Raw genomic sequence first — 288,358 nt, forward strand, 5'->3', positions numbered from 1 at the left:
AGAATTTAATGTATAGGTACTATGACAATTATAGGATAACGATTTTTAATAGTTTAGTTCAGTATCAAATAAAGGAAATGTTAATAATGTAAAGGCTGTAGAAATATGATAATTACTATAAGGTTTTTGTAGATTAGATTTTTATTTACATAGTACTTTGAGAATGTTTAGAACTATACAGTTTAAAAAAAATCTTCTAGAACAATAATATATGTGTTTATTGAGTTAAATAATTAAAACTTATAACTGTCTGTCTGTTCTTTCTACAAGATATGTCTAGAGTCGACTAAACTGTTTAACTTGAAATTTTGCTCAGCTTCATTTCTGTATAAGGAAATTGATGTTTGATGATGTTCTGTTTATGGGATTTGGCTGAGCGTTAGCCTATATTTTTTAAATTTTTCATTATGGGTAACCATTGTGGCACTGAGGAAAATCGTAAGACATTCGTTGTTGTACATATATTTTTTTATGGAAGCAAATTTAGTAAAATCGTATGACAATGTTATCGTGTAGTTATGAACTTGAAACTTTGTTGCAGACTCAGCGAAGCCTGTCACTGTTACACAACACGTGAATGTGTCATAGACTACCTTATCTTGTAATATGTCTAAAAATATCGTTTCCTAAGATAAATCCTCCACCATATCCCGGGTTGGGTGTAAATACCTAAATAATTATATTTTACACATTGCATTATTTTAATAATTAAAAATATACAGTTGGAAATTTAACCGCTTGTTTATCTTATAAACTACAATAGCGCTACTTAACATTGCGAAATCTAATAAATTTAGTTTTTGCTCTTTAATAATGTGATTTATGATTATTAGAAATCAACAACAACGTTATTTTATGGATTTTACTACTATTATTAAAGTGACTAAAACTAAGTCGAAGTTTAATCACATGAGTTGATGTACATAATGGTAGAAGTTAACCTAATTGTTTTATAGATTTTTAACAATTGAAGGCGGTGGGCTTTGATGTTTCTGGTTGTGGAATTGACGGTTAAAAGTAATTTTTTATATTGTAATTTACTTACAGCCTATGAGCCGAACAGCCCATTCGTGGTTATATAAGTATCAAAGTTTTGTTGTGTTGTAATTAACTTTAGTGGAAATCTTGTTCTGATGGTTGGTTTAATATGAATAAAGGTTTAGGATATTTGTAATTCTGAGATACAAATATTATTACATATTTGTAACTTATTTTGATACATTTCCACTTTGACCTGCACCTATTCTAGAGTTTGCTTTAGTTTCAAACTTAGAGACATTTCTGTTATTGGTTTTATAAATCAATTATTCTCAATGCTTATACAAATCAAATTATCTCTCGGCTCTTTAATATTATGATTTAAATTATATTGTGTTTGTTTTAGAACAATATAATAAAAAACAATAAAAGCGCCCCTTAACATGGTGATTTCATTTCTTTTTTTCTTTTGATGTTTGAAAGATTAATCACTATTAGAACAGCATAAGTACTCGAAGCATTTTTATTTTTCTGAGAGAAAAACGTTCTAAATATATTCTTTTGAAAAACAGATTCATTGTAATCTACTATTTTTTTGTCATATAAAAGCACAGAAACTATGATTGGCTCGGATTAATATTCCAGTTTGCTTTACAAAAATATCTCGCTCAGATTGACAATGCAATGTTCAATATTGTTTGTTAGAATTCATTATTTTTAAGTCTTTTAGCTAAATCAGATTACGTCATATTTCAGGTTCAGCATACATTCAAATGTGTGTGTCCAATATTATTACATAAGAAGGCGCTCAGGCAACTTGTGTATATCTTCTAGTAGAGAAAATAAATGCAAGATTAATAATTCAAGATTTAATACACAACGTTTTTCCTTCAATAATTTTTCAAATTAAGTTGATACTTGTAGGATACACTTGATGCTGTACTGAGGATTTTTTTAAATTTGCATTTAATATTTTTCGGACCTTTGTATATTTAATTGCGAACTCTTTTGTTGCAGTAAATCGACTGAAAGTCGTATCAAAAATTGGTGTCCCTGTGGCAGATGCACATTTTTGTGGTATATATTGGAAGAATTGTAGATTTCTCAGTATTTGGAAAATGTTACAGAATTATTATATTTATAAACTTCATAAAACTCAACTTTATCAACTATCAGATAATTCTAAATTTGTTGAATTCTTTTCCCACTTTCGTCTGTGCTGGGTGTGATAGGATAGTGCTCTTGGACTTATCGTATTCGTGTTCTAGCATCCATGTAGTAACAATGCGCAGGGTTACTTTTTCTCCTGTCTGGAGTCTAGCAGTTTTCAGGTATATTTCGTACCGTTATAATTCTCCTTTTTTTCTTTCTTTTTGTATGTACCATTAAATTTTCATGTCAAGTATTTAGCCCAATAAGGGGCTGAAGATCGGTCGATTGATTCATTGCTAGAGGCTGCACCAATTTGATTTTGACGTAGCACTATGTGCCTGATCAAAAAATAGGATTGGTTTAAATGCTTGAACAATTAAAAATATTGATCGTTAACTTATAAACGCATCACAAACCATTTTTCTGTATATTTTCATTGGAAGTTTGCATTGTAAAGAATATTTATTTTCGGAATACCGTTTTATTTATTGTCTTGTATAATTAATTACTAGACGAATGCAAGTACTTTATTTACCGTCCCCCCACCCCCCTCGTTTTAAATTGTTTTCTTACGGGTCTTTAAGAGTGCGACACAGAGAGGGTCACGATGCTTGACACTTTTTTAGAATTATTTTCAGGACTTAGGTATGTTTTCGTAAAAAGAAGGAACGTGATTATTCAAAAAATTTCATGCTGTATCGTAACAAATTGCAGATTTCTGTAAAGTTTGGACAAAAAATATTTACCTTATAAATGCGTTTTTACTATGCTTTTTGTATAAAAGTACTAGTCATAAATAGTTGATTAATACGTTCCAATAAATTTTAGTCGCTGTTGGCACAAAATTCATTGGAACATACGGGACCTGATTACCGGTGTTGTTTTTAGTCTGGACATGTCTGATTACTTGTTCATATTAGTGGAATCAGGCGTTGAGTAAAATTTTATTGAAATATAAGCTTGCATTTTTATAGTTGTCATTGGCCTCATTAATACTTTATTCTAGACTGAATTTATTGTTATAGAACAACAGATAGTTAATAAGTCATTTAAGGACAAATAAAGGCCTTTAATGTAGGTGTATGCCAATCTTTAATAATTTGAAAACCTTCAATTTTTTTTTGAGAAGTAATATAAGCATTTATTGAAAGCAGATGCCTTACAGTCTAAATCGTTGAATTTTTGGCCACGAGTTAGAGATAGAGTAAGGCTTAATCATGTTATCCTGATTAACTCTTCTCCTATTTGCTTGTTAAGTTCAGTTAAGTACGTTCAGTTAGTCCGCGCAAGTGCGATAAATAAAAATTAATTAGGTATTGCGATTCTTTTGAAATATAGTACAATGATTTGACTTAATATGTGACATATGTAGCTATGAAATGTTATAGACTTGGAAACTTTGCATTGCAACCTCACGCAGAATCTTTTCACGAGACATGCGGTATCCCTTGGTTCCCATAGTTGACCACGTCCAGGGGGAGGATTTATCGTTGTTAGGATATGTGGAAGTAGCTAAGTTTAAAAAGGTAACATTTGTAAAGCTATTAGTTTTCACCTGAATTTATGGCGAGCTGACTTAAGTTTCTTTTGCATCAGAGGACATACTCATTATTTACACACATAGGTGTACTTAACATATTAACTGCTTCTTCCTCTGTTCAAACCCACTTGCGTTCTCGTACGTAATTAGGTCATAAGTAACGGCAAAAGGGGATTTTAACACCAAACAATAAGCATATTGGTTTTTTGTTTTTTTTTGTGTTAAAATATATACAGTAGTTAATTAAAATTAATTAGTTAATTTTAATATTGTATGTCTAGCTACCCTGACCGGGCTTGCATTGTAAAGCTTCTAGATACAATCTTGTAAGCATTATTGATAATTAGCTATTACATATCCTGACTCACCAGCGGAGAGTCCTATTTTTTCCCTTGAGTTTCAGCCCAGTATATTTGCACTGCGTGTTTTTAAGGATTCTTGAGAGTTCAGAGGGGTACAAATATAATATTAAATTCATGCCCAGCGTTCGAATTGTAGGAGCTCCTTTGAATACAAGGCGTAATAAAATTCCAAGAGGTAGTTTTAAAGCCGATGACGTAACACTAATGTGGTTTGTAGAGACTATAAGTCTCACTTCGTGCTAAATTTCCTCAAATGATGATTATCCCGTCGAAGACCACTGTGAAATGTATTTAGAGCTCCTAGAGAGTGTAGAGTGTATAGTTCAATAGTTAGAGCAATAGCTAATAGTATGTGTAGCAAATTTGATTTTTGAGACCTAAATAAGATGGTATTGAATATCATGGATGTACTACTGTATGTACATTTTTCGTAACCACTTCGCGCGTTGTGAACCAACCAAGGAAAGGGACATAGGTGTTATCTAGCGAAAAAATATCTTTATTTTACCTTGTTTACTAATAATTACTGTACAAGTTTAGTCTGTAAGATACTCGCGGACCTCATTAAAAGTGCCTTATGAGGTCTATAAAATGAACCGTATTTTTAAATTTATATTTAAAGGCTCAATGGAATAGTTATCTTCAAAGAAGCATATTTTTACCCAAAAAATTAATATTTTAAGAAGCAATAAACAGTTGTTAGAAAAGAAATTGATATCTTTGTTGTTTTCAGGAATAGTAAACAAACCGTTTTCACATTAGCTGGTTAAATCAGTATGAAATGGATTGATAATTTATAAATTTATGTCATGCGTAAAAATGCATGTGAAAAAATTTAAACGAATTATAACAAAATTGTTTAATTTTACATTTCTTAGGATTACCTTTAGAAAAAAGGATTAAAATTTTATATCTTTAATACATTTGAATGATAGAAGGATAATATAATACGTTTTTTATGCAGTTAGAGTATGTTTATAAGGACTCAAAGAGACAAAGGTGCAAGTTTTAGAAGTAGAAAAAATAACATTTTCATTGCATAAAATAATCTGTCCGAATTTCATTAGTTGAAAATTAAATAAGATTAGGTAGGAAAAGTGGTAAATTATCAGTATTTTCAATGACTGTCTTTCTATAAATGTAGTTGAGCAGATTAATTTTGGAAGAGTACATTGAATAAATAATAAAGACCACATCAACTAACGAAGGGTTTCTGGAGCTCGTGACAAAACAACCTCGCCAGCTGACTCAATAAATGTCACTTATATTATTGGATTTGTTCAGTAATAAAACGCCATTGTTGGTGTTATGAATGGTCCCGGTGTTGTTACCAAAATTATTTTTGTATGGTTCCGTTCGGTTAATTCTTGCGTTAAAAAAATTCACTCTACCTTAATGTTTCATTCAATATGAAGTTGACGACAGTACTTAATTTTTACCAAAAGAGTTAAATTTTGAATGACAAAATAATGTGCTGTTTACTAATATTCGAATTAAAAACTAATATTTTGGAGCAAAATACATTAGAATGCTTTACGATATTAAAATCTCAATTGAAAGAGTGGAAATATCTTAAAAAAGATTACAAAAAATGTAACATTTCTTAAAGATTTTATTTTTGCTTTAAGTTTATAACTACTATAATATTGGCAAAGTGGTGATACTTACTATGAATGGGCAATCATTCATTGGCCCATATCGTTGATTCCAATCCATAGCTTGACGAAGTAACACTATTGTCGATCCAATAAGGGCAAAATTGAAAACCTCTCATTGCACTTAGTCCTAAAAGCACACTTAACGTTGACTCTAGGAATTTTGGTTAAAGAACGGGTTAAGATTTTATGTTGTATCCAGCCACCTATGACATTAGAACTGTGGGAATCTATATCTCGATCCACGCCTCTGGAAGAAGGGAAAATAATCTATCCTGTTTTGGCTTTTTTTTAGGCAAAGTTAAGTAGGGTATGGACTCCCTCAATTTTTTATAGACTTGCAGAAACCTGGTAACAATAAAAGAGCCCTGACCACTCCAGTCATACTCAGTAGTAGTGCAGGAATTTTTAGTTACTGAAATTTTAGTTAACACTATTTTTTACCCTTCGATAACTTCATGTCCCTTCCCATAAAAACTTCTGTACTGGTATGAGAGGTGAATGAAAGGTGATCGTCAAAAGCGTAAAAAATAATGCTCAATAAATTTAACACAGATCATATTTTTTCAGTTTGAAATAGGACATATAAAAAATTGATGTTACTTTGTTACTCTCCTTTTTAACCTCAAACGAAGAGGCTGGATAACGATAGATTTGTTTATTGGAAACGATTTCTTGTTTCTTGTTGAATAATATGGGTGTTGCTTAATAAACCATGTAAATTGCTCTCTGATGCCAGATATTAGATCAGCATATGGACCTTATTAAAAACTGTAGAGATATTTCCCAGTTACTTTTTCCAGTAACCAAGTTGTTATAATTATCAGAATTAAAAATAGGGCTGATTGGATAGTTATATTGGAATTTGGGTAACTAGTAGAGGAGTTGGGTTAATAGTGACCTTTCCAGGTGAAACCACTTTTATTTGTACTGTGTACACATGAGTGATGGATTAAGTGCAATTCATCATCTCGTTCGTTTTATCGTTGTTACAGTAACGTTATCGTGGTAAGTAGGGTAACCCGTTTAAAATATAAAATGGACACTACTTCTGCGTTCTTGCTCAAACTCAATTCAAAAAATTTCTAATGTTTTTGACGTAAAAACAATAAAATGGGTTGACCTGACAACCATTAATAGAAAAGATTTGATTAATTCACTTCAAAATAAAATTAAGACTCCACGAAAGAAGTTTGTACCGTTTACTTTCATTTACTAAACACAAGAACTGAATTTATTTATTTTTTATAAGGCAGGAGGTATCGCTTTCAGGCCTTTTTTGCTCTCTAAACAGTAAGGGACCTGACCAAAGACAAAGAAAAAGACAATATTTCAAAAACTTTTGTCTTTTATGAACAATTGTTCATAAAAGATTAAATATTAATGCCAATGGGTCACAAGAATTTATGTGTATCATAAAAGGATTTCCATGAGGTGCATCAGGATTTTCACTTTAACACAAATTTTAATAGGTAATTTCCAGGTTGTTACTTATTCCGGCATACCAAAAATCACTATTATGCCTGAAAAACAGGTGAAGAGATTTTTAAGTAATTAGGTTGACGCTAAATTGTATTAATAGAGGTAATCTTATTGATACCATATATTTGAATAGTTTACAACAAAATGTTTTAGTAAGCTATGATTTTATCACAGAGAGATTATAACGATAGTAGACCACCAATGAGGTGCAAAAAAGTGCAAATTCATGCCGAGTTTATAGCCATGAACCTTACTTGAATTGTAATGTTGGACCAAAGGTCTCCTACACCACGCGTCCAACGATATTATTTGGATTAATTTGAATTTAATTACTGGAACCATGTATACATAATAACTATTTATTAAATAAATTTGATTTTCTGTACGATCGTATCTTTTAAAATAAAAACGTTGCACTTTTTTGGTAATGCAGTATGTTTGTACACTTAACAACTTATAAGGTTGTATGGATAGTGTACTACAAACCTGATTTAATGTTATACTTACCAAATCAGTTAATTTCCATGGAAACATATTATTATTAAAAGTGTATATATACACAAATTATGTACCATAAACTAATTTTTAATTTATTTAAAACATATTTGGCTCAAATTAGTCGATGTAAATTCCTGGAATAGATGCGAAATCAATCGCGCGCTGCATTTCGTCAAACGGTGGAATCGGAAGTCAACAGAGATCAGTGTGTTTATTCCATAAGGCAAACACAATAAAACATCAACATCGACAAACAGCAAGTGGTAATTGTTGAGTTATGGGGCGAGGTGCAATTCTCGAGTCAAACAATAAAAATCGATCTAACTATTCAATCTGCTCTGTAAAGCATTGTCTCCTTTTGTTTACAAAACCCGCATCACTAACGTCCCTATTTAGTTGGATAACGGAATTGGAACAAATGTGAAGTTGTTTGTAAAGATATAGTGACAAGAAAATAACAATAACAAGTGCTAGGATACTTCTCGAACATACTAAAATTGAGAAAATCAGAACACTCAAATTGTCAAGAAGAAGAAGAATATTAATTTTGTTGCCAGCTGTGATATAAATAACAGAATGCCTTGCAGACTGCAAACAATCCTAGTACACTTCCAGAACTTCGATGTAAATTTAGTCTCTTTTAATTAGGATTTGCCTTTGTTTAGCATAGTAGTTGTCCTCGTGAGGGGTCACTTTTCCGGATGGTGTATACCTTCAGTTGGAAATCTTTACTGAGTAAAAACAAACCCGATTTATCACGTAATTTCCAATGGATGACAAGGATCGGGAACAACACTTACAGCAAATTTTAGGGGTGGATCCGAAAGGTGTTACACATGTGGGGGTGCAGTTATTTACTGCTTTGAATGGAGAAGTACTAGTAATTTTAAACAGGAGTTGTACCAATAAAATTCATTCTTCGTTCATAAAACATTCTCCAACCTACCTGACATACAAGGTTAGAGTACGCAACCACGTTGCATGAAAATTTCGTGTCCTCATAACTCATTTCATTCTTGAGATAAACATAAAAGATATATATTTACATCGATGTAGAACTCATTCTCGTGTATAAAAACATGAAATTCAAGCATAAAGTCATACAATTAAAATAACCTTTAGTCAATTTATCTTACATAATTTAGCATGTCTATAACTCTATTATAAATATTTGTTTAAAAATTCATTCATTCAGGATTTTTTTTCGTTTTCTCATGGTTACTACATGGCTATATAATAAAATAGTTCTTTAACGCATAGATACATTCCATAGAAATGGTCGATGTACGATCATCGAACTCAATTTTGCCTATGTGGAATTGAAGTTTTAATGTAAAATTTAAAGTTCAGTAGGTAGTTTTCTCAAGATCATTGTAGTGGGTGCCAGGCAGAACTGAAATTTTGCTAGCTCCTGCTTACGCTCAGCTATACGTACTCAAAACAACAATCAAGTCGGATTAAATTATTAAATATGCAACATGAAAAACATTAACGAAGCGGAGCCATAATGTTCTATCGGAGGTTGTTCGCTTCCCCACATAGTAACGCCTTTTTTATTAAGGCCACAGACTGCAGTTTCTACCGGTTTGTGTCTCAGTGATTACAGATTATGTTACAAAATTTTTATTCGATAATACAAAAAGTATATTTATGAAGTTTGTTATTTTAACGAACATAACCACTATTAAAATATCATTATAACAATGATATTGAACGTTATTTCAAGTGACCATTTCATTTGAAGGTCTTGATAAAAGAATGGCAGGCTAATTAAGAAATTAATTTAGTTAACAACATAAATTGTTTCTGCTCAAACTTCAATGGACAAAGACAGTAACACTTTATATTTTTGATGAGTAAAACGTGAGGAATGAATATCAGGAACACTCCTCCAGGAAAAAGCGAACAGTTTACCTAAATCAAACTATGGTTGATTTACATCAAACCACAAACATTTAAAAAAACCCCAAAAATCTTAATTTTTCAGGATATATTAAAAATTTTAACAGTGACCAAAAGTTCACATCTATTTCTAGAAAGGTATGGCGTATTCCCTCCATCTTTATGCATAAAAAAACTAAAACATAGTGTATCCATACTTTTTTTACTCACATTTGGATATATTATATATATATATTATATTTATTTAATATATTATATGTTGTTTAATTGTATATTTCATCGCAAAAGTACAGGTTACGACCAACCTTTCATATCTTTTATGATACTTTTTGTATTTTCTTCAAGTAAAATTTTACATATATAAATATTTAATCACATTATATTCATTTGTAGTGACCATGTCTTTTTAATAGACAAATTAGTATTTGTTGATATTTTAAAAAAAAATCTTAATAATATTTCATTTTAAATACCTATTGATACTAAATGGTATAGGATATTCAAAAATTAAATATCTTGAGTCTAATATAATTTTCTAGTTTACATTGATTAACAATAAAAACCGTTATTTTTTGTGATTGGAGATTTAAAAGCTATCGTTATTGTATTTGTGTATCATGGAAATTGTGAAAACACCTTTAGTAATGTTTCCAATATTTTATTATTTAGCTCTAGTAGTTGTAATTAGCTATTGGCCCCCCCCCCCATCCATTTCAAACCCTTATAAACAGTTTCCATAATTAGAAAAGATTTGTAAGGAAAAACCTACTTAAGGAATCCTAAGGATGGTTCCAGGATAAAGGTCGTTCCAACAGCAGTAGGTAGATTATAGATTAATCGAGGAATATTAATGACTTGAGATTAGTAACAAAACCTACTGGGGACGTACAATGCGAAATCATCAGACCCGGAGGGCGGAAAACAATCTTCCGAGCGAGAAGGGAGAGAAACACGATTTCGCCATTGATTTACCTCGGCCCGCCATGCCGCGTCGTCTACTGGAATGTAATAGCAATTAGGTATAAACAATTACCATATAGTGACGTAGCTGTAGGTATTAGTAAAGGTACTATAAATTGTAGGTATTATGTATTTAATAGTTGACTCAGAATCAAACGATATGAAAAAAGCTTATAATCTTTTGAAAGTCTAAGGAATTTAAAGGCTGTAGAAACTGGATTTATAAATATAATCTTTTTAAACGGTATTTTAGAGGATGATGGAGCCAACAGTTTTTCAGCTAAAACAATCTTATATTTATTATAGTTTATGTGAATCAAAATTCAATTTGTGCCCGTATCTGTCTGTCTTTCTAGAATGATTTTGACCTGTTTAATTTGCAATTTTGCACAGCTTCATTTTTATATAGGGAAATTGATTTTCTGATTATCGTCAGTTTATGGGATTTTTGCCGAGCTAGGGTTTTTGGGGAGTTAGGGATATTTTACATTGTAATTATAGGTAACTATTATGGGAAACTGAGAAAATCACAGGACATTAGTGTTTACTGATAATTTTTATATACGAAAACAAACTGGATACCAAATACATATGAAATTTAACATGTGACGTTGGTATCGCTTGTAGTTATGAACTTTGTATGCAGACTCAGTGAAGATGTCACTCGTAAACAACACGTTGGTGTGTCATAAACTACTATTAAATCTTGTCTTTAAGTCTTTAGAAAACTTCCTTCAGGTTACAGATTTATTATTACTATATTCATTTGAATTTTATTATCAATTCAAATATGCTTTTTGGAATACCTTGTGTACTTAGGATTAAATATTTTATAACTACAACCCTCGTTATTTCGAATTTCTGGCAATCTGATATGATCAGTATGTGTCTAAGCGTTATTGTATATCGTAATTTATTACTGCTGATAGACTACGTAACTGAATGAATAGCGTTTTAGATAGGTTTCTACGCGGAACTAAACAATATTTTTTGCCTTCAAGAATATAATTTGCCATAATGTTTATTTTAACAAAACGGTTTAAATTCATGTATAAACTAGGCGTTAGATGTATAAAGATGCTATATAAAAATGTTTCAAATATTTAAACCCCGAAGCAAGTTTTTTTTTATCACACACACACACACACACACACACACACACACACACACACACACACACACACACACACACAACTCACACACACCACACACCAAGAACCCCAAAAAAACATTCGTAATTTCAATTTATTACGATACTAATTATATTCTATTTAAACAGAACATATTGTTAATATGTCTATATTTGCTAAATTAAAGCCACAGAAAACTATGAATAGCTAAATATATTCCAATTTTGCTTTACCAAATATATCGCTCCGTTTGGACAATGCATGTTCAATATTGGGTGATAGAATCAGTATTTCAAGGGTTTTCGCTGAATCATATTCGTTCTTATTCAGTTCAGCTCACATTCATATATGTGTATCCAATATTATTATGTGCGCCTAGTTAAATTAATCAGTTAGAGTACGATTCAAGTAATAAGTATTCAAAGTGGTAAGTGATTCAAGTAATTTATTATTAACTTCTAAACCCACCTTCAAGATAATATTAAAAAATATTCACGAAATCTAAATAGTCATACATCTTAAACAAACAACATTACGTTATATGATGGTAATTAGTTGTTAGGTATTGTACATTCTTTCCATTTTACGATTGTTATACCAATGGGGATTTATAAATTTATGACGCCTTCGTCTATTAGTTGTTGCTGACGTGTTTCAATAACTGTATTTGTTGTTGTTTACAAAAATTGGCGATGGTTTGAAAATGGTTATGGGGAGCCAAGAAGGAATAAAACTTATGGATTTCGTTTGAATATACTCACTAGACCACTTATTTGGCTGTTAGTTTAAACGTCGTACGTTATTAAGTTTCCAGTTTATAGTGGAGGGGTCGTACAGCAAGAGGTTCTAGATTAATGTATGAGAAGGGTTTGTGATTAATAGTATTTACAATTTAAGTTGATTTTTGAAGGATAAACTGGAGTACTTCATTGATACTTCTTTTGGCGGAATTTGGAGCATGTATTTGCACATGGGAAAAACTTTCGTTTTGGGGCATGATATCGGTACGTCCGCTTGTTTGATTTCAGTGGCTATCCAGGCGTGCTAGATATATGTTAATTTTTTAAAAAAATCATTAATTTTGAAACACAGGTTTTTCTTTAGCCTATTTGTAAAAGATTTTATTTTATTAAAATATATGGTTGCGGGAATATTACCATTTCATTGTTAACTTCAAATATTGTATATCACGTGCAAATGAAAAGGTTATGGTGGTTAGTGTGTATACTTATTGCTAATAGTTTAGGTACATAATTATAATATGCAAATATATCTGAAATTTTGATTAATCTAGGTAAAGTACTGAGTAAAGGTTGAAATGAAAATTGTTGGACTAGAATATTTTTCTAGGAATACTAATAAACAGGAACTTTTTCTTGAGATTTTGTTGGGAAAATTCATATTAGTGAAGGTATAAGGATTCTTGAGAAATTAAATGTGAATATATACTGTCGCATACAGTGCATGTTTTTTGCCAAATAATAGTGCACTTAATTCTTACTTTATAATGATAAGATGATATAAAGTTGTTTTGATTATTTGGTTTTTAAATAAATTTTATATTAAATGTTTGACGCTTGGATTTATTACGGTAGGTTATTTAGATAAACCTCTTCTATTTTAAATAAAATTGTTTCTTTACTTTTGTCAAAATTTATTAATTAATGATTTTGGAAAAATGTAATTTTAATTGGGTAAGGGTTGTGTATTTCTTTGTGCTACTCGGATAATCTCCTGTTTAACAAACAATTCGGCGTTATATCAAAACTTTATTGTGGTACGTGTGAATAACCATAGGTTAATAGTTTAGTTACTCAAAGTTTATATCATAGATATTTTGTTACATGGGTTTTAATAATTTGTTAAAATAATTTTTATTTTTATGGATTTCTATCGGTCAACTCCTGAGGTATGTAAAATGTTGCGAGTTATAAGGGTTTATATTTACAGCCTATTTTAAAAAAGTAGGTCATTATTTCGGTCAGGACTGGCCTTTTTCCATTTTAAAAAGTTTATTTGTTAATTATTTACGGAACCTTTTATTTTTTATTACATAACACTTTTTTATAATAAATCGTATTTAATGTGAAGATATATTTGGAGATGGAAAAATAATGTTTTAATAATAGAGAAAACAACATTTTATCCCTGTTGCAGGTCCTACATCGACGTGCTAACTAATGGAAGTTATTATAGATGTCTTAGTATTTCAGACCGTTTTCAGTAACATTGTTTTTGAAACATCATAAAACCTAAACCTAAAACCTATCAGAAAATTCTTAAAGGTTGTCGAATTTTCAGTTTAAATGTATGGATTTTTAGTACTGAAAACACTTGTAGCCTAATTGTCGCCAAAAAAGGACGCAGGAAGTGCCGAAGTTTTATTTTCTTGTTAGGATCTACACGTTCACCTGTGGTGTGGACGTGATAGTGCTTTAGACATTCTTGATACTCTGTGACTTGTGCTCGTGACTTGCATCCTGTGCAGTGACGTCGTCAGGGGTTCATTTTCTTTCAGTCTGGTGACATCTAAGCAGTTTTCCGGGCTTGTTTGTCCGTCTTTATTTTCTTCTTTTTTCTTTCTTTTTGAATATACTAATTACATTTTCAACTGAATAAGATGATAAGTTTCAGTGCTCGAAACATTGCTCTTATACATCTTAATACTATAAACAGTGGAAAATGTCGGATAAATCCTATTATATTTTAAAGAATATTAAATAAATAATCCTTGGAGAAGGATCCATTTGTTTTTCATTACCTTTAATTTTATACTGTATTAAGCTATCCTTTTTAAATCTAAGCTTATCGGGAAATTGTTTTCTTATTAGTCAAAAGGTTCTCAAAAAAAATAATATTATGGGATGACCTTAAATAAATTGATTTTAGTAAATGGATATATTCTTCAAATATATCCAAAACATATTTAGCTATTATTGTAATGTTTAACTATATTTAACATTTTGATAAGCTCGTTGCCTTGTCGCTGAACCCTGAAGGGGATGTGTAGTTCGGTCGGTTGTTCCATAGACCGGAGGTGCACTAAAACTTTTTTTCTAACCGGGGTCCTTTTCGCACTGATTACGGTTTTTCCGGCTTTGGGATTTATATTGTGTGTGTTCTCTATTCAGATTCGCTACTTACATTTTAGACCTTTCATAAGAATCATTTACGAGTTTTGAGATTCAATGATAAGGCTTATTTTGTAAAAGGTGTATACTTTTTGAGTCTAATTTTTATTGTTTGGATTCGCAGGTTGGTGCTAGGATGGATGGGTTTTTGCGGTTTTGTGGTTGAGGTTTTTGTGTTTATATCTATATGGGATGTTTGCTATTACCTTCTTGATCGGTACGCTACAGTTTTAAAAATTGTTCTTTTCTGGTTGTTATGAGTGACGGGGGAACGCCGAGCGGTCTAGTTACGTGGACTTTGGATATGAGTTACTTTACACTGGCGTGTAAAGTTGCGCGATACCATGCGCAACTGTTGATGCATAATGTGAACAAGAATATCCAATATTTTTTTCGAGTATTGTCGCTCAAAAATAATCTGTTTACTCACACAAGACTGTAATATATCGGCAATTTTTATAATTGAAATTTGAGAGTTCTTCATTTCGTCACTACTTTCCTCAATTCTCGTTATATCTAAGAGCTCTTGGCTCCGTCTAGAGACTAAAACTTTTGTACTGTCCTACGCAAACCTTGCGCAACTTCCTTGGCAAGCTGTATATTAGGCTTAAGAGTTAGCGCAAAGTTCATATCCTGTATGTGTGAGGTGCAAGTTTTAGGTAGTATCCCCAACCTTGTTACTGTACCGGGCTATGTCCTTATTGTGTTGGAGAAGTTCCTCGTACGAACTAGCTGCCTTGAGGATTAGCAGAATAATGCTAATAAGGAACCGAAAAAACTTCACTTAAAACAAATGAATAGTTTGCTTGTTAAAATTATTTCTAGATTTTTTGTGAATAGTGACAAACAATTGGTAATGTCCTTATGTAACATTTCTTATGAAGAATACGGTACTGGATTTATTAAATAAATTTTAATAGTTTAATCTTATGAAGAAAATACTTTTATACTACATAAACGCATAGTCCGTTTAACATTAATTCTATCTGGTAATAATTGTTGTTTTGAATCGAATTTATCTATCGGCAAGCGTATTATAAACGACAGCTTTTTGTATCAAAGGAAGCAAGGTTTCTCATTCGCTATTTATTCAGCTGTATGAGGATGCAACTCACTCGGTTATTTAAAAGGTAATCTGGTAGATGCAATTAACACGTGAACTTCAATATCACAATGTGCTTCAGGAGATGTTAAGATAAATCTTGACCTCCAATAAAAGCAGCTTAACTTGGCTTTGCTCTTTTCATTTTCATTGCGAATCTTAATGTATAATAATAAAATTTATATTGAGTTGCAATCTAAAATAAAATAAACATTGGAATTTATGTTACCTAAGGATTTACAACAATATTGGTGGGCAGATTTAAATTGATTTTTAGGAGATGAACATTTTTACATAAAATTCAATAAACATGTTCATCAAATAATTTATTGCAAATTTCAAGTAATTATTAAGAACGAGAAGATCGGAGCGGTGTGTGCTGATAAACCCTAGAAGGGATGAGTAGATCTGTCTTTTGATCCATAGCCGGAGAGGCTGCACCAAATTTGTTTCTGACGAGGCCATTACTTGCCTGATAAACGTTTCCGCGTCAATAATTTAGAGAGTTTTGGTTGGAAGTTGCGATGTAAAACATTTTCATTACTTTGTTATGTAGTGATTTTAGGTTAATACAATAATATATTATCATCATAAATAAAGTATTGGATATTTTCTTATTTGTTTCATGGAAAAATTATTATTTAATTATCAACCTTAAGACTTAAGTTGCAATATTTATGAGAGCAAAATATTTAACTCATTTTATTGTTGACAATTTTTCCAAGAGATATTGTAGAAAAAGTGTTAATTCAAATAATATTTAACTTAAAACCTCCTTTCAAGGGGACACTTTAGACATTCTCACGAGGAGCGAAGTGAAACTAGCGATTCCATTGATTTCATGATACCATTGTTTTAATTTTCAAATCAAGTAGTATTAAGAGTGGAACATTCTGCTCCAAAGGTTTTTATTCCCAGAGTTGGTTAGACCGGGTGGAAAATCTGTGATCATTTCATGTTAATCAGGTGTGGTACTTCAGTCTAACCTACTTTGGGATCGTCAAATCGATGCTTTTAGCCAACGATAAATCAAGCTCTGTTTCTTTGCGACAACTATCGCATTTCTTCATAATATCACCCAGAAATAGTCTATTTTGGTTTCTTCAATTTTTTTTCCCAAAAAAAGGACGCTACTGTTTTAGAGGAAGGCATCGCAATTATGCATTTTTAAAATATTCACTTAAAGCATTGTACAGAAGTTGATTGCTTTAAGAATAATCAATGTTGCCTCTAATATAGAGGAAGTGATTGTCGTCGAAGTGAACATTTTTAATGTTTCCTTAATGATTGTGTATTTAGGTGATCTATTTGTTTTCTATAATCTTTGGGTTTTTTTTCAGAAAACCAATTCATTACTGCGGGGAGAAACATTGAATATAGTATTCCTAAACAAAAATCTCAAAAACTTCAGTCAAAAAATCATCACTTGCAATTACTGTATACAAAATTTTTTCACCTATCATAGTTAAAAATCAACTGAAGACTTTCTCCGTTTTAGGAGAGCATTTTTACAACGTTAATATTATACTATAAAACATCTATAATAAGGTATGTATTTCAGGTAGGATAGGTGTGGAGTAATAATTCTATTCTTCTTGATTAATTAGTTTGTGACCTGCTTTACTTTTATTTTATATCAGTAAAGAATTTCATTAGTATACCATACGATTAAGTCTAAATGTATTATGGGAATTTCTTTAAAATTGTTGTCCTTTTGCACTTCTAAGATTTACTTATCATCAAATAAGAATACACAAAATTTCTTTCCAAATTTATCAAAATAAGTTTAAGTACAAAGCTTCTCTTACCTTTCTCCTATATAATTAGTATTTTTAAACCTTTGGATTTAGTATAAAGTTTAATAAATAACACGTTTGATATAGTGCTGCAAAAAATTGAGTTTCTGTGTGTATGCTTGTTTGATAGTGCTTTTGTTAGTACCTATAGCTTTGTTCGCTTGTTATACATTGTTTACATTGTTCATTCAGAGCATTCACACTTTAATTCTTAGAAACATGGTTACACATTCAACAGTTTGTAATTAAAGTACATTATTTTCTGTTATTTGATATAATGAATCGTCACATTTTCCAATTTTTTTAGTAGTTGTTGTAAAAATAAAATTATTGGATTATGTTTACGATTCTTTTATGAAATAATAGAAATTGCGTTTTCAAGAAGATGAGACCCTCCTTCCATTAGTACATTAGTTTTCGGGTCAACACGGTATGGAAAAATTATGAAAACATTTACATCTACTGGTATAAATATATATGGCTCATTACAGGTGGGTTAATTTAATGATTCTCATCTAATAATTTATTTGAGTAAATGTCATACACTGCAACTAATACTGTTGATTACATGTTAACTGTGGTGGTCATTTGAATGAAATCTTTAAAAGTTTTGGGGTTCGTGCATTGCCAACGAATTTGAAAGCGATTCCAAATTTAATGATATTGCGAGGACCCTACCCTTATTTATTATGAGGTCCCGCGACACTACCAACAAATGGATGAGAGTCAGGAGACTGAGTTACAGTCTGAACCAAGAGGGAGGGAGATACAGTCACGGACGCATATGCGCGTACAACACTGTTTTCGATACGCAAACATCTTTCCAGATCAGTATTATTCGAGTTAATTATGGTTTATTTTTCTGTATCGTTTATTTTTCAACATCTTCGAACGCTAAAAACACTCAATTTACAGTAGGTTATGGAATTATAAATTTAACTCGCTATTTTTAGAGCTGAATAGATTTTATTTGTCCGTAGAGAATTTATGTTTAATTATTTCATTAAAAATGTTTGGCATCCAAGAAAAGATTGCTAATATAATTATCATTATTATCCATTTAAAACTAACAAATTGAAGAGTCTCTCTTATTGTAATTAACCATAAAATAAAGTAAAGACAAAAACGAAGTTAAGGGGCCTGATAAAGAAATTTTACCTTCTTCTATCAAATATTTTATATAGCATATGAGGCAATGCTGTAAGTCTAATAACGCTTCACAAAATTTGTTTTACATTTCAACTCTTTAAAAATGAGATTTTTTCAATTTTTAAGTAAATGTAAAAATATATTATGACTAGCAAATAAAACAAAAAAAGATGCAAGAGAAACGATATTTAAACACTAATTTTTTAAAGCGTTTTTGTGATAACTTAAGGATGGATGTGAATCTGTTTTTAAAGTTATGTATTGTATCAATAACGTATTTAAATTTTTTATAATAAGGCAAAATCTGTAATAGCAAAAAAATATCCTCTTACTGTATTTCAACTTTACACTTGCTTATCAAATCTATCAGTTATTTTTTACTTTAATATGTAATATAAACAAGTAAAATCAATTTGTGGCAAACCTGTTAGGTTTTTTATTGCCATATTTTAATTTCTCTAAGTTAATTAGGTCTTTTTTTTAATATTTATAAATAGTTTTGTCCAGCTCTGCAAAGTATAGTTGAAAATTACAATCTCATGGAATTTGTCCTAAGTTTCTTTACCATAACTACCAGGGAGAGTATTATAAAAGTGGTATATAAAAATTAAAAAAAGTAATTGCAAGGAATGTAAGTCATTGCTATGATTTGTGTAGTTCATTTAAGCAGATTAATTACAGGATTGCATTGAATAATTAACGACCATTGGAACTAACGAAGGGTGACTGGAACGTGTCAGACCTACATCGCCAGCTGACTCCAATGAATGTCACTAATTATTGGATTTTCTGTTAAAACACAATGTTGGTACTCCTGAATCATCCAGTGTTATACAAATTAGTTAGTGCAGTTTAGTTAATTGGTGCATAAACATTCACTCTGCCGTATTGACTCAGTTAATCTGAAGTTGCAAGATAAACTCAGTTATTGTCAATATAGTTAGTATTAAGTGAATTCAAAGCCAATACTAGTTTACCTACTATGAGTTTGAAACTTTGTAATTTGTTCGTACACAATAAATATTGTCCAATGTTTGAAAAATAAATTAGGCTGTAACTAACAACATTGCTTTAAATAATAAACAATAAGACGCCACTGATAAAAGATAAAGATTAACACAAGTTAAAACAAATCTTACTTCAGTCAAACTTGAACTTGAATGTTGTTTAGAACTCAGTAATATCCACTCATTCACTCTAAATATTTTTTTCAAAGAAGAAAAAATATTGCTTCTTATTGACCCAAGAATGGCTTCTTCTTTTATTATCCTTTGACCTAAACATTTAAAACCAATTCCATTCGTAGGAAAAAAAATTGTTGAACTGTGATTACAAGTACAACTAATAAATAATTGGAATTGCAAATTATAACTAATAGGGATCATATACTAATTTCTTTAAAAATATTACTTGGAAACCTTTGTACGATTTCCATAGGTTCATTTTGCTATGAATAATATATTTCTACATTTACTTCAAAATTTTAAAAATCTCATTTTTAAAGAGCTCAAACGCGTAAATTTTGTTGAGAAGCGTTAATAGAAGCCGGTATTGCCTGAAATTCGTATAAAATATTTTATAGAAGAAGGTTAAAACCACTTATCAGCACAAAACTAATTTGTTTTTTCTTCTTCTTTTTGATGTAATTGAAACTAAAAGAGATTCTTTGATTGTCATTTTTTTCATAGTATTAAAATAATTGCTATCGTACGTATGTGTAACAGAATTGTGTACCTGAAATATTAATAATAAGTGAACTAATTAAATAAATCCTTCGCTAACCTGGAGGTATTTTATATACTTTGGAATAAGCCTTTCCTTATTAGATTTTAAATTGTACCAGAAGTAAAATATTGTTTGTAATATGTATAAATAATATTTCGCCAGTTTTGAAGTTATAGTTGATATTTGAAGTTTATTGGACTGCTCATTAGTGAGACTAATTGAAATAATTAGGAAGAATGTAATTACAATCATGATTTTTTTAATCTACTTCAGTAGATTAATTATAGGATTACATTAAATATTTAACCGTCTGAAACTAACGAAGGGTTACTGGGGCACCTCAGACCACCTCGCCAGCTGACTCCAATAAATGTCTCTAATTATTGGATTTGTTCTGTAAATGGAATGTTTATATTACTGCATATCACAGAGTAGTTAGCAGAATTATTTTGTTCTGGATTATTTAATTTTTGTATAACACTCATTTTTACCGTGTTGACACAATTTAATACGAAGGTTGCAAAATGAACTAAGTTGTTTTCAATAAAATTAGCAATTGATAAATTAAAAATTACTATACTAGATATATAAATAAGTAATAATATACTAGAATAAGATTTTTTTTTTGTTATCTTAGAACAAGAAGCTTAGAAAATTGCACCTAGTCCAATAATGACCTTTGCGCTGCTGCCGGAGTGACAGGAAATTCTGGATGGGTAAGTTGGGGATAGGGGCCGCCTCATTTCGAGATTCATGAGGAAGAATTTAGGACAGTAATCTCAAGCCATGTCCCCTAGGAAGAAGGAGAAACGAGCTCTGAACCAGCCCCTTTAGTAGGCACGGATGGGACCCCCATCTATATACTAGGCTGGCAAGAACTCTTTGACTCTTAGGGGAAAAATCCTCGCCAACTCCAACAGTCATCTCCCGCAGTATACAAGACCTATCGAATTGCCCATGAACCCCAGAATTTACAGTTAATGATACAGTTTAGTGTCGCTCCTGGTTTTCCCTAATGTTGCTCAGATTTAAGAGACACACAGGTTTTTGATGTACCCAGTCTAGGTTCAACTTGAAGCTATAAATGAGCAAGAAATGAACCTTCCTGGGGCAGGACCGCCCACGGGGGGGGAGCAATGGCGCAAGTCGCGCCATTGAAACAAAAATTGGGGGGAATGAAAATTCTGGGGGGGGAACTTTAAAAAGCGGGTTTCGGATACGTTATTTACAAAGTTAAAAAAAAAATGTACAAGTTTGCAATAGTTTTTTAACAAATTAAAGCCGTGAGAGGCGAAAAAAAAATAAAAGCAAATTAAACTTTGCAATTCAAACGAGGCGAATGCAGTAGTTCTATTTTGTAGACCAACAGACCCCCGCCCCCGCCTTGCCAAGGTCGTTGTCAAGGGGAAGTCCACGCACCTCATCCCTTCCGCGCCGCCCAGTGCTCAGTCAGTCACGCATTTTCTTCAAGTGTAGTGTGTAGTGTGTAAACATAACCTCAACACAACACAATAATTAGTGTCTTTACGAACGTAGTGACCACTTGAATGACGTGTGTGCGTTTCTGTTTCGTTTTGTTTTGCGAGTTTAGCATTAAGTAGCTACTGTATTTCTGTGCTAACTATAACTTTTTGTCTTATAGAATTAAATAATGCCTCGTAAATTAAAAAGTGCATTCAAATATAAGTGTTTGGAACTAATGTGCAATTACGGTGCACCGCCATGACAAGTGGCTAGAACACTGTAAAAAGAAACACCTCTATAAGTTCAAAAACAATATTGATATAAAATATAAAATAACAGAGGAGAAAGAAGGTGATGGACCTTGGATACCCTACCTGGGACGTGGAGAACGTTCTACTTTAACTATGGACGGCGAACCTCAACCATCAACTTCTGCGCAATCATCGGCTATTGAAAGGTACCGCAATATTACATTAACAAAATGTCCATATCTTAGTTTGTTCAATTTTATAAGCAGGGAGTAAACACATATAGGCTATGCTCTATTAATGACTCACCTCCTAAAGCTTTCAAAAACATTAAAACCTTTCTAAGTAACAATTAATTAAGGCATTGAAGGCCATAAAAAAGGACAAAGCTTATAAAAAGAAGACTAACAAATGATAAAAAACTTCAAAATGCAAGTAAATATTATACTGTATTGAAGAGATGAGGCCTGCCTGAAATGGTGACAAGCTAAATATATGTAAATATTAGCATTTTACATTTACAAACATACTATCAGCCAAAATATTAAAGTAGTATTGGTCCAATACGTTATAAGCCAAAAGCATCTAACGAAATAAAAATTCAAATAAAATTTAGTTTAATAATGTATAAGCTTATTGGTCTATAGAGTTTTTGTAATTAAAATATCAAGATCGTTTTACTTGTTATTGTTACAGCTTACCGCTTTTGCTTTGTCCCTTCAACCGTATTAACACTTTTTGTATGTAGAAAGGAGTTGCTATCTTTAAAAAAAACATTTTGTCATAATATATTTTACCATTTTAGTATGATAATTACCATTTTGAGGTGCCCTGAGACAAAAGAGTTTGTCTCTAAAAATATATGGCTTTATGTGTGTTCGTTTATCTCCTGTTCAGTGTAGCAGAATGTGGCATTATTATTGATAATAAACTCAAAAAACAGTTATAATTAATCTGTACTTGAAAAAAGGGTTTATAGATTTTACTAAATTTTGACTAGCAGATTATTGATATAAAAGTTTACAGTGAAGGCATTTCTCTATATTTAGATTGGTGGTGCCTGGGCTAGAAGACAATCCACATTCTGGAACATCAGCTGTCCAAGACCGCAACGACGAAGAAGTTGAGCTGCAGTGTCACCAAAGAGGAGATGGATCTAAATATACGCCTCTAATACTTGTTCACGATAAAGAAATTGAACTTCCAACATCCTCCATGGAAAACTAGCCTGCCAATGTCAAACACCAGAAGAAGAAGATGAAGTTTTAGAAAATATAGAGGACAACATACCCACAGAGAAGATAACCTGAACCTATTACTTTGACCGAACTTAAATTCTCTACAATCAATCCTACAGATCCAGCATTTTATGCAAACAAAAGACTCTATGCTGAACTAATTAACGAAGCAATAAAGCTGGAATCGCAATACCTAAGTATAATAGATTTTCCTTCCTCATCCGGTAGAAAATTACAACCCAAAAGTTAAAGAAAGTTTTTTACCTAATGGAACAACTAAAGATAGGAAGTGGCTTGTTTACAGTAGACATTCAGATGCTGTATTTTGTTTTGCATTGTTTGATATTTGCTTTGCCATCAGAAGGAACAATTTGGGGTACCACATGTTTATAGGGGTGGGTCGGATCATAAAGGAGATCGGATATTGAACTTCATGAAAAATCAAAAATCCATATTTCTTCTCAAATTGGTAGATTGCAATGGATATCCAAAAAAGAGAGTTGATTACAGATTTGACTGAGCTAAATGATAAATTAGTCAGTCATTACCGTGAGGTTCTATCGGTCGTTATAGATTGCTGTCGGTATCTGACCGAGGAGATGTTGGCTTTTCGAAATAAAGAGTCTCTAAACGGAAAACTAAGTATAACCCAGACGCAAGAGTTTATTTGTAGAAGCTTGATAAAGTCAAAAGAAAATAAAAACTAAACTTGGTTCTAATTTTCTGAGTTACATTTATGAATTTAATAAATCTCATGAATAGAATTGGTGTTTCAAGAATTGTGGATCATGTTAATGAAACTAATACATATTCTATAATTCTTGACTCCACACAAGACTCCCACTTATTTTGGAGGGGATGACTGATTGCTAGCAGACACGTGTGCAAGTCGGCTCTAAAGTTTTTTATAGTTTTAACTGGTATTTTTCTGACAGTTTTCTTGGAAAGTGGTGCCATTACACGCGAAAAGAACACTAAGCATTTTTTTATCGAATCAGCGGAACTTTTTATAACGTGTGTAGTTAAAAATTCGCTTATCAGTACAATATTTCATGTACCGATCGCCGCCGCAGCTCAGGTCTGGGTCTAAAGGTGAGCCTGTCCCATTATCTGGCGGAGCTGATAAGCAAACGGTCCCGAGCGCTCCTTATCTGTAACGTCTGACCCCGGCCCGCTCTACAACATCAACAATGCCTGCCACCTGGACTGACAAGGCCGCCAGAGTTGACGCGACTGTCATCGCCGACCTCGTCGGCAAGCACCTTTCTTCTGGCGACGTCTTCGGCCAGCTCGTGACCCGCATCACCCACGAGCTGAAGGGTGTCGTCGAGGAGGCTGTGCGGGCGGCGATGGCGTCCGTCGGCGATGAGGTGGCAAGGCTCCGGGAGCAGGTGGGAAAACTTGACCCAGCGGCTAGAGGAGATGGACGACCGACTGCAGGGGCGCTGTGACGAGCTGGAGCAGTTCCAGCGACCGCCAGAACCTCCGCATCTTCGGGGTGGAGGAGACGACGGGGGAGACAACACCGACCGCAATCGTGGTGGGGGAGCTCTGCAGGGACAAGCTCGGATGTGGACCTGCCTGCCTCCGCCATCTGCAGGTCGCACCGAGTCGGCAGCCAGCCCAAGCCCGGGCCCGACGGTAGGAAGAGGCATCGGCCTATAATCGTCCGCTTCATAAGTTACCAAGACCGGCGGACGATATACAACACGAAGAAGAAGCTGAAGGGCACGGGCATCACGGTGCGGGAGGACCTGACGGCGCGGCGACTGGAGGTGCTGAAGAGGGTGACGGCGCAGCACGGGGTCCGCAACACCTGGACCCAGGACGGCAGGGTGCTGTGGCTGGGCAGGGACGGCAGCAAGGGAGTGGCGACCCGGCTTTCCGACCTCCAACCAGCTTCTAACTGATTAAGTATATTTTTTTACCATTTCCAGTTCTGAAATTCTACTTCCTAATTAAGCTTTTATTTATTTTCTTTTACACTGTACATCAATATTTATTTTCTAATGAATTTCTACGAAATTATTATTATTTTGTTTTAAGAAATTATTATTATTTTGTTTTAAGAATTTTTAATTGGCTATATAATTATAAACTTTACTATTAATTTATTTCTTTTTAAAATTATTATTAGAATTATTATAGCACTAAACAAAATTTGAATCACTACCATTTTATTTATTTTTCTCTCCACTTACATTTTTAATACTGATTATTATTATTACAATAAGAGCCTGCAAGCTTGCATGCATGTTTAAATTTATTATGAATAATATTAGAGTAGTAATAACTTCAATTTAATTTTAAGTTTATATTAAATGATAAAGTATTATTTTTTCTTTGTTATGGTATGCGTGTGTGTGTAAATGTCCTGACCGCAATGTCACTGTCGCGTGTACCGCCGGCCGCTCGCCGCCTGCAGTGTCGTCGCGCCCCTGCTCGCCGCCGTGCACGGCTCTGACAGCCCCGCCCCGAGCGGGCGCGCCTCTCCGCCGTCCCTGCCCGCGCTTCTCTGCCGTTCTCTCGCTCCCTACAACAATTTCCTCAAGGCAGCACACGTTAACGCACAATCACTGTTTAGTCATATTGACGAATTTCGTTCCATTTTTGAGCCATTACATACCGACATTATCTTGGTCTCTGAGACTTGGCTAAAACCAACCACAAGCGACAAGAGTATTAATTTAGCTGGCTACAATATTTTCAGGAACGACCGTCTACACAAACGTGGTGGTGGAGTCCGCAGTTTATGTCAAGTCTCAGTTTCCTACTTCCATCTTATTCTCATCTGATACATCTAGAGAGGGACGGCCTGAATTTATGTTTTTGGATGTCAGTGTCAACGGGACGCATGTTTTAGTCGGTGCATGTTATAGGGCCCCCAATACCGGCCATCTTGCCGAATTTGAACACACACTCATCGATCTTATGGCTCGTTACAGTCATGTCATTGTCATGGGCGATCTTAACTCCGATTTGTTAGGGCCTACCACATATGAAAAAACCTTTTTGACCACAATGTTTCAGTCATGTAACATGTCTCTGCTACCACTTCAGGCCACTCATCACACTGCTACAACCGACACGTGGCTTGACATCATGGCTGTTTTCTGACCCCGACCCACGTTGCACACCACGGACAATTTCCTGCCCCTGGACTTTCAAAGCATGATCTCATTTTTTGTGCCTATAAACTCCATACCCCCAAAAATAAGCCCAATATTATCAAATATCGCAGATACAGGGACATAGATCATGCTTCACTTCTCACAGATGCTGCTGCTTTACCCTGGCATGAAGTAACCACCACTGCCAATAATGTAGACAAAATGGTTATCAAATTTAATGCTTTACTTACTAATTTATTTGATAAACATGCCCCAATCATAACTAAAAGAGTAACCAAAGCCCCTCTCTCCATGGATGAATGATTTCATAAGAAATTTGCAAAAGCAAAGGGATTCCGCCTTCAGAAAAGCTAAACGTTCTAAATCCACTCAAGATTGGGAGGCATATAAACGTCTTTAGGAATCACACGCAGCAGCAAATCCGTAACGCCAAAGTTAGATTTTACCACACAACACTTTCAGAGCCTCAGTCCACTAAATCACTGTGGAGTAAAATTAAAGACCTTGGTGTGGGTAAATCCAATATCAGTCCACCTGTTCCGTTTGACCTCAATATTATAAATGATTACTTTATTAATATCCCTGTTAATATATCTGCAGCTAGCGATTATTTTGCTGAGGCTGGAGGCTGCTCCTCGAGAGGCTGCTGGCCGCCAGTTTTCTTTCACACCTGTGAGTGAGGCTGATGTGCTTGCTGCTTTCGCGAGGATGACCAGCAACGCAGTTGGGGCTGACAACATACCTTTGCGCTTTCTGAAAGATACATTGCCAATCACCCTTCCTGTTTTAGTAGTTATTTTCAATTATTCTTTAAATTCCTCTGTCTTTCCCTTAACCTGGAAGCATGCTCTAGTTCGTCCGTTGAGAAAAGTGTCTAATCCGCAATCCCCTTCTGACCTGCGTCCAATCAGTATTCTCCCTTGTCTCTCCAAATGCCTTGAAAGAGTGGTACATCAACAAATTTCATCTTATCTGAATACCTATAACATCTTATCTAAATACCAGTCTGGATTCAGGCCTAATCACAGCACCACCACAACCCTAATTAAAATCACCGATGATATCAGATTGGCAATGGACAAGAGACTAATCACCATTTTACTGCTTTTTGACTTTTCCAAAGCCTTCGACTGTGTTTATTACCCCCTTCTCCTCATCAAATTGAAGAAGTATGGTTTCTCCGATGAGTGTGTTAACTGGGTCAAATCGTATCTTACTGGGCGACAGCAATGTGTCAAAGAAAGGGAAAAAATATCTGAATGGAAAGCCGTAACACGGGGTGTTCCACAGGGCTCTGTTCTTGGACCCCTATTGTTCTCAATTTATATTAATGACGTCACATCTATTATAAGGCACTCTAAGTTTCATCTTTATGCCGATGATTTACAAATTTACGTACACTGTTCGCCTGATGAATTGAGCACATTTATGGTTCTACTCAATCAAGACATTGAATCAATTGCTTGTTGGGCAAATAAACATGGGCTGAAATTAAATGAAGACAAAACGCAGGCAATGGTATTGGGAAACCCAAGATTGATCGACCGTTTGGACTTCAACGTTGCACACCAAAACTTGAACTCAATAACCACGAACTAAATTTTTCAAAACAAATTAAAAAAATCTTGGTCTTACTATGAGCTCAAGTCTTAAGTGGAATGACCAGGTTACGATAACGTGTAATAGAGTATTTGCTGGCATTCACAGTTTAAAGCGTTTTGCTTTATATCTACCATTCAGTGTCAAGGTTATGCTGGTTAAAACTCTCATACTGCCACACTTCAACTACTGTGACGCTGTGATCAGTGACATGACTGTTGAGCTTTCGGACAGGCTTCAACGTGCTCAAAACTATTGTATCAGATTTATTTTCAATCTCAGACGTTATGAGCATGTGACTCCATTTTTCAAACAAGCTATCACTTCTGAAACTTCAACAACTTCGCCAACTTCACATTCTTTCAACTCTACATTCAGTTATCAGAAACAAGTCACCTGTTTACCTGTCCGAAAATTTCAAATTTATTTCCGATATAAGTGAGCGACCTACGAGAAGGGATCCACGTTACTCTCAATTCCTGTTCATCGATCGAACTTCTTCAGTAGGTCGTTCACTGTTCAGGCATGTCGCCTCTGGAACTCTCTTCCTGATGATATCCGTATTATAGAAGGTCGGGCTCGTTTTGGGGCGGGGGTCAGGGACTTGTTGCTGGGCGGTCTGTAGGGGTGGCGGATGGCGGTGCTCGTGGCGTGCTTGTGGTCAGGCTGTGTGTTTGAGAGAATGAATGTAGCAATAACAAGAAATTATTTAAAAAGTAAATTGTTAATTTTAAGTTTTAATTTATCTTTGTTTGAAAATTTTCTACATATTCAGCTGATAAATTTTGATTTTTAATTATTACATAGTAGTATATATTTTGGTTAAATTTAAATTTAAAATGGAATTTTGTTATAGTTTTAAGGTCATTAAATGTAAATTATGTATATATATATCTGTATATTATGTGAGGTTGAGTGGTAGAGAGGGCTAAATAGCCCTAACTCCGCCTCTTGAATAAAGGCATATTTCATTTCATTTCATTTCATTTCAAGATGTTAGCAAGAAGGAATGCACAACAGTGCTAATTCGATATGTCGATCACAGAGATACATTCGGAGAAATCAAAGAGAATGTGAAAGCCAGAAGAGCGGCTTGTTAACGTTTTTACTAGCGGAGACACAACAGGCAAAAACTTATCGATTGAGCTATTAAAAACTTTCCAGGAAATTGGATTTGATAAGAATGGTATGATTGGGCAGAGCATGGAATGGTGCGGGAAACATGCGTGGTCCATTTAGTGGGGTCAAATCATTTGTCCTCAAGGAATGCCCTAAAGCATTCTACATTTGGTGTTGTTCTGCTGCAGTTCTACATTATGAATCTGCTGCAGTTATGATCATTGCTGCCGAACTATTTAAAAATTCTGTCACCAGTGACTGTTTGTTTACAGTCTAAAATTATTGACTATGGAATGATTCCGACAGTGGGTGTCTGAAAACTATTTCTAAACTCCAATCTATGAGAACCGACGAGGGATGGGACAAAATGGTGGGCAGTATTAATCATTTTGCTCAAGAACACAATCTCCAGAAAACTTCAAACAAACGAATCCGAAAGAGAAAAAGATTCATGGACGAAACTTGCCATTGATGAAATAATATTAGATCCTAAGGCAAAACTGAGGACAGAAGTTTTCTTTAAAGTGCTTGTATTCCATGATCGTTTTTCCTGAAAGGTCATTAAATTTTGTGCAGCAAATGACTCATTTTTCTCTCACGAAAAGCTGCTAAACACTGGGGACGACACCCTAAACCCAGACATTGTCAGTGACCTGTGTGGTTACTATTGATTGGATACCGAGAAACTTTGTGAGGAGTTTGATGTTTTCCAGCCAGTTATTAAAAAGGCAGCTATCAAAATATTGACCTGTCAGATGTCCTTTCTTTCAAAATATGATAAATACAAAAATGCAAGACTAACCAATGAAGAAGTTGAAGTTGAAACCCGAGATTCTTCTGATGAAACATTGGATTGTACAAGTACAATTGCAAAGCAACGATATCTTGATCAATGGATCAAGAAGGGCTTTATAAGACCCTATCGCTGTTTATTGACCATATCTGGGTTTACATATTTGACATCATTGTATCAGATAATTCTCGCCCTGCCAGCAACAAATTGCTCAGTTGAAAGAGCAATGAGCAAACTCAAAATCGTTAAAAATAGATTGAGAAGCAGTGTGGGTGATACCTGGTTGTCTGATATATTGGTTTTTGTCATTCGAAAAGGATATTTTACAATCAATTCCAAACAGTGAGATCATAGACAAATTTGGCATTTCAAGTGAGAACAGGAAAAAACTGCTGCTTTACAAAGGTAATCAAGGGTTAAATTCATCAAGTTAGTTACCTTTTTGAAACACCTCTAGCCATTTTGATTTTTAAATTATAGTACTGTAACATTGATTTAATTATTATTGTATGGCATATGTGTTTTTTTATACATTTTTATTTAAAAAATTTTGACAATAATTATACTGTATAATTTATACACCCCCATGAATGGTACATTTTTTTGGGGGGGAATGCGCCATAGCCTTTGGGGGGGATGGGCACCCCTGTCCTGGGGAATACTAGAATAAGTTAATAAAGATAGTATTCTATTATAAAATACGAAGAATTTTATAATTATTATTTTATCTTTTTTAACTGTTTAAGTATTCCATCTAGTTCCTAAATCATGTAATTAAATTATGTAAATTATGTAGTAATGACTCATTCGCCACTTGGTCAAAGAAATACAATATTGTTCCTCATCAATCCCAGAATTTTATCTTCTTATTACTTTCTTTTGACAATCGTTTAAATCGTTTATTTATTCAATAATTAACAGGAGCAATACTATGGAACTAATAATTATATTCCTTGTATTCACGTTTACTTTCAGCATTGTTAGGTAATTACTACATGTAACCGGTAGTGTGAGAGGTTATATTTCTATAAATGCTAGATTAACTTTTTTATCTATTAATTTGTGTAAGAAAAAAAATTGTCCCATCAACTTAATCTTGTTATAATGCTAATCTCAATAGGCTACTCCCACTTCTACATTTTTTTAGACTATTAATGTATACACCAAATCTCCATTTGATGTACCCTTTGCACTGAATCTTTATTGTTTTAAAGTTTGGTAAATGGTTTGTTTCAATTTTGTCTTGCAAAAGTGTGATGGAACAAGTCTGAAGTGGCTCAATTTAATTGCCAGATGTGTCATTGCATTTACAGGTAACAGCCCTTGAGTACCTTTGAGTAAAGGAGAGGTATTTGGGAAGAATAATAATTAAGTGCATAACTAAATTAATGTTACTGTTCAGAAACAAAAACATCAGCTCCCTATGATATATTACTAATAACGGTTTTCTTCGAGAATTAATTTAACTATAGAAACGCTTTAAGGGTTTTAAAAAGCTTTTTATCTCTTCTAAACTTACCTATTCTTATTAACTGATAGGTTTAATCTTACATTTTCCTGAACCTTCAATACCACATTTGGATTTTGCTCATTCACAGTAATATTATAGAAGTAAATTTCGTGTTAAATTTAAAAAAAAGACTTGTTTGATAAATAAAAAAACAGTTTTGCAAGCGCATACAATAAATTTTGATAATTACAAAATAGGTTAATAAATAATTTCAATGAAAATTTTATAAATGAATGCTGAAATACTGCTGTATTGAGTGGGTAATGCTGAAATTATGAAAGAGTTGATACAGATGTTATGAGAAACTGGTATGATATATATTTTTGTGAAATGGAAAGCGCAGTAGTTTGGAGTGGAAAAGGAAAAAAATTAGAATAGCTACAGCCGCATGCGTTTGCTCTGCGTTAAGAAAAGTAGAGGATTATACGAATGTGACGTCAGGTAACGAAGCTGCAGGGCTACCAACTCACGCATTCATTACGAGGCAGAAATTGTGTAATAAAGCAGGTCCCTGCCAGAACGCCACACCTGCACCAAGCCTTCCTTAACGAGGCCCTACAACAACAATATTTTATTTTATTTTGACTTTGAAATATAGAAAATAACATTTCCTATAGTATAAAACAACATAAATCCTCGTAAAAATGCGAGCTAAAATAATTCAAACTATAAGAATCTGGACCATTTCATATCTACGTACATATTTTAAAAGGCATGGTTTAACAAAAATCCATCAGATTTGGACTTTGATTACTTGAAACAGAATAATTTATTTTGCATTTTGTGGAATATAAACTCCAAAATCTCTATGAAATAAATTGTTTAAATGTTGACAAAATGCTGTAAACAACTGCCTTGCAAGACCAATCTTTGCTTCAAAACTATTACGCCTAATTTTGGAAATACATCAATAAACGAAGTAAAACATTATCAGTTAATGAGAATTGTAATATCTTTCTCTCTCTCTTAAAAAAAAAACAACCTTATCCTGGTTTTGACTACTACGGCGTTATCTCCCACAGACTTCTTTTCTTTGCTTGGTCCTAACAGAACTACTATCTCTGGTTTCCTCCTTCTCCTTGTTGGTTTCTTTATAATGGGCTGAAGTTTTCCATATTAAAAAACATTGAAATTGAGTGATATTTTTTTATCTGCAATGGAGCATTATGTGATTTTCTGAAGTCTTTTCAGGTTGATATCCTAAATTTAATAAAGAAAGTTCAGGGCAAATTAAGAATTTTCAATTATAATTAATAATTCATTATAGTAGTCTTACGTAGAAAGTCTGCAACAGGCAACATTATATATTAAGTATGAATTTGTGAATAAATGTACGTTCAGTTTGAAATTGTTTTTCCTTGACTGTATTAGTTAAATAGGCTCATATAAATAATTTATATGGACTACATATATAAGTTGCGGGGGAATTAATTTAGTTACTTTTGAGGTTACCCAAAGTCAGGGCCGTGCGCCACTATCATCGCGTGCACAGCTTCGGTCTCCTTCCACGACAATCTTTCAAGAAAAACGACCGTCCACTATGTTTATATAGTTAGGAGTGTCATGCTGAGTGACAGTGCTGACGTCATTATCACTCTTCATTCCTCTTGCACAGTCAGCAGTGCTGCACTTGGGAAGTGGACTATGGGTGCAATTCTAATGAGCTTAGACATCAACTCATCACTTGATACCTTATCAACGGAGCGAGTACGATAGACGATAAGTTCACTATAAGAACGCTTGGGCGCGCCACAATATCGCCAGTCACATCGCAGGAAGCGTCCAAGCTCTCATTTTTACCATGTCTCAATCAAGGGCCTTATTTTCATGAAATATCCGTTAATTTGAAAAACACCTACAATTGTCTGGTAATCATTTATCAAGTAAAGGTAAATTTTTAGTGTGTTCATTTAGTTTTTAAATTCAACATTTCCCTTATGACAGTAAGATTTTCGAATATGGACAGATTAGCACTAAACAGTGTTGTAGTCAGCACAGTGCAGAGTTTGTCCATGGTCTTCAACTCAAACGTAACAATAGACTTGTTACAAGAGTTGTAAAATTTTATTTCCACTTGCCTATCCTCCTTTTTTTTTTGCACCTTTCAGTTTAAGAAACTCAAATGAACAATTAAGAAATGTTGTTCGTACTCCATTAACATTAGTAACACACATAAACACACAAACACACACACACAATATACATATATATATATATATATATATATAATATATATATCACACACACACAATATATATATATATATATATATATTAGGTGCATACAAGTGAAGATAAGAAGGAAAGATAGAAGCCTCGCACATTGAGAAACCAATTGAATGCTGAATAAATCCCAACGGGTTCAAAAAATAACTCGATCTCTCTGTGTCTCTTGAGACTCAATTTAACAAGCTTTGAAATGACATTAAAAAAAATATTTTACTAGGTTTGCAACGGTTTATTTTATTGCTTTAAATAAAAACTATAAAATCTTCGTGCAAAAATTTAAAATCGCTTCGCTAACGGTCAACTAATTACTTTTTCTGATTACTTGATTGCTTACTCTAACTTTTATATCAATAAAATTCGTGTTTTTAAATAGCTGCTTCTGAGGTTCTGTAACTTTTAAGTTTAAAAAACGTTGAGATTCTATTTTGAAAATCTACTGCTGTCCTAGATGAATTTACTTTTGATCAAGCTATAGTGCTAGAATAATTTCTTACTCGCGAATTCTCTTTCGACTCTTTTTAAATTACTTTTTTTTCTTTTTTTTGTTCTCTTAGAACAAAAAGCATATAAATTGCACTTAGTCCTATAAGAACCTTAGCGCTGCTTCCGGAGTGACATGATATTCAGGATATGGGTAAGGTTGGGAGGTAGGGGCCGTCTCCTATCGATATCCATGAGGAAGAATTAGGACACTATTCTCAAAGTCATGTTCCCCCGCAAGAAGGGGAGGCCAGCTCTGAACCAGCCTCTCCAGTTAAAGCAGCGAGGGCGTGGCACACCCTTGTTGAGGCTAGCAATAACCTCCGATACTTAGGGGACGAACTACACTAACCACCAACTCCAACAGTCATCTCCTTGCAGTAGACTAGACCTATCGAATTATCCTTGCACCCAAGAATCTCGAAATTTGCGGATAGTGATATGACGTTTCTGGACATCCATAAGGTTGCCTAGATTTAAGTGGCAAATCGGTTTTTGCTGTGCCCAGTGGTAGATTAAACTGGATGATATAAACCAGCCAGAAGTGATCCATACTGGGTTTTTAAATGACTTAATAAATTATATTAATTTGAAATCTATTATTTGAGCAATTTCATATTCAAAATTTATCTCTTAGTTGCAACAGAACGAAAGATCATTGGATTGTGTTTAGGTGATCTATATATGTCGACAACAGGTGGAAACTACCCTAGTAATTTAGCCACATAGTGACTTGTAGTAAATTAGTAGATAGTGATTAAGTAACTAACAAGGGAAGGAAAATACTTATTTTCTCCACCTTAAAGGCGATCTTTTACCCATATGCATTAATAGTAGACTTAGTGGAGGAGTTCTAGTTATTTAATCTTCACAAATGTTTATTTAAGATTCATATGTTTGTATACAAATAAAATTGCCACTATCAAATTTCCCCCAGTTTTCAAATAAAATCCATGTCTTTTGTTTTATTGCATATCTAATTCCAATATATACTATATTTCCAAAATATGTTAACCTTTTATTTTTCACCACACAATACATTTTTCTGTAGCGTATTAGAACCACTAGTGTAAGAATAGTCGCCCTAGATTTGCCGAGATTGTTTAAGAAAAATTAAAATAGCAGTGACATATTTCCCGCTAGACTTGTTTACAGTCCAAGCACTAATGAAGGTGAGGGGGGGGGGCAGGAGAATATTCAGTCACAGCTCAGTCGTATTGACTTGTTGCCAACAGAAAACTTCATGAATATTCTGCATTGAATTATATACAACGTTATAGAATATTTACCTTTATCGGTTCTTTTGGATTACATGCTGTAAAAATAATTATTTTACTATGCAAATTTATAATTTAAACACCTGTAATAAGGTAAGATTCTGTATTGGAACCAATCAGAACATAGAGAGCGAAGAACAAACAGTTCTCGGTCCATGGATTTTATCCAATAATTTCTACTAAACGGATGATTACCTAGAATAGTTTGTGAGCACCTTTGATTTTAAGGTTATTGTGAAGGATAACCCTAAGAGGGTGGCGTCTTATGGTTTATTTATAGAAAAGCCGTTGACGTTCTTGGGATTTATTGATTTCACCCTAAAGGTTAGTTAGGTATTTTTACTGAAGATCTCTTTACAGCGAGAACAAAGTAGTTCATGAATTTAATTGTGCTAACACTGTTTCAATACGGTGTGAACTAGAAAAGATTGACTAGACTTAGAAATAAATTGGCTGCGTAGCTTAAGAAATATCTCCAGACATACTGTTACATTACTGATGGAAAGTAATAATTGCTTATTCGCATCACAAAATTGGTAAGGAAATCATAAATAGATTTTGCCACACACTTGAAGAACCTCCCTATACATCCATAGGAAACAATACGATGAAGTAAAGAAGACAAAGTACTTACGACAAATCGTAAGACATTAGCTTCTCTCCTACAAACCTGTAACAAGTAAAATGCATTAAATATTACACTCACAAATCTGTGCTATTGTGGATATACTCAGGTTTTTAAAACTGGTATAGAAAAAATAATAGTGTTGATTCTAAAAACGCTCTACAATGTTCAAAAATATATTCTTTGTGCAGAAAACACCAATTCCAATGGACGTAACATTTCTAGTTGTTAAAAGTTTGGAATCCCTTTACTTCATGTATCTTCTTAGATTTAAAGAAGCTATAATTTCCAAAAGTAATGTGAAAATATATGCGAGTTGAAGAAGCTGTAAATAAATTCAATTCAGTTTTCAAGTCACAGAATAGTTGATACTACCCCACTATCACGGTTCTTACAGACGTACATTTATCCAAATTTTCAACTTGGTCCAGAACCTTATTTAGCCAGTGATAAGGATGACTTTAAATATCCTAATAAGACAGTGAGTTGTCACTGGAGAAAATGTTGTACCTTGAGCCCCATCTCGCCAACAACAATCCAATTGAGCCTGTGCAAACAATTGGACTGTCAAATCTCACTTGTATATACGGCATATAGCCTTGAAAATTTCTGCCTGGAATATCCAATGTGGTATTTGTGTATTCCGATTCCTGTACATTCATATTTCTCTGAATGTAGCACCCAGGTATGGTCACATCTGGTCTCGATTATTAACGCATCGCATCCTACTATACTCATAATCATTTGATAGTCATTGCACAATAGCTTTAGTCTACAACGAGTATTAGCCTTATCGAAAACTTTACACTAGTGTAAATGGATGCTATTGAAAAATAGCGAAACGAATTAGCTAATTGTGGAATTCCTAAGGAATGCGCAGGCCAGAAGACGGTATGTGGCGCATTAACGCTTGTTATGTACCGCAGGCATTCAATTACTCCCCTAGGCTGAAGTACTTACGTACGTAGAATGGGTTTGATAAATACGTTAAACTCCACGTATTCAGAAAACTGTAATAAAAACTGTACTTAAGTTTACTACTAACTTAACTTGATTAACATTTTGTGTATAAGTATATTTAGTTATTATTTTATAGTATAAGTTTTATATAAAAATTCTAATGCGGTTTGGAGCAATCTTTCTCTTTTGGAGTTTTTTGTGACTCTTGGCCATAAAAGCTACTTTATAATATTTTTGGATGTGCTCAGAATTATTCTGCTAGTCTATGGCATTTCCTTGTAAATTAATAAGTAATGTGTATTAACTCTGAGTGTAACTCATATGAGATAATATCGTAATGATAACACAAGTATCATTAAATATAATCCAAAACCGAACAAGGAAGTGGGAATGAGTGATGTGCTCATATTTTGATAGAGTGACTATCTTGTTGCTTTAGTTAAGACGGACTGTGTTATATCCAAACAACAAAATTTCATTTAAAATACTTTTACATTATACTTTTTATAGATAATACTTCAAAACTGGTTATTACTGGACTCCATGTCTTATTCTCTACTACTTCCCACGCCTCATATTTCTTTTCGTACTTCAAACTGACAAAAGACTTTTAAATGCAAAAAGTCCTTGGACTTAAAATTTTTCCGATTTAACAAGTCCTCGCATTACACGTATAAACGTTAGAATTATTATGGGTTATAACTAGATTAATCAAGTTTGAACCCTATCTCCCTTGCCTCTCTACGAGAAGTTAGAGATAGTGTTATAATGACTCGACTCTTATCTAAAGGTCGGAGATAATTATCACTTTAGCGTTTTAATTACAACTGGCACACAGTACAGCGTTTTTATGGGCTAACTGGACAAAATCTTATTCACACAATTTATTTAATATAAATTTTAATCTTATATAGGAAAAAAAATATTTTCTTTAACATTTAAGGCAGGATTCTTTGTTTTATATAGTATTATACTACATAAGTAATACATATAAATTATTCTCATATTAAAACCAAGAAGTATTATATGCTAAATCAAATAATTATTTATTGAAATGCAGTTCTTTACTTTCGATAATGAAACTTGTGTTTTTTTTTTTTCAGCTTATCACAAAAGAAGAGGAGGTAATATAGTTTATTACTTTAATAAATCTAAACGATTTGGAGACACAGGAGAGGATTAAAAATAATTATGAAATTAATTATACACTCAATTAAACCTCACGCTAATGTTTTTTTTTTCCGTAACTGTAGACTCTCGAAAGTTTGTACAAGGTTTACAACTTGAATACTTTTTTCTTAACCTATAAAATAAGTTTCTTTGCCAAAAACTACGTTTTTTCAGACATTTTAGCAAAGTGTACAATCGGCAACACTAAATTAGCAACAATTTTATGAGTAAATATATGTGTCACTGTTTAGTTCTTAAGCTATTCTTTCGTTGGATTTTCATTTAGTTATGAATGTGGCTGTAGGAGATAAGTTACATTTTAAGAATAATTATTTGTAAATATGAGTAACATTGAGCTGGAATTTTAATGCTTGTAACATAAAAAATAACACATCGAAAGGAGTTCCGCGTCGCGCTTTTTCTTAGTTTTAGAACTACATGGTTCAAAATATTTTTGATGCCTTCCTCGGGGTGTACTAGTGGCTCTTTCCCCTTTTATACCTGCTGCAAGTGATCCAGGTAATGGTACTTCCTGCTGCAGCCATGAGATATACTAGTACCTTGATTAAAAAATGCTGCCCCTTCTGCACACATACTTCCACTAGATGTCCATGTAAAAGACTAAAGTCATAAATAGTTTAGGATGTTTCGCTTAACTTTCTACTAACTTTACAAACTTATTACATGATAAACAGATTTTTGAACTACTGCGTGTTTTATTTCCACAAACTGGGAATTCTCGATAAAATTTAAGAATCGGATAATAATTATGTAACTAGTAAAGTAGAAAACAGAAGCAGATAAGCTCCAGGTAAGATTGTAAAGGGATAATGGTAAAACATGTATTAAAAAAATTATAACATGATATTTTAAGTTTTCCTTATAAAGCTTACTTATAGTTTAATTACATGTTTTATGATAATGCAATATTTTCAGAGTGCGATTTCGGTGCCGATGAGGCTTGCAAATCGTTATCTATAAACCCTGAACTTAGTTAGACCAGCTGACTGAGGCATAACGGTCACAAATAACGAAAGCTAGTAAATATCTTTAGGTTTTACCGCTAAAGTTTATTTACTGATATAATGTCTCAAACTATATTATATTGCAATTTTAATTATTGTCCACTGCGGTGAAGAAACTGAGGTAGAACTTTGCTGTGGCGAGAATATTCGTTGTACCATACGTATTTTGTGTGCAAGAAGTCTTAATAAGGATATTACATCATATTAACAATTGCAAAAATAGTTTTTATTATTTACGGTTACATATGATTAAAAAAAATTAATACTAATGCTAGCAACTGTCTAAAAATAACCAGTAGAGTTCACTCCTGTTTTTTTTACACTTTCCAGCTGAACCTTCTGTGAGCAGGTAAACTCGAGGTGTTCCTTAAATCTGGGTAACCCTATGTCCAGGAGCGGCACATCACTGAATGCAAATTTCAGGATATTGCATAGTCGAAATCGATAGTTTCAGTCTACGTTGGGGGATGGCTGTTGGAGTTAGTGGTGCTCCTTAGGTGTTAAAGGCTATTGGTAGCCTTGATTTAAGTATATGCCACCCGCTTTGGCTGGAGAGGCTTGTACACAGCTGGTCTCCCTTTCCTCTAAGGAGACATGACTGAGATTAATGCCCAAAAACCTTCTTAATGGATCTCTACAGAAGGTGGCGTCTACCCTAATCCTTACCATCCAGAATATCCTGTCATTCCGGATGAAGGATAAAGGTCCTATTAGGATTAAATGCAATTTTTAAATTTCTTGTCCTAAAAAGAACGAAAAATACAATCTATAAATCTAATAAGTGACAGGTAAACAAACAGTAAAGCCTGTCAGTATTGAAGATGTGTCCGTGCCGCTGTCAAGAAGAGGCCGCAGTGACGGCTCGTAATTGGTGAATCGACTCGGTGCCGCAATTCACTTCTCAAACCACGTTTTATATCTAATTCCTTACTCCCAAGTATTGTACTGTGAAAGAAAACAACATTGACTAGTCATGTTCCATATGTTTAACATACTGTGATCTAAAAATTAAACGGTTTCTTGAGTAAGTCTTTCAAATATAGGGGCTCCGCACGTAGTTTAGTTTTCTAAGATGTTAACTTCATCATACTGGACGGTGACGTCCATGGGTTAAGAATTTATAAGATAAAGAATAACTTATTTTAGCAGTGGAAGTTTGGACTAAGAAGTCCTCTATGACAAAACCTGGAAACCAACGGCTTAAAGGTGCCTTTCGAACCACCACCAGTGGCCGAGTTTCTCTCAAAGATAGGATCGCTCCACGGTCACCCATCCAATCAGCAGCCACGCTCTGCAACAAGGCAACTAGACAGAGTTGTCTCTGTAAGTCCTTCAATGAGAAGTCCAGTCATATGGGGGTTCTGTCAGTCGTGGTGTTGTACATACGTAAAAGTCTAACGCGTGTAAAATTATATGAAATCGCAACCTAAAATACAAAAACTAAATATTTTATTTTTTAATGGGAGACCCTTGCGTAATATGGTTTGCAAAATTCTGTAAAGTGTAGAGGAGTTCAATCAAAAGAAAAGAATTTAAATATACTGAAATACTTGGTAAAAATTTTAATTATATAATTTTTACAACAGATAGCTTATTAGTGACTGACACACAGCTTAACTGTAATGTTACATATTTGTCAACGTTTTGCAGAGTTACGTATATTCTGAAGAGTAATATAATAGTAATATATCCGATTCACGTACGTTAATACGTGTTATAACAGTTCTCTGTTGTGCATCCCAGTCTCTTGAAATACTTTCAATATAATATAATACATATGGCTTAGGATAGTTTTCTTTTTAATTATTTTCAATAGAAATCCTAATGTATTCCATTTTTAATACATTTTTTGTATCCAGAAATTTTGATAGGCTTCACAGTTTTGATGGATTTAATAATGAACTTAAAACAGTTATAATATTCACGTTTTAAAAAACCAACTGGTCCACAAAAGTTGGTTTATAATATGTTATGGCATTGAAACTTTGTTCGTGATGTGCTGTAGGTACATTTAACATTTCTTCTTATACTATAGGGCGGCATAATACATCAAGGGCCAAGGGCGCAACCCGGAAGGACACCATTAGAGCGTCCAGTCTATGAATTCAGCAGTCCCACAAGCCTCCGAAAAAAATCTATCAGGTCCTTTTGGGGAAATTCACCACCGTTTAATTATTTAATATTTCTTCCAATTAATTTCCATCTAGACAATAATAGTGCATTGAAATATTTAATAATGAGATATAACTCTGTTTAAAAGATCTAGGGTGAAACATTATTTTATCTAACAATGCATATCGCCGTCTCAAACCAACCTTTAAATTTTAATATCACAGTAATGGGAGTAAATAAGATTAAAATACTTTCAATATAACATAATACAACAATCCAAAAAAAAAAAAAAAAACAATTGTGCGGCAAAAGTATGCTGCTTAGGTTAGTTATGTAAATATATTAATAAACAAGTAGGCAACAAAATATAATGTACAACGTATCGAAAAATAAAAAAAGATTGCTATACAATGCTATGTGATTTTTTACCTAATACAAATAGAATAAATATCACATAAATTTATCAGCTGACGTCAGCTGGGAGTTTGTGAATAGTTGGTGGTGTTACTTTTGATTAATATGTCAGTTTTGGAATGTATTACTATTGTAAAGTATAAATACATCCAAAATATTTACATTTACAATCTGCATTTACATTTACAATACTTAGTTTACTAATTATAGCATAAAAAGGGTGGTTAAAACAATTGTTTTAAGTTCAAAGTTTTAAACAAAACCACACACTTACAAATACCAAAAGAATCCAAGAATAAAAATATAATACCCAAATATTTTTCAGAAATAAGGATTTTAAAAACAAGCTTAGTTTGTTAATGTGCAACCCTAAGATTTTAGATCTAGATTTCCAGACATCTTGAAAAGTCTGAAGGAGTAAGGGGAGGGATGTCCCCTATGTCTCTTTACAAGGGTCTTTCACTATATTAATTACTCGGGAGTACAAAGAAGCAAATCACATCTCCCAGTTAGTTTACTACTAATACTAATAATTACCATATAATGAAAATCAGTTTTTAATTGCGCTTTTTTCTTATATTCTTTTACTTTGAATTTGTTTAAGATATACTTCCATATTTTTATAGTACTGTTAAATAATAATAAGTTACCACGAAAGATAAAGGGAATGCTCTTTAAAGGTGTGAGAATGTGATAAAAGTGAAAACGTGTTGCATTCACTTTGGTTTTTGCTGAGTTAATCCTGAGTAATACAAATTTTAAAGTGAAAGTATCAGATTATAACGATGTAAACACTGTGCATACTACTGTGTCTATACAATAGCCTGTTACAAATATGATATAATGACTGATTTAACTAATAATAGTCCGATTTAAGGGGCAATACGGGTAAATTATAAGATATATAACCTCTTAAGTTTGATCCTCACAGAAAATGACTGAAATGCTAGAGAGGTAACGTCAGGTAACGAAGCAGCAGGGCTACCAACTCATTCATTATAACGCAGAAAGCAGTGTAATGAAACATGTCACTGACAAAGCGCCTCACCTGTGCCAAGCCTTAACGAAATCACTAAACAAGACTTTCTACATCTTATCTGTCATTTCCTTCACGATAATGTAATATCACCTTTTATTTGATGTAATGTCTCTACTGGCCTAAAAGAAGTGTATATATTTAACGCTTTTAACGTCTCGTTGGATAATTTTTCTCCTTGAGTAAAATTAAAAGCAACCAAGCAAACTTTTAGTTTAAAACCTACAAATTTAACCCTCCATCTGTTAGACGACTAATAACTAGTCGCTAAAAATGTTCCTCCAATGTTGAACGACTAGTCACTAGTCAATTTTGCAGTCATCTATTTAATCAAACTTGCTATGGAAGATAAAACTTAATTAGGAGAAGTATTATGCCAAATTAATCGGGATGATTTACAAATTACTTTGATTTATAGTGTATTGAGTAATAATGCGTAATAAGTATGCAACGAAATTATAATTTTGCAATACAAATGTTGGTTTGCCGTATTTGGTCGCGCACTTCGAAACGGGATGGGAAAATCGAATACTTAGACGAATCGAAAACGGTTTATTCAATAGCACCATTATATTGGAATATATATATGATGTTTTGCATAAAAAAACACTTTTTTATTATTGTATATTTTAAAAGTAATAACAAAATTATTTCTATTTCTTATCGCGATTTACTTTAAGATATTTTTGTTTTTTCAATTACCATAAAAAATAAAAACCTAAGTTTAAATAAAAAATTAATAAAACTACAATGAAATTTTTTTGTACTGAAAATAAAATATTCAATAGTGTATATTTTACTTCAATAATACACATTCTACATAGGTTTAAATGAAAGTGTGCACGACTAGCAAAATAGTGCCTGCCATTACAGGAATTTCAACTGCCACATCCTGTGTTAACAGTTTAGGTACATTAATAATATATAAAATTTGAAGCAAGATACCATAAACTATTCATAAATCACTAATTGCAACGCGAGTATCGTACTATAAATTGAATTGTGGTGAGCGAACATTTCCGTGACTCAATGTGGAGAATGTTTAAAACGAACATTATGATACCTAAATGACAGATATTTTAGGAAGATAAGAACATAGTATTCAATACGATGAAGATAGTGGGTTGGCCATTGCGGGACTACTAAGTGCTGGAGCACCGCAGACTCAACACGGTGGTGGTCATAGCTTTTAGCTAACCACCCTCTAGGCACATTCAGGTTCCATTTAAAACTATGTACTACATACCACACTTTCTCAATAATAATTTCACAAAGCACTGCGTTAACACATGGAAACAAAGAATGGTCCTTTAAAAATGTGTAATACATTATAGTAACAACTAAACGATTAAATATTTAACGAATAAAGTAAATAATGATGTATAAATAATAAAGACAAGATTGGTCTTTGTTAATTATTTTTTTAGCAGAACATACTGTATTCTCATATAAAAATGGAACTGTCTCACATTTTGCAAGTTAATTTCCTTAACTGTATCATTTCTTAAGAGCAATAGTAAATCGATTTTACAATAGTATCCTAGAGTGAATACTAGTGATCGTAAATCATACTAATAGAAAAATATAACCGAGCATGTATTTTACACACAATTATTTATTTGACAAATTATGGAGACAACTTATTTTATATTGAGATCAGCATAAACTTGAAATAAATTGAAAATGACGCTGAAAATTAATGGCACCACTGTATTGAATATATTTTCTTCTGCGTATTTTACATACGTAGCATATATGTACATGTTGTGTGATTTGGTACTCTAATCATAATCTCGTATCATATTGTGAATTTACTAGCTGTTACCCACGCCTTCGCACGCAATTTCGTAGACTTTGCACGTCTATGAGAAATTCGGGTTAGGGTTTGAATGAAAAATATATTTCCGACGCCAATATTGAGTTTCCATGTTGCCACGGTCAAGAAAATATGTCAAATATTGTATACTTATGGCTATTATATAAATACTATGTAAATACTATGATTTTCGAAATAAAAATACGCTTTCATGTTAGCCAAGGATCTTCCAGATCCATAAAAGGGTTCAGTACTTTTGGTACAGTCATTTTTACGTGCCTGAGTAACACACGCATACAGACAATATTAGATTTTTTATAATAGTATAGATAAATATACTCAAATGCAGATTATAATCATCATTCTTAGTAACATAAGCTGAAGCCCTTGCCATTGCATTTTAAATATACATTCTAATGTATTTTAAACTAAGAAAGAATGCCTAAAATATGTATAAATTTTAATAGATATATTCTAGATTAAATATATTAAGGTAATTGTTATTGATTTGATGTAGATCATTATTATTAATTTAAAAAGAAAAACCTCTTTCATTGGCCCTTACACATCATTATTTTAAATAGTTCAATATAAAAATAACTTTTAATCGCATTTAGATGTGATTTTTATCTCAGTTTTTTTTTCTTATGAAATTAATATTTTCGTATATAGAGAGGTTAACATTAAACAATGGTGAAGCCAGAAAAGTGCAGAGTCTGTAGTCTGTCCATAGTTGTCAACTCAAGTGAGAGAAGTTAACTGTAACAATGGACTTGTTCCTACACGAATTGTAACATTTACTTGTCATTCAAATGTGTGTTCTCTTTTTTACAGTATTTATCACGTTTAGAACACTCAAATTAAAAGTTAAAAACAATTTTATAACGTAATTATTAACACATAACGCTATAACAAATACGATATCAGGTAATTTCAGACAAAGTGGGACGATATGGTTTTAAAATATTTAGCGTTTGATTCCTTTAAACTGATGAACTAGAGGTACTTTGTTTAAAGTTTGTTTTTGACTCATGAAAGATTATGAATGAAATAAATTATTTCGGACATTTACTACCTTTTAGTGATACTATAAAGTAATAGTATTTTGCTGTATTAAGTGCACGTTTTTGAGATAGTTTCCATGGAATTCACACACAACATGGTTGTCGTTATTCCCGACACACTGTTATCAAAGGTACCGGAATGAGGAGAGTAAGATGTTTACTTGGACAAAAATAACATTATATGCGATTATTTTTTAACGTTACAAATTATTTTATGGTATTAATGAGGACGATGAACAGAAAATATATATTTTAGTACATTAAAGTGATTTAAACGTTCTGAAAATAATTAATACTTCCTGATACTCACAATAATAAACAAAGTGATGGAATTAAATAATACTGAACTCACGTATGTGTTCACAAGGGAGATACACAAACAATTCTACGCACGTTCAGATATAGGAGGTCAACCTACATTATTGCAATGTGTATATTTACCTAGTTTATAAGGTTGCAAAACTAAGAACAAGATAGAACCCTTAGAACATACAGATAGAACGAGCGTTTATTTAGTTATAAGTTCGATATTAAAGGTAATAACATAATGATGTTATTACCTATATTACCTTTACCTAATGAGGTTTCACTTAGATAAGTAAAATTACAGTGATCAAACTACTCTCAAGCAACGGGACTGGGATGGACGACCTGATACAGATTTTCATAGGCTTAGTAAAACTTGATGAACACAACTTCGTTTACCTCCGTTCTTCCAGTAAAAGGTCGAGATGGCCTGTCCTATCTGTGTTGTGCGAGGACAAGTTTCATATAAAACTTAGTGAAGATTAGATAGAGCTATTTATTCGTAACAAAACTATCAATTAGAAATAAAAATTTCTGCGAATTGATGGAAGTCTGTCAAAAAAATACATTACTACGGGATATATTACGGAAGTGATTCTACGGGTAAAAGTAAAAGTAAAGTAAAGAATGTCTTATTTTACTAGATGAAGTAAGGGCTAAAAAGCTCTCTCTCACACTTATCCTGGGGACCAATGGCTTCAGGTGACTTCCGAACCACTAGCAATGTCCGGGCAGGCGGGCTGCTTGCTAGGACAGGATCGCTCAGCGGTCACCCATCCAAGCAGCAGCCACGCTTGACGTTGCTTGGTCTCACGATAACCACCGTACCCGCTCCACGCCATTGGCGGATGGTTGGCCATAACGCGATGTAACTATGAAAGTATATTTTAGTGATGAAGGATTTGTAAAGGTAATGTTTTTTCCATCATTACGTAAAATGTCACAACAAATTTCCTTCGAAATCTGATCTATTCTTCAAGAGGATGACTAACCTAACACATAACTAAAAACTATATCGAACGGAAAAAAGAAAACACAAAGCAGGAGTTATAAATCAAAGTTCAGCAGCAGGCGTTATGAATATTATTCACTGAATTACGATATGTACAAACATTACACAACATTTACCCTAGTTTCAAGTTTTATTCCATCCAAATTATTTTGGACAGATTTTTAAGGGACGATCAATAGATATGTCGAGATCTGCGTGTAACAAGGTATATATATCCGAATAAAGGGAGCGAAACATGTTTTGTACAAATCACTCTAGACGACTTATAATAAAATTGTATTTATGGAACCAAAATTGGCGCAAATTTCTACTGAACCAGAACAGTTTTTATGCGACTTTCGGCTCTAGAGAATGGATACCCAGGTCAAAACATTATGTACACAAAAATCCTACATATCCTAGTTATCTTTAAAGTTAATCCACACATATTATTTGTAAGATTTAATCATAGCGTGGGAAATCTTGGATATTATTTCATCACACACACACACACACACACACACACACACACACACACACACACACACACACACACACACACACACACACACACACACACACACACACACACACACACACACACATCAATTATTGTGCAATATTACCTCTTCCTGGTTAGTACACCCCAAATAACTTAACATGTTAACTCGTGTAGTTATTGTAAGATCGTATTATTTTAACCCATCTTGGAAGTAGTGAGTAATATATTTAAAAATGTTGTTAATTACTTGAAGGACTTCATATTCTAATCTTCATTTAAAACATAACAAGTTCTGGAGTACAGTAACAGTACTTACGTAAAATTATATGAAACAAAAAACTAATTTTCTACAAACCTGCAACAAGTAATTAACAAAAGTTGTTATGCTATTAGCTAGCTATTCCTTCGCTTTTGTTGAAGATAATGATGATATATAATCATATCAGTAAGAAATGGGCGTCCAAATATCCTAATATATATTTTTACGATTAGGTATAATTTGTTTTACATGTAGTAACTCATTGGTAATTTGGCAGAAAATAAATCACGGAAGTATGCAGAAATTTACAAATTCTAAAAATATATATAAAAAAATAATTTGTTCATCCCTTTTTTTGTTTAAAAATAAAGTGATGGAAAATAGTAAGAAAATATTTGATTGAATTGTACTTGCGCTTCCTATACTTTCGTCTGCACTGAAATTAGAGGTTTGAATTATCACGATGCACTGTTAATGACTGGACAGTTCTGATATATACCGTAGTAAATACAATATACAACCACCACTCTCCAGATAACAATGCACATGTGTGGGGTCCGCGTTCCCGTGGTTATATATCACACTTTATAAGGCATAATACGAAATCAGAGACACAAATAGCCGCACTGCGACCTATGCATTTTATATTCCGACACAATACAATGTGAAATACATTAGATTGACGTCACCTTCCTATACAGCAAAAACATTAACGTATGTACTGGTTTTCAAATAACGATTAAAACGTACGGGTTTATTTTTTTTAGGATATTAATTTGTCTACACAATACACTTGTAGGGTATTTTATTTCATAAGGTGCAAGTAAAAACATATAGTAAAGTTTTAAGTGTATTTTTTATTTTTGTATACAGTTATCTCTAGCCTGCATAATCATCCTTTAACCATAAACTGTTGTGCAAAATACCTCTGTAGCTAGTACACCTCATCTGTAGCGGTATGGATCCTTGTCCCTTTACTCCTTTACTACCTCTTATAATTGTGAACTGAATCCAGAGAATAATAATTCATTACCATTTTATTCAAATATGTCATTCTCTAAAATCGCTTTTAGACTGCTGTTTTAATGAGGATGATTTTTCGCCGATTGATTATAATATGATACCTTTTAGGAGCAATCAAAATGCCACTAAGTGAGGTATAATCCGTCAATATTGAATAGATGTCCACGAGTTTAACAGAAAGAAACCGCAATGACGGCGCGTAATTGGGGAATCAACTGCATTGGCGTCGGTTACCGCAAATCTCTTCTTAAATCTCCGTATTTTTAAATTAATCCGAAGAATTTTATTGTTAGAAAGAAGTTATTATTAATAATTTCTTATAAACGTTCTTTTTTAGCGATTAGGGCTTTCCTATTTTTGTTTTATTTTTGTTATATTTTATAATTTTAAAAGATGTTTTGCTGTTAATAAAAAAAAGAAAATGCCTGATGCCTAAATCATTACTTCTGAAAGGCCTAGCAATAATATATATATATATATATATATATATATATATATTGAAATTTTTTTTTATTTACCAGTGATATTAAATTAAACCTTTTCCTAATGCTACAAGATTCTTCGTTTTGCTGTTTAAAATATTTTTTTATTAATCATATTATTAGAAATAATAATAAATAGTCGCCTTGATATCTGGTGCAAAACACGTAACGTCACTATCCTAGATGGTAACGTGGCTGGATGGTAATAGTCCTGGATGATAAACGGAAATCGTGTTGACGTCCCTGGATGGTAAATCTCCATGCTATAGTAGTCCTGGATGGATGGAAACATTCACAGTCATATATGGTAACTTTCATATGACGTAATGTCCCCAAGTGACAACTGACTTCTGTGTTGACGTCTCTGGATGGTAAATGTCCATGCTGATATAAGTCCTGGATGAAAATGTAACAGTCATGTATAATACCATATACCATATGTAGTAACGTCCTGAATCATAACTGTCATGTATGTTTACATCCCTGGATGGTAAATGTTCTGGCCGATAGTAGGCCAGGAAGGAAACAGTCAATGTATAACTTTCATATATGGTAACGTCTCTGGGTGTTAATTGTCATGTGTGTTGACATCCCTGAATAGTAAATGTCCTGAATGATAATAGCCCTGGATGGAAACATTCACATTCATGGATGGTAACTATTATATGAAGTAACGTCCTTGGGCGATAACAGGCATGTGTGACGACACCCCTGTGTGGTAAATGTCTAGGCTAATATAATAGTCCTGGATGGAAACCTTTACAGGCATATACGGCATATACCAAACTATTGTAAATGGAAACATTCTTTATAAGTCAACATTTTTGTATTTTACTTCACAAATTGATAGCAACGTAGCTGTAAATTAAAAAAATCAGTTAAATGAATTCATGAAACTAATAAAGGAAATCGATTTCAAACTACTTACGCATAATACCACTCTTACTGACTGACACACTAAAAGTTCACAATAATTTATCGGTGTTTCAAGATGTTATAGGGTTACGTGTTTCCCTACGAGTTTCAATATCTTAGAGTCACGCAACATTACACTCTGATATTGCAGGTTTCTCTATTGCAGTGTTATCTGCTCGTAAAGTTTTCCCAGTACTACTGTACAATAGAACACTTTTTATGAAAACAGGCATATTGGTTGGTTTATTGATAACACTGTGGTAACAACAACTTAACACTTAAGAGATTATGAAGTTATAGTGATGGAGTTTTGTAGCTGAACAAGAAGCAGGAAAAAGATAAATATTGCGCTCAGGTATCTCTGCTACTTCGATATTATCATCTACACTACGAAAAATGTGTTTTTACTCTTACCTTATATAAAAAAAGTAGGATAACATTGCAGTTATCATAATTACTTGATAAAGCAACGCATATTTAAATATACTTGAGATTAGCTTTGAATTTATCACATCTTTTTGTCTTAATATAGGATAAGATATTTCAATACAATAATTTTCAATAATTTAATATCAAATGCTATTAAACACCTAAAATATCTATTAATAGATATGATATGGCTTTTATAAGATCTACAGTGAAGATATGTAGCAGACGAAGTTAATACTATAATCGTGCGCATATCGTGAAAATCCGTGTAAATGTACCAAAATATGTACATATTGTGAAGGAAACAGGATTTTTCCGGACATTTGCCATCGTTCAGTGAAACAAGAAATCAGTAACACTACTGTCAAAAATAACATTCAAACAAAGAATGTACATATTGTTTGCACATTTTCCTTGTAAAAATATCAATTTAATCTTAATATTCCATTTGCCTTAAACAGTGTGATCATAAAATAGTCCCGCTTTTGTTATTAAAAAACAATTACTTTGCAGAAGAAAACTATTGATATTTCAGCAGAAAGCTGCAGAGAATAAATTTAAAACAAACTATAATTTAATATTTATTTTTACATTGCAAGGCTTCAGGTATTTTTAAGTTTATGGTAGATTCACATAAACTTAAAATGGTACTCTGCCTAACAACTGACATTTTCATAGTAGTAGAATTATTTTTAGAAAGGTGTGGAGAACATGTCCAAAGCTGCTTATCTAATGGTGTATTGATCACAGGCAAACTACAAGATAAAAACAAAATGTACCCTGGACGGTATTACAATAAATAACTGTAACCGAAAATCGTAAACAGCAAACAGTATAATACTTATACAACTGCAAAACCGGTAGGAGTAAAGCTCAACTATAACCTAATAAAACAACTATAACACAAAAAAGGATACTTAATATTATTATTATAAATTGTAAGACATATGTAATTATTAGTAAAATAAAATTTATAGAATCGATGTACAGATAGTTGCTGGAAAGGAAGTCTTCTATTAAAATTCGAGACAAACATCCTCCGGATGTAAGTAGATACGCACATCCGCCCAGATGCCGATGGTGAACAAACAGGAAATGCTTATTTGTAAAAACCGTGCGACAATGTAAGGGACAGCCATACTGATATGAAAAATTGTTACTCACCAATTATGATGGAGAGATTTGGCAGAGGCGTGGCAATGAGCTGGCGGGAGAAGAACATCAAAACTGAAGAACAAGGAGGAGAGGTGGAAGTCGAGGCCGGGAATTCGAAAAGTGAAGTTCGGGAGTGTTTGTGTTCGTGTGCGGAAAAATATCTCTAGGCGTAATAAGTGTGAAGTGGAATAAAATGTAAGTAATTTTAAGAACTTAGTATATTTTAGGGTTCATTAATCATTTTCAATTCCATATCCATTTAGTTGTTTACAATTTCGAAAATGTAAATTCATGTAAATGTTTAGCTATTTAAAAGAAAGTTTCTCACGTTATTCCATGAACTCATAATTATTGGAACACTACAAAATTACTAGTAAATGTTATAATGAAATAATTTAAAATAAATTGTAATGAATAATTTAATATTAAATATGTCTTCAAAGTATTAAGACATTAAAATTTGTGCTTAATATATCGGTTGACCCCAATCAATTGTTGATTACAATTTTTAATCAATTTAAAGAGATGTTGTCAAAATAAAATATGTGTTGGCTCATTTGAGGGTATTTGTACTGCCAATCTAACATATTATTAAATCCTCTCACAGCAACCCTTGCTCATAGTATGTCACAAGCTTAATCTTAAACTAAACCAAACTTAAAAACCTTACAAAATAAAGTTATGCTATTAGAGATACACAATAAATCAAACCTCGAACATGGGCGTGCCTTTGATTATATCCTTTATTAGGAAAAATATAAAATTTCAACACACATTACCACATCACGTACAGGTTTGTAAAATAGCAAAAGTAAAAGAATAGATTTAAGAGTAAATCTAGATCTTAAAGAGTAAGTAAATCCAAATTCGTCAAATGAACATATGTTTATACATTTTCAGGTTGCCCACCATATTAAAAATTACAATTATTTTTCGATGTTTTGAACAAATAATCAAAAGATTTTGCCATTTTTACAATTTAAAAAATACTATTGAACTCACGATAGAAAATTTGTCCTCCAAATCACTTCATTATTCTTCTCTTCTCTAACGATTCCTTCATCAACTCTCTCAATTTGACCATAGTATCTTGAGTAACTACAACTTCAATAATTGCGTTAAAGAAGTAAACAAATTGAATTTTACAAAGAAACTCACGAATATAATGGCATTCTATGCTTTGACTCGTGCGATGATTTCCATAAAATTTGGGTCTAGACTGTTCGAGACATCTTGTGAAGTCTGAAGTAGGAAGGGGAGGAAAGCTCCCTGCGTCTCTTCCCAAGGGTCACTCTCCATATTAATTGCTCGTGACAATAAAGAGACAAAGGACGCCTTCCAGTTACTGGCTGTTAAATTATTTCATAATTAATGACCATCTGGTAGTTTTTAATGACTCTTATTTTTATTACGATCTTTATTTCAAACTGGCTTAAAATATACCCCATTTTGCTCGTACTGTGAAATATAAACGTAAAGTCATCGAAAAAAAATGAAATGCTGTTGAAAAGTTGATATACTGACAGCGACTGACAACTGAAGAAATGGACTAACAGACTGTCAACAATGGACAGACAGTTTGTTTTTCTGCTCAGTTTAATGTCTGTGATTCTCCGTATCGGGTCTAGTAATGGCAAAGTTGAGTTTGACATTATAAAGTTTTTTACAGTCAATTATCATACTATAGGATGCTTCCTATATTATTGAATTATTTATAGGAATATTTTTATTTTTTAATTAAGAGAATTGTAAACTTATATAGTAATTGAATTGTAAGATTGTGAACCTTCCAGCAGTGCTGAATTTCTTGTCAATTCGGGTTCAAGGAATGCTAGAAAGCTTCCTTTTGTATGTAGGTATTGAGCACAGGTTACATGTCTGGGTTGGATAGGTACCATTCAACTCAGACATTGTGTTGCTCAATTTTGATTGGCCAATGTTAGCTTGATTTAGATGGTGGGAGGGACTTCTAGATCCTTCCGGTGGCTTCAACCACGTTTTCAACAGATTCTTTGCTGTGTGCTCAGAGAGTGTAGACGTATAAAGGTTTAGCCTACTCTTTTGCCGTTTTGATGTTTTCGGGAAGAAGGTTGAGTTTGTTGAGTTGTAAGATTAAAATTTATTTTCAAAATTTAAAGTCTCAAGTTTTGGAATTAATTAATCTATAATAGTCATTTTTAGTTACTTGGAGAAGTCTTCAGCAGATGTGCGAGGTACTGTGAAAGTTAGAATTTAATATTGAAATAGAAAATTACTTGATGATCTTTTCCTGTTCAATTTGGTTTAATCAGGAATAATCTACTGCAAAAGAAAATTTATTTTAATCTTCTGAGATTATATATATATTTTAACAAGTTCCTAAATTTAACATTCAAAGCCAAGCGGATAAATTCTAGATAATTCAATAATTTGTAAATTGGAAATTTACAGAAAATAAGTAGTTTGAAATTGATACAATTTTGACTTTAACTGGTTGGACATTGTCTTTGTTCATAAATTAAATATTAATATATCTTAATTTGTTTGATTTTTATTTTGAGAAGAAGTCGTATTTTATTATTTGTTGTATTTTATATTATAAGAAGATTATTTTTATTTTGAAGTTTAATGAAGATTTTTATTTTGAGTTTGTGTTGAAACATTAGCACTGAGAACTTGAAGGACACAATTATTGAATGATTGATTGATTGTTAGTTTTAAGACTGGACTTGTGAACTTTTGATGGTTAAAAACATGAAATAATTGAGAATAAATTCTAAGTAAAAAAGATAGCTTGGCGTTTGCTGTATTATTGATTTTAAATTTTATTAAAATTACTATTATTTTATACTGAGTTTAATTATTGAATTCCATTGGAACTTGTGCATTCTAAAAATAAAGGGTTATTAGTTCAGAACACAATTAATCGCTCTTATACTAAAACAAAAATAGTTGTGATTTGTTTATAGAAGATAACCTTACTATAGACACGTTACATAATTGGCGCAACTCTGCTGTATATAATTGAGCGGTTGATGTGAAGTAGTTTTGAACAGTGATTGGTATTTGTGTGAACTATTAAAGGAAGAGATTAAAATTAATTGAAAAATATTTTTTTAATAAAACAAATTATTCTGTTAGGAATAAACTGTAATATATAGTGACATTTGTGAACGGTACTGAACTTTAACTAGTGAACGATGTCGCTGGAAGTGGACCTACTTAGAAAAGAAGAACTGTTGTTTTGAATTTAAATTGAGGGGTATTTGTACTAAACCTGACTGTGTGCAGTACAGTTAAGAAAAAGATTATGACAGCTTACTAAATAAGAGGTAGTAGTCAATGTGGAACATCTTAGAGGGATATCAATATATATAATGATGATTGTAGAAGATATGAATAAATTAACTTGGTGCCTTCCACGGCGGGAAATAACATCAGGTAATGTGATAAGAGCCTTAGAAAATAGTATTACTTAATAATTACTCATTACATTACCTGAATGTATAGTGGATGACAATGCAACTTTGTTTAACTACTGAAGAATACAAAATATTTTTTAAATTAAAAGGGGAGTGTCTACCTACGAAGTTTAATTCAAGTTTTAATTGTTTATTATTCTGAAAATAAAAGAGGATGGGCTAAAGATTTGCAAAAAAATTCAGTTATCACTAAATTGTACATTTAATGAAAGTGTGAAATCGACCCCGTTTGAACTGTTGTTTAATTATAAACCAAATAATAGTTTAGGTTTGAGGTGGAATTTGAAGGACTTAATAGATAATGAATTACGGGGAAAGAATAAAAATAAATTAATCAGTGCAGTCAAAAATTTGAAGCAACAATGTTTGAAAAATCAGAAACTAAGTAAATATGGTAACAATGTTAGATTTAAGAAGGGTGATATTGTGTATTGTAAAGTTAATTTTCAGAGAAAAGAAGTTGGATGCCATTTACGAAGGACCCTAACAAAATTATTGCCATAATTTCAGATGTCAGTTTTTGTGGTGCAAGATCTGAGAGAATGCAAATATATATAAGCGAGTTCACAGCATGAACATGAAGCTGGTAAAACAATGATGGGTAAAATGAATATAGGTGTAGAAAGTGTATGGTGTAAATTTCAGGGTAGGACATGGACTGTGAGTCTTTTAATACATGAAACTTGTACTATTAATGAGTATGTGATAATGTGAGATTTTATAAACAAACCAATTAGTTATAGATATTTCTAAATGTTTTATGAAAATCGACATACATGTTACCTATATGAGTGATAGTACAATGAGACATGTTGTGCGGTAGGGTTGGACATGGACTATGAGTGTTTAATACATGAAACTTGTACGATTAATGAGTATGTAATAATGTGAGATTTTATAAACAAACCAATTAGTTATAGATATTACTAATGTTTTAATGAAATCTACCTACATGTTACTATATGAGTGAAAGTACAATGAGACATGTGTTTAGTTCACGCATACAGACACACTATATATATTTGGTGAATGTGAATCCTAACCCTACCTATTGTAATAACAAATTTGGATGGAAAAATAATCTGTATTTGTTGTGAAAATCCCAGGTTTGTGGTCTATAACATGAAATGGTTCCAACAACCCTGAGTAAATGTTTACACAGTGAAAGTGAGAAAGAACAACATGATATTACCTCATTTTAAGCACTAAACTAAGATTAAAATAATTAGTGAAAAAGGATACAGCTTATATATAAATTGTTACCTGGATTGGTTATCCATAATAACTTAACAAGTAACTAGCACTGATTGAAATTAAAAATAAAAAGAATTTAACTTGTATTAATTTACACCACAATGATTACCAAAAATTTTAAAGAAAGAACATTATTTAACAGCACTGCACTGCACAGCTAAAGATGAGAAGAGAATGATCTTGTAGAAAGCTCCTTATGGTAAAGATTTGTGCTGTGGATTGATGAAGTTGTTCACTGATGAAATTAATTTTGCTTTGAAATAAATTAAACGTTTTGGGGGTATACAAAGAATTCTACTGAGTGAATAAAAAGGGACATTTGATAATTTAAACTTTACAGATATACTTTTTAAAGGGGTTCTAAAATAAATGTTTCATATGGAACGATTGCTGAGAACGAGACAAATGCAACATCAGGGAACGAAGTCATTGGTTATGTACGAGGTGCAGGAGATGAGCGACCTGGCCAGGAGCTGTATACCGTCGTTACCGTCCAAGCTGTCTCGGAAGCGACTGTCGATTATCAGTGGGCATCGCAAACAAAGGACCGAGATAAGATTGTTAACTGCTCTCGATCAATAACCAGGACCGTTATCTACGAACTTTCCACATCTGGATTCTTCGAAATAGTTAGTTTTAGATTAATTACTTAACATTTAAATAAATGAATTATGTAAAAATAGGGGTCTTTGTATTTACATAAATTTATTTCAAAATTAATCAATTGTGTATGTACTGACTAATATTTTATTGATTGTTGAACTAAAGTTGTAATAATTAAATAATTACTTCTAAAGATCTTTTAAAAATTTTGATTTAATGATAATAAATAAAAAACATCATTGTATTTGCATCATTTGTATATTAGATCATTGTATTTGCTTAAATTCATTTTAAAAATTAATCAATTGTTTATACACTGACTAGTATCTTATTGATTGTAAAAGTAAACTTGTTATAATTAAATAATTAGTTTTAAGGATCTTTAAAACTTTTGACTTAATTGTAATAAATTCAAAATAGGTTATTATACTTTATGTACTTTTAAGGTACAAAAACAAACTTGGAGAATTAAGGTTTTAAAATTCAAAGATTTGCAACAATAAATTATATTTTAGTAGTCTAATTGATGTTAAGAAACATAGTATATATATTTAACTTTCATTAATAATTCTTGTTTGTTTACATTTTAAACTTTGTTTGTAAACATATGTTCATCAGTTTTGGACTTAACCAAACATTAAATGTAAATATTTGATTTATATATAGCTGAGTCTGTTAGGTAACAAGATTATAGTGATTCTAAAATATTGATTGTTTTGATGTAGTGTAATTAAATAACAGAATAAATTATGGTTTTCTTTTGAAGAATGTTTAGAGAAATAACTTAGTACCTATTTTAAACTGTAAGCTTTATTGATGATGTACTAATTTAAATATTCTGAACTTAAATTGAATTTAACTTGTTTTTATTGTAGGTGATTAGGTAAACATATTGTAAGTAATTGTAAGTAAACATATTGTAGGAAGAAATTATTCTTTGATCTGCTTGGTTTAAGGATATTCAAGGTTGAACTTTGTAAGGTGAATGTTGTATAAAAAAATTTTTTTTTATTTCTGGTAAAAGGTAGGTGAGGTCTAAAGCCTCTTGCTAATTGATGTTAGTAGTTTTTGTCCTCATTATTACTAAAGCCTCTCGCTAATTGATGTTAGTAGTTTTGTCCTCATTATTTAATAAAGCCCCTTGCTAATTGATGTTAGTAGTTTGCCCGTAATATTACTAGAAGCCTTGCTTCTAGCATTGAAGGTAGGGAGGATATAGGATGCTTCCTATATTATTGAATTATTTATAGGAATATTTTTATTTTTAATTAAGAGAATTGTAAACTTATATAGTAATTGAATTGTAAGATTGTGAACCTTCCAGCAGTGCTGAATTTCTTGTCAATTCGGGTTCAAGGAATGCTAGAAGCTTCCTTTTGTAATGTAGGTATTGAGCACAGGTTACATGTCCTGGGTTGGATAGGTACCATTCAACTCAGACATTGTGTTGCTCAATTTTGATTGGCCAATGTTAGCTTGATTAGATGGTTGGGAGGGACTTCTAGATCCTTCCGGTGGCTTCAAACCACGTTTTCGAACAGATTCTTTGCTGTGTGCTTCAGAGAGTGTAGACGTATTAAGGTTTAGCCTACTCTTGCCGTTTTGATGTTTCGGGAAGAAGGTTGAGTTTGTTGAGTTGTAAGATTAAAATTTATTTTCAAAATTTAAAGTCTCAAGTTTGAATTAATTAATCTATAATAGTCATTTTAGTTACTTGGAGAAGTCTTCAGCAGATGTGCGAGGTACTGTGAAAGTTAGAATTTAATATTGAAATAGAAAATTACTTGATGATCTTTTCCTGTTCAAATTTGGTTTAATCAGGAATAATCTACTGCAAAAGAAAATTTATTTAATCTTCTGAGATTCTATATATATTTTAACAAGTTCCTAAATTTAACATTCAAAGCCAAGCGGATAAATTCTAGATAATTCAATAATTTGTAAATTGGAAATTTACAGAAAATAAGTAGTTTGAAATTGATACACAATTTTGACTTTAACTGGTTGGACATTGTCTTTGTTCATAAATTAAATATTAATATTATCTTAATTTGTTTGATTTTTATTTTGAGAAGAAGTCGTATTTTATTATTTTGTTGTATTTTATATTATAAGAAGATTATTTTATTTTGAAGTTTAATGAAGATTTTTAATTTTGAGTTTGTGTTGAAACATTAGCACTGAGAACTTGAAGGACACAATTATTGAATGATTGATTGATTGTTAGTTTTAAAGACTGGACTTGTGAAACTTTTGATGGGTTAAAAACATGAAATAATTGAGAATAAATTCTAAGTAAAAAAGATAGCTTGGCGTTGCTGTATTATTGATTTTAAATTTTATTAAAATTACTATTATTTTATACTGAGTTTAATTATTGAATTCCATTGGGAACTTGTGCATTCTTAAAATAAAGGGTTATTAGTTCAGAACACAATTAATCGCTCTTATACTAAAACAAAAATAGTTGTGATTTGTTTATAGAAGATAACCTTACTATAGACACGTTACACATACTTAAACTCTTTGAATCTTTTCCTTCAATATTACTAAACCCTCACTCATTTGAATATTTGAAGAATTCGCTATATTGACATAAAATTTGTGACGAAAAAGTATAATTTATTTAATCTATTTTGGTGATAGAATTATTTTGTCTAGAACATCCTGATATTTAAAATATGTGGGATGTGTAAGTTTAAATAGAATGAGAGTGTATTTCCTACGGATTTGTAAAGATTTCAAAGAAAAGTAAAAACTGCAGTGGGTTAATTTCCCCCTAGACTCGTTAACAGTCAGAGACCTAAAGAGGGTAAGGGGGAGGAAATAGTGTCACTCATTGTTCAGACGCATTGACCTGTTTCTACCAGGTTTGTAAATCGTCAAATAAATTTAATTAATAATAATACCAAAATAACTTATTGAAATATTGTAAACATTTTAATAATATTTTCTTTGTGGAGAGTTTTGAACCACATGTAAACATTGCCACCGTATATAATAGTTTCATCCATGTTATATGCTATTAATTTTGCTGTACATTTATGAAACCGACATCTTTTTTTTACAAACCACACTTGATATTATCTAAAATTGACACCAAAATTCCTAGCTCAGAGTTAACCATTGTCACTAAAAACATGAACGTCAAGATGGATCTATGGATTTCATCCATTGATGTGGACACGTTAAAAAAATCATAATTGCCTTAATGCTAGATGTTATTTAACTCGAAATATCCATAGTACACGCCCTCTGGATGCTAGAATATTTTTAAAACAAGATACTTGTGGAAGCCTGAAACTTCAAAATGCTGGAAACTATCAGATGCCAGGAGCTACGACAGCCCATGAAGTTTTTGAAACTGAAAACCAAACTCTTCCCAATATCTCTTATCCTACTTCAAAATTTCTTGCATATTAGACGGATTTGACAACAGAATACAGATTGAGAGCTTCGTGCTCTCTCTGGTTTACCAAAAGGGGTATTTTCCCATTTGAAAACATACCCTCAATAACTTGTGGTAGTAAAAGATCACTCACCTCCGACTAGATGTTTCGACTTTGTTTCGTCCCTTCAGACACAAATAGATGGCAGATTTCAGATGCAGATTAAGAACCAGTTGTCTCTCTTTTTGAGTAACAACCAGAGTAGGAGATTCTAAAGTAGGTTAGGTCATACAAAAAAGCTGAGTTGTAACTCTTCCAAGAAACGATTCTTCAACCTATCCTTTTTTATAAACGAACAAAGTAAATACAAAATAAGAATCAAGATTCAATTCCGTTCTAAAATACGTTTACAATCTATAGTGATTGTACTAGATGTGTGTAGAGGATTGAATTATCAAAGTGTGCTGTTTATGGCCTGTATATCAAGTAATAATTCAGTATAATCGTATATCCTACCACTCACCAGGTAGCAATATATTTGTGGTGTGGCGGTCGGTATTCACACTACTATATATCACAGTTTATGTGGCATAATGCGAAAACAGACGCAGTGCGCACGGACCACAGTATATTGATAATGATCATCCAGACCACACAAAGAGAAGTGCAATTTATTAATACACAGCATATTTATACTAAAATCATGCGCAATCATTTATTACACTAACATTCTTTTACAAAATTTTACGTTAAAAAATAACGCATTTGAATCGTAATTTTTAATTAATTTGGTAACGTTTTGATTCTACAATAGAAATTTCACAATATTCAAATGTTTTTGGTCAGATTTAAATACTCAATGACTTTATATAAATCAGTTATAAAGAATTATAAGCAACTGGTACCTCTCAGCTGTGAAATGTAGCGCTCCAGGCTTGTGGAAGCGTATCCTTGAAGTAGTCGGTTATGTGTCGATGGACTTCGTTGAAACAAGTACTTTTAGAAATTTTTATAAAAATGTTAAAATATTTGCTTTTTGGTGGATTTTTGATACCTATAATGCTTTTCTTCGTCATTTTACTTCAAAAATTTTCAACGGACAGTATATTTTAACATGAAAAAAATAAAAAAACTATATTTAAAATTGACTACCATGTACTTCTTTACAAAACAAAGCCTGGATTCAAAACTGCGTCTTCATTTTGTAAAACTTCGGGTGTGATTAGGTAGCAGGCATCTTTAATCCTTGTCCTTAACTCATTGAGGTTTGCGTGGCTATTTAAAGTTAGAAATGTTATGAAACCCTCGCAATTTAAGTTATACTTAAAGATATTTTAAGGCAGATTTAACATTCACTCATTAGTTATTTTGAGTATTTACGACTCCAATTCATGAAACAGGTTATTGCAAGAAAAAATAAACATAAAAATGATGAATGAATAGTATAGCATTTATTAGGTTGTGTTTTTTCTGACCTAGGTCCAGGAGGATGTCCCAGGAATTCCGATGACTGGGTTTTATATGTTACCTTTTGCTATCTTGAACGAAGACGCTCAAAACGAAACCCCCTGATCGTCTGCAACAGCATCAGTTTCCAGATGCTGTACGTAAGATGAAGGTGAACTGGAGCTAAACTCAACATTTACATCGAATCAGCCCTTCCCACCACAGCTTTTTTATGTGTAGTAGTCTCGGTTGCTCCACTGTGTTGCTCCAAAGCTTTGGGATCGTGTCAGTTAACGTCATAGTGCACTCAATTATACACCTGATGAGACAATGAGAATACTGTACCTCTTCACCTAGGCTGCACTACGTTTTGTATTCTGGGTGTCTCTGATGTCGAAACGATGCGGGAGGTTTGTTTTGAGACTCTTCGTTCTTTGCCTTCGACTATTTTGTATTCCTTCAGACGAACATGGCTCCATATTTCAGGAGTCAAGTCTGCAACAGCAGCAGATTTCAAATGCTGTACGTAAGAAGAAGGTGAACTGGAGCTAAATTCAACATTTACGTCGAATCAGCCCTTCGAATAGCTGCTTTATGTGTAATCTCCGAAGGAATTTCTTCCTCTTTTAATTTAGTTTTAGTCACTCTAGAAGTAGTATTTTGCTTTAGAATTTTCGTAAAAATGTATTAGACAATTCATACGTTTACTAGGCTAAGCGTTAAAAGTATTAATATGTAACATTGAAAAAAAATACAATACAACTCATGCACATTTTCAGGTTGATTGACATTTTAAACACAATAACGTGTACAAAATAAAAGAGACCAGCTCAGAACGAAGGGGATGTTGTTGAAGAGTCAACAGCTAGTAGTAGAAGAGTAACAGAGATGGAAAAGTCCCGACTGTGTGTTGTTCCGCTCAGTTTAACGTCTTTAATTCTGTGTATTGACTCAAGTAATGACAGATTTGTATTTTCTCTAGCTTCAGCATTATAATTACCATCCTTAAATAATGCCAGAGTAGCATCCATTATCCTTCTATTGAGGATAGTAAAGCAGCATTTTGCTTAAAAAAACAAAATCCGGGAAAAAATGGTGTTGAAAAGTAAAGTAACGGAAAAAAGAGTTAACAAAAATGCTGTACTTAACATTAATTCAGGCAATTCAGCAGATTGGCCATGTTCAAACACACAGCACGAAGAGCGATGAAGCTCTGTTTATTTTCCTTTTACAGCTATCCGTTGTATTTACTTGTTAATTGTTCATTTGTGACTACATATAGATAAAGTACAATTTTAGGTACTGAACTAATAAAATATTCTTGGAAACATTATTTTGGCAAGAAATCCAGATACCTTGCCGATATAAAAAAGAAATTAGAGTATTACTATGACCAGTGCACAAGTATTTTAGCAGGTTTCAGTTTCTTGTATTAATGCCAACTTGAGTTTCTCTTTAACGCTTTCCTTACCAAGTGACACAGTGCCCAGTGTTAGGACATGCCACATACTTTGGAATGGCCTTTGGAAGTTGATATGTTGCATATCAACACTATGCTGGTTACATGATATGATGTTATAATTTGGGATATCGAACGACATAGTGGCTAATGTAACCACATGCTGCATAACTTTATGGCCTTTTGAAGTGGATCTGTTGTATACCAACACTATGCTAACTACATGATGTGATGTTATAATTTGGTCTATCAAGCTACCCAGTGTCTTATGTAAAAACATGGTGCATATCTTAATGGTCTTTGGAAGTGGATATGTTGCATATCAACACTATGCTGGTTACATCATGTGACATTATAATTTGGGATACCAAGCTACCGACTGGCTAATTTAGGACATGCTGCACACCTTAATGGCCATTGGAAGTGGATATTTTATATATCCACACTGTGCTGGTTACATGATGTTATGTTATAATTTGAGCCACAAAGCGACACAGTGTCTAATTTTAAGACATGCTGAAAATAAAAACGGGCAGGTCTTTGTAGAAACGTGTTAGCAGTTGTTTTAATACTGCCCTAACACTCCAATCTTAGAGTACTAATCACGCAAAGTCGCGTGATTGAAGCTTATTTAAAACGCTAATATTTATAACGCAAACATTAATTTTCTCACTACATCTAATCAGGATCTTGTCAAGTCGTGGCACGACGTGCGGTATAACACGGCACTACTTTCTAACACGATCCGTTTTATTACATATATTTAAGCTAAAATGTGGATATATATCCGATTGGATTCAGCACTCAAAACATAAGTTTTAAAATATAAAAACTGTCAAATTTTCCTACGTGACATACGAATAGTTTTTTTTTAATTTTTTTATTTTAGATGTGTTCAATTTTAACGAACAGATATTTATAAACGAAAGTTTTAAATGCTTTCAGACTATGAAATGTGAACGGCTTTTTAAGAAAAGAAAAGTGTAATCCAAATTTGTATCAATTTCTTCACACATATACTCATATATATATATATATATATATATATAGGACCTTCTGTAAGTGATTTTGCACGTCGGGATGGTTTTCACGCGTATGACGAAAATCGGAAGGGTATTTCAGAAGGTAATTTCATATTTATTTCTCATTCCATGAAGTTACACAATAGATTTTAAATGAGGGTTTCTTGAACTTTATTACGAAGATAATTAAATTTGAGTTACTACACATTTTGTAAATTTTAATATAGGCCTTATATACATTGTCATATAAACTACCTTATTGTCTCTACTTAGATTTATATAAAAATGAGCATTATGAGGAATGAAGCAGCATTTTGGACCGGTTAGGTGAAAGAATGTCAGAGATAGAGATAGAGATAGAGAGAGAGAGAGAGTGCGTAGAGTTTGTAGTTCTGCTCAGTTTAACGTCTGTAACTCTGTATTGACTCAAGTAATGGCAGAGTTAAGTCTGGCACTGTAAACGTGTTTTGAGATCTCTCCTCATGCCCACTCTTCAAACAATCCTATATCGTCATGTGCATTAATATTGTATTAAGACATGTTATAGGTCATTGTTGGAATTAATTAGATGTACCATGCCATGGATGCCAATTAAAAATTTATAATCAATGAAAAATCACATAGTATGAAAACAAAAGTCATAATTACGTTATCAGACAGGCCCTTTCAAATTGCTACATTATGGTTCATTACCCTGACTTCAGCTATTCCTTCTATATGATAAATGGTGAAAGAATGGTTAAGAAAATGATTATAAAAGACATTTCGTTGCTCAATAAATACTTTTATTTAAAATAAAAACACTTTAAGGACTCAGTAAAAAGTCTTGATTTTGGTCCTAACCCCGATGTTTTTCTTAAAAATATACACTGTCTGTTATGGGATTAAGTCATAATAGACAATATATTCTAGCACGTTCTGATCTGTGTGTTTAAATGTAATTCAGAATATTTAAAGTTCAATCCTGGACACCAATAGTTAAATTTTCGAGTGAAACTTTGCAAATAAAACTACAGCTAGGACATACTTTGGTTACTCCATCCAGAGGTGGCTACAGACAACAGGTGTGAAATAAAAATGGACAGAGCCCCTTCACAAAGTACGACTATGTTAATTGTTGATTGGTTGAGATTTTACCAATGACAATACAGCTCCACCCCCACCATTATCCTTTTTTAGCGGATGTACATTACTAGCCCAGCCACCAAGTTTGGGCACTTTTGCATAAAGATTATCCTTTTCAGTGAAGAAATATTTCAAGATTTACTGAGTTAGTAATAATTTACGTGATATTATCCAGAAGGAATGATAGATAATTACCACATAATTGCTTAATATACATTGAAAAATGTTTTAGAAATGAGTAGATTCAATTAATAACACTCTTGCAACCAAACTTATTTATAGCTCGAGTCGGTTTGATTTATTACTCTACATAAAAATAAATGTTGTGTCAATAAATGATACTCCTCAAAACAGGATTATTTAAAGTTTTGCACCCAACACACAATCTAAATTTTAAATTTGTTTATGTAGGTTGACTAAAAAATTTCAAATGATAAGGTAGGCCATGTTATACCTTACATCAAACTTAACATCTTTTACATTGAGCATTTTGTTATATGTGTAACCATTTGTGAAAATGGCAGCCAAAAAGCAGTGTTGTCCTGTTTTACTTCCAAAATTAAAGTAGAGTTAAACTGAATAGCATTGAAATTGACATATTAGCATCAAGGAATCGCAAAAATTCAACATCCACATGATTCATTGTATATTAACTGAAGAAATTGTATATAATTGTATAAATAATCGCAGTTATTACTTTATGGTGATAATATAGTGATAATATTGATATATAACTGTTTGAATGAGTGTTTAATTATCTTGTTGAATACATATTTCTGATGAGAACTACGATTTGGCTATGAAGTCATGTCACCCTCGCTCATTTTTTTAATGAGAAATTGTCCAAATTATAAAGCAGCATATTAAATTACCCATCCTAAAAGGGTAAACGTATTATATATATAAAATTAATTGAGTTTTAAAAATTCAAAATGTCATTTATGAAATTATGATTCTGAGCTAAAGCTTTGAATTTTAAAAGGTGTTCTGGATGTTATTTTAAATACTACAAAAAGAGAAACATAATATTTGTAGAATATTCTATAGTATAATTAATTACTTACTATTACACAATAAAATAATTGTTTAACTAACAATTTATTATTATAGTAATAGCAGAAGGTATTGCCTAAAAACTTCGTGTTGCATTGAACATTTCTGATCTATAACTGATTTAGTCTCGAGATGTTCAGCAGACAGACAGACAATTGTACAGAAACTAAATTGTCATAGCAATTATGGTCACCCAAATTCCATGGTTGAACATGCGCCATCGTAGAACCCTTACTTAACAGAAATGAAGTTCATTTAAAAATTCAATCCATTGGTTAAATATTTATTGTAATATCCATATGATACATTACCATTTTTTTCTTTAATTAAGTTTGATTTCATAGCAATGTCAAATAATAAAAGTGCCAGTGGCCTAGGGAGGGTTTTACAACTGAAGAGTGCTCTGAAATCAAATCTTGTCAATGGCTTTCAACAGTGACTTTACTCAGTTATTTTTTAGTTTTACTCTACAAATATAATATGTTCAAAACACATAATATTGATTGATTTTTGCTAAAAAATTTATTATTCTGCTGCAACAAATTTGTACACTGAATTTGGAACGACTGGGTCCTAATTAATTAAACGAGGTCGTGAAACGTTGATTGGAAGGTAGGCCCTACGATATTAACACCAAAACACCGTGCCGGTTCGTCGAGGGAGCAGGCAGCCAGCTTTTATTATAAAACTCCGACCACTAAAATTCTAAGACGTCCTCGCCCTACGGAAGCCTGAAGAGAAGAGCAAGAAAACCTAACTCCAGATATCTATAAACCTGAAAACTAGAACCAATCAAAACAGGGCAGAATTCCAGAGAAACATCTAGAAATAGAGGTAAACCATTTGGAAAAAACAGACGACTCGACCAGCTGTAGGAAACAGCTGCCGGCCCGTCCAACGGCCAACAAAACAAAGTGGAAAACGCCACACTGCTATTTTATCGTTTCCATCATGGTTACAGTAAGACCAAAGCAGAAATATTCATAATGCTCAGTCCAATCGATTGACTTACATCATCATTAAACCCAGATAGAAATGCAGAATTTAAAGTCTGTAGGTCATTTCATTTTCTAGATGTCGTGCGGACTGTAGATAGAAAGAAATTGAATTTTTACAGCCCTTCGCTAATGTTCAGCCAATGACACAATAAAATAACAAATAACAGCAGTTTTTTATAATTAGTAACATTTTGTTCAGATAATACAGTATAATACATTTAAAATAATATAATTTATTGCTATAGTTGAAGGTCACATTAATGATATTCTGGCTGTGAAAAGAGCCATTATAAGGGAACTGTAAATTTACAGTGATATATTCCGGTTTTTGGACTTTTTCTCTTTAGGGACTGTTCAATTAAAGTGGCTGTATAAAGTATAAATTTCCTTAAAAAAATCTTTATAATGTTTATAACATCGGCGTTTAATACTTATCTTGTAGTCAAACCGCGTGCAAATAATTAATACGTGTCCCTCGTGATAGTTAAACTGTAAAAGCCGTCAATTACTTCGGATAGCTGCCATCAAGGGACCAACAATGATGGGTCACATGGATGGCTTTGTCGTTTTAGAAAAGTAGTAAAGAGAATCATCAATCGTTTTATAGCCGATGCAGCTGAAAGCGCTTTAGAAACTATTTGGTATTATTCACTGGCAGCAATTACAATGTAATTTGTGGTGGATGACGAGTAAAAAAATGATGTAATTCTATAAATAGCTCACATAAAAAAATTTTGTATTAAAACAAACAATACCAATTCATACATTTATACCCATTTAAATTCAGTAGTGTATTAAACTGAGCTATCCCCACTTCTCAACATTGGATTCAATAAATGTTTTCTTCCTTTGGCATACATTGTATGTTAAGTTCACGTTTTTGGGCCATTTAATACCGTTGATTAATATTACTGTTTGCTGCCACACATTAAAATTTAAATACTTATCAAATATAAAGTTAACAAATAATAAAATTTTTCAAAGTTTGTAAATACTAACTTTAAAAAAATCCTTGGCACATAATATTCTCTCGTAGTTGAAGGGTGGCTTTTCTGCCATGCAATGAGCTCGATCTTCGTTTGCAGAATGTGACTGCTTGCACCTGTCAAGGAAGAGGACCGCCTATTAATAACTCGAAGGCGGACTAAGAACTCGGGTATTCCATGGGAAAGGCCCTCAATCTGAGCCCAGTCTCTAGTCGGCTTTGTCTTGGCCTTCCCCTGTACTTTGGTCGGGGTTCTAATGCACAGATAGTGGAACAATTTTGAATGTGACCTTTGGACCTAAGCTACTGATGAAGTGAAATAAACTCCATATGGGGATATTGTCATTAAAGAACTCTACCAAACTGAAAATAAGAAATGAAAAAAGTCGGAATATGGTGCAGGCCTGTAAGTATAGGTCTTATTTTCAAGTACAGGCAAAATAAAGCCCTAATACCATTGACAAGGAACTTTAAAACCTTAGTTGTATAGTTGATTGCTTGGCAGTTTATAGTTTCAAGTTAAAATGAATATATATATATATATATATATATATATATATATATATATATATATATATATATACATATGTGTGTGTGTGTGTGACTGTGTGTGTGTGTTAACTTTTTATATTCTAACCTTGTTATATTAACTTTTTAAGAACTGAAACAATTATTTTAGGTGGAATACATATGCTTACATGTTACACTGCAAGATATTTTCTGTTTGGAAGTTGAGGATTTCTCCAGAGTTGAGCTTAAGGTAAGTAAATCAAATATTTAAGGGAAAAAGAAGTTTTTATTGAGTGAACATATGTAAGCTTGAAGTTACTGGAATGATGGTGAAGTTGGACCAAGCATTCCAAGTGCTTTCTTTTTATTAAGTGAACTGGGCTCCATCTTTTATCTGTCTGCAGCAGACTTTTAATTTATCACATTTGAAATCAGTAATACCCTCCTTATTCTAACTTAATTTATAAAATTTCTATAATAACTTAAATTGGATATTGGATAAATAAAAACTGTGTTACGTTGTTTTTTACGAGTTCGTATGTTCTTTTCATAATTTGTAAAATGATTTATTAGTTAAAATACTTATTTTAAGGGAAAAACATGATGGATTTGTTAAAAAATTTAAATTATACCGGTGGAGAGTCCATGTATGGTATTTATATACGAAATATATATTCTTTACTGTTGGCCTAATGTTAAATTTTAATTTATTAATTGATTCCGTTACAAAGTAGATTCTCTATTTTATATCCAATTTAACACAACTATTTGTAACCGAAAGTAATTACTCATGCAATACTAGTTGAGCATTGAATTAAGGTTTTATTAATTTACTCGGTATTAAACTGAAAAGAAATTTTAATAATATTAATTGCAATGTGGTAGTTCATTTTTACAGCGTTTTCAACCCTTATTCATTGATATCCTTCAAATTAAAACCCCTGATATTTTAATATTTCCTATACAGTCTTAGAAAAAGTTTACTGTTTCGGCATAAACTTGCCCTAGAAGTGAATTAACATAACAAGGAAACGTTATCGGCATTTTACGGAAATCGTTACTGAGATAGGATACATTATTTTCCACGTAAAGATTATTAACGAACACAAGTTTAAACAGTATGAAGGCATTAGTGGTTGGAACCACCCAAAAACTGCCATCAGATAGTCCAAACAAGTAGTATCCACTAAAATCATCCATATAGAAACTAATGCTCGTCAGTTATTTGTTACTGCTAGTCGAAAATATTTCGGGATTCAAGGAAAAAAAGCTGTTTATAATGTCAGATTTATAAAAATGTCCAAAACTAGTGCCGTTTTACATTTTATTACATAGTTGAAATGTGTCAATCTTGACCTGAACATAAATGTTATATACCTTTGTCCAGGAAGTTACAAGACATCCCGGTTATTACTAAGATGTACATTTTCATGTCGATTGAAATGTTTCAGATGTTTTAAAGACCAATAAAGATTAAAAGAACACAAATAAATAAAGATAAAGGGCATACTATCATCTATTCGTTGACAGGTGTGAAAGAATGGCTAAGATGGAAAAGATACACACTGTTTGGATATCTGCTTGGTTTAACACTTGTAAAAGAAAGAATATGAAGAGAATGTTCTCAGACTCTTCGCTAACAGGTTGTAAAGAAGGAATAAGATGGAAATAATCCAAAATATGTCATGTTCTGCTGGGTTAAAATCTTTAAAGCCAATGAAGATGAAAGGAGTGATCTCCAACATTTAGTTGACGTGTGTGAAAGAACAACTAAGATTGAAAAACTCTAACCGTTTGCTATTCTGCTTGATTTAACAGTTTTACTGGATACCCCGCATATAACTGAACATAAATAATAACACCTGATCTTAAATATATTTTGATTACATTTCCAGACCCCTTTAAGTTGTCCCCTGATTTCTTACATTCTCTTTGTGTTTTATTGCTTTGTTTAAATGTTATATGTGTGAATCGTGAATACTTTAAAATATTTTTAAATACATTAATTTAATTGATGATAATTCATCTATTAATAAACCAAAACTTATGAATTTAAATAAAGTTTATTTATAAATGTAACTCTACACATACTGCAATCTCGAAATATCGCAAATTTAACCTATTCATTGCATGATTTATACATGTTGTAAAATTGTATATGTTATATATTCAAATACAACTGCCTTAGTCTCATGTTTAAAAATCATCTGTTTGGTAACGAGTGAGGAAGTGTTAAGTGAGCAAACTGCAAGAACCGACAACTCTCGGCTGAGATAAGCTCGTAACGGTTTCCGACATTTAATATGTTTACTTTAGTTTCAAAATTCAATCACAATAAATAATCTCTTATGAGTTTACTTTCTTTACCGTCATCTTACCAGAAATAATGTTCTATTGGTATTTTTTATCATGCTATACCAGCGTTGGTAAGATTTCAAGAGTATCCATAAGATATCTCTATGAAACAATCGACAGAATTTACATTCGAACTATCATTCAGTTGTTTACTAAACCATTCGATTGTTTCACTCAGATAAATAGTTACTCAGTGAAAATGTTATATTTCTGAATCAAAATATTAACCAGTGTTAAAAAGTATTGCGAATCGATTGTTCGGAGCAATTGAAGCAGTCATTTGTTTTATATCGATTGTAGATATCACTACTACACTATAAGCGTGTAAAGTTGCGTGACTATTAGACATGGAAAACTAAAGGAAACCGTAACTTTTCAACAACTTGAAACATATACAGCGTTGGGAAGATTTCAAGAGACCGCTACGCTACTACAGAGTATCCATAAAATATCGTTATGAATCGACTGAATTTACATTCGAACTATCATTCAGTTGTTTACTAAACCATTCGATTGTTTTACTCAGATAAATAATCTTTTTACCGATCCGCTAAGGAGTAATTTATGCGTGAGTAGTATAAAATGAGTGGTAGATACATTCATAGGAATTAAAGACTTACTAACTATAGTTGTGTAAGGGTGCGTGACTCGGAGACATGGAAAACTAAAGGGAACCGTAACTTTTCAACAACTTGAAACATATATTAATTACAGCCAGGCTTGAGTATGTCATTACGTATGACAGAAGCGGTATTAACAGTGGGTATAATTAAATCACATTGTTTTACTCTTTACTTTCTCAGCCTCCGTCTAAAAAATTTAACCGTAGATCAAACAGAATATTTCTGAAATCTATCAAATTGCAAATCAAAAGAATCAAAGAGCGCTATATAGATTTTTTCCATAAAAATAATCTTTAAAGCAACAGATGACAAATTAAAAAAAAAAAAATAGGGCTGCCTCTAAGTTGTTTCACTTTGGTATTTTAATGACTATTATATGGCCAGGAAATTACTTAGAAAGTTTCACATATACATAATTATATACAAAGGCCTGTCATAAAATTTTGGGGATGCGGTTTTCTTATAATTACAATTTATTTCTTAAATTATAGGAAATATATCGTGTTTGACTTGGAGATGACATCGCTAATAGAGGCAATGTGCTATCCGTCCTGAAGCAATGAGGCAGAGTTGAATGATGAGATTGGAATTTCTCAATCCACTTTAAGTAACCTGAGGGCTGCTGTGGAAAGCTTCCTAGGGTAGCTGCAGCAAATTCTGATCTTCTAGGAGTTCTTCGAAACATGAATAGAGAAGTTAGACGGAGTAGGTGGTAAACATGTATTATTGTACATTCACTACCATTTTTCACGTATTTTAAAGTACACATTTGACAACAAAAGGGTTCCAAGTGATGTCCCTGTTGGATGCAATATGGTATCCGTCCTGAAGCAGAAAGATTAGAATAAAGGCGAAAAATAAAACTTTTGGAAAATTGATCAATATATGTCTGGTTTTCTCTAAAAGGCCTTTGAAACATGACACAAGCTTCAACATGGAATAACTTACTTATTTGGATTTTCGCTTTTATTTTAGCGTTTCGAGTAATGCCTCATTCTGGGGCAATTTTTGTTTCTTTCTAGAGCAGTGAAAGACAATTGGATACATAATAGCAATTAAAATGGCAGCCATCAATATTGCTGGATCTAGGAATGTTCTTAAGGCTCTCAAATACTTGATACCAAAAACGTAAAGTCAAAGCCATAGGAATCTTTAACAGTTGTGTTCAAACTGTACTAGCTTCATTTGGTCCGATTATTCCCAATAATAATCTTTATCTAATTGTGTAATAATATGATTGTCTTATACGTACATCTACCCAGATATATATATATATATATATATATATATATATATATATATATATATATATATATATATATATATATATATATAAAACTAGGATATTTTTAAAAGTTGGGAAAACCGTCAATATTTTGAGAATAGGTTGTAATTATTCATTAATACAAATTTAAATATTTTAAAACGCTTGTAAATAATCCAATGCGGAATATCCAACACGCCTGCTTGTAGAAATAGGTCGATACAGGTGAGCGGGGAACGCTGTAACGCTGTTCTCTTTCTCTCCCGCCTTCATTAGGGCCCGGACTGTTAACAAGTCTGGGGAAAAACTGAGTTACTGCTACTTTTATTGTTCTTGAAAAATCGTGACAAAACTGGAGGGGATGACCTCTCCCACACTTGTTACGATTATACGCAATATCCAGGGTGTAAATCAAGTCCTGATACTTATGCATATATTCCAAACGGATTGAGATATCGATGTACAATATCTAAAATACTTGTTAAAATACTTTTTTGCATTTTTTGCAAGATAAAAAAATTTGCCCCTCCTTTCAAAAAGGGATAACTTTAAATTTCAACCCCTATCTTGTGACATGTTATTTCAAAGGTCTATTCAATAGAAACACGATGACACGAAGACAACTTCTCTACGAAGTTCCTGGCAAAATTTATGGGAAATAACAACTTACATTGTGTTACCACAAAGGAAAAGAAATCTCGTATCAAAACTATACACACCACAAAAATTAGATACTAAGTAAATAGATAAGCTGGATACCTCAAAGTCATACTGAAAGATATCACGCTTGCACTGTGTTTATATACGCAAGACATTGGCATTGTCTCTGCAAATTATTACTTTTTTGAGTTATTTCCCCATAACTTTTGCTAGAAACGTCGTAGAGATGTTTTCTTAGTTTTTAATTGTGTTTATTTTTAATTTTCCGTTTTGAATATTTATCCAGGCGTATCAGGACTTAAGTTACACCCTGTACAGTTTCCGGGCGTTATTATTACAATGATCTTATCTGTGACAATGGAAAGAAAATATTGATGAATCTTTGATTCTTAAAACATTAAAACAGTTTAGCATTTACACACTTTCATTTAAGTATTAGTATGTTTTGTGTTTTGAATGACTAAATGCATGTTCTTGTTAGAAAAGGTTATTATATAACTTTAATATAACTATAAACTTTTAATCTTACATAATGTTTAACATAAGCTATCCTATATATTTCAGCAATACACAATAACTTGACTATACTAAAATTCTGTCTCATTGAGTTTAAAAACTGTAAGTGTTAGTTATTGGAGTGTAAAGATTAAACTTTGACTAATATTCAGTTGTACGTACGCTTGGCCAGCTGGTAAAATATTAGCCAACAACAACGTTGCGTCCATAAGTGCAACATGTGTCGTCATTTAATAAAGAAATACTCGTAAAAAGTTAGCTAATGTAGGTGACTTTTAATACTTTGAAAATATATTGTGAAAAGTATGCAAAACTGTCTACAAAATAATGGAAAAATAAATACATAGACGCATTAAATAACTTGTCAGATACATAATTAAGAAAGAACGTAAATTCTTAAGTACTGTCACAATAAAATCCAGTGTTAATTTATAGAAAAACCTTCTAGCCTACTTATAAATTAAACATAAGTATAGAGTGGAGCTAAAGGTAATTAAATTAAAAATTCAAAAGAGGAGCAAGTTTTGATTGAGTGAGCATCTGCAAGTTTGAAGTTACTGGAGAGATGGTGAAGTTTAGTAAAGAATTTCAAGTATTTTTATAAATCAACTGGGATTCTTCTTTTATCTCTCTATTAGAATTTTCATTTAGCACATTTTAAATCAGTATCACCATTAATATTCTATATATGTATTCAGTAATCATTTTTTATTTAGAATTGTTTTGCAGTAAGTAAGTTGGTTATAAAATTAATTGTTTAATTTTATTGCTTACGGTTTCAAAGAAACATTGAATTAAATTAATACTTACAATGACTGCTGTATTAACTAATAAATATTAATAATCTTTCATTTTTGAAATTACACATTTTCTGAGACACTGTATAATTTTATTTTCATAACGTTTACAGGCTTTAAATTTGTTCCAACGCTGAGATTTTATAACAAAACGATAAATTATTTGTAAGTAAATCCTTAAATATTTTAGTACTTAATTCATTTATACGTTTTTAACATTAGTTAATACTGGTAACTAAACTATTCCATAATTTAAATACTACTGACCACTTTGTATTTCAATATAAAATGACGATTTTTATTTATAGCTTCGTTTGATCACTTATTCCTGATAATAACGCGTGATCAATATGCATATCGGGGTGTTGTTCCTGTTGGCATAGAGACGGCAGAATTCCAAGTTTTGTGGTCTACCCTTTTACATTTATTTACCCACCACGTGATAAGATGAAAATTGCACATGGAAGATAACATAAATATTCTCAACTCATCATAAAAATAATGGAATCATGTTAAAGTACAGTACCTTTAACAAAAACTATGAAAAACCTATAACTTACCGCTAGGTTGCAACCTATAAACTCCCAGTTACTTAGCTCATATAATAAAACTCCATTTATCATTGAACACTCCTGAATCTTTGACAATTCTTGATAATTCTATACAAAATTTCCCAAGGAACCCTCAGATTTGCAGCCCCTGTGCAGGGCAGGAGTATATCAGACTCTTCCCGTCACCCGTAACATTACATAGCTAATAAAACATAAAGAGGGGGTTTTATAAAACAAACTTAGTGCAGATAGTAAAGATCCTTTATCATAAAATAAAGGATATAGAATTTTTAAATTTTTAAAACACTTCACATTTTCAATAAATGTTTCCATTTTCGTCCATTGCGAAGTATGTAAGAACTTGTGGATTGTATTGATATACGTATTTTATGATCCACACATAACACTGATTGGCGGTCATTATCACAGTTCCAGGGTTTAGGCGACCAGTGTCTAACCTAACCTAAGTCTGTTGTTACCTAAGTTCACCGCAATAAAATATTACCATCGCAACTAAAATATTATACATTTTAAAAATAAATGTTATGAAATAACGACGTTGTAAGATCTTGAAAACTAAATACTCGCAGAAGCCATGGTAAAATAACACGGGTAATTATATAGAACTGACGATAATTTTTCGCCATTATACACCGCAAGTTATTTAAAGAAATTATATGTGTCATTTTAGAAAGATTTTACGACCCAGTATTATAAATTGTGCCAAAAAATCATGTCAATTTGTCAAATCTTACGAGTGAGGCAATTCAGAAAATTAAAAAAAAATCAGAATGTTGAAAAGAGAGAAAAAAGGCAAAGGTTAGAACCTTGTCAAACCAAGGTAGCGATTATACATCGCAAGTTATTTAAAGAAATTATGTGTCATTTTAGAAAGATTTTACGACCCAGTATTGTAAATTGTGCCAAAAAACCAATTTGTCAAATCTTACGAGTGAGGCAATTCAGAAAATTAAAAAAAAAATCAGAATGTTGAAAAGAGAGAAAAAAAGGCAAAGGTTCGCATCAAAGGCAGATACAACTTAGTCATTACTTGACTTAATACATGAAATTGCATATGTTAAACTGAGGAGAACATCAAACTCTGCACTCTTTCTCTCTTTGTCATTCTGTCACAACTGTCAAATCTAGAAAAACGCTCCTTTCTTCTTCCGTTTCTTCATATTTTTTTGTTGCAATTACATCTTCAATACGGTTTAAATATTCAACCAATCTAAAAATTTTCGTGTACGTGTCTTATAATTAGAATAATAAAGAAATATGTTTGTGTAGGTAGAATTAATGATAACGCCATACATTCATTCCATGTGTCATATTTTATATAGATTAAGGATTTTTAAAGTCTAATATTTGACAATTTCTCCCATTAATATCGACAAAGATTAACATTTTTCTAATTTTGAAAATGTATGAATTTCATTTTGTCGAATAACATAATTAATAATACAAGATTGGATGGTTTGAACATACTACTGTCTTAACAGTAAAGTGTAATATACAGTATTTAGTATAATTAAACGGAAAATCGTCTCAGCAATTTATATATTATTTCAAAACGATATTGTTAGCTGTGAGTAGAGTGATGACATGTTTATAATGATTGATATCTCATTCAATGTTACGAACATTTGACAGTATGCTATATAACATAATACACTGTAAATGATTATATGTTTAAGTTTATCCTTGTGTTTAATGATGACATAATTAATATAACTTACTGTGAAGGAGGGCAAAAAGTTATACTTGAATTTGACCGACCTATTTTATTCACAATAAAGTCTGAGTAATACAAGACTTTACTATTCTATTCTACATTAAGTCAGAACATCTCTGTTCTTTAATACAATATAATCAACTAATTGAATTTCAATAGTTTAATTTTAGATTTACTTTTGATGTATGGTGTTGCTATGTTATTCATAACAGTAACCATATATTGTTAGTAGGGAAGTGGGAAAAAGATCGTGAAATAATCCTCCAAGCAATTTTTTCTAAACTCTAAAAGGAAAAATATTGCTGCAACCTACTTACGCTGACACAGACGTTTACAAAATTTGCTTGACTGGAAAGTAAAGGGAGGAAGACCAGAGCGTGACTTTTACTGCAAGAAGAATTAGTTTCTAGCAGAAATAAGTAGTTATTTGGCCGTTTATCTTCTTACAAAATCTCATCGCAACGTATAATCCCCTACTTGTTTACCTTGTTCCACTTTTATACTTGAATAAACCACACAAAACGCCCTACTCGTGAAATGTACATATAGATGTACATTTTTATGGTACATCTATAATTTATCTACATTTATATAACATAGATGTCTTGTGCAGTGTTAATCCAATAATTAAGAGAGTTAAACTACCAGAATACAGCAGTATTCGTAGTACTGCTAGTATTCCTAGTACAGTATTCCAGTACCTGCAATAGCAGCGTGTATAAATGCCTAGGAGATAATGAATATCCGTATAGAAATACGAAAAAAAACTTGTAACATTCATAGATTTCAGTCAAAGCTTTACAGTAACAGTAAATAGTACAACAGCATTAGGTCAAAAGCAAGTATCACGTTATTTTATTTGTAATTGTAATTTAATTATCTTTCTTCTTTTTCAAACTAGGACGTTACACTGAGGAAAAATACAATCCAGGACATAATATGCGTAGTCATATAGGACAATCTCTAGTTTTTAAATTGTTTAAAAAATTTTAACCAAGTTTTACACATTTATCAAGGATTTATCTACACTCTGTCGCCAAAACTGTTCGAGAAACTCTTAACAACTAAAATTTCGTACATTTGTAGCGTGATTCTTTAAATTAAGTTATTTTACTACACAATTCGCATTTTTACGGAAATAAACAATTCAAAAATGTGACTAAATCAAGAGACTTCAAACGTTGCTCCCCGTTGGTGAACCAGTCGAACGACCAATCCTAACTGAACCACCAATCACGAATCTTCAATGCGGTCATTTGATGTCAGGTCTATAGACACCTGTGCAATAATTTGCTTTTTACCTCACATTGTGATATTTTATGTAATTGGCAGTGACGTATGTTGGATAAACAATAAGTTTCTATTGAAAAATTCAATATTTTTTACAACTTTACATTTTTAAATAGTATATTATTATTGTGTAGATTCTGTATGAAATCGGTACTAGCTAAAGCGACACAGTTAATCGATACAAAAATGTGTATTACACTATTAAGGAGGAATTTTCCCTCCATTTATCAACATTCCACCAGAGTTTCTCGGCTCTACCAGTTTTAATTACAGCGCTAATACGGTATTAATCTCCGACCTGAGGTTAAATTACAGTAATTACAACAGTATCGCTCGCTAAATCCTGGCAGTGAAAAGGGATAAAGATGTAGATAGATAAGTCTTGTTTTAAAGCCTAACTATTTTAAGTTATTTGTACTTTTTTGACAGAATATGTCTACCAAAATTTATTCAAACAAGTAAGTAACCTTGTACATTTTGCACATGAATGAAATTGTTAGGTCTGTATTAGGAAAACGTAAGGATAAAGAGAAATAATGTGTAGTCAAAGATAGAGAAAATTTAATGGTGTTTGCAACCAGTTTCATACGATTAAGACCCACAACTTTGCGCATTTTGCGATTAAAACCAAGTTTTTATAGTTCTAAAATATTTAATTTTTGGAACCATTCTGTTTAAAGCTTTTGAAATTCCGTAAAATTGCTCAAATTTGTCATCTCGGTATATACAAAAAAATTTAACTTCACGTGAATATATATTTAATACAATAGGTACAAAATCGAACCGAGTTGGGCTTATTTCTAAAGCTGAACATAAAAGAACTTGAGTGGAGAAAGTCAGGATTGGCATGCATTTTGAAGAGTCCAATCGTACATTCCAGGAGCGGAACTCTTCGAGACCTCAAGACTTGGATACCAGATAGTCCGATGATTTCATACGAAAGAGGCATTGGTTTTATCCCAAAGTCACTCACTCTAAAATTTGGAGTGTCAATGATACTCTTATCATAGGCTGTGAGCTCTAATGCCCAAGACTATGAAAACAATCATAAGCAATTAGTAGTTTTTACATTTTGTTCACTTATATCACCGCAATCACTCAATGTGACCTTGGAAGAATGTGAAATCAGCTATGTTCCAATCTTTACCAGTCAAAGCGGGTAGGGGACAATATCATCCATCCTCTGCATCAGACTTACCTATCGACGAACTCTTTTACCCCCAATATCTCGAAATTTAAAACATTCACACTGAAACCCTGATTTAAGTGTCACATCGGTTATTTCTGAGGATTCAAAAGCCTCCTAGGAAATTAAATCTGTTTAAGCCTCAATTTTACAATATAATTGTCAACTTTATTTTGCTTATAGAACATTCTGCATTTTATTTTTTTTATAGAAACGTGTTTTTAAAACTCTTATACTCAAGGCACGATTTATATTTCCCTTGATAGTAAATATATGAGTACTCAAAATGTTAAGATTCTTTACAGAGTTTAAAATTTAGAAAATACTAGCTGACCCGGCGAACTTTGTCCCGCCTTAAAGGCAATGTCACATGATCACATTTTTTACTTTTTAAATTAGGATAATTGTAAATAAAAAATATAATTATTCAATGATTCTTTATTTCCCATTTATTGTAGCACCTTGTGATAAACTACATTTTTTGTTTTTTTTATTAGGCGCGAAAACAAATAACGCGGATGGTCTTCCGACCCGTGGACATGCCACATTTAATTGGCCATGGGAAAAACATGGATGTTTGAGATTAAGACCACAAACTTTCAACGATTGGCCTTGTGACTTATTTACAGTCATGACGGAAATTGAAACCGTTTAAACTCAAATGGCATGTCGGGTGGGATCATCGCGATCCTCGGAATGAGAATTTCCTCACCTTTGAGTATTGTGGTGTAAATCAAATTGTTCATCAATTTACTTACCACCAAACTTGTTCCGTTGCACAGTTTTGGTTGGTATAAGTTTCGAAGCATGATTACTACAGAACCAATATTTAGTTGTAAATTGTGCCAGGTACATCCAAGGAGTTTAAATATTCAATTGGATAGTTGGTGGCACCATCTTCATTTGTTACACAGTCAACAGATTTGAAAGAATGCAGTGTACCAATGATCTCATTCTGAATTATGTAGTTTAAGTCATCTACATCTTTATTCTTAGCTGCCAAAATTGCTCGCTCACTCAACCATTCATTATTTTTGAGGTTAGTAATGATGTTTGGGAATACTTTGTTGATGAGTTTCGTCTTTCGATGAGACAAAGTTACAGATATTCCGAGGAAATGAAATCAACAATTACTCAGAGAAATCTTCAGTCAGCAGATGTATCGTTCAGCAATGCAACTCTCATGTTTGTTGTCAGCTGAAGTTTCCTAACATAGCGCCATAGATTCGATGATTTGAGGCAAGCGTTTATTTTGTCGGCAGCAGTCGATCTGGGAATTACTGGCAATGTTTGGCGGAAATCGCCAGACAGTAAAATAGTTGCGCCTCCAAAACATTTTGAGTCATTACGTAGATATTGCAATGTTAGGTTAACTGCTTCCAATGCACGTTTATGCGCTATTGTGCATTCGTCCCAGATGATGATCTTCGATTCTGATAAAACTTTCGCCATAGTGGAGCGCTTTGTAATGTTGCACGTTGGTTCTTCAATATATTGAAGATTTAACGGCAATTTTAATGCAGAATGTGCCGTACGACATCCTTCTAGCAATGTGGCTGCGATTCCAGAAGAATGTATCTCCTCATTCATTTCAAGATCGTAATTTATTGAACTGACACGAATTTGATGTAAAATATCTTCTGCCATATTATCCTTGTATTTGTGCCACAGGTTAGATGGGTTCGATGGAAAGCATGTCGAAATGATGATAGCAAATAATGTACGTATCTGACTTGGAGATGCAGAGATAACTGCTTTGAATTGTACAAAATTAAAATTTGATTTGTATTATCTGGATAGTAAAGTCTATGCTTAACAGTGATCGCAGAAGCAGTTGAAACAAAATTTGCTGTTTCTCTTAAGCTTACTCTATGCTTTAAAACTATAAATGTAAAGAAATTTAAAATGGTAAATGATATAAACATATATTTCTTTTGTTGCATTATATATGTTTACAAAGAACAGCTGATTCGATTTGAACAGGTCCTTTCACTTAATAACATATGTTTGCTGTAATGCATTTCTTACGGGTATTTCCGTAACTTTTAGACACCAGTGGGGCGGAATCCTGAATCGGGAACGGGATAAAAAGTATCCTATGTGTTTCTACCAGTTCTTAGCTACCTCCCTACAAATTTTCAGCCAAATCGGATCAGCCGTTCTTGACTTATAAATAGTGTAACTAACACGACTTTCTTTTATATATATAGATATATTTTAGGTTAGTTTTAATTGAAATACTCTAAACTATTAACTTAATATCTTAAATTGTACAATTTTCATTTTTTCAGATATCAGTGAACGTGAATTCAAGAGTTAATGTTTTTTGAGAACAAAACTGTATAGTATCTGGTTTATTTTCTACTTATTAAAAATCTTTAACTGAGCAGGACGTCATTTTCTGTTCAGGTACTTTGAAAAAACTAAAACGCTATTGACACTAATAATTTATTTCCGTTTACACGTGTGTAAATAAATAAATATCTTTAAAACATGGAACATATCCCAAATTTAAGATAACAGATTTACAGTTTGAAATATTCAAATGTACGCATATTTAAAAAGATTTTTCTCAAGGTTAATCTCTATAAAGTATCTTAACATTTACATCTCTTATATCTCCGTTATTACGAGAAATATTATAACAGTGCCAAGAGTAAAAGAGTATTAAAATTATTTTTCCTATATGAAATAATAGTAAAGTATATGATGTTCCGTTAGAAAAATAACAACACACATATTTGAACAACATATTGTTAAATTGCTATATATTAAAAAGTTTGAAATGCATTATTTCTAAACGCAATGGCGGATATTAATGTTGTATGGGTGTTAAATGGACATATACATTTATTTATTTATTCCAACGGTACAACACCAATTTTAAAAATTAGAAAGAAGATGGCGAAAACTTGATACTACCAGGCATGCAAATCATTTACCATGCAAATAGACAGTAAATATAATAATAATAACGATATCTAGGCTATAATATCATTATCAACAGAAAAAAAATCATAACAAGTAGTAGGGATCTTTGATCAAATTAATTTGTAGGACTAACAATCAACACAGAATAAGAGTAACAACGGAACAGTAATAAAGATTTGAAAAAATCAATAATAAAATAAATATACAACAAAAAACCTAAAGCTAGCAAAACAACAACAAGATATTTTAAAGGATAAGAACTAAACTATATAACAAAGACTTTATAGCAGTCAGGCCTGTATACATTGCCCTTTCTACCATACATAGGTACGTTAAATGAAGGGTTCTCCATTTAAGGTTTCCTGTTAGAGTTATAGTTCCAAGATCACAATGGCGGCCCCATTGTATAGATCTTTACTTTTACTTTACCATCCATAAATCAACCGTAAGCTTCCACATCGGGCAGTGTCTCAATATATTGTGAACTGGGCGCAGTGCGGCCATTTGTGCCTCTGGTTTCTTATTATACCGCATAAACTTTGATATATCACCCCCTGAATGTTTCCAGCTCTCATACATAATGCTACCTGGCTATTGGTGGGAATAAAACATATAGTACTTAAGACGTAACATACTGGAAGCCGCTATTTATATAAATATTAAAATAATAAGTCTTATATTAACAGTACAGCTAATTATCATATAAAATTTTATTTCGAAGTGCTAGTAGGCAAATTTTCTTTTCCATGATTTCCAGATCAATAACCCACTTTATGATCTGAAAAAAAGGAGTACACAAAATTCTTTAAAAATTATATTTTTATAGCAAAAAATATTGCTTATTAATGAAATATGAGTTCCTAAATATTTATTGGCATTATGCAATAAATATATCACAGCTTTCTTCAATCATTGATGAGACACTTATTTCTTATTTTGGTGCTCTAGTTTTGGTATTGCTGACTTCATCATTCATACAATCTATTTGCATACGTCATAAACATAACTCATCCCTAACAATACCTTAACGAGTACAATATAATAATTCTGTAATAATTATTAACAAAAATAACCTGCGTATCTACTGTTTCGTAAATTCACATCCTATTCTTATACACAATACATAAATATGCCATTACACTCTGCAATGAAAATCAATTGCTGAAAATTACTTCACGTTTTCTTAGTGTTTGAAGGAGAAAATCAGAAGTGTCATACTGTCCATGTAACAAAATCATTTCCGAATTGAGTTTTAAATGTAATATATAGTCTTATATTATAATTATAAAATTTAGATATGTCAGAAATATTTGCTTCTTCGTATAAGCCAGGTTTATGCAGCGGTATTTATGTTTATGAAGGAGTTAGGTAGAAAATTGAGAGGCTTTACGGAAGCAATATATTACTCAATACTCCCAATGGTACTAAAGACTCAATTTAGTAGGCTAAAATAAACACCCTTACTGGCAGCTTTAATACTAAAACCAGTTTGCCTTTAAACATTACATTTTTTTCTCATTCTTGCAGTGTGTTTTCTTTTTGAGAAACTTGGATTTTTTATAAATTTGAACGAGTAATTCGAATCCGAACGAGCAGATCATAAATCCGATCTAGGATCAAAGGAAACGCATCTAACCTATATAGTAAAGGCAGTTTCATTCGGACCATCTCTTAAGTTCCAGATTGTTAATTTAACAGTGCAAGTAGACTCTCAAGGAGGTGTTTGTTAAATATTTTTACCGCTGTAATGATTAAGGGCATTCCGAGCTTAGGCATTAGGAAAAGACTGTGAGAAGTGATTACCATCTTCCTTACGATTGAAGTCAGTGTTTTTGGAGATCTCCTTCTCTCTCTTATTTATTGATAATCTGTACTGTTCGTAATTTGTCATACATTATACTTTGTTTGGGGAAAATTCTTTTAGAATTCATGTACATAATAGCCCAAGCTATAATACTGTATTTAGAGGCTCAATATTTGTTCCTAAGTAGCTTACTATCTTGCTGAGAAGTCCACGTGTAGTGTGCTGACTGTTAATGTTAAAATAATAGCAAAATATTACTTATAATTTTTTTTAATAATCAGTTACGTATTTTAATACTCAATCAGCCACGGAAAGCGTGCACGTAAAGGTATTTTAAAAAGTTTTTAAATTTAGTGCTTCGATACATACTATTTTGGTAATTTAAGATATATAAGTAGACAAAAATAACATTGTTAACCCTACACATAGCGCGTAGCTTTGGTGGGAAGGATTGATTCAATGTGAATGTTGAATTTAGCTACAGTGCCTTTAGTGCAGCGTCTGGAATATGATGCTGTCACAGACATGGAGCTAGAGGAAACTCAACATTAACATTGTATTAACCCTTCCCTCCATGTGTAGAAAATTCTGATGCTGCACGGTGCTTAAAATCCGTGTCTAAAACATCGAAGTGCACTTAGTTGTGCATCTGATAAGAGAATTAGGTTACGTCTCCCCCTAAACTCTAGATTACACTATATTATTTGTCTAAGTGTCTCTGATGTCAAAACACATAAAGGGTTCATTTTTAGCCTTTCGTAAAATATTTTTGTATTTATTCAGGCGAACACGATTCCAAATTCCAAGAATTACATATGTAACAGCGTCCGGTAGCAAACTTTGAACTAAGAGAAGATGAATTAGAGCTAAATCAACCGTGATAAAAAAGGAGCAAAATGAGTAGAAACAAATATATATTTTACAATTATATATTGTATATTTGCACAATTCCAATAATAATCATGCGATTATTAGTATGTTTGTAAATTATTTAAAGGTATTAATGAGGAAGAGGAACAGAAAAGAACATTTTTATTACATTACATTAAGGTGATTTAAAGCTTTTGCAAATTATAAATACTCCCTGATCCTCACTGTGATAAACCAAACGATAGAATTAAATAATAATGAACTCACATATGTTTTCGCAAGAGAGATACATACAGAATCCTACGCACGTTCCAATTTATGAGGCCGAACTGCATGATTGCCACGTGAACTTTTACCTATTTTATAAAGTTACAATAAAAAAAAAAAACAAGATATAACCTTCATACTCTATGGATACAAGGAGCATTTACTTATTTATAAGTTAAGGTAATATTAACTGGTAAAAATATTTGGATAAGTGAAAATGACAGTGATCTAACTACTCTCAGGCAAAGGGACTGAGATGGACGACCTGATACAGATTTCATAGGCTTAGTAATACTTGATGAACGTTTACCTCCGTTTTTCCAGTAAAAGATCGAGAATGCCCTGTCTGATCTGTGTAGTGCGAGTATCAGAGCAATCTTGATGTAGATCAGTTAGAGATACCAATTGACAAAAGCAGCCTCTTGAAGTAAAATATTTCCTGCGTAAATTTAAGTCTTTCTTAAACAAAATCATACATTAATACAGGAAATATTACGAGAGTGATTCTACGAATAAAAATGAACATAAAAAAGTAAAGTAAAGAGTGTAGACCAACGGCTTAATGATGACTTTCCAACTACCAGCACTTGGCCGGGCAGGCGGGCTGCTTGCAAGGACAGAATCGCTTAGCGGTCATCCATCCAAGCAGCAACCACGTTCAACAATGCTTAATTTGGTTATCTGTAACTAGTAACGATGACCACTGTAACTAGTACACTACGCTGGGCAGAACGCGACAGATTGTTTAAAGTATATTTTTGACTATGGAGAATTTGCAATTTGTGAAGGTGATATGATTTTTTTTATACTTGGCTTTATTGCATGAACTATATTAAAGCGTCAAAAAACGTTGTTTTGAAATCTGATCTATTCCTCAGTACGATAACTAACCTAACACATAAATAAAACGTTATTGAACTGAACGGAACAGAACCCAGAAGTCATAAATCACAATAAACATTATATCATCGTAGTTATTATGCACACACGGCCGGTCATAACTTACACCTACGTTTCCTGGCTCTTGCAGCGTCAAAACATTGTTTACATAATTAATTTATTAAAATATTTCAGTTTCACAGTAAAGTATAGACCACAATTGTTGTGAAACATGTTGTTCTTACGTCAATTATTATGTGTAAGTTTTACAAATTTATATAGACTTCTCAGAGTCAGAGAGAGTTTGACAGCAACAATGTCGCTTGATGAAATAAGATATTTTTTAAATTTTTTTAATTTTTTTGAATGTTATTTTTTTAGTACAGACATATGTACACATGTGTAATGTTTTCCGTTGCAAAATATAATTTTTAGTTTAGCAATTTTTAAACATGTTTAATTAAAACTCGGTTAAACATTGGTTGTTGTAACAATTAATGTTGTGTGTAGCTCCATAAACACTACACTAATTATTATAAACTACAAAGGTCACAATTTTTCCGTTCGCCAGCACCAATTACACATAACCATAGGCCAATAACAAATGGCGACCGTTAAGGCAGAAACAATATTGTAAAGCATCGGAGGCGGCCCTTTTTACTATAGGTTATTCTAGATAAACTAAGCATACTGTGACCATATATTCATTTATTTTTCTAATATTAAATGTAATTTATTAAGCTAAGTTTACTCTAATCCTATAAATTGCTTAGTTTATACTACTCATCACTCATGATATATGTTGATATTTGTTTTTGTATTTATACTGCTAGTTAAAAATGAAAACCAGCTTAAGTTTTTATAGTTTAATAGAATAAAGACCGACATAAGGCAGTATTATTTCTTTCATATTCAAAGAAGAATAATAAGTGGTATGCACCCTCAGAAACTTAAAAGACATATTGTCTACAATAATAATGGGATTCCCCATTTTCAAACAAACTTTTCCAAAAAAGGCAACCAAAATTAAATTACTTCGTCATATTATTTAGATAAATAACGACGACATTATTTATAGGATTTTCCAATATATGTGTAAATATAAGAGTGACAAGTATGAGTGTTCAATCCCGCCATATTTCTCAAGACTTTTCATGAATTATAATAGACGCATGCCATAATTTCCTACTAGACTTGTTTACAGTCCGGGCCCTATACTGGTGGGGGAGAAAACAATGTCACTGTTCTGACGTATTGTCCTGTTTTCAGCAGCAGGAGCCATGAATATTCTTTACTGAACTGTGTACAACCTGTTATAACATGTTGTACACTTACCTCAGTTTCAAGTTTCAGAACATCCAAGTTATTTTACATAGATGTTTTTATATACGATCTACATGTATGTCTAGATCTACGTGTACCAAGATCTACACGTTTGGAAGCAATCAGAATAAAGAGGACGGAACGTGTTTTGTACACAACTCTCTAGACGCTTTACAATAAAATTGTATTTATGTGAACTCAAATTGGCGCACATTTCTACTGGATAATAATAATGTATATGCACCTTCAGGCCGTAGAAAATGGATTCCTTGGTCTAAATCATTATCCAGACAAAAATCCTGGATATGCTAGTGATCCTTGGATTTTAATACCTTTAAAATCTAGTCATGCCGTGGGAAATCCTGGATTTTATTTCCTTACACGTATATACTAATTGTAGATCATAGAATATTACCTCTATTGTATTAATACATCTCTATAATTTAACCCATTTACTCGTGTACTTATTGTGAGATCCTAATATCTTACCCCACTTTAGAACTATTGTGCATCCTATTTAAAAATGTTATTATTTTGAGGGACTTCTATATTTTCTTACAAACATATAACTGTACAGAACAATAACAGTACTTACATGAAATTTTAGGATACATACAGCTGCTTTCATACAAACCTGCAACAAGTAATATACAATGTTAGAAATTAACACAAATGTTTATGCGAATTGGAATTTACTGTGCTTTTTATACATAATGATGAAAATCAAATTATTAATAAATAATATCTTAATTTATAAAAAATCTTTATTTCGATTAAGTTTAATTTGCTTTGATTTATTAACTCTAGCGGAGGTGACTTTGGATAGATAACTAACGTTGGATAAATCAGACATATCATATCATTGGTGGTCTTGCAGAAAATAAATTATTCAAGTAATCAGAAATCCACAAATATTGTTAATACATTTAAAGAAATAACATATTTGCCTACCCCTTTTCATGGATACACATAAAGTAATCAAATTTAGGGGAAAAATTTAAATTAAATTGTACTTCTAATAGACGCTTCAGGTACATAGTCGACTGCACTGGAAATAGAGGTTTAAATTAATCACGATGTAATGTTTATGACGACCGTTGTGGTATATGACGTGTTAAATACGAGTACAATATATTTCCACCATTCGCCAAGTAACAATATAAATGTGTGGTGGTGGTGACATTAACGTGGTTATATATAACACTTTATAAGGCATAATACGAAATCAGAGACACAAATCAGAGCCGCACTACGATCCATGTACACTGTGCACATTCAGACACAGACCAATTTGTTTCAGGGACATCACGCTTCCCCATATAGCAACAATATTAACTAATTTAAAAATGAACATAAAAATGTAGGGGAAGATTTTTGAAAACATGCATGGTTATAAAATACACGTACAGTGCAGTAGTTTATAACAAGTTATTAAACAAAATTACGTTTGTACAGTTAAAAAAATGATTCGAACACAATATTTTTTACAACTGCATTGTTTAATTTGTTTTAAATACAGTTTTAAATCTCTGTTCTTCATATTCATCCTTAATCTATAAACATAGATGCAAAATTTAATCTCTGTAGTTATTACAATACATCCATATCCCTTTACCTTTTTACTACCAGAAGTTGTAATTGTGATCTTAAGACTGAGATTAATATCTCATTATCGTTTTAATAAATATAACAGCGCCCAAAAATCTTTTAAAATGTTGCTTAGTGAATTTTTCTCTGAATGATTATGTCACATTCGTCCTCACAATATTAAAATAACCACCATAACAATATTAAATAAAGTCTAAAAGCATATCTATTCTTTGGGATTAGAATTGGAATTGTATTCAATATTTTTTTAGAAGCAATCTAGAATGCCACTAAGTTTCAGTAAAATCACTCAATATTGAATAGACGTCCACCAGTTTGCCAGAAAGAGACTGCCATGATGACGCATAATTGATGAATCAACTGGATTGGGGTCGGTTGCCACAAATCTCATCTAATCCCCGTATTTTATAGTATTTCCAAGTATTTTAATGTAAAAAAACAATAAGGTTCAATTGATAATGTTACATAAACGTTCTTTCTAAGTGATTAGGGCTCCTCTATTTTTAACCGTGGTTTTCGATTGTACGAAAGCCAGTTTTGGATTTTTGTTGAAGTTGAAGACTGTTTGAGGACAATCCTAATTACATTAATAAATATGTTTTGCTATTCGGTTCAGTTTAAAAATGAATCTTATGCCTAGTAAAAATTTTAAACTAGATATCAGATAATTGTGCAACAAGGCCCATAACACCTTTAGGCGGTAACATGTCTGGATGGGAAATGTCAAGGCTAATAGAAGCAATGGATGGTAAATTTCACATGTGGTAACGTCCCTCGATGGTAAATGTCCTGGATGGTTCCACTTCTGGGTAGTAACTCTCTTCAACATAAACGTACTTAAGTGGTAACTTTCCAGGCAGGAATATAAAGAGTTACAGCCCCCGCAGTGTGGGAGTTCCTAGAAGTCAATATGAATAACTTTATAATTAAATACAACGTGATTACAGCTTGCATCTACAAAAAATTAAACAGTTTGCTAAATATTTGTAGGCTAAATAACGCAAACTATGTTTACGTAAAACGTGTTATAATACAAGAGATTCTTATTATCCTAAAAACGTTGAGGGAGATATAAAGAAAACAGTTCAATAAATAGAAAATACTGCTAAAACAAAGCGTATTGAATTATAGATAGTAATTCAATACTATCTATAATCAACACCGTTTGAATTTATAGAAACACTAAAGTTTTACTGTAATTTATCGGTGGTTCAAGATGTTATAGGGTTACGTGTTTTCCTACAAGTTTTCAATATCTTGGAGTCACGCAACTGTACACGCTGATATTGTAGGTTTCCCCGTTGCAGTGTTATCTTCTCATAAAGTTTTCCCAGTACTGCTATACACAACAACAGATGTTTATGAAAACGCAAGTGCTTGTAGTGATGGAGTTTTGTAGCTGAATAGGAAACGTAAATATATTGTATTTATTTATGAATTTATATCAGCAGGGTGGCTTTTTATAAATGCGTTGAATCATCCCTCTTTACCATTATACTGTACTAATCATTAAAGTTTTATCAGTAAGTTTGTTAAAACTTTGTTTTACTTTTAAAGTGTTTATATATTTGCACAATGAAGAATTGCATGATATTCTCATCTTCACCAAAAAAGAGTATTATTTTACTCTATCTATATAAAATTATTAGCACAATATTACTGAAATTGTACTCCTCAATGAAAAACGCATGTTGAAATATAGTTTACCTTTGAGTTTTGTCCACTAATTTTGTCTTAATATTGAAAAGTATTAGAATAAAATATGACATGTAGTAATACCTCAAATTTGTTATATAAATGTGACCTCGCTTTTATATAAGATTTGCAGTAGATTTATCTAACATAAGACGCAATTAAAATATTCGTACGCGTATCCTGAATATTCATAAAGGTCACAGAATATATTTCCTGAATCTATTCTTATAAAAATATAAATTCAATCTTATAATTTTATTTTCCTCAGAAAAGTTTGATCATAAAATAATCCCGTTTTTGCTATCATGTAAAAATTTACTTTCAAAATAGGCTCTTTTGATAGTTGTGCAGAAATCTGCATAAACTAAAATTTAAACATCTATTATTTAATATTCATTTATACATGCCGATTCCTCAACTAGTTTTAATAGAGAATTCACAAAAACGTTTAAAGGTACACTGCCTACCAACTAATATCTTGATAGTAACATAACTAATATTGGACATACAGTATTTACAGAACATATCCAAGGCTGCATAGAGAGTGAAGGTGTACTGGACACATGCAAACTACAAGAGCTATGTACCCTGAACCGTATTATAATACCTAACTGTGACCTAAAATAATATAGATCAAACAATATACTAATTATGTACCTGCAGAGCCGACATGAGTAATTCCAAACCATAACCTTAAAAACAGCCGCAACACAAAAATAATATGTAATATTAATTTTATATAAATTAAGTGATTCCGTTAAACATACACAATGAATCACACGTCGTATATATGGTATTGCATTCCATTACGTGTTAGATTCTTTAGGACATATGTACAATTTCAGCACCCATAGCCAGCCATATTACATAAATGTATGTAAAATAGCTAAATTATAAGAATATATTTATTTTTAAAAATGAACTGAAAGGATTCTATGCTAACACAAGATTTTCTGGTTTACCGCCAAATTGGAAATTACAGTTATTTTCCGATGATTGAACTTAATATTTTTTTTAATAATTGACAATTTCAAAGTTACCTATTGAACTCACAACAGAAATGTTGTCACCCAAATCCATTCATTATTCTTCTCGCCTCCCACAATCCCTTCATCTTTTATCCCAATTTCACCAGAGCATCGTACTCTTAAGTATCCACAACTTGAAAAAGCAGTAATTAAAGAACACAAATTTGAGTTTTACAAAGAACCTCACGAATAATAATAACACTCTTTGTGTTGACGCGAGCGTTGATTCCCATAAAATTAAGGTCTAGACTGTCAGAGACATCTTGTGAAGTCTGAAGTAGGAAGGGGAGGAAGCTCCCTGCATCTCTTTACAAGGGTCATTCTCCATATTAATTGCTCGTGACAATAAAGAGAAAAAGGACGCCTTCCAGTTACTGGCTGTAAAGTATCATTTCATAATTATTAATGACCATCTGTCAGTTTTTAATGGCTCTCATTTTACTACACTGTTTACTTAAAACTGGTTTTATATATACCACTTTTGGTTCCTACTGTTAAATATAAATATAAAGTGACTGAAGATAAAGGAAGTGCTGTTAAAGAGTTCACATTTGTGACAAAATGACAATGACTGTCAATTATAGACTAGGACTATCAGACTGTCAACTATGGACAGAAAATGTGTTCTGTTCAGTTTAACGTATGTTATTCTCCGTATTGAGTCTAGTAATAGCTGTTAAAGAGTTGACATTTGTGACAAACTGACAGTGACTGTCAATTGAATACAAGGACTATCAGACTGTCAACTATGGACAGACAATGTGTTCTGTTCAGTTTAACGTATGTTATTCTCCGTATTGTGTCTAGTAATAGCAAAGTTGAATCTGGCATTATAAACTTCTTTACAGTCGATTCTCTTACTTCAAATATTGAAAACTTATCGTTCAATATTGCCGAACCTTCATGCCTTTGAATCTTTGAAGAATTCACCAAATTAACTTAAATATCCATGTTTGTCATAATTTGTGAGAATAAAAGTAGAATTTATTTAGGCCTCTAACATAATGTAATATAATGATCTTTTAAAATGTATAGGATGTGTAAGGGCGAATAGAATAAAAGTAGTAATTTCCAACGGAATTGTAAAGATTTCAAAGAAAAGTAAAACTACAGTGGGTTAATTTCCCCCTAGACTCGTTAACAGTCAGAGACCTAAAGAGGAGTGAGGGGGAGGAAATAGTGTCACTCATTTTTCAGACGCACTGACCTGTTTCCACCAGCAGACGTTTTGAAGATTTTGCACGAAGCAATTTAAATACTGAAACAATACTTAATTAATAATAAAAACAAATAACTTACTAGAATATTATAATAATTGGAATACGATCTTATTTTATGATAGCTTCATGCCCCATGATATAAATTTTACAATCTATAGATCTAGGCCGGATATAGTAATATCGAGTACACTCTACAATGTGAATTTGTGGATATTAACTAAAATTGGCACAAAAACCTTCTTAACCTAGTTTATCGTGTGAAGTGGGTTAACCATTGTCTAAACAAATATGAATGTCAGAAGGATCTTTGGTTTTCACCCATTGATGTTCATACATGTTCATACATGTTAAGGAATAAACGTTAACCCAGTACTTTCTGTTATTCTACTGCACCCTCAATACAGATACTATAGAATGTAAAAGAACTCCAAAGGACTGGAAACTACCAGAGGTGGGAGCTACCAGCCCAGCAGTTTTGGAAAATCTTTAAAACCGAACTCTTTTTATATCCTGCAATCTTGTTTAACAATTCTTGCTTAATACAAGGGATTTACTCATAACATAATACATATTAAGATCTTAGCTTTCGTTGTTTGTCTTTTTCAGTTAGTTTAATAATTATATATTTGTAAACATTTATAGCATATTTTTCAGAAAATTTATACTAAGACGTAAGAAAATGCATAAGAAATTTACGCATATTAAGTTTTTTTTGTTTTTTTTTTTTTTAGAAAAGAATTAATTTATATTGATACATAAGTCATTTAGCATTTAACATGACGATTATATATATATATATATATATATATATATATATATATATCTGGTGTTGGTGGTGGTGGTAAGGGAAGGGTGTTGTAAAGAGGAATACGAAGGATAAGTATAGCAACCCTATCGTATACTATCACTCCCCCTGAACCATACTAAAGTTCATGTCGTATTGACTGACTACAGCTTGGCTGTAATGGATAGCCTAGATGTTTCAAGTTGTTGCAGTGTTACGTGTTTCCCTACGAGTTTTCAATATCTCCGAGTCACGCACCTTTACACGCTGATACTGCAGGCTACTTTGCTGTCTTGGAATCTTCTTAATTCTGGTGTTACATAAATCATAATACTGTTTGTATAATACGACTTTTTTGGCGTTTTTAGTTTAGTTAAGCCTTTTGATTTACTACAATCTAAACTAAACAAAGTTTTGGGACTTTAAATTTAACACCAATAATATTGTGCCCTATAATATCGAATAATATTGTATCAAATTTGCTCAATATCTACTTTCAAAATATCTCACTGTGTTTAAAAGAGTGTTTCAGAACAACCGTTTTAAATACCTAGAGATCAAAATCCTAACTGCAGAGTTTTGGTCAAAAAACAGAGAAATGAAAAGAACCATTAAATGTGAAAGTTATTCAGTTTTGTACGCCCTTTAGTTTTATGTGGCGGATAATCCCACATGAGATTTAAAAATTTTGGGTAGTGGGCATTATATTATCAAAAAAGTAAATTTTACAAAGGAAGAAATATTTTTTTTCAAATTTCAGCTATGCATTTTAAAATCTTGTGAAAATAATTATCTTAAAAAATTATTTTCATGTTGGTTCGTATTATAGAAGCAGTAAACAAACAAAAGGTATCCAATACACGCTAGACCATTTTAAACCAATAGACAAATATAAATTTCTTCTTCGCATGGATCTTTAAAACGACGTACAAAATGTCGTGTGTTTAGATTTGAAAATATTGAAATTAGAACATGGAAACCTCTGTTTTTTTATACACCCTACATTTTCATAGAGCTGCAATTATTTTAAACCAATTATTTAGTGTCAATTTATTGGGGAATCGATGTAAACTAAATATCTACAGTTAGCAGGTTGACCGCTATACATTTGCAACGGGTGTTCTGAAACACCCTTTATAAAAAGTTTTAGATAATTTAATGATAGATATTAAGACAATTTGATAGAGTATTATTCGATTTTAGGGCACAATATTATAGATGTTAAATATAAATTCCCAAAACTAACTTGTGGCTGAGACGTGGCTGAAATACCATTTCTATAATAGCAGTTACACATTATATCGCATTTTCCGAAAATCTTCATGTATATAATAGAGCCCTCCAATACTATATACCAATATTTTTAAACGCAATTTTTGAAAAGATGTAGAAAACCACTTAGATATTAGAACTTTTTTATATGAAACTTAAAAGCATTTCATATGAAAATTTTTTCAGGCGACAAAAAATTAGAATTTTAATTTTTTATGTTTTATCATAGATTATTCTTTTTTGATATATGGAATAACAATATTTGATTAAGGTAAGTACAAATTCGTCATAAAGGATAGTTTTATGTTAAATTGTTTCAAGTTAAAAATTAAATTAGAAAACGCGGATATTTTTCTAAAATTTTAAAATAGTTTTTGTTTATTTTCCAGATTTACAATTAAGAGACACAAATAAAAACTATAACATGAAAGAAATTCAGTATATTTTTTTGTTGAATTTCCACATACAGTCTTTTCCACGGTTCATTTTAGGTTTTTAATCGCATTGTTACGGGTTTGTTTTAAAAAAGCAAAAAAATTAATTTAGTATTCGTAAAAATAGAGTCTTAAAAAGAAACTTACGAAAAAAAACGGTTCCCTTCATTATTCTTACAGTTTTAGATCTAGACTGTTCACATCTTGTGAAGCCTTAAGAGTTAGGGGAGGGACCTTCCCTACACCTCTTGACAAGAGTCATTCATTACATTACTTGCTCGTCGCATAGGAGTGGCTTATACGGAAATTTTAATAACGAGCTTATGTAAGCTATTTCAATGAGTTGCTTATATTTACATGTTGTGTCAAATAAAAGGGAAATTCAGATGTTCGCAGTTACACAAAACATTAATCTAGACCTTTAACTTCACGGAATAACTACGGTTTCCTCTTCAAAATTGTTCGGAATCTTAGTAGACAGTAACATTAACTGGAAGGAGCATGTAAACCGAGTTCTACATGTTTTGCGCTAAAAGTTCTTGCCTTTTCTGTTATATTCTATATCAATGAATTCAATCTATTCAATCAGAAAATAATTGAACATAAATGCAAAAAAACCCAAATTCCAAAGTAAACCAGTACTATTTCTATTTAAAAGAGCAAAATCTGGGAAACAATAGTGTTGAATAGTGAAGTAACAAACAAAACAAGGTTACAAAAAGGCAGTACTTAACTTCAACATTAGTTCAGGCGATTCAGCAGATTGGGCATGTTCAAACACACAACACGAAGTGCGATGAAGCTCTGTTTATTTTTATCTTACAGCTCTACGTCGTATTTGATTGTTCAATGTTCATTCATGGGTACATATGGAAACATTGTTGTAACGAAATAGTGCACTATTCTTGGAAACATTTTTTTTTTAAGAATTCCAGATGTATATTTTTCCGATATAAATAGAAATGAGAGTACCGCTATGACTATTACAGATGTATCAACACGTCCCAGTTTCTTACATTAATGAGGCAAAGTGGCAACTTGAGTTTTTCTTTAACGCTTTCCCTTCCAAGTGACACAGTGACTATTGTTAGGACATACCGCATACCTTAATGACCTTTGGAAGTGGACATGTTTTATGTCAACTCTATTCTAGTTGCGTAATGTAATGTTATAATTTGGGCTACTAAGCGACACAGTGTGTCTAATGTTAAGGCATGCTTCATTCCTTAATGACCTTTGGAAGTGAATGTATCATATGTCAACTCTATTCTAGTTTCGTAATGTAATGTTATAATTTGGGCTACCAAGCGACACAGTTTCTAATGTTAAGGCATGCTTCATTCCTTAATGACCTTTGGAAGTGGACGTGCCATTTGTGTCAACTCTATTCTAGTTTCGTAATGTAATGTTATAATTTGGGCTACCAAGCGACACAGTGTATAATGTTAGGACGTTCCGCATTCCTTAATGACGTTTGGAAGTGGACGTGATTTGTGTCAACTCTATTCTAGTTTCCTAATGTAATGTTATAATTTGGGCTACTAAGCAACAAAGTGTCTAGTGTTAGAACGTACCGCATACCTTAAAGAACTGTGGAAGTGGAAGTGTCATATGTCAACATTATTGTAATTACATTATTGGATGTTAAAATTGGATCTATCAAGCAAGAAAGTGTCTAGTGTTAGGACATGCTACATACCTTAAAGACCTTTGGAAATATATGTCATATATGCATATTATTCTATTCATATCATTGAATGTTAAAATTTGGACTATCAAGCTAGATACTCATAGAGAAATATTCACTGTAATAAAGATATTGTGTTTATATAAAAATAAGCTCATGTGACGGAGTATGAAGGAATTGATGGAATGTAACTAATGTCCTGCACACCACCACGTTGAAATGCGTTTATTTAATTATTTTCTCATTGCCAATATGGATACACATAGGATTAATGTAAAACTGTTACTAATGCTCAGTAAAATTCTATGAAGTGACAAGCATAATCATGTGATTATATTTTCTTTATATGGAAATAGAGCTTCGTGCAACATTTCCGTAGTTTAATTCGTTCTTGATATATTTTTTGGACAGCGAAACAGACAGACAGAATTACATATTTCCGGCTTTCGAGTAATAGGCTTCGCTAAAGCTCAGCCAAAAGTATACTAAATATGAACATTAAAATGCGCAGGTAAATAAAAAAATATGTTCATGGCTATTTAAATGCTACCCTAACACTTCGGCCTTAGAGTACTAATCATGCAAAGTCGCGTGATTGTAGCTTATTAATAAAACGCTAATATTTATAACACAAACATTAATTTCCTTCCACATCTAATCAGGATCTTGTCAGGACGGAGAATGACGTGGCGGTCTAACACGGCACTACTTTCTAACACAAGCAGTTTCGTTAAACGTATTTAAGCTAAAATTTTGGCGTGTATCTAATTGGATTAAGCCCGTAAAAGATAAACAAAAAAATATAGAGGGGAATTTTTCTATTATTGCATACGTATAGTTCTATAGTTACCTAACGTACTTAAGTAACCCTAATTTTTGGCATTATCAATTTTAAGGCGTAGATATTTATAAATGAAAGATTTAAATAAATGGTTAGAGGCGATAAAATGTGAACGGAAACTTAGTTTTGCTTCACAAGAGGAAACGTTTCATATGGAATGCAAATTTTTATTAGTTCATTCACACAATAACTTATTATCACATGGGACTTTTTGTAGGCGATTTCCGCCGGAATGGTTTTCACGCGTGTGATGAAAATTGGAAAATAATTTCAAAAGTGATATACTATGACAACTGTGAAAGATTTATCATCCTACTTTACAGTCCTGCTTATACGATGGATTTAAAAAGATATTTTTTGTACATTATTACAAAGGGAATGTAAAATTACTCAGTACATACTTTGGAGGTTTTAATGTAGGCCCTATATACGTAGCCAGATCAACTAATCCATAACCTCTATTTTTATAGGAGTGTTTAAAAAACGAAGCAGTATTTCGGGATGATTAGGAAAACACACTTATCTGAAAGAATGACAGAGATAGAGAGAAAGTGTGCAGAGTTTGTAGTTCTGCTCAGTTTAACATCTGTAATTCTCTGTATTGACTCAGTTAATGGCAAAGTTAAGTCTTGCATTGTAAACTTGTTTTGACATCTCTCCTCATCGTCTCATTTCAAACAATCCTATATAGTCATGTTCATTAATATATATTTCCTTATTATATGCGCACTATAATAAGTACATATATAATATATATTAATCTTCAATAAGAATTCTTCAATTATTACAATAATAATATATAATTGAAAAAGCTCCATGTATAGCTTTTCCTAGCATTTAATAGATGTACCAAGAATTTTAAAATGTATATTCTGTTAATAATCACTTAGTATAGAAAATAAAGGATAATAATAACACAGAAATGACGTCATAACACAGGGTATTTCCAGTTGCTCTACTATGGTTCCATTATTCCCTGAATGTTCAGTCATTTTCAGGAAATGTTTAGAAAATGAGTTTTCTTGCTCATCAAACCTATTTATTTTAATTTAAAACATTGTAAGAATCCAATCAAACGTTTTTAGTTGTATCCTATCCATGTTTTCTTTAAAATTATAAAATGATCTTTATACGATTAAATGATAATAAATGGTATATTTTATCAATTAGGTGTATATATATAACACATATGTGAAAGAAACAGCCAAATACAAAAATAATTGAATCGTAAAAAGTGAGGGCTCTGTGGTGTAATGGTAGCAACATTCACCCGGCAAGTGAGTCGGCGTTCACCCGGCGGGTTCGAGTCCCGGCGGAGCAAGTACTTTTTGCGATTCAATGTTTATTGAAATTAAATAAGGCTATTGCCATTTATACAAATTTAATGTATATATATTTAATGGTATATATATATATATATATATATATATATATAATATTGCATCTATATGCAGCATTATAATCTATATATAATGCTGCATATAGATTTGAAATTATATAATATATTGATATAGTTAAAGATCAATTTAGTGACATTCTGGATGTGCATTACGAGGCAAGTGTAAATAAAATTTTGTTAACATGTTTGATCTTTTTTCTCTTTATAATGACTTGTGATTGTTTGTCTAAAGTCAAGTTGTATGTTTACTGGTTTAGGTTGTACTAGTGTATGCAATTCCTTTCAAAAAATCTTTATAAAGTCGATATAAACGGTGCTTAATACTTATCTTGTAGTATTACCATTTTCAAATAATTAATTCAAATGTCCTTCGTGGTAGTTAAAATGTAAAAGCCGTCAATTACTTTCGATAGCTGCCGTCAAGTGACCAACATTGACGGCTTTGTCGCTTATTATAAAATCGTTAATAGAATCATCAATCGTTTCATACCTAATGCAGTTTAAATCACTTATTTAAACCATTCGGTATTGTTCTCTGACAGCAAATTCGAAGTAATTTACGGAGGATGAAAAGTGCTAAAAATTATGTAATTCCGTAGACAGCTCCAATAACAAATATTTATCAAAACAAACGATAACAATCCATATATTTATACCCATTTAAATGCAATAGTGTATTAAACTGAGCTATCTCCAATTGACAAAATTGGTTTAAATATTGTTTCCTTCCTACAGCGCACATTGTATATTGAGTTCGCGTTTGTGAGCCATTCATAAATTAAGGACAGTTGATACGTTTGAAATAGTATTGCTGTTTGCTGCCACTCATTACATTTTGTTAACGAATATAAAATAATTAATAAATAATGCAATTTTTCAAAGTATATAAATACTGGCTTTAAAAATCTCACTCCTCGGCAACATAATATTATCTCGTACTTGCAGGGTGGTTTTTCTGCAATTCAAAGAGTTTGATTTTCGTTTGCAAAATGTGACTGCCTGCACTTGCCAATGAAGTTTATGCTATAGGGTATTCAAAATAAGGGCAGAATGTCCGATCGTCTGTTAAACGCTCGGAGGTGCATTGGGAATTTTGGTTAGAAAAGCCTTCAATCCGAGCCCAGTCTCTTGCCGGCGTTGTCTTGGCCTTCCACCGTACTTTGGTCAGGGTTTAGACCTTTGAGTCCCTAACATTGTAGCTAACGCTGAAGAGAAATTAACCTCAGCAGGGACTATTTCCTCCACGTAGCTGTAAGCGGGACGTACGTCTAAATCGTCGGAATATGGCTGAAGAACTGTGTCCATATTCTTACTCCATAACTGTTCATTAGTGCCCGAGTAAGATTAATTCTCGGGTCTAGGCCAGAGAAAGGTACAAGATCAATTGGTTGAAACTTACTATTAACAGAAAACCTTATATTAAATTGAATTGTTATTTGTTTTTGGATCTTGAAAAATGATAAATGTAGCTGACTAGTTGATTAGTTGGAAGTCTATAGTGTCAATGTTAAAACCATTTTTTTATAATAGATAGATATTTAAAGAAAGGAAATTTAGTAATGAATTTACGAAATAAGAACAAAGAGGAAAAGAAAAGGATAGCTACAGAGAATCAACTTAGAGAAGGAACCATTCTAGTGAGCTAAACCCAGTTTTCAGGATGATTTATGTCCCTATACGAACAGACATTTCTATCCGAGGTTGTGCGCGGAATGAGAAAATAGAGAGGAAAATTACATCAACACAAATATAGAAGTAGAGGGCTGAGAAATTAGTCAATGTAAAAGTCGAGTAGGTGTAACTGGAAAACTCCCAAGAAACATAGATACAGTGTTGGCTGGCCACTTAAAATGGACTAAAAAGCCGCGATTAGGAAAATATTTTCAAAGCTAAAAAAAGATTCCCTGGAAATTCTGTTATAAGAATGAAGCTATAATGGTCAGAAAGATATAGCACGGCTAGATGCAACGGAGAAGAAGAGGAAAGGGATTGTTGAAGTTGTAAAGAGGAAGAGGACGGTTCGAGTGGAAATAGGAAAGCCGCAAGAGGGTGTGACACTAAATAAGGTGTTCTATGCCAGAGCCAAAAGAGGAAAATAACAGCGAGAGTTACAAGAGTGACATACATGAGAAATTAGCAGCAAAGGGGGAAAGCATGTATAAGCATGATTGTGTTTATGTAGTCATTTTGGCTTTTTAAGATAACTTAAAAAGAAAATTAATGGCCAAGTATATAGAGGCTATTAAATAACCTATTCGATATTATATCAAACAGCAGTTTTAAGAACTAATAATATGAAATCAAGCTGAATATATATTCTTACATGTTATACTGCGAAGTCTTTTCTGCTTAGAAGCTAAAGATAGCTGGATTTAAGGTTAAGGTAAGTCAATCAAAAATTTAAAAGAGAAAGAAGTTTTGATTGAGTGAACATCTGTAAGCTTGGAGTTACTGGAGTGATGGTGAAGTTGGGCAAAGCATTTCAAGTGCTTTTGTTAATGAACTGGGTTTCATCTTTTATCTGTCTGCAGCAGACTTTTCATTTAGCACATTTGAAATCAGTAAAACCCTCATTGTTCTCTCTTAAGGTTCATGCTTTAAATAACTTGAATAGTACATTAAATAAATTGTGATACGTTATTATTTATGAATTTGTATCAACTTAATTATTGCCACACTTATTTATTACATACAGTGATTATTTTGCGAGCTAAACAATAAGCAATAATTAAAAAAAATTGAAATTGTACCGGTGGAGAGACTATGTATGGTTATGGTGCTTGTGTGTGTTTGTGTGTATTTGTTTTTCTTTCGATTTCCCCCATATTTTTAGTTCCTACAGCGTTGTAACACACTTTACTGACAGAGTTCATAAAAAGGACATAAACTCACCCAAGAAGTGAATTAATAAGATGTTCAAAAACATAGTGGGCATTTTACCGTTATCGTTGCTGGGATGCGATAAATAAATTATCTCCCATGTGTAGCTCGTTAGCGAACACATGTTTCAACTGTACAATGGCATTAGTGTTTGGAACCCCCCAAAAAACTACCCTCCAGATATTCAGATTACGTAGTCTCCACTTATATCATCCATATAGAAACCTATTTATTGCAATAACGCTCTGTCATCTGTAATTTTTTACCGATAGTCGAAACTATTACTGGATGGTCTGCAGGGCCTTGTCAGCTGGTTAGAGAGTATTCTATTGATGGCAAAAGGGACATTGAAGAATAAACATAGCGAAGTTTTTTAACACCATACGCTGCTTCGCCTCTGCTTCAGGTGCTATATTCCCCTTTGCTAACTCAAATTTTAATCGTTAATTTAAGCACGACTATTGTACTGTAACAAATCTTATTGTCTTAGTAAGCTAATAAGATATCTGTATCTTATATTCTGCTCATGTCCATATCGGGTATCTGCGTGTTGAAATCGGGTGGATCATGAGTTAACTAAATGTGAGACATCAATATTACTCATATCGTAAGTGCATTATGATAAATACATGAAAGTATGTCAAATCAATACAAACAAATTATAAAAGAATCATTGCAAAATTATATTTTCAACTGAATCATAATGTCAAACCAGGGTTTTTTTTAAAAAGACACATTTGCTATAATAACAGAATTATAACAATATCAAAAGTTAGTATCGTTCTACATTTTATTACAGAGGTTAAAAGTGTTTGTTTTGACCTAAACATCAATGTTGTATATATTTATCCAGAAATTTTTTACTATTGAAATGTTTAAGACTTTTGAAAGTACAATAGCGATTAAAAGGGCGTAGAAAGCAAGTGAAGATAAAGTGAATGCTCTGTACTTTTTGATATCTGTGAACGAAATACTAAGATGGAAAGAATACAAACAATTTATTCTTCTGCCTAGTTTAACATCTTTAAATAAAGTAAAGATGAACGTAACTATATAAAACTCTTCATGGAAAGCTGTAAAATACGGACTGGCATACAAAAGATACTGATTTTTTTATGTCTGTTTGCTATAAGGTCTTTAAAGCAATGAAAATAAAGCAAATATTTTGCAACTTCGTTGATACCTGTGAGGTGAGACTAAGATCGAAAGGATACAGATTGACTGTTGTTCTACTTGGTTTCAAATCCTTAAAGCAAGTAAATATGAAGGAACGTTCTGCAACTTTTCGTTGACAAATGTGAAAGAGCGACTAATATGGATATAATTAAGACTGTTTGTTGTTTTGTTTGCGTTGAGATCTTTCAAGCAAGTGGAGGTAAAAGGATATATATATATATAAGGATATATATATATATATATATATCCTTTTACCTCCACTTGCTTGAAAGATCTCAACGCAAACAAAACAACAAACAGTCTTAATTATATCCATATTAGTCGCTCTTTCACATTTGTCAACGAAAAGTTGCAGAACGTTCCTTCATATTTACTTGCTTTAAGGATTTGAAACCAAGTAGAACAACAGTCAATCTGTATCCTTTCGATCTTAGTCTCACCTCACAGGTATCAACGAAGTTGCAAAATATTTGCTTTATTTTCATTGCTTTAAAGACCTTATAGCAAACAGACATAAAAAAATCAGTATCTTTTGTATGCCAGTCCGTATTTTACAGCTTTCCATGAAGAGTTTTATATAGTTACGTTCATCTTTACTTTATTTAAAGATGTTAAACTAGGCAGAAGAATAAATTGTTTGTATTCTTTCCATCTTAGTATTTCGTTCACAGATATCAAAAAGTACAGAGAATTCACTTTATCTTCACTTGCTTTCTACGCCCTTTTAATCGCTATTGTACTTTCAAAAGTCTTAAACATTCCAATAGTAAAAAATGTCTGGATAAATATATACAACATTGATGTTTAGGTCAAAACAAACACTTTTAACCTCTGTAATAAAATGTAGAACGATACTAACTTTTGATATTGTTATAATTCTGTTATTATAGCAAATGTGTCTTTTTAAAAAAAACCCTGGTTTGACATTATGATTCAGTTGAAAATATAATTTTGCAATGGTTCTTTTATAATTTGTTTGTATTGATTTGACATACTTTCATGTATTTATCATAATGCACTTACGATATGAGTAATATTGATGTCTCACATTTAGTTAACTCATGATCCACCCGATTTCAACACGCAGATACCCGATATGGACATGAGCAGAATATAAGATAAGATATCTTATTACCTTACTAAGATAATAAGATTTGTTACAGTACAATAGTCGTGCTTAAATTAACGATTAAAATTTGAGGTAGCAAAGGGGAATATAGCACCTGAAGCAGAGGCGAAGCAGCGTATGGTGTTAAAAAACTTCGCTATGTTTATTCTTCAATGTCCCTTTTGCCATAAATAGAATACTCTCTAACCAGCTGACAAGGCCCTGCAGACCATCCAGTAATAGTTTCGACTATCGGTAAAAAATTACAGATGACAGAGCGTTATTGCAATAAATAGGTTTCTATATGGCTGATATAAGTGGAGACTACGTAATCTGAATATCTGGAGGGTAGTTTTTTGGGGGGTTGCAAACACTAATGCCATTGTACAGTTGAAACATGTGTTCGCTAACGAGCTACACATGGGAGATAATTTATTTATCGCATCCCAGCAACGATAACGGTAAAATGCCCACTATGTTTTTGAACATCTTATTAATTCACTTCTTGGGTGAGTTTATGTCCTTTTTATGAACTCTGTCAGTAAAGTGTGTTACAACGCTGTAGGAACTAAAAAAATGGGGGAAATCGAAAGAAAAACAAATACACACAAACACACACAAGCACCATAACCATACATAGTCTCTCCACCGGTACAATTTCAATTTTTTTAATTATTGCTTATTGTTTAGCTCGCAAAATAATCACTGTATGTAATAAATAAGTGTGGCAATAATTAAGTTGATACAAATTCATAAATAATAACGTATCACAATTTATTTAATGTACTATTCAAGTTATTTAAAGCATGAACCTTAAGAGAGAACAATGAGGGTTTTACTGATTTCAAATGTGCTAAATGAAAAGTCTGCTGCAGACAGATAAAAGATGAAACCCAGTTCATTAACAAAAGCACTTGAAATGCTTTGCCCAACTTCACCATCACTCCAGTAACTCCAAGCTTACAGATGTTCACTCAATCAAAACTTCTTTCTCTTTTAAATTTTTGATTGACTTACCTTAACCTTAAATCCAGCTATCTTTAGCTTCTAAGCAGAAAAGACTTCGCAGTATAACATGTAAGAATATATATTCAGCATGATTTCATATTATTAGTTCTTAAAACTGCTGTTTTATATAATATAGATTATTTAATAGCCTCTATATACTTGGCCATTAATTTTCTTTTTAAGTTATCTTAAAAATCCAAAATTACTACATAAACACAATCATGCTTATACATGCTTTCCCCCTTTGCTGCTAATTTCTCATGTATGTCACTCTTGTAACTCTCGCTAAAAGGATATATATATATATATATATATATATATATATATATATATATATATATATATGGTAATTCTAAGCAATATATGGGTCAACCTCGATTTTTCGCATATTACAATATAATGTTCCAATAGTCAATTAGAAAAGGAAATGACTAGAATTTCTTGCCGGAAAGCAGTTATAGGGAGCAGGCAACCGCCAGACGGTCATATATTGCTTAGAGTTACCTATTAGTGATCAGGGGCACTGACGTGATCTGGGCTTCAAATTTGGAACTACTCGAGTTAATTTTATTTTAAAAGAGCAAGCAGCGCGAAGCGCTGCGCAGCGGGCAGGCATCGTGCGTGATCCTTTTTTTTATTAAAAATTTCTGATAAATTGTTATTACATATTACAATATAATGTAGGTAATATATGTAAAACAATTTTAAACACATAATTACATGCTGGAAAGCAAAGTAAACCAATATAATCCGCCCAATACAAAATCTCCGTAAAAATCTGGTAAAGGAATCTGTGTCATTCCTTTGGCCTGAATCAATTCAGTATAGACGAAGATCACGCACGATGCTTGCCCGCTGCGCAGCGCTTCGCGCTGCTTGCTCTTTTAGAAAAAAAATTAACTCGAGTAGTTCCAAATTTGAAGCCCAGATCACGTCAGTGCCCCTGATCACTAATAGGTAATTCTCGCGGTAGCCTGCTCCCTATAACTGCTTTCCAGCAAGAAATTCCAGTCATTTCCTTTTCTAATTGACTATTGGAACAATATATTGTAATATGAGAAAATTTGAGGTTGACCCATATATTGCTTAGAATTACCATATATATATATATATATATATATATATATATATATATATATATATATCAATTATTAGACTTCTTGATATAAAGTTCCTTTAATATTTCGGCTTTTTGCCGTTTTCAAAAAGGTATAATAAGGTATAATACAAAATAACAACACAGCAACAAAATTTACTAAAGTAAATAAAAAAATACCGTTAATACCGCTCCTGTCAAATTAAATGACACACTAAAGCTTGGCTGTAATTGATAGATGTTTCAAGTTTTTGTAAAGTTACCCTCTAGTTTTCCATGTCTTCGAGTCACGCACCATTACACGCTTATATTGTAGAAGTCATGGGAAAAATAGAAGTAAAAAATATGTTTCGGTTGTTCCAAATAGTCAATTGCCAAAACGTTTTACCACTGGTTAACATCTGGATTTACAAATATAATGATTTTATTAAGTAATTATTTAATTCTAGTGAATTTATCCAAGTATTCGTAATGTATTTAAAAAAAAAAACTCGTGCATAAATTTCTCTCTAGTGAATCGGGTAAAAGATTGATTGATTTTCACTCGTTTATTTATTTAAGATTTGAATAAAATAATCGAACCGTTTAGGAAACATTCGACTTATAGGGTTGGATATTATTACAGTCAGTTGGTCAACAACTACATTTCAAGGTTACTGTGAAGTAGTCTTTTGTAGTAGCTGTCTTTTCCTAAAGTTGGCATTGCATTATACAAAATTCCAATAGAACATTATTACAAAAAAAGATGCATATTGTGAACTACGAGTATATATTTGAGTATGGAGGTAACGAAAGTAAACTCCTAAGGGATTACATATTGTGATGGAATTTTGAAACTAAGGTAAACAGACAAAATATTGAATACCGTTACCAGCTTATCTTACCCGGGAGTTGTCGGTTCCTGCAGTTTTCTTACTCAACCCTTCCTCACTCGCTACCAAACATGTGAGTTTTAAGCGTTAAACTAGGGCAGTTTTATTTGAATTTATAATATATATTTATAATACATATACTATATTATATTATATTCTTCTAATAGTTAGATATTTAAATTTAATCCTCTAAAGCTTACAAAACCACTTTTTTTGTGGTCTCAAGAAAAGGGTTAATTCTTTGAAATAAAATAAATTAAATTGCACTCAACTTCTTACATAAATACATATTATTTAAAACCCTTGTAAATAATCAAATGCGGAATATTCAACACGCCTGCTTGTATAAATAGGTCAATACAGGTGAGCGGGGAACGCTGTAACGCTGTCCTCTTTCTCCTCCACCTTCATTAGGGCCCGGACTGTTAACAAGTCTGGGGAAAACTGAGTTACTGCTACTTTTATTGTTCTTGAAAAACCGTGACAAAACTGGATGGAATGGACTCTCCCACACTTGTTACGATTATACGCTATATATATAGATTCCGAGCGATATTATTATAGTGTTCTGATCAGCAACAATCATATCACTAAATAATTACGTTGTTTTAAATAAAATATTGACAAATCTTTGATTCTTCAAACATTTTAAAGTATAGTATTTAAACATTTTCTTTTAAATGCTAGTATAATATGTGTTTTTAGTGGGAAAATGTATATTTCTTTTAGAAAAGGGAATTATATAACTCATTTTTGACTTCATACAATAATTAAAATGGGTTATCCTATGGGTTACCTTGAGGCATATACAACAGAGATTGGTTGTAAACGTGATTAAATGTTAAATTGATAAATCCTCATACACCTGTGGTAGGTAAAATTCTATTATTATATTACACAGTTACATTATATAAACATAAGTGCAGTTAAATGCTACTTTACAGTGAATTCCCTTTGTTTTCTTTGTTACATAGCCATTCTCCAATCAAAATTGTTGGTCTGTTATATTTATACAGACATTTATTAACGTTGCTAACGTAGAAATATTTAATTACTGACGTGATACATTTTTCAGAAATGTTAAAATTAAAAATAACTTAACTATTTTACAGCACAAGTTATCCTTGTCTCATTAAGTTTAAAAATTAATAAAAAATTAAAAACTTTAGTTTTAAAAATAAAGTAAAGATTACATATTTTAGCAGGTAAAGTTAGGCCTAAGAATCCCCCTCTAACACTTAACCTGGGAACCATCGGTTTTAAGTTGACTTCCGAACCACCACCAACGGCCGGGCAGGCGGCCTGCTTGCAAATACAAGACTCGCTCAGCGGTCACCCATCCAAGCAGCAGCCACGATCGACGTTGCTTGATCCGGTTATCTTCCGATAACCTCCATACACGCTACACTGCGCCATTGGTAGAGTGTTAATTATTGGAGTTTAATGATTATATTTCGGTAACTATTCAGTTGTCAGCCACACTTGGCCAACTTGTAAAGAAAGTTTTAACTCACAACAATGTTGTGTCTGTGAATTTAACTTGTGTCTTTGTTTAGTGAAGAAATAAAAAGTTGGGTATCGTAGGTGATTTTAATATATTGAAAAATATTTAGAAAATATGTAATATCTCAAGAAATGAATTTGCTAAATAAATATTTAGGTGCTATTAAATAGTTTGTTAGTTAAATACTTAAGCAAGAACCTAAAATTATAAGTATTAAACACTGAAAAATCTTGTGGAATTCACATTCTTACGTTTTATGGAATCACTTTTACTTATAAATTAGTCCTAAATATAGAGTAAAGATAATTCAATTGAAAATTGAAGAGAGGAGTAAGTTTTGATTGAGTGAGCATCCGTAACTTTGAAGTTACTGGAGTGATGGTAAAGTTAAGTAAAGAGTTTCAAGTACCTTTATAAATCAACAACTGGGATTCATCTTCTATCTCTCCGTATTAGACATTTAATTTAATGCATTTTAAAGCAACATTATTATTCAATATATTAATTCGATAATTTTTTTATTCTTAATCATTTTAGAAGCAAAATTGGTTATTGCATGAATTGTATAGTGGTTATATTTAACATTTTAAGGTAGCATTGAATTCAATTAAATATTAAATTATGTGTTATACCTACTAATCAATACTATTAAGATGAACATTTTATGTAGGAACGTTATTACTGATAATTAAATTTAAAGTTACTACTCATCCATTGGTATTTTTTTGGAAAGACTTATACTAGCCTTGTATTATCAATTAATCTAAGAACAATGCGTCAACCATACGAATATGCATACCGGGTAATTGTTCTTGTTGGCAGAGAGACTCGGTAGAATTCCGCGCTTTGTAGTCTATCCTTTTACATTAATTAACCAGCCAAGTATTAAGCTGAAAATCGTATATACAACATAATATAAATGCCTTCATCATCAAATTAATGGATATCAGGTTAAAGTGCATTACCTTGAATTATTACAAAAACTTTGAAATCCCTACAACTTAACGCTAGGTTGTAACCTAGAAGCCGCCACATGCTTGATGATATAACAAAACCCTCTCTAGCATTGCTCATCAATTTTTTCAATTCTTGTCAATTCTATACAAGATTGCCTAAGGATCTCTCAGGGTTGCAGTCCCTGATGCAGGGCAGGAGGACACCAGACTCTCACGTTTCCAGATCAATGTAACATTACAGGGCTAATAAAATGTAAAGGTAAAGGGATATCTTATTTTATTAGACAAAATTAAGGCTACGAAGCCCACAAATAATCAAGCTCCTCTGGAATAGGATGTGGGATACAAGTTATTCAATATTAGAACACTATACATTAAATAATGTTCAACAGTTGTTTCTATTTGCGTCCATTCAGAAATATGTAATAACTTCAGGATTGTAATGAAATTTATATACAAAATAATAGTTTGACAGAATTTGAAAGTTTCTGGACTTAGGCGCACAGTGTCTAACCTAACCTAAGTATAATTTAACCTAAGTTCACCGCATCAAACCATTACCAATGCAATTAAAATATTGTACATTGTAAAAATGAAGGACATTGTTAATGTTTAAAAAAATTAATATTTGCTGTAGCTATGGTAAAACGTGACATGAGAAATTATTTAAAACTGAAAATAGTTTCTTTCCCGATTTACACCCGGGAGAATTCAGAGGAAATATGTAGGTAACTTTATTAAACTTTACTATCAAGTGACATTAATTTTGCCTTATTGACGAACTAAAGCATACCGATTTGGCAATACTGACGAGTGACCAAAGTCTATTCAGCAAATTTGAAGAAAGAAGCAAATTTGAATGTTTAAAAGAGAGAAAAGAATACCTCCTGCCACAACAAAGCCGGGTACAACTTTGCCATTATTTGACTTAATACATGGAATTGCATATGTTAAACTGAGGAAAACATCAAACTCTGCACTCGTTCTCTCTTTGTCATTCTGTCACAACTGTCAAATCATCAAAAACGTTCCTTTCTTCTTTAGTTGCCTTTCTTTATATTCTTTGTTGCCATTACATCTTTAATACGTTTCAAATATTTAATCAATCTGAAGATTTTCGTGTGTGATTTAAACTAAATTATTGTTACTATTATAATCCATTCATTGTGTCCAGCAGCTTGACATTGTTTATCTCCTTAACTAATTGATATGCTCATGTAAAGAGATGGAGGGAGACTTCTGTTACCTTACCTCTTTGACTTAGGAATTTGTATACACAGAATAAATCGTAATCTTATTGGGATGAATTTCATATTCTTAAGGTTTTTTATACTTGTACTCTAATCCTAATCTTCATTTTGTTTAAACTGGGATGCAATATTGTGACGTGTAATTTAGACTGATAGTTATTGAACAGATAATTTGCTCTACATAAGAGAATTATTTCCGTACGTTAGAGATACGGATACTAAAATTTCATATTTGATACACCACGGCTGTACAGAACTATTATCCTCGACTTCAAGCCTGCCTTATCTCCTAGATTGTTGTCACATAGGACATTATAAGCAGGAAAAGTACAATCAAGGACACTTACTATCCGGGGAAATTATCACACAGGACAATAGCTCCTCAGGCAATAACCATGCAGGCCAATTACTATCTTGGAAAATTCAAATTCAGCACAGAATATTTCACGAAATAAACATCCAGTATCGTGATAATTCAGAACCAAAAAAAATGTTCATATAGGATAGGTATCACCCAGGACAGTTACTAGGCAAGATGAAAGTAAATAAATCCTTATAAAAACATTGCTTCTTTTATGAAAATTAATTATGTTGTAAAATATGCACACGTTCCAAATTTAGTAGTTGTGGATATGAAGTTGGCTTTTTGGCTAAGGATTTAATCAAAATGAAACCTAATGTTTCATATTTATCGACGGATTATCCACACTCTGTATACACGCGAGTAGAGTTTTAATGTCATTTCCTGAAATAGATATAATTTTCGGACAGAACCTACAAAATTAATATGCCAAGACTACTCAAGAAACTATCAACAATTTATATGAAAAAGTTATTTTACGATGCGATAATCTACTTCAATAAGCTGTCAGTCGAACATAAAATTAACCAGTAGAACGTCCAATCTTGACTGAACCACAAACCACGAACCTTTAACGCGGTCACCTGCTGTCAGCCACATGGACACCTGTTCAATATACATGGGTTTTGCTGTTTTCCTTACATTGTAATATTTTAGGTCGTTGGCAAACGCGAATAATGAATAAAAATGGAGTTCTTGAGTAAAGTTACAAAAATGTTTATACATTTGTCATTAATTTATCGTTTTTTAAATTGTTTAACATTATTTTAAAGATTCTGCACCAAATCCTTACTTATAGTTAAGATGACACAATTAATCGATGGCTAATGTGTATTACACTATTGGCTTGAAATTTTCCCTCCATTTATCAACATTCCACCAGTTTCTCGGCTCTACCAGTTTTAATTACAGCGCTAATACGGTATTAATCTCCGACCTGAGGTTAGTTTACAGTAATTAAAACAGTATCGCTCGCTAAATCCTGGCAGTAAAAAAGGGATAAGGGTATAGATGAGATTAGTCCTGCTTTAATGCCTAATCAATTTAAGTTACGTGCACTTTTTCGACAGAATAAGTCTACCGAAATGTTTTCACACATCTAAGTAACCTTGTACATGTAAAAAAATTGTTAGGTTTGTGGCATGAACGGGAAATAAAGTGTAGTAAATGGTGGTGAAAATTTCATGGAGTTTTTAACCAGTTTTAATATATTCAAGACTACAAACCTACCAATTTTTCGATTGCGATCTAGTCCCTTCCACTTCTGGAATTTGCTTTATATAACGTTTCGATCCGTTCTGTTTAAAGCTTTTGATATTTGCATATTTACACTTATCTCTGGTAAATACTGTAATTATATATTTTTGAAATTTCATATGCATATACATTTCATACAATAGGTACAAACACGAACAGAGTTGGGGTAATTTCTAAAGCTGAACGTAAAGGAACGTGAGGGGATTAAGTCGGGATTGGCATGCGTTTTGGAGAATCCAATTGTACATTCCAGGCGCTGGAAATCTTCGAGGCCTCACGCCTCCAGAGAGAGGGTCCGATTATTCCCGAATTAGGCATTTGTGGAAGGAGGTTTGACCCATGATTTTACCCAGAGGTCACTCACCGTAAAATTTGGAATGTCAATGATTCTCTTATGATAGGCTGTGAGTTTCAGCACCCAAACAAGATTTTATGAAAACTGATCAAAGGCAATTAGTAGTTTTTTTGTTCGTCGTATCTCAATCATATCACCATGGAATAAGGGGAGGTTAGCTCTGTCCCAGTCCTTTCCAGTTAAAGCGGGCAGGGAACAATATTCTCTCACGTTTAACTAATGGAGCTCCACTAACTCCCATAATCGTCATTCTCTGCAGTAAACGTAAATATCAACCCTTTTATCTCAGTATCTCTACATTTGCAATTAGTTATGTGCGACTATTGGCCATTCACGACTTTTGAATAATATCTGTTCAAAATTAATACATAGAGTTTAACGGCAACCTGTCTTATAAAATTGAAACTCTTAGGTTATATAGCCAAACTGGATCATTTTGGTGATAAAAATCGTAAAGTAAAAAAATGTTTAAAAATCTGTTATATCAATTTTTCTTAATAAACTATTTATTAAAATACACCTATCAATTGACAGTACAAATGTTTTCGTACAACTAAGTCAAAAACTATATGCACATTAAAAATATACGCAGCAAATTATCAACATGCTTTTGAAAATGGCTTGAAGCGAAGGTAAGTAAGTAAATACGGGAAATAAACTAGAAATAAAGTTAGATACGTAGCTAATATGTAGTAATGTAAACAGGTCTTCGTCAGTGAGTGAGTCTCTGGTAACTTCAAATATAACTCATGTAACACAATAACTTATTTTGAGTATTTCTATTAAACAAAATTAGAAAGAAATATTTAAGATTTACATGAAACAAATGCAGGTTTTAATATTAAAAGACAAAATATTTAGCATATAGGGTCTGTTTTTGAAATGGGGAACATTGTAGTTTTGGAAAATATAAATCTAAAATAAAATTTTAAAAGATAACCCTTTCCTTTTTTATATTATAAAATATATGTTAACTTTAAACTGGAAACTTGGGGTTTTCCTCATAGATCACCCTTTATTTTATCGTTATTTTTGGTAGAGTTTAAAAATTACTTTTACTATAAATAATAATAATAAAATAAATTATTTATATAAATGTTCCAATATAAAAAAAATAATCTGGCCAGCATATTGGAAATTTGCGGCAGTTTTAACATCTTTCAAAGTTATATTTTTATATATTTGTAAAAACTACGAAGGGTTTGAAAGTTTGCTTAGTGAACTGTAGTTAAAGTCAACGTTTGCATTGAAGTAACCCTTTCCATAATGGTGACCCGTTAAAAAAAGGCACCTTGTATATATAACAATATATTCACTTTAACATCCTTAAATCATTAGTATTCCACTTCTGGCAGTGTCTCAATATATTGCGAACTGGGCGCAGTGCGGCCATTTGTGCCTCTGATTTCGTATTATACCACATAAACTTTGATATATCACCCCCTGAATGTTGCCAGCTGTCCCCAGAATGTAGGCATTTGTGGAAGGAGGTTTGACCCATGATTCTACCCAGAGGTCACTCACCGTAAAATTTGGAATGTCAATGATACTCTTATGATAAGGCTGTGAGGTTCAGCACCCAAATAAGACTCTATGAAAACAATCAAAGGCAATTAGTAGTTTTTGTTCATCGTACCTCAATCATATCACCATGGAAGAAGGGGAGGTTAGCTCTGTTCCAGTCCTTTTCAGTTAAAGCGGGCAGGCAAATAATTCCATCATTTTTAATTAATGGAGCTCCACCAAATCCAACAGTCGTCATCTTCTGCAGTAGGTTAAGTGTTAGAGAAGCCTTCTTAGTCCTAACTTCGCCTGGTAAAATAAGACATTCTTTACTTTTACCTTTTTTACTTTTAAACGTACTTATCAATAAACCCTTTTATCACAGTACCTCTACAATTGCAATTAGTTGTGTGCAAAAGTCGTGTATTTGTCATTCACGACTTTTTAATAATCTCTGTTCAAAATTAATACATGGAGTTTAACGGCAACCTGAAATTTAAACTCTTAGTTTATATATCCAAACTAGATCATTATCGTGATAAATATCGTAGTTAAAGAAATCTGTTGTGACAATTTTAAATAAGCTATTCATTAAAAAACAAAATTAAATACACCTATCAATAGACAATACAAATCTTTTTGTACAAGTCCTAAATTTCATTCACATGAAAAATCACACTGTATATTTTCAACATCCTTTTGAAATTGGTTTCTTAGAGGTGAAGGTAAGTAAGTAAATATGGAAAATAAACTTTGAATAAAGTTACATCTGTAGCAAATATTTATTAATTTAAATAGGTCTCCGTTGTTGAGTTTCTTGTAACTTCAATTTGTATAATTAATGTAACACAATGTCTTATTTTTAGTATTTTTAGAAATCAAATCTGAAAAGAAATATTTAACATTTAAATGAAACAAGTGCAGGTTTAAACATTTAAAGACAAAATATTTACCATATAGGGTGTGTGGTTGAAATAGGTCACTACTGTGGTCTTGGAAACTATAAATAAAAATAAAATTTTAAAAGATGAATCTTTCCTTTTTATATTAATAAGTATATGTTAACTATTTAAACTGGTCAACTTGGGGTTTTCTATAAAGAACACCCTTTATTCTATCATTATATTTTATAAAGTTTTAAAATTAATTTTACTATAAAAAATAAAATAAATGATGTTCTAATATAAAGCAATTATTCTGGCCAGCATATTTTTAAATAACGGCAGTTTTAATATATTTTAAAGTTAAATTTTTGAATATTTTTGAAAACCACAAGGGGTATGAATGTGAAGGAAACAGAATTTTTCCGGACATTTGCCATCGTTCAGTGAAACAAGAAATCAGTAACACTACGTTTCGAGATCTGCAATCTGATCTCTTCTTCAGGTAAAAACTAACCTATTACATAATTACAAACTAAGTTAAAATAAACAAATCTTACCAAAGCGTTGTGGCACGCCTAAGTCAGGAATCACAACCTACATGTTGTTTGTCAACTTCACTAACTCTATAAACATGCACTAAATAAAAAACTATACAAAACACTAATCATTAAAACAGAACCGCGGAATACTGGTCACAATACGTCTTCACTCGTCTACTAACCACCTAGAATGGCATGAATGTTTCCTTAGTGAGCTATAGCTAAACCCAACATTTGCATTGAAGTAACCCTTCCATATATAGCTACGTTAAATTAAGGGTTTCCCATTTAAAGTTTGTTGTTAAATTTATAGTTTGAAAGATCAAAATGGTGACCCGGTACAAAAGATATATAGAACTAGATATTCACTTTATTGTCCGTAAATCATTCGTATTCCAATCGGGCAGTGTCTCAATACATTGTGAACTGGGCGCAGTGCGGCCATTTGTGCCTCTGATTTCGTATTATACCACATAAACTTTGATATATCACCCCCTGAATGTTGCCAGCTGTCCCCAGAATGTAGGCATTTGTGGAAGGAGGTTTGACCCATGATTCTACCCAGAGGTCACTCACCGTAAAATTTGGAATGTCAATGATACTCTTATGATAAGGCTGTGAGGTTCAGCACCCAAATAAGACTTTATGAAAACAATCAAAGGCAATTAGTAGTTTTTGTTCGTCGTATCTCAATCATATCACCATGGAATAAGGGGAGGTTAGCTCTGTCCCAGTCCTTTCCAGTTAAAGCGGGCAGGGAACAATATTCTCTCACGTTTAACTAATGGAGCTCCACTAACTCCCATAATCGTCATTCTCTGCAGTAAACGTAAATATCAACCCTTTTATCTCAGTATCTCTACATTTGCAATTAGTTATGTGCGACTATTGGCCATTCACGACTTTTGAATAATATCTGTTCAAAATTAATACATAGAGTTTAACGGCAACCTGTCTTATAAAATTGAAACTCTTAGGTTATATAGCCAAACTGGATCATTTTGGTGATAAAAATCGTAAAGTAAAAAAATGTTTAAAAATCTGTTATATCAATTTTTCTTAATAAACTATTTATTAAAATACACCTATCAATTGACAGTACAAATGTTTTCGTACAACTAAGTCAAAAACTATATGCACATTAAAAATATACGCAGCAAATTATCAACATGCTTTTGAAAATGGCTTGAAGCGAAGGTAAGTAAGTAAATACGGGAAATAAACTAGAAATAAAGTTAGATACGTAGCTAATATGTAGTAATGTAAACAGGTCTTCGTCAGTGAGTCTCTGGTAACTTCAAATATAACTCATGTAACACAATAACTTATTTTGAGTATTTCTATTAAACAAAATTAGAAAGAAATATTTAAGATTTACATGAAACAAATGCAGGTTTTAATATTAAAAGACAAAATATTTAGCATATAGGGTCTGTTTTTGAAATGGGGAACATTGTAGTTTTGGAAAATATAAATCTAAAATAAAATTTTAAAAGATAACCCTTTCCTTTTTTATATTATAAAATATATGTTAACTTTAAACTGGAAACTTGGGGTTTTCCTCATAGATCACCCTTTATTTTATCGTTATTTTTGGTAGAGTTTAAAAATTACTTTTACTATAAATAATAATAATAAAATAAATTATTTATATAAATGTTCCAATATAAAAAAAATAATCTGGCCAGCATATTGGAAATTTGCGGCAGTTTTAACATCTTTCAAAGTTATATTTTTATATATTTGTAAAAACTACGAAGGGTTTGAAAGTTTGCTTAGTGAACTGTAGTTAAAGTCAACGTTTGCATTGAAGTAACCCTTTCCATAATGGTGACCCGTTAAAAAAAGGCACCTTGTATATATAACAATATATTCACTTTAACATCCTTAAATCATTAGTATTCCACTTCTGGCAGTGTCTCAATATATTGCGAACTGGGCGCAGTGCGGCCATTTGTGCCTCTGATTTCGTATTATACCACATAAACTTTGATATATCACCCCCTGAATGTTGCCAGCTGTCCCAGAATGTAGGCATTTGTGGAAGGAGGTTTGACCCATGATTCTACCCAGAGGTCACTCACCGTAAAATTTGGAATGTCAATGATACTCTTATGATAAGGCTGTGAGGTTCAGCACCCAAATAAGACTTTATGAAAACAATCAAAGGCAATTAGTAGTTTTTGTTCATCGTACCTCAATCATATCACCATGGAAGAAGGGGAGGTTAGCTCTGTTCCAGTCCTTTTCAGTTAAAGCGGGCAGGCAAATAATTCCATCATTTTTAATTAATGGAGCTCCACCAAATCCAACAGTCGTCATCTTCTGCAGTAGGTTAAGTGTTAGAGAAGCCTTCTTAGTCCTAACTTCGCCTGGTAAAATAAGACATTCTTTACTTTTACCTTTTTTACTTTTAAACGTACTTATCAATAAACCCTTTTATCACAGTACCTCTACAATTGCAATTAGTTGTGTGCAAAAGTCGTGTATTTGTCATTCACGACTTTTTAATAATCTCTGTTCAAAATTAATACATGGAGTTTAACGGCAACCTGAAATTTAAACTTTTAGTTTATATATCCAAACTAGATCATTATCGTGATAAATATCGTAGTTAAAGAAATCTGTTGTGACAATTTTAAATAAGCTATTCATTAAAAAACAAAATTAAATACACCTATCAATAGACAATACAAATCTTTTTGTACAAGTCCTAAATTTCATTCACATGAAAATCACACTGTATATTTTCAACATCCTTTTGAAATTGGTTTCTTAGAGGTGAAGGTAAGTAAGTAAATATGGAAAATAAACTTTGAATAAAGTTACATCTGTAGCAAATATTTATTAATTTAAATAGGTCTCCGTTGTTGAGTTTCTTGTAACTTCAATTTGTATAATTAATGTAACACAATGTCTTATTTTTAGTATTTTTAGAAATCAAATCTGAAAAGAAATATTTAACATTTAAATGAAACAAGTGCAGGTTTAAACATTTAAAGACAAAATATTTACCATATAGGGTGTGTGGTTGAAATAGGTCACTACTGTGGTCTTGGAAACTATAAATAAAAATAAAATTTTAAAAGATGAATCTTTCCTTTTTATATTAATAAGTATATGTTAACTATTTAAACTGGTCAACTTGGGGTTTTCTATAAAGAACACCCTTTATTCTATCATTATATTTTATAAAGTTTTAAAATTAATTTTACTATAAAAAATAAAATAAATGATGTTCTAATATAAAGCAATTATTCTGGCCAGCATATTTTTAAATAACGGCAGTTTTAATATATTTTAAAGTTAAATTTTTGAATATTTTTGAAAACCACAAGGGGTATGAATGTGAAGGAAACAGAATTTTTCCGGACATTTGCCATCGTTCAGTGAAACAAGAAATCAGTAACACTACGTTTCGAGATCTGCAATCTGATCTCTTCTTCAGGTAAAAACTAACCTATTACATAATTACAAACTAAGTTAAAATAAACAAATCTTACCAAAGCGTTGTGGCACGCCTAAGTCAGGAATCACAACCTACATGTTGTTTGTCAACTTCACTAACTCTATAAACATGCACTAAATAAAAAACTACACAAAACACTAATCATTAAAACAGAACCGCGGAATACTGGTCACAATACGTCTTCACTCGTCTACTAACCACCTAGAATGGCATGAATGTTTCCTTAGTGAGCTATAGCTAAACCCAACATTTGCATTGAAGTAACCCTTCCATATATAGCTACGTTAAATTAAGGGTTTCCCATTTAAAGTTTGTTGTTAAATTTATAGTTTGAAAGATCAAAATGGTGACCCGGTACAAAAGATATATAGAACTAGATATTCACTTTATTGTCCGTAAATCATTCGTATTCCAATCGGGCAGTGTCTCAATACATTGTGAACTGGGCGCAGTGCGGCCATTTGTGCCTCTGATTTCGTATTATACCACATAAACTTTGATATATCACCCCCTGAATGTTGCCAGCTCTCATATATATGCCAGCACCTGGTTGCTGGTCGGAATGTAACATATTGCACTTAACTTGTATCATACTGGAATCTGCATTTCATAAACAGCATATTATGATAATTCAGTACTATTTCCAGCACAACTGATTATGTATAGCAAATATGACAGTATAATCTAATATTTTGTCTCATCACTAACTATATTTCATAACATTTAAAATGGACTGGTTAAGAAACTGCGTATACAATCTGATCTCTTTCTCAGGTGCATGAGTGATATAACACATAACAAAAATCAGGTAAAAATAAAAATATAATAGATAATCGTTCTGACACGCATATTAAATCAAATATAATTTTTAAGGATCTTGTCCCGTTTTTCCAAAATAGTGGTTATTGCAATTGCTGCATTTTAATTTTTACACTCCACTTTTTTAAATTTTGATTTTGGTTTCTTCAAATACTTTTCTTTTTCGTTATAAGGCTGAGGTTATTAGTAGGGATTATAATTTCAAATATCATATAATCATATAAGCATTGAAGACCCTCAAAATGTGCTGACCATTTAAATAACACCGGCCACACATACACAAACATCGAAGGAAATCTTGAAATTTTACACAGATTGAAAAATTCACCAATTGCTAAATTTAGAACATTTTGAAATTTACAAAAGTGCTATAAATAATCCTGATGCATTATAATGACAACGATTGTTTGACAAAATTTGTATTATTTTGATCAAATATAATAGTACCTAAATACGACATGTAGCCACCAAGTTAGTTAAAACATGTCAGTTTAGTTTCATTTACTTCATTTATTTACCCTAACCCAAGAAAGGATTCTTCAAATTCGAAATTTAATTTGAACAAATAAAAACTACAAAAGTGTTAAAAAAATTCATTCTTGTTACGTAAATCAAAAATTTTCTGAGGCTACATTTCCAATATGAAAAATTGTCTTGTATTTTAAGATTTTGTGGTAAACTAAAGAAATTCTGAGTCAGTTACTAGTATTTATACTCTAGAAAATGATTACAGACTTGCATTTTGGAATCTGTTTTACAATAACAATTTTATTAATTATAATTAATTACGAGAAATTACTTCAAATACGTTCTTTAGTTCTAAAACAAAAGACTACGTGATTGTGGCTCAAATTTCCCTCCCTAAATTCAAGCCTTTTTGGTGCCAGGTAGTGCTCAATATACAGTATTGTCAATTGGTCTCAGTACAGCTATTGTGTCTCTGGTTTCATATCGTGCCATATAAACTACGATGTATCAATGCCGCCGCCACATACATATATTGTTACCTGGCCAGAGCTATCAGTATATATTGGATTTATCACTTGATATACCGCAAGCCCCTAGCCAGTAATAAACACCGCATTGTGATGATTCAATTCTCTACATATAGTGTTGTTGGATTTGTGCAATGAACGATGATTTTATTTGAATCTAATATTTTGTCTCCAAACTTTAGTTATTTAGTTTCGTCAAAGAAAATAAATCGTAAGAAGTTGTTTCTTATACAATAAAAATAATAATTTGTAATTTTTTTAATATTTGGATTTAATTTCTGCTAAATCACCAGCAGCATGGCATTAGTTTGAGACAACATCATTTTAGTTATCGTTACGACCATAATTGCAGTAACTCGTCATTATGGTATGGATCTTTAAAACCAGTAATAGTTGTCATATATGGTATTTTTATTACATAAAAGTCAAGAAAGTGAATATTCAGATCCAAATATTATTTGTACTATTTTCCTAAACGTCCTTGGAATAGGCTGAGCATTAGCGAAGCTTATCACTTGTGGAGATGGAAAAATTTCACTTCTGTCTGTCTATCTGTCTCTCTAACCATTTGCCCTTTTTTCTATCTGTCTGCCTGTCTATATGGCAGTTTTTCCGCATGGAATATCGAAAAAAAAAACTGACCAATAAATTCGTATGAAGCTTCATTTTTATTTGAGGAACATTGAGTTAGACTATGGTGTGCACATTGGTGTTGGTGGGTAATCATGATAGCACCGATAAAACAAATCAGAATAAATACATTGTAAGCAAACTCATTATACTAATATATTAATACATGTAAACTAAATATTGTAAAACATCCAACATCATTTTATGGTGACTTGGTGTGTAGAGTTTTATTATACACTAATATGAAACCCAGTTTAGTGAACTGTGAATTTATCATGTGGCTAGATATACTGTGAAATATTTCATCTGCAGACTTGAAACCTCATTTCTACATCGCCAAGAATGGGTTCCATGATGTTGCATGTCCAAATATGGAGTTTAGATGAGTGTCGTTGGAACAATTATTATGCTGACAAAATTTCTCTTTATTACCGGTGGATGTAAAGATTTATTTGCCGCATTATCTTGTGTCACTCTATCCTTCAATAATAAAATTGCCTATAGAGTTACATTGAAACTCAGCAAAAGGCTGATATTTAGTATACTTCTAACTTGTCCATAGATCCTAATAGTAACTAACAGGAAAATGTTATAGAATTATATATATTTAACAAGAAATAGTTGCTTTTTAACTGGAAGCTTCCTCAATGCTACCTCCTGAAGGCTAAACGACTCCACTAAAACGGATGTTTCAAGGACTTGGAATCTACACGACGCCAAGAACTTCATCAGTATAGGTATGGAGTTACGAATTCTCGAGTTATATTATTTTAGCACCTTACCTGTAGTAAGCTAGAATTAACCAGTTGAAAAAGAAAGTCTCCAGAGGTCAGAGTTCAGAACATTCCATTGGTTGGAAGCTTTCAAAGAATTAGAGCATTTACGGAGAAGTTTTTAACATCCAGAAGTCAAAAGTTGCTAGAGCTGCAACGCTTCTTGAGGGAGGTAGCTTCCATAGGCAAGCAACTATGGATATTCGCGATTAGGAATAATCGTAGTTATAAGCTCCTTACAGAACAGGAGATTTTCTGGACTGAAACACTTCTAGAGAGTGGACGCATCCAGAGATCAGGATCTTTTACAATCTTCGAGGTCCGAGATCTTCTCTTGTAGTAGTTGTATGGTACTGATCACAAAATAACAATCGTATAGTTAATTTTCAATGATACTCCTATACAGAGGGGATAAAAAGGAGAAAACAATTGAATGACAATAAAATGTTACACTTCATGTAGGAGCAAGTCCATTGCAACAGTTGACTTATCTCGCTTGAGTTGGCAACCATGGACAGATTCTGCACTTAGCTCGCTTCAACATTGTTTATTGTCCAATCTCTATATTTGCGAGGGTTAAGCTCATAAGAAAAATATGAGATTTAAAAGGTCCACTACATGTGATTAAATGTTCATTTTATACAAGCAAGGAATACGCCACAATACAAGTCATATAACAGGCTTCTTTGAATATGCTTGCAAATTTTAAAAACTATAGCTCGTCACATTCTTGAGATGTTCTGCAGAAAGACAAACTGTTCCATTTTAAATAATTTACTATTAAAAGATTGTAGAAAGCAAGGGAAGATAAAGGGAATGCTGTCTACCTTTTGATATCTGTGAACGAATTACTAAGATGGAAAGAATACAAACAATTTATTCTTCTGCCTAGTTTAATATCTTTAAATAAAGTAAAGATAAAGGTAATGTTCTAAACTCTTCATGGAAAGCTATAAAATATGGACCAACATAGAAAAGATACAGATTTTTTATGTCTGTTTGCTATAAGGTCTTTAAAGCAAGTGAAAATAAAGGAAATATTTTGCAACTTTGTTGCTACCTGCGAGGAGAGACTAAGATTGAAAGGATACAGATTGATTGTTGTTCTACTTGGTTTCAAATCCTTAAAGCAAGTAAATATGAAGGAACATTCTGCAACTCTTCGTCGACAACTGTAAAATAGCGACTAAGATGGATAGAATAGAGACTGTTTGTTGTTTTGTTTGCGTTAAGATCTTTAAAGTCAGTGAAGGTAAAAGGATATATATATAATATAGAAAAATGTAATATAATATATTGTATGTATTATAAATATATATTATACATTCAAATAAAACTGCCCTAGTCTAACGCTTAAAACTCATATGTTTAGTAGCGAGGGAGGAAGGGTTGAGTAAGCAACCTGCAAGAATCGACAACCGGATAAGATAAGCTGGTAACGGTATTCAATATTTTGTCTGTTTACCTAAGTTTCAAAATTCCATCACAATATGTAATCCCTTAGGAGTTTACTTTCGTTACCTCCATACTGAAATATATAGTTCACAATATGCATCTTTTTTTGTAATAATGCTCTATTGAAATGTTGTATAATGCAATGCCAACTTTAGGAAAAGACAGCTACTACAAAAGACTACTTCACAGTAACCTTGAAATGTAGTTGTTGACCAATTGACTGTAATTATATCCAACCCTATAAGTCGAATGTTTCCTAAACCGTTCGATTATTTTATTCAAAACTTAAATAAATAAACGAGTGAAAATCAATCAATCTTTTACCCGATTCACTAGAGAGTAATTTTATGCATGAGTTATTTTAAAAAACATAGAACGAATTATTGGATAAATTCACTAGAATTAAATAATTACTTAATAAAAACATTATATTTGTAAATCCAGATGTTAACCAGTGGTAAAACGTTTTGGCAATCAACTATTTGGAACAACCGAATAAATATTTTTTTACTTCTATTTTTCCCATCACTTCTACAATATAAGCGTGTAATGGTGCGTGACTCGATTCGTATTTTATCGTTTCGAATTGTGTCTCAGTTTCGGGCAATTGCAATCGATTTATGAACGTTGTGAGAAAAAAATATTTGCAAATCAAAATACTATCATCTTATTAATATATGTTGGGTGTCCAATAGGTGGCCTTTTAAATATGTTCGGAGCTGCGAAATGGAATAACTCCTCGAAATGTATTTTTCATAATAAATACAAGTAGCAATAATTAAAGTGATCCTGTTATAGCGAATTTGAAGCTACGAGACTTAAATAGAAGCGAGAAATAAAATCCGATTGCTCTCAATAATAATCTTAACCTAATTATCTATTACCTATATATATATATATATATATAGGTAATTATATATTATATATATAATTATTATATATAATAATTATATATATAATAATATATAATATTATTATATATTATTAATAATATTATTAATATTATTAATAATATTAATAATATTAATATTATTAATATTATATATTAATAATATATAATATTATTATATATTATATATAATAATAACATATTATATATATAATAATAATAATAATAATAATATTATATAATAATAACATATTATATATAAACACACACATATATATTATATATATATATGTGTGTGTGTGTGTGTGTGTGTGTGTGTGTGTGTGTGTGTGTGTGTGTGTGTGTGTGTGTCTAAAATACAACTAGGATATTGTTTGAAATTGAGAGAGAAACGGTAAATGTTTTTTAAATAGGTTCAAAACCAATTTTTGTTTGAAAATCGACATATTATATAAAACGCTTGTAAATAATCCAATGCGGAATATTCAACACGTCTGCTTGTAGAAATAGGTCGATACAGGTGAGCGGGGAACGCTGTAACGCTGTTCTCTTTCTCCCCCGCCTTCATTAGGGCCCGTACTGTTTTTGTTTAAATCAGTGTTTTATGAAATGATTTCTAAAAACATAAAGAATTAATTTAACTGTACAGTATAAAGGATCAAGGTTCTGACGGTAGGAAACAATTTTTTGTGACATAACAAAGTATCTATTACACAGAAGTAATTTAATGTTTTTAGTCTCACGGTTTCAACTGATATTTGGCACAGGTTTGGCTTTAGCAAATACTGTCATTAAGGTTTTGCAGTTTGCTTTATTGTGTTACGTAATACATGCCTATACAGTAAACATTGGTAAAACATAGACATATGCTACTTGCTACGATTCTACACAATAATTAATATTATTATTAGTATTATTAAGATCAAAAATTTAATACGGATGTATTCTATATCAATGAATTCAATCTATTCAATTAGAAAATAACTGAACCTAAATGAAAAAAAAAACAAATTCCAAAGAAACCAGTATTTCTATTTAAAAGAGAAAAAATCTGGGAAACAATAGTGAAGTAACAAACAAAACAAGCTTAAAAAAATGCAGTACTTAACTTCAACATTAGTTCAGGCGATTCAGCAGATTGGGCATGTTCAAACACACAACACGAAGTGCGATGAAGCTCTGTTTATTTTTATCATACAGCTCTACGTCGTATTTGTTGTTCAGTGTTCATTCATGGGTACATATAGAAACATTGTTGTAACGAAATAGTGCACTATTCTTGGAAACATTTTTTTTGAAAGAAATCCAGATGTATATTTTTCCGATATAAATAGAAATGAGAGTACCGCTATGACTATTACAGATGTATCAACACGTCCCAGTTTCTTACATTAATGAGGCAAAGTGGCAACTTGAGTTTTTCTTTAACGCTTTCCCTTCCAAGTGACACAGTGACTATTGTTAGGACATACCGCATTCTTTAAACACCTTTGGAAGTGAATGTATCATATGTGAACTCTATTTTAGTACATAATGTAATGTTATAATTTGGGCTACTAAGCGACATAGTGTCTAATGCTAAGCTGCTCATTCCTTAATGACCTTTGGAAGTGGATGTGCCATATGTGAACTCTATTTTAGTACATAATGTAATGTTATAATTTGGGCTACTAAGCGACATAGTGTCTAATGCTAAGCTGCTCATTCCTTAATGACCTTTGGAAGTGGATGTGCCATATGTGAACTCTATTTTTAGTACATAATGTAATGTTATAATTTGGGCTACCAAGCGACATAGTGTCTAATGCTAAGCTGCTCATTCCTTAATGACCTTTGGAAGTGGATGTGCCATATGTGAACTCTATTTTAGTACATAATGTAATGTTATAATTTGGGCTACTAAGCGACATAGTGTCTAATGCTAAGCTGCTCATTCCTTAATGACCTTTGGAAGTGGATGTGCCATATGTGAACTCTATTTTAGTACGTAATGTTATAATTTGGGCTACCAAGCGACATAGTGTCTAATGCTAAGCTGCTCATTCCTTAATGACCTTTGGAAGTGGATGTGCCATATGTGAACTCTATTTTAGTACATAATGTAATGTTATAATTTGGGCTACCAAGCGACATAGTGTCTAATGCTAAGCTGCTCATTCCTTAATGACCTTTGGAAGTGGATGTGCCATATGTGAACTCTATTTTAGTACATAATGTAATGTTATAATTTGGGCTACCAAGCGACATAGTGTCTAATGCTAAGGTGCTCATTCCTTAATGACCTTTGGAAATGGACGTGTTTTATGTCAACTCTATTCTACTTACGTCATGCAATGTTATAATTTGGGCTACTAAGCGACATAGTGTCTAATGCTAAGCTGCTCATTCCTTAATGACCTTTGGAAGTGGATGTGCCATATGTGAACTCTATTTTAGTACATAATGTAATGTTATAATTTGGGCTACCAAGCGACACAGTGTCTAATGCTAAGCTGCTCATTCCTTAATGACCTTTGGAAGTGGATGTGCCATATGTGAACTCTTTTCTAGTTACATAATGTTATGTTATAATTTGGGCTACCAAGCGACATAGTGTCTAATGCTAAGCTGCTCATTCCTTAATGACCTTTGGAAGTGGATGTGCCATATGTGAACTCTTTTCTAGTTACATAATGTTATGTTATAATTTGGGCTACCAAGCGACACAGTGTCTAATGCTAAGGTGCTCATTCCTTAATGACCTTTGGAAATGGACGTGTTTTATGTCAACTCTATTCTACTTACGTCATTTAATGTTATAATTTGGGCTACTAAGCAACAAAGTGTCTAGTGTTAGAACGTACCGCATACCTTAAAGAACTGTGGAAGTGGAAGTGTCATATGTCAACATTATTGTAATTACATTATTGGATGTTAAAATTGGATCTATTAAGCAAGAAAGTGTTTAGTGTTAGGATATGCTACATACCTTAAAGACCTTTGGAAATATATGTCATATATGCATATTATTCTATTCATATCATTGAATGTTAAAATTTGGACTATCAAGCTAGATACTCATAGAGAAATATGCACTGTAATAAAGATATTGTGTTTATATAAAAATAAGCTCGTGCAACGGAGTATGAAGGGCCTGATGGAATGTAACTAATGTCCTGCACACCACCACGTTGAAATGCGTTTATTCAATTATTTTCTCATTGCCAATATGGATACACATAGGATTAATGTAAAATTGTTACTAATGCTCAGTAAAATTCTATGAAGTGACAAGCATAATCATGTGATTCGATTTTCTTTATATGGAAATAGAGATTTATGCAAACTTTCCGTAGTTTAATTCGTTCTTGATATATTTTGTAGACAGCGAAACAGACAGACAGAATTACATATTTCCGGCTTTCGAGTAATAGGCTTCGCTAACGCTCAGCCAAAAGTATACTGAATATGAACATTAAAATGCGCAGGTAAATAAAAAAATATGTTCATGGCTATTTAAATGCTACCCTAACACTTCGGCCTTAGAGTACTAATCATGCAAAGTCGCGTGATTGTAGCTTATTAATAAAACACTAATATTTATAACACAAACATTAATTTCCTTTCCACATCTAATCAGGATCTTGTCAGGACGGAGAATGACGTGGCGGTCTCACACGGCACTACTTTCTAACACAAGCAGTTTCGTTAAACGTATTTAAGCTAAAATTTTGGCGTGTATCCAATTTGATTAAGCCCGTAAAAGATAAACAAAAAAAATATAGAGGGGAATTTTTCTATTATTGCATACGTATATTTCTATAGTTACGTAACGTACTTAAGTAACCCTAATTTTTGGCATTATCAATTTTAAGGCGTAGATATTTATAAATGAAAGATTTAAATAAATGGTTAGAGGCGATAAAATGTGAACGGAAACTTAGTTTTGCTTCACAAGAGGAAACGTTTCATATGGAATGCAAATTTGTATTAGTTCATTCACACAATAACTTATTATCACATAGAACTTTTTTGTAGGCGATTTCCGCCGGAATGGTTTTCAAGCGCGTGTGGCGAAAATTGGAAAATAATTTTAAAAGTGATATACTATGACAACAATGAAAGATTTATCATCCTACTTTACAGTCCAGCTTATACGATGGATTTAAAAAGATACGAGTAGCTTTTTGTACATTATTATGAAGGGAATGTAAAATTACTCAGTACGTACTTTGGAGGTTTTAATGTAGGCCCTATATACGTAGCCAGATCAACTAATCCATAACCTCTATTTTTATAGCAGTGTTCGAAGCAGTATTTCGGGATGATTAGGAAAACACACTTATCTGAAAGAATGACAGAGATAGAGAGAAAGTGTGCAGAGTTTGTAGTTCTGCTCAGTTTAACATCTGTAATTCTCTGTATTGACTCAGTTAATGGCAAAGTTAAGTCTTGCATTGTAAACTTGTTTTGACATATCCCCTCATCGTCTCATTTCAAACAATCCTATATAGTCATGTTCATTAATATATATTTCCTTATTATATGCGCACTATAATAAGTATATATAATACTTATTATATCAATCGTTTCATAGCTAATGCAGTTTAAATCGCTTATTTAAACCATTCGGTATTGTTCTTTCACAGCAATTTCGAAGTAATTTATGGAGGATGAAAAGTGCTAAAAATTATGTAATTCCGTAGAAAGCTCCAATAACAAATATTTATCAAAACAAACGATAACAATCCATATATTTATACCCATTTAAATGCAATAGTGCATTAAACTGAGCTATCTCCAATTAACAAAATTGGTTTAAATATTGTTTCCTTCCTACAGCGCACATTGTATAGTGAGTTCGCGTTTGTGAGCCATTCATAAATTAAGGACAGTTGATACGTTTGAAATAGTGTTGCTTTTTGCTGCCACTCATTACATTTTGTTAACGAATATAAAATAATTAATAAATAATGTAATTGTTCAAAGTATATAAATACTGGCTTTAAAAATCTCACTCCTCGGCATCATAATACTATCTCGTACTTGTAGGGCGCTTTTTCTGCAATTGAAAGAGTTTGATTTTCGTTTGAAGAATGTGATTGCCTGCACTTGCCAATGATTTTTATGTTATAGGGTATTCAAATAAGGGCAGAATGTCCGATCGTCTGTTAAACGCTCGGAGGCGGATTATAAATTTGGGTTGGAAAAGCCTTCAATCCGAGCCCAGTCTCTTGCCGGCGTTGTCTTAGCCTTCCACCGTACTTTGGTCAGAGTTCAGAGCTTTGAGTCCCTAAAGTTGTAGAAACCGCTGAAGAGAAATTAACCCCAGCAGGGACTATTTCCTCCGCGTAGCTGTAAGCGGGACGTACGTCTAAATCGTCGGAATATGGTTGAAGAACTGTGTGCTTACTCTCACTCCATAACTGCTCAGTGGAGCCCGAGTATATTAATTTTCGGGTCTAGGCCAGAGAAAGGTACCGGATCAGTTGGCTCAAACTTAACCAAAAACCTTATGATAAATTTAATTGTTTTTGGCTTTTCGGTCTTGAAAAATGATAAATGTAGCTGGCCAGTTGATAGTTGGAAGTCAATGTTAAAACCACTTTTGTTATAATAGTAGATATTTAAAGAAAGGAAAACCAGTAATGAATTTATGAAATAAGAACAAAGAGGAAAAGAAAAGATAGCTACAGAGAATCAACTTAGAGAAGGAATCATTCTAGTGAGCTAAACCCAGTTTTCAGGATGATTTATGTCCCTATACGAACAGTCTTAGCCCGAGGTTGAGAGCAGAGTCAGCAAATAGAGAGGAAAAGTCCATCAGCTGAAATAGAGAAGTAGAGGTCTGAGAATTTAGTGATTCTAAAAGTTCAGTAGATGTTACTGGAAGACTCCTGAGAAACTAGAGTCCCTGGAAAGTCTGTTATAAGAATGAGGCTATAAAGGTCAGAAAATATATAGCACGGTTAGATGCGAGAGAGAAGATGAGAAAAGAGGTTGTTGAAGTTGTGAAGAGGACTGTTCGAGTGGAAATATGAAAGCCTCAAGTGGGTGCGGCACTAGATAAGGTGTCACAAGCCAAAGCTAAAACAGGAAATAACAGCGAGAGTTCCACAAGTGACATGCGTGAGGAATTAGCAAAGAGGGAAGACATGTTCAAGCATGATTGTGTTTATGTAGTCATTTTGGCTTTGATAACTTAAAAATAAAATTAATGGCCTAGTATATAGAGGCTATTAAATAACCTATTCGATAGTTTTATATAAAACAGCAGTTTTAAGAACTAATATTATGAAATCAAGCGGAATATATATTCTTACAGGTTATACTGCAAAGTCTTTTCTGCTTAGAAGTTAAAGATAACTGGATTTAAGGTTAAGGTAAGTCAATCAAAAATTTAAAAGAGAAAGAAGTTTTGATTGATTGAGTGAACATCTGTAAGCTTGGAGTTACTGGAGTGATGGTGAAGTTGGGCAAAGCATTTCAAGTGCTTTTGTTAATGAACTGGGTTTCATCTTTTATCTGTCTGCAGCAGACTTTTCATTTAGCACATTTGAAATCAGTAAAACCCCAATTGTTCTATCTTAAGGTTCATTTTTTAAATAACTTGTGCTACGTTATTATTTATGAAATTTGTATCAAAAGTTGTATACAAACTTAATTATTGCCACACTGATTTATTACATACAGTGATTATTTTGCGAGCTAAACAATAAGCAATAATTAACAAAATTGAAATTGTACCGATGGAGAGACTATGTATGGTTATGGTGCTTGTGTGTGTTTGTGTGTATTTGTTTGTTTCGATTTCCCCCATATTTTTAGTTCCTACAGCGTTGTAACACACTTTACTGACAGAGTTCATAAAAAGGACAAACTCACCCAAGAAGTGAATAATAAGATGTTCAAAAACATAATGGGCATTTTTACCGTTATCGTTACTGGGATGCGATAAATAAATTATCCCCCATGTGTAGCTCGTTAGCGAACACATGTTTCAACTGTACAATGGCATTAGTGTTTGGAACCCCCCAAAAAACTACCCTCCAGATATTCAGATTACGTAGTCTCCACTTATATCATACATATAGAAACCTATTTATTGCAATAACGCTCTGTCATCTGTAATTTTTTACCGATAGTCGAAACTATTACTGGATGGTCTGCAGGGCCCTGTCAGCTAGTTAGAGAGTATTCTATTGATTGCAAAAGGGACATTGAAGAATAAACATAGCGAAGTTTTTTAACACCACGCTGCTTCGCCTCTGCTCCAGGTGCTATATTCCCCTTTGCTAACTCAAATTTTAATCGTTAATTTAAGCACGACTTTTGTACTGTAACAAATCTTATTGTCTTAGTAAGCTCACATAAGCACTGTATCTTATATTCTGTTCATGTCCATATCGACTATCTGCGTGTTGAAACCGGGTGGATCATGAGTTAACTAAATGTGAGACATCAATATTACTCAAATCGTAAGTGAATTATGATAAATACATGAAAGTATGTCAAATCAATAGAAACAAATTATAAAAGAACCATTGCAATATTATATTTTCAACTGAATCATAATGTCAAACCAGGGTTTTTTAATCAAGACACATTTGCTATAATAACATAATTATAACAATATTAAAAGTTAGTATCGTTCTACATTTTATTGCAGATGTTAAAAATGTTTGTTTTGACCTAAACATCAATGTTGTATATATTTATCCAGAAATGTTTGACGATTGAAATGTTTAAGATTTATGAAAGTAGAATAGCGATTAAAAGAACGTAGAAAGCAAGTTAAGAGAAAGGGAATGCTGTCTACTCTTTGATATCTTTGAACGAATTACTAATATGGAAAGAATACAAACAATTTATTCTTCTGCCTAGTTTAACATCTTTAAATAAAGTAAAGATGAACGTATCTATATAAAACTCTTCATGGAAAGCTATAAAATATGGACCAACATAGAAAAGATACTGATTTTTTATGTCTGTTTGCTATAAGGTCTTTAAAGCAAGTGAAAATAAAGGAAATATTTTGCAACTTTGTTAATACCTGTGAGGTGAGACTGAGATCGAAAGGATACAGATTGATTGTTGTTCTACTTGGTTTCAAATCCTTAAAGCAAGTAAATATGAAGGAACGTTCTGCAACTCTTCGTCGACAACTGTGAAAGAGCGACTAAGATGGATAGAATAGAGACTGTTTGTTGTTTTGTTTGCGTTGAGATCTTTAAAGTAAGTGAAGGTAAAATGATAAATATATATATATATATATATATATATATATATAATATATATATATATTATTATATATATTATATTATATTATATATATATATATATATATATATATATATATATATATATTGTAAGTAAATATCTAATTCCTTTTTAATTTTTGAAACAATAAGTTAAGTGCAATTTAATTTATTTTATTTCAAAGAATAAACCGTTTTCTTGAGACCACAACAAAAGTGGTTTTGTAAGCTTTTGAGAATTAAACTTAATATCTAACTAGTAGAAAAATATAATATAATATATTGTATGTATTATAAATTCAAATAAAACTGCCCTAGTCTAACGCTTAAAACTCATATGTTTGGTAGCGAGGGAGGAAGGGTTGAGTAAGCAAACTGCAAGAACCGACAACTCCCGGGTAAGATAAGCTGGTAACGGTATTCAATATTTTGTCTGTTTACCTTAGTTTCAAAATTCCATCACAATATGTAATCCCTTAGGAGTTTACTTTCGTTACCTCCATACTCAAATATATAATTCACAATATACATATTTTTTGTATAATGCGATGCCAACTTTAGGAAAAGACAGCTACTACAAAAGACTACTTCACAGTAACCTTGAAATGTAGTTATTGACCAACTGACTGTAATTATATCCAATGGAACAGTTTGTCTGTCTCCAGAACATCTCAAGAATGTGACGAGCTGTAGGTTTTAAAATTTGCAAGCAAATTCAAAGAAGCCTGTTATATGACTTGTATTGTGGCGTATTCCTTGCTTGTATAAAATGAACATTTAATCACATGTAGTGGGCCTTTTAAATCTCATATTTTTCTTATGAACTTAACCCTTGCAAATATAGAGATTGGACAATAAACAATGTTGAAGGGAGCTAAGTGCAGAATCTGTCCATGGTTGCCAACTCAAGCGAGATAAGTCAACTGTTGCAATGGACTTGCTCCTACATGAAGTGTAATATTTTATTGTCATTCAATTGTTTTCTCCTTTTTATCCTCTCTGTTTAGGAGTATCATTGAAAATTAACTATACGATTGTTATTTTGTGATCAGTACCATACAACTACTACAAGAGAAGTTCTCGGACCTCGAAGATTGTAAAAGATCCTGATCTCTAGATGCGTCCACTCTCTAAAAGTGTTTCAATCTAGAAAACTCCTGTTCTGTAAGGAGCTTATAACTACGATTATTCCTGATCTCGAATATCCATAGTTGCTAGCTTATGGAAACTACCTCCCTCAAGAAGCTTTGCAACTCTAGCAGCTTTTAACTTCTGGATGTTACAAAACTTCTCCGTAAATGTACTAGTTCTTTAAAAGCTTCCAACCAATGGAATATTCTGACCTCTGACCTCTGACCTATGGAGACTTTCTTTTTCAACAGGTTAATTCCAGCTTACTACAGGTAAGGTGCTAAAATAATATAACTCGAGAATTGGTAACTCCATACCTATACTGTTGAAGTTCTTGGCGTCGTGTAGATTCCAAGTCCTTGAAACATCCGTTTAGTGGAGTCGTTTAGCCTTCAGGAGGTAGCATTGAGGAAGCTTCCAGTTAAACAGCAACTATTTATTGTGAAATATATATAATTCTATAACATTTTCCTGTTAGTTACTATTAGAATCTATGGACAAGTTAGAAGTACACCAAATATCATCCTTCGCTGAGTTTCAATGTAACTCTATAGGCAATTTTATTATTGAAGGATAGAGTGACACAAGATAATGCGGCAAATAAATCTTTACATCCACCGGTAATAAAGAAATATTTTGTCAGCATAATGATTGCTCCAACGACACTCATCTAAATTCCATGTTTGGACATGCAACATCATGGAACCCATTTTTGGCGATGTAGAAATGAGGTTTCAAGTCTGCAGATGAAATATTTCACAATATATCTAGCCACATGATAAATTCACAGTTCATTAAACTGGGTTTCATATTAGTATAATTAAACTCTACACACAAAGTCACCATAAAATGATGTTGGATGTTTTAGAAAAATTAGTTTACATGTATTAATATATTAGTATAATGAGTTTGCTTACAATGTATTTATTCAGATTTTTTTATCGGTGCTTTCATGATTACCCACCAACACCAATGTAAAATTATTGGCTAATTCCGTCAAATCCCGTGAAGTGAAATGTACCATAATCTAACTGGTTGTTCCTCAATTAAAAATAAAGCTTCAAACGAATTTTCAAGTTTATTGGTAAGTTTGTTTTCAATGTATCATGCGCAAAAACTGCAATATAGACAGACAGACAGATAGACATAAAGGCAAATTATTAGAGAGACAGATAGACAGACAGAAATAAAACTTTTCCATCTACATAAGTGATAAGCTTCGCTAATGCTCAGCCTATTCCAAGGACGTTTAGGAAAATAGTACAAATAATAGTTGGATCTGAATATTCACTTTCTTGACTTTGATATAATAAAATACCATATATGACAACTATTACTGGTTTTAAAGATCCATACCATAATGACGAGTTACTGCAATTATGGTCGTAACTATAACTAAAATGATGCTGCCTCAAACTAATGCCATGCTGCTGGTGATTTAGCAGAAATCAAATCTAAATATTAAAAAAGTCTTAATTATTATTTTTATTGTATAAGAAACAACTTCTTACGATTTATTTTTTTTGTCGAAACTAAATAACTAAAGTTTGGAGACAAAATATTAGATTCAATTCAAATCATAGTTCATTGTACAAAGCCAACAACACTAGATATAGAGAATTGAATCATCACAATGCGGTGTTTATTACTGGCTAGGGGCTTGCGGTGTATCAAGTGATAAATCCAATATATACCGATAGCTCTGGCCAGGTAACAATATATGTATGTGGCGGTGGCATTCATACATCGTTGTTTATTATGGCACGATATGAAACCAGAGACACAATAGCTGTACTGAGACCAATTCACAATACTGTATATTGAGCACTATATACAGGAAGGGAAATTTGAGCCACAATTAAGTAGTCTTTGTTTTAGAACTAAAGAACGTATTTGAAGTAATTTCTCGTAATTAAGTGTAATTAATAAAGTTGTTAGTGTAAAACTGATTCCAAAATGCCCACTGGAAGTAGGGCGTACCAGACCTCCAAATACTATAAGTCTGTAATCATTGTAATTAAATAATCGTTTTTTAAATAATCAGTTTGTATGTGTTTGCTCTCGATCTGGAGTCGGTATGTGTATGTTTGCTTTGGATCTGGAGTCAGTTTGAATGTGTCTGAGCGAATGTATGAATTGTAAGTGTGAATGTGTATGAAGGTATAGTTAGGACTATTTATTTTTGCTTATGGCGATTGCGATACAATGTTATATTGTTTAAAAAATGCAATAAAGAGATTATTATTATTATTATTATTATTGTGTAGACAATAATTACTAGTAACTGACTCAGAACTTGTTTCATCTTACTACAATATCTTAAAAAACATGATAATCGTTTCATATTGGAAATGTAGCCTACAAAAATATTTGATATATTATTTGATATATCATATTTGATATATCATATATCACAAGAACACACATTTGAACACTTTTGCAGTGTTTTTATTTGTTCAATGTATGTTTTGGATCCATTTTTGGCTAAATGTAGGTTAAGGTAAATAAATGAAATAAGTAAATAACTGAAACCAAATTGAAACATATTTGAACTATTTTTGTGGCTAAATTTTGTATTTAATAGTTTTACGTGATCAATTTATATCGTTTAAAAGTCTATAAAATAATACATTTTTTATCTTTGTCATTTAATAATAGATTAGGATTAATTTGGCCACCTTTTAAAAATTTCAAAATTTGAAATTAGGTGAATTTGTGCATGAGTGTAGAATTTCAAAATTATTTTCGATGTTTTTGTATGTGTGGCTGGTGTTATTGAAATTGTTAGCATATTTTAAATCCATTGATGTCTTCAATACTGTTATATTAGTAATTATATTTTTGAACAGTGGAGTGTACAAATAGAAATGTTACGGTTATCATAACCACTACTTTAGGCAAACCTTCAAAATTAAAATTAATTTAATATACGTATCAGAATGATTATGTGTAAGTTTTTAATTTTAACCTGCTTTTTGCTTTGTTTTTTATTACTCATTTACTTGAGCAAGAGATATTTATTTTATTATTATTTTTTATAGTAAAGTTAATTTCAACACTATCAAAAATAATGATAAAATAAAGGGTGTTATATGAGGAAACCCCAATGTTGACCAGTTGTTTAAATAGTTAACGTATATTAATTAATATAAAAAATGAAAGATTCATAATTAAAACTTGATGTTAGATTTATAGTTTCCAAGACCACAATGGTGGCTCATTTTAATAACACCATCTTTATGCTAAATATTTTGTCTCGTAATATTAAAACCTCACTTGTTTCATGTAAATCCTAAATATTTATCTTTAATTTTGATTCAGATAAAGACTATAAATAAGACATTGTGTTATATTAGTCATATAAATGTAAGTAACTAAACACTCCACTGACGGAGACCTCTTTAAATTAATACAAATTTGCTACGTATGTAACTTTATTTTAAGTTTCCTTTCCGTATTTACTTACCTATGCTTCTAAGGAACCATTTTGAAACCCAAATTTTTGCAAGAAATTTGTTTATTGCCTATTGATGTATAGTGATGTATTAATTTTTTTTTATAAATCATGTATTATAAAAATAACTTAACAGATTTTTAAAACTACAACTTTTATCTCCATACCGATCTAGTTTGTATATACAACCTAAGCGTTTCAATGTACCAAATTAAGGTGCCGTTAGCCACCATGTACAGTACTATTTTTGAACAGAGATTATTCAAAAATCGTAAACGAGTTTCAGTATGGATGTTCTATAAGTGCACATAACTAATTGCCAAGATAGAGTTACTAAGATGGTTGATCGATAGGTAAGTTTACTGCAGAGGATGACGACTGTTGGAGTTAATGGAGTTCCATTAGTTAAACATGATGGAATATTGTTCCCTGCCCGCTTTAACTGAAAAGGAATGGAACAGAGCTAACCTCCCCTTCTTCCAAGAACATATGATTGAGTGATTAAGGTGATATGAGTGCAAAAATTTAAACCTTGCTAATTGCCTATGATCGTTTCCATAGTCTTATTTGGGCATTCTCTATGGCAGGCTGAAATTTGGGTGTGCTGAGTTGTGTATAAGAGCGGTGTATTAAATAGGAAATTTAAGTATTAGTATCTCTAACATAAGGAGATAAATCTCTTATTTAGTGTCATTGACATTCCACATTTTACGGTGACCGACCATGGGTCAAACCTCCTTCCACAGATGCCTCTTTCGTTTGAAATAATCGGATTCTGATATCCTCGGCGTGAGGCCTCGAAGATTTCTAGCGCCAAGAATGTGCAATTGGATTCTCCAAAATGCATGCCAATCCAGACTTAATCCCCTCACGTTCCTTTACGTTCAGCTTTAGAAATAAGCCCAACTCGGTTGTGTTTGTACATATTGTATGAAATGTACAATGCATAATATGTAATTAAAAAATATATATATAATTACAGTATTTACCCGAGATAAGTGTAAATGTATAAATTTCAAAAGCTTTGAATAGAACGGATCGAAAAGTTAAATAAGACACATTCCAGAAGTGGAAGGGACTAGATTGCAATAAAAAAATTCGCAGATTTGTAGTCTGAAAACTGGTTAAAAACTCCATGAAATTTTCACCACCATTGACTACACATTATTTCATACGTTTTCCCTGTACAAACCTAACAATTTCACTCACTTGCAACATGTACAAGGTTACTTACATGTGTAAATACATTTCGGTAGACTTATTCTGTCGAAAAAGTGCACGTAACTTAAATTGATTAGGCATTAAAGCAGGACTAATCTTATCTACATCATTATCCCTTTTTTACTGCCCGGATTCAGCGTGCGATACTGTTGTAATTACTGTAAATTAACCTCAGGTCGGAGATTAATACCACATTAGCGCTGTAATTAAAACTGGTAGAGCCGAGAAACTCTGGTGGAATGTTGTTGATAAATGGAGGGAAAATTTCAAGCCAATAGTGTAGTACACATTAGCCATCGATTAATTGTGTCATCTTAACTATAAGTAAGGATTTGGTGCAGAATCTTTAAAATAATGATAAACAATTTATAAAACGATAAATTAATGACAAATGTATTGACAATTGTAACTTTACTCTAGAAATCCATTTTTATTCATTATTCGCGTTTTCCAATGACCTAAAATATTAAAATGTGAGGAAAACAGCAAAACCCATGTATATTGAACAGGTGACCATGTGGCTGTCAGCAGTTGACCGCGTTAAAGGTTCGTGGTTTGTGGTTCAGTCAAGATTTGACGTTCTACTGGAAAATTGTATGTTCGACTGACAGCTTATTGCAGTATATTATCGCATCGTAAAATAACTTTTGCATATAAATTGTTAATAGTTTCTTGAGCAGTCTTGGCATATTAATTTTGTAGATTCTGTCCGAAAATTATATCTTATATCAGGAAATGACATTAAAACTCTACTCGAGTGCTAACAGAGTGTGGATAATCCGTCGATAAATATGAAACATTAGGTTTAATTGTGATTAAAACCTTAGCCAAAAGCCAACTTCATAGCCACAGCTACTAAATTTGGAACGTGTGCATATTTTACAACATAATTAATTTTCATAAAAGAAGCAATGTTTTTATAAGGATTTATTTACTTTCATCTGGCCTAGTAACTGTCCTGGGTGATACCTATCCTATAGGATAATTTTTTTGGTTCTGAATTATCACGATACTGGATGTTTATTTCGAGAAATTTTCTGTGCTGAATTGGAATTTTCCTAGATAGTAATTGGCCTGCATGGTTATTGCCTGAGGAGCGATTGTCCTGTGTGATAATTTCTCCGGATAGTAAGTGTCCTTGATTGTAGTTTTCCTGCTTATAATGTCCTAGGTGACAACAATCTAGAAGATAAGGCAGGATGGAAGTCGAGGATAATAGTTCTGTACAGCCAGGGTGTATTAAATAGGAAATTTTAGTATCCGTATCTCTAACGTACGGAAATAATTCTTTTATGTAGAGCAAATTATCTGTTCAATAACTATAAGTCTAAATTACACGTCACAATATTGCATCCCAGTTTAAACAAAATGAAGATTAGGATTAGAGTACAAGTATAAAAACCTTAAGAATATGAAATGCCTCCCATCAAGATTACGATTTATTCTGTGGATACAAATTCCTAAGTCAAAGAGGTAAGGTAACAGAAGTCTCCCTCCATCTCTTTACATGAGCATATCAATTAGTTAAGGAGATAAACAATGTCAAGCTGCTGGACACAATGAATGGATTATAATAGTAATAATAATTTAGTTTAAATCACGCAGGAAAATCTTCAGATTGATTAAATATTTGAAACATATTAAAGATGTAATGGCAACAAAAAATATAAAGAAAGGCAACTAAAGAAGAAAGTAACGTGACAGAATGACAAAGAGAGAAAGAGTGCAGAGTTTGATGTTCTCCTCAGTTTAACATATGCAATTCCATGTATTAAGTCAAGTAATGGCAAAGTTGTATCTGCCTTTGTTGTGACAGAGGTATTCTTTTCTCTCTTTTAAACATTCTAATTTTCTTCTTTTTTCAAATTTGCTGAATAGAATTTGCTCACTCGTCAATGTTTTGCCAAATCGGCATGCTTTAGTTTGTCAATCAGGCCAAATTAATGTCACTTGATAGTGAAGTTTAATTAACCTACATATTTCCCCTGAATTCTCCCCGGTGTAAATCTGGGAAGAAACTATTTTCGGTTTTAAATAATTTCTCATGTTACGTTTTACCATAGCTACAGCAAATATAACTTTTTTGAACATCTAACAATGTCCTTCTTTCATGAAATTCATTTTTACAATGTACAATATTTTAATTGCATTGGTAATGGTTTGATACGGTGAACTAAGGTTAAAGTATACTTAGGTTAGGTTAGACACTGTGCGCCTAAGTCCAGGAACTTTCAAATTCTGACAGACTATTATTTTTTTATATAAATTTCATTGCAATCCTGAAGTTATTACATATTTCTGAATGGACGCAAAAATTGTAGAACATTATTTAATGTGTAGTGTTCTAATATTGTATAACTTGTGTTCCACATTCTATTACAGAGGAGCTTCGTTGCCTTAATTTAGCCAAATAAAATAAGATATCCCTTTAACTTTCATTTTATTAGCCCTGTAATGTTACATTGATCTGGAAACGTGAGAGTCTTGTGTCCTCCTGCTCTGCATCAGGGGCTGCAACCCTGAGAGAACTTTGGGCAATCTAGTATATAATTGACAAGAATTGAAAAGATTAATGAGGGTTCCATGCTAGAGAGGGTTTTGTTTTATCAACAAAGCATGTGGCGGCTTCTAGGTTACAACCTAGCGTTAAGTTGAAGGTATTTTAAAGTTTTTGTAATAATGAAAGGTAATGCACTTTAACCTGATATCCATTACTTTGATGATGAAGGCATTTATACTATGTTGTATATACAATTTTCAGCTTAATACTTGGCTGTTTAATTAATGTAAAAGGATAGACTACAAAGCGCGGAATTCTACCGAGTCTCTCTGCCAACAGGAACAATTACCCGGTATGCATATTTGTATGGTTGACGCATTGTTCTTAGATCTATTACCATAAGTGATAATACAAGGCTAGTATAAAAATTCTGGAGTTAAAAAAAAAATACCAATTGATGAGTAATATTTAATTAATTTCAATTTAATTATCAGTAATAACATTCCTATATAAAATGTTCATCGTATTATTATTGATTATTTGGTATAACATATAATTGAATAATTAATTGAATTCAATGCTACCTTTTAATCTTAAATATTAACACCACACAATTAATGCAATAAACAATTTAGCTTCTAAAAAGATTAAGAATAAAAAAATTATTAAATTAATATATTGAATAATAATGTTGCTTTAAAATGCATTAAATTAAATGTCTAATATGGAGAGATAGAAGATGAATCCCAGTTGTTGATTTATAAAGGTACTTGAAACTCTTTACTTAACTTTACCATCACTCTAGTAACTTCAAACTTACAGATGCTCACTCAATCAAAACTTACTCCTCTCTTCAATTTTCAATTGAATTATCTTCACTCTATATTTAGGACTAATTTATAAGTAAAAGTGATTCCATAAAACGTAAGAATGTGAATTCCACAAGATTTTTCAGTGTTTAATACTTAAAAATGTAGGTTCTTGCTTAAGTATTTAACTAACAAACTATGTAATAGCACCTAAATATTTATTTAGCAAATTTATTTCTTGAAATATTACATATTTTCTAAATATATTTTCAATATATTAAAATCACCTACGATACCCAACTTTTTATTTCTTCGTTAAACAAAGACACAAGTTAAACTCACAGACACAACATTGTTGCGAGTTAAAACTTTCTTTACAAGTTGGCCAAGTGTACTGACAATTCAATAGTTACTGTAATATAATCATTAAACCAATAATTAACACTCTACCAATGGCGCAGTGTAGCGTGTATGGCGGTTATCGGCAGATAACCGGATCAAGCAACGTCGATCGTGGCTGCTGCTTGGATGGGTGACCGCTGAGCGAGTCTTGTATTTGCAAGCAGGCCGCCTGCCCGGCCGTTGGTGGTGGTTCGGAAGTCAACTTAAAACCGATGGTTCCCAGGTTAAGTGTTAGAGGGGGATTCTTAGCCCTAACTTTAACTGGGAAAATAAGTAATCTTTACTTTATTTTTAAAACTAAAGTTTTTAAACTCAATGAGACAAGGATAACTTATATTGTAAAATAGTAAAGTTATTTTTAGTTGAAACTTTTCTGAAAAATTGATCACGTCATTAATTAAATATTTCTACTTTAGCAATGTTTAGAAATGTCTGTATAAATATGACAGACCCGCAATTTTGATTGGAGAATGGCTATGTGACAAAGAAAACAAAGGGAATTCACTGTAAAGTAACATTTAACTGCACCTATGTTTATATAATGTAACTGTGTAATATAATAATCGAATTTTACCTACCACAGGTGTATGAGGATTTATCAATTTAACATTTACTCACGTTTACAACCAATCTATGTTGTATATGCCTCAAGTTAACCCATAGGATAACCCAGTTTAATTATTGTATGAAGTCAGAATAAGTTATATTATTCCCTTTTCTAACCACAATATACATTTTGGCACTAAAAACACAAATTATACTAGTATTTAAAAGAAAATGTTTAAATATTACATTTTAAAAAAATGTTTTAAGTATCAAAAATTTGTCAATAATTTATTTAAAACAACGTAATTATTTAGTGCTATGATTGTTGCTGATAAGGACACTATAATAATATCGCCCTAAAACTACATATAGCGTATAATCGTAACAAGTATGGGAGAGTCCATTCCATCCAGTTTTGTCACGGTTTTTCAAGAACAATAAAAGTAGCAGTAACTCAGTTTTCCCCAAACTTGTAACAGTCCGGGCCCTAATGAGGCCAGAGAGAAAGAGAACAGCGTTACAGCGTTCCCCGCTCACCTGTATCGACCTATTTCTACAAGCAGGCGTGTTGAATATTCCGCATTGGATTATTTACAACCGTTTTATATAATATGTATTTATGTAAGAAGTTGAGTGCAATTTAATTTATTTTATTTCAAAGAAGAAACCATTTTCTTGAGACCACAACAAAAGTGGTTTTGTAAGCTTTTGAGGATTAAATTTAAATATCTAACTAGTAGAAGAATATAATATAATATAGTATATGTATTATAAATATTTATTATAAATTCAAATAAAACTGCCCTAGTCTAACCGCTTAAAACTCATATGTTTGGTAGCGAGGGAGGAAGGGTTGAGTAAGAAAACTGCAGGAACCGACAACTCCCGGGTAAGATAAGCTGGTAACGGTATTCAATATTTTGTCTGTTTACCTTAGTTTCAAAATTCCATCACAATATGTAATCCCTTAGGAGTTTACTTTCGTTACCTCCATACTCAAATATATAGTTCACAGTATGCATATTTTTTGTATAATGCGATGCCAACTTTAGGAAAAGACAGCTACTACAAAAGACCACTTCACAGTAACCTTGAAATGTAGTTGTTGACCAATTGACTGTAATTATATCCAACCCTATAAGTCGAATGTTTCCTAAACAGTTCGATTATTTTATTCAAATCTTAAATAAATAAACGAGTGAAAATCAAACAATCTTTTACCTGAATCACTAGAGAGTAATTTTTTGCATGAGTTATTTAAAAAAAATATAGAACGAATAATTGGATAAATCATTAGGATTAAATTATTGGTTAATAAAATCATTATATTTGTAAATCCAGATGTTAACCAGTGGTAAAAAGTTTTCGCAATCAACTATTTGGAACAACCGAAAAAATATTTTTTACTTCTATTTTTCCCATCACTTCTACAATATAAGCGTGTAATGGTGCGTGACTCGAAGACATTGAAAACTATAGGGTAACTTTACAACAACTTGAAACATCTATCAATTACAGCCAAGCTTTAGTGTGTCATTTAATGTGACAGGAGCGGTATTAACGGTGGTTAGAATGAAAAATAACATTGCTTTATTCATAGTTTCGCTTCATTTACTTTTCCAGCCTTCCACATCTCTCAAAAAAGTGAGCCGCAGATCAAACAGAATGTTTTTGAAATCTAGAAAAACATTTGCAAAACAGAATAAGGCTGGCCGCTATAAAGCTTTTCCCCCCAAAAGTAATCACTCCAAGTAGTAGATGAATCATAGTTTGAATAAAATATGGCTGCCTCTGAAATGTTTCAATTTTTGGATCAGCATATGACTAGGGAACACATATAGAAAAATACTATCGAAGTAAAGTTCAGAGATGCTGTTTTGTTAAAATTGCAACAACTTATCTCAAAAATAATAGAAACATCTTGTGTTTGACTTCAAGATGACACCCCCATTGAAAGCAATGTTGTATACATCCTGGAGGAATAAGACAAGATTGAGTTCTGAAATTTCAATTTCTCAATCCACTTTAAGTTACATCATAGTTGCTGTGGAAATCTTCCTAGTTTACATCAGGGCTACAAGTGGCGCCCTTCCAAGGAATCCTTCGAAACGTTCAAAGAGAAAATAGACGGAATATGTGGCAATGTCAAACACCATCACTTACCTCACGGATGCTAAAGTACGCATTGCACTGCTCGCGTTTGTGTTCCAAGTGATGTTCCTGTTAGCGTCAATTTTGAAAAGTAAGGGTTTAGGAGAAGCGAGAAATAAAACTTTTGAAACATAAACATACCTTATCCTAAAGACATTTGGAAAATGTATTTGTCAGGCTTCCTCTATGAGGCATTTAAAACATGACGTGAGCTAGAAATGGAATTACTGAAATGTATTTTTATACCTATTGTGTTTGTTGTTATGTTTTGTATTTTATCGTTTCGAATTATGTCACAGTTTAGGGCATTTGCAATCGATTATGAACGTTGTGAGAAAAAAATATTTGCAAATCAAAATACTATCATCTTATCAATATATGGTGGGTGTCCAATAGGTGGCCTTTTAAATATGACCGGAGCTGCGAAATGGAATAACTCATCGAAATGTATTTTCCAGAATAAATACCAGTCACAATCATTCAAGTGATGATCCTGTTATAGCGAATTTGAAGCAGCGAGACTTAAATAGAAGCGAGAAATAAAACTTAGTTAAAGGCGTCTTCAGTAGTCGTGTTCCAAACTCTATGGGCTTTATTTGCTCCGATTTCTCTCAATAATAATCTTAATCTAATTACCTATTACCTATACACACATATATATATAAATATATATATATATGTATATATATATATATACCTAAAATACAACTAGGACATTGTTTGAAATTGAGAGTAACGGGGTAAATATTTTTAAAATAGGTTCAAAACCAATTTTTGTTTACAAAGTTACATATTATATAAAACGCTTGTAAATAATCCAATGCGGAATTTTCAACACGCCTGCTTGTAGAAATAGGTCGATACAGGTGAGCGGGGATCGCTGTAACGCTGTCCTCTTTCTCCTCCGCCTTCATTAGGGCCCGGACTGTTAACAAGTCTGGGGAAAACTGAGTTACTGCTACTTTTACTGTTCTTGAAAATCCGTGACAAAACTGGATGGAATGGACTCTCCCACACTTGTTACGATTATACGCTATATATAGTTTTAGGGCGATATTATTATAGTGTTCTTATCAGCAACAATCATAGCACTAAATAATTACGTTGTTTTTAAATAAATTATTGACAAATTTTTGATACTTAAAACATTTTAAAATGTAGTATTTAAACATTTTCTTTTAAATACTAGTATAATTTGTGTTTTTAGTGCCAAAATGTATATTGTTGTTAGAAAAGGGAATAATATAACTTATTCTGACTTCATACAATAATTAAACTGGGTTATCCTATGGGTTTACTTGAGGCATATACAGCAGAGATTGGTTGTAAACGTGATTAAATGTTAAATTGATAAATCCTCATACACCTGTGGTAGGTAAAATTCTATTATTATATTACACAGTTACATTATATAAACATAAGTGCAGTTAAATGTTACTTTACAGTGAATTCCCTTTGTTTTCTTTGTCACATAGCCATTCTCCAATCAAAATTGTGGGTCTGTTATATTTATACTGACATTTCTAAACATTGCTAACGTAGAAATATTTAATTTCTGACGTGATACATTTTTCAGAAATGTTATAATTAAAAATAACTTAACTATTTTACAGTATAAGTTATCCTTGTCTCATTGAGTTTAAAAACTTTAGTTTTAAAAATAAATTAAGTAAAGATGACTTATTTTACCAGGTAAAGTTAGGGCTAAGAATTCCTCTCTAACACTTAACCTGGGGACCATCGGTTTTAAGTTGACTTAAAAACCACCACCAACGGCCGGGCAGGCGGGCTGCTTGCAAATACAAGACTCGCTCAGCGGTCACCCATCCAAGCAGCAGCCACGATCGACGTTGCTTGATCCGGTTATCTTCCGATAACCGCCATACACGCTACACTGCGCCATTGGTAGAGTGTTAATTATTGGAGTTTAATGATTATATTTCGGTAACTATTGAATTGTCAGTACACTTGGCCAACTTGTAAAGAAAGTTTTAACTCACAACAATGTTGTGTCTGTGAGTTTAACTTGTGTCTTTGTTTAGTGAAGAAATAAAAAGTTGGGTATCGTAGGTGATTTTAATATATTGAAAATATATTTAGAAAATATGTAATATCTCAAGAAATAAATTTGCTAAATAAATATTTAGGTGCTATTAAATAGTTTGTTAGTTAAATACTTAAGCAAGAACCTAAATTTTTAAGTATTAAACACTGAAAAATCTTGTGGAATTCACATTCTTACGTTTTATGGAATCACTTTTACTTATAAATTAGTCCTAAATATAGAGTAAAGATAATTCAATTGAAAATTGAAGAGAGGAGTAAGTTTTGATTGAGTGAGCATCTGTAAGTTTGAAGTTACTAGAGTGATGGTAAAGTTAAGTAAAGAGTTTCAAGTACCTTTATAAATCAACAACTGGGATTCATCTTCTGTCTCTCCGTATTAGACATTTAATTTAATGCATTTTAAAGCAACATTATTATTCAATATATTAATCTGATAATTTGTTTATTCTTAATCTTTTTAGAAGCTAAATTGGTTATTGCATGAATTGTGTAATGTTTATATTTAAGATTTTAAGGTAGCATTGAATTCAAATTAAATATTAAATTATGTGTTATACCTACTAATCAATACTATTAAGATGAACATTTTATGTAGGAACGTTATTACTGATAATTAAATTTAAAGTAATGAAATACTACTCATCAATTGGTATTTTTTGGAAAGACTTATACTAGCCTTGTATTATCACTTAATCTAAGAACAATGCGTCAACCATACGAATATGCATATCGGGTAATTGTTTCTGTTGGCAGAGAGACTCGGTAGAATTCCGCGCTTTGTAGTCTATTCTTTTACATTAATTAACCAGCCAAGTATTAAGCTGAAAATTGTATATATACAACATAATATAAATGCCCTCATCATCAAAGTAATGGATATCAGGTTAAAGTGCATTACCTTTAATTATTACAAACACTTTAAAATACCTACAACTTAACGCTAGGTCGTAACCTAGAAGCCGCCACATGCTTTGTTGATATAACAAAACCCTCCCAAGCATTGAACCCTCATTAATCTTTTCAATTCTTGTCAATTCCTATACAAGATTGCCCAAGGTTATCTCAGGGTTGCAGCCCCTGATGCAGGGCAGGAGGACACCACACTCTCACGTTTTCAGATCAATGTAACATTAAAGGGCTAAAAAAATTTAAAGGTAAAGGGATGTCTTTTTTTATTAGACAAAATTAAGGCTACGAAGCCCACAAGTAATATAGCTCCTCTGGAATAGGATGTGGAATACAAGTTATACAATATCAGAACACTATACATTAAATAATGTTCAACAACTGTTTCTATTTGCGTCCATTCAGAAATATGTAATAACTTCAGGATTGTAATGAAATTTATATACAAAATAACTGTCTGTCAGAATTTGAAAATTCCTGGACTTAGGCGCCCAGTGTCTAACCTAACCTAAGTATAATTTAACCTAAGTTCCGTAAGTACCCGTATCAAACCATTACGAATGCAATTAAAACATTATACATTGTAAAAATGAATTTCATGAAAGAAGGACATTGTTAGCTGTTTAAAAAAATTAATATTTGCTGTAGCTATGGTGAAACGTAACATAAGAAATGATTTAAAACCGAAAATAGTTTCTTCCCCGATTTACATCGGGGAGAATTCAGAGGAAATATGTAGGTAACTTTATTAAACTTCACTATCAAGTGACATTAATTTGGCCTGATTGACGAACTAAAGCATGCCGATCAGGCAACATTGACGAGTGAGCAAAGTCTATTCAGCAAATTTGAAGAAAGAAGGAAATTTGAATGTTTAAAAGAGAGAAAAGAATACCTCTGTCACAACAAAGGCAGATACAACTTTGCCATTACTTGACTTAATACATGGAATTGCATATGTTAAACTGAGGAGAACATCAAACTCTGCACTCTTTCTCTCTTTGTCATTCTGTCACAACTGACAAATCATCAAAAACGTTCCTTTCTTCTTTAGTTGCCTTTCTTTATATTTTTTGTTGCCATTACATCTTTAATATGTTTCAAATATTTAATCAATCTGAAGATTTTCGTGTGTGATTTAAACTGAATTATTGTTACTATTATAATCCATTCATTGAGTCCAGCAGCTAGACAGCGTTTATCTCCTTAACTAATTGATATGCTCATGTAAAGAGATGGAGGGAGACTTCTGTTACCTTATCTCTTTGACTTAGGAATTTGTATCCACAGAATAAATCGAATATCTTATTGGGAGGCGTTTCATATTCTTATGGTTTTTTGTGTAGATAATTATATATACTTGTACTCTAATCCTAATCCTTATTTTGTTTAAACTGGAATGCAATATTGTGACGTGTTATTAAAACTGATAGTTATTGAACAGATAATTTGCCGTACATAAGAGAATTATTTCCGGTACGTTAGAGATACGAATACTCAAATATGCCGTATTTAATACACCACGGCTGTACAAAACTATTATCCTCGACTTCAAGCCTGCCTTATCTCCTAGATTGTTGTCACCTAGGACATTATAAGCAGGAAAAGTACAATCAAGGACATTTACTATCCGGGGAAATTATCACACAGAAAAATCGCTCCTCAGGCAATAACCATGCAGGCCAATTAATATCTAGGAAATTTCCAATTCAGTACAGAAAATTTCTCGAAATAAACATCCGGGATCGTGATAATTCAGAACCAAGAAAAGTTATCATATAGGATAGGTATCACGCAGGTCAGTTACTAGGCAAGATAAAAGTAAAGAAATCCTTATAAAAACATTTCTTCTTTTATGAAAATTAATTCTGTTTTAAAAAATGCACACGTTCGAAATTTAGTAGTTGTGGATATGAAGTTGGCTTTTGGCTAAGGTTTTAATCAAAATTAAACCTAATGTTTCATATTTATCGAAGGATTATCCACACTCTGTAGGCACTCGTTTAGAGTTTTAATGTCATTTCCTGAAATAAGATATAATTTTCGAACAGAAACTACAAAATTAATATGCCAAGACTACTCAAGAAACTATTAACAATTTATATGCCAAAGTTATTTTACGATGCGATAATCTACTGCAATAAGCTGCCATTCGAACATATAATTAACCAGTAGAACGGTCCAATCTTGACTGAACCACAAACCACGAACCTTTAAACGCGATCACCTGCTGTCAGCCACACGGACACCTGTTCAATATACATGGGTTTTACTGTTTTCCTCACATTGTAATATTTTAGGTCATTGGCAAACGCGAATAATGAATAAAAATGGAGTTCTTGAGTAAAGTTACAAAATTTTTTATACATTTGTCATTAATTTATCGTTTTTTTAAATGGTTTAACATTATTTTAAAGATTCTGCACCAAATCCTTACTTATAGTTAAGATGACACAGTTAATCGATGGCTAATGTGTATTACACTATTGGCTTGAAATTTTCCCTCCATTTATCAACATTCCACCAGTTTCTCGGCTCTACCAGTTTTAATTACAGCGCTAATACGGTATTAATCTCCGACCTGAGGTTAGTTTTACAGTAATTACAACAGTATCGCTCGCTAAATCCTGGCAGTAAAAAAGAGATAAGGATGTAGATGAGATTAGTCCTGCTTTAATGCCTAATCAATTTAAGTTACTTGCACTTTTTCGACAGAATAAGTCTACCGAAATGTTTTCATACATCTAAGTAACCTTGTACATGTAAAACGTATGGGATGAAGGGAAATAATGTGTAGTAAATGGTGGTGAAAATTTCATGGAGTTTTTAACCAGTTTTAATATATTCAAGACTACAAACCTGCCAATTTTTCGATTGCGATCTAGTCCCTTCCACTTCTGGAATTTGCTTTATATAACTTTTCGATCCGTTCTGTTTAAAGCTTTTGATATTTGTATATTTACACTTATCTCGGGTAAATACTGTAATTATATATTTTTGAAATTACATATGCATATACATTTCATACAATAGGTACAAACACGAACAGAGTTGGGGTAATTTCTAAAGCTGAAAGTAAAGGAACGTGAGGGGATTAAGTCGGGATTGGCATGCGTTTTGGAGAATCCAATTGTACATTCCAGGCGCTGGAAATCTTCGAGGCCTCACACCTCCAGAGAGAGGGTCCGATTATTCCCGAATTAGGCATTTGTGGAAGGAGGTTTGACCCATGATTTTACCCAGAGGTCACTCACCGTAAAATTTGGAATGTCAATGATACTCTTATGATAGGCTGTGAGTTTCAGCATCCAAATAAGACTTTATGAAAACTATCAAAGGCAATTAGTAGTTTTTTTTTTCATCGTACCTCAATCATATCACCATGGAAGAAGGGCAGGTTAGCTCTGCCTCAGTCCTTTTCAATTAAAGCGGGCAGGGAACAATATTCCATCATGTTTAACTAATGGAACTCCACTAACTCCAACAGTCGTCATCTTCTGCAGTACACGTACTTATCAATCAACCCTTTTATCTCAGTATCTCTACACTTGCAATTAGTTATGTGCTACTATTGGTCATTCACGACTTTTTAATAATCTCTGTTCAAAATTAATACTTGGATTTTAACGGCAACCTGACTTAGAAAATTGAAACTCTTAGGTTATATATCCAAACTAGATCATTTTAGTGATAAAAATAGTAAAGTTAAAAATCTGTTATGTCAATTTTTTATAATAAACTATTTATAAAAAACCCCAATAAAATACACTTATCAATAGACAATACAATTTTTTTCGTACAACTAAGTTCAAAATTACTTTCACGGTAAAAATATACGCTGAAAATTTTCAACATGCTTTTAAAAATGGCTTGAAGCGAAGGTAAGTAAGTAAATACGGGAAATAAACTGGAAACAAAGTTATATACGTAGCTAATATGTAGTAATGTAAACAGGTATCCGTCAGTGAGTGGAGTCTCTGGTAACTTACAATTTATATAACTAATGTAACACAATGACTTATTTTGAGTATTTCTATTAATCAAAATTGGAAAGAAATATTTAAGATTTACATGAAACAAGTGCAGGTTTTAATATTAAAAGACAAAATATTTAGCATATAGGGTGTGTTTTTGAAATGGGCAACATTGTGGTCTTGGAAACTATAAATCTAAAATAAAATTTTAAAAGATAACCCTTTCCTTTTTTATATTATAAAATATATGTTAACTTTAAACTGGAAACTTGGGGTTTTCCTCATAGATCACCCTTTATTTTATCGTTATTTTTTATAGAGTTTTAAAATTACTTTTACTATAAAAAATAATAATAAAATAAATTATTTATATAAATGTTCCAATACAAAAAAATAATCTGGCCAGCATATTGGAAATTTGCGGCAGTTTTAATATGTTTCAAAGTTATATTTTTATATATTTGTAAAAACTACGAAGGGTTTGAAAGTTTGCTTCGTGAACTGTAGTTAAACTCAATATTTGCATTGAAGTTACCCTTTCCATAATGGTGACCCGTTAAAAAAGGCACCCTGTATATATAACAATATATTCACTTTAACATCCTTAAATCATTAGTATTCCACATCGGGCAGTGTCTCAATATATTGCGAACTGGGCGCAGTGCGGCCATTTGTGCCTCTGATTTCGTATTATACCACATAAACTTTGATATATCACCCCCTGAATGTTGCCAGTTCTCATATATATTGTTACCTGGCTGGTGGTGGGAATGTAACATATTGCACTTAACGCGTATCATACTGGAATCCGCTTTTCATAAACAGCATATTATGATAATTCATTCTTCTAATTCCAGCATAACTGATTATATATAGCAAATATGACAGTAAAACCTAATACTTTGTTTCATAACTAACTTTATTTCAAAACATTTAAAATGGACTGGTTAACAATGTATATCTACAATGTGATCTCTTGCTCAAGTAAATGAGTAATAAAACACATAGCAAAAATCAGTTTAAAATTAAAAACTTACACATAATCATTCTGATACGTATAAGAAATTAATTTTAATTCTGAAGGTTTGTCTAAAATAGTGGTTATGACAACCGTTACATTTCTATTTGTATAAAAAAATAATCCACTGTTCAAAAATATCATGTAATCATATAAAAGCATTGAAGACATCAATGGATTTAAAATATGCTAACAATTTAAATAACACCGGCCACACATACAAAAATATCGAAAATAATCTTTAAATTCTACACTCATGCAAAGAGTCACCCAATGTCAAATTTTGAAATTTAAAAAATTGCCCAAATTAATCCTAATCTATTATTAAATGACAAAGATAAAAAAAAATATTTTATAGACTTTTAAACGATATAAATTGATCACGTTTAACTAATAAATAAAAAATTTAGCCACAAAATTAGTTCAAACATATGTCAATTTAGTTTCAGTTATTTACTTATTTCATTTATTTACCTTAACCTACATTTACCCGAAAATGGATCCAAAATAAACATTGAACAAATAAAAACACTGCAAAAGTGTTCAAAAGTGTATTCTTGTGATATATGATATATCAAATAATATATCAAACATTTTTGTAGGCTACATTTCTAATATGAAAAGATCATCATGTTTTTTAAGATATTGTGGTGAGATGAACAAGTTCTGAGTCAGTTACTAGTAATTATTGTCTACACAATGATTACAGACTTATAGTATTTGGAGGTCTGGTACGCCCTACTTCCAGTGGGCATTTTGGAATCAGTTTTACAATAACAACTTTATTAATTACAATTAATTACGAGAAATTACTTCAAATACGTTCTTTAGTTCTAAAACAAAGACTACTTAATTGTGGCTCAAATTTCCCTCCCTAAATTCAAGCCTTTTTGGTGCCAGGTAGGGCTCAATATACAGTATTGTGAATTGGTCTCAGTACAGCTATTGTGTCTCTGGTTTCATATCGTGCCATATAAACTACGATGTATGAATGCCGCCGCCACATACATATATTGTTACCTGGCCAGAGCTATCAGTATATATTGGATTTATCACTTGATACACCGCAAGCCCCTAGCCAGTAATAAACACCGCATTGTGATGATTCAATTCTCTACATCTAGTGTTGTTGGCTTTGTACAATGAACGATGATTTGAATTGAATCTAATATTTTGTCTCCAAACTTTAGTTATTTCGTAAGATAATTAACCCCCCCAAAAATAAATCGTAAGAAGTTGTTTCTTATACAATAAAAATAATAATTTGTAAAACTTTTTTAATATTTGGGTTTGGTTTCTGCTAAATCACCAGCAGCATGGCATTATTTTGAGACAACATCATTTTAGTTATCGTTACGACCATAATTGCAGTAACTCGTCATTATGGTATGGATCTTTAAAACCAGTAATAGTTATCATATATGGTATTTTATTATATAAAAGTCAAGAAAGTGAATATTCAGATCCAACTATTATTTGTACTATTTTCCTAAACGTCCTTGGAATAGGCTGAGCATTAGCGAAGCTTATCACTTGTGGAGATGGAAAAATTTCACTTCTGTCTGTCTATCTGTCTCTCTGTCCATTTGCCTTTATGTCTATCTGTCTGCCTGTCTATATGGCAGTTTTTCCGCATGGAATATCGAAAAAAAACTGACCAATAAATTCGTATGAAGCTTCATTTTTATTTGAGGAACATTGAGTTAGACTATGGTGCACATTGGTGTTGGTGGGTAATCATGATAGCACCGATAAAAAAATCTGAATAAATACATTGTAAGCAAACTCATTATACTAATATATTAATACATGTAAACTAATTATTCTAAAACATCCAACATCATTTTATGGTGACTTGGTGTGTAGAGTTTTATTATACACTAATATGAAACCCAGTTCAATGAACTGTGAATTTATCATGTGGCTAGATATATTGTGAAATATTTCATCTGCAGACTTGAAACCTCATTTCTACATCGCCAAGAATGGGTTCCATGATGTTGCATGTCCAAACATGGAATTTAGATGAGTGTCGTTGGAACAATCATTAGGCTAACAAAATTTCTCTTAATTACCGGTGGATGTAAAGATTTATTTGCTGCATTATCTTCTGTCACTCTATCCTTCAATAATAAAATTGCCTATAGAGTTACATTGAAACTCAGCGAAGGCTGATATTTTGTATACTTCTAACTTGTCCATAGATTCTAATAGTAACTAACAGGAAAATGTTATAGAATTTTGTATATTTAACAAGAAATAGTTGCTGTTTAACTGGAAGCTTCCTCAATGCTACCTCCTGAAGGCTAAACGACTCCACTAAACGGATGTTTCAAGGACTTGGAATCTTCACGACGCCAAGAACTTCAACAGTATAGGTATGGAGTTACGAATTCTCGAGTTATATTATTTTAGCACCTTACCTGTAGTAAGCTAGAATTAACCAGTTGAAAAAGAAAGTCTCCAGAGGTCAGAGTTCAGAACATTCCATTGGTTGGAAGCTTTCAAAGAATTAGAGCATTTACGGAGAAGTTTTGTAACATCCAGAAGTCAAGAGCTGCTAGAGTTGCAAAGCTTCTTTAGGGTGGTAGCTTCCACAAGCTAGCAACTATGGATATTCGAGATCAGGAGTAATCGAAGTTATAACCTCCTTACAGAACAGGAGATTTTCTAGACTGAAACACTTTTAGAGAGTGGACGCATCCAGAGATCAGGATCTTTTACAATCTTCGAGGTCCGAGAAGATGTAGATTTCCAGATACTAAAAACATCTAAAGTTTACACAACTCGACAGAGGATATTTTGCAGAGGTTAGAAGATGGAATGCCATGTCTCAATGTTATTACATATTGGTTTGGATTATAAAAATCTATCTAAGCATAACTTAGATGGTATGAAACATGAAACTAGGTTAAAGTTTTGTGGTATTTGTAAATAATTAAAAGCAGAATATTCATGACGCCTACTGCTGGAAACAGGTCAATACATTTGAGTTGTGGGTAACTGTATTCTCGTCACCCCTTACCTTCATTAGGGCTTGGATTGTAAATAAGTCTGGAGCAAACTAAGTGTCATGAATTAATTGCAATTTTTTTCTTTCCAAATGTTGATAAACGTAGTGGGAAGTGATAACTCTAACCCTAGTCTTACTTATACATCCCTGTAGATAACATAATGAGTAATATCTTCGACACTATTGGTTAAAGTAATAAGAAAAAACAGTTCAATTTAGTACATTTTTCAGAAAAGATTCTTTTATAAAAAAGATAAATTTATTGAGACTACGCCGACTGTATGCGTTGTTTCCCTGCAAAAAGGTATAATACTCAAACAGGCATATCAAATTCGTAAAAGTAGTTAAAAGAGTAAAATACGAGTAAAATAAGAGATAAAGAGCTAGCGTGTTTGTTTTTTTTGTTTTTGCGAGGACAAGTTTAACTAAACAATTTTCTTTTGTACTCGGTAAGAATGCTGCTGAACCTGTTTCAGTTTTTTTTAAATTGACTACGTTATGATAAAATTCGTGCACGAGTCATTTTCTTCATTAAAATATTGGAATTAGGATGATGTGATTTAGATCATACAATTGTTTAACTTTAAAAAATAACTTTTTTTTCAATTTCGGCTGAAGATAAAGGACGGGAAAATGAAATGCATAATTTTTTTAAACAAATTCTATTGTTTGAAAAATTCAATTAACCACTTAATCGGTCATAAAAATAATAGAAAAACCAGCTATCCATTTTCTACTGACTGCATACACTACAAGTTTTAGTTTTATCTACTATACAGTATTTTGTGTAATAATAAGTTGGCAACAACACTGTTTTATAACCTCATACAACGACCAAGGGGGGCTCAATGTATTGAACAAGTTGATGCTACAGCTGTAAGATAAATCTTTGCTTGGATCCACATTGATCATTAATCTTTCGTCCACTATACGCAATCTCTTGAACGAAGATAACAAAATCCTAAAAAGTAGGAAGTCTCAACTTCAGATCACTCAAATCGTATTGCACATTTAAAACCTATACTCAAAAAAGTTTGTAAGCAATAAAGCAACTAGGGTAAAATAACTTCCTAAGCATGAGCAATTGAATCCCAAGTCGGGACAGGGACCGAGTCAATTGTACGATCCATTGGGGTTTATTCAGCATTAAATTGTTTCCGCATTGTGCGAGATAGCTTATACTCCTCCACATACTATACTACACAGAGTATACAGTAGTACAGAAGTCGTACTACACATACTACACAGGTAGTGAAAAATATAATGAGTTATGGTAAATGCTGGGGAAATGTTTCGGAGATTTATGTTTAAACATTTATGTAGGCTGTATTACACATTTTTACCAAAATGAAATATTGTCCTTTTCAATGAAACTAAGGCGGCAAGGACTCATTTTTCATGACAGATAGGCTATTGATTGAAGTAGTGACATTCTCATGTGAAATTCGTTTATCAATTAAAATAAGACCTTATCGAAATACATACTCGTATACATTATTTATTGTCAAAAAAGATTAAAGAGTAACTATTTCTCTAATTATAGTATTGTAAAAATTTAAATTTACTGAAATAGCCACATGGTAAAATTTAATAGATACAGGTTTAAAGTTACAACTGATTGAGGTTCCATATATTATATTAAACAAATGACACCAGAGATGGAAAGACAGTCGTGACCTTTCAATCGAGTTGAGGCAGTGGTAATTCTAAAGAGGAAATTGTGTTTTATACCACCGTAGGAGTGATTGATTATTCCAATTCAAGCTGGAAATTGCCTTTTAAGTTATTTATGTACTCAATTTAGGGGTTTATAAAATGTATTTCAATTGAATTTCCTCATTTTTAGGTCTGACATTTTATATTTCAAGTTATATTAGTTCTGTGTGTTAATATTGTAGCTTTATCGAATATGTTTCATTACCTGCGTGTGATATATGAAGTACTAATAGGTAAAAATGTTAAAATATGCTAACTTAAGTAAGTCAGTAATATATTATAGTAATGTGTTCAAATTTCAAATTTTAACTATCTGATATAAAAATATACATCATTTTTATCTTTTTACTTTATTACAAAGTGTAATTTTTATTAAAATATATTATCTTGATGTTTCTACATCAGGTAATTATACGGGAATGCACTCTTTGCTACAATATAGATTTTACCTTTTGAAATAAAACTATCAAAACTACAAAAATATTCTCTTTGTATATGTCTGGAAACCTGCTTTAATCTAAGTAATCATAGTTACGCAAAAAGACTAAAAATCAATAACGACTTATGTGTAGATAGACTGAAATCTTTGGTCACAAAACCAACGGTCGAACACTCTAACATTCTTGGTTAATTTTAAGAGTTGTTCAGACTAATCAAAGTACGGCTGTGGTTATTTTTAATAGGTGCGGCGACGAACAAGTTAATAATTAGAGTATCTGAGACCATACAGAGTACGTACACGATTATTTTAATAGTTGCGGCGACGAACAAGTTAATAATTAGAGTATCTGAGACAAAATGGAGTACGTACACGGTTATTTTTAATAGTTGCGGCGACGAACAAGTTAATAATTAGAGTATCTGAGACTAAATAGAGTACGTACACGGTTATTTTAATAGTTGCGGCGACGAACAAGTTAATAATTAGAGTATCTGAGACCAAACAGAGTACGTACGTACACGGTTATTTAATAGTTGCGGAAACGAATAAGTTAATAATTCGAGTATTTGAGACCAAATAGAGTACGTAAATATGTTATTTTAGGGGATGCACAGATTAACCAGAGTATCTGAGACCAAATAGAGTGATCGTAAACGATAATTCTCACAGACTAGAAAGTATCTGAGACTAAATAGAGTTAGTACATTCCTTCATGAAGACATTGCGGTGGCAAGTTAATAATTCTTGTTTTAAGTTCATGATAATAATTTATGTCGCTAAACGATATAATACGAATGGTTAGGAAAGAAGAGTGTCTTATCTGAATCTCTTAACAACGCTTGCCTGTGCCTTATATCCGGTGGGGATATATCGATTAGTGGCGAGGAGCAATGATGTAGGGTAGCCATAACGGTACCACTTCTTACCCTTACGTCCCTGTTTAGTAGTACCTTACTTTCTCTCTCACGCACTGGCCTTCAGTTGAAGCAAAGTAGAAGTTTTTACTGTAGTAGCAGAATAATCTGAGGAAAGTGCTGGATTTGACAGATAATCTACGACACTCCAAAGATAAATATTACAACAAAACAACTGTGAAATCGAAGTTACTTATTCCCTTTTTAACAAAAAAAAGAGCTTATTGTCAGACAAAGATGAACCAAAAAGTTAAAACAAAATAAGGAATGGGTCATATTGACTGGGGAAGGATATCCTCAGCCTGTTATGAAAAATAGCATACGAAATTATTGCAGATATCATTATTCAGAAATCTAAAATTAATATATATTAAAATGTCAATTTCCTATTTACCGGCATTAATAGAGTAAATTAGAAAGGTAAGCAAAAGGTATATTAGAATCTCCTTTAAAACACAAAACACCTTACTCCAAAATCCAACGTAAAAAACTAAACCACAACTGGCACATAAACTAAAAACCTGTGTTGGTATAACGGTATCACAGTAATAATTTTTTGGGGTTAAGAGAGGACTTTTAAGTCCATTGTAACAGTTGACTTATCTCGCTTGAGTTAACGACCATGAAAAGACTCTGCACTTAGCTCGCTTCAGCATTGTTTATTGTCAAATCTCTATATTTGCGAGGGGTAAGCTCATAAGGAAAATTCGAGATTTAAAAGATCCACTACATGTGATTAAATGTTCATTTTATACAAGCAAGGAATACGCCAAACTTCAAGTCATATAACAGGCTTCTTTGAATTTGCTTGCAAATTTTAAAACCTGTAGCTCGTAAAATTCTTGAGATGTTCTGCAGACAGACAAACTGGCAGACTACCATAAAAAAAGAAATGATTACCTTCCACAACTATAGCATACAAAAGAAAAATAATGACATCTTACTGAGCCAAACGCCGTGGATGGAGGTCCACAATCGTAAAATGAATACTTGTCTATGTAGAAAGTTCCATGCATAAGTGTGCAGGTGATATATTTCTGACACATTTTGAGTATATTTAGACTACATTTTTTACTGTAATACACTTTAAGTCATCATGTGATTTTACTCAGTTTTATTACTGAGTAATCACTATTTGCATCAAGTTCATAATAATTAATTTTCGTTATCTACTGTAGGATATCTGTATTCAATTACTTTTTCCAAGTATTCTTTCTGGAGTGGAAAATCCAATGTTACGTTATATAAACATATTGAAAACTATATCAAGGTTAATATTTTCTTACTGTGTATTTAAAGTTTATAGATTAGAGCTTGAATTTATAACAATGAGGTGCAGGTTCTAATATTAGTTCAAGCAAGTATAGTGTCTTAACCATGAGCTTATAAACCAGCATGACGGCTATATCAACAGAAATTGTGCAAGGTGCAAACGATATATTGCTCAATTCTCTCACTTCTAATTAATCTTATGCAGCTTCTATTGGATGATTCTCTGCAGGTCTGTACCAGAATCCTTTAAGACAGTTTTGAACAGTTTCTTTGGATGTCTCACGCAGCATCACTATACTTCCTTTTTATTTTCCAATATATATTGTAATAGTCTACTCGTACTGTTTCTTTTAAGCTCTCCCACTCCCTGATTTTCTCCTAATATGCGTATTATCGTAGGCAAGTATCTGACTCCCTTGAAGATATTCCTCCATTATACGAATGAGGTCTCCAATAAGAAATTACCCTCCATCATTATCTCTAGAGTATTAACTGGTACGAAGGAATGCTTGATATTATTATTATTTATTTAAGCAGTATTCACAAAATATATTTTTCCAAGACGACAAGTAGTACTGCACAATTTATGGTAGACACAGTCAATAGCACTAAGATCGCTTGAGGAAACTACTTGATTACTAATTAATTGTATCTTATTTTCTGATTTAGGTTGATGTTTTGATTCCAAAGAAACTTTCTTGAGGGTTTTGCAAAATAAACCTTGAAGAGCACTTAACGCGAATAAATATATGAACCTCCGCTTACCCAACACTTTTTCTTGGTATATCTTCTTCAACCGTCTTTTTTTAATTTTGTCATTTACTGCATGCCATTGCTGCAACAACACCACTTTGAAAGTTGCGGATATCTTCGGCTCTCCTATCTAATTCCATTCTCGAAACTGAATACAATTCTTGTCCAATCTCCCATTTATATTAAAATTTTTTTAATCAGTAACAACCAAAATTTACACAAAACCGTTAGAAAAATATGCCAAACACAAATTAACTTTATGAATTTATTTATTGTTAAAAATTATTTTAAACTAACTTTGTATTCCGATCATATGTTAGTTTAGTTATTTAAACGCATATGTGAGAGTAACGACCAAGTACAATATAATTGAATCGTAAAAAATTAGGGCTCTGTGGTGTAGTGGTAACACATTCACCCGGCAAGTGAGAGATCAGATTTAGAATTCATTTTTTGAAGTTTATACAATTGTCTGATTTTGTATGATTTTATTAACATTTATTACATAAATACATTTTAACATCCTTTCATTGCTATTTTCCAATTAGAAGGTGCGATTTTTTTAATCTTCCTAGAATGGAAATGTTTGAATAATATATGAATCATTGAATGAATGGCTGATTGAATAAATGCTATTTATAAATGCTGGAAACCATTCTAGAATGAATATTCTCTTGAATTACAAGAAATGCTCGTATATTTTTGTGTCAAAACTTAAAGAAAAACGTATTGAAAGCCATAAAAGAATATACGTAGGAGTATTATTTTTTTTTTTTAAGGAGAGACCGATCCCCTTTTAAGCCTTATTCTGTCCGTCCTCATGGGCCACTGGCCTGTGCGAGGATCTTATCAAACAGAATAAGGAGGAGAGTCGATACAGTACAAGGTCGATGGTACTGATAAAAAGTGCAACGGTCACAGACAGGATTTGAACCAGCGCTATCTCTAACTTAGACCCAAAGTCCAACGACTTAGACCACTCGGCCATCGGCACTCCCAATGATTATTAGGCAATAATTTTAAATATAAATACATTTGTAAAACCTTGAAGGTGTATTTTCTTAAATTTCCCTAAAACTAAGTCTTATAAATTTGAATAGTATACGATTCATTGAATGTATGGCTGAATGAATGAATGTTGTTATTAAATGTCGCAGAGCATTGTAAAATAATTTTTTTCTTGAATTAAGATAAATAAAATTTGTATCAATCAAAAGTTAAAGTAAAATATTTTGAAAGCCACAAAAGAAGATACGTAGTAGGACTTGGTGACTGGTCTTGTTAAGGATTGAAGCAGGTGTGCCGTTGTGTCACCTGTTTTATTACACTGCTTTTTCTCTTATAATGAATGTGTGAGTTGGTAGCCCTGCTGCTTCGTTACCGCATGTCACCTTTCTTCCATTTCTCTGCTTTTCTAACCATGGAGGAAATGCTTAATATGGTGGTTTCACTATAATTTACCTCTGCTGGTTGCATAAACTTTTATGCTATCCAAATCTAAATTTTTTACCATCTGCATACCATCTACTTCTCTAGTTATTCCAATGGCATGGTTCCTTTATTAGGAAATAAAATATATTTAGTCTATTGAACATTTTTTTATTACATAGCAAAACTTAGGGGGTGAATTTAATTAATTAATTACATCTCTATCAAGCAAAACCATAGTTTAGTAGTATTAATTTTTTCAGTTAATTAATGGGAAAAATCTGACTATAGGAAGAACGTTTTTGGGATAGAGCATTTTTCAAAAGTTATAGTTTCTTAATTTTCTTTGCAAACGTTTTCAGTGCAACTGCTTTAAGAAAATTTAAAGGATTCTTGAGGAAGTTAAAAAAGAAGTTGATATCTAAGTAATTTTGGAAACCGTTAGAAACATAACTCTAATCTAAATGCTTGGATCAAAATCAATCTTTTCTATTTCGTAATCACTTAAGCATACAAAATATCACAATCAAAATATGCAGTAGATTATCAAAAAGTTGGCATTCAGTGATAATCAAGACATTGACCACTGATGATTGAGCTTCGAGCAATTTCAATGTAGTGCCTTCTCCCTTACTTTACTTTTATAAGAGAATGGACGTTACTGTTTCTGCAAGTTCTGGTTTAATATCTCTTCAATGAATATCCATAATCCATATAATGACCAAAGTTATCGAGAATTTAATTTAATTTATAACTTTAGGAGTTGATGTGCAAAGTGAATGTAAGAAGATATTCATAGAATAATGGTTTATGAGCTTAATGTTTGAAACTAATTATTATATTATTTAATGAATTATTTATTGTTTATTTCTTTAATTGATACATTTTTATAATACAAACAAGAGCCTTAATAATATAAAAATTTTGTGTGGACAGCCCCACAATCGTTTTTAACGATTTAAAAATTTGGTTTTTTGGTACATGGAATACGTTCACTGTCCATGGCATATGTTTGTTGTATGTTGTATGTGACATGTTTACAAGGCTTGTCATCAGATTTCTATAGCAATATAAGGGAGATGATATGTGGCTTTTTCAAAAAGTTAAAAAACTCACAACACATGTATAAACAGCACAAAGTACATAAAAAAACACTATCGCTTCCGATAATACATGTAAGCTGCTGTGCGGTCAATAAGTGGTCGACCAAATTTACAAGTGGTCGACACTGTGTAAATTTTTTGTTGTATTTAAATACGTTATTTTTGTCAAACTACTACTATTAACTTGTTATATGCTATTTTATTAGACGCTGTCTTGAATTGATTGTATACACTTTTACTATATTATAGATTGCAAAATACGAAAAAGACAATTAAAAAAATAAATGTGTACCTGTTATTAAGACAACGCTTAATCAACACAACAATGCCTAGATCACTATTGACGAGGAAGTTCTTCACCATTTAACAACATTCCACCAGCGTTTCTTGCCTCTACCAGTTTTAATTAAAACTCTAATGCGGTATTAATCTCCGGCTTGAAGTAGAGTAATTACAACAGTATCGCTAACTCTTGATAATGAGAAATGGGAATAAAAGTGTGGATTGGATCAATCCCTAACTAACTAATTCTTAATTAGTAATTAATCGGAAGTAACACTTGAATAATTAAATTTTGTAATAAATTCCACGAACTTGCTAATTGAAATGTGTTTTTTTGATCGAAGATGTAAGTTTATTTTTTGTATTTTTCGAATAGGAAGTTAACTACTTAATCAGCACACAAAAAAATTAAAAATTAAGAAAAAATGCGTATTGGAAATTATTTCCGTAACAAATTTTGTTGTCTAGTCCATTCTCTGCCGTGACAACGGCTGTACTAGACTCCAAGCACGCTTTTGGGTATATGTGAACCATTTTCTTTTCTTCTTTCCGTTCTTTATTTTTGTAAGTACTAATACCTCCCCCACCTGACGAAGAGTATAGATTCCAACCCTCGAAACGTTGTATTGTACCTTTTGTAACATATAACGATGGCAAATGTCCGAAATCCTGTTATCTTCTTTCAGTTTCAGAGCCCAGCAAAACATTTATGTTTTTACATTCTAGTGTGTTTTATTTTTTTTAGAGCATATTAGATTATTTGTACATTCTAACTTACAGTTACGATGTAATTAATGAAACTGCTCGTGTTACAAAGCAACGTCGTGTTACTGTTCATATATTGTGTCGTGCCACGCCTTGACGAGATTCTGATTAGAAGTGGAATGTAAAGTCATACTTGGTGTCATAAATATCAGTGTTTTATTAATAAGTACCAAACACGCGACTTACAGTTTGTTATACAAGCGAATATTGGTCTCAGATCGAAGTGTTATGAAAAGTATTACTCATAAGAGATACAAACAGTTGATTTTATCAACTAAGTACTTGGTTGTATGTATTAAACATGTCAGTTTAAGTTTTGAATGTTAGAATATGTTTTAATGCTATCAAGCAACTCAAAATATTTGGCGTGAAATATAAACCAATCATAACCTCCAGAACAAATTTTTAAATTTTCCAATAGTTAACCCATAGGAACACAATATAAGCATCATATAGTTATCAAACTAAAAATAAAATTCTGTTAAACGTTTTTCTTATTCAAGAATAAGCAAAAGGTAACAGTATCAAGGCAAACATTAAACATATATAAACGAAAAATGCTACGCGATGATTATTAGAACTGTATTTTCAAGTTATGATTGCCTTTTTGATGTTACACATTAATGTTACCAATGGTGTAGTTATGAAATAACATATAAGTATATCTAAATAAAATGTATCAAGGGAACTTTAGTTTAAATATTTGGTAATTCCCATCATGTCAGAGTTTCTGAGTCACTTGTTGATTTAACTATAATATATTAAATAGTAATTCTAATAATACATTATTTTGTAATATAATTAAATATTTATGCTTGGTTAGCTTAAATATATTTTCAATTTTCTTTCTTGTATTTCATTGTGTTCACACCTAATGGTAACCATGTTCTTATCATTTCCAATCCCACAAATTTTACTTCATTAATTTTTTTCAAACTTTAATATATGTTTTGCTTGCTATTATTTACCACAATGTGATCACTAATTCAAACTATGGCATATAAATGACTTATTTAATGAGGCAGCATAATTTAAATGTCTTGAGGTAATAACATCATAATTTATAAAGGAAATGTTTTAAATCTTATGAAACTCTGCACCCATCTATTATAGTTGGATTACGCGGTATTATTACAGATTTTTATTTTTAAATGTGACGATACCAAAACGAGCCACTCATGTTTAATGTACGTGGAAACCATTGTCGATTACAGAACTTAACTCCTAGCTTTATAAACATAGCAAAACCCTTTGTTCTTTTGTCCTCATGTAAATTAGGTATTATATTCTCGGAGAACGTTAACTTAAAATTACTTTGTTCTAGTTCAAAATAATTATAATTAACACCAAGTGTTGCGCAATAGGCTTCTCTTACGTTGCATGCAAAATTCCAAATCTACTGCTAATTTCATTAGGCTACAGGTTTTACTACGTTACACGTTAAAATTCCACATGATTATAATTAGTTTGCTTAAACATTGATTTATACTACGTTTTTTCTCATTGCAACCATTGGAACAATTTAAAATTTTTCGCAAAAGCTTAGCTAAATCTTATGGAATGACAAGAGCTGTCATTGAACTCGATTTGATTATAAAGAAGTGAAGCTTCATGCAAAATCATACATAACACGGACAGACAGACAGACGACAGAAAATAAACTTTCCACCATTTCCAGATGTCGACTTCGCTAACGCTCAGCCCATAACATATTCCTGTGCATCGCTAAAATGAAAAATGAAATACTACAAAATAGGAATGACATAGCTTATCCACCAAAGTCTTCCTCTCTGCTTTACTTCCTTCACCATGTCAATTCACTACTCACTCTAACAAGAAATCACCTCCTTGATCCTATTTTGCTCCACAATTTAAGTTCTTTCGTTCTATCTTGAAAATTTCACCCATCGTCCTGTTACTAATATATCTTATCCCCTTCAAACGTTCTTACCTAACTAATTTTTTCTGTCAATTATTTACTCCAGTCTTCCATAATTATGCTGCACATCTCTCTTTCTGTACTCCATGCTACTTTGTTTTCTCCACCGTGGATTATTCCCATCAAAGAGCTATATATCTCACGAAACGTCTTAAAAATCTTAACCCATTCACTGATCATGACTGGTTTTAAACTGATAAATTTTTGTTAATAATATTTAAGCAAATTTGCGTTTTTGAGGAGCAGATCAATAATTTTCCCCCAGGAAACATGTTACCATCTTCTTTACTCATTACCATACTTGTATTTACAATTGTAGTTTTAGAGATATCTGGATTTCTTGCCTGTTACTTCATAAATTTTCTAAGAATATTTCATTAGTTCGTTGAAAAACATTGTTAATACGTGTATTCATGAACGAACAATGAACGATCAAATAAAAGGGGAGCTGTAAAGAAAAATAAACATAGCTTCATCGCACTTTGTTTTGTTTGTTTCAACACGAGCAATCTGCTGAATTGCCTGAACTAATGCTGAAGTTAAGTCTACCATTGTTGTAAACTTGTTTTGATTGCGACTTTACTATTCAGCCTTGCCGTTTCCCATTTTCGTTCTCTCATAATAAATACTATTATATTTGATTTTATATATTTCGGGTTGATAAATATTTTTCCCATAATTATCTCCAATAACGGCTGCTAATTTAACTTAGGTTCAACTTTAAACATAAGACTCGTTTTTAATAATATACATAATACTAGTATTGTACTTTCTTACCTAACATGGGTGGTTGCATGGGAACAACCACCAAATTACAATTACAACAATAACAATTATCTTACAAAATTACAATCTTGTAATTAATTGGGGGTTATTTTACAATTATCTTATAAAATACCCTCATAGCTTATAATCCATGTCACGGCGAAATTTCTCAAAACATATCGTAGCCTATGGATTAAAAGTCCTACACCCTGCATAGATCTCTGATATAATATAGGCTAATCTATTTAACGATAAGCATATTATATTATACACTTTGAATTCGATAAGGGTACCTAAAAGTAAAACAAGAGAATGATTAGAATTACAACGAGATATCTATATGCAGCCCCTCTAAAATAAATATGGATAATCTATTTAAAGATATTTCAACAAAATTTATATAAAGATTATCCCAGACCAGAAGTTCTAAGTTATAAATGTAAACCTGTATCCTATACCAGTTCTTAAATCTTCCTTAAAAAATATGTATGCAAATTTTGGTTCTAAAACACTAAACTGTTATATAATAGCAGCCGAAAACGTTTTTTAAAGTGTGTTTAGTAAAAAACCAGTAATCTAGATGCGTTTAAAAATAAAATAATGAAACTAGCAAAATCTAAACGCACAATTCTTTTTCAAACTTCATTCACTTAGGACAATAAAATGGAATAAGTTATAAAATGGAATAAGTCTTTATTGCACTTAGACCTAAAAGAACCTTTACGTTGCTTACTGAGTGATGGGATATTCAGGATAGATAAAGTCAAGTTAGGAGTGGCTTTTTCAGAGATTCCAGGAGGATGGAAATGGTCTGCATACCTCAGTCATCTCACCTTGGAATAAGGGGAGGCTAGCGTTGTTCCAGCCTTTTCAAATAAAAACGGGCAGGTAGACCAAGGGGTTAAGTTCTCCCTAATGTTTAGGATTGAAGAAACCTTTACCCTTAGAGGACATTCACTCCGATATTCATCCTCTGCAGTAAACCAGAGCTATCGACCAGTACAATATCTGGGCATTTGCTGTTGGCGATGTGCCGTCCTGGTCAGTCATTGGTTTGGGCAAATCTCAGTGACACATCGTTTCGCTGTATACATTGTAAGTTTAACTTGCAGAAATAAATCAGCTACAAGTAAACCTATCAGTCAAGTGTATTGCAAAACACATTAAACATGACCTTATTTAGTTAAATTTTCATACTTAAAAATGTTAACTAACCCAAGAACTGGATAGTTAGGGTTAACTAGAGGGCCCTGCTGTTATAATAGTGAAACTATGGACACATGAAATATTATATGTCGTGAAAGTGAAAATAGTTTTGGTTTATAAACTTTTATGCAGAGGAGAATATTATAAAAATTGTTCTTAGACTTTTTCATATGTTTATTTGTTTTTTACTTACATTTGTAAACTTTTTCTGTGTTGAAAATTAAAATTATTCTGAACTAGCAGTTGCCCGCAGCTATTCGCGCAATTTACTGCTGAACAGCTGTAAAATTATGTACATCTCGTTTTTAAATTACATGCCAAAACTTCTGTGATAAGTGATGGCCACTAAGACATTCCAAATCTCCTGATCCATTTAAAAGTAATTGGACTTTCAATATCAGTATTTTAACGCCCTGAAGTCGGAGATTGACAGCTTCTGTTACTAACATTTAAATAAATAAAATTTCTTTGCAACAATCCATGATATTTTATAGAGTGACTCTAATAATTTCTATAACACTTGAAATATTTTAGACCAGTGTACAGCAATAAAGGTTGAAGTCAATTGTCTATTTAGTGAAAGTATTTATAATGTAATATAATGGTGTCCCACGATTATTTTAAAACGGAAATAGGCATGTACCAAATAGGTACCTCTTGACTCACTGTGCTAGTTTGTTTCCTTAAATTACAGTTCCTCAATTGTCGTTCCTTCAACTACTGTAATTATGCCATTCCACAGTCTTAAAGGAAACTACATTCGAGTATTCAGTACACTAAATAATTTGAATTCGTCATTAATGCCGTCTATTGTAGAAGTCAAATATTACTACTGACATAAAAGTTGGCAGTTCACTACGACAAGGCATTTTTTTTTCATGGAAATATAGAATTCTGGTACGATTATTAGTATTCTATGATTACTAGTATTTCGGGATAGAAATATGTTTATGCATTATTCTAATACCTAAATAATAGAAATTCCAAATTTCGTACAAAACTTACGTTAAGTATCCAATAACACAAGTATCAAACCTTCCATACATGAGTACTATTCCCAACACATTTCCTCATTTGTAATATTAAAAGGAATAATGGCAGTAATTATAAATATTGTATGTAGTATATTTTTAGTTAGATTAACTACTTATGCATACCACTCTAATGTAAAAAAACGATATCGTATTTGTATTGTTCATCATGCACAACAAATTTATATTTTTTAAATATCTGATATAATATATTATGTTCATGTATTAAAAGTTTTTTAAGGACATTTATCATTAAGGTATCCTACAAGGACATGTCAATCAGCCATATCAAAACCTTAGTCTACATTTAGTGATTATTATGATGTTATATTAGGTCAATTAACCTTAACAATTATAAGATTTCCATGTTTTCCTCTGTGGGCCGTCCCCCCATGGTTGGCATGTCATGGTAATAGCAAGGAAAAATAGTTTACTCGTACATAGCCATATGACACTGTGCAAAGTTTATAGATGTTATCTCCTATGGTTTTTAAAATATTAAGCCGTACCCATACTTTTCAAACACCCTATATACTTGTACGTCTTTACAAACAATAACAAAACAATAACATCGTAGTGCTCTCAATTGTTATTGTTATTGTAAATACTTCCACCATACGAGTATAGACCTATCACACTGATCCGCAAACGGGAAACGAGCAATCAGAAAACAATATTCTGATTGATTTCGGTGTTGACAATGGGGAAACAGCTCAGTTTAATACTACAGTGCATTCAATTGGGTATAAATGTATGGATCGGTACATCGGACGTAGTTATCTACAGAATGAATAAATATATATTTCTCTTCAGCCGCTATGAGTCACATTGTTTGTATAGTTTACCGTAGAATAATTTACACGATTTTTTTAAAAAAGCAATTGCGCTGCTTTCGTTATGAAACGTTTGATGTTCGCATTTAAGACTTTATAATACACGATAAAGCCATCAATTCAACCCGTCAATGTTGGTCCCTTGACAGCAACCTCACAATCTCTTCGTCGATATTGACGGCCTATACAGTTTAACTATTGCCACTAGGGATACGCTAAATCAATTAGCCATACGTAGTTGAATGGAAGTAAAATACTAAGCGTCGTTGTATTTACCTTATAAAGGTTGTTTTCAAGTCAACGTGTTCTTTATTATGAATTGTCCCATTTATCTAATTTTGCCTCTTTGAATGGAATTTGGTAAAGAATGGTATTTGCTTTGCCATAAAATGTTAGTAAAAGTTTACTTTTTATGTCTGTGTATGTAAATTATAGATGAAAATTATATGTAAATAAATCAATCTTATTCTTGATAATATTAAAACTTTAAAAAATACTACTAAGTTCTGAATTTTTATGATAAAATAACATTCATAAAAAACATAGTCATTAATACTTGTATTTTAACCAAAACCAAAAAAGACTTTTTATCCCTCAGTATTTTAATTTCATCAATGTATTATATCTAAAATATTATGACAATAGTAATTAATAATTACTAATTATATATAAATAAATATAATAATTATTATTAGTATTCAATTATAAAACACGTTTCAAGGCACATGTTAAATTATACTATGTGATAGGAAATGTTTAATTTAAAATTAAATGAGATGAAGATTAATAACTTTCATATTTATATTCCTTAAATTAAAATTTGTTTAATTTATTCTTTATGAACGTTTTTCATCATAGTTTTTTCATATTTACTATGGGAAATTGCTTATTCAGTAAAATAATATAAATTTAACATGACTTACGTACGTGTTGAATCTTTTGCACAATAAAGAATCCAGGAAATATTTATACTTTCGATAAATTTGTGAATACCTAAATATAAATAGTAAAATATAACTAGTCTCTACCAGTAATCAATGGGTATACCTTTACGAAATAAAGAGGTATAAATATAGTTTGTAGTGAACAAGCCGTTAAGGATTGTTCGAAGAATGAGACAGAGAAGATGTATAATCAAGTTCACAACAATGCTAGACTCAACTTTGCCATTAATCGAGTCAATACAGAGAATTACAGATGTTAAAGTGAGCGGAACAACAAACTCTGCACTCTCTGTCTGTCACTCTCTCTTTATCACTGTCTCAGTTGTCTCTTTCTGAACCAAAAAATAAATTTTCTTTTAAAGTTTTTTGAGCATTTTGAATCCCCCATCATTTGTATGAAAACCTTTATGATGGTTTCCCTCAAGTAACATACATAGCTAAGGTGGAGAGAGTTGATTTGATGAACATGTTGCGTTCAGCTTCATTTCAAATTACGTTTAATGCAAATCTGAAATCTGACACTGCCATAGACGTGACTCCTGTAATATGGAGTTCACATCCGTTTGAAGAGATCCAAAAGAATAAGTGACAAGACGGTCAAAAGTAACACAGCATCGTTTCGGCATCAGGGACTCCTAGACCACAAAGAGCTCCATATAGTTTAAACAGTAGAAATACAGTGTAATGAAAATCTAGATGAAGAGGAATTCTCATTTTCTTATCAAGTGCACAGTTGAGAGCACTACGACGTTTTAGGCACGATACCAAACAGTTATCAAAAAAATATTCGCATGGATTTGTTGTAGTAATTGTAGCATTTGTTATATTTAAAATTAATTTACTAAATATTATTGGTAGAAAATATAAAAACTTATTTTCTAATTTAATGATTGATGTAAAAATATAGGTAAAATAAATATTGTAATTTCTCATGACGGGGCCCGCGGATGTGCACTCATACAGAAAGACAGGGGGTTTTTCTGATACTCGACTTTGGTAACAGAATTACAATAGGGGGTAACTTTGAGTTGACAATATATCTCTCTGGCCTTCTGATTGGATAGTCGGAGGCCGATCAAAGAGGTTGGTGATAGCTGGTTAGGGACAGGAGTCGGTATAAAAGCCTCAGATATGCGAAACTCGGCGTCTTTTTTAGTATTATTTTGCAGTCTAATTGTTGGTGATTTCTAACTAACTTATTACTCTACAAGTCTGTGCGTGGTCTTATTATTGTAGTATTTTTATACAAAATGGAAATGCAAATATTTGAAATTAATAACTTAATATTACCTTAATAATTAACGCTTAGTTTTCAAGAGAGTACATGTCGTAGCAAATATTGTTCGAAGTACAGTCTTTAATTTTAGTATTATTTAAAAATTACTTGTAATAACCATTACTATACATCATTCAGAATTATTTTTTACATCAAGATATGAAGGTACATATTTTTTGTGGAACCACGTTATTTCTTGTTGTTTAACGGATAAGAAAGGAGTAGAGGGAGGGGATGTAACTTTACTTGTGAATTGTTTCAAACTAAGCGTATACAGTTTACACACACACAAATGACCACTTAAGTAAAGCACTTAGCGGGTTGCATACAATGCAGAGGACACTCGTAAAGTTTTTTCTTGAGATTTAGCACTAGCAGGTTGGAGTGAGGAAGGGGGTTTACTCACATGATTAACCTTTAAACTAAGCGCATCATATTTTACATACAAAGGTCTGCAAACAATAAACAGATTGGGATTTTGTGTATTTGAATGTGTAGCAAGAAACCTAAAACTAAACACAAAATATCAGATATGTGTGGTGATATACAGAGAGGTACACGGCGTACAATCGATCATCTGCAACACAGCCGAGCATCCGACTGATTAATGGCACCACTCAAGTAGGGCACTCAGCGGTCTACATTAGTACAGAGGACACTCGTACAGTTAGTTCATGTTGTTTAACGCAAGAGAAGAGAGGGAAGAGTGGAAGGGGGTTATTTTACGTGGTTTATCCTCAAAACTAAGCGTATCATTTATGTTACGCACAAAAGTTTAGAATGAATAGACTGCTTAGTATTTTGTCACCGTTTGATTATAAACCAGTAATCACAAAAATAAACACAATATTGTTAATGTTGTAAGATGTTTTAGAAAATATAATTCCTTTATCAACCTGAAAATTTTCATCTGATTTAATTCTCAAACTTTTACATAATATTCTTTTACTATAATTTTATTCAGAAAGGTATGTAATAATGCACCATACGTAACGTATTTACAACATTATAAAATATTGATTAAAATGTTATAAAAGTTGAATATATGGTGAAAAGGGCCGGTGAGGTAGATTAAATATTCTTTTATACTGACCTGATTATCTAACTGTAGAATAAATTTAATGAATGAATTTGTATAATACATAATAAATTTTTGTTTTTTAGGACAAGACGCTTAGAAATTGCACTTATTCCTATAATGACATTTGCGCTGCTTCCGGAGTGACAATATATTCTGGATGGGTAACGTTGGGGATAGGGGCCACCTCCTGTAGAGATCTATAAAAAAGAATTTAGGGCACTAATCTCAAATCATGTCCTCTAGGAAGAATGGGAAGCCAGCTCTGAACCAGCCTCTCCAGTCAAAGCAGGCTGGGGTTGGCACACCCTTATGTCTAGGCTAGCAAGACCCTTTGACATGTAAGGAACTGCAACTCCAACTGACATCTCCCACAGTAGACTGGATATGTTGAATTACCCTTGCGCCTCGCCTCTGAATCTCGACACTATCGGTTATTGATGTGCCGCTCCTGGAGCATGAGTGATAAATAAGGTGCTCCGATTTAAGTGACACATCGGTTTTTGCTGTACCCATTTTGGGTTCAGCTAGAAGATATAAAACAGACAGAGGTGACCCTGGCTGGGTGATACAAAATAACTTCATACATAATATTGATTAATACATATAACCGACGATAACAAACAAGCAAATAATTTATTGTATCTCATACTAGGTCATTTTTTCCGACTCCAGGTTTGGCATAGTTGTTGAGGAAATACCTTGAAAATTACTTGAAAATTGTTTTTATTCAGTTCTGTTAGTAATGAACGTAAAGTCAGAATTGTGTAGTATCCCGTACATAAAAATCTCAAATAACGTCTCGTATCCATGCCCAACACTGAAGCCTACTCTACTACGTAAGCAAAATATTCTTCAGCATAAGTTCTTAATTCAAAGTGAAACTCTTTACAACAATAAACTATAAAGCGCTTCACTGACATAACTTCTGTACAGATATTGGTTTTCCTTGGAAATACAGGCTAAAGGCGTCATAAAAGGATTAAAAATAACATCAGTCTCCGAATTTTCACTTTATAAGCAGAAGATTAGCTCAACCTGGAGAGGTTCAAAGCAAGGTATACGAAACGTTTGGATTAAATGTGAAAATTTCAATAAAATAGTATAGCATATAATATAATAATCCATGAAAAGACTAAAAATTTCTTTAAATATCGAGCACCTATCAGAGTCACAAAGGGTAACTTCTGTAACAAAATCCTTCTTCTTATTTCTTCTTGTGTGTAAAATTTTTCAAAATTACTGATGACTGGCAAGTTGCAGAGACTGTGTCAGTCATCAATCATCGGAGTTACACCATGTCCTCTTGTGAAACAGTCTAGAAGGTAATTTCTCCACTCATGATACCGGAGACAGTTTGTAAGATATCTGCAGGAAGAGTGGTGGACAAGAACACTTCACAGTTTGTAGCACAGTTTCCAACTACTTTATAGAAGAGACTTGATTCTCTCTCAACAGTTGGGATAGACTCTGGTTAATACTCTCACATAGGCAGATAGTACATTTACATTTAAGTTATATGCCTCTATGTGCATGTCCACATGATATTGAAAATCTTATATTTACATGCAATCTATTAGCAGTTATCAGGTACTGTAGGACAAAACCGAAAAGGTGTTTTGAATTTTTGTGTTTTACAGCAGCTTCAGTTTTTATAGACATTTCGATATCTCGTAAGCTTTCAAGATGGCTATGTTTTGAAAGATATGTGGCAGCATATAATTTAAACAAGTGAATACCGTAACAAATTTAATTCCAAACTAAACTTGAAATATAGTCAGTACTTAGACAAGCTCGTAAACTAGCTGCATTCAGTAAAGTTTTACTATTGTGGATCCTTCCATCCATGCATATGATCTAGTTAAGTTACAGTTCCATAAACATAGCACAATGCAGATAATAAAGTTAGTATATTTATGTTGATATAAGATATTTGCAATTCTTATATACGTTTCAATACTATTTCTTTCCTACAATTACTTGCACATTTCGAACATTAAATAAAATATTTGCAAATATCAACTTTTTAAATCATAAAGATATACGTAGCTAAATTTTGTTTTGAACTAACCATGAAATTTACTTTTGTGTCTATAATACGACATATCTAGATGGTTGGTTCATTTGAAGTCCATCCTTATTTTGACAGAGCCGAAATGTTATTCCTCCAGGAAGGACATTATTAATGAGGGTAACAAATGTGTAGTAGCTCTGATGAATCCCTCATGATCTCACACACTCGCAACCACGAAGAGCTGATGTCCCAGCTTTGTATTTCAACCATGGTAGTGCATCAACAATGTCACACGTTAGGAATTCCCCTACCCCTTGGGCTTCGCTGAGGTTCAATGCAAATTTTCAAGCTATTAGTCAGTAGTGGTTACTAGTTTCCGTTACACACAGCTAGAGCGACGTACACTCATACGGAAAAGAAATGTTTACATCCTATGGTAAACAGCAGATATATTGTGTCAGCTTAATGAATGATAGGCTTCAGTGATTAACAGTCAAAATCCATGTTTGGACATGCACAATCATAGAACTCATTCTTGTCTATGTAAAAAGTTAATTTCGTGCAAAATTCCAAAACTAGAGCTGAAAAGTCTCTATACAGATACCTTGCCAAAAGATATATTGCATGTTTTCATTAAATTGGGTTTCATATCAGTGTTCAAGCAATAAAAGTTTACAGAACAAGTCACCGTAAAATGCTTTGTATGCATTGAAATAGTTAGGCTACATGTGTTAATATTTTATTTGTTAAAATCTCTTATGAGCATAAGAAGAATGTAAAAATTGTTCTATAACGCCATGCAGTGACAGGCACAATAATGAAATGTTCCTCATATAGAAATAACGTTTCATACATAACTGCAAGTCTTGGTCATTTTATATTCAATCAGAAATGAAATGTTCCCATCTCCTTGAGTTATAGGCTTCGCTAACGCTCAGCCAATTACTCAATACAGTTAAAGCATATTGCTTTCCAAATGTGTCCACTGCGGATACCATACGTTAGTCGTAGAGATTAATGTGAATTAGTGTACAGTAAATGCGTCTCAACTCTAGGTTGACTAAAATTAATGAACCCATTTTATGGAAACGTAACAACTATAATTCTCGCTTGGGGAGCAAAATGAGAGACTGCAGTTGACGTGGGGCGACACAGAGTGGAGGGGTAGGAAGGGGAGGATTGGGTGTGAGGACGGGGGTGGTTGGGGGAGGGTTGGAAAGGCGGCACTTGGCCGCTCTACACTGCGCCATTCATTATATGAATTGCTACCCGACGTGAAGAGCGTAGAGGCGCTTTGGGCTCCGGAACTTCTAAAGGTAGGCCTCTCCAGTGAAAGCTGAACAACAACAAATCTTCAGCTACATCGTACATTTCCGTCATAAAACAAGTGTCATTCATGACAAACAAATAAACATACCATGGGAAATATTGTGTAGATTAATTTATAGCCGCTGATAAATCATAAGTTAGCTTCTTAGATGAACAAATATTAACGGAAACAATTAAATTTTAAAGTCAAAACGCTTTCATCTCATAACCCTACAGCCAGAATTAATCTGTGCTTTTACAAATGTAACTTTTACATAAGATTGGACCATTTTTGAAACGTTTTTTCATTTTATAATCATCTTGTTCTATAAGCTTTTTGGGAGTATTTTGTTCCAAATAATTTAATGTTTGAGTGTAAACGAAGCCTCTAAATTAGGTGCCTGTATAAACATTGTAGCTACCTGTATAAGTTTGCTTTACCGACTTGATCGTTTTACTCGACTCTATAAGAATGTAGAGTATTAAAGTAAAATATTCAAAATTTACGTATTCAAAAAGCAATAACGTCTCTTCCGTAGTAATAATTTCAGTAATTTCCGTCTCATGTGGATATTTAGCGATGAGTCAACTAAAAAGTTTATTTAGATTTCAAATTAAAAACTTCAAAATTTTAAATGAACAAACCATATTTCCATTATAAAAATACAAATTTGGACGAAACTAAAATGGTAGCTGTCTAGTTGGAATTCAAGTGTAAAATCTGGTATCACTATCAAAGAAGGACTATTTGAGGAATATTTCACTCAGTTACAACAGCTAAACCTTTATATCATTGTTATTTTTTCTAACACAGTACTTTACTTTATATGTGATTCTTTTGCACTTTTCCACTATCCTTGTATAGTTTTATTATATTGAGAACAACATCAATATACCAGTTCCAGTTCAAAACGGGTGGCTCAAGTTTATGCTTGGTAAAACCTTATCCAATATACTAGGATATATTTTCACGTTGAAAAGGGACAATAAAGAATCGATTTGTAAAATTGCCAAGTGTACATCTTTTTACATCTGATTAGAGTTAGAAGCACATTCAGCATACAAGCGGAGTGAGAATGTTGAGTACTTCTGTTCTTCCCTTCATGAGCACAGTTTATATTCTGGAATAATCGGCCTTACCACAAAGCATTGATATTTGAGGAAATATCTTCAAGAGCTGGAACCTATTGAGATGGTCTTTTATGGAGACTGACACTGTTGATCAAATGCTAGTAGAGCTGAAGTTGGTGGTCTTCAGAATTTCGCTGAACCATAATCTACCATAACTTCATTTCATGTCCCCCATCCATTTCTAATTTTATGGGGTGAGCGATAAGCCTTGAAGCGAACAACCCTTGGAAGAAAACGCTTCGTAAAGTTTAGTCCTCTTATTCTCAAAACAAGCGTGCTTCGAGTTTTCTAAAGTAGGCTACCAAGTGCTATGTAATTTCCACTACATTATACAGAATGGTTATTATATATTATATACGATGACTGACATAGGTCATAGCATAACCAGTACACTATGTAGAATTACCACTATATTATATAGAAATATCACTACAGTATACAGAATGGCCAATGCATTATACAGAACGACCACTGCATTATACATAACAACCACTAAAGTATAGAAAATGACCACTACACTATATAGAATGACCACTACAGTATACAGAACGACCACTGCATTATACATAACAACCACTAAAGTATAGAAAATGACCACTACACTATATAGAATGACCACTGCATTATACATAACAACCACTAAAGTATAGAAAATCACTACAGTATACAGAATGACCAATACATTATACAGAACGACCACTGCATTATACATAACAACCACTAAAGTATAGAAAATGAACTCACTACACTATATAGAATGACCACTATATTATATAGAAATATCACTACAGTATACAGAATGACCAATACATTATACAGAACGACCACTGCATTATACATAACAACCACTAAAGTATAGAAAATGACCACTACACTATATAGAATGACCACTACAGTATACAGAACGACCACTGCATTATACATAACAACCACTAAAGTATAGAAAATGACCACTACACTATATAGAATGACCACTACAGTATACAGAACGACCACTGCATTATACATAACAACCACTAAAGTATAGAAAATGACCACTACACTATATAGAATGACCACTACAGTATACAGAACGACCACTGCATTATACATAACAACCACTAAAGTATAGAAAATGACCACTACAGTATACAAAACGACCACTACATTATATAGAATAACCACTATAGTATGTAGAGCAACCACTCCAGCATACAGAACGAACACCACATTATACAGAATGTCCATTACATTTATTTGGAATGTTATTATATCATTTATACTTTTAATATATTGATTTAAACATTATTTTCACCGAGTTTAAGTTACCAATTCACATCGTGAAATATTTTCAGTGTGTCAGAAACTGACAAAATAATGCGGAACGCCTGACAAGCCTGTTCATTAGTTTAGTTGAGCATCTAATTCGCCGAAATGTACGGAGTGATGCTGAAGTTGGCTTGGTATTGTTGAGAACTTGTGTTTATGATTACTTTAAAGCTCCTTTCTCCGGAGTGTTTCCTCGTACTTTCGAGAAGTTCGGTGTAAGCCTGGCAACTTTACACTGAATTAACAGGCACAGAATAACTCGTAAGCTCGGAGACAACTTTTTCCTTTCAGGATTGAGGTAAGTGTGCAGAATGGTTTTATAGTTAATGAAAGTGAGCTTACACTTGTGCGTTACTTTTTTCAGTAATCTACAGTACATTATAGTATGGATGAGTATTAATTAAATTGTAGTTTTCAATGGTCTTGTCTTAGTGAAATTAAATCTATCACATGATTTAAGGTAATGTGGTAAGGCGTATCTATCTTTTGAATACTTCAGTCTTTGGGAAGATGTACAAATTTTTCCTAGATAAAATTTTTTCTGCGAGAAAACTTTCTTTTAAGCCGAAGTTAATTCATACTGTATGTATATATATATATATATATATATATATATATATATATATATATATATATATATATATATATATACATACAGTATGAATTAACTTCGGCTTAAAAGTTTTATATATATATAAAACTGCAATATTTTGAGACATAAAATATTAAAAGTTAAATTAGTGTAATATAAATGTTGACGAGGACTATGCTCATCTTTCGTAACAGCTTTCGCAAATTAACGCACACTTAGATCAGGCTCTAATATCAGCACCTTATAGAAGAATATGGCCCTAATGCAAAACGAAATTGCTTTGAAACTCTTGGAGAAGAGAATGAATTAGCTGCCTGACATAATCAGTAGACCATCCCTATTTTTTTAGGAAATTTACTATCTACATCCTGTATTAACCAAGTTATACACCTATTATGCTACACAATTATACACAACTTGTCACCAAACAGTTAATTATAACAATGACACATAAACATTGAAGTGACTTTCATACCGCATAGTTACACATTGATTTAACTATTCAATTTGAATATACAGGAATATTTAGGGGGTCCACAAAACTGGGTTTGTTAACATTTTAGGACTCATATATCGATTAATGTATTTACGGACACAAACAAAACCAAATAAAAAATTAGTGATTGGATACAACGTATTTATGTATTTCACATAATAATAATGAACTTTATTTTCCGGTTTTACATATCCTACATGATAGATAGCACAAAACTTCACGCTTGTGGGTCAATGAACAGTAATAATATGTTTAAAGAGAAAACGTCCAATGATAAGAATGATCGGAAAAACAATAAAAAAGCAACGAAAGAAAACACGTAACGTAGATATTGTGGGAAGAGTTGATTCAACGCGAATGTTGAGCTCAACTTCATCTTGCATCCAGAGTGCACTCAAATGTGCACCTGATGAGACAATGAGAATACCTATTCATCTAGATTTCACTTGATTTTGTATTCTAGGTGTTTCTGATGTCGAAACGATGCAATGAGTTCTTTTTAGAACTTCTTCGTTGCAGATTTATTCGGACACCTTCAGGCGGGCGTTGAATTCAGATTAAAGGAACCAAGTTTGGGACGCCATCAGATTAAGACTCTGCACTAAGTGGAAGGTGAAATGAAGCTGATCTCAACATTTGCAAAATAGAACAACCATGGCTGGTAGAGCTGCATTACAAGTACAAACAAAATTGAAAAAAATTATCAAACTATCTAAATTTTTAAAATGTGTTTTCAAACTCCCATTTTATTATGATTGATTAAAGTAACACTGCCCAATATATTTATACTACACTAGACCATTTATCACGTCAAAATTATGTTGTCTAAATCAAATAAAAAAATCAGCGATAGCGCGCAGGGGTTTCCCGTTATGTCATGTCGGTCAACAAGTCCCGATGCGGTTGACCTGTGTATATTGCAGCTCACACTGACACATACTGAATAGTTAAGTGAGCGCCTGCAAAGCTCGGGACGCAATATGTGCTCTGTAGTACAATTGCATACACCAAGCGCCTTCTGCGTACCTTTACAATTTGACATTCGGGTCGTTAGTGGATTTGACGGATAAACTCTTCGAATCAAAGACTTAAAGGAGCAAACACTGGGTTCATAGGATTGTAGCCAATAGGAACTTAAGTATTGAAAGCCCAAATTTTTGGAATTGGTTGGTTAAGGAGCCTGAGAAATATATTCCGATTCCCACTTTATTCTTCTATATCTAATTATTACAAACAAAGAATAGAACTTTTACTATGTATTAAGAATTTTATTATCGAACCTCTCACTCAAACGTTTTGTTAAGGATTAGTAATTGGCTGAGCATAGCGAAGACATGAGGTCTGCATGTGTGTCTGTATGACCACACGATATCTCGAAAACTAACTAAACCGATACATTTCAATTTTGCTTGAAGTTTGATTTCTAGATAGATAACATCGAGTTGTATGATTTGCATAGAATTTGGCTAAGCATTAGTGAACTTATTTAGATTGTTCTTATGGTTAACCATAATTAAAACGAGAAAATCGTAGAATAAATAATTTTAATACAATCGTATGTAATTTTAACTTGTGGAATAATAACAGATATTTTTGAAACCATGCATGCAGATTCATCTAGGTCTGTTATATGCCACGTGGTGTGGCATTTTAGTAGAATTAAATAGATTTAACCTTATTTTCTTATCATCATCCAATGCCACCACAGTGCAAATTGGAATGCTTGCTTTAACTAATTACAGGAATTACATAAAGTAATTCGTATTAATACCTAAAAACTACCCTTCTTGAGGAGTATGTAGTCTCGTTTCTTGGCTAAGCTTTATAACAACAAAGACACATAAATTAACACTATATATTTAAGAGACACAGTGTATGAAACTGTCTACCTATACAGCTACTGCGTACACTTAACGAGTGTTAAAATAAAATCAGAAATAATTTAGAACTGTCTATAACACCGATATCTAATGAAAGCGTAAACGATTACTCCTTCTTTAATTTTCATCACACGATTACGAGTGACCTATTGACTTCCTGCTGCTTTATGTTTAGCGTGCTACTCTTCATGCTACTCGTACAATTACGAGTACCCAGCTGACTTATTGCTGTTTTATGCTTAAGGTTTTACTCTTCATGCTACAAGTACAATTAACAGTGTCCAAGCTGACTTTATTGCTGTTTTATGATTAAGGTTTTACTCTTCATGCCACTCGTACAATTAACGAGTATCCAGCTGACTTATTGCTGTTTTATGCTTAATGTTTTTACTCTTCATGCCACTCGTACAATTAAGAATACCCAGCTGACTTATTGCTGTTTTATGCTTAAGGTTTTACTCTTCATGCCACTCGTACAATTACGAGTACCCAGCTGACTTATTGCTGTTTTTATGCTTAAGGGTTTACTCTTCATGCCACTCGTACAATTAAGAGTACCCAGCTGACTTATTGCTGTTTTATGCTTAAGGGTTTACTCTTCATGCCACTCGTACAATTAAGAGTACCCAGCTGACTTATTGCTGTTTTATGCTTAAGGGTTTACTCTTCATGCCACTCGTACAATTAAGAGTACCCAGCTGACTTATTGCTGTTTTATGCTTAAGGGTTTACTCTTCATGCCACTCGTACAATTACGAGTACCCAGCTGACTTATTGCTGTTTTATGCTTAAGGGTTTACTCTTCATGCCACTCGTACAATTAAGAGTACTGACTTATTGCTGTTTTATGCTACTCTTCATGCTACTCGTACAATTACGAGTATCCAAGTGAATTCCAGCTGATTTAATGTTTGTCGTACAAAACTTCATGGTAATCACAGAATTACGAGTGTCCAAGTGACTTCCTGCTGTTTTATGCTTAAGGGTTTACTCTTCATGCTACTCGTACAATTACGAGTACCCAGCTGACTTATTGCTGTTTTATGCTTAAGGTTTTACTCTTCATGCCACTCGTACAATTACGAGTACCCAGCTGACTTATTGCTGTTTTATGCTTAAGGGTTTACTCTTCATGCTACTCGTACAATTACGAGTATCCAAGTGAATTCCAGCTGATTTAATGTTTGTCGTACAAAACTTCATGGTAATCACAGAATTACGAGTGTCCAAGTGACTTCCTGCTGTTTTATGCTTAAGGGTTTACTCTTCATGCTACTCGTACAATTACGAGTACCCAGCTGACTTATTGCTGTTTTATGCTTAAGGTTTTACTCTTCATGCCACTCGTACAATTACGAGTACCCAGCTGACTTATTGCTGTTTTATGCTTAAGGTTTTACTCTTCATGCTACTCGTACAATTACGAGTATCCAATTGTATTCCAGCTGATTTAATGTTTGTCGTACAAAACTTCATGGTAATCACAGAATTACGAGTGTCCAAGTGACTTCCTGTTGTTTTATGCTTAAGGTTTTACTCTTAATGCCACTCGTACAATTACGAGTACCCAGCTGACTTATTGCTGTTTTATGCTTAAGGTTTTATTCATCATGGCCACTCGTACAATTACGAGTACCCAGCTGACTTATTGCTGTTTTATGCTTATGGTTTTACTCTTCATGCCACTCGTACAATTACGAGTACCCAGCTGACTTATTGCTGTTTTATGCTTAAGGTTTTACTCTTCATGCCACTCGTACAATTACGAGTACCCAGCTGACTTATTGCTGTTTTATGCTTAAGGTTTACTCTTCATGCCACTCATACAATTACGAGTACCCAGCTGACTTATTGCTGTTTTATGCTTAAGGTTTTACTCTTCATGCCACTCGTACAATTACGAGTACCCAGCTGACTTATTGCTGTTTTATGCTTAAGGGTTTACTCTTCATGCTACTCGTACAATTACAAGTACCCAGCTGACTTATTGCTGTTTTATGCTTAAGGTTTTACTCTTCATGCCACTCGTACAATTACAAGTACCCAGCTGACTTATTGCTGTTTTATGCTTAAGGGTTTACTCTTCATGCTACTCGTACAATTACGAGTACCCAGCTGACTTATTGCTGTTTTATGCTTAAGGGTTTACTCTTCATGCTACTCGTACAATTACAAGTACCCAGCTGACTTATTGCTGTTTTATGCTTAAGGTTTTACTCTTCATGCCACTCGTACAATTACAAGTACCCAGCTGACTTATTGCTGTTTTATGCTTAAGTTTTTACTCTTCATGCTACTCGTACAATTACGAGTACCCAGCTGACTTATTTCTGTTTTATGCTCTGCTATTTTATGTTTGAGATCTTACCCTTCATGTTACTCGCACAATTACGAGTATCTAAATAGGCTTCTTGATGATTTATGTTCCACGTCCTATGCTTCACATTACTCACAAAATTATAAGTATTCAAGTGAACACCAGCTGATTTAATGTTTGTCTTACAACACTTAATGTTAGTCACACAATTACGAGTATCTAAATAGGCTTCTTGATGATTTATGTTCCACGTCCTATGCTTCACATTACTCACAAAATTATAAGTATTCAAGTGAACACCAGCTGATTTAATGTTTGTCTTACAACACTTAATGTTAGTCACACAATTACGAGTATCTAAATAGGCTTCTTGATGATTTATGTTCCACGTCCTATGCTTCGCATTACTCACAAAATTATAAGTATTCAAGTGAACACCAGCTGATTTAATGTTTGTCTTACAACACTTAATGTTAGTCACACAATTACGAGTATCTAAATAGGCTTCTTGATGATTTATGTTCCACGTCCTATGCTTCGCATTACTCACAAAATTATAAGTATTCAAGTGAACACCAGCTGATTTAATGTTTGTCTTACAACACTTAATGTTAGTCACACAATTACGAGTATTCAAGTGATTTTCTGCTGATTTAATTCTGGTACAACACTTTATATTAATTACACAATAACGCGTGTCCAAGTGACTTCCTGTTTACCCAAGCTAATTACATTATTTTAGCTTAACTTAAATTATATAGCGTAAAATACATCATACAAGCCATTATTGTCTTCCTCGACACACATCCAACTCTTTGATGTCGTATAAAACTAGAGGTTTCTCTCAGTTGTTTCCAAATGATTCCTATTTATTTTACATACATTTACCAGCTAGATAGATATAAAATATTATAATTCAAATATTTACCTTTTCAACCAATTGTTTACAATTAAATACAGCTAATGCGATTACAAATATAGCTTTTTAAGCTTGTGAAAGCGCTTGAGCTCGACTGGTAGTGTTGTATTTATCACGTGGTATAAATTGAAATTGTTTACGATTAAATACAGCTAATGCGATTACAAATATAGCTTTTAAGCTTGTGAAAGCGCTTGAGCTCGACTGGTAGTGTTGTATTTATCACGTGGTATAAATTGAAATTGTGTACGATTAAATTCAGCTAATGCGATTATAAATATAGCTTTTAAGCTTGTGAAAGCGCTTTAGTTCGATTGGCAGTATTGTATTAATCACGTGGTATAAATTGAGTTGTTTGCATATTATTCACTGACTCAGTATAGTGAATTAAATAACATAACACAAATTGAAATAAATATAATCTTCCAGTGAACTATATACATTTCAATATTAGATCGAAACTAGTTTAAACATTACATTTTGATACGACAAATGGTAATAATTAGACGGCTATAATTGGATGTTTGACAAGAAATCTACAACACTTTATTGACAGAAAATAAAAGTATTGTAAACCCATTAAAGTAGAATAGTTAGCAACACAGAACTATTAGCGATAAATGTAAACAATACCAATACACGAATGTAGCTCTCCAGGATAAGGACGGAATCAATAACCTGACACGACACTCACAGCTCTGTGTTCCATATTGGAGGGGTTTCAAGTTTTTATTTTCTACTTTTTCTCAAAGTAACTATTTATGTCTGGTTTATAACTGTGGATATGCACATAGGCTTATATTTTAGTACGTAGCCCTAATAAAAGGCTTAAATATTTTATTTTTTAGTTTGGTTTAAACCTTAATTGACATGCATCGGTAGATGGCTAGAATAGGACTAATGGATACACTTCGTGTGCAGTGCAGATAACGGAGTCTTTGATTTTCTATAAATAGTGTGGGCCTGTAAATGTACGTTACGTGTACAAAGGTAAACGAAAATGCTCGGACTACACTATATTTTGATTGGAGGTTTTAGCTCCTCGGTTCTCTAATGAGCTGTTGTCTCTACTCCAGGATCGTATCTTAATGTGAGATTATTCGAACCTTTATACTAGACGAATCTCTAATTCTGTGATAAGTCCTTGCCTTTCTTTAGGTTCCCATCGTAATATAAGTTTCCTTGAACCCTTCAGTTCCAGGAACCTCTGTTTTGACTCTTATCCTTGTATATAAACTCTTGTGCGAAATCAAATTTTTTTTAAACACATCCACCAAACCCGAACGCCTTCTAGCGATAAATTAGGTTTTCTACAGAATAAAGCTCTTGAAAACCGTACAGATAATCTTATATTTGGTATAAAAGTTGATATACTTAAATCACACACCAGTTTGCTACGTTCAGTTTGACCTAAATACGCAACAATTTATGTGTGTGTGTGTGTGTGTGTGTGTGTGTGTGTGTGTGTGTGTGTGTGTGTGTGTGTGTGTGTGTGTGTGTGTGTGTGTGTGTGTTTTATGTATTATATAATTCAAGATTAAGTACATTGTTGTTTTTTTCATATATAATATGGTCGTATTTGAGAATTAGGCGAAACAGATAACATAACATAATAGGCTACTGTTTGCGAAGGTATCGAATAACAAAATCCAACTAAAAATCCAACTAATTAATCTTGATATACTATAATAAGCAAAGCGCTCACTCATCTATCACTTATTCTTCAACTTCCGGATATCGCAAAAAGTTGAAATTTGGCACACGTATGCCTCATGGCTTAAATAGGAAAACTAAAACGTTTTCATACAGATCTAAATCCATAGGGTTGTAATGGAGTTGCAACCCTCAAAAGAGATAGATTTGGTTGTTCGACTTCTCAATGTACTCTTGTTAAGGATAAACCTTTTCACTTGTCTTACCCTTCCAACAGGCAAATAATACAATTTTCATGAACATCAACCATGATGGTTGAAATAGATGTTGAACTCCAAAAAATAACTATATGTTTGTTTTTGAATATTGTCCTATAAAGATGAAATGTAATAGACACGTGCCTTATGACTTAAATAGAAAAACTAAACAAAAATTCATATAGACCAACAGCACATAGGGATTTTAATGAGTTGTATTCCCATAAAACACATTTTTGTTTTTCAACCTCCCGATGGTCTAGAATGATTGAATTTACAATACACGTGGCTTAAGCTCTGAGGAGACAATAACATTTCCATGTTATGGATCAATATTTTATTTTTTAATCAATATCACATTTTTAATACCTATAATAACTATATTCCCGCTGACATAGAAAGGTGAAGTTGGGTACACATGTGTATATAAACTCAACAGACTACGGGAACCGAAAATACATTAGATCAAAAGAAGATTAGAATTGCCGGAGGTAGACGCTTTTTGACCTAAGTAAACGTTTCATACCAATGACTGTATATATTTTGACGCTATTGAAACAATGAAAACACTACTACAGGACCAAAAATACCTAATATTATCTAAAATTTATCTCGTTGTAAAAAAGCAAAATCTACCATTGCATGTGAAATATAATTTGTGTTAATCAGAAATGCTTCTTTACGTTCTAAACCTAAAGTAAAAGCCAATGCTAATTTTGTTTGAATGTCAAATTTCTTAACAATTAACACTGAAATATAAAAATTATTATAAGATTCTATCACATTACATCATAAGTGCTTCCACTAAGATTATTGGAGCTATTTATTCAAATATTACAGAATGTTGTAGAGGAATTTGTGTATTTCATTGGTACTATTAGTTTTAATCTCCAACTTCAAGGCCCCAAAACAATTCCCTTTAAACTGATGGTCAAATTGTACTGAAATTTTATCAGTAGATTGGAATATATTCCAGTGACCGTCACCTATTTTTATGAGTGTTTATTATACCATTAAAATGATATGCATAGAACGTACCTCGCGTGCTAAGCCTCGGGTAACTGCTAGTACCATTATACACTTTGATACAAACAAACATTTAGAATACATTACACATTCTCGGATTTTGTACCTTACCGAAATAGTCATCCATAATAGTCCTCATATTTAATTATAACGAAGCTCTGGTTCTGGGATAAATCAACCCTGTGTTAATTACCTAGCAAAGTGCTCGAGTTAATGACTGCTCACATTTGTTAGAAATCCAGTTATGAAAAGTCGTTAAAACCACTTAAATTAAACTGTTACATGCAAAATTACCCGACATTTGATATTGTTTCTGTGTTAGTTTGCAGTCTTCGCAGTTCACTATTTTAAGTTGCAATTTGTAGTCTAATTAGTACGTCATAAAAATAATATTTTAACACTAATTAAAAATAATTGCCAAACACGTCTACAAATAAAAAGGTACAAACAATGTGCAAGGTTAGCCTTTAAGCAAATTCCAGGGTTTTGTTTTATTCTTACCAGAATGTTTAATTTATTATAACAGAATTATTTAGATTCTAAAAATCCTCAATCACGTACAAATATGTAACTCTTACCGTTTATATTTTTGCATAACCCGTTAAAGATTTTTAATTTGTCTTTACATACATTTGTCTTTGAGTACATTTTTTGCAATAAACGTTCTTTGCTAACTTTTAATTATGTTATAACTACAAATTGTTGAAATTCTTTTCCAAAATAAAATTTTATTTTTATAAATTTGCTTATTGGAATGTTTTTATCTCCAAATATTTACGGTAGGATTTTATATATTGAGAGCTTTTCTCTGTTACGCTTACCCACATAAAATCTAAATCAGCTGCATTCCCATTTTAATATGTGTAACCTTTGTACCCACAAAACATAAATGCTATTAATACCTCTTGAATGGCCTTTGTAGAATGGACTTTGTCGAGAAATTTAAAGAAAGTTTGGTTTTATAACAAAATACATAATTTTATAAAAACTTTTAATTTTAATTGTATGATTTTTTTATTAATTTAATTAAAAAAACATTTAATTTAATTTGATTATTAACAATCATACGTCTAATGCAAATTTTTAAATATCTAATTAATTTAAAACGGTAAAATTTCAATAATTAACTACGGATAGAGTTCAAAAGTTTCTAACAAAATCTAATGCAGACACTCCACTAACTTTATGTTTACTTTACAATACCTATACGATTGTTAATAAACTTACGTAGTAGAAGGTATTACAAAAGTTAAATAAAATTCTATTTTATACAAAATCTTGTTTAATACCCATTTCAATTTAGTATAAAATAAGAAAAACAATAAAAGTTATAGCGTTCGCATTTAAATCTATATTAACAGAATCATTAATAAATAATAATACAATTTTTAAACTACAACTAGTAACTCAGTTTGTACTAATCTGTGCTGACCTGTCTATCAGAGCGCTGTGACAGCTAACTTTCCATATTGTGACACAGCGATAGCCTATCTAGGACACCGGGGGACACCGATTATGACACGGCACGCACAGGACTTGACACCGCACATCGCAACCTAAATTGTTGTCCGTGACAAATTCAAAAATATGAACTCTACACACCAACACGGAACAGCACACCATGTAGCGAATCCTGAGGAAAAATCCCACGGGTGGGAAAAATCCCGCGCTGCGGCGCGCCCGTCACGGCCATACCGCACAGATAGCCTACTGACACTGAAGGGAGGCTGTGACCCCGGTACTGACCTTGCCGAGGGAATCCGAGCGTATCCGGAACCTGCCGAAGTGTGGCCGCTTGTGGGTCGAGCCGAACAGTTCCGGAGATAACCGAGCAGTCACGAAACTACCCGAACGTCCGCTGTCGCCATCGATCTCAGCACCTGCGACTTTCTTGATGTAAACAGAAGCTTTTTACTGGGAAATTCTCGATTCTGATGGAATTCAAATGACCTCTTTGACTTCGCTTTGCGAGCCGGCGGGAGAAGGATCCACTTAACAGCACTGAACTGAACTCCTTGGCACTCGGCGCTCAGGATTTGTTTTATTCCTCGATCCTGCAACCAAGTCACGACCGGGTGGAGGCTTAATTACTTCTGTAGAACACAAGGTGCTGTTTATTTAGCGCTCCAACCTGTTATGTTTTATATATTCTATCCTTCTGTTCTAACATTTTTAAATGAATAGGCCGATGTTATATTGTATTTTCTTGTGTTATGAATTTTCATTATGTAACGTATACCATTTTAAAAATAACTGAGAATTAATCTGAAATTTTAATACTAGACACGTTTCTAAAAATTTTAAATACATCTCATAGATTTTCGTTATACAAACAGAAACGTAAGGTATACTAATCTACGAACTATTGTATTTTCACCTAATTCTTGTTTTAGAGTACTTGGATTATGTTCAAGTTATTTTATTCAACTAAAATTAAGAATAGTGACTTAATAGTAATGGCTATAGGCATTACATTGAACAGTGAAAAATTGAACACCCTTGGAACAATTGGAAAAGTTTTAAACTAGTGGTAAATGTTATTAAAACAACACTTTTCCAGTATTTTTTCACACAAAAATAGTATTTGGAGGTCTGGTACGCCCTATTTCCAGTGGTGACCTCGGCCTGGCCACCTCGGAACTTGGTTGATATTATGAACGCCCTAATTTAGTCCAATTCCACAACCCTTATACCCACATTATAATTTATATTGAAAAACCAATCGTTTAAGTGTTAGTAACTCTGAAAGACCTAACACCTGATAGTCCATTTTTTGTGTGAAGTCACCTGATGATAAAAATTTTGGTTTCATACGGCCTCGTCCAAAAAATAAATTATATTTGAAAGTATTGTTTTAATAGCATTCAATGCTATCACACGTGGCAGTTATAAACTAAAGAGTAGTTATAAATAACAAAACCATTTAAATTAATTTTTCGTTTTATAATATTGTGAAGTAGATTGGAATAAAGTCTTAAAAGCGAATATAGAAAACCTGTGCATACTTAACGAAAGCAAAGAGGTTTCTGCTCGAGGATTTGATTCTTATCTCCAACTTCGTAATTCTTAATCCTCGCTGTTAAATACTCCTTGTCTTTTACGTTAATAGATTACTCTAAACTTGTGAAACTTATCCTCCCAATTTTCTGTTGAAAATTATATAAAAATAGACTACCTATACCTACACTTACAAAGGGGATCTTGAATTTTATCTTATTGCTATTGTATTAGTCTTTCAAATTTCAACGAAAATACAAAGTTGGCTTCCTTAAATTACTAAACAAGCAATATTAAATTATTTTATTCGTCCAGAAACTGCAGCGTAAGGGAAAGAAGTATAAGCCTATACAGGATTACTATCTCAGTGTTTACGTATCTAGTTTAGTTCTGTTCACTACCAAATAAATCTATTATTACAATGGTGTATTTTCTATTAATTAACGTGACCTGAGATACGCGTACCTGTAGGGGTACGCAAAAAATCAGGAATGACAAAAATCTACATTTTAAATTACTATATTGCGTCGAAATAAACTACCGTTCTGTCAGCAATTATATACTCTCCAAACGTAAAGAAAAGAAAATATTTTGATAAACACTTGAGGTATAGAGTTTCATTCTCGTTTAGTGATGACTGTCAAAATCCATGTTACTTTACCTTTAAAGAAATGTTAACTAATGGCAATATGAAATTATCTCTCTTACTGCGCCCCTAGAATACAAAATATCCAAACTACAAACACGAATACAAACAAAATCCATGTTACTTTATCTTTAAAGAAATTTTAACTAATGGCAATATGAAATTATCTCTCTTACTGCGCCCCTAGAATACAAAATATCCAAACTACAAACACGAATACAAACAAAATCCATGTTACTTTATCTTTAAATAAATTTTAACTAAGTGGCAATATGAAATTATCTCTCTTACTGCGCCCCTAGAATACAAAATATCCAAACTACAAACACGAATACAAACAAAATCCATGTTACTTTATCTTTAAAGAAATTTTAACTAATGGTAATATGAAAGAAATGTTAATCTTTAAAGAAATGACATGGCAATATGAAATTATCTCTGTTACTGCGCCCCTAGAATACAAAATATCTAAACTACAAACACGAATACAGTTTCTTTCTGCCACATATAAATGAAACACCTTAGTGCTACTCAATTGTATTATCTGTAAAAAAGGTAATGCAGTCAAAGCATCTCATAAAATTAGTTACCTCATAGTTAAAGGGGAAAAGCTATATAGTTACGGAAATTTAAATTTCTTATTAAAGGTCCCGTTAGATGTAGGTTGAATGAAGAATATGTACGCAAATGTAATGGTAACAAGTTCGAGAAAACCTATTGCTGTGCTATCGTCTCACTGGAAGATGTACATGTGAGGATATATTTAATGCTATTCTAGGTTACTTCCAAAACTAATTTATTAATTGGGAAAGTTGTTGCGGTATTTACGCAGATGTCAGAAAACCTATGTCTGGCTGTTGCAAAGATTTGCGAGGTCAAATCAAAGATGTAGGTCCTCATGTTGTTTGCAGGAATTGTGTGATACATAAATAGCATAAATATATTGATGTTTCATACAGAAGTTAAGTGTTGATCTTGAGGAAAAGTAATGACTATAATATTTGAACTGAAAAAAGAAGCTCAACTACTTATCGAAGTTTATTCCTTTAAGTTAGGTTGAAGTTTCTTAATAATAATTGATTTCAGCACCTAAAAATCTTAGAAATATGTTTTTTTTTCAGAAAATAATAATAATAAAAAACTACAGAAAATCTCCATTACAACCTTCAAGGTGCCTGATATTATGGAGTCAGTGATGCTTTTGGGATCCTTGTCTCATTAAGGACCAGTGTAAGGTTTTCAACATACTTCAGTTTTTAGCAGATAAAAATACTCAAATTAACAAAAAAGTCAAATCAGATATTACATCGGCTCAAAAAGGCCATCATTTGTCATTCAGAGAGTACTCTTCACAGAAACTTGTGAAGAGAACTGGATTCCTAATCCCTTACATCAGCGTTATTTTGAACAAGCTACGACCTTTCAATAACAGATAAGGAAGCACTGATCAAAATCTCAACAGTTTCATCCCTGCAGTTCAAAATTACAAATCTCAGTGAATTCTGGACTGATGAGAACAGAATATGAAAGTATAAGCTATAAAGCACTGGAGTATTCGTTAGCCTTTACAAGCACAGTACTTTTTAGAGTGCATTTTCTTAGTATCTATCTATCAAATTAAACATAGTAACAAGTTGAAAGCATCTATATATTTGAGCCTGTAATATCATAAAAAATATTTTAGAAAACTTTAATAACTGCTTTGAGTCCAGACAGGAGGAAAGGTTAGTTCCAGAAACACTCATTCATTGAATTTTGGTTACAATAAGATCAAACACTAACCGAGAGAAAGAAACTTCCTATCCACGTAATAGTGAATAGTGAAACTGTTAGAGCTATATTATTTAAAAAACACAAAACACTCTTAGATATAGTCTCGTAAAAACCAAACCAAGAAATGGTACAAAGAACTCATAGATCTGTGTTTACTGTATAAAATGTTCTTGTAGTAAGGAATACACAGGCGAGACAAAATAAATACTAAATTTGAGAATTGAAGAACATAAAAAATACGAAAAGAAGGTTAGTAGAAAAGTTATAGATTGCTCAACATTGCTCGTATGAAAATCATCAAATAAAATGGGATGAAAGCAACATAATACATCGAGAAAAGTATTTCTTCAAATAAAAACTAATTGATGCTTTATACATAAAATTAGCAGATTGGCCGCTAAGTCACCCTATGGTTGAGATTAGCTCACTTCGAGTACCAATATTAAGAAATAACTAACTAGGAAACCTAAAACAAGTTTAACAATGTAACAATCAACGAAATTCAAACACACCGTAACAATAAGGTCTAGGACCAAAAGAAAGGACCGGAAGCGGCTGCCTTTACCCTTCCCCTCTCAACCATCGCCTTCCTGTCTCATAGTTTCAGTTGACACGCCGCGATACCACAGGATATGCCAACATTGATTTTCTTGTTAAATTCCCACTTTCGCCTGTGCTGGGGTGACGTGTTTTTGTGTTCTTTATTTTTGTGCAGTGACAACGACTGGATTATTTTTCTCCTGTCTAGACTCCAAGCTGTTTTCGGGTCCAATTCCTTCCTTTTTTTAGTGGTAGTCCATTGCCCCCACGTTGTAGGTCTAAGTAGATGTGTATGTGTTAATGTAAATCTCAAGTAAAGGGTGTATTTTAATGCTCTAAAAGTAGTGTTATACATTTTGTAACATGTAGCATGTTACGATAAATTTAATACCCAATTATGAATATACCCATCAATTTAGATATTTTTATTAACGCTAATAATAAAAAACCCTTACATATTCTACCACTCTCCATTCCATAACTTGCACATAAAACATGTTAAAGGATCGTCCCTGATCTGTCCTGAGTAAAGGTGCGGCTACGTGGCAGAATTACGCCCAGTTCCCGCCCAAATCGTGATGGAATGCTTCACATTAAATTGAGTATTGGTGGTTTGACGTCATATTACACTGTGCGGTCAGAGGCTCTCTTAGCTGCTACATGTTACTTAATGCCTTTTGAAAATCTAAGTGAGCCTTTTGCTTATCACACATCTGCTAGCTACACTCATACAGCTTATCACATATCTGCTAGCTACACTCGTACAGCTTATCACACATCTGCTAGCTACACTAATACAGCTTATCGCATATCTGCTAGCTACACTAATACAGCTTATCACATATCTGCTAGCTACACTCGTACAGCTTATCACATATCTGCTAGCTAAACTCGTACAGCTTATCACATATCTGCTAGCTATACTCTTACAGATTATCACACATCTGCTAGCTACACTAATACAGATTATCACACATCTGCTAGCTACACTAATACAGATTATCACACATCTGCTAGCTACACCCATACAGCTTATCACATATCTGCTAGCTACACTCTTACAGCTTATCGCATATCTGCTAGCTACACTCGTACAGCTTATCACACATTTGCTAGCTACACTAATACAGCTTATAACATATCTGATAGCTACACTCGTACAGCTTATCACATATCTGCTAGCTAAACTCGTACAGCTTATCACACATCTGCTAGCTACACTAATATAGATTATCACACATCTGCTAGCTACACCCATACAGCTTATCACATATCTGCTAGCTACACTCTTACAGCTTATCGCATATCTGCTAGCTACACTCGTACAGCTTATCACACATTTGCTAGCTACACTAATACAGCTTATCACATATCTGATAGCTACACTCGTACAGCTTATCACACATTTGCTAGCTACACTAATACAGCTTATAACATATCTGCTAGCTACAGTCGTACAGCTTATCACATATCTGCTAGCTAAACTCGTACAGCTTATCACATATCTGCTAGCTATACTCTTACATATTATCACACATCTGCTAGCTACACTAATATAGATTATCACACATCTGCTAGCTACACCCATACAGCTTATCACATATCTGCTAGCTACACTCTTACAGCTTATCACACATTTGCTAGCTACACTAATATAGATTATCACACATCTGCTAGCTACACCCATACAGCTTATCACATATCTGCTAGCTACACTCTTACAGCTTATCACATACCTGCTAGCTAAACTCGTACAGCTTATCACATATCTGCTAGCTGTACTCTTACAGATTATCACACATCTGCTAGCTACACTAATATAGATTATCACACATCTGCTAGCTACACCCATACAGCTTATCACATATCTGCTAGCTACACTCTTACAGCTTATCACACATCTGCTAGCTACACTCATGCAGTTCATCACACATCTGCTAGTTACACTCATACAGCTTCTAACATATCTGCTAGCTACACTCATACAGCTTATCACATATCTGCTAGCTACACTTGTACAGCTTATCACACATCTGCTAGCTACACTAATACAGATTATCACACATCTGCTAGCTACACTCATACAGCTTATCACACATCTGCTAGCTACACTTATATAGCTTATCACACATCTGCTAGTTACACTCATACAGTACCATTGCCTTCAGCCTCGCATAATGTCTTCTTTATATTACCCGCAATATTAAGGCTAAATAAATCGGAGGATGAAAGTAAATAAGGAGGGAAATTAAAGATAAATAGGAGAGGTTGGTATGATTTGAGTAAGCACTCAAAACTCTGGCCACTATTTAAGTCATATGACTTCAAATGGAATAGAGATGGATGGATTATTGAACCCACAGGCTAAGATGGTCTGGTCATCATTTTATTCCATTGAATGAAGTTCGAATAGATGCATGACATATTGTGATTTCTCTGGCAAACGAGATAATAGACTCTACCAAAAGCATTTAGGCTTCACCAAGAGGTGTTAGACCTCACCAAGAGTTGTTATATCTCACCAATAGATATTTAAGAAAAACAGTTTTATAGGAACAGAAAATGTGCGAATACAAACTATAATTTTTCTCATAATTAAAAAAGAGATAATAGAAGCTTTATATACATTAATCTTCCTTAACTATATATAATAAAAGTACAATAAGTGTCACTGCAAGGCTATATAATATATTATTTAACCGACCTGAGCGCTTTATTGCGGAGTCGTCAGTTTTGTTTGAACGTCGTTTCCAAAGTAAGACCGCAAAAGAAATCCGTATTCAGCGAATCTGTATTCACCTACATTTGTATTCCGACGCGTCTGTATTCAGCGGATCTAAGCGTAGAGCCCACATTACTGATCTCACTTTCCTTCTTTAAAGATTGACTAAGGAAGTATGTTATATAAGAAATTCATATGAATATGAAAAACGATAACCTTTGTTTAAATTATCACAAAGATCAATTGTTATAACTTTTTTTAGTGCCATTCCACCCTTGTATGGTTTGCATGCTAAGAATTTTGTAACAAAATGTATAGCTGTCATGGTTTTCATTGGCTGCTGCAAAGTATTTGTAGAAAAAGTAGCGACATTATATTGTATACGATTTCTATACAAATATCCAAAACAACATTGAGATATGACCTATTATAAAGTAAGACCAAAACCTGAACACAAATGTATGATTATGGTGCATTTTTCTTTATTGATATTAGGCATTGTGATTGAAATTGCATTTACGATGCATTTTGAGTGACACAAGAACGGATGATTGTTATTGATGAGAGATGCAATAAACCAGATATCATCTCCAAATAAACGATAACCTTTGTTTAAATTATCACAAAGATCAATTGTTATAACTTTTGTTTAGTGCCATTCCACCCTTGTGTGGTTTGCACGCTAAGAATTTTGTAACAAAATGTATGTATATTTAGTTTTTGAAGCTAGGGATCAAATTGTAAACTCTTTGTTACATGCGTCTGTTATTTTAAATATTAAAATTCATATTTTAATCTAAAAGGATACAAAAATAAATAATAAAGAGATAAAATATAAAACTTAAATAATCATAGAGATCTGGAACAGTTGTAATAATGGGGGTTTGACTATGTTTAGAGAAATTAATTACCTATTATTTTTATTTGCTACAATAATTAGGACTAACAACGGATTCCTGCACGCTGCAGTTGAAAACACTGAATAAAGCAAGAGATTACAAAGCAGTTGAAGGGATCTGTGACAATAATTAGGACCAATGACCGATTAAAGTTCGCCTCCCGCCTCATGTTTTGTTCCTAAAACTTCTTGTCATCGTTTGTTTACGAATTTTGTTCGTTGAAGTTTTTTGATTGTAGAAAACCTTTTAGGTTTTCACGTTATTTATTTTTTAGTATTTGTACCCGAATTGGCATAACCTCAACCAAAGGGTTATTTAGCGGTTGGCCTGTTAGTTTTATTATCAAACGTCAATAAGTTTTCGTTTAAAGCTAATGTCCTCGCGATGTGTTATGTTGGCTTCATTACTTGTCATATAATTATTTTCAGACCAGCAATTTTTAAGAATTTTATACTTTTTGCATTTTTTACCATTGTTTAAGGAGTGAACTATTTTGTAAAAATTCAAGCTACCTATATTATTGTAGGTCTACTGGGAAATATGTTACGTGCAGTGCAAGTGAATGAGTAGGCGATGGCGAGTAGTGAGTGGGTAGTTACACTGTCACGATCTCACTGCCAGAGGTGAGTGTCACACTTGACATGTCCCCTGGTGTCCTGTCTCTACTGACATGTCCAGCTGACTGTCCTCTTGTCTCTATTTTACGTGCAGTGCAAGTGAATGAGTAGGCGATGGCGAGTAGTGAGTGGGTAGTTAATTACACTGTCACGATCTCACTGCCAGAGGTGAGTGTCACACTTGACATGTCCCAGGGTGTCCTGTCTCTACTGACATGTCCAGCTGACTGTCCTCTTGTCTCTATTTTACGTGCAGTGCAAGTGAATGAGTAGGCGATGGCGAGTAGGGAGTGGGTAGTTAATTACACTGTCACGATCTCACTGCCAGAGGTGAGTGTCACACTTGACATGTCCCCTGGTGTCCTGTCTCTACTGACATGTCCAGCTGACTGTCCTCTTGTCTCTACTTCACAACTACGGGCCTGATCAGAATTTAACTGATTCACTACGATATTGAACTGATTTTAATAAAACGATCCCTTATCTCCCACTGAAAATGTCCATATATTCTTTTCTGGAATATATTTTGGTTGCTCTCAGAAAATATTAAAATGTTTTTCTTAAAGACAAATTACTGAACAAAATCATACCCTCTCCGAAAATAATAGTAAAAAAGTAACTAACAATAAATTGAACGTATAAAAATACTACTCTTCACAATTTAACTCGATATATTCTCGAGCTCTTTGGCTTCTTAACAAAAATTTAATTCACTAGAGAGCAGAATATTTTATGAAAGTATAAAATGCGTACAGTTGGTTCAATATAGTTGAGTGGGTTACAAAATATGGTGTTATTTAAGAAGACAAAAAACTGATAGATTTTGAAAGTGTCACATTTTACTAGCCTGAATCTAAAAAGAGAGACTATATAATAAGATAATGATAGATAATAATAGTTCACAACATTCTCATGTAAATTATGGAATAAAAAATTACAGATTTCAAAAAAGTAAAACATTTATATTACTAATCAATTTTTCAATTATGGTTGAAGAATAAACATTTCCTATTTCTCCTATGTACCCTAAAACAACTATATATATATATATATATATATATATATATATATATATATATATATATATATATATATTTATTTATTTATATAAACGAGATATCTTGTAACAGGCTTTACTAAGATTGCAAGCCAAATTATAAGTGTATTCCTCATTCCATTAGACTACGTTCAATGTCATATGATTGAATTCAGTTTATTTAATGATGTATTTATTTTGAAATATTACAGTTGCTTTCATGGTTTCCCTAAAGACCAATACAGAAATAGTCGCTAACATTTAGCCAAATCCCACAGAGTGGTAAGCAGCCTGATCAATGTCATGTTCTTTATGTAGAAGTGAAACTTTATGTAAAACTTCAGGTCTATAGATCAAGTCGTTCTCAAGATAACATACCTACAGAAGAAAGAAAAACCTACAGATAGACAGAAATTAAATTTTTCCAGCCCCTCGAATTATAAGCTTCGCTAACGCTCAGCCAATGTTAAAAAGTCTACTTTTTAAATGTATTTGGATGAACGTATTTTACTTATGTATGGAGTAAAACGATTAATTTTTTTAAATTAATTAGTATTTTAAAAATACTCATACATGATTATTAGTATCCAATTAGAGATTATACAATTTTTGTGAGTTAAATCAAATCTATTTATCCGTCATTGCAAGTCTGTGGTTGTAAGTAAAATCCAGACATCCCATGTCAGAAAAACTACGTCGCCAAACAAGTTCATAAGTCAGTCAGCGGATCTAACCGGATATCCTAAAAGTTCCAACCTCCTGTCATAACTTTTGAGTGATTGACAACGTTCAAACCTGATTTAGTAATATTTAATAACATCACCTGAGGCTGATTTGATGAATTTTATGATTACTACCAACTCTGCAATTGTAAAAAAGGGACAACTACATATTTAAAAATGGAATGGCTCATCCAATCATAACTCAAAATAAAATTTGTATAACACAAACCAACAGTACGAAGAAAAGTAATATTGCAGGAGCCAAGAGCCAATTTGCTTTGTATAAGCACAAAAAGTGGGGTTTATTGAAATAGATTTAAGGGTTTCTCCTGACAAAGAATTGGGTTAAACTATACAAAGACTGTTCAAGTTGACCATCAATGTTGAGCAATTTTAAACTTTTCAATTTCCATTCTTTCATATTTTCTTTATTCTTTAATTCTTACATAGAGTAGTTTATTAGTCTCGCCTATTTATTTCTTGTTACAAAAAATGTATACGGTAATCACAGTTTTTTTTGTCCTGTGAGCCATTTCTTGGTTTGGTTCTACGAGGCGTTGTGTAAGAGTTCTATGTTCTAAAAGCGGTTCTGTTATTATTATTATCATTATTATTGTTAGGAATCATTGTGTTCTTAAGTGGTCTTGTTGGACACATACGTTTGTAACCTACCCTTTGATATACATATGTAGGATGGACACGAGAATATTAATAGTTTTGTAAAGTAGTGTAAACAAATTATTAACATGTAAATTCTACATAAATGAGTTTAAAATTAAATATAATATTTCATAAGCAGCTATAGTAAGAATACTGAATAAAAGATGAAGCAATGATAATATCTTTCAAGCGCGGTAGAGGAGATAATTGGGTTGAGAAAACTTTCCACAGCTATTGAGGTAAATCTGAATTGATAAAATAATATTGGATTTTACAATTTCTGGAAATGTATAAACGTTTCATCAATTCATTATCATCATATAAATTATACAAATCGTAATTGCTTAAAAACTGTTCTGGATTTTAATTGGATTTTGATTTTATTACTAAATCAAAAGGTGTTATAGTGATACTTAAATGTTATTATTTTCAAATACATTTAACAGATACTATTGTTTAATCTACATTCATTCATATAAATTACAGGTTGAAAGTAATTTTTACCAGTATTGAATACTAGGAACTACATGTAAGTTTTAATTTATTTGGTGATATATACATCAAACAGAACGTTGAACTTTTTATTGTTCCACGTAATGTGATACTTCATTAAATAAAAATTACGTAGCGTCTTCGTAAGAAGGAGAGATATTCAGAAGGGAATTTTCTCTAATCCCTTCAGTGGTAGAATAATCAAAATTTTAAATGTATAGCTCAATTCATTTTCGGTATATTCCACTGAAATTGGCTTTTCCAACGCTCATCTAAAACCTCCATAGGTACATACACCATTTAAGAACTGGATCTTGTATATGTATAATATACGATACAATATATTTAGTCCTTCCAGACCTGTATATTTCAGACTATAGCTTAATAAAATCTCAAGGTATCATTCGCTAAATTAGGTTTCGCAAATGCTCAACCAAATTCCACCAGACTAGCTTTTACCTATGAAAAATTAAGCACCATACAATATTTCAAGTCTGTAGGTAAATTTTGTTCTTAAAATATCTCGTAATACAACATGTCCCTTTCCACTTCTTAGTGAAACTATTCGAAATATACATTTAATACTAAACCTTTATTACTCTAAACTGATTTCTAATGTCTTCAATATATCATTGAACACAAGTTTTATTTGTGTTTATATTGTAATTACTATAAGACGAGTAGACAAATTCTCATTCATTTTCTTCACTTTTCATTAGAAGGAAAAACTAAGCAGTTCTAACAAAACAAATCAATATGAAATAAATCTATTCAGTGACTAAGAATATATATTTACACACATGTATGCGTACTTACACGTTTTTAAACATGTGTATAGACGTGGTGCCAACTGAAATTAGGTAATTTATTAACAGTTACTCTAGGTATGGCTAGAACTATTTTGTAAAACGACAAGCCATGTTATATAGGGAGTACTGCAAAGTGTCTAACGTGCAGTGCAAGTGAATGAGTAGGCGATGGCGAGTAGGGAGTGGGTAGTTACACTGTCACGATCTCACTGCCAGAGGTGAGTGTCACACTTGACATGTCCCCTGGTGTCCTGTCTCTACTGACATGTCCAGCTGACTGTCCTCTTGTCTCTATTTTATGTGCAGTGCAAGTGAATGAGTAGGCGATGGCGAGTAGGGAGTGGGTAGTTACACTGCCACGATCTCACTGCCAGAGGTGAGTGTCACACTTGACATGTCCCGTGGTGTCCTGTCACTACTGACATGTCCAGCTGACTATCCTCTTGTCTCTATTTTATGTGCAGTGCAAGTGAATGAGTAGGCGATGGCGAGTAGGGAGTGGGTAGTTACACTGCCACGATCTCACTGCCAGAGGTGAGTGTCACACTTGACATGTCCCGTGGTGTCCTGTCTCTACTGACATGTCCAGCTGACTATCCTCTTGTCTCTATTTTATGTGCAGTGCAAGTGAATGAGTAGGCGATGGCGAGTAGGGAGTGGGTAGTTACACTGCCACGATCTCACTGCCAGAGGTGAGTGTCACACTTGACATGTTCCGTGGTGTCCTGTCTCTACTGACATGTCCAGCTGACTGTCCTCTTGTCTCTATTTTATGTGCAGTGCAAGTGAATGAGTAGGCGATGGCGAGTAGGGAGTGGGTAGTTACACTGCCACGATCTCACTGCCAGAGGTGAGTGTCACACTTGACATGTCCCGTGGTGTCCTGTCTCTACTGACATGTCCAGCTGACTATCCTCTTGTCTCTATTTTATGTGCAGTGCAAGTGAATGAGTAGGCGATGGCGAGTAGGGAGTGGGTAGTTACACTGCCACGATCTCACTGCCAGAGGTGAGTGTCACACTTGACATGTCCCCTGGTGTCCTGTCTCTACTGACATGTCCAGCTGACTATCCTCTTGTCTCTATTTTATGTGCAGTGCAAGTGAATGAGTAGGCGATGGCGAGTAGGGAGTGGGTAGTTACACTGCCACGGTCTCACTGCCAGAGGTGAGTGTCACACTTGACATGTCCCGTGGTGTCCTGTCACTACTGACATGTCCAGCTGACTATCCTCTTGTCTCTATTTTATGTGCAGTGCAAGTGAATGAGTAGGCGATGGCGAGTAGGGAGTGGGTAGTTACACTGCCACGATCTCACTGCCAGAGGTGAGTGTCACACTTGACATGTCCCGTGGTGTCCTGTCTCTACTGACATGTCCAGCTGACTATCCTCTTGTCTCTATTTTATGTGCAGTGCAAGTGAATGAGTAGGCGATGGCGAGTAGGGAGTGGGTAGTTACACTGCCACGATCTCACTGCCAGAGGTGAGTGTCACACTTGACATGTCCCCTGGTGTCCCGTCTCTACTGACATGTCCAGCTGACTGTCCTCTTGTCTCTATTTCACACTTCTGGCACAGACCATTTTTTAACTGATTCACTAGGCCATTCACTAAATAAATGATTTAAATTTTGCTTGTCTTATAAGTTTTCCTGTTTATGCTTTCTCGAAAATAGTGAAAGTAATAGAAATATTCTTATAATTAGGCCACACTGGTGAGTCATCTTCAGCCAATATATGTTAAGCCGAAACTGCTAGTAAAACATATCTGCTCATACAAATGGTTTGAACGGGAAAGATTTACATCGTGATTGGTTGAAGCTTTATCATATCAATCAGCTACTAATATGATAAAAAAGCGATAAATTTGGATTTTTTACCACATTATACCAGAACTTGTATACTTTATGGTATCTCTTTGATGAATTTATTTTATTTTTTATTATTTTAAGATAACTTTTATTATTATATAAATATAGTATGAACATTTTCAAGTATTTTATTTTGTCGAATATTACATTGTTGATTTTGAAAAATTTTTTCCGCTCTTTTCTAATTTTACATATCTTGATATTTAATATGGCTAATGAATTCACTTAGCACGTTTAGCTGTTAAATGTGTTGTTTCCCCAATGTATACTGAACCACAAGTACTGTGCAAGCAAGGCAATTTTATAAACTCTAGGCGTATCCAGTGAAGTTGTATTTTACGTCACACTGTAGACATGGCTGTCGACTGCGAAGCAGATATTATACTTATTTTTAAGATTTACTTGTATTAAAAATCTATCGACGCGTAATAAAATGAAAAATTTGGATGATCTTCAATCTAAAAACAACTTATAAGTTTGTGAAGGAAACAGGATCTTTCCGGACATTTTCCATCGTTCAGTGAAACAAGATATCAGTAACACTACGTTTCGAGATTTGCAATCTGATCTCTTCTTCAGGTAAAGAACTAACCTATTACATAATTACAAACTAGGTTAAAATAAACAAATCATAAATTAAAAATTTGGTTCCTTCTACAAACGTACTTAATAATACTGATTTTAATGTATATACATACAAATGTTCAGTAATGTTGAAGTAATATTCTTGTGTACATTCTTAATTAAATCTCACCGGCAAAAAGCGAATACAAGTGTCAGGTTTTCAACTAGCATATTATTTTATAGTTTCAACAATAAATGTTACCTAGTAATAAAAACCTTCAAATTAAATGTGGTCCAAAGCAGTATAATGCAAAGGGAGCTTGACTGTCTTGAATTTTTAGACACGATGAGCTATAATTATAACATTATTTTATTCAGATAATAACTGCGAAACAATAATATAATCTATAATGATTGTATTTTGATACTATGAAGAATTTTATTCAGTCAACTTATCAACTATGCAAGTTGAATATGCGGCATAAAACTGAATAAATCATGTGACCGCAGTGCGAAAGTACACAACGAGCCGTTATAGAGAATCTATAATATAGTACTCATAATACAGCTTATCGCTTTTGTATAAACGCTTATCAGGCTGGGATGCTAGTAAAAGTGTTAATAATTTAGTTTTCCATAGTACCATAATGTGGCATCCGTGTTATCTCCCTTCTATCGTATAGTTCCTACAATGTGTTCAATAATATGTTATATAAACAATTGTTATTAATACGAACATGATCAGGATGTTTTAGTCAAGCATTAACTTACTAGCGTTGTACAAGAGATGATTTCTAAGCATGATTGCTGGTATTACATGTTTTAAACATTCAAGCTAGTTACTATTGATGATTAAAATTATTTACAATTTATATCTCATTTTACCTTTCAAATACCAATTGAAATTCATAAATAAACCAGTAGATATGAATTTGCCGATTCTGGCTCACTTTTGGGACAGTCAGAAAATCAATGTAAAATACTGTCCATTGAACCATAAACAAATCTAAGAAATCTAACAGGAAACCACGAATGGAAAATAACCGAATCTATAGCTGTTTTATGTTCATTGTAGGCTTCTAATTTCTTAAGCTATTTTAATGAAAAAATCCAGAAATCTTCGAAATCTTTATTCCACAAAATTGATAGTAACACAGTCTTTATCTTTAATAGTCTTCTTTCCAGTAACAACCAAGTGTAATTTTTCATTTTTGTTCAATTTCTTTAATCTTTTTTTCATCCAAAACAGTCAAAAATCTGTTTGGCAAGTGTACTTTACAATCTTCCAACTCGGCAATTATTGTAAACCCAAATTTATCTTTTATTTTCTCCAAATTCAAAATTTTGTATTTCTTATTTTTCTTCTAATTCTATTAATCTCTTGTATTCTTTGAACTTTAAATCACCAACCTTATTCAACTCTTGTAACAGCGCCATTTACATAGAAAAAAATTAATACTTCTACACTTTTAAGGTGAAAAATCAACACTATACTTCCAAAATACACAAAAAACCGGGGTTTTGACCCTAAAAACGTGTTTTTTAGGGTCAAAAACCACAGCTCTTAAGGGTGCATATACTAGAGTTTTTTGAAAAATCCTGAAAATCTACTGAATTTCTCTAATTATTGCGAATTTTTAGCTTTAAAGTTGATAATGTGAACGATATTTCTCGAAAAATTCTGTTGTAAATATATTAAAATCTTAATGAAAAATCTTGGAAAAGTTAAAGAAAAAAATATTGAAAAATAGTATTATAGAATTTAAATTACCCCCTACAAACCAATATAGTAATAAAAGTACTTTTATTACTATAAACTATACTATTTTTTCAATAATTTTAAGTCTTAGTTTACAGATTTTTCTATAATAAATAGAAGAATCTACAGCTGTTTTACTACAATTTGTGCTGATTTGTGTGTAAAATTCTCCACTTTTCAAAGTGTTAGTTAAACAAATTTTTCTTCTTTAAATAGAAGAATCAAAGGCTGTTCAACCATAAATTGTGCTGAATTTTTATCAATATTTTGATAAAAATCCTTAGAAATCTACTGAATTATTGCTATTTTTCAGCTTAATAAAAAGATATTTTACTAAATAGTAAAACTTGGCACATTCAAATTTTCCCTATTTAAATATGGAGCGGAAAAAGATAGAGTGCCCGTACTGCAAAAAAGACATTTTCGAACATCATTTTACCCGACATTATAAGTCAAAAAATCATCTAAAAAACAAAGAACTTTAATGAGAAAGAAACTAAATTATTTGAGGAATTGGGCTAAAGAAAATCAAATTGTCGATCATGAAAAGATGTACAATATAGAAAAATTGCGTGAACTAAAGAAAAATTTTAAGGAAAGTAAAAAAGATCTCAATCTATTTTAAAGATGAAAAAATTCAATCAATCGCTGAGAAATTGTCCATTGAAACAAACGATAAAACTAAGTCTGAAATTATCGAAGAAATTGACAAAACTCTTAATGAGAAACCCGAAAATATCATTGATGTAGAAGTTTTATCCTCAATACACGGTCTTTTCAAGCAATACATTTTAACAAACTTGAACGACAATTCCATGTCAATTTACAATATCTTTCTATTTTGCGCCCCAGAAATTAAAAGTTTAATCGAAAAATTTCAAGAACTGTGAAAAATAGTAAAGGATATCTCTCTTTGGAATGCGAATACGAAAGAACTTTAGTGAACGGTGAAACACAAACTTGTCCAATGTACTTTACTATAAAAGCAGACGAAATCTTTGACATAAACGACTTTATTACTAAGCAATTTAATAAATTAACACATCGAGAACAAACGAATCATCCAAATAAAGGTTCTGGATGGACATTAAAACGCTGCAAACAACTAGTTTTGAGCCTTAACAAACACGAATTTATGAACGCAGGATCATATATCGATTTACCAAAGAAAATCAAAGATAAAAAAAAAGCTTGTATAAATATAAAAAATAAAGATGATTATTGCTTTATTTATTCTATCCGATGTGCTATTGAAAAACCTGAAAAGAATGCTGATAGAGCAAAACAATACGAACAATTTGTAAATGACGAGATATTTTCAGGTTTCGAGTATCCAATGTCCTTAAAAGATATACAATCATTTGAAAAACGAAGTTACAATTCTAAGTACAAGTATCCGAAAATGTCAATAAATATCTACAGTTATGATGAGGAAATTTAACATTGTTCCGTTGCAAATTTCTGAAAAATATGATGCAGAATTAAATATTGATCTACTGTATGTAAACAAGAAGACAAATCTCATTTTGTTTTGATAACCGATTTAAGTAGGTTAGTGAGTTCTCCAAACATCCAAACATGGACATAAAAATTTTTCTATGTAGGAGATGTTTAAGCCATTTCTACAAATCTGTAGATTTAGCAGGACCATTTAGAAATTTGTTAAAAATCACGAAGTTTGTAAGCCAATTATGCCATTTCCAGGTCAAACAACTAAATTTACTAATTATCAAAAGAAGTTTAGCCATCCGTACGTTATTTATATGGATTTTGAAAGCATATTAGAGAAGATTCCCACATGCAAAAACAATCCGCAAAAATCGATCACAACCAAGATTCAGAAGCACATTCCATATGGTTTTACTCTATACTTAGTGTCTAATGTGACCAATCGTATGTACAAGCCGATATGTTATCGAGCAAAAAATGAAGAAGATTTGCCAAATGTTCCTGCAAAATTGTTTGAAGAACTTAATAAATTATCGAAATACATAGCTAAAAAGTATAATTCTAAGAATAAAATACCTATGAAATTGACCGAAGAAGAAGAAATTGCATATCAAAATTCAAATCTTTGTCATATTTGTGAATGTGAGGGTTTTGATAATCAAACAAGAAAAAAAGTACGAGATCATTGTCATTTAACAGGTAAATTTAGAGGTTCAGCTCATTTAATCTTGTAACTTGAATCTCAAATTTCCTCAGAATATTCCAGTTTTTCTGTCACAATATGTCATGTTACGATACTCATTTGTACATAAAAGAATTGGCTAAACAATATGGAAACGTTGATTTGATTGCAAACACCGATGAGAAATATATAAATTATTCAGTAAATTCAGGATATGGATATGAGTTTGAAGATGATAAACCTAGACAATTCATCAAGTTTTCTTTCGTAGACACGTTTCAGATTTATGGCATCGTCTATAGAAAAGTTAGCTAAAAATCTAAAGAAAGATGATTTCAAACATACAAATCATTTTATACAAGATGGGTCTGAACGCAATTCTAGATAGACAACCAAATGACGAAGAAGAAATCTTTAAAATTCTATCTGGAAAAGGCATATTTCCTTACGAATTTATCGATAGTATTGAAAAACTTGATTACACAGAAGAATTGAGAATTCAAGATTTCTATTCACTTTGACAGACGAGAGCATATCTGAGAAAGATTTTCAACACTACTTAAATGTATGGAACAAATTAAAAGTAAAAAATCTAGGAAATTACTCCCGATCTCTATAACATTCAAGATGTTCTATTGCTCGCTGATATCTTTGAAAATTTCAGAAACATTTGTTTGAATTGCTATAAGCTTGATCCAGCACACTATTTAAACAGCTCCAGTCTTGCTTGGGATGCTATGTTAAAATTAACGAATATAGAATTACAATTAATTAGTGATTATAATATGTATTTGATGATCGAAAAAGGTATTCGCGGAGGCAATTTCTCAATGTATTAAAACGATATGTTAAAGCAATAATAACAAATATTTAAAAGATTTTGATAAGACAAAGCCCGAAACTATTTGTTGTACGTCGATGCAAACAACCTTTATGGGTATGGACTTATGCAAAATTTTACCATATAACGAAATCAAGTGGATGGATCCTAAAACGTATACAACAGCAGAATGGAAAGAAACAATTTTGGAACTCACTGGCGACGAAGATTATGGATATATTTTAGAAGTTGATCTTGAATATCCAACAAATTTTGCATGAACATCACAAAGATTTACCTCTTGCTCCAGAACATTTTAAAAAACAAACTTTGCACAACTTTTTAAACAAAACAGAATATGTTGTTCATTCTAGAAATTTGAAATTCTATCTAGAACAAGGTATGATTTTTAAAACATTGTGAATAGGGTTATTTGCGTTTGATCAGAAACCTTTCATGAAAGAATATATCGATTTTAATACTAGTATGAGAACCAAAGCTACAAGTGACTTTGAGAAGGACTTTTATAAGCTTATGAACAACTCGGTTTTTGGAAAATCGATGGAAAATGTAAGAAATAGATGTGATATTAAACTAGGAAACGAAGAATTTTCAATGAAACAAGCTAAGAAAACGAATTTCAAATGTTTCAATATCTTTTGACGACAACTGTATAGCGAGTCACATGTACAAACAAAAGGTTTAAATTTAAAACAAACCGATTTACATAGGATTTTCAGTTCTCGACCTCTCAAAATTGCTAATGTACGAGTTTTATTACAACAAATTAAAGAAGTTTGATCCAGATTTGAATCTGTGTTACATGGATACAGACAGTTATTTCCTAGAATTGAAACGAGATCCCTTTAAAATTATTAAGAAAATATAGATGATTTCGATACGAGCGACTATCCAAAAGATCATGAATGTTTCACTACTAAAAATAAGAAGGTAATAGGGAAATTCAAAAGACGAATTGAACGGCGAGATATTAGAAGAATTTTGTGGTTTAAGATCAAAGATGTACTCGTACAAATATCTAGACAAAAATCCAGTTAGGTGTAAAGGAATTAAGAGAAGCGTTGTAAATAAAACAAATAAATATCGAAAAACTTAAAGAGATGTTTGTTCGAAGATAAAGAAGAATTTAGGGAGAATGACTGTAATAAAAAGCTATAAACATGAATTGTATACCATCACCATAAACAAGCTGGCACTGAACGCTGCTAAAGATGATAAGAGAAATGTCCTAGAAAATAAGATCGATACAGTACCGTATGGATATAAAGGCCGAAGCAAAATCTAATATATTAGATGAGTTAAATAAACTTGGAAACTTTGACATGTAAATGGAAGATGATTTGATTTCACTGCCACAAATGCAAGAAAAAAACGAAAAATATAGATTCAAAAATAGTTCAAACTCAAAACGGGTTGTATAGAAATTGCTGCAAAATGTTCAAAATGTAAGACAAACAAGAGTAAGTTTATAAAGAATCAAATCCAAAACCTGTTAAGCAAGAATTGAAGACTAAAGATGAGATAGAGATTGAAGCTCGAGAAATTCATGCACCAGTACGAAAGAAGTTTAAAAAGAGAAAAATTTTAACATTAGGAATTGACGATTTATGGGCAGCAGATTTAGTTATAATGTCTAACTATTCAGATCAAAATGATGGATTTAAGTATATGTTAAATGTTATTGATACTTTCTCAAAATATGCTTGGTCAAGAGCTATCAAAAGAAAAAACGGTAAAGATGTTTCAAAAGCTTTCGAAGATATAGTAAAAGATGCCATAAGGATCAATCACAAACCTCCAAACCTACTTCATACAGATAAGGGTTTAGAGTTCAAAAATAAAGAATTTAACGATAGTTTTGAGGAAATACAACATTAAGATTTATCATACTGAAAAACGAAGAGAAATCAAGTATCGTAGAGAGATATAACAGAACTCAAAATGAGAGAATGAAAGTAATTTTTGAGATTAATAAAAACTTTAAATGGATCGATATTCTTCAAAAAATCGTAAACAATTATAACGATACAGTTCACAGCACAATCAAAATGAAGCCCAAAGACGTAGATAAGGATGCAGAAAAGGAGTTATTAGAGACCGTTTTCAAGTATGTTCCACCAGAAATTCACACGAAAAACTAAATTTAAAGTCAATGATCATGTAAGAATTGTTAGTAAAAAACAAACATTTTCGAACAAATATAAGAACAATTGGTCAAGAGAAATCTTTGTGATTTATCAAATTAATAACACAGATCCTGTAACTTATAGTATAAAAGATTTTAAATAATGAAGAAATAACCGGAAAGTTTTATGATATGAATTGAGAAAGTCAAAGATTTTTTCTATATAAAATGGAGGCTCAAAAGAAATGTTCAATGTGCAAAGAAAAAGAAATAAAAGGTTTTTGAAGCTTTTTATAAAGATAAAAGTAGAAAAAGATGGAATTATTTATAATTGTAAAGATTGTTATAGGAAGTATCATAAAGAGCTGTATGATAAAATAGAAAAATTAACTTTGGAAGAGAAAGAATGTCTTAAATGTAAAGAAACTAAAAAAATTTCAGAGTTTAATAGTCATCACTATAGTAGAGATAAGAAAGACTCATATTGTAAAGATTGTGTAAAGAAGAATCACCATAGATTATATTATGAAGATACTCAATGTGAATGTGGAAGAACTATAAAATGGTTAAATAATTATCAAAAAACATTTACAAACAAAATATCATAATTCAAGAAGTTTTTAGTAAAATTGAGTAACATTTTCATCGTGTAATTTAGATATTCTATAAATCAGTCGAGATTCAGTCATATTTGTGGTAAAAATGATTTCCGTTGTATAGATATTCAAAGATTCTTTCATTTGGTTTATACAGATTGATAGAATTTGGTTCGTCATCAATGAACAAAATCTCTAATTCAGGATAATTTATTTTTAGATGTATTAATCGGTTTGGTATTTCTCGTTTCTGAGCTCTGATAACGTAATAAGGATATTCCCACATGTGAATTCTTCTTAATTAACACAAAAACATGGTGTTTTTTCTTATCAAAATCTTTACAAACAAGATCTGGTTTCATTAACTCCATTCGCAATTCTTGATTTCTCTATTTTCAATGATTTCATTTTCATCTTTAATTTGTAACTGTTTTATTTCATCTTTTTAACTGCTTATTTTCGTTTTTGAGTTTGTACTCACCATATTTTCTAATGGAAGGTAATACTTCTTTCGTAACCCAATTTTTAAACAATTTTCGCTTCTGGTTTATGCGATCTCAAAATTAAAGAATAAAAGTCCAGATTCATTAACGAAAACAGTGTTATTTTGGAAGTTTGAAGGTAAGCTATTTATAGCCCCCCTTATATTTAGATTAAAATAGAAGTTTTTATCATCTTCGTCAACGTTTATTCTGATCGTTTTGCATAGTATTTTCATATTCTAGAATTTTTGCTACGTCTTTAGCCTTAAACCAGATCACATTGTTTTCGTCAACAATCGTAAAGATATGTTTGTTATTGAATATAAGTTGATTTATTGAGTAGGTCTACAACTGACTCCATTTAGATAGAAAAAAATTTAACAAGCAATTTTTTATTTTGAGTATAAAGTCCAGATTCATTAACGAAAACAGTGTTATTTTGAAAGTTTTAAAGGTAGTCTATTCAATAGACCCCCTTGATTTATGTCTTTAAAACATTGATTTATCATCATCAACGTTTAATATTATTGGCTTGTCTCGTGTTTTCATATTCTAAAATTTTTGTAAGAGCGTCGAATCGACGCCCTTGTCAGAATCTATGTTTTCAAAGCTTTTTTTGTATTTTTCTTTAACATTGTCTTTATTCGTAATTTTTTTGTGAATATTTGTGAGGTGGCCCTCGAGGGCTACCTTATCTTTTAGATAAAAGTATTGGTATTTATCATCATTATCAACTCGTTTTGAAAGTTTGAAGGTAAGAACGATTCGTTCCCCTTGATTCATCATTCTTTCGACAATCTTAAATATATTGTTTGTTTTACTCTCATTATTTATTAAATTTCCTCAGAGTCTTGTATAGTTTAGAACGATTTTTTGAATTCTTTTAATATTTTTTCTAATTGGAATATAATCGATTTCATTCGGTTTTTTTCACTGATTTTTGATGCATAAGCAACATGTTGGGAAAAAAAGTGTACAAAATTTCAGATTCTTTGTGTAAATGTTCGGTATGATTTTCAAAAACTAGGTTCAACGAGATTGCAGTGCACTTCAATTACATCGAAAGGTCTAAATTTTGGCGTTTTATTTCCTAAATATACCTGATTTGGCTCAATAGTTTCTTGAACAAACCCTAACAAATCTACAATAATTGCTGAAAACATTATTCTTACTGGTGATTTTATTTGAATTTTATTAGAGAGATAATTTTTTTTGCATTTCAAACTTGTTTTCGTCAAAGTTTAAAGATTTATCTGATTGTTTGAATGTTTTCAGATAATTTTTAAGGGAATTTTTTTATTTGATCGAAAGTATAATATCCTTTGTTTAAACCATAATATTTTGTTATGTTCTTCTCACTAAATCCTATACAATAAGGAGAACTTTCACTAATATTTATTACAAAATTGTCAGAATAAAAAAACCGCTTAAACCGATAAAATAATTTTATTCTTCCTCTAAGTGTATAGGATGTTCAAGTTTAAAACTAATTTTAGAGCTTTCTGAAGTCAACTTGAACAGCTTCATTTTCGCAAGCGTTGCTTCAAGATGAAAATCTTCTATTTAAATGGAGAAATTTTTAAAGCAAAAAGATCAGATAAAACTTTCAAACGTTTGAAGAAAATAAGAAAGATCAACAATCAGATTGTTAATTGTTGGTTCAAGTGGATGTGGAAAAAACAACTTTACTATTGAATTTTATCTACAATAGGTTGATTCCTTATTCCAATTTGTATGTTTTTAGTAAATCTTTAGAACAAGACGCCTATAAAAAATTACAAGAAAGATTTGAAAATATTGAGAAAAACTTAAACAAAAAAATATCACATTTTTATAATGCTTCTGAGGACATAGTTCCGTTAAGCGAATGTAAACCCAATTCGTTAATCGTTTTTGATGATTGTATTTTAGAAAATCAGGACGTTATTAAGGAATATTTCGTAATGTCTCGTCACAAAAACATATCTTGTATCTATCTTTCCCAATGCTTTTCAAAGGTTGATAAACAAGTTATTAGAAATAATTTGAATATGTTTGTGTGTTTTTAAGCAAGACGATCACTATTCGAGAAAGATTTACAACAATTATGTGGGATCTGATATGAGTTTTAACCACTTTAATGAATTATGTGATAAAATTTGGAAAGAAGGACTATGGATTTTTAACTATTAATTTAACTTTGAAGCCTAAAAAATGGTAAATATTTGAATAAATTTTCTAATATAAATGCTGCTCAGTGGTCTGGCAAATCTACTTGATAAAATATTTGTTACAATTATTTTTACATTATCTTTACTTTTTATTTTACATTATGAAAACAACTGAAAAACGGTAAATCTGTTCACGTTTTTTACGTTCCACGTTCACGTTTTTACGTTCCACGTTCACGTTTTTTACGTTCCACGTTCACGTTTTTACGTTCCACGTTCACGTTTACGTTCCACGTTTCGTGTTCCAACGTTTCAAAATTTTCCTAAATAAATGGTGAACGTAACTTCTGAGAAGCGAAAAAACTTGATCAAATCGAAAAGAAATTAATCAAAGAATTTAAAGAACAGATTCGAATTGATGAAGAAGAACAAGAAACTTATTCAAAAAATTAATCAACCTGTAACTTCTGCAATAAAAAAAATGTTGAGGGCAAAATTGAAAATGTTTTAAGCGATAATCAAAATTTAATGAATTTGGTTCCAGTTGTTACGACAATTTGCCGATATTTCGATTCCAGAATCTGAGTTTGAATTGCCAAAAATTACCATCTTCAACACCATTTAGGACCTCGAATCATTGAAGACTCTACCATAGTTGAACCAATAAGTCCTGGAACAACGGATATAATAATTGGTGAAATTGGTAAAAAATTCCTTCCTAGAGCGAAGGATGATAAATTTGGTTTGTATTGGGATAGAAAAAAGAAAAGTTTTATGATTGGAAATTTACCCGTTAATTTTGAACAAAATGATATAATTATTAATGAAAAAATGTACGAAGGGTACTCAAGGTTTATGGAGATTATTAACAGACAAATGACGTTCCAAAAGATAATTTATATTCTGAAGAAGATTTGAAAAAGTATACAGAAATTTTATGGGAATCTGACTCAATTTACAAAAATAATGATCCATCTACTAAGAAGCCTAAGTCAAGTAGAGGTAAAAAATATATCAATTTGATTAAACCAATTTGGGAAAAACGAATCGAAGGATCAGGTGTAAAGAAAATACAATGATAATAAGATTGAGTACAGATATATCGACGATTTGACAAAACTCGATGGAATTATAATTATATTTATGCTCAAGAGAAGGCTGGAAAACAACAATTTTTTGAATGAAAAGAAAGCTATTAAAGATTTTATTTCGAACAAACTTGACGAAATGATTGAAAAACCTGATGGAATTAAATATTTAAAACGAATTTTTGCCGGCAATAAGTTCATCTATGATTGAAGGTAGCGGACTTTTGAATGATTTTATCAACAATTTACCTTTTGAATTACACGTACCAACTTATCAGTATCTGGGGCCTGGCACAAAACTCGAAAAAAAGACTAAAAAGAGGAGATCCTGGTATAAATAAATTAGATCAAGCTGCTATGGAACACGATATTTTTTATGCAAAACATAGAGACACAAATTCCAGACATATAGCAGATAAAGTTTTGCAAGATAAAGGCAATGGATAGATTTTTATCAAAAAGATGCTAGCTTAGGTGAAAGATTTGTTGCACTTCCAACAGTTGGAGCAATGTTTTGAAGAGAAAACTAGGAATGGGAATTGAAGAGAACTTGAAATTTTAACTATATAAATGGAGGTGAATGTAAATTTCAGCAAAAATCAGAAAGAAAAAATAAAATCCGCTTTTAAGAAGAAAAATACCCGTTTAGTATTCCAATTTAAAATAGATCAACTAAAAAATGGCGAAGATAAGATATTTTTAACAAAATAGACAATACAATAAACTCGAAAAACATAAGAAAAACAATAAAGGAACCAGAATAGAATTTTCTTATAATCAGTTGAAAGAACTCAAAAATGGTGGACTTTTGAAAGATTTATTAGAATTTTGGAGAAAATATTCCAGTTGTTATAAAATGTTGTTCCTTATGTTCGTAAAGCTGCTCCAATCGTTTAAAAAAGATGTGATTCCTATTGTTCGAAACATTTTAAATTGGTTAGATAAAGAGTTGGAAGATGTTACAGGATCTGGATTAGATGAAAAAAAACTTTGAATTACGTGAAATCAAACATTGAAAAAAAATTTAAACCTTTAACATTCGGGGAATTGGAAGAAATCTGCAAAAATATTAAACATTTTAGAGGAATCTTCATGAGAGATACATTACCTGAAAAAGTTAAGAAATTTGAATGTGGAATTGTGAATTTAGACTCGATTATGGGAAGTGGAACACATTGGATTTGTTATTATAAAAAATGATAAGAATGCATATTATTTTGATTCGTATGGAAGAATTTGAGGACAAACCACCTATACAATTGATTAAATATTTGAAAAATCAAGCGTTTATTATAACGATTCTCAAATTCAAGACTACAAAGATCCCCCAATTTGTGGTCATTTATGCGTTTTTGTGTTGAATGAACTGAGTAATGGTAAAGATTTTAAAGAAGTTGTTAACAAATTATTGCTTAATAAATATGGATTCACAAAATATTTTTGACGTATTTGGTACACAAATTATTCAAAAATGTAGATAATAGTTTGAATTTTGATAGTTTGAGAAATGAGTTTGATAACAAGTTAGAAAATGTATTACAAAACCTTCCAGATTCAGATATGTTTGCTGTCGAGATTGAAGATTTTTAAAGCAGAATATGATAACAAACTTGCAAATTTCATGAGTTCAAGTGAAGTTGCTGATAAAATAAAAAACATTGAAAAAAGAATTTAAAGATGGTGCAGAAAAATTATTTACCAATTTAATGTCTCATATCGAAAAAAGCTGATAAAATTACTGAAGCGATCAAAGTTGAAAAGAATTATGTTAGTTTGGCTAATAAAAAAAAGAATTGTCGGGTGTTCGACCTGGTATTGACAAAACATGATGTTGTTGTTAAAGAACAAATTTTAAAACCCTCTAAAATTATCAGAAAACATCGATATTGTTGATTTACATGATCCGAATGTTAAAAATGCCTTAGATTTTAAAGGAAAAAGAATTAGCAGTGTTAGTAAAGGAATTAATCCATTTGATGTTGTATTGTAATGATTCAATTAGAAGATCCTATTAAAATGTTTAATGAACTAAAACAAAATTATGAGAATCATAAACAGCATGTTAAAGATTTTACAACAGAAGTCTATGAAAAAAACTTGATGAAAGAAGTAAAAGATCAGTAGACGATGTTGGTGAAATTAATGAAAAACTTACTAGATTTAAAGAGTCCTTTTGATAAGTTTAGTTTAGATGCTACGAAAACTTTTGAGAATATTGGTCATAAATTTGTTGAATACAATGATTCTTATGCTGTCAAATTTCAAAAATTAGAAGAAAAACTTTAATAAAATTTAAAGAAGATGTTGTTATAAGTTTTAGAGCCATCGACATCAGATTTAATGGATATTAGGCGGCTATGATGACAAAATTTCTCCTTTATAAATGGCGCTCATATATATTGTGTGAGGGTGTAAGGCAAAAACTGCCACAAACGATATAAAATACTATGCAAACATCAATGGAGTTAAGAGAATTTCTGGAAAATGTGCTGAATGTAACGCTAAAAAAGAGCCAATTTATAAAAACTTGAAATTTTTCCCTAATAAATAGAGATGGCGGGACACTACAGTGCTTTCGATCTTTTTATAATGCAACACGAAAGAGATTTGAAAAAAGAACATTGGGATGATATTTCTCAAAAATATGAATTATCCGAAGATATGATGAGATTATACGTAAACAAATTGAATTGGTATAACATTGCTAAATATCAAAATCTGTCCCCAGAGTTCATTCAAGAAAATATACATTATCAATTAAAAGATCATATGTCTGTTCTTTGTCTCTATCAACACTTGAGTATAAAGTTTTTTGGATGAAAATAAAGATACAGTTGATTGGAACCATATTATAGATAGCGGTTACTATCCTGTGCAAAATTTTATTGAAATATGTGACCGAGATCGCAAAATTTAAGGAAGAGAATCCTGAATATGACGAAGTAGATCATTAAAAATGACTAAAATTTATATCTTTTCTTATAAAAACGTACATTAGATCGATGAAAAAATGATACATTTCTTATACATGATGTTTTAAATTTTCTCTTATTAAATGGCGGACTACAGAAAATATGCTAGTGATATTGAAAGGGCGGAGTTTAAAAATTTCTATCCAATTAGTAAACAACATTTGAATGAACCGAATAAAAGAACTGAGTTTAATATTGATTTTGGAGATAACTTTTGCTCGTCTAACTTCCAGTTTTATATTTCTGGAACTTTTAACAAAAACAAGATGGTCAAGCAGATATCTTGGAACTGATAATGTTAGATTAATCGATAATTTTATACCGTTTTTTATTTTCTAAGATTGAAGTAAGAAAACACAATAAATTGATAGAAGAAGTCGAAAACTGTGGCCAATTAAGCACAATTAAAGGAACTATTTGTTATTCCAAAAGTGATGTATTTTCAAACAGTTTTGAATCAACTTTTAAATTTGGACAATTTGAAGCGGTCGGTGATTTAGCACATTTCGGCTTAGGATTCTTTGAAAATGTAAATTTTCCAATCTATAAAGGTGGATTTTACATTAGTTTCATAAGAGCTGAAGACGATGATGTGATTCTGAAGACTGCAACTGGAAATGTTATGCCTGTTGATGGCAAAATTACAATTAACGAGTTTTTCATTAGAGTTCCCGATGATTGATTACAAAACCACGAGTAAAATTCAGTTGATTGATGAAATTATAAAATCTCAAAACATCACGTTTAATTTTCTAGATTGGCAATGTATTGAGCAAAAAGGTATTTCTGGAACAACTTATTCGTTTCGATATCACAAATATTTATAGAAATATCTTCAATCCCAAGTTCGTTATCATTGGTTTTCAAACAGATAGACAGAATAATCAAGAAAAAAAATCCTTCAAAGTTGATAGTTTGAATGTAAAAAATATCAGAGTAAAATTGAATGGTTCTTATTATCCAGATGAATTACAAAATTTAAACATTTCCGGTGGTCTTTTCAGAATCTGTATCAGATGTATCAAGATTTTAAGAAAGTTTACTACAAAAATATGGAAATGTATTACAACCCCAAAGAATTTATAGCAAATAGACCTATTTATGTCATTGATACAACAAAGAGTTTGACAAATATTTTTGGTTCAAAGAACGATATAATTATCAATATGGATTTTCAAAATGCTGTTACAAACGCGATTTGTTATGTGGTTGTGGTTTCTGAGAAATTTTTTAGCCTATGATGTGATTAAGAACGATATTAGAGAAATTCAGTAGTTAATGATGTTCATATTGTTCTCTTTCATTCCTTCTAAAACTTTAAAAATATACTCTTTCGCTGATGAAAAATCTCGATTTCTTCCGTAATAATCTTTGTAATCATAGACAAAATATCCTAAATAGTTGAATAATAAAATAAAATCATTTCTTTTTATCTCGGTAGTTGAAATATAAACATAAACATTTGCGCTGAAAAAAATTTATATCTCGGCAGACTTAGTTCCATAGCTTCCATTTATTCTTTTTGTAAAAATGGAAGAGTATAATGCCAACTGTTACAAGTGTTATAATAGAGGAGAAATTATTGATAAAAGATTTAGTTTGTAGAGATTGTAATTTAATTTTGTATGAAAGACCTAAACCTAAGAAATTTCGAAATAAGCTAACACATTTGAATAATCTGCTTAGAAAATTACAATATGGAGATAAGAAGCAAACAAAATTTGTTACAGAATTTAGAAAACAGAATAAAAATTTTTACTTATCTCTTGGAACCATTGACAAAATTATTTTCCTTTTCAAAGAATACATTAGGTTTGTAGGTTTAAATACACACGTTTATTATGAGAAGATATTACCTGTATTTTTTCATTATCTGGATGTTGAATTTGTTTATGATTTTGAACCAGAAATCCTCGATGATTTTATAGTACATTTGGAGAAATTAAACGAAGAACCTCTTGAAAAGAATGCGGTTTTACTCACATTCTCCCCGACTTCTCGGTGAGTGATTGTTAGCAAATTTCATTATTTCCGTTTATAGATTTTTTCATTGAGATTTCTGGATTTTTTTCATTAAAATAGCTTAAGAAATTAGAAGCCTACAATGAACAGTAAAAACAGCTATAGATTCGGTATTTCTTTTCCATTCGTGGTTTCCTGTTAGATTTCTTAGATTTGTTTATGGTTCAATGGACAGGTATTTTACATTGATTTTTCTGACTGTCCCAAAAGTGAGCCAGAATCGGCAAATTCATATCTACTTAAACCTAAAAACTACAGAACTGAAGGTTGGCCTAAAGAATTATTTGCAAAAAGTGATGGCAAATACTTTAAATATTAGTGACGAGATATATGTTTCTTAAGAAGTACCCTATAGTAAAATTTGGATTTCTTAACTGACCTGCCTTAATATTCCCAATTTATCATTCTGGACCTTTTGACTTTTCTATGATTCCTAATGGATTAAAGTATCAGTCATGTCACAGATCTTTTAATACTATAGTAATCATTCGTCTTTAATCAAATCTAGAATATCAAAAATACAAAATGATCCTTTGCGCATATGTACCTAAGTATAGATAATATTGGTGGTAAATGTAGATGAAGGTGTTTGTTTCATTAATCGATTCAGCAACTCAAGACCTACCTGTGGTGATTAGAGTGCTAGCTGTCATCCAATCATTGTCAGCAGCAGCTGTGACGTATCCCTAATGAATTGACTTCGATGTTCCACAACCAAAGTTAGGGAATTCAATTCGTATAGCTGCAGCTGTTCAAATCTTCTCGTTCCTTTTAATAGTCTTTCTCTATGCAAACCGGTCTTTATCTTCACCAGCAAAGTCACTTGAGTGATGTACTATGTGCTGATGGATTTCCAATATTGTTTATTGTTGTTGTTAGTAAAAATAGTACTAGGACTGCACAAATATTTCTATGTCAAGTTAGTAAGGAGGTTATATTTGGGTAATAGTTTGGTGATGGTTTGGACGTGGAAAACCTTAGCAGTGCGTTTTAACTCAGTTAACTCAGTTCAGATATTAGGTTACACTCCTAAGTACTAATTACGACAGTGAAGGTCTGGGAGTTAGAATAAGTTGAACTCGTATGTAGGAAAGAAACAAGTTGAGCTACAAGGAAAATATTAGGACAAGTGTTCAGAAATACAAAAAATTATTGTGTGGAAATTCACAGTCAATTCTATAAGATTAAAATTAATCTAAACAAGGTTTACTTCCAATTGTAATATACAGACATCTCGTAATTTATTATATGGATTTTCTTATCGTGGTATAAAGCTGGTAACACTGAATCTATAAGAATTCAATTATTTATCGCGTCCACTCATAGCAGCTGTTCTTATAATCTCATATTTTATTCAGTGACCTTAGAGAACCTTACAAAAGTTATTTTTCATCTACATTTCTTCAGAGAGGTTGCCCTAAATGTCAATTAACAAGTGCATTGCATTTCTGACGTAGTCTCTGACTTCATTTTAACTGTGAATTAGTGCGTCGTGTATTGCGTTTATTAGCTTGTGAAGATATCATAGAGTCAATGTTATAAGAAAATACTTATTATGTTATTCAGCAAATTTTTTTAATAACCATTTTTCATTTAATTACACATTGCATTGAAGTTAGTGATATTAGACTTATTGACTATTTTACTTTATATAATTAATATATTACGAAATAAACATTCTACCTCGCTAAAGAGTATATGAATGGATTGACGTTATTATACTTGCAATAAATATGGGTTACGCGTTTGTTAACTTGGCATTGCAACTACCATTGTGCTATGTTATGACATACCTTTTAGTACTGAAGAGCGATAGCAGTCTTATATAAGAATATAATTAAAACGTAAAATTCTTAGTATTTCATAATGAGAGTCAAGATAAAGAATTTACCTGTACGTTTTGCAGACGTGGGTTTAAATATAAACCTGGCCTTTATTCCCGGCATGTGCTTTATTAGGTATGATAAACTGTAGAGGAACATAATAATTACTCGGTTATGAACAAATTAATGATAAAATCTGACTATTTTGGACGAGTCCGTTAACTGGTGACATCCAATAAGGTAATTACATAGCTCCTTGTGAATATTTACTACACATATTTACTGTACGGAATTGTAACGAAAACTTAGCTGAAATAAGGTTCATTGTATAGCTAACACATCCCCCAAAGAAGTGTAGTAAAGCGATCAATGTTAGGACATAACAAGAAACAAGTTTATATACTTTTTGTTTAAAATCTAGTTGTTTATTTACAATAAAATAAAAAACAAAACTTATTCCTACTGATTTGAATCAATATCTACAAACTACAATAAGATAACCCAAAATTTGCTTTGATAGTTTGTTATAATCTACATCAGAGCCATTAATCTGGATTTTAATCTTCTAAGAGAAAAATAGAAGGATTCTCTCAGAATTAATTCAAAAGTAGGGTAGGAAACGTAGATAATCTGGCTATCCGATTATTTCATTACAATTCTAGTTCTTTTTACCCGGAAATGACTATAATAACTATAATAAGGATCCAAATAATATCAACAAATAATTCTTTGGTAATTATTTAACATTAAAAAAGCTTCGTTGATTAGTAAATAATTTAAAAACTAATTCATAGTTATATTACATTTTACAACATTGGTTTAACACGTGTTTATGATCTTCCCTCAAATGCACAATCTTTTTGCTTGTATGAAATTTCTAAATGTTTTTGTTATAGAAGTGGTAAGGAAACCGACGGATGTTGCAAGTATATGTGTAACCTGCCTGGAATGCAATTGGGACAAGAATAAAGAATCAGCGTGTCTTTGCATTTCTTTCTGCTTCTACATGATTGAACAAAAGCAAACACCATATTGCAATACTCACAGCAAGTCTCCCTCCCCCGTTGTACTCAGTAATGGAAAAGTTACATACATATAACAAACATATATACAGAGGTATACCTTCGTTATATCTGACATAACTTTTCCATTACTGAGTGGAATATTGAAAATAACCGTAAATTTTATTTAATTTTAGTTAATCATTTTTGATTACATTTATCTTTAGAATGTGAATTATTTCTTGTTTTTTACGTTTAAACACATGTTTAATCATATCAAAAGAAATGAAGAAAGAATTTGATGGAATTAGAATTTTTATTTGGTTTACCATATTACTTTAATTTGTATATAGACTTTTTTTAATTAATTAAAAATTCATATTTCGTAATTCATAGGAGAGTTACGAAATTTTACGACAGGTCTAATTGAAGTATCTGATTTATGAGTTTTTAATTATTTAAAAGTGTTATAAGTACATTAAAATACAAAATTTGTCAGTTAAAACTCCACCAGTGTCGTGCAAGTTAACGCCTATATTAATAATGCATATACTCAATTTGATATTTTGAGATAACGGGCACATTTTAAATCTAACTTTCTTCTTTTTAAGACGAAAGGAATATTAGATAAATTAGTAGTTACTGTAACTGAACTGAGAACAAAATAACTCTTTCTTTTTTAACTAACTATCGGTCAGAAGAGAGAGATGTGTTTATTAAGATCACAGTTAAAAGAATGGACTAATGAAACTAGTAAAAAATAAATCAAAATTTGATATTTTTCAATTTTAGTCAGCCATCACTAGTCTCTGCGACTGGTAATATATGTTGTGTTTGTTAACATCTCAGATTATAATTTGAATGTGACTAAAAATTATGTTTAAGCAATCAGAGATCATTTCACATGAAGGATATTATTTTATATGGTGAAAATAATTAAGAAGCTGGTGAATTATCCTGAATAATTATTTCTCCATTTATCTAAGGAAACTTAGACAAATTCCCCTGTTCCTGGCTTTACCCCACGTATTTTTCTAATAGCTTCATCAAGAAGTAATAAATAATCTGATCAGATCCAGATATTTACTGATGTGAGAATTTATACCATAAAAAGCGATATTTTCATGAGAGTTTTGTTTATAAACTGGAATTCACAGCTAATTTTGAATGTTAAATGAACCTTTATTGATTAATGGATTCATACTGTAGGGAGTGTAAAATCTGTAACCAAATTACACAAAAGAGAGAGTAAGCAAAGGGAGAAAGGATCGTTTAAACGCAGAGGATGAGTACACATGCACTTCTCTCTCGGTCACTACGACTCTCTTGACCGCATTAACAATTACTTATACTGTCCATCCCCAGTAATAAATTGTCCCATACCTCACTCGTGTAGCCACAAAGGATATTTACTACTTATATTTCTTCAGAATAAGCGTTATAACTGTATTACTAAACATTATTTTAAAAACTATTTAGAGTAAGAAAAGTGAGTTAATGTAAATAAACGCTCGCAATCTTCTACGGTAATTTTAAGGAAATTTGAAGAAATAATAGTTTTGAATAATGGAGTTAATTCTTTGTAGTTTCTAAAGGCTTAAACCTCCAATATTTCTCCCATAAATAATAATAAGAGTAATAGTTATACAAGCAAAAGTAATTATAGAGCAGTACAACTTTCAATTATTGAAACATTTCAAAACCAAAAAGTCTTTATCTAGGTCACCTAGAAACTTAAAGCTCCAAAGCCAAAATTTGCTTAAGTTTGTGAGTTCTATGAGACCAGTGACTCTGGGTTAGGAAGCTCTAAAGTCGAGAAACTGAATACACAGGAACTTCCAGAGGTTTGAAGCTAAGAACTAATTGGCCTTCAGAGGCTGTAATCTCCAAAAGGTTAAGGATTTTAAGAGACAGGAAGCTCTTGTTGCCCAAATATTTGTAGAACCTTTGTGTGTGAAGAGGATGGTGTTTCAAAATTTCGTGATTCTCACAGGTCGGTAGCTTCCTGTGGCTGAGAATTCCAACAGACATTTATTTTCCAGACACCATAAATATCTAGGGTTGGGAAGATTTCATTGGCTGAAATCTCTGAAAGCCTAAAATCTGAAATAAGCAGGTGGTTGAAGAGGCAGGAAACTCTTAAAGTTCAAGGATACCTTGTGAATGATTCGAGAGGCTTCAAAAATGGTCCCAAAGTCAAATCAAGAGTTTTTGTTTGTCAAGATATTCTGGAAGCTCCGGTTAAAGTTCCATAAGGTCAAAACTTAGACCCCGAAAGCTTCGAGAGCACTCATGAGGTAGGTATTAAGATCTATAGATACATTTTTTAGAGAATGCAAATTTGTAGGGTCTAATTACGCTTATGAAATCGTGAACTTCCAGAGACTGGATAGGAGGTGCTCATGAGATTTCTCCTTACTCCTTAAAGGGGCCAGAAGCTCAGAAACCTGGAATCTTCCAGAATTCGAGAGCCTGCAAAAAGTTACCAATAAAAGTTTTTATTACTATATTACTAGTTCTAAAGAAGCAAAACTCAACTAATCTCGAAAATTTTTGAGAAATTTAAATAACAGTTACAATTGTAACAAAGAAGATATGTAAATTAAGTGAGTATAGATGTATACAATTTCCTTCAAAAACTAAATAGGGTCCGGCAAGGAAACATTGTTTCCGAATTGTTTCAGTAATTGGTTTTATTTCAGTAAGTAAGTTTCAATTCTCATGTTATCCCATTTCAATTTACATATCAAATGAAGCGATATAAATTTACATACAAAATGGACGTTCTCTTCGTTTGGTTTGTTTTTTAGCCAGCTGTGTTTTTCCAATCCGTTTTATCTTTATTAAAACTTCTGAAATTATAATGTTTCATCAATAAGTGTTATCTATTTTATCTTATTATGATAAGGTTTTAACTAATAGGTGTAATGGTACTCTATTTTTAATTTAAGTAGATATCTAATTTTTTTTGTCTGATTACGATCGCTTCGCCGAGGTAAATAGCCTAAATCAAATCCATTCCAATATTTAATATTTTTTTATTTTCAAATTAATCATTTAGTTGCGATCTAATATTCCGCATCTCATGTTGGGTTTTTTTTTATTTTTCATTTCACACAAATTTAATTAGCGTCTCAATTATTTCTACTCCAGAAATATGCTCAGTCTAAAAGTTCTCTAATGGGTGAAATTTCATCCAATCTCAATACAACATGAACTTTTCCATCAGTTAAACATTATTTTAAAACTCTTGCCAGTGAAGCTAAATAATTTATAAGATTGCTAAGGCTCAAATAAAATCTTGTCGATTGCTAATTGGTTGAGAAACCAAAAAAAAAACGGCACACAGGACTCAAAATACTGTTTACAATATAACATGTTCTTGTAATAGAGAATGTATAGGTCAGAGAAAAAAAACCACTAAATATGAGAACTAAAGAACACAACGACAACACGGAAAAAGTGGACACACGGAAGACTAGTGGAAAAGTCTAACATTGCTCAACATTGCTGGTCTGAAAATCATCACATAAATTGGGATGAAGCCAACATAATACGCTGCGAGGATAATTTTTAGAACGAAAACTTATTGAAGCTTTATACATAAAATTAGCAGACCAACCGCTAAGTCAACCTGTGGTTGAGGTTAGCCCACTTCAGACACCAGGGAACATTACAAGTGTGACACTCACCTCTGACAGTGAGATAGTAACAGTGTAACTACCCACTCCACAATCGCTTTGGTTACCTATGTTGGGTACCAAACTAACAAGGAAACCTAAAAATATTATACCAGTTAAACAAACTTCAACCAACAAAATTCGTACACACACCATGATACTAAAGCGTAGGACGAAAATAGTGCCGGAAGCGGCTTGCCTTTACCCTACTAACCATCGCCTTTCCGTCCCATTATTTCAGATGAGAGCCTACATCGATATTCTTGTTAGTATCCCATTTTCATCTGTACTGGTGTGATGTGTGATTGTGATTCTCGTAATCGTGACTTGTGTTCGGAACTTGCTTTTTGTGCAATGACAACGCCTGGCCTGGACTCCAAGCAGGTATTGGGTATGTTTTAACCCTTTTCTTACATTCCTTTTCTTCCCTTTGTTCTTTATTTTTGTATGTATTAATACTTCCCCACCTGGCGAAGAGGATTGATTCCAATCCTCGAAACGTTGTGTTATACCTTTTGTAACATATAACGATGGCAAATTTCCGAAACCCTGTTATCCTTTAAACCTTCCATCGTCAATAACAAACTTTAAACAAAGAATTACTTGCTGTTCCGCTAGTTAATAGTACTCTAGGGTGCCAGGAGAATGAGAGAGAAAGTGTGGACAGGAGTAAGCGGTAGAAACTGGAGGACGTGCCGTTGCTGTGGCGATTGGTTGTATAATCCCTATAATGTCCTGAGAATTCCATTGCATTGTTTGGATATTTTTGTTGATTTTAGTTATAGTAGAAATTTTTTCAGAACTGACACTACAACAGAAGCTCATAACCAATAATCTTACGCTTCATACTCCTGAGCTCGCCCCAGTATGCCTCTCTTTCGAGCTTTAGTCCTGATATTCATATTCGCGTTAGTATACACAGAATAAACACAGAGCGTCATTTTGTGGCACACAATACCACTCGAAGTCCTGTAAACAAACTATATATATATATATATATATATATATATATATATATATATCAACATGTCTATTTTTGTAAGTTTTGAACCATTTTTCAAGTTAATACAAGAATCAATTTACATGTAAAATAATTAAGTTAAGTGCTCATTTAGATCACTAGTATAAATTTGTAAATAACTTGGCCTTAGTGATTTGATCCAGTTATCTAGAAAAATACATTGAACTGCAAATACATTTATCATACTGGACAGAACAATACACCCGTCCCAGTGTGACTGAACAATGCACAAAGCCCGACTGTCTGTCTGTTGACACAACTTTTCCATTACTGAGTTACGATATGAGTTATTAAATTCATGTTTACGTACTTTCAATGGACAGATCAATGAGTCGATCCATGGTATTGTAAAAAATATTTGGTGAATCAAATAAACACTTTTATCACGGACCTAATTAAATTGACAATTTTCAGTACCATAACTAGATATAATCCAAGATACGAACCTAGAATGAACCTAGAACCTAGAGTCAATTATATGTTACAGACATATCTCAACCTTGATATTCGGCCTTCAAAAAACATAAATAACAAATATGCGTGTTTGTTAAGATTTGTTACCTAAGATTGGGAGCGCAAAGAAAAACAAAGTGCAATAAACCGATAAGCGAACAAGGTAAAGTGCAGAAACCTATCAACGTGTGTGTGAGAGGGTTTTGACAGTTTCAAAATACAGCAGAATTTCATTAGAATCTATAACATATAATCTCTAAATACAATATGACCAGATTCTTCGTAATTGGAAAACACACATAAGTGTTCCCTACGTTTTGGAAAATAAACGTACAATAAAAGTAAAGTAAAGTAAATTAGTCTTATTTTACCAGGCGAAGTTAGGGCTAAGAAGCCCTCTCTAACACTTAACCTGGGGACCAACGGCTTAAAGGTGACTTCCGAACCACCACCAACGGCCGGGCAGGCGGGAAGCTTGCAAGGACAGGATCGCTCAGCGGACACCCATCCAAGCAGCAGCCACGCTCGACGAATAATAGAATAATAATACTAATATAATATAATATTAGTATTGCTTTTATTTATTTTTGATTGCGGTTTATTATTTAATATTTTTTAAGTGATATTCAGTTTTAGGATAAAGGGGTCGAAATTATTTAAAGAGATGTAGCCTACTTCATTGTGCTTTTACATAATTACAATTATGAAAAGGAACTTTATAGTTTGTATTTCACCATAGTAATATTGCGTTGAGCCTCAAAGATAGACCAATAGGTGTAGTCTATTGCTTAGGACGATGGTTGGAGTAGGTGGGTCTCCCTAAGTGTTAAAGGCTGTTACTAAGGCGAGCATGGACATAAGGAATTGCATCCCCTGCCTGGTTTTACTGGAGAGAATGATTTAGCTGGCCTCCTCTATTTCCAAGGAGACATGACTGAGTTTAATGCTCAAAATCCTTTCTCATGGTTCTCGACAGAAGGCGGGCCCTACTTTGAGCCTTACCCATCCAGAATATTCTTCACTCCGCAAGCAACGAAAAGGTTCTTGAATGACTAGGTGAAATTTATTAGCTTCTCGTCCTAAAGCAACAAAAACATAACAATATAATCTATAATAACAGCAGTATTCAAATAAAAAGGTTTAATTATTTTAAATACAATTTAAAACACAATTTATGAAAACAATCATACTTCCAATAAAAAATTATAAAATACCCAAAAATATTCTATTCTATTGTTGGAATGTTATATTCGCAGTATTGAGATGGTAACACTGAAGTTATCACAACTCAATTATCTTCCCGCCACCGCGCTTCACAGCTGTTCTTATAATCTCATCTTTTATTCAGCGTTCCTTGTTATGGACGCTTACAGACGTTAGCGACGTATCTTAATCTATTTTGGTTATAGAAAATACTTTATTAAGTACACTTTCAGATAACTTTCCTGAATACAGAAAAAGTACAAAATCTTGTTTGATCACTCCATCTCGAACAAACAATGAACACAATTCTTAACGAATAAGGTCCCATTTACAAACTAAATAGGAGTGAAATTATTATTTCTTACTAGAACAGCTTCCTTTAAGGTGATAAAACCGATTTAGGGTTTAGAAAAAAATGTTACCTTTGTTTATAATAAATGTTTTGATAGCATTGACAAGAAGAAAAAATCTCCAAATTAACTGCGAAGGATTTATAAACATCCTGAGCATTTTTTTAAAGTTCTAAGGAAATGGTTAAATATTTTTTAAATACTTCATAGCGTTATAAACGCAAAATTAGAACTATAAAGAGTAACCGGACTAGAAATGAGAATGAAGAAGGGAGTACAGAAAGTTGTATTACATAGCAATCTTTTTGGTTTCATTTCTGCGTACAGTTTATATTATATATATATATATATATATATATATATATAATATATATATATATATATATTATATATATAAATGTATATATATATATATTTAATTTATATAGTTTGTAAATATAAACTATTTTATGTAATTTCCAATGTTTTGGGGGTTTGAACTTAAATAAATGGTGTTTATTCTGCCTTATTTTACAATGGACATAGCATTACTTTTAATAGTACTCAATGTACTGTATTAAACATGTGTTCAAACATGTAATTGATACTATTTACTAAAAAAGTGTGCGAAAGGAAAAATCCAGACTCTAAACGAATATTGTTAAACAAGGCCATGCTGAATTAAGTTCCAAAAATCGTATTTTTTAGGCTAACCCCCTAAAGTTTGAACTATAAATGAAAGTTTTTAATTTTAATGAATGAAATATAAATATCAGCATGTTTGTAAAAATATGTAACCAGACAAACTTTTTGTTGAGGCAATGAAGCTACCTTGACGAATGGCGAAAATAAACGGAAATGACAAAGATAAAACTAGCAAATAAATTAGAATAAGAAGAAGGAGGAGGAGGGAACGCACATTAATATGCATCAGCAATATATTAGAGATTGACATAATCAATTAGTTTTGCATATGCTTTTTTGCGGTTTAAGAAAGCAGAATTTTTAATGCAAATTCCTACTGCCACGTTAACCATTAAATTTGTCTGTTAGAAATTGTTTGTAAATTCTCGTACTTAAGATATCTAACTACCGGAAACCGAAATACAGTTAAAACAGAATAATAGCTTATCAAAAAATAAATAATAGTATTTTGCCCAAATCTGAAACATGTTTTTTTTAGTAAAATTGTTTTACGAAAAAATATTGATTTTAAAGTAAAGTGTACAACAGCTTTCATTTTCAACATGAATAAACAGAAGCGTTATACCTTAATTATTATTACTTCCTGAGAAAAGGAGAAGATAAGGAGCAGTGACCCCCTTAACCACCCCCTTTTCTATGAATTATCTTCTTTAAAACTAGCTTTGTTATTTGTGTACTATTTACAGAAATAAATAGATAACAAACGACCTGGTGAGACCAAAATATTTACCTGGTGTGAGAATTAACGACATAACAATTTATACTTATTTTCCATATTCCACTACCTTGTGTAATTGTTGTGATACTTCATTGAGTTTATTATTTTCGTAATACATCGTAATAATTGGAAAGTGAATTGGTTTTATGTCTTGTTCAACTAATAATATTAAATGACAGACAGCATAACTCAATGCCAAAGGAATGTAAGCCCTCCATTAAATTGTCTGATTATATCCTACAGAACATAACTTGAACAGTGGACTATTGTGCCAGAAGGATATTACAGGTCTAAACTGTGTGATATATATTAACTTTACTGTGACAAAAAACGTAAAAAATAGTAATGGTTTTACCGCAGGAGACGAGTACATAGACCCCTGTCTCTCGTCACCACTATCTTATCGACTTAATTAACACGTTCATTCTTCCCAATAACGTGGGAAGTTGTCTCACTCTATGCACCACGGAATTTTTTACTTCTAAAATACCACTAAATAAATTTTCACACAAAAGAAAATTCACCTTTATGTAATAATCAGTTAAACTGATAAAAGTATTACGCATCAAAGTTTACCAGTATACAACTCCTTCAAGGTAACTTGTACGGTTTAAAATTATGATTGTAGATCCGCGTTGGTTGGCAGCACTGAAAACCGTCACAACTCAATTATCTCAGCCGCGCTTCACAGCTGTTCTATAACCTGATGTTTTATTCAATGTTGCCAACTTCAACGTCTCGCTTACATACATCAACTTATCTTGAACACCAAAGGTTCAATTTTAAAGTTTTAACTGACACTTTACAAAAGATAAATTGCATTACTTCTATGAATATATATTGAGGCATATTTCTTGAACTTAAGTTTTAACGTATTTTGGTTTTACTTTTTTGGCAAGCACTGGCAGTGGTGGTGATCCATTCTTCAATGGCTACACTGTATTTGTACTAATCTAAGTAAAACCCCTGTTCAGTATCGTAATCTCGTAATTTAAACAGTTTGTATAAACTTGCCCCCTCCAAGAGTCGTGCTGAACGATCATATCTATATTCAGTATTAGTGTTGAGATGCATTCAATCTATCAAAATTGGTGATGTATAATTTTACTTACTGACACCGATAACCCACTTCGAGCTAAATCGGCCATAATGTGAACGAAAACGTGACCTTTCCTCATAAAATACCGAACATAGTTAATTAACAGAATTTAAATATTTTTCATTCATACAAAACTTAGAGGTTTTAAAAATATGATGATCGTGACTTTTTTCGCACTGCATTGATAACAAATAGCTTTGCTGATAATATTAATTAAAGGGGCGTGAGCATAAATTTAAATACTGTAAAGGTTTGGTCTTTTCAGTTATAGATTCATCATTATCACCAGCAACACAAGACAAATGATGGGTAATAAATTATATTCATATCAGAGGAAATGTATAGTACATTATTGAAAATACTTATAACTTTAACTAACCTCACTTAACTCCATATATTAATTTATATCTCCTACTTATTAAAGTTCTCCTGTTCACCTTATCTCTGCTGATTTATATTATATCTCTTTCCGGGAGAAATTACGCCATGAGTCCACTAATAATATGTGTGCAAGTATTTTAATTTATTTTCTTACTTTAATATTTCCAGGAATAACCTTCATTATCAATACAATCATGCTTCAAATGGATTTAAATATGTTTAAAATATATTGTTTGTAACATTATAACATATTACGAGTACATCCCAAAGAAACAACAAAAACAAACTGACAGTGTTGCCAAACGTCCAAGTTGGCAGAGTACCAAGCCCCGCGCATGTATCCCTGACCTTTGCACTCCATTTCCCATTTCCCTAATGCAATCCACTTCCACGTCATCTACTTAACAGATATACTCATCTTCTGAGATACCCGTAATTTTTTTTATCTCCAACTTATTATAGCTGTCCTGCTCATAATACCTCCGCTAATTCTTATTATGACTGATTTAGTTACAACTTATTTTAAGAGTCTACTAAAAAATAGAAATTTGAGGCTCAATATATGATTATTATGTAAAAGCACATCTTATTTGGCCGTGAATTTCCTTCTTTACAATCTTAATAAAGTTATATTAAGTAGTACTTTAGTTTTGTAGTTTTATTTACAGTATATAAATCTTCAAAAAACATATCGTACTTTTTGTTTTGTAATAACTATCGTAATTTTATTTTTTTATCATAACATTTCCGAGAATGATTTTCATGACCAATCCTAAGGTTATTTAACTCCATATAAAATTTGTTTTTGAACACTATAAGGTATTTCATCTCAAAGGAACAACAAAAACAGACTCACAGTGTTGCCAAAAGTCCAAGTTGGCAGATTACCAACCCCCCCCCCCCCCGCTCATAACCCTGACCTTTGCACTCCATTTCCCTAATGCGATCCACTTCCACATAACGTGCTTAACAGATATACTCATCTTCTACGTTACGCATTAATAATTCTATTTTGTCTTAACTAAATTGTTAATGTATACATGTACTAACTTCTGTTTTGTGTAATGAATGAAAATAAATAAAGACGTATTTATCAAAATACAACATTAAATTGATTAATTATGATAATAAGTGTGAAAATATCGCTATTTCCGGGTAATATGGTGTCTAAAAGCGACATTTTCGAAAGTCTTTGAATACTTGATTTAGTGTAAGGTTTACATTTAAATAATAGGCATGCCATTTTGTAATTTTGTATAAAATACTGCAATTTTAAAGAAAATTCTATCAGCACAGAGAAGACTGATACATTGTAACTCCGTTTATTAGTTTCTATTTTTCTAATTATTAACTTAATATAATGATTTGAAAATTTAATTTTGAAGTAGTATTATTGTTATTAACGTAATAGCTGTACTCAGAAAACCAACGTGACTAGCGTATGTACTAGTTCAGTAGAAATTACGTATCGTGCTATAAGGAATAAACACCGCAAAAATCGTAGAAGAATTTAAATATTATTTTCAAATTTTTGGCAGTGCAATTTGCCCATTTAAAAGATCCCCAAAGGCACCAATGAAATGTTATCTGTTTTCAATTAATTACTGCTCCACTACTTAATAATACTGTAGCGCCCAGGAAAGTGAAAAGCAGGTTTCAGAAGTTTAAGAGGAAGCAGACAGACGACCGTGCTGTTGTTAAGTTAACTGATTCTAATAAACACTGTATAAACTAGGTTCAATTTATTTTATTTTATTATTTGTATTTATAATTAACTTTTCAACATAGAAATGTTTTCAAACCATATAACTGTGGCAACCCATATACCAGGAATTCTTTCCATTCCCAACCATTGATCAAAGTACCACAGTACGTCCCTCCTTCTGAGCTTTTGTCGTGACGTACATCTGCACGTTAATGTTTATTTTCTCAATAGATATAGGAAGCAAAGAACTCCATTTGGTGACCAGCAATACCTGAACATCCATTCTCAATAAAGGTTGCGTTTAGATGAATTTATTATTTCACAATACATTCTAAATGACACCTTCTTATGTGTATTACAAGTGTCTAACTAATCAATTCTTGTATCTCTATCTGTAGACATACTGATCACTTACTAATTTTTATAACTTTTAAGAAAATAAATATGTTTAATTGTTAGTTAAATGCATAAATATTGGGAATACAAATGTCATTTGCATCTTGCACTATTTTTCAGTCATACACGAAGATTTTAAGAAATCTGGAGGAAAGTTATACTTTGTAAAAAAATAATTCTTTACAAGTTCAAACCTGCATTCTCAATTAGAAACAATTTCCTGAATTGTGAAAGTAGCCTATTAACAGTGTAGGTTTTAAAGTAATAAATATTTTGTAATAATCATTATTACTTACGGTAACATTTGTATGTACGATGTACACTAACGTGTATTTGTATAAAATATTATTGTTTTACATCGTTTCTATCTAAAATGCAGTTAAGTACGAAATTACATAGTATAAATAGATAGAGAATCCATTGATCTACAAAACACATTTTAACACACTAAAAGAACAATACGCCCATCCCAATGGGACTGCAAAACAATACATAAATCCTGACAATAGTCACAACGTTTCCATTACTTAAACTTATTTATTATATTAGTTCGTTCTATTGTCGTTTATGTGCTTTTGCTGTATAAATTAAAGTCAATTTAACATAGTTTTTTTTAAGATATACTTGGTGTAGTAATACACACAGTTTGTATCATTAATCATTTTCTCGTTATGAAAAAGGTTTTTTTTACAGATTTATTATAAGATTAAATTATAAGTGAATAAACTAAAAAGCGCAAATACTTAAAATTATTTTTACCAATTGCATATAAACCATTGTCAACATATGCTACGTTTCGTTAATAAGTTTAACTGCAATTATTCTAATTTACATGTCAGTATTCACAAGTGGCAGGCTCTCTCTAATTAGCAAGCTAGCAACAAACAGTGTAACATAAGTACTTCCGACTCGACGTCGCGTTGCCTTCGATTAAAGTTTAATCTAAGTTTATCCATTTTTTATACACATCTGTTGTGAAGTTTCTTTTTGTTAAATATAAACCTTAATATTTCTATAAATCAACAATTATATGATTTTAAATAAAACAGTTCTCAGTAATTCATTTAAAAAACTTACGGCCGTCATATTTTTAAAACCACTAAGTTTTTATGAATAAAAAGTTATACATTCTGTACATTTAATATATTTGATATTTTATGAGCACCTGACACGATTTGGCTTACACATATTTTGCAGATTAGTTTGAAATGGGAGATCGGTTTCAGTAAGAAAATACTAGATTGCTGTAAATTTCTGTTACGATTGGAATTTTACGTAATTAGAAAATTTTAAAAGGAAGCTATTTTTATTTAGTATCCTGGTAGTTCATTAGCACCAATGATAGGATCTAAGAAATATCATTTCCGGAATAGTGCGTCACTAGTGAGTTTTGTTGGCTGGTTCTAGTTACTGAACATTATAGTAATATCTGAGTTTAGTGAGTTTATATCGTCTTCGCTTCTGGTGTTATAAGTTCTCCAATGTATATTGGAATAATACATGTTACTGATTTACATAAAATCTCTTAATAAGAATTACCATACTCTTTGTACACAAAAATGGAAATTTGACTTGCATTTGACAGATGATTAATATCCTTTATGTTGTATTTAAATCAAACAGGACTTCCGCGACTCAGAATTTGTAACTGTTATGTATTTCTACACTCATAAATATTTATACTAAATATGTTAGGGGTTAGGTTCTCAAAATGCTGAACTACAGTTGTTCACTTATTTTAGTAACGTTTTTTTTTCCATTTAAATGCAAATCCAAACTAAAATGTAAATTAAATTCACTATGTATGAATTAAATCAGCACTATATTAATTATAAGTTTCGGAGTGAAGATAGTGGAGTGGTAAAAAGTATCGGTCTTTAGATCAAATCCTGTCTGTGACCGTAGCACTTTTGATCAGTATCAAGAACTTTGTACTTCCAATTCCAAATCTAATTCCCCATTCTAGAAATACTCGCACTGGCGTGAGGACAGACAGCATAACGCTTACAAAAAGATCAACCTTTAAAAAAAAAAAGAAGTAATATATATTAAACGTAGTTTTTCATTTACAATATTAACACTTTTAATGTGTTGTTTGTACAAACTTTTTTAATGTTTTTTTTGTGAAGTACCTCTAAGGTAGTGAATTCTGTTTGTGCTTTTTACGTTTTGAGTAATTTCCCTATAATATAACGCATCTAAGGAGAGAAAAAGATATAAATATAAAGATACAAATACAATGTAAAAATATGTTACCATTACAAGAGGATCTATAGGCATTAAAAGTTGGAATATAGGGCAGTAATTATTTTAATATTTTCGTCCCAAACTTCATGGAAAGTTTTAGTTTCCTTGATTTTTGTCACAAGTTTCATCCAGAATTACAGGCATTTTGTGTACAAAATTTAAGCTAGTTTTATAAAAAGTATTTGTATTACAAAATTTTAAAAAAAACATTGTTCAATGTATTTACAGGCTTTACATACATAGCACATTTAATAGAAACCACAATTTGTAGAGACTCCTAGCAGCGACTTGAGAGTATGAGACTAACAAAATGGTCAGTGTTAATCAAAGTACAATCTCATAACCACCTAAAAACTGAGCATTAGCATCACTGAAATACAAAAGGTCATAGCCCTGTACTTAAAATATATTAATAGTAGTGGTCAATACACAGCATTATTCCACAGCATCTCCCCCTCACCATCCCTCATTCTACAACAGGTGTTTAGTACACTCTTGTTCCCAACATCAATATCACTGTCTCTCACTGTCATCAATCATCTCCTGTTTTAGGAGAAATGATAGTCGTGCCATATTTACGCTCAGTGTTTGTCCACGAGTGTGCTCTCTACATAAATGTATTGTTTAAACATAGGAACCTAAAAAACGCAAATACATATTAATTTGCACTAGATGCACGTTAATTAATTAAATGCAATTCTTGCAATAAGATTACAACATTAACATCCTAAGGAAGTTTAAAATCATTCTTATTAAAGGGTCTTGTTGGTTTTATGCCATAAATGGCTGCATATCATTGGGTTGATTTAAAATAATTGCAATTATTTCCTGATAAAATCCATGAAATACAGCAAAAGTAGAAATATTTCATTATTTCCAGAGGATTTATAGGGATTCAAAAATTTTGATTATATTGTCCTCTCACAAACGGAAGCGGAAAACAATGCAAATTTGTACATTACTACTATCAAGAAAAAAAGAGATTTTTACCTGAAGAAGACCTCAGATTGCAGATCTCAAAACTCAGTGTTAATGATTTGTTTTGTATTACTGAACGATGGCAAAAATCTGGAAAAATCATAGTATTTCCTTCACAATCCTTCCATCGTCAAAAACAAACTTTAAAAAAATAACTACTATCAAGTTTTATGGTATAATGCCCCGAAACTGTATAATTAACTAAAGTATGGTACTATACCTAGTCAAAACAGTTGTTGTTTTTTTGCTACATGTTTCAAAAAAAGTTCCATCATCACAGTGTTGGAGCACTTAAAAGTTTTAAGTGCTCCAACACTGGACTGTGTATGCAACTTTTGTATCGAAACATGTAGTAGATACCTATAACATTCTGAACTGTTTTGACAATGTCTAGTACTATATTTTAGTACTAGTATGATTATGACTTCAGTAAAACTAAATATTTTGGGATATGAAACGTCATGTAAAAATATATGGCAGTAAAGTATCAATTTTCGTCACCACCTTCAGCTTAACTTAACAACAGTTGCTCCAATTAGGATTTAAAATTTCACTTAGATTTCAAGTAGTTCTTCTCGGTTTGTGAGAGGAGAAATAACACCCTTGTTTAATATTTAATCTCTAGTGAAAATGAAATTAATTTTGAAAATCAGCGGAATTTAAATATTATTTTGTAATCAGGGTAGACCAAATTAAATTATAAACACAAGGCTTCCATTGATTTTGGGAAATTTTTCCCTGCATCCGAAAAATCAAATCATATATTTTATATGATTTAGTTTTAAATTGTCTGAGTACCTGCCTACCATTATCATGGATTTGTATCTTTCTACATAGAATCCCTATATGGTAATGAATATACATGTATAGGATATCTATGGAGGAGCATATCTGTGGAAGATATGCCGGTTTGTATCTTGTGCCATGAACAGCTTTTGTGTACTCACTGGGTTCCTTTCCTACGCTTCCGAATGAATTGGATGTTGTTCCCTAACATGTCCATTAACATTGTTCAACAAACTACCTTGGAATCGGTAGAAAGATTTCAAATTATTTTAAGATGAAGCAAAATTGTGTTTGTGACATAAATTTACAAAGACTTCTGTCAATTATGCAATGTTGAACACAATTTTAGCACTTATGGGAAAAAAATAAATTATATTATGATTATGAAAACGCCTGAACGAATATTCCTCACTAACAATTCAAATGATATAAATAAGAATCTGCATAAAAGTGCCAACCAAACTTTTAGTGGATTTTTTTAACCTGTATGGCCTTCACACAATTTAAAAAAAGAAGTCATATAATTTTCGTATTAATAAGAAAACAGAATACTCGTATTTCAATCTCTCATCCCAAAAAATAGGCATACACTCATTTATCCTGTGTGTTGATGACGAACAATGTAAGTCCATAAATTAACTGTGATTAATATATTACTCTGTGAATAGTTTTAAAACCAGCAAATATAACGAGTGTATGATGAGGGTTAACTTTGTGTCGCTTCCAGTTCCATACGCAATTGTTACGCAATGTTTGATTAATTTATTAACTTGTCATTGTTGTTTTAGAATGAGATGGGCAACAACTAAATTAGTATCATACGATTTTTTCCAAACAATTTGGAAATTGTTCTAGCCGATGAATAATATGAGACATACAGTACATGGGAAAGTGTAACTTGTGAAACTGAAATATTTAATAATTTTTGATTATAGGTATTGCGGGAATAAATCAATGTAATACATCTTAATTTGTGTTTTCGGGTAGTTTAGTCACTTAAAAAACTATATCTAAAATAAATTTACTGATTAAGGCTATTTTACTGAAGAAACCTTTTGAAAATTAGTAACCAATAAGTACCCGTACTGAAATTATGTAAGTGAAGTAATTCGATTATTTATTTTTATATTTTGATAAATATAAAAATATATATTCAAATTACTTGATTAATTTACATATTAATCTAATTATTACGTCTTTATAATTCAAGAAAATATGAAGATTTCTTTCCATAATAGTTATCATAAACATGCAAAGGAAAAATTTTAGATTGTATACAGTCAACCACTAATTTAATTAAATAATATTAACATTTAACTTGATTCTAACGTGAATTGTATACATGATTATATTACCCTTTAGCTTGCTTATTAAGAGATTAGTTAATACGTGGTGTTAGCCATCGACATAGACCTAGTGTTCAAGCTCAGATATCGAGGTAGCTACGTCCCGGAACTAAAATACTGACGTCAGTAACATCGTCTTCGCGTCGTGCACGATCACTGGAGGCCAGAATTCGCCTCAAAGAGTGAAATTCTTGATGAGCCTTTGAGACTTAAATTTCCACAACGTAAAATTCTTTTAACGAGAGTTCCATATGAACCATATGAACTTCAATATACAGAAAATTGAGCAAGAGAGCTGCAGGTAGTTCTTGGAATCAATTCAGTTATGAGTATAATTAAATGAGTTGGAGTTTATTTTTGTTAAAAAAAAACTATTTGTATTGTTTGGCATACAATGCATTATCATTTCCCTTTCAATGCATAATTTTCATCATCATCATGACTAGTATGTGTAAAATATAAATTGATTGTAAGTCATACAATCGAAGGAAGGATGTCCTCTCGGAATGCAGGAACTGCTCCTTACGTCTCTTTTACGATTGTTTCTATTATTATTGCATCATGTATTTCACATGTATTTTATTATTGTTTATCTATAAATCTAGAAAAAATCAACAATGTGACAACCAGCACAACTAAACAATGAAATGGAAATAGATTGAATGGTGAAGAACCACTCGTAGAGATTGCATGAAGTTGTCCACATTTGGTATAATTTAAATGCTAATCGGTTATATCATGGGAAAAAATTAACTATTATGAATAATATCCTACTCATCATCATAGCTTGGATAAAAATATAAATAAAGAATATGTTTATCCTTAGAGTGAGGAACTTTTATTGACTAAGGTGGTTGGATCTTTGAAACGTTATACTCAAACAAGAAAAGTTTTTCAATCATAAACATTTAGCAATCAGAGAATAAGTATGCCTGATATATATGTATCCAGACGCTAAAGTTGGCAACATTGAATAAAACATGAGGTTTACGGAGCTGCTGTGAAGCGCAACTGAAATAATTGAGCTGCAAGGATTTTCAGTGATACCAACCACAGCGCCAACGCATATAAATTCAAAACTTATGATTTTCATACCACATGTTCTGTGCATTCTATAATGTGAGAACCAAGAAAACGACTACTTTGAAGATTTGGTATGTCTTTTTGTACCATTTATTTAATAGAACATTAAATATATTTTCGTTCTTCTTTTTCACAGAATTTAGAAGTAGCAAGTTCAAGATTAAAAGCAATATGTTTGCAAATTCTCCTGCCTCATATAAGCAATATAGTAAGAGCAGGATATAGTAGTTTTATCTCAATACTACTTGCTCTTAAGCTACTAAAAAATTAAAGCTTTAATACCGTTTGTGAAAGAGAACGATGTTGCTCGAAACCTTTTTTACTTCATTATCATAAAACATTTTTTAAGTAGTGGTCTATTTATTGTGTCTCAATTAGTGGCAGTAGATGATGGTGATTAACTAAGCCGTGAAAAATTCCTGCATTTATATTTAATTATAATAGAATCTTAGACCGGTATCCACGGATAATTCATGAATAATTGATTGTTTCATTTCATATAAAATTACAATAGTGGTGTTTCTTATTTAGCATGTCCAATGCCAGAACTATTTTAACAATTACTTTAACGGCTACGTAGTTAAAACAATAATTCCTTCGCTTTTTATGTTATCCGCAATCGTACTTAGTACTTAATATTAAATTTCAAAGACAAAAGTTGAGTTAAATCTAAATCCCTATATAATACATTAGAGATAAATTAATAGCTAGTACACCCAGGTTGCCAATATTCAATATATTCGGAACCGCTGACATAACTTTTCCATTACTAACTTCCATTGGCGGATGGTTCGGAGTAATGGAATACAATGCTTGTTACTCAAAATGTCGTTTGCAAAAATAAATACCAAAACACGATATAAACGTCCTCAATAGTATCCTTCAGGATATGTTGGACTATTTCCGTTTATTCTCAACATAATAATTGGTTAGGTTCAATTAAACAAGCTCAATTAAAACACAATTATAAAAGTGCCACTTATTTGGAATCCTAGCAAACAATTATAGTGAAACAGCTTTTAAGAAAACGCTTAAAGATATGGTAATATAAATAAATAAATATATATATATATGAAACAAATATATATATATATATATATATATATATATATATATGAAATAAATATATTCAGATTCTGAGAGTTAATATTTAATGTTAAATTAAATCCCCTGTTTTTGCTGTACGTTAAAGTTATGGTTATTCAAAAGAGCAATAAAAATACAAGCATACACATAAAGTGATCGTGCTTATTTATGCTTTGACGAATTTTGTTGCATTAGGTACTGTTGAAATTTTTATAAAAATTAATAAATAGTTAGTATTAAGTGCATTTCTATAACTGTACTGGGTTTTATATTATTTTACATTTAACATTTTCAACAGGTACTATTGTTACTATTACTTTTTAAATTTTCCTCTTATATTTTATTGCCCATGTGCGAAGTTTGGTAATGATATCCTCACTAGTTCTAGAGATATGAATCTTTTTATAAAAATTCAAAATGACTGTAAACAGCTAAACGAGACATTTCTCGACCTATGTTTTAATGTCATTTTTATAAAACTATGTGAACTATCACCTACAATAGTTTGTGATATCCTTTTGTGAACGCCCTGCCCTGTATGTACATACTCGTATATATATTCCGATTATGGTGGTTTTGAAATCTAAGGATCATAATCGGAGAAAATCCAAAAATATCCTGGAAATTCCGTTATGAGGGTAATGGTAATCAAGCAGATTTACATAACCTAAAACTTTACAAATAAAAACAACAAGAAATCCTAAGAGTAAAGTGCCATATTTATCACGGTTTTCACATTGGTAATCATTCGTTCTTACGGCCAACCACGTAACAGCTTTGTCTCCTACACCTCATATGTACACTGTACAGAAGACATGTTTGTTTAAGATGGTTTTAGATGGTAATTTGAGCACAGCAAGATCAAAATACATAAGTAGTTTAATTATATTAGCAATTTTGTAACGTTTTATGAACAGACAACTTATATGCTAACTACAATTAGAAACTTTTATAGTGCCAGTGAAAATTATTTTACAGCGAATGCATACTAGTAATATAGTAAATTTAATAGCATAATCAATCGTGTTTGTTCCTGGACGGCTTTCTGAGAAGTGCCAGAATAGTTAGATAGGAACTGTAGACAGTTAAGCTCCCAGTGTCGGCGAGGGACATGTCAAGTGGTGTGACACCTCTGACATTGAGATTGTAACAGTGCGTGGCCAACTATCCACAGCCATCGTCAACTCATTCACGTAGAATATTCCCTAACATACCAAACATAACATCTGCATCCACCAAACATAACATCTGCATCCACCAAACGCACCAAACATAACATCTGCATCCACCAAACGCACCAAACATAACATCTGCATCCACCAAACGTACCAAACATAACATGACTTGACGGCAAGGACTAACGGTTCCCACACACACAGGACTGGGACATAGAGAGAGTGACAAGACAACAGGAACCTTGGCTTGTGCTTTTGTCCTACAACTCACATCTCACAACACAACGTACAGTGTTTTAATTAACAAGGTAGAGGTACACCACAACCTGTGTCGTAACAGGCTACTCTGAAGCTCAATACAAAACTTCATGTCTACAGATCATTTCATTCTCGAGTTGAAACGCCTTTTCGACAGATAAACAGACAGTCATTGTACATCATACAGGAAGCAAATGCTAACATCCCTCAGACATGTAAATTGTATCGGCCTACTGTGTAATAGGAGTCAATGACACTTAGCAAAATTCCATAGTTGAAAATGCACCACCATAGGACTCCGTCTCGTATATATAAATAAAGTGTCATGCAACATTTAAAATCTACAATTAATTATCTTACTGTATATATCTTGTTACATGATTGATACATTTAAATTTTTTCTCCATTGTGTAAAGTTTTATACCAGTGTACATAGTGTATAACTTCAAAGTTCCGGTGAGACAGGAAGAGTACTACAACACATATTTGTATTGCATATTGTAATGCCTATAATATACCTTGCATTACAAACATTAAAAGCTTAAATGTATACATTCTTTACTGGCATAATTTTAATTTTTAATTTTAGGTTTCAAATGCTTGTAACTAAGTCTAAAAACTGTTATTATTCTTTAATAAATCACAATTTATTAGGTTTTATGGTATTAAGGTTAAAATATTTCTTCAACCCGTCATCTTTAAACGTGATATGGTAATATAATATTGATTTTGTTTATTTTTTAGTTTTATATCCTCTTAATGCATGGAATAATATACAAACTTTGTGTAGAGTGTATATTTACTCACCATGTATAATGAGTAAATATACAATTTTCAAAAACTATTTAGTAGCCAACTGTTAGACTAATTATTCATAAATTTATTTTAGATAAAATAATTTAATTTATTTGTATATTTACTCATCATGTATACTGAGTAAATATATAATTTTCAAAACGATTTAGTAGTAGTAGGTAACAGTTAGACTAAATATTCATAAATTTATTTTAGATAAATTAGCTTAATTTATGAGTGAAAATGACTGGTGGATTTAACTATATTTTTTAAATTACATAATATTTATTTGAAATATAATTTGTATTAATTGTCTTAACTCTAAGAAAATTATCCTATATTATTTTATAGGATCTACCAAATTAGTTGCAAAAGATCTGGCAAGTTGTGAGTTATATATAAAAAGTAATAAAACAATCTTTACATATAAACTAAATACTCGTAAATGAACTTTTCATCGGTTCAACCCACTGCTCTAATAGGGAAGAAAGATAATGTAAACACACAGTTACCTTGAAAACCAAAACAAGATTATATGGGCCCACATTGTCTGTAAATTTATATTGGTTCATTTCATATGTAAATAGAAACCGGATAACATGAGAATTGAAACTTTGAATCAGTGAAATGAAACGAATTATGGAAATAATTTAGTCAGAAGCGTTGTTTCCTTGCTAAACCCTATTTAACTATTAGGGAAATCGTACTCTACAAGCCACATCTAATTCCTTATGTTGTTTGTTACGCTTGTTTTCACACTGAGTAAATTGTATTGAATATTAAGAAGTTGTTTCAGCACTAATCTTTTTATTGTTAATAACAATAAAATTTATTTGTAACTAACTTTTAGACAATGTGAGACCTAAACTCTGTACTCATAGGTTTTTATTTCCTCCCATACGCTTGTGGCGTTCTCAACTTCCCTTACTAAAAAACCCTAACATTGGCATCAATCATAAACGAAAAACAAGGATGTTAGGAACATAAACAAAAAAATAAAGATGATAGGTCAAGCCAAAGTACAAAAAAATACTCAACCATCTTTAGTTTATCTTATCCGTGTAGCAGGACAGATTCACAGATAACCTCACCATGTACAGGTTATGGTAGGATATTCCACTTGTTAAGGTTGGTATGCCTGTGTCGGATAACACTACCCGTGAATTCTCTTAGCAAGCCAAAATTAATAAGAGTCCAGGATTCTAATAGGACCTAATTCCGTGAAAAGTTATGGGGCGCGAAGTAAATACAAGGTAATAGACTCCTGAGAAGCAACCAACAATCCATGAATTGAGAGCTCTTTACATTGTAGAGGCACACAACTTAGTGTTACGTGGAACCGAAAGAGAAGTTTCTCCTACAAAAGAAATGGATTGTCGGTTACGCTAGTTGTGGTGAAGGTCGAAACGTTAGCATAATAAAAGGGTCAAAGTTTGAATTGAACGTTTACCCAAATAAAGTGTTACTTACTTTGAAGCGCTTAACATCAACCATCAGGCACTTACATATTTCTTGAATCAGATCTTAATTGGCGACTTTTAGACTCTTCATTTAGTTGACTAACGATGATATTACCATTAATTATTTGTCAAGTGTACAAGTGTATCAAACTATAGTAATCATAATCTGACAGCAAATGTAGTTTACTATTTTTAACCATTTGGATAAATGTCTATTTTTACCTCCACCAAATTTGGTAAGTCTGGTGATCGATTTATTTTTTAGCACAAATTCCTCTATTGATGTCAAAAACCCGGATTGTGTGTTTAGCTTTGCAAATTGGCTCTCGTCTTCTGTTAAAAGTGATACATAACTACCTCAGACTCCTGCAAACGCGCGACACATGAATTCCACTTATTACTTACTGGGTTAGTGTTACAACAACCAGTAAGAGATGGCGTCATATCAATATTCTCAAGTACTCTAGTTGTATTTTTATTGAAAATGCCAAAAGTTGCGACTGTAGTTAGATGATGCAGTTCGGTCACTTTTTGTTTTACGGAACGATGGTTTCTTTAAAATTTCGTGTTTAGCTCCAATCTCAGTTACTTAAAATAGATGATGTTACTAAAAGTTTCAAATGTTACGATTCTTAATAGTTTCAGATGATGAATGAAAATGAAAGAAAAGTTTTTGTTTCATTTTCAAATTTTTGGAGGTCTAAAATTATCCCCAGGGATCAGTTTTTTTTGTAATGTGAGTATTATAAATGTTTCACTTGAAGAAGAGATCAGAGACCAACATTATAATGAACCAACATTGTAATGACGTAAACAGACATCATACAAACGCAAAGTCGAACACCTTGCGTGTAGACTCTAAAGTATGGAAAAAAGGAATGCAAAGGTCGTAACGATTCTTGCGCGGAACTAGAATTTGACAAAATGGACGTTTGGCAACACTGTGTTTTTATTCTTATGTTAATGATAATTCCTGTAATATATTTATCATAGTGATAAAAAAACAATATTCACATGAATTTAAAGCGCCATTTAGTAATGGGAAATTCGTTTCTAGAAACTTAAGAACATGAGTCAAAATTACGTTTACTTTAGTTAATCACTTTTCGATCAATGTATGATATATAATCACTCTTAGATACTTTACACGCACGGTTTTCCCAAATTATGTAGAGCAGGACTGTAGAATGTGTTTATTTATTTTATATCGATGAATACAACATATAGTAGGTACAAGTTGACATAGTATTCCATAATAGTTAGTACCCCTATAAAAGATATATTTTGAAACATTTAAGGGAGGGGTTTGCTTTAAACCTTATTTGTTAAATTAACGGAGCTAGAACATATATACATGACAGAAAGGTTTCAAAATAAACAGTTATGTGTGCAAGATAAAAAAAGCGATTTTAAATAAGCGAAATGCTGCAAAGTGCGGCAAAAGGTTAGAGAAGAGCTGTGAAGCGCAACTTAGATAATTGAGTTATGGCAGTTTTCATTGCTGCCAATCAACGCGGATCTACGCTCGTAAGTTTAAGAACTAGTCTTTACAGAATTTAGAGAAATGAATAAGAATGGTACTTGTGTTGTTTCACAGTTTAATGTGTGTAGAGTAAAGTTTTTCCTAGATTTATTTAAAAATTAAATATTTCTTGGTAAGTAAATCCGATTAAAAAAGGATGAACTGTGTTCGAGAGAGAGGAAGTGTTAATGCAGTCAGCTGTGTCGTGGTCACCGAGAGGTAGGGGGTGTGTATACTCGACCCCTGCGGCAACCTTCTCTTCTCCTCCCCCAAGCTTACAATCCCTCTTTAGTTTTTTAATCTATTATTTTACATAAAACACTTTATTACAGTATTCTCAACTAATTACGATATTAATTAAGAATATATTTAACTTTAAATAAACACTGTTTATAGGTCTAATGTACACACAGAGGCAGTTCATCAGTTTAGTCCAGCAGCAAGGTTGGTGGTGGGTGAGGGGAGGATAGGTAAGATTTTCAAGTTCCACTAATGAATAGGATTTGAACGAAAAAAACAAGCAGAGTTACTTCGCTATCATCCGCTGCGGTTTCTATCAAACCAATCAATTGTGCCCGCTGTAAAAACACAAGTATTTGCTTAATTCCAAATAAGGGACCTAGTCTACTCAACAGTATACTTTTAAACATTTAGTGATTTTCCGACACAACAAACGACTGTTTCAGTTATGTTTAGTCTAACAATACTACAGTGGTAGACTATAGAAAACAGAAATACGCACTCAGCTAACCATTATAGAATCATTTCGTTGAATGGAACCTTCTCTTTTCTCAATGATTTGAATAAATGATGGGTATCAAAATGATTCTTATATAAGTTTAAACTTAATGGTATAAGTTAGAAGAATGTATTCTATTTAATTTTATAATTCTAACTCAATAGTTCTAAGAAATTGTGTGAATGTTTTGGATCTCATTAGCCCATTATATATTCGTCAAGTTTGGTAGTTCACAGACACCAGGAGCGTAACTAGAGAGACGAGTAACTTTCCGAATTTCTTAGAGTTTTGAAAAATGAATTTAGTAGGAAGAAGGACTTAGAATGAGTCTAAGCTCTCAAATAACTACTCCTTAGTTTCTTTTACGATACATACTTTAATATTTTTTTGAAATAGGATTACATTTGAGTAACATGATTAGTTCCAAGATGTTTTATTCAATAACTCATAGAATCAGAAAATTTACATTTTATCTCGTAAGTATTCAATATCTGACTCTGAGCAACCAAACATTAAATATTAGGAAATTTGATATTGTAGTTTTATAATTCCAGCATTTAAAACTAAACATTCACATGAATTTCCTCTATTTTAAGGAAAGATTCGCTTACCGTTCTAATGATCCTAAAGTAGCACACATAAAGCTTAATTTGACTTGTAAATGATTTAACTAATGCCCTAACACATGTGTTATATACAACAATCATTTTGAGTTCCCATATATTTGATAAAGGAGAAATATATTCATTAATGTGGCTATTCTCTCTACAACTGCTAATCCACAATAATTACACGATATTACATCAAGCAAATACAACTTCCACGTAGGATTCTTAGCCTTTATAAATATATTATACATACATACAGAAAATACGCGCGCGCACTTTATTAGGCAAATAAAACTATTTTTGTACGTCTAGAGTTACTCCATATGCAATATTTTCGGTACCCGAGAGAAAAATTTTCCATTATTGGGTTCCAAGGGCTCCTCTTTCAGAATATTGGATTATGCTGTTAATATTGACTTTGTTCCACTTCGCCATATGAAATCACAATGGATTGTCAAAACTGAATGTATGAGTGTGTCAGCAATAACTTTAATCCAGACAAATGTGATTTGTATCCTTTTATTCTCAAAATATACCAAATAATAGTTAGATTACGTTGACAAGTACAAAAAGTACTTGCTCCATCGGGACTCGAACCCGGATCTCTCACTTGCCGGGTGAATGTGCTACCATTACACCACCGAGCCCTCACTTTTTACGATTCAATTATTTTGTATTTGGCCGTATCTGTCACATAATATATACGTTTAAATGACCAAACTAACATATGATCGGAAGACAAAATACCTGTCAAATGACTTTTATTTACATTAAATGTGTATAAGTGGCAATAGCCTTATTTAATTTCAATAAACATTGAATCGCAAAAACATAGTAATATATATATATAATGCTATTACATTCCAAAACATTTGGAATCTTAGCACAAAAATTTACAGTTAGTCTGAATAAAAAAATTATTGTATAAATATTATGTTTTATATACTTTTACTATTAGTCTATAAATATCTTGATTTTTCTCTGTGAGACATGTCACAAGCTAACTATAGCTGCTAACATAAAGTTTAAGATTAAGTATTATTAAATATTTAAAAAATAATACGACATATACACAAATAAAAATTTTAACATTAAAAAGATTAAACAATTATATTTATAGGCATCATATTATTAGGCCATGTAAGATACGTTAGACCATATGTTTACTATAATCAGGTTTGGTCTAATTGCTTTGCAAAGTCCACTTTCTTACATTGTTATAAAGCTGAAATGTAACTTTTTAATTCTTTCTCCTTGTTTACCAAGGAGTCCTAGCCCTGTTAATTGTATGATTATTAATAACATACTCATCTCTTACACTTGCTTTATTTTTGTTACACCATTGTATTAAAACGTTACATTTTTTCCAATGTTACCTTTATTATACTGGTTTTCACATTGATTGTAGGTCGATTATAAATTATGGGTTTTGGTATTTCTACCACAGTTCAAGTATGGTATGGCTTCAAATAATCTATTTTGTACCCAATATACTGTTTCCCCCAAAATAGAATCACAGTTATAACTAATCATGTACACACCTATAGATTTCTGCTTATTATAGTTCCATAACTTTACCAAAATTCCTTTTTTATATTTCATAAGGGATTTTAATTTTTAATTTGTTGTTTTATCGTATCATTACCATACTCATTTTGTAACTATTGTTATATGCTACTTGCCTGACATTTTCTTTTCTGATTTCTGAAACTGAAAATTTTTAATTTTTGATGTTTGCTTTTGACGATGTGACTGATGTTTGTGAAGGAAACAGGAATTACCGGACAATTTCCAACGTTCAGTAATACAAAAAGATCAGTAATACTATGCTACGTTTCGAGATCTGCAATCTGATCTCTTCTTCGGGTAAATAACTTACCTAACACATAGTTACACTAAGTTAAAATAAAAAAATCATACCAGAGCGTTTTGACACGCTTAAGTCAGGAATTACAACCAGCATGTTGTGTGCCAACTTCACTAACTCTAAAACGTGCACTTAATATAAACACGCAGTTTTAATAATAAGTTTTGTGTTTTATTTTATTTTAAGATCAAAAGACGGTCTCTCTAAAATTCGTAGGGTGCTATGGTTAGGATTCTTAAAATCTTGTACGTTTCTCCGCAGCTGTAATGGAGTTTAAGATCGGAAAGAAAGAGATAATCAAAATACCGCCACTAAAACGTAATTTTTTGGAAGTTTTGGAGTTTTTTTAGTTATAGTTTGTTGTGCACCTGAAATGGTTTTATAATGTATTGAGAAATGTGTCTGGTGGGTAATGTGATCTTGATTGTGATTAGAGATATATGTCACCTGTGTAATATTGAACTGATAACTAAGCCATGTCATAATAAAAAAATTTTGTTTAAATAATTACACACATTGCTTTAATAGTTCGACTGAACAAATAAAAAAAATACTGCAAATTATTGCAATATTAGCAATATTCTTGGAAATTAAGCATATATTATTACACTCCTTCGACGAGAAATGATTCTTTAGACGGTTATATTTGATAGAAAGATTAGCAATTATCCTGTATGTTTGATTAAGTAGACATAAGTAAATAGGTATAAATTACTTTGACATGGTTTACTATCTTTAGCAACATTTTTATAGCGAATATTTTACATGTTATAACAAACATTATTATTTAGTAAATTAACGATAACAGAGAGCTGACGCCGCCGAGACCACAATATAGCGTTGCGGGGAACTACGTTATTAGAACTTTTACCACGATCCCAACCACCACAGCCTACAGATATGTGAGAAACTGCATTAATTTAACTCAATAGTGTATTAAATTATAATCATTAGTAAACGCACACCACCACATTATAAACCACACCATTAGTGGTATTGTTGTGTTACTTCATTTGAGAATTTTTTATACGATTATTTATTTTTTATTTTACGGTTCTAGGTACGAAATATTAAATTTCTTGATCTCTAGTCGACTATACGAACCAATATTAGAAATTTCATATTGTCATAATGTTTTTTTTCTTTGCACATCCGACGTATAAACCCAAAATCGGGAATGAATCATGTTCTCTTGGTGTCTGCGTATGTGGCAAATATACTAGTTAATTATGTATTCATTCTGGGATATTTAAAAGGGCTTTTTCTCTATTTTCTCACAAGGCACAAATGGAAATACTGTATCCACCAAAAACTGGCCTAAAAATACCAAAATTAGCAATCATTTAATTTTAAAAAACTTTATGAAAGAGAGATATATGGCATAATGCTTTACTTTAATTCTGGTCAGTGCCAGAATGGTGAAATAGAGACAAGGGGACAGTCAGCTGTACATAACAGTAGAGACAGGACACCAGGGGACATGTCAAGTGTAGACAATCACATCTGGGCGGTATGATGGAGACAGTGTAACTACCCACTCCCTACTCGCCATCGCCTACTTCAATTCACATTGCACTTCACGTAAAATAGAGACATAGAGGACAAGTCAGCTGGACATATCAGTAGAAGACAGGAACACCCAGGGATACATGTCCAACGTGTGACACCCAACTCTGGCAGTAAGGTGGTGACAGTGTAACTACCCCACCTTCCCCTACTCGCCATCGCCTACTCAGTTCGACTTGCAACTTCACGTAAAATATGAGACAAAGAGGACAGATCAGTTAGACATGTCAGTAGAGACATGACAACCAGGGACCATGTCAAGTGTGACACTCACCTCTGGCAGTGAGATCGTGACAGTGTAACTACCCACTCCCTACTCGCCATCGCCTACTCATTCACTTGCACTGCACGTAAAATAGAGACAAGAGGACAGTCAGCTGGACATGTCAGTAGAGACAGGACACCAGGGGACATGTCAAGTGTGACACTCACCTCTGGCAGTGAGATCGTGACAGTGTAACTACCCACTCCCTACTCGCCATCGCCTACTCATTCACTTGCACTGCACGTAACATATTTCCCAGTACACCTACAATAATATGACTTGAAGTTTTATAACTTATACACTTCCAGATACTGTCATAGATATATTCACGTATGATAAATCATTTTTTAAATATTATGTCTAAATATTTGTATATTTTGAAAATTAACCTTGACAAACTTGTATGTGAAAGCACAGACATTGTATGTGAACAGACAGATGTCATCAACAAGATTCAATAATCATAGACGAAGGTGTAGCAGTCTAATTTAAAGATCATGTCTTGTATTTGTTTGACAGGTACCAATAATATTTTACGTGTATTATAAATAAATAAACATAATGTAACGGTAGTAAGTGATATTATTAATACATTTTATTTAATGTTAAATTAATCCATAACATATTTTAAACAATAACCTGTGGGTCAGTTCATATTGTTGCCCGAAAGTATTAAAAACTCCCATATATATTGTTCATAATTCTATTGATCCGATTTACTTTAGCAGCCGTGGAAAGTTTTCACAACTCAATTATCTCCTCTACCGCGCTTTAAAGATATTATTATTGCTTCATCTTTTATTCAGTGATCTTATTATAGCTGGTCATGAAATACTATTTTTGCAACCACTTATTTTAGAATAGTTTCAGATACGGTACGCAAACTGTTTGCAGCAATATAAATATGCCAATGTGTGTCATGTGTAGAATGTGCTTTACTTAAAATTGTAAAACAATTCATTTCCCATTCAGAATTCCCATTCTTCCCTTCTTCTCATTTCTCAACTGTAGCATTTCTCTCCCCTATTTGGAAATAAAATAAAAAGAAATTAGCGAAGTTATGCAATTATGTGTGTGAATGACCGGCAGGACACAATAAGTGCATAAATTAGTAAGCCTATGCTGTTATATTTTAAGATCTGACGAATTTGCTCAATTTTAAGGTGTTTTGTCAAAAATTCATTGTTTACCCTAGACATATCTTCTTTTAAAAGACCATAGAATGCTCCAAAATATTAATGTAACACTGTGATTATGGGATCATCAGCAATGAGAATTGTTAAAACTCTCAAAAAGTATTGTAGAAGGAGGATTGCACTTAACCAAAATAAGAGAGCCTAACACAGATCCTTGTGGCACATCCCTTTTTATAATTTCCTTCCTATGATGTGTAGTGGTACCGGGAGGACGTAGCCATGTTTGACTACAAAAGGCTCTGCTTTCTTTCATAGAGATAGGAACGAGATCAGCCTTTGGTTTTATCTCTGACCCCATAGTATCCAGTAGAAGTTAGTTTTTTACTCGCTCAATTAATGTAAGAGTAATTGACAAAGTACGTAAGCTGTTTAATCTCTTCATTAAAGTAATTCTAATATGGACTGAATGAATTAAACATGTCGTGAATAGTTGATAATTTTTTCTGAAGCCGAACTAAAATCTGATAATATTAAAACATTTTGAATGAGGCAAAGAGCTGATCTTCTATTCGTATTGGGTATAGAGTTGTGTGTAATAATATAAAGTGTCAGTTTTGTTGAAATGTTTGGCCAGATTATATTTAAAATTATCAGATGTCATAAATTAAAACTGTGTTATTTTCTAGGGTTTAAGAGATCTGGAGAGTAAAGACTGTACATAATAACGAAGAAAAAACGGTGGATGATAAAATAATTTATTATAAATTGAATGTTTCTTGAAAGCAATATTAATTTTGTTAACAATGGACGGGCTGTGATTGTATTTTGTTTTAACAAATAATGATATTCCTCTCATAAGTGACTATCAGTCAGCGGACCTAGCAACTTCACATTAAAATGTGTTAGATTAAATGTTACAATCATCCAACGCTTTCAGTAAATCCTTCACAAAATACAAAATTATTTAGATAAAATGTAGTAAAGTATAATTTAATACGAGACACTACAGCAAGACTGCGTATAGTGAATATAGAATCAACTTTTATTTACTAGTAAATTCCTTACACTATTTCAAATATATCTTCTTAATGAAGAATTAATTTTCAGTTCTTTAGGAAGTGAAATATAAAACTGATTTTAGACTGTGCTGTTCTAAATGTTCCTTTTACTACTCTTAATCACAACACAGTTACTTAACGAACCGAATTGTAAATTTTAAAAGTGTCCTCACGACTCCCAATAACTTAAATACGTTCATTATTTTGAAACATTTAGTATTTTAAACCTAATTATAGATGTGACGAACTTAAAATTCGTGAATACAGTAAGACCGAATATTTTTACATATGTTAGTAAATAAAACGTTTTAATTCGATATTACAAGTAAGCAAAATCCTGCGTCAGACATATGACGTCGCCAAACAAGTCCATAAGTCTGTCAGCCTATATAACCGGGTTCCCACAAGTTCCATCCTTCTATCATAACTTTTGAGTGTATTTTTGAGAATATTAAAACCTCCTTCTGGAATATATAATAAAATCACCTGTGCCTGATTTATTCAATTTTATAGTTACCACCCTCTTCCCCAATTGGATAAAAGTGACAGCTAAGCATCTTTCCATTCATAATTCATAAGTTTTGATGAGACACAAACAAACAATATGAATATACAGTGTCTATCAAAATGAATGACCTGATTTTAAAACTCAATATCTATTGCTAAAAATGTACTACAAAAATAATATTTATTGAAAAATACTCACAAAATCTTAAAGTTTTAGGTATGTTATTACAAATGTTCTATATGTCCACCAGCAGCAGCACGAACAACATTCAGACGATAGCTAAATTCCTCATAAACCTTACACAACGTATCTGCGTTCACAGACCATATTGCGACAGTTATTCTGTTCTTTAGTTCTTCGATGTCATGAGTTAGAGGGAGAACAAACACTTTTTCCTTCACATATCCCCACAAGAAAAAGTCGCATGGGGTCAAGTCTGATGATCTTGGAGGCCAAGAATGAAGGGCATTGTCTCGAGGTCCCGTGCGCCCTATCCAGCGGTGGGGCAGAGTGTTGTTGAGAAGCTGCCGAACATTGTTATGCCAGTGAGGCGGAGCTCCATCCTGTTGGAAAATGAACCTAAAACTTTAAGATTTTGTGAGTATTTTGCAATAAATATTATTTTTGTAGTACATTTTTAGCAATAGATATTGAGTTTTAAAATCAGGTCATTCATTTTGATACACGCTGTATTTAATAGTTCAGGAGCCGTGCGCAAATTTGCACTGTACCTGTATAAGCACACAAACTGGGTTTTCTTGAAAACGACAGAAAATCTTCCCCTAACAAAGAAATAGATCCAACCATATACAGATCCTTAAAATGGACTTCAGTCTGTTTATCTAGTTATCTGACGATGATGTAACTATCATTTGTGTGTCTGAGCATCATTTCTAACCGTATAAAAATATTGAAAATTTAATGCGAGAAACAAAGGTTATCGTTTCATCAGTTTTGATTCACTTCCGTTTCAACCTCCTTCAAAACGAACAAGGATCACGACTACGATGTATTTTTGAGGAAAGATTCCTCTATCAATTTTAAGAAAACCAGGTCGTTTACAAATTGACTCGGCTCCTATACTGTAATTTATGACCTCCTAGATTTAAGTGGGTCATTTTTGAACAAATATTAAAAACTTCAATTGGATATAGCCAACCTTAAATATTTATAATTTTCATAATTCCCTTCTTATGAGGAAAGGGTGTATACCTTTAGAATGAGGTGTGCACGTTGAAGTTACTTTTTAAAATTATTTTACTTCCTCTTTCTAACCCGCATTTATAAGGAGTAAAATAGAAACATATTAATGTAATCTATTAGTGAGGTACTTCTTTAAGTATCGTGATAAAATCGGAAAATTTGTAAAATTAAACTCATATAGCAAAGTTATAGCAAACCCAGGAGGGTTCACTTCTAGCTGGTTTATACCTTCCAGTTAACCTGCAGCAAAACACGATGTGTCACTTAAATCTGGGCAATCTCATGTATGTCCAGGAGCGGACATCAACTGCAAATTTCGAGATTCTGGAGTGCAACAGATCGATAAGTCTGTTTTACTACAGGGGATGATGGGGAGTTGGTGGGCTCCCCAAGTGTAAGAGCTGTTGGAGTTGGTGGGCTCCCCAAGTGTAAGAGCTGTTGGAGTTGGTGGGCTCCCCAAGTGTAAGAGCTGTTGGAGTTGGTGGGCTCCCCAAGAGCTGTTGCTAGTCACAGGTGCGGGCCGCGCCCTGCCCGCTTTTACTGGAGAGACTGGTTCAAAGCTGACTTCCCTTCATCCGAGAAGACCTGACTTCTAAATCTAAATCCCTAAAATCCCTTAGAATCCCTAAATATTTCCTCATGAATTTTGACAAGGAGGCGGCCCCTACACTCAAACTTACCCATCCAAAATATCCTATCACTATGGAAGTAATACTAAAGTCAATTTAAGACTGAGCGCAATTTCTAAGCATCTTTGCCCTAAGAGAACAAAATGTTATAACATAGACTCTAACCAAAGTTAGAGATTTACTATTGTTTCAAAGGTACCATTTTTTAATAGAGTAGTTTACAATTACTGCCCAAAGATCTTTAACTTAGAACTTTTCTTGATGAGCACCTCAAACTATTTAATTGACTCCCACCAATAGTTCTGTAGGAGAGGATGTTAATTTTAAAGTCCATCAAAAACCTCCTTCGGTGATGTCATCCACAAACAAAATTTAAAAACTTTCACTCAAGTTAAAAAGTTGAGGTTAGGGAATTGGATTTTAGGGACATCCAGCATGTTTCACTGGCAATTTTTGGAGTAGCCAACGTGCCCTAAATGAGAACTAGAGGTACAAACATTTCCTAAACAGCTTCAATAAGATACACTGAATATTACGAGTAAATAATAACATGTTTGAAGCGCAGTAGAGGAGAAAATTGAGTTGTGGAAGCTTTCCAGTGCTGCCAATATAAATCCTGGTCGGTAAAATTACGCACAACAAACTCACTTTGCTTGCAGTAAGTTATTTACGTCTTCAATATATTTTACAGTTTATATATAATACGTAATAGTTAAAACAGTCTTTGATTTTTTTAACATTAAATTAAATTATTTATTAAATATTATTTCTTTACTGTCGTTATATTATGTATTGCTCTTAAGCAGCACCAGTTCTGTATTTATCAATCTACAATATGCGGTAATATTAATAAAACCATCAATGCAATCTGTGTTGAGTATAAGTTTAAAAACTAAAAGTTCATGTATGCTGTGATCAACGAAACATTTAATTGTGCAACGCCACTCATTATTCCGTCTGATAGAAATGTGACAAAGTGTCTTCGGATGATATAATCGCAAATTAAGTATCTACATTGTTTCGTATATTTGTTTATACGTGATTTCACTAAAACGAGCAAGATTATATTACATTTCTGTGTAATTTTTACACCTACTTCCAAGTCTGCTCGTAATTTTTTGAGGCTGAATTTTATCATGTCTAGTGTATTAAACATGTCACATATGTGTGTTTATTGGTTAATTTGGTGCGTGTGCCTTGCTATTAGGTGTTTTTCATCTGTACAGTGACGTAGTTTAGGCTTATTCCCACCATTTTGGACTTTATGCTGTTGGTGTACCCAGTCAGTTATTGCTTGAGTTCTTTACGTAAAACGTATTAATTGCAGAATAAATTTAGTGGGTATGCTGATTGTCATAATTTTTAGTTTCCTTGTGCATGATTAAATTTATCATTGGGACTTTTAAAAAATTAAATATATTGTATATCTCGATCCTTGAAACGTTTTTTTCTATTGTTATAGTATATAACTATGGGAGATACACGAAATTATACTATCCGATGTTTTCAGGTTACTGTAATATTTAAATGTACTGATAAATCCTTTTTAATCCAAAAATGTAATCAATCATTCCATATCAAGAACATGAGTCCGAATGAATTCAGAATCACTTTATGTCAAGTTCCAACATCCAATATCAAAACACTCATGGTTCCGTATCCACGTAAAATAGTAAGACGCCCTTACTACTTAGTGCTGCTGATTACTGATCTGTTCCTTGATTACACATGGATAAAAATAAAATTGTAATTTATTACCTATTACAATTATTTTTGATGAGTTTTGGTAAGGATACATTTTTTACCCACAATTATTTTTTTCATCTTTATTTTCAAAATTTTAATTTAGTCTCTGCGCAAGATGAATGTGTTAGAGCCTATTACGTAAATACATTTTTTTGCTCTTTATTTACATACGGGAATAGAGCCCGTAGTAGTGCTCGTACAATGGATAGCAATATGTTGTACTCGCGTAATAGAACTCCACACACAAGCTTCATAAGTACAAAACCCACCCACAAATATGAACTATTTCTCCAACTCAGTTTTTGCCTTGCTTTCAGGTACTCCAAATTTACTAATATATTTACTTATTTGTTGAAGTGTTTCACTAAAATAAATAAATTAGGCCTAACAGTGGGGTTTTTATAAAGGAATTCTAGTTATATTGCCGTGGGAATACTGCGTAATGTGCTAAGTGCAATGCAAGTGAATGAGTAGGCGATGGCGAGTAGGGAGTGGGTAGTTACACTGTCACGATCTCACTGCCAGAGGTGAGTGTCACACTTGATATGTCCCCTGGTGTCCTGTCTCTACTGACATGTACAGCTGACTGTCCTCTTGTCTCTATTTTACGTGAAGTGCAAGTGAATGAGTAGGCGATGGCGAGTAGGGAGTGGGTAGTTACACTGTCACGATCTCACTGCCAGAGGTGAGTGTCACACTTGATATGTCCCCTGGTGTCCTGTCTCTACTGACATGTACAGCTGACTGTCCTCTTCTCTCTATTTTACGTGAAGTGCAAGTGAATGAGTAGGCGATGGCGAGTAGTGAGTGGGTAGTTACACTGTCACGATCTCACTGCCAGAGGTGAGTGTCACACTTGACATGTCCCTGGTGTCCTGTCTCTACTGACATGTCTAACTGACTGTCCTCTTGTCTCTATTTCACTAGGCGATGGCGATGGCCCTGATCAGAATTAAACTGATTTACTGACTGCGCTATTCACTATTCAGATCCAAATGAAATCGTTATTCCATAATTTCACTACTCTGATCTCTTCATCACTATTCAGATCAAATGAAACTCATATTCAATCATATTCATCATATTAAAAATGAAAGTATTGTAAGCATTATTAATAAAATTATGCGTTTTTTACCAAGAGAATAAATACTAAAGTAATTAAAACCACACTTGCCACTTATAAATACGTCAAGTATTATCAACATTTGATTTAGGTTTATAAGTCAAATATAAAAAATTATTCTGAAAATATTAACTTGTAGTATGGTTAAATAAATTGGTAGCCAGAACCGTAAAATAAATGAGAAATTAACTGCATAAAGATTTTTAACAGGAGTTACATTATAGACCCTAAGCTTGTTTAGCATTATTAATGTGGTTACTAGTGTGGTGGTGTGTGTTAACTAATGATTCTAATTTAACACATCCATTGATTTTTAATTACAGAATTACGCTTAACCGTTAATCGTCGGGGGTTTGGATGATGGTGAAGGTTCTAATAACGTAGTTCCCAGCAACACCATAATATAGTATCGGTGGCGTCAGCTCTCTATTATCGTTTGGTTTGTAAATTATTATATTTGTTATAAAATGTTCAATAATCACTTTAAATATGTTGCTAAAGAGAGGTAAACTATATTATACTAATATGTAATTGTTTATTCTTTTCAACTACTTATACACAGAGCATGTTATTTATGACACCCTATTATAATATTAAAGAATAATTCTTCACTTGAAAGAGTGTAATATTATATGCTTTATTATCAAGAGTACTGTGAGTATAAGAAAATTTACGTATGTTTCTTTTGTATTAAATCGAACTTTTAAAGCAATGTTTATACTTACTTCAACTACATTTTTTAACTATATCCAGGTCTATTTCTTAGGTAACAATTATACTGCTTTATTAACTACAATAAAACTTACTGTTCAGGTAGTATAAATTACTAATCACGATCAAGATCATTGTCCAGCAGACACATCTCTCTAAACATTGTTGTGTACCAGAATTTTGTCTATAATAAGAGGTCTTTTATGTTAAAGTTATATTTAAAAATGTGCTGTGGTTAGCCTGATATATGTATCACAGAGAAAATACAAGACATGTATAAGGTAATACTTTAAGTATTGAAAATATAATATTTATTTAGACTTGGCTGTATTTTTGTTCTAGGATTTCAAATATTCATTAATAGTTTTATATATATATATATATATATATATATATATATATATATATATATATTAATTTGTCAGCATTATTTTAATTATTATTTGGCATGTGTTGAGAATACAGGGTACAAATCCCAATTTTTCTGGATTGAGTTATTGCTGACACACTGATACAATGTGTTTTGACAATCCATTGTGATTCCATACAGCGAAGTGGAACAATGTCAATAACAAACAGCATAATCTAATATTCTGAAAGACGAGCCCTTGGAACTCAGTAATGGAAAAGTTTTCTTTCAGGTATATAACGTACTGGATATGGAGTAACTCTAGACGTACAAAACTAGTTTTAGTACCCTAATAACACACATATTCGCATGTGTGCCTTGTGACTTTTGTGTATATAGAAATTTATTTAGACTATAAACCAATAAAAAATCGTGTTTTTTTACTTATTATGTAAGTAGTTGTACAGATAACAGACACTGCAACATATAATTTAACATTAAGACCTCATCGTTTCCTTTAAGGAAATGTGTATATAACACATGTGCAATATGTTTTGGGCATTAGATAAATCATTCAAAAGGCAAATAATGCTTTATGTGTGATACTCTAGAAACAGGAGAACAGTAAGAGGATCTTCACTGCAAATTAATTAATAATTCGTAAGCCATCCGTAGTAAATTATACTATGGAATCTTTGATAGAGGCATTCAAGTCAATTTTTCTTTTTAAATCTTTGAATTATAAATCTAGAATTTAATAAATCCTAATATTTAATGCTTTGTTTCTCACAGCCAGATATTGTAAAAGGGCAAAATAAAGCGTGTGTTTTATCTAAAATTGTGATCTGAAGGAAGTGTTAAACTTTTTGTAACTTGAATGTAACCCTGTTTTAAAACCTATGCAATTGAGTATTTTAAAATGAGGAATGAGGAGTGGTTATTTTATAGATTACAATTAACCTACATCTTCCTCCCTTTCTCTAGCTATTCCACAAAACTTGAGATATAGGTAATAGGCTTATAAGATCCAATATACGATGTGTTGGAATTATTGAATTATAATCAGATAATGAACTAGTACTTCTACCTTACACTGTTTAAGTAAAATCATGATATTCCAATCATTTATTCAATTTATTGAGAATAACAAAACAACTCAGCAAAGTGCGTATTTCTGTTTTCTTAGTTCACCACTATATTATACTCTTAGATTATAGCTTACAAAACACAACTGAAACGGTCGCTTGTTTACCAGAAAATCAATAAATATTCATATTGTACCGTAGAGTAAACTTTTTAGCGAAAATTAGCTCATGACTTGTAGCATTTTGTTGGAATATTGGTAACAACTTGTGCTTTATGTTTATTATACAAACCTGCTTTTTTGTTCAATTCCTTTTCATCAGTGGGACCTGACAATCTAACTTACCCCTACCTCACCCCCGTCTCACAACTTTCTCCTTGCCCAAATTGGTGAACTGCCTCAATGTGTGCGGTAAACCAATGAATGTTTCAGTAAGTTTTCTAAAAAGTTAAATACTCTTAATTAATATCGTAATTCTATAAAATGGAAAAATGAAGTTAAAAAACGAAAGATAAGTAGTAAGCGAGAGAGAGGAGAGAAGAGGGGTCGAGTATACACACCCCTGCCTCTCGGTGACCACGACACAGCTGACTACATTAAAATTTCCTCTCTCTCGAACACAGTTCATCCTTTACTACACGGTTTTAAACACCAGGAAATATTTACTTTTCAAATAACCCTTTAAAAAACTCTAAGTTACATTCAATTAAATATTATTTGAAAACTAATGAAACACCAAAAGTTATACGTAGCAAAGGACTGAAACATTCTTATAAATTGGTCCAAACCTTATAAAAATTAATTCTTGAACCTACGGGCGTAGATACATGTAGGTTGGCAGCACTGGAAATCGTCATAACTCAATTATCTCAGTTGCGCTTCACAGCTGCTGTTCTCTAACCTTATGTTTTATTCAACGTTGCCAATTTCAGCCTCTTGCTTACGTAAATCAGCTTATCTTGAACACCAAAATGTTTATTTTTTTTAAGCATCCACTCCTGTAAATATGTTACTTTATAAAAGTCTAACTCCTTCAATTTATTTCAGGCCCACTCCTTAATTAAGGGGTTAAAATATTTGAAGGGCTCAGGGGAAGAAGGGGGCAAGTCAGTTTTTGTAGATTTTACAGGAAACTGATTTTTAAGTTTTAAGATCGAAATCTCTATATAAAATTTGAGTTTTCTTAATTTTTTTAGATTCTTTATACAGTTTTATCTTAAATCTACAAAAATTTTATATAGGTTAGATTGTCTTACCTTCCTTGATTTTTTTAAAAATAACATAAATTGTTTATAAACTCCATATTTACACGTTATAAAAGGGGGTAAGTCATAGAAAATAAATGGATGTCCAGGGAAAAAAAGAGTTAAGTCATCTACTACACAAAGTGATTTTTTGTTAACACCTGTTTTAATTGTTAAAAAAACTATTACAAACTAAATATTCATGACATTCTGCAACTTTCTCAGCTTCTCTACTTGTATGGCAAGTTTTCTAAGTACTCTCTAGCTTCTCTTTCGCAGAACCTGGACAAGTGCTTTCACATCTTCATACTTTTGCCTTGGGTATCGGTATCAAATCTATAAATGTAACAAAAACTAATGTAGAGATGTAAATTAATTACAATTCAATTTATATAAATGAATACAATTAATTACATTATTTTTATTTTATACAATTTTAATTTAACACTAACCATTTACATTGAAAAATCAAATGAGTGGTTCAGAATGTTTTCTAAATTATCCCTCCCTCTCCATATCCTACTCTTTATAATTTCTTATTACAAGAACATAGAAAAATACAGTTCATAAAAAAATAAAAATAATACTGTGTTAAATAGAATATTATTGTCGTTTTGTTGATTAAAGCACGATAACATTAGAGCCTTCACTCAAACACTTATTCTAATACTAAGCTTCTTAAATTAATAACGTTATAAGACCTACCTTCATATAGATAATCTGGAAGAATGAATTCGTTGTCTGCCAAGTTCCTTCGTTTTTTCACTTGTCGGTTACCAACCACTGCAGAATCAAAATGCCCACTGTAGGAGCTTCGATGAAAGATGAAACGAGGATGAGTTCCAGTTATCTTAAGTTCTCTTATTGGCCTGGATTTGAAGGGGCACTTGTTAACATACATGCTATTGAGAAGTCCAGACCAGTTTCCGAAACATTGATTGCTTTACTTCTACAACGTCAAAGGGTCGAGGCTTAACCCTGGCTTGCCTGAACACATCTGCCCATTGGCTTGGTAGCTCGACTCTAGTCTTTTTGCTTAATAACTCCCATATTCTTATCTGTCTCCATGTAGGAGTGACCTCTTATGGGGAAACAAACAATGATTTCATCAAATCTGTGTTGCTCATGTACCAGTTTTGGTGAAGGAATCTAAAAACATTCCAGTTCTTGTTTTGCCCTCCACATGAATCGCAAAAAATGCGCAGTCGTCTAACATTGGGATCTAGAAAGTTATATACAAAATCGTGAATCATGGAGCAAACCTCGTCACTGCCTTTGCTACCAACAGTCTGTGGATACGTATAAAAAACGCTGGTTCCAGTGGATAAAATGTGAATGTTAAAGGTATAAACTGACAGCTGGCGTCTATAGTACACATCATTTGTCGACAAGTTGGGGACTGGCAGATTTTTCTGGAAATCAAAGCAAATTGCCTCAAGGTCTTTCATTTTTTTTCTGCTAATGAGCTTTGCAATCCTTTTTCGTTCATAGAACCTTTCAGCTTTTTTCTTATGAACTGTGTTCCTCAATACGCAAGCGTTTTAGTTCAGTATCCTTTTTGCTCTATTTGATCGGTGTTTGTATTTACATTTAAATGTAATTTTTCTGCTTCTAAGATTTTTGATTTGCAATGTACTCATCGCATGTGCCACAAGTGTCCATGCGGGGATAGCCAAATGATATATTAAATTCTGTGGAGAGAAAAATTGTACGGTATGTTTCATAGGACACTTTTATATTTTCATGCTAATACAGAACATATCAAACATTTTTTTTTTTTATGTTTAATTCTTCTGGTAAATATATTTTGTTGGACTGTGACAGGTTGTAGTGGCCTTTTCTGCCCTTGAAAGACCCTATATGTTCTACTATAGCTGTTTTGGCTTCTTCTGAAAGTTTATTAGGCCTTACATTGTGCTTACCTCGACCGTCTCGGGGTTTCCTTACCTTCTTTTTTAAGACCTCTTTGGAGGATTTGTAGTTTTTTCTTTCCAATTCCGTGAATTGAACGAAATGCTTGCTGGCAAACCTGTACTTCCTTTACTGTTTCATCACACAAAAATCTGACTCTGTAAGAATAGGTTGCATCACGAAAATTAGCTTCATCTTCAGCTAAACAAGGGCGCCTGTTTTGTATTTGTTGCAACAGAAATAAGCCCACAAAGATAAGTATTTTGTTCGTCAACAGAATTCAATAAATTAAAATTCAACAAAATACTTTTCCGGCAATGTTGTGGGACATTTTCAAAGCATTTGAGATGTTTACATTGGCAATCAGGCCCTGGAGTATGGCTCTGAAGGTTCAACTTCTTATTCGCATCACTTAAACGTCCAAATTGTTTTCTCTTCTTCGTATTTTTCACTTCATTCACTGCACTATGCTCTTCATACTCACTTTCACTCCTCCATTATTCACCACAAAAGATTTTTAAAACTGCAAAGAACACTATTACAACAGCAGAACATTAAAACATAACCTTAAAATCAACTACACTGACGGATCAATACTGGAGAACAATCAATATTACAGATACGAAAAAGCCTGCAGACGATTTCCTGTTTACTTCGCCAGCTGACTTGCCCCCTTCTTAGCCTGAAGCGCTCAGACTTAACCTCCTTTATAACCTGTATGGATATTTTTTAAATACGATTTTAAACTAACTAGCCTCTTTCTTCTCCTGTATAATTTTAACACGAGGTAGCTACTTATCTGACCTATCCGCTGGTATAGCAAACTAAAAAAAAAAAAAAAAATTGACTTGCCCCCTTCTTCCCCTGAGCCCTTCATTTTGTTTTTATACGAGTACAACAATTATGGTGTACTGTTCGTAAAATTTTACGCACTTCATGTTGGATTAATCTATATAAAATAACTATGCAGCATACTGTTCTCAATCTAAATTGTAAAACCGTGTACAGTATCCAAGATTCGTTATGAATCATCCAATCTCAAATCTGTGTATTGTGTTGGCTCGCACTGAATCTCATAGACTTAAATCGTTAGTAGTGAGAATTTGTAATAAATTATGAATACATATTTATAAAATATATAACTGATCATAAGAATTATTCGACGTTTGAGAGTTCTCAAAAGAATATGTATATTGTGTCAGATTTGTTCCCTGGATTGTATGAAATATAACAAAAGTCTACATTTACAACTCATATGTAGACGCTTCTTATTATATACCGATTCCTTGATTTGTTCTGATACTTTTTCCATCACATCATGTCTCTTATAAGAATGAGTAAATTGATATGAAATGTAATCAATTCAGTTGCACTCAAAGCTGTTTTGTAACGCCACTATTTATTCAACGTTGCCAAATTTCAGCGTCTCGTTTACGTATATCTGCTTTACACGGGATGCAAGATAATGACTAAAGTTTACTATTAAGATTTGTTCTTGTTTAACTACCAGATCACAAAGATTTACCATAGTTACGAGATAAATATTCAGTTGTACTTTTAATTTATGGGTTAAATTTGGTTTTAGTTTACCGTACATACAAACTCGTTAATAAACGTTTTAATACCTCTAGACGAAACTTCGTTCAAGATATATTAAATATTATTTACTAACCCATTAGACCAGCTAACTAATTGCTTAATAAAGTTAAAACGTTCAAAGTACATTGCTTTAAGGCATCTAATAGAAAAATTTTGGATTTATATTCATTGTTGCTGTGGCTGGCAGCACTGAAAATCGTCGCAGCTCAATTATTTCAGTTGCGCTTCACAGCAGCTCCGTAACTTCATGTTTTATTCAATGCTGCCAACTTTAGCGTCTCGCTTACATATATCATAGATACGTATTCGCTCATCACTAAATTTTTATTATTGAAAATTTTTTCTTGTTTCAGCGTCACGTTTCAAGATCCAACCACCTTACGTAACACAAAGTCTTCAATCTAAGGATTAAAATATACTTTATTTTACCCTTCATGCCAACTATGATGATCGTAGGCTATTATTCAACAATTTAACTTTTATTTTATGTTTTTCTGCATGATATAACCGATGTGAATTTAAATTATACCAAGTATGGACAATCCTTATGTATCCTCTGAGTAGAAGAGTGCGTCATAGATCTCTCGTCATGAGTCCTTTATGCTGTGGAGATTGAAGCCTCAAAAACTCATCAAGAATTTCACTTTCTGAGACGAGTATCACTTGAGAAGTGATCGTGCACGACGTGAAGGCGACGTTATTGAAATCAGCATTTTAATTCCGGGACGTGCGTATCTTAAACAATATACTACCTCGATAGAGGACGAAAAACCCACTCAAAATAGGCACATCACTAATAGTAAATGACACAAAATTTTCATGTTTTGACGATGCAGTGTCAAACAACTGTTCCTTTATCACAGTCCAGCCAGCCTCGTATACAATTTCAGTTATCGTATTTCATATATCATCGTAAATAATTTTTAATAAAACCCTCGCAGATATATACTCAGTCAATGATGTATTTTTTTACATTTAATTTTCTGAATTTAACTCGTAATAAGCTCAGATTTAGCAGTAAACCGAATGATTCTGATTAAATTTGTAGTGTGTCCTAACGAAAAAAGTTTTTTTTTCTGATAGTTGTTGCTGTATTACTTTCATACCATAAGGTTTCCAAGACTAAACTTCGAAATGAACCTAACGGAATTCCAAAAGAGATTTAATTTAATATTTAAACAAATTAGATGTAATATGTTATATAACTCGAATTTACCGTTAGAAATTTAAAACACAGACATACAATTTCGTCGACAGTATATGTTGGCAAAATCAAACCTCCGTTCTAGTAAATTTTGCACTCTATTTCCCTAATGCGGCCTATTTCAACACCATCTTATCAAATACATCTTAGCAGATACACTTATCATCTATACTACTCTTGGTATTATTTTAGGTGGTTATGATGGTTGAGCCATCATATGAAAACAAGTAAAGTGCATTGGAACTGTTTTTTTCGTTAATTTATTACATATATTTGTATAAATTTAAAACTATTCATTTGAAAAACACATTTGATTGTAAACAACCGATTTCACAATTCAGCAATATAACATACTGCAACGAAAATACGCCCACGCCAATATCATTGAACAATGCACAAAGCCCAACTCTGTCTGTCAACACAACTTCACAATTACTGCGCTATGTTATGAATTTGTTTAATTGTGCATTTGATTGTCTGTATGTAATCACGGCCTATCCATTATATTTTTGTGAGACCGTTTTATTGGTCCAATCACAAAAACGTATGATTAAAAATTGACACATGTCACTAGAATGTCATTAGATGTTTGCGGAATAATGTTTGTGAAGATTAATAACATAACTAGGATGTGTTAAAAAGTTTACTTTAAAATCAATGGAGGATAAGCTGAAATGAAAAAATCACAAGTTTCTAATTTTTTTTAAACCTACTGCAACGAAATACCACAAATGTTTAGGTCCAAGGTTAACTACACGTGTTAACTAATCTCTGAATGCCGAAAAACAGGATCTATATATAGTAAGCAAGCAAACAGGGTATTATAACCACATCTAAAAGTCTCGTTTGAATCAAGTTATATGTTAATATAACTTATTTTATTTTGTGGCAAAACAAAAACGTTTGTAAATAAACTCAATACCCTCAAAGGAGATTGAACCATTGTGCCATATTAACACATGTACCCCAACTATCCAAACACATTCAATACAAATGTATAGTGATTTGGTGTATAGACACTTATTATATATATATATATATATATATATATATATATATATATATATATATACGCTTATTTGAAAACATTTAATGTCCAATCGTGTAGCAAGACATGTCGAGAAATATTTCAAATGTAGTCTTGAAATTTTACACTATTCTTCATTTGTACAAAAATTAGTTCTATGATGCCTCATTTTTGTGTCAACTTCTTTTTTGTAGATGAGATATTACTGAATGGAGTGACTACCATTAATAATTTACTAAAATGTACAACTTTTTAAATTTACTATCCTTAAAAAGGTTTCATATCCCAAATTCTCGTAATTTTACTAAAGTCATAATCATACTGGTGCTATCAACATTCGAATTGTTGTTCGCTCCAGTTTTGGTGGGGAAAGACAGATTACAACGTCACCACTATTACTAATTTGAAGCCTATAAATACTCTAGTGATTACGAAATGTTTATATTTTTAGGGATTGTATCAGTGAAAAGACAGACATTTTTTAATTAACCCAATCAAACACCGCCAATCATAAGGTGCTATTGTCATGCAGTTTTAAACCCAAAAAAGCCGATACTAAAAATGCTCTTAAACTCCCTCAGGATTTTAAGTTGTGATCCTATTTTAAGAATAGTATTTAGTTAATTTAACGTGTTAAAAGTTAATTTAACGTGTATCTTGTGATAACATTTCTCTGTATCTATGTTTGTTAGGTCTCTTATATTTAAAAAATACTTTTATGTAGAGAGCACACTAGTGGACAAACACTGAGCGTGAAGATGACACGACTATCATTTCTCCTAAAACAGGAGATGATTGATGACAGTGAGAGCTCTGGTGATATTGATGTTGGGAACAAGAGCGTACTAAACACCTGTTGTAGAGTGAGAGGTGGGGAGGGGGAGATGCTGTGGAATAATGCTGTGTATTGACCACTACTATTAGTTTATTTGTACAGCGCTATCATCTTTTCTTATTCAGTAATACAATATCTCAGTTTTGAGTTGCTTATGAGATTGTATTGTAAATTACACTGAGCTTTTTAAGTTAGTCTCACACAAAAAATGTTATACATCGCTGCTAGGGATCTACCAATTATAGCTTTTATTAAATTTACCATGTATGTAACACCTGTAAAATACTTACAAATTATTAACGATGTTTTCTTAAACACCTCTGCAGTAAAAAAATACATTTGACAATACCCTCTAGCATTTTGGTTAAGTTTAACAGAAAACTTCTGTCACCCTAGATAATTTTATCAAAAACATAGAAACTGAAACTTCCTCTCTTTAGGGATGTAAAAGTACAGGTAAATGACCTATCAGTAATCTAATGAAAATCCGAACTCAGAAACTTAAGAGGTTTTTTAAAAAATAACCATTTTAAAGCAATAACCAATTACAAGTGCAAATGTCCATATAACAATTTTTCATGAAAACTACTGTTTACATAAATTATGTTTGTATAAAAAAAGAATAGATCGATCTTCTGTTAAGCCTTATTCTTCCAGTCTTCAAGCGCCACAGTCATGTGCGAGGATTTTATGCAACGGAATAATGGAGAAATTAGGTATAGGACAAGGTCGATTGACTGATAAAAAGGGCTACTCGAACCTGCGCTATCTCTAACTCAGATCAAAGTCCGACGTCTTAGACCGCTCGGCCATTGGCACTCTGAAAGTTATATATATATATATATATATATATATATATATATTTATATTTATATGTGTGTGTGTGTGTGTGTATGTATATATTTATTACTTAGTGACATTCATTGATATTTTATTTAAATCTAAATTAAAGACAAACATTAATAATACACTTGAACAACGCTGTAGTTCATCGATCTGAGTACAAAACCTCTAACGTCTTTATTAACACAGGTTCATACGAAGCATTAAAACACAACAGTAAAACATCCAAGTTGTGGCACTTCTGTTTGATTTAAATACAACATCAACAGCTGTTAGTTGTTTATAAAATGAAAGTGAAATTCCTATTTTGTTTACAGAGGGAATAGTAATATTTTTATAAGTTTGTACGTAAACCAATGACTTATATTATTGTAATATACTCTAGAACATATTACACGTGAAGCAAAGACAATATAAACTTAGACGTTTCTACGACGTCAGTAACTAGAACTTAACGACATAACACGCTACTGATGCACCATTTACCGCAAAAGATAGTTCCTAGACCCAGTTATAGGACGGTTTATCATTTCTGTGACCATAAGTTTTCAGGATACTAAATAGCTTCCCTAGCTAACTTTCTAATTATCTCAAATTCCTACGCTAACAGGGATTCACAGCAATCTTAATTTACTCACTATCGTTAACTTTTTATTCATTCAAAATTTATAGGTTTTAAAAACATGATTTCGTGAGTTTTAGTAAATGTCCTTGTGAAATCTAGTTAAATCACATAAATGCTGTTCTGTAGAAATATTATGATATTTATTCAGCAAATAGTAACTCTACCTCAGATAAAAATAAATATTAGCTGAACGTAAAATTAAACTTTACTCTAACGCAACGCGACATCGTGTCGGAAGTACTTATGTTACACTGTTTGTTGCTTGCTAATTACAGAGAGAGCAACACTTCAGTGTTCACAGGTTAATTAGAATAATTTTGTAACTAACCTTATCACTGAACCTAAATAAATGTCGTAGCCAATTCTAATTTATTCGCAATTAGTAAAAATAATCATCTCAGACTTTAAGAATTTTGTTTATTCGAACTATAAATATATTTGCATTCTATAACTGTCTCTTTAGTTATATTATAAACATAAATTTTTTAATTTAACATAATATTTTTTTCATAGTTAAAAAATGCTTAATAATGCGTTTCGCACTATTCTAAACACAATTACCTTAAAAGATAAGATATATTGATATATATATATATATATATATATATACGTTAAAAGATATATTGACTTTAATTCGTGAAGGCAAAGCACATAAATGACCATTGATAAACTATATTATACTACGATTATATTATAAACTAATATAATAACTCAGAAATGGAAAATTTTTGTCGACAGATAGCCAGACAGACAATCGGACTTAGTGCATTGCTGTCACTTTAGAGTGGGTGTATTATTCTGTGCAGTATGATAAGTTTTGTTTTATTATGGCAAATTTTTTTTAGATTACAGATTATCTCGTATACGAGTTATATATACGAGCTCGTATATAGAAACGATGTAAAAACAATAAAATCTGAGCGAGCTAGTAATTGTACATTCATATTTTACCATTTTTGTGTAATTACGATTGTTACTAAGTATTTACTAATTTAAAGCCTGGAATTAATAAGCTAAATATACAAATTAACTGTATGACAAAGGAAAATGTTACCCATATTTCTAATAAAAATCAAGCATTTTGTTTATGACAAATTTAATTTATGATGGTTGAATAATGCTATGTGCAAATACAATTTTCGTTCTATATATACATAGGGTGTCACAAACTTTTGTAGCTTATAGAACGCATAATTTCATACAAAACTTTTCATATTAATTTAAGACGTATGCAGTGCTATGACCTAAAAAGTTATTTAATTTATAAGAAAATTAATTATTTTACGTAAAAAAAAGAGAAACATAGAAGATGAGTATATCTGTTAAGTAGATGACGTGGAAGTGGATCGCATTAGGGAAATGGAGTGCAAAGGTCAGGGATATATGCGCGAGGGTTGGTTCTCTGCCAACCTGGACTTTTGGCAAAACTGTCAGTCTGTTTTTGTTGTTCCTTTGTCATGAAATACCTTATAATGTTACAAAAAATATTTTTTCTACAGTTAATTCACCTTAGGATTGGTCATGAAAATCATTCTGAAAATCTTATGAAAAGAAAAGAAAATTACGATACTTATTAGAAAACACAAAGTATGTTTTTTGAAGACATATATACTGTAAATTAAACTAGAAACTGAAAATGCTACTTAATATAACTTTATTACGATTGTAAAGCAGGAAATTCACGGCCAACTAAGATATGCTTTTGTATAATAAACATATTTTGAGCCGCAAATTTATATTTTTTAGTAGACTTTTAAAATAATTTCTAACTGAAACAGCCATAATATGAATCACCAGAGGTGATATGAGCAGGACAGCTTTAATAAGCAGGAGATAAAAATTAATATACTAATTTGAATTAGGTAAGTTAAAATTGATACCTATTTTCAATAATTAAACCTTAATTATATAATTTATTGCCTCTGCTTTGCATATTATTTCTCACCATCGTTCGTTTGTTTTATATTGCTGATGGAGATAAATTGTCTAAAGGGGCCAAATCCTGACAGCATTTAAATTTAAATTTACGTCCATTTAATTAATACTGAATATTATTAGCATGGTTTATCAATAGGCACTCTTAAAAACTATACATAACAAATGGCTTTAAATGAGTACTTACAAATTTTATATTGAATGTGTCTCGACGCTAAAACTGAATATTGACTTAATGATTCAGAACGAATTGTAGATGGTATAAATACAAGGAAAGCTAATAAATTGCGATACTGAAATACAGTTTTACTTATATTAGTTTACCTACAGTGGAAAACATTGAAGAATGGATTCCCACCACTCCAATTGCTTGCCAAAAGAGTAAGACAGAAAACTTTAAAACTTAATTTCAAGATGTACGCCTCAGTATATATTCATAGGAGTAATACAATTGGACTTTTGTAAAGTGGCAGTTAAAACTTTCAAATTAAACCTTTAGTGTTTAAGATAATCTGATAAGCGAGACGCTGAAGTTGGCAACATTGAATAAAACATCAGGTTATAGAACAGCCGTGAAGCGCGGCTGAGATAATTGAGTTGTGACGGTTTTCAGTGCTGCCAACTAAAACACATCTACACCCATAATTCAAAACCGTACAAATGACAAATTTGTGTGACATTTATGTAGAGGTATTTCTGAAATAAAAATGCCATGGTGAGTAGAGTGATACAAGAGACAAATAATATTGGGAAGAATTAAAGTGTTAATTCAGTGGATAAGGTAGCGGTGATCGAGAAACAGGGTTCTTTGTACTCTTCCCCTGCGACAACCCATCCCTTACACGATCTCTCTCTCTTTTACGCTTTTTTACAGTAAAGTTATTATATATCCTACAGTTTCAATCTATAATGTCCTCCTGGCACATTAACCGACTGCTCGAATTATGACTTGTAGTCTATAAACCGAGGATGTACTACAGGTTTTAAATTACTCTGGCATTGAGCAACACTGTCGTGCAGTATTATTTGTTGAATAGGTCATAAACAAATTTACTTTATACTTATTACAATCGATGACAGCAACAAATACAGCTCATTGAAATATCACATCAATTGCACTGGTAGTGGAATACGGAAAATATGTATAAATTGTTATGTCATTAATTCTCACACCAGGTAAAAGTTTGGGTCTCACCAGGTCGTTATCTGCTTCTTGAGGTAAATATTATACAAACAAAATAATCTAGTTTTAAAGAACAAAATGCATATAAAAGATGGTTAAGCGGGTCACTGCACCCTATCTTTCATTTTTCTATGAATAAAAGGAATTATAATGGTTCTGGTTTTTCCTTCTGAAAATATAAACTTTTGTACACATGCAGAAAATCTGAAATCAATATTATAATGTAAAATAATTCTAAAGCAAAACTATATTTTAGGTTTGGAAAACACCTTTATTTAATTTTTCGATAAGTAATTTTTCTGTTTTAACTGAATGCAATTGTGTAATTAAATCTCGTAACTATGTACTAAACATTCAAGCAGGTACCTTTGACAGTTTTTTAAATAGTGGGACCTATAATATATAATTTATATATAATAAGAGACAAAAACACACACAATAATAATATATATATATGTGTGTGTGTGTTTTTACTTCCGAAAAACGCAAAAATACTGTAGTTTCGTGCAAAACTAATTGATTATTTTAACCTATAATACATTCTTCAAAATTTTCTTTTAGTTTTATCTTTTTAATTTTGGCCTTCTGTTTTCGCCATTGGTCAAGTCGTGAATACCTCAACTAATTGTTTGCCTGAGTTTAGGCCACATTTTAAATAAATTTGCAGTTACTTATATTTTATTAATTGAAATTACATACTGCCATAATTACTCTAAAGAAATATGGCTTTCGAGATGTAATCCTGTATTACCTTCTTCAAAAATTCGTTTGTGTCCTATTTGTGAGAACAATATTATGGCCGTTGTGAGCTAAGAAAAAAATATACCAATCCATAATAATCAATTTTCAGCTAAAAACCCCAAAAATTTAGCCATATTCAAATGCAAATAGCCATATTAACCTTATACTTATTTCCCATATAAATTCTATATATAACTTTAATTTAACTGAACACAGAAATCAATTCAAAAATAACACTGCGATACAACTGTCTAATGATACAGGACTCACTTATTCATTCACAGTTCAAATCCGGTTACTCCTTTATACTTCAAATGTTGCGTGTATAAAGCTTTATTGTATTTGACAAATATTTAATCAATACCTAGAACCTTTCACTCTTCAATATACACCACAATACATAGGCCTATACAATAAACGATATCCAGGGAGTTTACATAATGTTATTAGATCTTTTGTTCTACTCGCCAAGAGTCATAAAAATTAATATAAACCTTGGCCAGTTATCTTACAAACATGTAAATTTGGAATAGAATATCTTCTAGCCTCAAAATCAATTGCACCACCTTAAGAGACATTTAACCGTGTGTGACGTCTGTAAACTCCCATAGTAAGTAATGCTGAATAAAAGATGATATAATAAGAACAGCTGTGAAGCTCAGCGGTGTGAAGATAATTTAATTGTGTTAACTTCACTGTGGCCCTCTCAATACCGCTGGGATAGCATTCCAACAACTGAGTAGAATTTCTCAGTATTTTATAATTTTCTATTGGAAGTCAGTTAATATTTATACCAGTTAAACCGTAAAGAATGGATTCCATTGCTCCAAAATCACACTCTAGAAGAGTTTCTCTGTTTCTGGTTTTTGAAGAGAATATAATGAGAAGAAAAATAACACAAATAATAATGTTTTTAATTTTTTATAAAATAATGAAAACTTCTTCATAATATACATAACAGTTGTTACATTATTACGTTTCTTTTTGTTTTCGTAGGATAAGAAGTTTAGAAATTGCACTTAGTCCTAAAAGGGTCTAAAAGGGTTTGGATGCTTCGATTGACAGAATGTTCTGTATGGGTAAGGTTGGGGTAGGGTGAGAGAGAGGGGTCTCCTGTTGAGATCCATGAGAACTTGGGCATTAATCTAAGTCATGTCTCCTTGGATGAAGGGAAGACCTGTACCAACCTCTCCAGTTAAAGCGGACAGAAGTAGCACGCCCTTATGTTCATGTAGCAAATAACTGCCTTTAAGACTTAGGGAGGCCCACGTACTCCAACAGTTATCCTCCTCAGTAGACTAGATCTATTGATAGACACAATATTATTACGGTTAAGTACCAATTTTCAAGTTCCTTTTCATAATAATCGTTATGATCTTAAGTTTATGATCTGCCCGTAAAAGATAATTGGCTCGCACCCTTAGATTATATCTTGTTATATTAATAACAATTTGAAATTTAATTAGGTCAGTAATAAGAGTGCTTCTTTGATTGACCAAAAACTTTTAAAACACCGTGGATTGACTCTGAATCTATTCATTGAAAGCACGCAAATAATATTGTAATAACTCATAACATAACTCTGTAATGGAAAAGTTGTGTCGACAGACAGACAGTCGGGCTTTGTGCATTGTTCAGTCACACTGGGACGGGTGTATTGTTCTGTGCAGTGTGATAAATGTGTTTACAGTAAAATATAGTTTTTCAAATCACTTAGACCGATTTATTTACTCATTTATATAAAAGTGGTCTAAAGAATACTTAACTTAATTACTTTACATTTAAAACCATTCTTAAACTAGCTAGAAATGGTTTAACGATTACGAAAAATATACATGTTGTTGACGTATATTGTATTCATAATTACAACTATATATAATGTTCAGCCAATTGTGAACGAATTAAAAATATCCCGTTTCCTTGAATTTTTTTTTTAAAGATAAATTCTTACAACCTATCGTCGTTGTTTAATACGATGTACGTGAAACACTAGGATGATATGGATTTTTTAAATATTTTGCGCACTCAGTTTATTAAAAAAATAAAAATTTTTTAAAACTCTTACGAAGATGAAAACGAAATAGGTGTGAAACCTAAGAATACCATAACCAGAGTAACCATGATCAATCAAGCTTCGAGTAAGTTTCTAAGCCAGTTCAAATAATGGAAACTTCGTTTCCTACCAAATCAAGGTGTAATATATTATATCAATATGGATTTGTTTCACGTGCTATTAGTAAGATGGCTGCTTAAAGTAATTTAATTCTGTTTTAATTAGCGTTAATATTAACATTAAGTTTGTTACCAGGATTTAGAGCGGTATTGTTTGCCTCCTAACGAAGCTCTGTGTTTATTCTGTGTATCCAGAAGGAAAAATACTAACGCGCAGATGAATATTGGGACTAAAGTTCGAAAGAGAGGCATATTGTGGCGAGCTCAGGAGTATGAAGTGGAAGATTATTGGTTGTACTGTTGTACTGTCAGTTCTGAAAACATTTCTACCATAACCACAATCAACACAAACATCCAAACAATACAATTGAATTCTCCGGACCTTATTTTTATAGGGATTATATAACCAATCACCATAGCAACGGCACGTCCTCCAGTTTCTACCGCTTATTCCTCTCCACTCTTTCTCTCATTCTTCTTGGCTCGCTGGAATACGGTGACGGAACAGCAACCAATTGCCTTTTGAAGAGATTTCATTGGAGCCTTAATGAAACCCTGCCTAGCTTGGAATTTATAAATGCTTATCTGCCAAGAATTTCAGAATAATGTTTAAATGGTCGTAAAGCACACGTTGTATTGAGATAATTCCAATTTATTCTATAAGAGGACTTCTACCTTAGGCACTCTGAATTGGAAATAATTTAAGACAGCAACTATTTTTGTGTTAATTAACCCTTTAAGGAGTAAGGACGTCATATGACGTTTTCTTTTGATAGGCTAAAATGAGTAATGGATGAAATCCAAAAAATTAAAATCTTTTAAATATCTTAAAAAATGTTTATTTACATTTGAAAGCTTAATAAAAAAGGACTACGTGTTCTTATATTTCACTACTTTTTTAAAATCAAATGTCTTATTTCCTCACTACGGCAGAGTCAATCAATATTGTCTGTCGTTTAGACAACAGTAACAAACTAGATGGTTGCTCAACAAATATGTCACTCTAAATAAGGCCACAGTATACAAGTAATGGCTGGTATAATATGGTGGTATATTCTGACAGCAAAGCGATGCACGTGCGACGTGACCTTGAGTCAATGGCTTCTACTGGGTAGCTACTGCGATCTGGTGGTAAAATCAGATTACAAGTGATTGCAAGCACAAATATGGAAGATAAGTATGTTGCCAACAGATGGAACCACTTTACAGACAAATCTATTTAAAGGCAATCAGTAATAGCATCGCATTTATGATAATACAAAAATACAGAGGTTAAACGTCATATGACGTCCGTACTCCTTTGGGTCACTACAAGAATATACGTCATATGACATCCTTACTCATTATGTATAGTTTACACACACTCCTTAAAGGGTTAAAACCCAAAATATGCTAACTTGAGTTGGGAATATATTATTGTAACTAAATGGTTAGTTTGAAAATTATAATTGGTTCCTTCTGTATTAAATGTCGGAATTGATTTTGATAAAAAATGTATTAAAGTAAGCTGTATACGTTGGTGAAACAATATATTCCTGTATTTCATTTTAAATATTGTCAAATAACAGATTCTAAAAGAAAAGTAATAAACCGACTGACAGATCATGAAGTTATTATGTACTGTAACACAGGAATAATTTGATGATAATAAGTAACTGTTAATTTTATTCATAAGAATTTGAGTTAATATAGTATTATAAATAAGTTCTATTTTATTTCACACTAACCTATATCTACACATTCTCAAAAACTTCAACAACTTTACATATTGGCTGTAATTATTCAACCAAACTAAACCGTACTAATCTACATAATTTAAATACAAACTACATATATATAAAATGTATTTCCCTGCCGCTTAATACTAGTTTTTTGAAATATTCCCTTAAATATTTCCAGTAAGAACGTTAGTTTGGACTTCACTACTGATAACTACACTAACTTCTAATGCTAGTTATCAATTTGTTGAAGCCAGTTCGCTCTGATATGCTGCGGTCACGTGGAATTTGGAGAACGGGTCCGTTTAATGCCCCGCTTTTTAACATATGAAAAACTGAAAACGCAGGGTTATTAAAATCTCTTAAATAGTAATTTGATCATTTATTTTACTTAAAACTGCTATTTTAATTTTATGAAATGTTATATTTTAAGACATTAGGTATAGTAATTGCTGCATTGAAAAATCTAATCTTGTAGGGATATTTCATTGATTAAATGCCCGTAATACACAAACAAGTACATTATAAAATAGGTATGCTTTAAAGACCCAAGACTACTCACTGTTTAATTTTTTATAAAACTATTATGTGCACTTTTTATAAAAATACTACGAATTTGAATCAAATTATTACTAACTACACTGGTATAAAATTAATAAAACCGTTGTCTAAGGACATGTTAAATTTGGCAAAAGAATCTGTTGTAATAGGGATGTCAACCGAGTGTAAGCATGCTGTGATCGCACAATCAAAATATCGTCTTAAAAAGTACGAAAATCGGTTTAAATTATAGTTATTATATTCTGATATATTTCATACAGTACCTAGAATTCAGGTGAACAAATAATCTCCTTTCTTTGAAGTCGGCTAAGAAAAAAATAAATCGAAAGAAATAAAATTAACCAGTCAAAAAGGATTTTGTAACTAATTATATTTTATAGTTAGTTAATTATTGATTATAATTTGCGGTGTAAGTTTCAGAGATAAAATTATAAGTCTCACTTCATAAAACCATTTCAATACGACACGTCTAGTGTATTATTAATACATTGTTAATTAATTAACTTCACTTACAAATAGCTTAAAACACAAACTTTTCAAATATAACTTGCAACTTTGATTGTGGGTTTTTCTTTAATTATAAGAAGATATTTTGTTATTTTTTGCTGTTTCTATTTTCTACACTAAATTTATTACTGATGATTACAGACAGGTCTAATCACCATGATCTGGTAACAGAATTAGATAGTGAAGTACCAGTGTACATAAGATTTAAACCTAATCATAATAAGCTAAAAAAGCAAATTTTACTTATTAATTATACATGAACATTTCCAACGTTATAATAGAGCTAAAAGAGATTGGAAAAACACAGCTGCCTAAAAAACAAGCAACGAAGGGAACGTCCATTATGTATTTAAATTTACATCGCTTCATTTGATATGTAAATTGAAACTGGATAACATGAGAATTGAAACTTACTTACTGAAATAAAACCAATTATGGAAACAATTAAGTCAGGAACAACGTTGCCGGACCGTATTTGGTGTTAAAGGAAACTAAACATTTAGCCTGATTTGTTTATCATATAGTCTTTGTTTACATTTTACGTACATTTATCGAATCTTGCACGATTAGTTAAGATTTTATTTAATTAATATTAATAAACAAACATTTTCATGGTAGCTTTTTACTATAGGTTCTCGAGCTCTGGATGACTCTGGGTTTTATGAGCTCCTGGCCTCTTTAATGTCTTCCAAGTTCGAAGTTTTCGGCGTCATGAAGCTCTAGCTTGAGGATTTCAGAAGATCTCGGCAACATAAACCTCCTTATTTCTGTGAATTTTTAACTATTCAAGCTTATTGAAGCTTTCATTATAATCCCTGAAACTTATGAGCTCTCTGTCTCTAGGATTTTCAGACTAGCTCATTGTATCTATATATTTTGTATCTAGCTCATTGTATATTTCAGACTGTAAGATTCCAGCTAATGAGAGCTTCACAGTTCTAGACATTTTTGGTGTCTTGAAGATCATTGACTCTGGTAGGTTCCAGCCAATTGAAGCTATCTTCCTCTGAGAATGCAGAAATCTGAAAATTCAGTCATCTTGACACATCTAGACTCTAAAATTATTTGGTCGATTGCGTCCCCAGGGGAATCCAAAAATTGAAGCCTTTGGTAGCTTTCAGCCTCTGGAGGCCCGTGGGTTTTTAACATTTTCAACCTCTGGAAGCTCCCGTGTATTGAGTTTCTCGACTTCGGAGTTTCTTGACCCACAGACTCTAGTCTAATGGACCCCCAGACTCAATCAGTTTGGAAATTTTGGCCTTTAGATTTTATAAATCTAAAAGTGTTTGACCTCTTGGAACTCCTACTACTTAAGTGATGAAGACCTAGATATAGTATTTTAGGACTCAGTATTGCTTCAGCTATTGAAATATTCACTCATCTAAAAACTTTTAACATATGGAATTCCATGGATGCTAAAATGGTCGACAACTCTTATAGATTTAAGCCTCTTCAAACCACAATGAATCAGTTATATGGGTAGTTAACTATATCTATCTTAAATTTTGCTTGAACCTGCAATTAGATGATCAAGAACGTTGTTATGCATAACTTGTTAGTATAACTAGTTTGTAATTAATGTTCAATCATTATTCACAATCATTTTGTATACGATATAATCTAAAGACATTTAAGTAGTGAATATCCTTTGTGGCTACAACAGTGAGGTATGGGACATACATTATTGGGGAGGGGTAGTATAAGTAATTGTTAATGTGGTCAAGAGAGTTGTAGTGACCGAGAGAGAGGTGTTTGTGTACTCATCCTTTGCGTCCACACTTCCTCTCTCTCTCTTCACTTACTCTCCCTTTTGTGTGTTTTGGTTACAGACTTTACACTTCCCACAGTTTGAATCCATTATTGCTTCCAATAATAAATACTTGAATCAATATTTGTCATTAATTCCAATGTATAACGATAACACTCTCATTGAAATACCGCTATCAACCGTATAAATTCTCACATTAGTAAATATCTTTATCTCACCAGCTCATTTATTGTTTCTTGATGTAGTTATTAAACAAATACGTGACGTAATGTCAGAATAGGGATTTCATTACATAAATGGAGATAATACTTACTAAGAGTAATTCACTAGCTTCTCAATTACGTTTACTAGATGAAACAATACTGTTTATGGGGAATGATCTCTAATTGTTTAAGCATGATTTTAAGTCACACTCACATTATAATCTCAGGTGTTACTCTCTTCTGACCGATATTTAGTTAACGGATGAGTTATTTTGTTCTTATTTCAAATGCGGCGACTTCTGATATTCTAATATCCCTTACTTATTAAACGGAAAAAAGTTTTCACATGTGACTGTCATCTTTATGTCAAATTGAACACAGGCATTATTAATATAGATGTTTATTTTCACAATACTGATGGAATTTTACTCTCAAATTTGGCATGGTTTAAACTTATAAATTTTTAAAATATTTACTAACTCCCATCATATTGAAGAAAACATTCATTAGAAATATATAAATATGTATTTATAAAAAGTGAAACATGATTTAGTTATATTTAATCCAAAATTATGTTGTTAATGTCCTTACTCATCATAGTAAGATTTAGATTGTGTGAAAGAACTCATACTCTAACTAAGTGCTAGTAACATGTTTATTCCCCTTTGTCGTGCACACACATATACCTTCGAGTGTGTACATGGGCAGTCAAAGCATGTACTCAGAAATCATCTGTTCCTCAATAACAAATTGGACATTGTTGTTATGGTGTGTTTAACTTTTCCCATTATCAGTTTTTAAATAATTCATTGATGACATTCAATAGCTGTTAAAAGTGATAATCACGCTTTAGTCTCAACGACTTCTAACGAACTACCAAATATAAGAATGTTGATTAGCCACTTAAGATCTACTATACTTGGACGCTCAGACATCATGTTATAGTTGATATTGATTACGTCTCAAAGCTAGGAAACAACTTGGCAACACCGCATGACGCTTATTGGCTAGTTGACAACACGTCACCGACAGACTCCTCCTTCAATGGTCTTCTTTGCTGGCCCTTTCTGTAGGGCTATTAGGTACTGTCCGCTACGTATTTACTGCTGTTCATGAGCATAATATCAAAACAGAAATAAAAGTATTTTAACGTGTTTTATAGTACACACACATACATAAATATATACAGTATATACATATTTATTTTATATATATATATATAAAATAAATATATATATATACCAGATGGTTGAAAAGTAACTAGGTATTATAAAACTGTTACAAATTATTTAATAGTGATCCTGATTTATTAAGAAACCAAATACATGTGTTTCGCTACACAAGAAAACATAGAAATAAGTTAAATCTCATCGTAGGCACTGGTGTTGCTAATTAACTTCCTCAAACGGCCAATCATCCAATTTACACTTTTCTGAAGGAAATGAATTGGGATATTGGCGATAACTTCTTGAATTCTCTTTTTAAATTCATCCAATAATACAGGTTTGGACTTGTACATTTCCTCCGTAGCGTCACAAAAAAACGCATGTAGTAAGATCTGGACTTCTTACAGACCATTCATGCAGTCCATGCCGCATGTTGATTCTTGATCCTGTCAATGTTCTTAACTGCTAAGAAGTACAGGTATGTAATACCCAAGCACCATGGTAATTGACATACAAAGCAAATGTTTTCTTAATTCTAATAAGCAATAATAGTAACACTAACCCATCCATATATTCTTTTGCGAGGTAGAAAGTGTATTTCATAAAATGTCATCTCAACAAAATGCAATGGTAGAAACACATTTTCTTTTGAATTACGTGATCTTACCACTTAATATTCAGCGTATTTTGTACATCGGAAATGCAATCCAATGGTTATTTGACATATAGGGTAACCTCTCAGACGATAAATGGATATAATAATAGCTTTTGTAAGCATCTATAATGAATAAAAGATGAGATTATAAGAAAGCTGTGAAGCGTGTAGGCGATAAGATAATTGAATTGTGATAGATTCCGAGTTTCCCCTTACAATACCGCGATTTGAAAAATCCGTATTATTATTATTATTACATTATCTAATATATATACAACCGCATGTGTAACTGACTGACTGACTGACTCACGTATACTAATTCTAACCTACTTCCAGATGAGTTAGACACTTGAAATTTGGTACACAGATAGCTTTCCACGTGTAACCACCAGGAAAATCCCGAAAAGTGAGAATTTTTCATTTTCAACCCCTCAAAAAAATTCCCAAAAAAACGCGCATTCTTCACCCCTGCAGGCATTTTTTGTAAGCCCGATAGCGGGCGAACCGTTGGAGCTAGCTCGGATCTGACGGAAAATTCATGGTCAGGAATGAAGTGAACTACAAAAAAGGTCTAATGACTTTTTGCTCTATCTTCCATGGTTAAGCGACAAAACGCTCGAACATTTGAAATTCCAGAGATTTTTTCGATAAAAATAATGTTTCAAGCCCGATAGCGGCCGAACCGTTGGTCGTAGCTCAAATCTGATTGACCCATCAAATTAGCAAATTGCGCGATCTACAGAAAAGGTCCAGTAATCTTTTGCCCTATCTCGATTGGTTTGGCCGAAAAAACGTGATTATGTACAATTTTGTTGTAACTTTTACGCGAAACTTTTGTTTTTGGGGTCGATAGCGGCGAAACCATTGGTCGGAGGTCAAAATAAGACTAAACGTTTTATTTAGGAAATAAGATGACCTACAAAAAAGGTCCAGTGACTTTTTACTATATTTCCCTTAGTTTGACCGCAAAACGCGATTAAGTGAAAATATTGGACATTTTCGCCTAAAAATTTACATTCCGGGCTTGATAGCGGCTAAACGGTTGGTCGTAACTCAAAACAAATTTTAAACGGGATTTAGGAAATCACGTGATCTACAGAAAAGGTTCAGTGACTTCGGGAGTTGGCTGAGCGTTAGCTAAGCGTCAATAGTAGATAGGGACAGAGGAATATTTATTATGTTCACAGACACAATACCCTCTAAAAAAGGCCCAAGTGTGTCATTAACCCCCGGTAATATTAACCCCCCCCCCCCGGGGATTTCCTGGTATGACCTGATAACCTCCTGTACATTCAACCCCCTGATGTGTTAACCCCCCTGGTAACATTAAACCCCCCCAGGGAATTTCCTGCCATGACCTCATGTCCGAATTTTACCAGTCACCAAATCTCTTAACCCCCCCCCCCCCCCTGGGAAGATCCTGGTATGACCAGATAACCCCCTGGAGACTTATCCCCCGGTAACGTTAACCCCCCCTGGGAATTTGTTCATATGACCAGACAATATCCTGACGAAATTAAACCCCCTCTTGTCTTAACCTCCTTAACATTAATCACCCACCCAGGGAATTTCTCGCCTTGACTAGATAGTCTCCTGGTGATATTAAACCCCCTGTTCGACTTAAAATACTGCCTTGAGGTCGGTTTTTATTATGTTTATACTAAACAATTCAAGATAGCTGACCCGTGCAGACTTTTCTCCCGAGCTCATTTCTGGCTAAACCATAGGTCGTAGATCAGATCTGAGGGCACAATCGAAAGACAAAATTAAATTTTCCAACAAGAAAGGTCCAGTCACTTTTTGTCGTATCTCTAACGGTTTAAACCGCAAAATGCCCTCAAAGTCAAAAGTTTTTACGAATCCGGAAAAAAATCTATGAAAAAGGTCAATTTTTAAATCCCTTGTCATTTACTTAATGTCCGGACTTAACCAGTCACCGAATTCCGCTTATCCCCGAATTTGCAAGCGTTTACTTTGGGGGGCCTGGGGCGAGC

This window comes from Homalodisca vitripennis, chromosome 2 (assembly GCF_021130785.1).
Source record: "Homalodisca vitripennis isolate AUS2020 chromosome 2, UT_GWSS_2.1, whole genome shotgun sequence".
Lineage (NCBI taxonomy): Eukaryota > Metazoa > Arthropoda > Insecta > Hemiptera > Cicadellidae > Homalodisca > Homalodisca vitripennis.